General features: G+C 44.5%; 2 protein-coding genes and 1 long non-coding RNA gene across 3 annotated transcripts in view; all 3 read left to right on the forward strand.

The window, feature by feature from the left end:
• Positions 1 to 61,984: 61,984 nt before the first annotated feature.
• On the forward strand, positions 61,985 to 165,638 carry CMTM8 (CKLF like MARVEL transmembrane domain containing 8). Its single transcript, XM_032861039.1, has 4 exons — positions 61,985 to 62,417; positions 150,793 to 150,966; positions 163,249 to 163,365; positions 165,194 to 165,638. The coding sequence occupies exons 1-4, from the start codon at positions 62,271 to 62,273 to the stop codon at positions 165,275 to 165,277; spliced, it is 522 nt and encodes a 173-aa protein (XP_032716930.1). The 5' UTR covers positions 61,985 to 62,270; the 3' UTR covers positions 165,278 to 165,638.
• Positions 165,639 to 179,331: 13,693 nt separating this feature from the next.
• The window catches only part of CMTM7 (CKLF like MARVEL transmembrane domain containing 7), a 57,880-nt gene continuing 27,145 nt past the window's right edge, over positions 179,332 to 210,066 (forward strand). Inside the window, exon 1 of the mRNA XM_032861040.1 lies at positions 179,332 to 179,506. Within this exon, the coding sequence (XP_032716931.1) occupies positions 179,354 to 179,506 (153 nt within the window). The 5' untranslated portion in view covers positions 179,332 to 179,353. The remainder of the gene's footprint in view (positions 179,507 to 210,066) is intronic.
• LOC116869690 lies at positions 190,007 to 209,928 on the forward strand. Its single transcript, XR_004383089.1, has 3 exons — positions 190,007 to 190,017; positions 195,245 to 195,249; positions 209,621 to 209,928. It is a non-coding gene; the product is annotated as an uncharacterized LOC116869690 (long non-coding RNA).

Below are 210,066 nucleotides of genomic sequence, written 5' to 3' on the forward strand. Positions count from 1 at the left end.
CGTTATTCCTCTTTTGAGTTGCAGTCGTGGTACCTGGTCACCTGGCAAGTAGGGGGAGAGCTGAGAGTCAAGTCCAGTGTTCCTCCACCCCACCCACCATGGTGCCTAGACCTCAGGTATCACCAAGCCGATCCGACCTCCAGCTGATGGGTCGTGGGAGATGGCATGTGCAGCCTTTCCTGAGACTCGAACAGGACTTTGTGCCACTGAGATTGGCGTGGGCCATTGTCTAGACGGCTGCCGCTCAATGTGGTCCTCACTCCATCAGCTTCCCTTAGAGTCTCAGAAATGCAGGTTCCCAGGTCCCACCCCAGGCTTCTCAACGGGAGTGAGGTATCTGTCTATACTTTAATATGCCTTCCACGTGTTTCTGATGCTCACTACAACTTGAGAACCACTACTTCAGAAAGTCTGCTCAGATTGGCATTTCTCAAACCATGTCCCATAGGACATGAGTGTCCTGGGATCCCATGGTGGTTTGGGGTGTTCTCCGGCAAGATCAAGTGCATTTGGAAAAAGATGCCTCTGCACACCCCTCTTGAAGTCTTAGAATGTGTGTTAGTTTGTCAGTGGAACTATCCGGCAAGTTCCAAACACCTTAGACTACCAAGGTATCTTTGAGAATCTTGCCAAGTCTTTAAGGGAACACTGATCTAGGCTGCTGTGACCTGAGGACAGCCGAGGTATACCCTTCACTCCCTGCAGAAGTGAGGATGAATGACTTACCCACCTGTGGCATTGTTAGCTCTGAACTTTCACAGTTCAGGCCTGCAATGAATCTTTGATGAAGCTTTAAGGTGACAAGGTCAAGTACAACCAAGTGGAGGTCAGCCTCGCTGAAACGCACATTATGTCGAATAAGTGCTTTTAATTCTACAGTTAGAATGGGAATTACTGTATCTTCTTAAATGAGATTGATTTCAGGATAGCATTATAGTTATCTTACATAGCACTTGGAAAGTGTTAAGGGAACGTATGAATGTCACTTACATATTGATGGATTTTCAGTCACTTTGTGAGATTTTGACTTTTTTTTTTTTTTTTTTTTTTTAAGTTTTCCAGTTTGGGACTTTTTTTTTTCCTTCTATACCTGAAATGATTATAGAATAGATTTTTGTGGAAATTTTAAAAACTCAGTCCAGAACATTCGAGGGTATTTTAAATCCTCATACACTGAAGTCTATGAAAGCACACAAAATCTACAAGTTTCACTAATCTTCCGTGCCACTGTTAAGTTAATCAATTTTTGCTTGTCTCATGATTAATCTTCTTAAAAATTTGTACATAGATAATAAAGTGTTACTTTTTAAGATACTTAAAGGGCTGTAAGCTAATTGTGTCTATTAAGTAGGGTAACTAGATGTGAGGAATTAGGATTTTGTTTTACATTATGTTCTTATCTGCATTCAGCTTCCTGCTCTAGGTTTCCTACTTGTTTTTTCTTTATGAGTGTTCTCCTGCCGATCTGAAGCCTGCCGACTGTACCTCTTGAACGTGACTTTTGATATTCTGCACATTAATGGAAAAAGGCAAATTTTACGAGTTTGCTCTGCTGACTGTAGATATTTATTACTGAGTTATCTATTTTTGTAACCACCTGTGGTCCATCGTTTGATTTTAATTCTTATTTCTTACTAATTATGGTAAAAGGGAGGGAGACATCTAGAGGAAAAGCTTAATTTGTACTAGTTCAGCCAATCTGTGAATGTAAAAACCTCACTGTTGCCTTGCTATATTCCAGCCTACTATAATGTGGAACGAGTATCTGTCCTGAAATCCATCCTAGCAGGTGGAGTTGAGCTAAACTCCGCTCGTTTTTCATTTAACTCTTAAAACCTGGCCCCATGGCATTGGCCCACAGAGTGATGAGGTGCCCGTGTACGAAGGGATCTTTGGTTTTTCCACGACTTCCAATCTAAGAGCCTTTTACTCACATGTGTACTGTATCTGTTTACAGACTGTAGGTGGATATAATTTAAAATCTTGATTCAATAAACATCTAATGCCCCAAACCTGTGCTGCTGGCTCCTTTTTTCTGGCTTAGTTAAGAGCTTTATTTATCTAGGTCAGCTCTTTTTTGCCTGAATTGTGTTGCATTAACAGTAATGGAAAAGTAATTTTTAAAAGAAGGTTTCCTCTCTAATCCCACTCCTCAAGCACATCTATTTCCATTTGTCTGCATTCCTTCCCATGGCTTGGTGGTATTTTTATATAATCATAATCGTAGGATGGTGGCCTTCCAGTTCCAGCCACACAGTGGAGGAATTTTATCTTTATCTTTTGTTTATTTTTATCTTTCCTTCCTTCCTTCCTTCTTCCTCCCTCTCTCCCTTCCTTCCTTCCCTTCCTTTCCTTTTCTTCTTTTCTCTTTTTTTCCTTCCTTCCCTCCTTCCTCCATCCGTCCTTCCTTCCTTCCTTTCTTCCTCCCTTCTTCCTTTTTCTCTTTCCTTTCCCAGAGAGAGACTGAGGGAGAACACAAGCAGGGGGAGCAGCAGACTACCTGATGAGCAAGGATCCCTGCTCAGTACTGGATCCCAGGACCCTGGGATCATGACCTGAGCCGAAGGCAGAGGTCTAACCCACTGAGTCACCCAGGCATCCCTAGAGTAGTAAGTTTGAAATCCACACCACCACCACCTCAAATACCCAGAAAAGCTAGGAAGATACAACCAGCATCCCTTTTATATGCAGGGCTGATCTCACAAGAATGTGAAGGAAATCCCCTGGAGGCTGAAATAATTAGGGACTGACAACCAGATCTGTAAAGCCACGGGGTGGCTCTCTGGCTTCCAAGAGGGAGTGGCAGTACTCTCAATTGTCTGAGGGTTTGGGCTGTAAAGGTTAATGCTAGAACTAGAACCTGCAGGGGAAGAAATGGGCCAAGAAAACCCATGAAAAGGCACAACCAAGGAAGGGGTTCCAGGTGGAGAAAAAGGTCTCTGCTAAAAACTTGAAATTTTGAGTCCAACACCACAAACAGGTTTTGGGTTTGAATTTTGATATCCAGGAGATCACAAGCAAAAAGCAAAGAAAGAAAAAGACGATGGCTTGGTAATGCCAGTAAAGAACTGGCAGAAGCAAACACAAAACCGATGCACAGACGCACTCTGGATCCACGCGGCACAGGCCTCCCATGAATAAGGTCCCACTGTACATGCCCTTCAAAGTTCAGAAAATACAAACAAGGGCTGGCCAGGGTCCCTGCAGTGTTGGTGGGAATGTAAGTTGGTACAGTCACTGTGAATGGCTTTTGAGGAATACAGAGTTTCCTCAAAACACTAAAATTAGAGTTCCCATATGTCCCAGTAATTTCCTTACTGGGTATTTACCCCCCAAAATGAAAACACTAATTTGAAAAGATAAATGCACCCTTGGGGTGCCTGGGGGGCTCAGTCAGTTGAGTGGCTACCTCGATTTTGGCTCAGGTCATGATCTTGGGATCCTGGGGAGTCTGTCTCCCTCTCTCTACCCCTACCCCCACTCATGTTCTCTCTCTCTCAAATCTTTTTTTTTTTTAAACAGAGATCACAAGTAGAGCAGCAGGTGGAGAGAGAGGGGGAAGCAGGCTCCCCGCTGAGCAGAGAGCCCATGTGGGGCTTGATCCCTGAGCCAAAGGCAGAGACTAAACCCACAGAGCCACCCAGGTGCCCCTCAAATAAAGAAATCTTTTTAAAAAAAAAGTGACTCGAGTTACTGAAGCAAGCCATGTTACCTGTGGTTTGGAGGGGAGGTTAGTAATGGGGCAAGTAGGAATGGTACGCAGTCTAGCTCACAGGATTACTTGTAAAGGTCAGTGAAAAGCAGGAAATCTTATTAACATTCAAGGAGAAAACCCACATGATCCTATTAATAGCTGCTTGTGACAGATGCCATTCTGCATGTTAATCAAATTAATTTTTTTTGTGAGATACGCAGTTAAATTGTATTTCTCCACAACCCAGCAGTTAGGTGAGTGCGTTCTGGCAGATGGCACAGGCAAGAAAGAAATGGCACTTGTTAGAATCTTTGCTCTTGGGTGTGCTGATTGGATTATCAATTTCCAGAATGACTTGGAAGCTATCTATTGAAGATAGTGGATCCTCTTTCAGCCTGGATTCCTACAGGACTGTGTAGAGAATATCCCTACCCCCCACCACACACACACCTCGGTCCACATTGTACTGTAATAGGTACAAAAATAAAACTCAACTGTCATACTACACCCCCAAGAGTTGGGAGCTATTGTTAACAGCACTAGCAAAACTTAACCGAAGATGCTTAAAAAAGATGTTAGTAGTTAAGGGCTGGGGCTTGCAGAAGTACCAAGAGATGTGGGAGAATAGCCACCTGTCATTACAGCATCATGGTCAGATGCCCTCTTGGGCATCTTTGGTTTGGACCAAGAGGCTGTGGAATGTGGGTGGGTAAGCCTGTGGCTATGTTTGTTCCTCTCCTCCACAGAACTAACTAATGAAGTCCAGACTTTGTGTACATAATTGTCCCTCTTTATCCAGAATTAATGCCAGGAAGGTCCAGGATTTATACTCCTGCTTACTTATTTTTAAATATTTTTGAGTGGCTATCACAGTCACTCGTACAAAAATAAAGTCTATGGTCCGTTTCCCAGCTAGCCACTGTTACTAGTTTCTATTGTGCCCTGCTAGAATTTCATTTTATTTATTTGTTGATTTTTAGAAGACTGTATTTTTAAGTAATATCTACACCCAGTGTGGGTCTTGAACCCACAGCGTGGAGATCAAGAGTTGCACTCTCTCCTGAGGGAGCCAGCCAGGTGCCCTTCCAATTTCATTTTATATAAGCAAATCTATATTCTTACTCCCTTTCCCATTTTTCTACACAGAATAGAGCTTACTAGAGACATTGTTCTGGACCTTGCTTTTTTCACATAATATTCTGTCTCGACGGTTTTTTTGTTTGTTTGTTTGTTTGTTTGTTTGTTTGTTTGTTTTATTTGACACAGAGAGACACAGAGAGCTGAAACACAAGCAGGGGGAGTGGGAGAGGAAGAAGCAGGCTTCCCGCTGGAGCAGGGAGCCGGATATGGGGCTTGGTCCTAGGACACAGGGATCATGACCTGAGCTGAAGGCAGATGCTTTAAGGACTGAGCCGCGCAGGCACCCCTTGACTGTCTTTTTTCTTAAGATTTTACATATTTATTTGAGAGAGAGAGCGGGAGAGAGCAGGAATGGGGGAGGGGCAGAGGGAGAGGGAGACGCAGACAGCACGCGGAGCCTAGAGCCCTACATAGGGGCGGTGGGGGTGGGGCAGGCAGTGGGAAAAGGGGAAGGCAGGGGCAGGGGGCGTCTCAATCTCAGGACCCCGGGATCATGATATGAGCTGAAGGCAGAAGCTTAACCTACTGAGTCATCCAGGCGTCCCTTGACAGTCTATCTCAGTGGCTTGTTTTAAACTGCATTTTAAAAACTTTCTATTTTGAAATAATTACAGGCTCACAGGAGCTGCAAGGGTAGTACAGAGAGATTTCATGTCCCCTTCACCTAACTTTCCTGCAGATATCAGCACTTAGTTTTGGAAAGCATAAGATAAAAAAAATAGTAGTAAAGCACCTTTAGCACTTTTCTAGTGCTTTATATATATGAATTTATTTAATCCTCAAAATGTACCATCCCCCGATACAGAGGAGGAAACTGAGATACAAAAGCCAAGGAACTTGACAAAAATCAGAGATCATCATCGATAAAGGCAGGACTCAAACTCAAGCAGTTCGGCTTGAGAGTTTGCATTCCTAGCTTACAGGCTACACTAGCTCCTCGGAGGAATGGCTGTTCACAGTTTAGCAAAACCAAACAACTCTTTCTGCCAGTTTGCCCACATGTCCTATGTTCATTCACGTGTAAGATTTTAAAATACTGTTCTAAAACTTTCATTTTTTAAAAAGACTTTTTAAAATGTTCCTTTTTCATTTTTTTTTAAGACTTTATTTATTTATTTGACAGAGACCACAAGTAGGCAGAGAGAGATGAGGAAGCAGGTTCCCCGCTGAGCAGAGAGCCCGATGCAGGGCTCATTCCAGGACCCTGGGACCATGACCTTAGCCGAAGGCAGAGGCCTTAACCCACTGAGCCACCCTGGCTCCCCAAAAGACTTTATTTTTAAATACTCTCTTAATGTGAGTCTCAAACTTGCAACCCTGAGATCAGGAGACACCGAGCCAGCCAGGCCCCCGCTACAGCTTTCTTTGATAGTCTTAATATTGAAGAATATGAATCTCCCATATCCTTTAAATATCTGCATCATATTTTATTTATGACTATTCCATAATTTATGACAGATGAATATTTAAATTGTTTTCTCCATTTCTCTTATTACAATAATTGCTGCAGTAAATACCCTTGCACGTGGCTCTCTGCTCATTTACATGAGGAAATCAACCAGATAAAGCCCTAGAAGTGGGACTGCTGGCTCACAGGTATGTGTGTTTGATATTTTAACAGGCACTGCCAAATTAACCTTCAAAAGGATGGCTTCAGTTCATTCCTCTGACCTCACTTTCTTTCCTAATTACTACCATAACCTCCATCAGGGATTCCTTTATAATAGAGACCTGAAGTGAACCAATAAATCCAAAAACTGCAATTCTGCGTTCAGCAAGAACTTAGAAGTCTCTTGTTTCACAGGAAAACGTAAAATTTTGTTGTTCAAAACAACAATTGTGTTCAAGTAGCCAGCTTAACTAATAGTTGTAATAGTTGTGGTTCCAAAGGTTTATATAGGCACAGAATGGGTCAATAAGTTAGCCACTTACAAGGGATGTTGAGAGAAGAAACATTAATAAACACCACACATTCACTGTTCAAGCCAAACCCCAGAAGGTTCTTATTAAAAAAAAAAAAACACACAAAAAACAAAAACAAACGAAAAAGCTGAAAGGGTAGTTAGAAGATGCGCCCATGAGAAAATTCTGGGTTCCAGTGAGCTATGACACTCCTTTCCACTAGAGGTCACTCTTTGGGAAGGACTTTTCCCCAGGCTGTTGGCCGCCTGCAAAAAATGGCATCGCTCCTAGTTCCTGGGATTTTTGGTCAAGTGTTTAGAAGGTCATACATTTCTTATGAATGTGACAGCTGAGTCTGTGCTAGGCATTTGTCCATTATCTTTGTTTTGACTTTTTAACTCAACACCGACCACATATTTTGGTGCACGGTTGTTTTACTTATACCCTGGCTTGTATCCACTTAACGTCTGTTTGATGGGATTTTTTTTTTTTTTTTTTAAGCTTCTGGATCTCTTTTCCTTCCACAATGTTGGACACCCACTTATGTCTGTCTTTGCAAAATTCCTTTGCAAAATTTGCTTTTTCTTTTCAGCAAAGACCCCAGCAACATACTGGGGGAAACACTTCTGGAGAACGGCTCTTCCATGCTTTAAAGAAGTTTCAGCAAGGAGGGAGGTAGGTAATGAAAGAATAAACCTCTTTGCCTCCTGAGTTTCCCTCTCGTTTGCCTTTGATGGTATAATTTTCATTTAGAGACCATTTCTTTAGGAAACTAATGAAATTTAAGCTTCAAGCCCCTTCTTTGTGCGAGTCCCTTCTATGGCCCTGTACTTTTGTTTTCTTAAATTTGTGTTCTTTTCTTAAAGAGAGATTGCCACCTGCCCCCAAGTTGTGAGAGCTGCAGGCCCCGTAAAATGAGTCCATGTCAAGTTTTGAGACTTTGGAGTCAGGTGGGGATTCAATTTCTGGATCTGTGTGACTTTGGGCAAGTTACTTCACCTCCCTGGCCTTCGATTTTCTTATCTCTAAATAGTGTTGGGTTTTTTGAGAAGTCAGAAAATATATACTTTGCTTTTCATTGTTCCCTGAACACATTAAGGAACTTCAAGAGGAAAAGAATGTGGGGAGAAAAGACAAATCCATATTTTGTTTGAATCGCTTAGGGCCTTCTGGAGGGAGATGTCTGGGGGCGAGAGAACATTCTAGACTACAGATCAAAAGGGCATGAGTAGCCAAAGTGTTGTCTGGCTGAGGCACTTACAACGTCAGAGTAGAATGAAGGAGGTATCTGTGAGGTATGGAGGGAAGGGGAAATCCAGCACCCAGAGGCAGCTATTTTATTTGTTTTAATTTTTTTAAAAATACTTTATTTATTTATTTGACAGAAAGAATGAGCACAAGCAGGAGGAGCAGGAAAGGGAGAAGCAGTCTCCCCACTGAGCAGGGAGCCTGACATGGGGCTCAATCCCAGGACCTTGGGATCATGTCCCCAGCCAAAGGCAGGCACTTAACCTAACCGACTGAGCCACCCAGGCACCCCAGCAGCTATTTTAAATAAGATAAAACTGGGGGCGCCTGGGTCATTCAGTGGGTTAAAGCCTCTGCCTTCGGCTCGGGTCATGATCCCAGAGTCCTGGGATCGAGCCCCGCATGGGGCTCTCTGCTCAGCGGGGAGCCTGCTTCCTCCTCTCTCTCTCTGTCTGCCTCCCTGCCTACTTGTGGTGTCTGTCAAATAAATAAATAAAATCTTAAAAAAAAATTTAAAAAAATAAGATAAATCTGAAGTGTCCAGTGGAAGACCTGGACAGAAGTTCACATTTCATTTCTTCTGGGAATTTATAAATCTTGCACCCTGTTCTTCAGGATTTACTCATTCAGAGCCTCATTCTCATTTTCTTTTTTAGCTTTATTGTAGTGTAACTGACAAACAATGATTGTACATATTTAGGGTACAAACGTGATGATTCTGTTAACATATACATTGTGAAATAATTACCACAGTCAAGCTAGTTAGCATATTCATTACTTCATATAGTTACCTTTTTACTAAAGTAGTGGTGAGGAAAAAACGTAAGATCTACTATCTTAGGAAATTTCAGCTATACAATACATTATTATTATCCACAGTCCCCAGAACTTAATCGTCTTATTACCGAAAGTTTGTACCCTTTAACCAACATATCCCCATTTCCCCCTCCCCCCAGTCCCTGATAACCACCACGCTACTGTCGGCTTCTATGAATTCAAGTTTCTCAGATTCCATGTATAAGTGAGATCATACAGTAATCGCCTTTCTATTTGGCTGATTTCCCTTGGCATAACGCCCTCCAGGTTTATCCATGCTGTTGCAAATGGCAAGATTTCCTTCTTTTTGTGGACGAATAATATCCAGGCATGTGTGTGTGTGTACCACATCCTCTTATCCATTCATCTACTAACAGACCCTTAGTTTGTTTCCTTATCTTTGCTATTGTGGATAACGCTGCAGTGAACATGGGGGGACAGGTGTCTCTTTAGGATACGGATTACATTTCCTTCAGGTATATACCAAGAAGTGGGATTGCTGGATCCTATGGCAGTTCTATTTTTAATTTTTTGAGGATCCCCATGCTGTTTTCCATAGCAGCTGTACCTTCCCAGCAATAGGGCACAAGGGTTCCCTTTCCTTCACAACCTTGCCAACACTTCTTTACTCTTTCATAACAGATAGCCCCACTAGTACGTGAGAGGTGCTATCTCATTATGGTTTCGATTTGCATTCCCCTGATAATTAGGCACATTGAGCCCCTATTCGTGCATGCCTTGGGTCCTGTTTCCCATTTGATTCCGAAGTCAAAGTAAGAAAGCTGTTGGGAGTCTATTTAAAATGAATTGTTGCGAATGCCCAGAGGAATCACTTGAGGGCAGTACCGCACAAGGGTTCTTCAGCCCAAATCCCTGAATCAACACACATTTACTGAGGGCACGTAATGTGCTAAGGGAGCTTGTCGGTAGGGCATTCCTAACCCTGGGAGGTCAGGGAAGGCTTTCCTGAGGAGGTGACACTTAAACCACATGTCAGGATGCAGTAGAATTGAAGAGGGGAGGGAGAGGTGTTCTTAGTAAAGGGAACAGCAGATGCTAAGACCCTGTGATGGCAGAGAACCGAGTGAGTGAGGGACAAACAGAGAGTAAGGTAGGAGCTAAGAGAGTGAGTACGATGTGGAGGGAGATCAGGGCTAGAGCTAAATTTCTAGAGTCTGTCAACATTTATTCAGAATCTACTATGTGCCAGGCACTTTCCCATAACTTAACTTCATCTCAGGGCACGTGGCATGAAATCTCCTTTACAAAGGCAAGAGACATGGCTACCACCCACCTTTACTCCAGCCTCCTCTCCTTCCCAGTACACCCCCTACTCCACTGGCCCCCGAGTCCTGCTTTTCCCTCAGTGCATAGGTCAATTTTCTTAGGTTGAATGTTACTGATCTTTTTGTGTATGTTTTCTGTCTTCCTGATTAGACAGTATGTCCCTGAGCCAGAAGGTTCTGCGGTTACCTCAAGTGTGTCTGGTATCTAGCCCAGAGCTGATGTCTAGGGGGCACGCTGTTCCCCTTGGTTTCTGACGATAATGTTGACAGCATGGCACAAGGTCACAGTAATGTATAGATTGCCATCATGGCCCCAGTTCTGCACGCCCCCCCTAAATGCCCTTAGCCACGAGGTTTTACAGATGGTGTCTATTTCCCCTTTGCTTGAATCAGCGCTTGGCCTTGTGACTTGTTTACCAGTGCCACGTGGCAAAGCAGTGTGCCAGGGCCAAGCAATATACTTACTTGTAAAATTGACTTTCTCCCGAGCCTTGGCTCTCTTTAGTCTCATTTCTGGGAGGTAATATGAATCATATTTTAAATATTTTTATTACACAAAATAGCTCAAATTCATTTATTTTAACTGCAGTCTAATTTTCTGTTATATGAATAAACCCCAATAGAGTTATCCTTTTCCAATGGCATGTGGGTCATTTGGAGTTTTTTTACTAATACAGGAAGTCATAAGAAAATGTTCCTATGCATGTCTCCTGTATACATCGGTAAGACTTTCTCAAGTGTATATACTAGTAAGTCAGGCGGTATACACACTTCAAATTTGCTGAAATATTGTTAAATATTGCAAATATTTAACAAATATTTGAATTTTTACCAAATATTTTGAACCTATCTATTCTCCCGCCAGCAATCCATGAGAATGCCCATAGCTCCCCATTTAGCATCAGCGTTGTCATCCTAATGTTTGTAGTTTCTTTGCCAATCTGATGGGTCTGAAATGGTATCTGGTTAATATTTAAATGTTTGTTTCCCTGATTTCCAAAGAGGAGCCTCTTTTCCGTGTGTATATTGGCCCTCCTGGTTTCCTATTTTTTGAATCATCTGTACATATCCTCTATTTTCCTGTTGGGTTGTTTGCCTTTTTTTTTTTTTCCTTTTTAAATAGACTTGCTCCTGTGAGTTTTTATATAATTTTTATATGTTATATATTCTATACATAACATATACCTATATAACATAAAGATATAAAGAATATAATATATGGTGTATATAATATATAAATAATATTGCATATTCTTTATATGTTTCATTGCTTATATGAACTGCAAAGATCTTACCTCAGTAATTACTTAACAACTTGATTGACGTATAGGTCACATATCATACAATTCACACATCTACACTGTGTAATTCAATGTTTTTTTCAGTAGTCAGTTTGGGAACATTTTTGTGACCTCAGAAAGAACCCTGTGCCCTTATTTCCCCAACTCTCCAGCCCTAAGCCACCACTAATCTACTTTTTGTCTCTGTAAAAATGCCAATTTTGGACATTTCCTGGAAATAGCATATGTATAACATGTGGCCTTTTATAACTGACTTCATTCAGTTAGCCTATTTTTAAGATCCATGTAGGTCAGAACTTCATTCCTTTTATGGCCAAATAATATTCCAAAACACTTTTGTTTACTGATTCAACAGTTGAAGTAATGTCTACTGAAAACCGTTACTGAATACGAAAATTGTTGATTTCTGCATATCTGATCTGATTTTTACCCTCCCGTCCTCCTTCCACACATGACAAGAAAAGTGTTTTTTTATTTAAATTCAGTTAGCCAACATACAGTGCATCATTCGTTTTTGATATGATGTTCAGTGATTCATTATTTGCGTATAACCCAGTGCTCATCACATCACGTGCCCTCCTTAAAGGAAAAGTTCTTTTGACCAAGATGATGAAAAGGTTTATCACTGACTTGGAATTGTGCTTTACTGGTGAGAATCCTTGGTCTGATCCCCATAGAGAGAAGTTCTAGAAACCCTAGTTATCCGAAGTGTGGCCCATGGATGACAGCATTGTATCCCCTGAAGCTTAGTAGGAATCAGGCCCTTTTCAGACCTGCCTGAATGAAACTCTGAAGTTCAAGGAGACCCCCAGGTGACTCATTTGCCCATTCAAGTTTGAGAAGGGCTGCTCTATACCACTGTGTCTTCCATGTTGAAACCACCTGGGAGGCTTCTAGATCAGTGCCAGTGACCTGCCCACTTTTCAGAGGTTCAGATTTCACTGGTGTAGAGTGGGTCCTGAACCCTGGGCTGATTCCACTGAGCAGCCAGGCCTGCGAAGCTCTGACTACACATACCTTTTAGGAGCAATCCCAACTTTTTTCTGTAGATCACTTGAATTTAGGAATATTTATTCTACCTGCTTTAAGCCATCAAGATGGCAATTGTGCCTATTTTTTAAAAAGATTTTATTTACTTGACAGAGAGGATGAACGGTGGGGAGGGACAGAGGGAGAGGGAGAAGCAGACACCCCAGTGAGCAGGAAGCTTGAGGGACTCGATCCCGGGACCCTGAGATCATGACCTGAACCGAAGGCAGACTCTTAACCGACTGAGCCACCCAGGCACCCGGGCAATTCTGTTTAGCAAAACTGACCTGATGGCTCTCTGGAAAGGGTCCCCATGTCCCTTTTCTAAGGAATTGGGGTGTGATGGCCAGTCCGGCTTCTGCCCTCTGACCTCCCTCTCTGAGTGGGTGTTCAGAGCTCTGCTGACAAAGATGGTCTGTGTTTCGAAGCAAACACAGCTGAAGCCCCTGAGAAGGGCACGCTGCCAAGGACGCACTTGTTCTTGGTTCATTTTCAGTATCCAGTTTACAAACTTGCTCTGCAAGGAACGGCTACTCCTTTAAGCGGTGTTTACCCAAAAATGGCGTCTCCCTTGCTCCTGCCAACAGATTAAATACAGGAAGAACAAACATCTTGGGTAGACACCCGGATTTATCTCTTTTTAAATAAACCCAGTCCTGATTTTATCTTCGCTAAGGAAGCTGTGGCAGCTACAAGCAACAAGCAGACCGAGTCTCCCTCCCCCCACCCAGTTCCTCTCCCCGGAGATTTGCTTCCGCGCACTGGCTTCCTAATGTGTGTCTCTGTCCCTGTCGCGTCACGGGGATCTCATGGGGATAGGGATGATACCCCCTCACTGGCCAGAGCGGGCAGGACAGTCTTCACCTTGCATTTCCATAAAAAGGTTTCACCACATCGCTGGGGGTTTGTCTACGCTTCCTGGCCATTTATAATCCTGTCCTACCTCTGTGTCACCGAACGTCCCCGCAATGCCCCAGCCCCTTGGCCGAGGCCACTTTTCCCAGCTGAAGGAAACAGGAGGGAGAGGAAGGAGGGTATGTTTGTCCAGTACATCCTGCCATTAGCCGAGTCCCAGACACACATGAAAGGTCCTCTGAATTTTCCATCTACACCCGTTTCAGCCGCCTCAGCGCTACGCCACCTGAACTTACTGAAAAGAGTGACTGCACGAATCAGAGGCCCTGAGGTTCCTGAAATCCATACCACACTGGACGCTTACAGGTGTCGCATAGCTTCTCGGGTTCTCTACTGCCAAACTGTTCATTTCATCCATTCTCACATACCGGCCCAAGGAACCCTGCTTTATTTTCCACACACCAAGTGTTACACCTCCCTTGTTTGTGATACTTTTCCCAATTCCAGCTCCAGGATGTTGCCCTATTCCTTGCAGCAGACTCCTTGGAGGTTTTTAATCCCCTGGAGAGTTCTCGAACTGGGGCCATTCAAGGCATGAGTCTCTGTCTCTGAGAGGACAGAGCTTGTCTGACCCAGCGTTTCAAAGCTCCTTCCACGGGGCCAGCTTTCTGTTTCCACAGGAGCCAGCAACCCCTGCCCAGTGGTGTGGGACCTGGGGCCTGACGATGGCAATTACTCGTGTTTTGATCCTTGCCAAAGACTTCTACTTCATTTGCTGGTACACTGCCTCTCTGATTACATTACAGGTCTGCACCCGTGTGTGTGTGTGTGTGTGTGTGTGTGTGTGTCCTTTATAAACGGCAGCCTGTGCTTTTCTTTCTGCCACTCCCTACCTACTCCCCTATCCTGCCCTTCTCATTTTTTTTTAATTCATTCTTTTAATTAGAACGCCAGTAAATAACTCAGTAATGTAAGCCTCACGTTCCTGCTCCCTGGAGGTAGGAGCTCATGCATGGTATTTGCCAGTGATTTCCACTGAAAGGTGTTGAGCAATTTGCAGCACGATTTGTCTTCCCTTCAGAACAACGTACCACAACTTCTGAGAAGTCTCTTTGCACACTCCAGCCGCGTGTGCTCTGCTGACAAGGATTTTATGTGAACACCATTTTTTTTTTCACTTTGGTGCTTGTATCTACAGAAGAGTCGGTGTTCTTGTCAGTTCAGAGGGCTGACTTCTTTGGTAGTTTCTATTCTAGAACCTTCTCAAACAACAACCTGAACAATGTGTGTGTGTGAGAGAGACGGAGATATAGAGAAAATACAAAACATTGTCCCATGATTTCACTTGTTCATTCTCCCTAAACGTCAAGGTCTTTCTGTCTCTCCTGCTGCCTCCCCTACAGGATACTCTCTCTCCTTCTCCTTCCTGCTTCACTTCTTCATTTCTAACTACCACATCCAGTCCCACCCACCTTAACTGACCTTAATACAGAACATTACATATAATTCCAAATTAATTGAACTTTATACGCTTTAGTATTCTCTTATTAAATGGCAGCAAAATAGGATAATTTCTTCTTTTCCATTGAAGAGGGGGAAGGAGTGGTAACTAAAATGCTTTCTTTTTTCCTCAAAAATTTTAATGCCATATATAGGTTTTATTGTCAAAATTTCAGTCGCCCTATAGGATCCCACCTCTCTCATTCTACATTAAATCTAGAGCGTTTCCCAATGCCATTAAGCATTCTTAGAAAATGTATTTGACTATTTGTAAGCTGATGGCATTTTAGCGTTTGTTTTTTTTAATTTTAGGATATACAACTTAATTATATCCATTGGTTGAATTGCCAGTGCTAGAATTATAGAGTTTCAAGGGCATATTTTTAAAGCTCTCAGCAAAACATCTGCCATGCGGTCCTACAGGTGGTCCCGTCTAGCTGGCACTGAGCAATATCTTGGAAGAAGACAACTTTGTCCATCTAATAAGTGAAAACAGTATCTTGGTATTTTAATTTGCATTTCATGGATTACCAGTGAAGACTCAGAGATAACAGCATTTAGAAAAGGAAGGACATTTACTTGCAAAAAATACGAGACACTCTGAAGGACCTGCTCATCAAATAAAAAACACAACAGGTCATTAAAGCCAAATACCACAAAATTAGCAATGGGGCTGAATTTACAGTTGGCATGTTCATGACCAAAAACCAGCAATTTTCTTACAGGGCTATCATTTCTGCAAAAATTATGGCCAGTCTTCAGACTGCAGCATTGCAAAAGTCAGGGATAAAGTTGTTTGCATTAAGCAGTCAGCAACTTACAGGAAATGCTCGGGCCTGTTCATGTTTATGGGGGGGTTGAAATTAGGGTCAAAAGTATTTATTGTCCCTTAACCATGGGACTTATTGGAGACAATATGTGTATAAAGGATGTGCAGAAAAGATCGTGTCTTCTTTTGTAACTGCATATTTCTGTCTTTTGCCCAATTTATTGAAGAAAGAGAAAATGAAGGAAGGAAAGAAAGGAGGGAGGGAGAAAGAAAGGAGAGAAAGAAAGAAAGAGAAAAGAAAAGAAAAAAAGAAAGCAAGCGACAACACGTGTTCGTAATGATGTGCACAAATTGGAGGGTTTGTGCATGGCTACTGAGAATGTAAGATGATGCAACTGCTTTTGAAAACAAGACAGTGATACCTTGGTAAAAAAAAAAAAAGAAAATACAATTACCACAGGATCTAATAATTCCACTTCCTCAAAAGTTGAAAACAGGGGGAGCTTGGGTGGCTCCGTCGGATAAGTGTCAGATTCTTGGTTTCGGTTCAGGCCATGATCTCAGGGTTGTGAGATCAAGCCTCATGGAGAACTCTGCCCTCGGTGCGGAGTCTGCTTGGGATTCTCTCTTTCCTTCTCCCTTTGCCCCTCCTCTCCCTCTCTCAGATAAACAAATTGAAAGCAGGAACTCAAACATATTTGCACACCCATGTTCATAGTGGCATTATTTACAACATCCAAAAGATGAACCTTGAAGACGTTATGCTGTGTGAAATAAGCCTCACCTAAAAGGGCAAATGCCATCTGTTTTCACGTGAGGTATGGGAGTCACGGGAGTCACGGGAGTCAAAGTTAGAGATGAAGAGGAGAACGGTGGTTGCCAGGGGTCGAGGGGGGGAAAATGGAGAGTTGTTTAATGGATATAGGGTTTCAGGGTTACAGGATGAAAAAGTTCTGGAAACGGATGATGGTGGTGGTTGTACAGCAACATGAACACACATAATAGCACTGAAATGTACACATAAAAATAGTGAAAGTGGTAAGTTTCATGTTATGTATATTTTACCCCAATTTGAAAAATACATTGCAGGGCGCTTGGGTGACTCAGTTGGAGAAGTGTCCGATTCTTGGTTTCAGCTCAGGTCAGGATGTCAGGATTATGAGATCGAGCCCTGTGTCTGGCTCCACACTGGGTGTGGAGCCTGCCTGAGATTCTCTCTCTCCCTCTCCCTCTGCACCCCACCCCGACTTGCGTGTGCTTTCTCCCTCTTAAAAAAAAAATCACATTGCTTATATTTTCTCAAATTACTTTGTGGGTTTTTAATTGTGCCATGGGTTTTTAGGAATGATTGTGACTGAAAATCATCAACAGTTCCTATCCACAACTCAGGTTCACCTGTTGGTAGTGGGAGGTTGGTGGCTGGGGGCTGAAGGCCTGGTGAAAACTAAATTAAGGTGAGTTAGGAATAGGGACAGACCCTGAGAGAGAGAGAGAGAGTTTGGTGGGTTTGTTATGCTCTTTTGAGGACAAGGAATACAGATTTTCTTAGGGTACCTGTTCCAAGTACTGTTGCTGTGTGACAATTTTCACCAAACTTTGTTGATTAAGCAACAGCCATTTTATTCTCTCATGGATTCTGTGAGTTGGCAATGTGGGCAGGGCTCAGGCTAAGCGGTTCTCATGGTGTTGACTGAGATCACTCAGTGGTACTCAGCTAGGGGATAGGTTGGTCTGGGTCCAATATGGTGCCTTGGTGAGGGATAGCTGGGTGGCTGGTTTCAGCTGGGCCTGTGAACTGGACAGCCCACATGTGCCTTACTCACCTTGCAGTCTCGGGGTTGTCAGATTTCTTCCATGGTGCCTCAGACCCCCTTGAGTGAAGGTCCCAAGAGAACACGTTAGAAGCTGTATGCCTTTTCTGACCTAGCCCTGAAAGTCACACAGTGTTACTTACACTGAATTCTTTTATTTTTTTAAAGATTTATTTATTTATTTGAAAGAGTGGGGAGGGGCAGAGGGAGAGGGCAAGAGAGAATCCTCAGGCAGACTCCTCACTTAGCCCAGAACCCGTTGCGGGGCTCCCTCCCAGGACCCTGAGACCATGACCTGAGTCGAAATTAAGAGTCAGTGCTTAACCGACTGAGCCACTCAGGCATCCCACACTGCATTCTATCAGCTCCAGTATAAGGTCAAGGAGAGAGGGATTACAAACCATCTCCCAATGGGGGAGTGGCTAGGTCACACCGATGAGAGAATGTGGGATGGAGATATTGTTGTAGCTGTCTACAGACAACACAGTATACCCTACTGCTAGAGAAACACAGTGGACTAGAATTAGGAAAACCCTGGAATGGAAGAAGGGCAGGACAAACACAGCCGGTCTGCGACCTCTTACATATCTGCTTAGGTCCCTGTCTGGCTCCCTGTCTTTTCCTTGGTCTTCCTCAATTTCCTTTGGCCCCTGCTCTTCCCTCAACCCTCCCCAATTCTCCCCCTGTGACCTACCATGGCCTCTCCAGCCTTTCTGAAGCTTTCCTCCAAATGTCTTCATTCATATTCCTGAGGGCGACTGTGATTGGCTCAGCTCTATTCCTCAGCAAACTGTGATCCAATCATGGAGAGGCTGGGGCCAGTTGGAAGTAAAGGGAAAGGGGGCCAGGCAGCTGTCAGATCACAATGCCATTGGTCGAACACCAGGCTGTACACTTGAATCACCTGGGCAACTTTCAAACAACAACAGCAACAACAACAACAACAAAAACTCATGGGGGTGCCTGGGTGGCTCAGTCAGTTAAACATCTGCTTTCAACTCAGGTCATGATCTTGAGGTCCTAGGATAGAGCCCCACATCAGGCTCCCTGCTCAGCAGGAAGTCTGCTTCTCCTTCTTCCTCTCCCTCTGTGATCTCTCACTTTCACTTTCTCTCAAATAAATAAATAAAATCTTAAAAAAAAAAAAATATATATATATATAGGGCGCCTGGGTGGCTCTGGGTTAAGCCGCTGCCTTCGGCTCAGGTCATGATCTCAGGGTCCTGGAATCGAGTCCCGCATTGGGCTCTCTGCTCAGCAGGGAGCCTGCTTCCCTCTCTCTCTCTGCCTGCCTCTCTGTCTACTTATGATCTCTCTCTGTCAAATAAATAAATAAAATCTTTAAAAAAAATATATATATATATATATATACACACACACACACTCTTGACTTGGGTCCCATCCAGAGATGTTCTGATTTAATTAGTTTGGGGTCAGAGACTGACCACAGGTATTTTTAGATACATGGAACCCATGCTTCTCCCGCAACCTGGCTGTGATACTCTGGGAATGACTAAGGTGTGACCCCAGCTTGCCCAGGGGGTATCCTCTACCACACAGGGAAAGAAAAACAGACTTTTCTTGTTTTTCGTCTTTGAGTACCTGTGTGTTTCTTTGTTTTTCACAAATAAAATCTCAACAAATTTGTGACCTAGAAACAACCCAGAGACAACCAAATATGACACATTCATTTAGATATGGAATTGAGTGATCAGTTCACCGTGGTCGGCCTGGGACTCTCCCATCTTTAATACAGAAAGTCCTACTGCGTCCCCTGGGAAATCTTCCAGTTCCGGGCAAACTGAGAAGGTTGGTCACCCTATATGGAAACTCTATCCCCGTTGGCAGTCACTGCCCATTGTCCCCTGCCCTCAGCTGCCGGCGGCCACTTAATAGTTACTTTCTGTGAGTATGGAAATGCCTGTTTAGACATCTCATATACATGGCAGCCTACAATGTGTGGTCTGTTGTGTCTGGCTTATTTCACTCAGGATAACGTGTTTAAGGATCATTCACGTAGCTCGGATCAGTACCTCATTTCTTTCTATGACTGAATATTTCATGACATGGAATGGCATATTCATCAGTTCACGGACATGTGGGTCATTTCCACGATTAGCTATTATGAAAAATGCTGCTACGATCATACATGGAAAGGTTTTTTGTGTGGATGTGTGTTTTTAACTCTCTTGGGTATTCTCCGAGGACTGGAATTGCTGGGTCATAAGGTAACTTTACATTTAACATTTTGAGGAACAGCCATATTGTTTTCCACAGCGGCTATGCTATTTTGCAATCCCACCAACAGTGCACAGTTGTGCCAAGTTTCCCACATACTTACCAACACCTGTGATTATCTGTCTTTTTAATTATAGCCATCCTGGTGGATATGAGTGGTATCTCATTAAGGTTTTGATTTGCATTTTCCTGATGACTAATGATGCTAAACATCTTTTCATGGACTTATTGGCCATTTGTATATCGTCTTAGGGATACGTGTATTCAGAGCCTTTGTTTTTTAATTTTTTGGAGAGATGGGGGCTAGAGAGAGAGAGAGAGAATCTTAAGCAGGCTCCATGCTGGGCATGGAGCCCAATACAGGGCTTGATCCCCTGATCCCAAGATCATGACCTGAGCTGAAATCAAGAGTCAGATGCCTAGCCACCCAGCCCCCCTGCCCCAGTTCACTCATTTTTAAGTTGTGTTATTAAAACTGAGTTTAAGAATTCCTTACATATTCTAGTTACAAGTCACTTGTCAAACACATGATTTGCAAATATTTCCTGCTGTCCAGTGGATTTTCTTTTTTTTAGAGATTTTATTTATTTTATTTTTGAGAGAGAGTGAGGCACCATGAGTAGGGGGGAGGGGCAGAGGGAGAAGTAGGCTCCCTAGTGAGCAGGGAGCCCAATGTGGGACTCCATCCCAGGACCCCAGGATCATGACCTGAGTCAAAGGCAGACACTTAACTGAGCCACCCAGGCATCCCCTTTTCATTTTCTTGATTGCATCCTTGCAGCATGAAATATTTCATATTTTTACTAAGCCCTATTTACCTACTTTTTCTCTTCTTGCTTGTGCTTTCAGTGTCATACCTAATAAACCATTGCCTCTCCAGAGCTGGGAAGATTTAAGCCTGTGTGTTCTTCCAAGAGTTTTGTAGTTTTAGCTTTTGCATTTAGGTCTTTAATTCCCTTTGAGCTCACTTTTGTATATGGCATGAAGTAAGGACTTACTTCATTCTTTTGCATGTGGCTATCCAGTTGTATTAGCACGATTAATTAAAAAGACTTCTTGGGGCACCTGGGTGGCTCAGTGGTTTAAGCCTCTGCCTTCAGCTCAAGTCATGATCTCAGGGTCCTGGGATCGAGCCCCACATCGGGCTCTCTGCTTAGCAGGGAGCCTGCTTCCTCCTCTCTCTCTCTGCCTGCCTCTGTGCCTACTTGTAATCTCTGTCAAATAAATAAATAAAATATTAAAAAAAAAATAAAAAAAAATAAAATAAAAAGACTTCTTGCCCCATTGATTAGGTTAGCACCTTTGTCAAAAACAAACTGACCACAGATAAATGGGTTTCTTTCTAGACTCTCAATTCTTACTTTCCCTCTTTCCTTCCTTCTTTTTTTAATTAAAAACATTTTTTTAAAGTAGGCTCCATACCCACGGGGCTTCAACTTATGACCCTGTGGTCAAGAGTCGCATGCTCTATCCACTGAGCCAGCTAGGCACCCTCTAGACTCTCAGTTCTATGTCATTGACCCATGTCTATCCTTACGCCCATACCAACACTGTCTTTAGCTTTAGAGTAACTTTAGAAACAGAGAACTGTAAGTCCTCTAGCACGGTTCTTTCTTTTTTATTGTTTTGGCTATTCCAGGGCCCTTGAATATCCGTACGTGATTCTCACTCTCAGAATCCTGTGGAAATTCAGCCATGTCCACTGGCAGCCTGCAGACCTTCTGCCATCAATTCCCAGGGCCCTTCATTGGGGTAGTGCCAGCCTGTTCACATCCATACTTCGGAGGTACCTCTGATCCTCTGGCACCTTCCTTAGCTAATGCTTGAGGACTCAGCCAAGGAAACTGCCACTCTGCTTTCCCCAGCAGTCATAAGTAAGATTCTCAAATAAAACAAAACAAAACAGGAGAGACTGGCCATTCTGTGATCATTTTAGCTTCTCTTGTTGGGCCAAGGGTTCCTGAGACCCAGTTTTCTGGTCAGGTTCTATGTGATCTACCAGCTAAATGTCTCCTGGAGAACATGCATGGGTCTCTCACCTGCTTTACAGGTGTCTTAGAACAAGATAACCCGCCCAGGGCCAGAATAAAATATGTGGACATTTTGGGTACGCTCGTGATTTGGCATTCCCTCAAAGTGACGCTCTTTAAATATTTGCTTAGCAGGAGTGGAAAGAACTGATTTTCTATCCATATACAGGCCCAAACAGCTCAACTCACTGCATCTCCCTCTGCTGGTCACGGAAGTCAGTAGGCTCAAAACTTGGGGCAAAAGAGATTCCCTTTGTCTGATGACCTCCTTCTTTCTCCAGTTGTCTGTTGGGGTTTTCTGAACCAGATGAATATTTTTAGCCTCAATTACAAAATTATGTTACTTGTATTCGTCAGCTTATCACTTACTATCATCTCTCTGAGCCACGTCTCCCTCTTGTATTCATTTCATTGGATTCTCCCCACAAGCACACACTGCAATGTGTAGTATTTCCTTGGACATGACCTTACCTTAGAAAAGTCCAGAAACTTGTGCAATGTGTGTATGCATTTGAAATGCACGTAAATGGTAACCCGACTTTAGCCGCATCAGAATTACCCGGAGAAAGACCCAGATTCCTGGACGCCACCCCAGACACGGATTCTGCAGATCTGTGTGGGGCTGGAGAGCCTACATTCATAACAGCGGGATGCTGAGGCTGCAGGGCAGTGGGCCATACTTTGAATAGCACTAGTTTAGATCTCCCTCTGTTTTTAAAATTTAATCATTCAACCTTTTATTCTCAAGATCTGTCTGTATTATTGTATGTGCCTTCAGTTCATTCATTCTGACTGATCCGAGAACTCCATGGTCTGCCTCTCTTCAACAGCTTACTCTTCCACTCTCCTAGCAATTGACACCATCACCCTCTTTCACACGTAGGATGCTGCAATGAATGTTCCCCCGTGTCCTTGTGGATGTAGGAATGAGTTTCTCTGAGGCTGCTTTCCAGGGGTGGGGAACGCAGGACTAGCAGTATACATAATTTTTCTAAGTACTTCCAGACTGTTGCTTTCCAAGATGATCAAACCAGGCTCACTCCCATAGGTGAAGAGTCCATAAACTTCTTGGAAGGCATAAAGCATTTAAAATTTTTTTTTTATTTTTAATAAACATATAATGTATTATTAGCCCCAGGGCTAGAGGTCTGTGAATCGCCAGGTTTACACACTTCACAGCACTCACCATAGCACATACCCTCCCCAATGTCCATAACACCACCACCCTCTCCCTACCCCCCTCCCCCTGGCCACCCTCAGTTTGTTTTGTGACATTAAGAGTCTCTTATTGTTTGTCTCTCTCCCGATCCCATCTTGTTTCATTTATTCTTTTCCTACCCCCCAAACCCCCCACATTGCATCTCCACTTCCTCATATCAGGGAGATCATATGATAGTTGTCTTTCTCTGATTGATTTATTTCACTAAGCATAATACCCTCTAGTTCCATCCACATCGTCGCAAATGGCAAGATTTCATTTTTTGATGGCTGCATAGTATTCCATTATATATATATATATATATATATATATATATATATATATATATATACCACATCTTCTTTATCCATTCATCTGTTGATGGACACTAGGTTCTTTCCATAGTTTGGCTATTGTGGACATTGCTGTTATAAACATTTGGGTGCACGTGCCCCTTCGGATCACTACATTTGTATATGAAGCATTTTTAATTTCGATAATTGAGGGCGCCTGGGTGGCTCAGTGGGTTGAAAGCTCTGCCTTCGCTCAGGTCATGATCTCGGGGTCCTAGGATTGAGCCCCACATCGGGCTCTCTGCTTGGCAGGGAGTCTGCTTCCCCCTCTCTCTGCCTGCCTCTCTGCCTACTTGTTATCTCTGTCTGTCAAATAAATAGATAATCAAAGAAATCTGTCAGTCCCTGTAAACAGCAAGATGAGAAACAACACCTGGTTTCGGAATTTTACCTGACGGACACTGCATACTCCAAAAGCACTGGACAGAGATAGGTCTAGGCTGGCAAGGAGTCCACACGCAGGAATGCACACCCACGCACACACCCACCCGCCTGCCCCCAGCCCTGAGGCATGGAACTGCACCAGGGCAAGCAGAAACCATTTTGATGTCCTTGTCTTCCCTGAATGTGAGCTCCCCACACAGACCAGGGAATGATTCAGGATCTGCCTCTGATCACTGTTCTGTGAAGCCCATGGGACCAGAAGTTGCTCCAGGGTTGGGGGGAGACCCGGAACTCTCTCAAAAGCTCAGGCAGAAGCTTGAGACAACCCATTCTCTTGATTATCTGATCTCACTCAGCAGGATTTGCTTTCCTGTTGATACCTGATGTTCTCAACAACAACCATAAAAATAGAACCTTCAGAGTAGTCTGTGCCTTTAAAATTACCCACAAAATTCTTTAGCAGATGCCTTTGTGGACCTTAGCTATCCTTTTAAAGCATATCCCTTTTTGATACTTACAAATGAAGTTAAACTTGGCATGATATTCAAATGACACAATCTTCTTTTCTAAAGGAGTAAGGGGGCGGGTAGGGAGGGTTAGTGGAGGTGTGATAATTTGGGCAATCCTCCAGACAACAGATATTTGTGTTGATGTACGGTTATTATGGTTCTTTATAATTCAGCTCTGTCCTGAATTATGTTTGAGATGCCACGACCAGTCTAGCTACACTGAACTGCTCGGACTCTCTGGAAAAAATAGTCCATTGATTTGGAAAATAGCAAGTAAAGAGACTTTAGAAAAGGAAGTTTTATCAAATGTCAGAGAAAAGTACATAAATATTCATTCAAATATATGAGGGTCTTTGAATTGATGTGGTATTTCGTGGGGTACTGTTTATTGCTTTGTCCACATTTTGTAAAATGAACTATTGATTTAAAAACATGAATCTTAAAAGTCACACTTATCAGCTTAGCCGATGACCCCAAACTGGGAGAATGGGCAAAATAAAAAATTGCATGATGCATATTTAAATGATTTCAACATATCAGAAGGCTGAGCTGAAACCTGCAAGATAAAATGGAAACTGCCACTGTATTTAAGTATAGAATGAAGAAGCCCACACAGGTACGGGACACCAGGCGCCTCGCATTGTCCCCATCCATGTGAAAAAAGGTTGTGGCAGAAACCAAATGAGATGACACAGTTTTAGCAGAAAAGTTTTATGAGAAAAAGGAGTCACCATCCTGATAAATAGCAGCCCCTGGTACTCTCACAGTCCCCGTGAGGGTGAGGTAGGGATCCGGTCCTCCCTGCCCTTAATTGGATCCCGGAGCCTGGCCGGCAGTTGGTGCCCAGTGCACACTTGGTGAAGGAATGAAGACATACTGAACTGAACACAGGCACTCCACTGTCAGGGGGAACACTGAAAATTAAGGTCCAGCTTGAGGAAAACCAAGATGGTGAATCCTGGGTAGGATTAACTGGTGACAAAGAGGCAGGACAGATTGTGTGGGATGATTTGATGGGGATCTTAGAATATCCAGAGGGCAGTCAGGGGAAACAGCAGAATTGTGTGCCTTGGTCCAGAGCCCAGAAGTGCACTCCTGGGTAAGACAGAGGCAGGTTCAGGTTTAATGTAATAACCTTCTCAGGGTGATAACCGTCTGGAGACAGAAGATGAACAGCCTTACCTGGCAGTAAGTTCTTTCCCATTGGAGAGTTCCAACCTCCCTTGACAGGTTGGAGAGGATCCCTCTGTTGAGGGAAGAATTTTATTTCCCCCCAAATAGTGCTTATTAGGTTCCCTGAAATACACGAAAACATGAAGAAGCACACAAAAATGGCCCATAAGTCACCTCCTTTGGAAACTACCAAAGGTGAAAAGGAAAATGATGGAAAGGCATTTAAAATGCTGTTTTAAATTCTACTTGTTCCAGTTTAAACTGGTAGTGGAAACGGTGGTAGTTGTTTAACTGGAGCCAGGTTGTGGAAGGCCTTGAATATCCAGCCCTCAAATAGCTAGATTCTATTTAGACAGTCTCCAGTGGCTTCTTTTTTTTTTAGGGCCAACGCTGGCATTCAAAAGCTGAAGTGTTGAACCAAAGAAGTTGTTTTGAGAAACATATGTGGGTTTCTTGCAGTCATCAAGGATTATATAGCTTGAAACTCCATCCCTTCTCAGGGTGGAAACTTCCAGAAAGAAATGAATCCTATTTATCGCTAAGCTGGCTGGGTTTGTTTCTTTAAACATAAATCTCTACAACTTCCACCCAAAGCTGTAGTTTTAGTCTCAGAATTGGGTCTATAAAGTCTGACAAGTCTTCTCCTAGGGCTGTAACTAGGAGCCCATTTATTAGGCCCCTGGCTGCAAGCCTTTGTCACTCAGTGGAGCACGGGAAGGGCAGCCTTTACAGCAAGTCCTCCAAGAGAGCAAACCTTAAGGTCAGGACTTCTTGCCTGTGGTGCTCAGCTATTGCTCTGTCAGCTCATGATAGGGCTCCTTCGCTCTTCTGGCTCTGTGCCTTGTCCCTATCTTATCCCTAATCCCGTCCTCCCTTGGGCCACAGTGATGGGTGGAGTGGTAGGCCCCTGATTCAAAATAAGCCAAACCACATTATTCTATCTCTTACCACCATAACTGCCACAAAGATCCAGCTCAAACTGGGCCAAAGGCAAGAGGGGCTAAAGATTGGAGCCTGAAAATCATCAATGGCCATGTTGTCCAGAGCTGGCAGAAACCCACCAAAGGGAATAAAGACAATAGGGCAGATTGTTTCTACAGTTGTTTTTGTAAATTGTGCAAAAAAAAAAAAAAAAAAGTTTTTACAATGTAAATTTACAATTTACAAAAAATGGCCACAGAACTATTTCTCAGCCCACATGCTTTTCTAGAATCTGGCTACTCCCTATCAAGATGTGGAGTTTATGACTGTCCCCAGTCTATGAGACGAGTGGGCCTCTGTGACTGTCACCACTGCTAGACGAAGGCAGAGCGATACTGTCTGACTCTGGGGACAGCTCACAGAGGTAACACGGCTTCCTCCTGGCTCTCTCTCAGAGGCCTGTCCTTGACATCTAGCTCCTGCACTGTAAGTATCCACATGGATAGACCCACAGAGAAAGACATCTGGAGCCCTAGCCCCAGGTGACCTCCCAGGTGACAGCACTGACTTGCTAGCCTGATTGAACTCTTAGAAGCAGATCTCCTAGCCCTTAGTTGAGGCCATCAGTTGATACCACAGGAAGCAGAGATGAGCCTTCCCTTCCAAGTCAATACTTGTCCAAATCTCAGATTCATGATCATAATAAATGACTGTCATTGTTTTAACTCCTAAGGTTTGGAGCGGTTTGTTATGTAGCAATACATAACTGGTACACTAGGGAAGATGGAGAGTGACAGTGGTGACTTCGAGCACTCACATCATCTGTGAGGCCTACCAGCACCTTCTCGATATAATGAGAACCTTGCAAAATCACCTTTGTCTAAAATCATTGGGTTTCTGTCCCTTGCTGTCAGAACAATCCTGATTAATATGGTGGTCATGATTAAGGATAGGTTCTGCTCAGATAAGAGGGTTGTCTGACACCACAGGTTCTGTTTCTCCTAGGACACTCAATTCTAGACTACTGAATTCTAAGATGAACAAAATTGCCCCACAACCCCCAGCCCTGCCTTCAAAAAAATCTGTAATGTCGGGTTTGCCAACTTTCATTTTGTCCTATCGGACCATTATTTTAAAAAGTCAACTACTATCTACTTTTACTATTATTATCTTATATAAAAAAGAATATTTAAAAACGTAGAAAGGACAGAATCTCAGAATAAAGAAGAGTCCTTTAAATTGAATACATTTGGTGTCATGCAAAATTTACCATACTGACGTTTTTTCCCCCCTTCTCATTCACTATGGCATAGTGCAAAGTTTATCATAGCCGGTTATCAGTCCCCGATGCTTGGAGACTGGAGAGTTTGCTAGGTACCCCCAGGAAGGGGAAGCAAAACTCCATATAGCACAGTCTGCCCTCAGAAAACTCACTTGAAAGAACCCCAGCATTGGGGATCTAGAGGGGACTGGCTTGGTATGGCTGTCCCTGCCTGGCCGTGGTGTTTCCAGAGTGGTCCTTCTCCAGACAGACTTACATGTTAATAGATGACCTTGTTTCATGAAGCAGTATTGAATATTATGGCCAGGTATGCAGACCGGAGAATCAGAAGGAAGCCAGGTTTAAAGTGTCAACCACTTTATTTATATTTTATCTATTTTCTTTCTATCTATCTATCTATCCATCATCTATTTACTTATTTATTTAGAGCTTAGGTAATTTACGCCTCAATTTCCCCTGACTGCTAGATAGGAATGTCTTAGTTTGAATTTCCCAGAAACAGAACCCGAGACTAGGATTCTCCTGAAAGTGACATACCTGGTATTTAAGAAAGAAAAGAGATCAACATATGGGGAGGGGTAAAGAAAAAAAGGAAAGAGGCAAACAAGCCATAAGTGACTCTTTAGGACGGGGAACAAACTGAGGATTGATTGAGGGAGGAGGGTGAGGGATGGGCTAGGTGGGGGATGGGCTAGATGGGGGGATGGGCCTTAAGGAGGGCACTTGTGATGTGCACTGAGTGTTGTATGCAAGTGATGAATCACTGAATTCTGTGCCAGAAACCAATATTGCACTGTATGTTAACTAACAACATTTAACTTAGGAAAATAAATGAACTGATATTGATTTACTGGGGACAAAAAAAAAAAAAAAAAAAGAAAGTGACATAGCAGGAAGGATTCCCAGGATAGATCCGGAGGAGGGGACGGTGGGACAGGCAGGGGGACAGGGCCAAGCCAAAGTGCAAAGCAGGTCACATCCTACTGGGGCTCATTCTGGCTCACTTCCAAGGGAGTTAAGGACTTGTTAGCGGAAGGGTGCTTGGAAACCGCCAGGTATTTGCAACAAGGCTTCCTGCAGCCTGAGGGCCACTCTAGGGCAAAGACACCGGGTGCTGGCTGGGGGGCTTGTGTGCTCAGAGTGATGGAGAAACCCAGGATGACATGCAACACTGTTTCAACTAGGGGGTCTTGGCATACTGACGACCTCATTCCATGGTTGTGCCTAGCTCTGGGTCCCTACTAGTTCACAAGGAAGAGGTGAAAGAGAAGAGGAAGAAGAAGAAAAGGAGAAAAAGAAAAGAAGATTCTTATGGGCATTTTGAGAAAAATTGATCTGCTACAGGTGTCCTCCTAGGTAGTCAGCCCTGAAGGGGAAAGGATAAAAATTCCAGTAATTTGGGGGAAATTCATTATATGTGAGCACACTGAAGGTGCCTGATGGCAAATAAATTGTGTACCTTTGCTTAGCAAGGCACATTCCACGTTTTTTTTCTGATTCATACTCGTTCACAGAACACTCTTGTAGGGACCTCCCTCTGCTGAGTTCAAAGCTTCCAGAAAACCCTTAATCCATCACAGAGTTGGGGTGAGTGACATCCACCCACTTCTCCACGCACCTCCCTCCCCCACACCATAGTGCCTGATACTTGGATAGAGCCGTGTTCTTTGAAAGACACAGTGTTGGTTATCAATTCAGAATTCTTTGAAGCATCTTTCCTGTCAGCTGGGCACAGTAATAATCAAGCCTTCATCCTTCCAGAATGCTGCAGGAGGAAGAGACTCTGGCTGCCTATTCTGGAGTCAACCTGGTTGGTTGTATGGGCTTGAGGACGTCTGATGGAGCCTGCCCCAGCCATGGGTCTGGAAAACAGTCCCTCTGTGACATTGTAGCTGTGGCCTGGCAATAACCTTTCCATGGCCCACTTGACATGGAAACCAAAACTGCCCTGTAGCTGGCATATCCCAAAAGGCTCCTGCCCCTGGGCAGACTCCCACTGCCTGCCCATCCCCACCTCTCACTGGGCTGCATTCCAGAAGGTGGCTTATAGCTTCCCAGTAGCTGCAGACCAACTTTGGCCTGGCAGAACCAGAAATTCTCTGCTGTCCAGTGGGTTGAACCATACCTTCCCCAACAAGATCTAAACATCTTCCAAGTTTGGTCTTCCTTGGGTATGCTCCCTCGGCATTAGGATACCATATAATTTCCTTTTATCTTACAGTTACTCTTTTATCTTAGTGAAATACTCCTTTATGTAGAACTTCCTCTAGTCAATCTACTGTATTTTTCTCTCTCCTGGTTGGACCCATACGGCTATACGCATGAAATGAAGTTCATTTTTACAAAAGGAAAATACCAAGAAAGAGCCGTCAGGGTACTCAGTTCTGATTAAGGGTCAAAAAAAGTGTAACTTCAAATTTCAAATAATATGAAGCTCTTGCCAGCAGTTTGTGTTAATTGCTTTTAGGAGCAAACAGTTTTTTTAAAAAATGATTTATTGGAGCCCAGATTCATCCTTTCAACCATTGGTTTGAAAACGGATAAATCTAAATCACATTAGAAATAGATTATATCAGGTAAGGATCTGTGTGTTTCATATGACAAAAATCAAAACAAAACAAAACCAACCTCCCCCTCAAAACCTCCCAAACCTCAAATTGCCTTAACAGTAAATGGATTGTGTTGGCTCATATAACCAAAATACCCAAAGGAAAAGCTGGCTTCAGGAGCAGTGTGATTCAGGGCCCGAATGATGTCACCATGGAAAATTCTTTCCTTCTATGTTTTTAGATTTATTCTCATACCAATTGCCCTTCCTCCATCAGCTTTAGGCCCTCCTCTCTATGGCAGCAAAATGGCCCCATTTCTTCTCTCACTAGTTCTGATCAGGTTATATTCTTTTTCCTAAGCCAGTCAACATAGTGATTTAAGCCAATCAGGGCCCAGCCCTAGAACTGAGGGTAGGATCAATCCCATCTAAATCTTGTAGCTGAGAAAAAGAAACAGTTTCCGGGACGCCTGGGTGGCTCAGTTGGTTAAGCAGCTGCCTTCGGCTCAGGTCATGATCCCAGCGTCCTGGGATCGAGTCCCACATCGGGCTCCTTGCTCTGCAGGGAGCCTGCTTCTCCCTCTGCCTCTGCCTGTGCTTGCTCTCGCGCTCTCTCTCTCATAAATAAATAAAATCTTAAAAAAAAAAAAAAAAAAAAAGAAACGGTTTCCTATGGGAAATCCAGGATAATGTTTTAAAGGGGAAATAGATGCTGAGCATTTTTTAATTAAGTAATTAATTAATATTTAAGATTTTTTAAAAAAGTAATCTGTAAACCCAATGGGGGCCTTAAATTCACAAACCCAACATCAAGCATTGCTCTACATCCCTTATGCTGAGCAGTTTTTAAAGATGGCAAGTGTCATCTATAGACACATGGTGAAAATAAAACAGTAAAGCAAAGAATCTGTGGCTTCAGCTCAACTTCCAGAACTTTGAAAAAAACGGATATATCTTAGGGAAGAAAAACTAGAATAGTAATGTACAATATGAGAAAAACACTTCAGAATGCCAGCCCTAAAAATCCTAGGAATCTAATATATCAACATGTTTTATATACACTGTGAAAAAAAAAGTCATTCACAAGGTCACCCCAGTTAATTTGGTGCTTCTATACAAAAAGGGCACTCCTGGGTGGCTCAGTGGCTTAAGCCTCTGCCTTTGGCTCAGGTCATGATTTCAGGGTCCTGGGATCAAGCCCCACATCGGGCCCTCTGCTAGGCGGGGAGTCTGCTTCCCTCTCTCTCTGCCTGCTGCTCTGCCTACTTGTGATCTCTCTCTCTGTCAAATAAATAAATAAATACATAAATAAATAAAGGCACTCCTGATCCAAGGCACTTGAATGCCAACCAGCAGGAAATTTATCCAGATCTAAAATATCTACCATGTAAATGGTGCCTCTCCAGATAAGGATTCCTTTGTGCAGTGCACAACTGGTACAGCAGTACGCACAGTAACCTATACATCCCAATGGTTCAAAATTCCAAGGGCAGGAATAATATATCTTCTTCCAGCCCTAATAGCTCCCACTAGGGGCAGTGTTCTCAGAGAATGTGTGCTTCCCAACATGTTTTCTGGTTATCACTTCACCTCTTGTGTTTGGAGAATATGGGGAGAGGAAAGAAGTGTCAGAGACAGCTTCAGATCAGATAAGCTGGCTTTCCTTCCAGTTGCAGGCAAGCTACAACTTGTTCTTCTCCCTGCATGTCCAAGGGAACGTGGCTAATGTGCTTCCAGCAGGAAACCCAAGGCACAACTTCTTTTATCTATTTGAAATATCATTACCGTAGTGTTGTTAACACATATTAATATACAGGACATCCTTCTTTTTTTTTTTTAAGATTTTATTTATTTATTTGACAGACAGAGATCACAGGTAGGCAGAGAGGCAGGCAGAGAGAGAGGAAGGGAAACAGGCTCCCGGATGCAGGGCTCAATCCCAGGACCCTGGGATCACGACCTGAGCCAAAGGCAGAGGCCTCAACCCACTGAGCCACCCAGGCGCCCCACAGGACATCCTTCTAAACTGCAATGTGAATATCATTCCTCTTTGGTTCTATACACGATAAGATTTCCATCCAGACTTTACTACCTGCCTCCAGGATATCTGGAAATTCTTGACATTACTTTCACCAAATGTCCACTGGCTTCCAAACTTAAATTTCACATAAGTGACTTGTTCCTTGCCACACTGCTGTAATAACAAACTTTTCCACGGCACTGCTATAAATACATCATTCTCCTGCATAAAATCCTTTAATTTTTTCCTACTTGTTTCAGGTTAAAATCAGTGACTCTCAGCATAATTTTTAAAACTTAAAAATACAGAAAAATGCTACAATTTGTTGACTTCATTAGTGAGGAAACCAGTAAGAAAATAAATCTGGTTTAAGAAACATCTGAGGAGGGGCGCCTGGGTGGCTCAGTAGGTTAAGTACCTGCCTTTGGCTCAAGTCATGATCCCAGGGTCCTACAAGGCAATAAAATGCAACCTTTGAGATGATCTTTTCTACCAGACAGAATTTATTTGCATCTCTGCTAGACACAAATCTACTAATTTTCATGGCACTTCCTGAAGTCTGAGTCCTTAATTAATAGTTAATAATAGTACGTAGCCAGATCACACAACATTACAGTTGCCTGGATAACTGCGTGATCTTTGGGTGGACCTCTTTCTTGTGGCTTCAGTAGGACATTGAAAGCATGTGCAGTAATCTACTTGGCCTGATTTATAGGTTTTCTATATTTTTCCCTAACATTCTGCATAAATATGACCCTCATGTACTTTGCCAGGCTCATTTCCTGCCACTTCTGAGATTCTCCAGACAAACGAGCTGGAGCACAGTGCCCCAGAACATGTCATGCTGACTCATGCCCTTCATCCTTTGCACAGGCTATTCCTTCTTCCTAAACACCCTTCCACTCTCCACCCCATTCCAGTCCTTCTCCCCCTCGGTTGAGCTGGGTAACGTCTGGTTAACTCGAAGGACATCTGCAAAGCTGAGCAGGAGGATCGCCTACAGTGAAGCTTCCTGGATTATCCGTCTCCCCCAACCCCTTCTGCATCCGTCCTGGGTTAGGGACCCTCGTCAGTTCCCCTCTCATGCCTCGCATTCCTTTCTAATAATCATAGTGGTGACATTTACTGAGCTATGATTATATTCTCGGCACTGTGACAAGCTCTTTATCTACTTGATTTCACTTCATTATCCTAACAGCCCCATGAGGAGGGTACTAGTATAACACCAGTTATAATATGATCACTCTCCTACCTATGAGATACAATATTATAACCTTTCTCACTCATGAAAAAAGGGAGGCACCCATTGATTACTGGTTCATGAACTCTGTAGTATGTGGATAAAGCAGTCCTTGGAATATCTCTTTAACTGTATTTTACAGTAAACCTTGTCTAACACGGGAACAATCCTCGTAGCTAAATGCTACTGGCTTGCAATATCTCACAGGAAACTCATTAGCCAGGGAACTCAGTATCTCAATGGGCCGCACCTGACAAACTGTATTAGGCCATGATGCTGATAATATTGAGAACAGCGATGGTGTAGTGCAGGCCAATACTGCCCCACCCTTTACCTGGCTAGGGCACCCATGCCCTAAGCCACTGTTGAGTGTTGATGGCTAATAGGTCCCAGCTCTCCTTCCCCAGAGGACTGACCTCAGAGCCACTTTGCTCAGAGATGCCTACCCCCTGAAGGAGAAGGTGGGGGTACATAAAGCCATTGGCAGACTGATGTAGGAGTAGTAAGCCCAGTCCTCTTAGCCTAGGGTGGAGAACTCCCTCTGCAGGGTTTCTTTGAGATCAAGGTTGAGTCTGGACTCTGGCTGAACTCACGTCTTCCCATTGCTTTAATCCCTGGCTCTATCCTGCTTCCCTTCATCCTTACAGGATTTTTCTGAGATAACCACCTAAAAAAAATCACTTGCACAGTGATTATGGACAAAAAATCACTTGCACAGTGATTATGGACAAAAAATCACTTGCACAGTGAGAATCCTTGGCTCACGCTCTGCTTCTGGGGATCCCAACCAAAGATAAACGGTTTAGAAAGAAGCGTCGTCGGAAGACCCAAGTCTTAGACTGCGCCCTTACTAGCTGGCTAATCCTGGACAATTAATCTTTTTGGGCCCCAGTTTCTTTACGGACTCATTCATTCATTCATTAATTCATTAGAACAAATGGTTCCACTTTTATAAAAAATTTTGCATGGGACTCTTGGTCTTGGGGTTGTGAGTTTAGCCCTGTGTTGGGTGTAGAAAGCACTTAAAAAAAAAAATCTTTAAAAAGGAAGGAAGGAAGGAAGGAAGGAAGGAAGGAGAAGAAAGAAAGAAAGAAAGAAAGAAAGAAAGAAAGAAAGAAAGAAAGAAAGAAAGAAAGAAAACAACTCTGTCAGCTAAACTAGGAGATAATGACTCATCGTTTGGAATTTTTATTTTATATTTATTAGTAGACTCTTAAATTTACTTAATTTTTATTTTTTCATCATTTTATTTTGAAACTTTTCAATTATAAAAGTGAAACAATTTTATACCCATATATCTACATCTTAAGGTTCCAAATTAATTTTTATACATGGTGTGAAGTAGGGGCTGGGATTTTTTTCTTCTTTTTTTACAGACATCCATTATCCCAGCACCATTTGTTGAAAAAATTTCTTTCCCTGTTGGATTGCTTTGGCTTTTTATAAACTTATAGATACACAGATTTTTATAATTTATCTCTCTTACATACAGGCAGGAGGAAAACATATCTGTTCATACATATACATTTTTTATATACAATGTGTTATATCATACATAGTACACACATGTATAATGTGTGCATACTAACATAATTGTGATAAATTCACATATAGCCTTATTCTTCTGAATCAGTTTTCAACCTAGAGTCGTCATGTAAATGATATTTATATCTGATACTGTCCTCTAAGAGATCAAGTGTATATTCAGGCTCTCTTAAGAGAGTATTCCTCTACTGTCTCCAGGACTTTTTTCAATGCCCTGACCCCATTTTGCAAGCTTTGATGTTGGTGCTTTCTAATAAATCTTACTAGAAGGGTCAATGGAAGATTTTCAGACAACGGCTAGGACTCATAGTCCTTCTTCAAATGCCTCCTAAATGAGTTTTTGACTGAGCCACTGAAGGGTGGCCATTAACCAGTTTTACACCCAGGAATTATAGCTAAATTCACAAACGTGTAGGCAGTGACAAGTTCATCACAACTGTCATATGGCCAACAGTGATTTTTAAGCCGTCTATTTCTGAGACGTCAAATGTGAAAAAAAAAAGTCTCATCCATTAGGCACAATTAGCCGTTAGTTACCTTTCTATATCTGAGATGTCAAAATGTGAAGAAAAACAAGTCTAATGCAGCATTATGTACCCAGTGCTCGGGCCTGTACCTGCCTACCAGGTGATCTTTAGTATTTCTTGAATAAATATATATATATATTTTTTAATTTTAAAGATTCCTTTGACCCACTATTTTCCTCTGTTCGGTAGTTCTGGCCTATAAAAATACACTCTCATGTTTTCCAAGCCTCAAACCACCTGCTTCACAACTACAAAAGTGCATTGTGGTGATACCCACATAACCCTATCATCCGTTTCATTGGACTTTGCTAAATGCAATCTCAAGAGTGAAGGAGGGACACCTGGGTAGCTCAGTTGGTTAAGCCACTGCCTTTGGCTCAGGTCATGATCCCGGGATCCTGGGATCAAGTCCCGAGTCGGCTTCCTTGTTCAGCCGGGAGCCTGCTTCTCTCTCTGCTTCTGCCTGCTGTTCTGCCTGCTTGTGTTCTCCCTCTCTCTCTCTCTGACAAATAAATAAATAAAATTAAATTAAAAAAAAAAGAGTGAAGGAAATGAGGCATTCAGTGTAGGTGTTTCTCAAATAAATTAAAAACCCAGAGCTTTTGAGAAACTAATGTTCAGTGCAGCCTTAGAGACAAGGTTTTATGTTACAGCTCAGACACTGGTGTACTGTGAAGAAAAACTTACTTCCAAAATTACAGCTAGGTATACACGTGTTTGACCCACTAATGTCATTTATGACTTTCAACTCAGGTTCTTGAAACTAGGATGGCACAGAATTTAAACCAACACAAAGTCCACCAAAGCCCATTACCTATTCTGTATTGACATCTGTCCGGTCTGTGACTTGACATCAGACTACACATAATGATAAAATGTGTTAATAGGTCCTTCCACGATATAGATACTTTGTAGAATAATTTTATTGGGGCATAAAGAATCCTAGGGGCCTCTTGTCATATAAACAGCAGAACTTTCTCAAAATACTTGGATGTTTCAAAAAGAAATGTTCTTGTCAGTTAGTTTCCTGGCTTAGCTAGTATACTATAGTTATCAGATGTACCCATTAGGGGAAGCTGGGTGAAGGGCACCTGGGACCTCTCTACTGATTTTACAACTTCTGAAACTTTTCTTAGTCAGTGTGGGCTGCTATAACAAAGTACCATAGACTAGGTGGCTCATAAACAAGAGAAATGATTTCTCACAGTTCTGGAGGCTGGAAGTCCGAGATCAGAGTGCTGGTATGGTCAGGTCTGGTAAGAGCCCTCCTCCAGGCTGTAACCTTACATGCTGGAAAGAGAGCAAGCTGGCTTGCTGACCTCTTCTCATAAGGGCACTAATCCTGGTCATGCGGGTTCTATTCTTATGACCTTGATTGTCTCCAGATACCATTACCTTGGGGATTTGGGCTGCAACTTATGAATTTTGGGGGAGGAGCACAAATATTCAGTCCATAACAAGACTATCAGCATCTCAAAATAAAACTTTAAAAAAAACAAATAAATGATCTTTTGGATCAGTAGATTTTATGACTGGAAAGTGATTTATACACCATTTAAAAAGTAAAGAGATATTACCCTCTGGATAAAAGTACCCCTGCATTGATGTTAGCATATCTATTTATAATTGTGAAGACTTCTTTTTCTTTCTTTCTTTCTTTCTTTCTTTCTTTCTTTCTTTCTTTCTTTCTTTCTTTCTTTTTCTTTCTTTTTTTTTTCAGAGAGAACACAGGTGCAAATGGGGAAGGAAAAAGGGAGAGGGGAGAGGGAGAGAATCTTAAGCAGGCTCCATGCTCAGCACAGAGCCCAGTGCTGATCTCAATCCCAAAGCCCTAAGATCATGACATGAGCTGAAATCAAGAGACAGAGGCTTGACCGACTGAGCCACCCAGGTGCCCATCAAAGATCTCTTTTTAAAAATCCTGCTTGGGGCGCCTGGGTGGCTCAGTAGGTTAAAGCCTCTGCCTTCGGCTCAGATCATGGTCCCAGGGTCCTGGGATCGAGCCCCACATCGGGCTCTCTGCTCAGCAGGGAGCCTGCTTCCTCCTCTCTCTTTCTGCCTGCCTCTCTGCCTACTTGTGATCTCTATCTGTCAAATAAATAAATAAAATCTTTAAAAAAAAAAATTTACCAATCTTCTAAAAAAAAAAGTCCTGCTTACACTGAAAATGAAAGTGATGGTTACTTCTGGGGGGTGACCTGGGAAAGAAATAATTTTCATTTTTTGTACTTCTTTACTGATGGAATGTTATACATAAAGTTTTATTGCTTCTATAATTTGGGGGCATGGAGTGCTTACAGTAGACATTTCCTTAAATAGCAACAAGTTTCAAATAACCCAATGAAAATGTTCCTGAATATTCTTCATTATCAGAAGGAAATCTTACTCCATTTTCAGTGCTTTTGAGAGTTATGTTTTGGCAATAATTTCAGCAAGGGAATAGATTTTAAACATCTAAAGTACTACTTCTGCCACTGCTAAGTAAAAGTAAACTACTAAATTAAAACTGAATCTTAGCATGCATTTCCCTAAGTATTCTAGATCCCTCTTCATGAAGGATTAGACAGTCATTATAATTTCATAAAGTAACATTTTTATATTTTAAATATCAAAATATATCAAATACAGCCACAGGAAGCCATACACCATAAATAATTTTATCTTTCCAGCATATGATAGCACAGTAAATATTGAAAGATCTTAATAATTTTGACTGCATGGAATATTGCATTTTCCCAAACTGGTCCAAGAGTGGCTGATCTTGTTTTTTTTTTGTTGTTTGTTTGCTTGTTTTTTAAGATTTATTTATTTATTTATTTGACAGACAGAGATCACAAGTAGAGAGGCAGGCAGAGAGAGAGGAGGAAGCAGGTTCCCCGCCGAGCAGAGAGCCTAATGCGGGTCTCGATCCTAGGACCCTGGGATCAAGACCTGAGCCAAAGGCAGAGGCTTTAACCCACTGAGCCACAGGCACCCCAGTGGCTGATCTTGTTAAACAAAAAGATTCTGGAATCACTGCTGTATTTGGAACACTCCCTGGCTTTTGATCATTCTTCGTTTCCTTCTGCCTAGTAAGTTATTGTAACTCTATCATTCACTTTTTCTTTTTTTTTTTTCATTCACTTTTTCTTTCCCCACCATAATAATGGCCAGTTGCTGATTAGCTGATAGTCTCAAGCATAATTCAGTAAATAGAATGAAATCGCTAAGACTGGGCTTAATCAATGTATCTTGATAAGAAATAGTGATCCTTTAGTGACGGGTTCTCTATACTTCAGTAAACATTTCCTGAGTACCTACCACGTGTCAGAGCCCCTTGTAGGCATTGAGGACACAAGGATGGAAATAAAAGGATGGGGATCTCCACAGGGAGACACTAGAACCCAGTGTGGCCTGCACAGTAATTGGGGAGACTAGGGAATATATCCTCCAAGACAGCGTTGAGAGTCAGAGGGGACACAAATAATATGGCATCTAGGCAAGACACGTAGATTCAGACTGTCCCTGGTTCTAATGGAAGTTTGTACAACATGTTAGAAAAATATGAAAAGGAAGGAACCAGCTGAAAAATCAGACTGGAATAAAAATCACCACCTATGTCGGATCCCCCAGTACTTTAAAGCAGTGCTCTGAACAATCACATCAGCTAAGTTATTTAACTTGTAAAGACTTCATTCAAATGACTGTTGTATGAAAGGCATTTTTTTTTAAAGATTTTATTTATTTATTTGTCAGAGAGAAAGGAGCGAGAGCGAGCACAGGCAGACAGAGTGGCAGGCAGAGGCAGAAGGAGAAGCAGGCTCCCTGCCAAGCAGGGAGTCCAATGTGGGACTCGATCCCAGGACGCTGGGATCATGACCTGAGCTGAAGGCAGCTGCTTAACCAACTGAGCCACCCAGGCATCCCTGAAAGGCATTTTTAAAAGCAAGGCTGCCCAGCATCATTCTTGAAAGTTGTGTGGGCCTTTGGATATATCGAGAAGGTTAAAGATAATTTGTTCCTTGGAACAAGTATGCCATGGATCTATTCATTTCATACCAAAAGTTAATAAACCAACTCTAATGGAGTAATTATTTGAAAGCTCCCATCCAGATCCCTTTTTCACCTATCACTATTCCCAGCATTCTTTAAAAACCGCAACCCCAACCACAGCAGACAATTATCTATGCTTCTCTGGTTTAAGGAGTAAATTAATTTTGCACGTAATTCCCCCCAAAGATCGATATGAGAGGCAATTCTATTTTATTTTTCCAGAATGGCAATAAATAGTACAAGACACGGATACGAAACCACATCTTGCTATGGTTATTATATCAAACCCTGTAAAGCTTACGTACTGGGATATTTCCAGTCCAAAAAGCAAAAGGTTTTCCAGAGGGACTTAGCCAGAACCCTGTAAAGTAACCTTTTTGCGTTGGTCTTTAATGGCTGTGCCTATCAATAGATACGTTTGTTTCCCCAAATCAGCTCCATGGGGAAAGGTGGCTGCTGATACTCTGTATACAGAGGCATTCAGAGGGAGCAAAGTCTAGTTTGCCATCCAGCAGGGGGCCTGGAAGTGACATTTGCATGTGTGTTGTAGATACCCGAGCAGTAGGTCCATTGTGGAAAAACACCCCGATACACATTACCTGATATTTGGACAAAGGTGAGTTGTTCCTGACCTAGAGGCGGGACCCAGGCTGCTGGAGGGAAAAGTGCTGAGTTCCTGTCCTAGCTCTGAGCACTCACCCACTGGGCTGCTCTTGCAGCTGTGACGTGAAGGTTTGGGGCTCCATGGGTGCTAAGCTTCCCTCCCACCTTCCTAGGCCTGTCCATAGTCTTGAGAAAACATGTCCCTGGGAGCAGCTGATGGGAGCCATTTTCTTTTCAGGAGGGCTCTCGGGCTTAACTAGAAGGCGCAATGTGGACATTGGAAAAAGAGGACAGCGGATGGGATGAAAGAGGAGACGCCATTATCCCTATCTGGACACACAAAGCTCTGCCTCCTCCCTGTGAGTGTGGGATACTTATAGCACAGAGATTCAGGGTAATAATATAAAACCTCCAAAGTCACCTACAGCATTGCCTCATTTCCCAACAAATAATCATGATTATTATCACCCAAATAATAGTAATTATTCTCACTGATAATAAATTTTAAGAAGGCAAACTCAGGTCTTATGGGGTCAGAAGCTTTTGCAATCCTTTTTTTTTTTTTAAAGATTTTATTTATTTATTTGAAAAGAGTGAGAGAAAGCATGAGAGGGGAGAGGGTCAGAGGGAGAAGCAGACTCCCCGCTTAGTGGGGAGCCCAAAGCGGGACTTGATCCCAGGACTCCAGGATCACGACCTGAGCCAAAGGTAGTTGCTTAACCAACTGAGCCACCCAGGTGCCCCAGCTTTTGCAATCTGGCGGGCCATCTTGAAGAATGATCATACACACTGATAAATATAAAATTCGGCAAGAAATGTAAAGGCATTGGCAGGGGCCCTCATAGAGCTTTCGGAAGGATCTGTGCAGCTCAGGAGCTTAGAGCGTAAGCATCTTTATGGCGAGTCTACCTCTGCTGGGCGCTGTGAATAACCTTAGAACGTAAGCTCCAGAAGGGTAGGGATATTAGTCTTCCCCTCTGCTCTCCTGTGCTCCCCCCGCCACGCCCAGACCAGGGCTCGCACACAGTGGTTGCCAAGTACTTGTTGCACAAATGAGCCAAGGGAGAATGTGCTATCTAACAGCCTATGTCCAGGAAAAAGCCTGAGTATTTTACATGTATGAGCTTATTGGATCCTTGCCATGACGCCACGAGATCATAATGGCCCACAGTCATTGTTAGTTGGCGCCAGGTGGCTCTTCTCCGTGCTTGACGGTATTAATAGAATTCTGACATGAGCCCTAAAAGGTAAGTGCTTTTAAAAAAAAAGCATTATTATTATTTTTAAAGATTTTATTTATGTATTTGACAGAGAGACATCACAAGTAGGCAGAGAGGCAGGTGGCGGGTGTGCGGGGGGAAGCAGGCTCCCTGCTGAGCAGGGATCCCAATGCAGGGCTCAATCCCAGAACCCTGGGATCATGACCTGAGCCGAAGGCCAAGACTTAACCCACTGAGCCACCCAGGGCACCCCAAGGCAAATGCTTTTATTAAGATCCTTGGTTTCCCAATGAGGAATGCAAGGCACCAGAGCAGTAAAATCAATTGCCAATGGTCACATGGTTAGAAATGGCAGAGCTGAGATTCAAAGCCACGGATTCTGGCTTCAGAATCTATGCTTCTCCCAGATGAGGCCCAGAGAGCTCCAGAGACCAGCGGTATTGAAAATAGGCCAGCTTTTGTTCATGTCTCAATTCAGTCCAAGCCTCTTGCATTTGCCGATGGTACACACACCTTGGATACCACAAATATTGACTACTCCCAGCATAGAAGACAAATGTGTCTCAGCTCAGCCCTTTCAGTCGCAGCTGAAACATGAGAGAAAAGTGAGAACTAAGTGGAAGTCACACTGTAAACCTCCTTAGAAAAGGGGTGTGGGGGGAAATGTGGGGTGTCCTCCCATTCCCAGGATGGTGCCTTCCAGGGTTCTGTCACCACCTCCCCCCACCCTCCTACTTTTAGTCCGCCAGGGCCGAGCCTGGTGAGAGGAACACTTTCCCAGTGACGTTACTTGACATAAATAGATTTTAAAATCAGATTGTAATATATTTAGGTTATGTCCCACTCCCTCCACCACCACCACCACCAAAGAAAAACCTGGCTCTGATAATATCAAGGAACTTGGATTCAAGACGTATTTATAAAGAAGAATGCCTGGGCCATCACTCCAGGAGTTACCCATTTCCTTGCATTTTGGGGAAGTTATTTAATCTTTCGTGAGCCTTTATTGGTTTCCCACTGAAAAAGTCAGTCGGGACAATACCACTGGGGGGGATGATTCTCGTTGGTTGCCCTCTGGATCTCCCCGGACCCTTTCCCATCCTGCTCTGGCACCAGGCTGCCTTGCACAGGCAATAGGGAGCCTCCACAGGTGGCTGGAGGACGGAAGCGGGGGTGATGGAGACGAGGTCAGGGTGTTATTCTTCCAGCGTCTTCCCTGCCCTGACGGTGGCAGAGGCTGGCTGCCTCAGCTTGCTAGGACAGAAAACCCCCACCCCCATTACTCAGTCTCTCCTGGCCTCCCTCCCCCAGGCCCGGGAGCAGTCACAGCACCACCTGGTCCTCACCCTGGGAACTGCACCCTCCCATGCGGTTTCCCATTCTCGTCACAACTTCATAAATAGTTCCTTTGCCTAACTCTTCCCAAAGTACCCAATCTGAGTGTGCCATCAGTTTTCAGCAGGGTCCCTGCAGTGGGGAGAAAGGGAATTTGGAAGATTGTTCCTCCTGCTGGCAGCTGAAATGAGCCAGCTTGGCCCTGGGTGGGGAGGAGAGAGGGAGGGAGTGGGTGCATAGCGGCCACAACCTCCTGCCTCCTACAGCCTAAATTCCTACCACCTGAGGCAGATGAGGCACTGGGTCTTTGGGAGAAGGATTAGTCTTAGAACCTCAGCTGAAAGACAACACTATTGGTTATTAGATAATTCTGCAAGTAACACCACATACATAAGTTCATGATTAATGGAATAACCTATCTGCTTTATTAAGTTAGCATCATTAAGATAAAAAATGTTCACGTTTTGAAATAGAAGTTAGTAACAAGTCAGTTTTTAGAAAGGAGCTTTGTAGACCCTTCCCTGACTGACCCCTCACAAAAAGCCCATCCATAAATATTTGCAAACCATCTATCTGGTAAGGGGTTAATATTTAAAATATATAAAGAACTCATACAGCTCAAGATCAAAAAAAATAATACTCCAGTTAAAAAATGGGCCTGAACAGACATTTTTCCAAAGAAGACATGCAGATGGCCAACAGGTACATGGAAAGGTGCTCAAGATTGTTCACCCTCAGGGCAAGGCACCACCAAAACCTCACACCTGTTAGGATGGCTTTTCTCAAAAAAGACAGGAAACGGTAAGTATTGGCAAAGATGTAGAGAAAGGAAACCTTTATATACTGTTGGTGAGAATATAAACATTGGTACAGCCATTATGAAAAACAGTATGGAGATTCCTCCAAACAAACAAACAAACAAACAAACAAACAAAACAAAACAAAACTTGCAAGGTCACAGCCCTGAATGCTTGACCATGCCCAGAAGAGCTATAGTGAAAACATTTTTGGGTATTTGCTACATGCCAGATGCAAGTCTCTTACCTATACTCACCAAAAAACAATTAGAAAGGAAGTACCGTTATTATTCCCATTTTTCAGATGAGGCCCTGAAAGTTTAAGCAGCATGCACAAGGTAAAAAAGTTAATAGTGGCTGTTCTGGTTCTCTATTGCCATGTAGCGAACTATCCCAACAGCCAGTGGTGGAAAATAATCACCATTTTATCATATCCGGGATTCCAAGGATCAGAAATTCAGACAGGACAGTACAAAGCTGAATTGTTTTTGCTCTATAATGTCTGGGAAGACTTGGCAGTTGGAGCTAGAATAATCTGAGAGTTCTCACGCGTGTCTGGCATCTGGGCTGAGGTATCTTCAAGGTTGGGCTCACCTAGAACGGTAGTCCAGAGTGTCTAAACATGGCCTCTTCGTGGGGCTTAGGCTTCCTCACACCTGGAGGTCTCAAGATAGTCAAAATTCTTACATGGTAGCTCCGAGCTTCAAAAGTGAGTATTCTCAGGAAAAAGGTAGAAACTATGTAACCTTTCTTGACCTGACTGTCCAAGTCACATATTATCACTTCCATGAACATTCAAAGGTAGGACATACATGAGGGGACGTAAACTCTTCTTGATAGGAGTATCAATAAATTTGGAGCTGTGTTTAAACCATCACCATAGTGGAACCCAAATTCAACCGTAGCCAAGACATCAGATGTGAGGGATGCCATCTTGGATGCTCCAGACCAGTCCATCTATCAGCGGAGCGAACTCAACTGACACAACAAAGATCAAAGAAATCACCCAGCCAAGTCTTCCTCATGGTCCACAGAATCTGGGGTTAAAAAAAAAAAAAATAGTGGTTGCTTTCAGTCGCTTAGTGTTGGGGTACTTTGTTACATAGCAATAGTCACGGGAACACATGCCTTTATTTCACGTAAATCCATATGGCAACCACTACTGCTTCCAGATTAGGAAACCAGGGGAGGAAACATTAAATAACTCAGCTGGCACTGCCCAGCTAATAACTGGGGCTATAACCCAGATCTTTCTTAGCAAGCAATCCCTGTTCCTTTACTGTCACACACTGCCTCTAGAGGGTGAGAACAAATTTGGATTAAAAAAACTGCAGAATGCTAAAGGTGCTGTGGGATGCCACCCTCATGCTTTGGTCTGGACCAGGCTTGTTCAAAGATTATTAGTTACAAAAACAAATACTTCTTCCCCATGGTTCTAGGGCTAGACTCCAGTACTCGCTTCTCTGGCTTCAGCCTCGGAAAGGTCTTAGAGAAGAGTTTGTTCTTTATACTTCCCTGGGTTTCATGAAGAACAGAAAGCAGCTGAACAGAGCAACAGGTTTATTGCCACCAGATGGGGGCAGGGGTGGGACTCTCCTTCATTTCCCTCCCACAGACTGCCCACTCCGTTGATGGCAATTCCATCCTTCCTGATGCTCAGACTGAAATCTTGGAGTCATCATAAATCCTTCTTTTTTCACACCCCAGCCAACCGACGGCAAACCCTGTTGGCTCTATTTTGAAAGTACATCCAGAATCGAACCACCTCCCACCTCCTCCTCTGCAACCACCAGCATCAAAGCCCCCATTATCGCTCTGCTGGGTTACGAGGGTCACCTCCTCACTGGTCTCCTTGCTTTCTGCCCCCTATAGTCAATTGACATGAGTGGCCCTTGTACAATCCACATCTGAATGTGCTTCTCCTCTGCTTGAAACCCTGCAGTGGCTTCTTCATCTCACTCAGAACAAATTCCAAGGTCCTCACTATGATCTAGAAGACTGGGATTTGTCCCCAGCACCACTTGGACCTCATTCCTTCTGTTTCCCTTTTTCAGCCTCATCAGCATCCTTTCTGCCCTGGGAAGCTTCTCCTTGGGGCCTTTGCTCTTGCTGTCCTCTCTGCCTATGGGGCTCCCTCTCCCACACCCTCCTGTGGTCACAAGTCCCATGATCTTTGATCTCAGATCTTTGAGGTAGGTGCTGCCATTCCCAAGAGGCCCTCTCTGGCCACCTTAGCTGAACAGCATGCACTTCTTTTCCTCTTTCCTCCATTATTTTTCTACACCTCACTGATCCCCAGTCATAATTTATTTTCTGTCTCCCTCTCTGGTATGTAAGTTCTATGGGGGTAGAGATTTTGTCTGTTTTTTTTTTTTTTTAAGATTTTATTTATTTGATCACAAGTAGGCAGAGAGGCAAGCAGAGAGAGAGAGAGAGAGAGAGAGAGAGGAGGAAGCAGGCTCCCTGCCGAGCAGAGAGCCTGATGTGGGACTCGATTCCAGGACCCTGAGATCATGACCTAAGCTGAAGGCAGAGGCTTAACCCACTGAGCCACCCAGGTGCCCCGATTTTGTCTGTTTTGTTCACTGTTTTACCCACAGCATCTGGCACAGTTCTTGGTGTGTAATTTGCACACGATTATTACCAATGTTGTTGAATGAATGGAGCCAAAAACTCTCTTGAAAAATTTGATGACAGCAAAGATCTCTGCAGGTTAATGCTGAGACATGCATAATTCTGCAGACAATTTCTGGGGGGCTCCAGGTCCCTAGAATCTGTGTAGGTTAAGAACTTCTGTTTAGATTGACGGTTTAGGGCACCTGGGTGGCTCAGTCATTAAGCATCTGCCTTTGGCTCAGGTCATGATCCTGGGATCCTGGGATCAAGCCCCACATCGGGCTCTCTGCTCTGTGGGAAGCCTGCTTCCCCCTCTCCTACTCCCCATACTTGTGTTCCCTCTCTCGCTGTGTCTCTCTCTGTCAAATAAATAAATTTTAAAACTTTTAAATAAATAGAATGACAGTTTAAATAACCAGGAAATCTAACCTCTAACTTCTAGAGAGCTGAATGCCTATCTCTAGTTAGATGCTAGTTAGACATGAGTCACTAGTTAGATTATTCATATATTGATTCAACCAATATTTACTGAGTGCCAACTATACCAAGGTCTGTGTTAACCCCTAGGGGAACAGAGATACCTGTCCTCAAGGCACTCAGTACAGAAGAAAGACCGCCAGGTGAACACCTAATTCTGACAAGGTCATTCCAACAATAGAGTATTGTACACGGTCTAATGATGGCATAAGGGAGGCCATGACTAACTCTCAAGTGGGGCAGACCCTGGGGCAGGGTCTTGAAGCCTGAATAGGAGCTGCCTGGCAGAGACTAGGAAGCAAAGGCATCCAGTTAGAGGGTCAACAAGTATCACAGTACCCACAAAGAGAAAACCATGCATTTGGCCTAAAAATTCAACTTGAGCACAACTATCTTAGTTTAGATCTCCCCCAGAAGCAGACCTGAGAGAAGAAATTGAGCATGAGTAGTCTACTTTGGCATCTGAATGGAACATGAGAAGAGAATTGGGAAGTGATAAGGGGAAGGGATGGCAGCCAATAAAGAGGGCATTATTAAATTAGTTATAGACTCTGAACATCTGAAGCTTAGTACCTCAAGGAAGCTCCAAGAAATGGTATGCAACATATTACTCAGAATTCTCCCATCCCTGGGGCACAGGAGCTGAGGTATGTATACTCTGATTCCTGAGAGCCATCCCTGAGGGCTGCTTCTCTGTTTTTTAGCTCAGTCTTCCTCCCACAGTCCAACTTTCAGCTCAGTCTTCCTCCCACAGTCCAACTTCCCTTCAAATCAATTGGGACGCCAAGGGAGGTAGGATTCTCCCAATTGTCTTGAAACAATCAGGGTCCAGCCAATGGGCTATGAGCAGAGTCAAACTCTTTCTCCCACTATGGCCATCCATAATGATGGAGGATATGATAAATGTTGGAGCTGTAACCTCAATGTCCACCCAACCCATCCTGTTATACACGTACTTATCCTTCAAATTCAAGAGCTGGTTCAAGAAGATCTAAGGAACCGTGGCATATTTTCATAGTTCCAGATGCCTGCTCATTTGAACCAGATTTGGGGAGATGACCAAGCTCCTGGTTCATTCAGTCTTCTATCTCTGGCTGCACCATACTTCATTAGCCAGTGATGGCTGGAGTCACTGATTGCTGCCTACCTCCCACAGATTTAAGTTCTCTGGTTTTGAGTTTCAGTATCTGCCTCAACCCATTTTAGGAAACATGATTCTTTCTCAGGGTGGAAAAAGGGAGTTGAGAAGGCTGAAAGGTGACAATGAAAAGCCCAGGATTGGATGATGATGGCCATTCAGGGGAGAGCACAGACCCTATCCTGTGAGGCTACTTTTGAGGAAAACAAAGCAAAGGGGTACCCTCTCCCAGTAAAAGTCACCTTGTATAAAAGGACAGTTGTTCCACTGCAGTTTTCAATTATTTCCCTCTGATGCTATCTGGCCGAAGAGAAAAAAACAAAAAACAAAAAACAAAAACATGAGTCTGCATGATGGGCTCTGGAGTGCTTTTCAGCTTAGCAGCCCAGACCAGGGGCAAAGCATAAATTGAGCAGCCCAGAAGGCCAAGCTCTAGATAAAATGAAAACTCTCGCGCTGAGACGTCAAAACAAGAAAAAAAGGCATTTGGGGCTGTGGACAGGGAAGTGAGCTTCAAAATGTCTTCCCTTTTCCCTGCCTTCAGAAAGTCGCTTGGAGAGAGTCCCAGGCTGACTCCTAGGGGTGCAGCTCTAGGGAGGAAAGGGCTAGCGGATTAGGCATACGCTTTCCAAATCAATACTCATAAAGATTTAAGTTGAATCTTTGGGGCTATATTTTGCCTGGAGTTATTTACCATCCTTAAATCTAAGTCAAACATCGCAAATAGGAATAACTACTTTCTTGTAATTGATTCACCAGCCTGACGGAGGTGAGATTTGCAACGTTGGCTTCTCTAAATTATTTATTTATTTTTTGGTTGAGGAGAGGGGTGTATGGGAAGGAAAGACTATTATGGCCACGGTTCTGAAATTTTGCTGCCTACAACGGTCATCTGGGGAGCTCTTAAAAACCCCAACATCCAGACTCTACACCAATTAAATCAGATCCCCTGTGAGTGGGACCTAGCCTCAGTAGTTTTAAAAGTTCCCCAGATAACTCCAATGTGCAACTATGTTTGAAAACCAGGGTCTTTGGGCAGTGCTTCTCAAATTCCAATGTGTACACAGGGCACCCTTTGATCTCCTTAAAATGCAGATTCTAGTTTCCCAGATGTGAGTGGGAGGCGGGGCTGAGATTGTGCGGTTCTAGGAAGTTCCCAAGTGATGCTAATGGTGCCAGTATGGGAACAACTCTTCAAGCAGCGAGATTGTCAGATGTTTCTTTAATGCAAGAAGTGACAAGCCATAGAGCAAATGGGACAGCCTTTCAGAACACACGACTTTGTGCTTAAAATCCTTCTGAAAAAGTTCTTCTTTGCTGTTAAACGCATTGCAAACAACTTAGCATGGCCTACAAAGAATCATCTGGGGAACCTCCTGAGTCATCAAGGCCGGGGTTTCATCCCATCTAGACCAATTAAATCATAGTCGCTAGGGGCAGGGCTTGGACTTTGGTGATTTAAGTTTCCCCAGGTGACTCATGTGTAGCTAGAGTTGAGGACCACCGTCCTAAGTCATCTGGCCTACTGCTTCTATGGGAATGGTTTTCTCCCCAAACCCACATGGTTGCAGGACACCTATCATTGTTGATTGGATGAGGGGATAGGCAAGGGGCTTAAACTCTTATTAATTCCCTTCCCTGGGAATTTGGGGGGAGGCAATGCAGATTCCAGCTTTGTCTGGCTGCCTGTGTTAACCCAGGAGATATGAGGTGGGAAGTTTGAACATTTTCTCCCCAGTAGACCAGGAACCAAGAAAGTTGGTCTCCTGCAGGAAAAGAAAGAGTTCAACAGTGCTTTGGACTTGGGGGTTCCAGGTCTTCCATCTTGAGGCTACACATGAAGAGAGCAGATGAGGACCCCAGTGACCACTGCCTTTGTCTCTAGAAGAGGACCAGTTTCCAGGTTAGGGGAATTTATGCAACCATCCCCTGCAACCTGGAAGGTCTAATGTGACCAACAAACCTGGAACATAGTCAACCTTTCAGGAAAACCTTTTAAAACTCAGATTAAACAGAGTATATTTGTGCTGTCAGCAATCGGCTTTCTTCCTTCCATTGTTAAGATTCATGAAAATGAGAAGACACTCTGTAAGTTTGATGAATAAGGACTCTGGGTTCTCACATTGGTTGTATTTGGAGAGGAGTCATCAGCCCTGAATTTCTGCAGCTGTGTTGACTAACTCTACACCTTCTATTGACTTTGGTGGTATAAATGTTTATCTTCTCTGTTTTCTCATCTACAAAATGGAACTAAGAGTACTGATCTGATCAGATTGCTTTGAGAAGTAACTATTAGAAGGGTTATGAATCATGATATAGATGTTGTAGAAATGCCTCTTATGAATGAGTCACCTTTCCCCAGAGCATTGCTGTAGAAGAATGAAAGAGACCTTTGGAGAAGGTTTGTTGAAATCCCAGCCTCTGTGATCTTGGGCAAACTACTTAACCACTCTGAGCCTCAGCTTGCTCATTGCAGATACTGGCTCATAACACCTATTTGCAGAACCTTGTGGGGAATGTATGAGATAGTGTGTGAAGACTGGATATATAGTAGAAGCTTAGAGACCTGTTTCCTTCCCTCCATGACCTCACTCTTTACCAAGAGTAGACCTTTGGTTTATTAGGATATATTAACTACCCATCCTTCCCCAAGTAACTGTGGTTAAAATCAGATAAAGTCTTTCTCCTGTAACAACCTGAGCATGGGCAATCCAGGCTGATATGATAGTGGGCACACAGTCTCCTTCTATCTTGTCCTGACATCCTCAACATGCGACTTCCATCCTGTAGTTTAAGATGCTGATTTCCAGCTAGCAGCAAGGAGAGAGGGGGCAATAGGAGCAAGCCTTTTTCCTTTGAGGCCATGACCTGCAATTTTCACTCCCATTTCACTGGGCTGAATGTGGGGTGGAATGCAAACTCAGGAGCTCCACTTTTGGGGCTGCAGTCCCAGCTCTAGCACTTGCTTTCCCTGTGGTCTTGTTCAGTCACATAGTCTTTGAACCTCTGTTTCCTAACACTACCTGTGATTGTGAGTGCCCTGTCACATATAAGAGGGTAAGCTATTATTTTTATTGTTTAGCCACTTGGCTATATCTAACTGTGAGGGAGGCTGGGAAATGTCCTTTAGCAGGTGGCTGTGCACCCAGCTAACACTCTGAAGCTCTGTTAGTAGAGGAAAGAGGGGAGAGGGGACATTTGGAGACAACTTGAGTCTCTATTATGTAAGAGTTGCCAAAATAACAAAAAGGACTACAGGTGAAAAGTAACTGAGATTTCTAATGTGGATCTAAAAACAGCTATGTAAACTCCTCGTGCAATGGAATGGCTATGATCCATTACAGAGATGGAAACAATATTAAACATAACAACGCGTGAGGCTCTGTGCCATGCTGCGTCTCTGTCATCCATGGTGGCCTGTTGACAGGTCCCATATTACTCTGGTTTTATGAAAAGTACCACTCCTTTTTACTCCATTCTCTCCTCAGATTTTGTGGAGGGCTTCAGGCTAGGTGTCCATGGTGGACTCCATCTTCGCGGCACTGCCATCATTCTCTCACGTTTATGATATGTTTTGAGGATTCTGCAGGCAAGGCACCAGAATCCCCCACTCCGAAGAGCACAGATGCACTGCTCCTTCTCCAGCAGCCCCCACCTCTGAGCATGCCAGAAGTGGCTTGGTCACACATTCACCAGGCCAAGGGAGGGGAGGAGCCAGAGTGCAGTTTGTCATCCAGCAATACATTTGATGCTACTAGGACTTTAGCTTGTATGAAGGAGGCAGAGCTATCCAGGCTCAGAGCCCCTCTCTCATCCCCCAAAGCAAGCACATGCCTGGGCCAAAGGGACAGTTACTAACTTTTGAGCAAAGCAGATCCGACCACAGGCATTAAAAACCCAACAAGGTGATATTTGGCATTGTAGAAGTGATAGAATTTCTAGAGCAAACCTACCATACAGTTTACATTTTATTGGCCCGTGAGTCTTCAAGAATGTATCTCTTTGTACAAACCTGGTGTTTTTTGGTGCTTCTTGGACTCTAGGTAGCTAGGGTTTGTCTACCTTTACATTTCTCCGCTCCATCATCTCTCCTCAAATAGTTAATCATCAATAAGCAAACTCTCCAATTAATTCTTTCTAAAGCAGAACCACTTAGTAAGCAAATATCTACTCTCTAAATTCTGTGCTTTTTAAAAACATGTATTTATTTGAGAGAGCATGCCTGTGCTGGAGCAGGATGAGGGGCAGAGGGAGAGGGAGAGAATCTCAAGCCAACTCCCCACCTTTCACAGAGCCCCATGCGGGGCTCCATCTCATGACCCCGAGATCGTGACTTGAGCTGAAATCAAGAGTTGAATGCTCAAATGACTGAGCCACCCAGGCGTCCCAACCTAAATTCCTTGCTTAATGTGTTCCTCTCATAATCTTCTGGTGAGACACATTATGGGTATAATTGCTCTGCTTTTCATCTCTGCTGTCTAATTTTTTCAGTGCAATTCTGCCTTCACTTTGGAAGATTCCTGGCACTTCTTTGGGTGTAGTCGACTTTGAAAGGGCAGGTCTTTGCTCATCCAATATCTTGGGCAGAAGAATTTGCACATGGGTGCCTAATTAATGCTAATGTATAAAGGGCATTAGGACCTTTAAATTCACCTCTGTTTCAAATTGTTACAATCGCTTAGAATTTTTTCAGTCCTACAAATCAAGCCTGTAGGTTTTGGCCTGTGGAATCTTTTTTTTTTTTTAAGATTTTATTTATTTGACCGACAGAGATCACAATCAGGCAGAGAGAGAGGAAGGGAAGCAGGCTCCCCGCCGAGCAAAGAGCCCCATGCAGGGCTCGACCCCAGGACCCTGGGATCATGACCTGAGCCAAAGGCAGAGGCCTTAACCCACCGAGCCACCCTGCTCCCCCTGGCCCTTGTAATCCTGACAAGGTGTTATTAACAAGCACAAGATACTTGTAGCAGCTGCTGTCTTCCCATTTCCCACCATTCTCTGGAACTTCTGAGGCAGCTTCTCCGAACTCGGCGGATCTTCTCTCTGAAACCAACGTCCATGTCTCCTGGGCCTCATCCTCAGGCACAGTTCACTGGTGGGTTTCCGTCTGCTCGTGATCCATGCTGTCTGTTTCCTTGTTTGAATGTGATAAACAGGCTCCCGCGCGATGCGTTGCAGGAAAGCTGGCCCTTCCTCCAAAAAACCTGTTATTTTCCACTCTGCAGTCTGGCATGGGGGTCAGCCAGGCTGCCTTCAGGGAGGACTTAATGGATACCCACCCCTCCACCCCCCCCTTACTGAGTTTTGGTTTTGCGAATATAGTGTATGTATCATCGATTTAATTTTCTACTGGGTAATAAAAGAAATTGCTAAAAAAGTAAAGAATCTGCAGACCAAAGGAGCTTCAAGTATCTGATCTTGACTTTATTCGCCCCCTAAGAAGATTATATATACACACGCACGCACACACGCGCACGCACACACACGCACACAGCCCTGCACCTCTCCGTGTCTCACACAGGAGTGGGTATAGTCTGACCTCCAGATGCATAAATGCTCATTGAGGGCATTTCTCCATAGCTTCCCCTTTGCCACATGCAGTTTGATAGATGCTTTTTGACCAAATAGAGAAGGAGCAGGAAGAACCCATTGTTCTCTATCCTGGAAGGCCTGGAGGACTCCCAACTACCTCTAGCCACCTCTCTCAGCAAACACACAGGTCCAGTGCTTCCTGATGGGGGGTGGGGGGAGTTGCATCTCTGCTTCTGGAATTTCCTTCTGTATCCCCTTATTCTTTGCTTAGCTAAATTTCAAGGGTCCTAACAAATAGCTAAAATGTGTGCTCTTTGAGGAAAATGTCTCTGGGCCCCAGTCTGACTTTGCTGTCCTCCTCCTGTGCTGGTTGCCCCCCCGGGCCTATCCCTGGCCTGATGGGGATCCCACCCTGCTTACTCCCCGGCTCCTGATGACATAGTCACTAAGGGAAGGGACAGTGTCTTACTGAACTGTGTAATGCACTAGTACATGGCGACTCATAGACAGTGGATGAATATTTCTTGAGCCCAAAACACAGCCAGAATCTTTGGGGGAGCCCATCTTTCTCATTGAGATCAAAACCCCTAAGTGTTTTTTGTTTTTTTTTTAATCAATGACTTCACAGAATTATTTAAGGAGCTGAGTCAGTGAAGGACACAAAATAGGCCAATAATAAGTTAGTGACTATTTAGTTATTACTCTTATCTTCCAGGAACCCCTACTTCTAAATAAGCTGAGTCTTAGCATCCTTTTACCTTCTCCCAATCTTAACCTTCTTTGGCTTCAGAATACCCTCTTCTGCCCTGAGCACCATTCCATTTATTTCACATTTCACTCACCATTCTCCTTGGAGTTCCCTCTAGCGACTCTGTTCTTAGAGTCACCCTCTCTACTTAAACTCTGAATGCCCCAGGCCTCTATAGGGACTCCCAGAGGAAGCTGGGAGTCTGAAGGGCAGGAGAGGGAGAAGGGGCCCTTCTCTCATTGCCTGAATCAGATGGGACCAGCGGATTGTTCTCAGATATGTCTGTTTAGCCCACAAAGGTTGGCATATACAGTTTTAAAATAATGTACATTACCTGCCCATATTTAAAAATCAGGATTTCTAATTATACTAGGGCCCAAATTCTGACATGGTAACAATCAGATGGAGCAGAAACCCAGCTGGCCCCTTCAGAACATTAGAAGTCTTTTCCATCACAGACCCCCACTACTCATTATTGTATCCTCCACAACTGAGTATGAAAGTTGGGTGCTGATTTTAATGCATTCCCAGATTCCCAAATGTTGCTTTATGGTGAGAGGAAAATGAAATCTTTCTGGTTCCTGTGTGTTTTCTGCACCAAAGCAGAAAAATGAAAGTACAACCCAGGAGTTCATGTATTTCAAAAAACATGGGAGTGAATATGCTCCTTTGTAAGACTGAAGAACTCTCTACAAAGTTAATATTTAAGCTCAACAGTGTCTGGTTCAGAAGAATACAATTCAAGAAGCCATTTTGAAACAAATCTAGCCAGATTCACTTATCTTACCTTATCTCCTAGCCCCAGGGGATTTAAAATCTCTGCCCATACTGATAGAGCCTTTTGGAACCCAAACAAACCTCAGACCCAGAGATTGATTGGCAAACGGATTTGGGCCCTACTTCCACGGGTTTTCAAACTGAAGTCTGAAGACCAGACTGCTTGGTAGCTTCTGGACTGGAGTGGAAAGTACATTCTTACTTCTCAGCCAAGCTCCTGGTTTCCCTACAGGATGTGCTCATAAGAGGAGCGGAGGCAGGAAATTGTAGGGTGGATAAACCACAAAATCAAACGTGTTTGGAAAATGCGAACTACAATTGGAATTAGAAAACTCTGTTCTTGGGGCGCCTGGGTGGCTCACTGGGTTAAGCCTCTGCCTTCGGCTCAGGTCATGATCTCAGGGTCCTGGGACCGAGCCCGCATTGGGCTCTCTGCTCAGCGGGGAGCCTGCTTCCTCCTCTCTCTGCCTGCCTCTCTGCCTACTTGTGATCTCTATCTGTCAAATAAATAAATAAAATCTTTAGAAAAAAACTTCTATTCTTAATTAACCATAAATTAAAATTATTTTTAACTTAACTTTTCCTTTGAAATTATTTCAGACTAACAAAAAAAATTACAAAATAAATAAATGAATAAATGAATGAATAAAGATTTGCTGTACACTTTCACCCAGAGTCCTCAAATGTTAACATTTTACACAACAAGAGTACCAGGATTATAACCATAGAATTAACATCAGTACAAAGATGTTATATAATATACAAAGTTTATTCAGATTTTACCAAAAGTCCCGCTAATATCCTTTTTCTGACCCAGGATCCAGTCTAGGATTTCCCATTGCATTTAACTGTCAGGTCTCCTTAGTTTCTAGCAATGTGGAACAGTTCCTTTGTGTTCCTTTGTCTTTTATGACCTTGACATTTAATTTAATTTAATTAAACATTTTTTTGACATTTAATTTTAAAATGTCCCTCAATTTTCTTCTGTCTGTTCTTTCCTCATGATTAAATTTGGGTTATTCATTTTGGTAAGAGTATCACAAAACTGATGCATCCTTCTCAATGCATTGTATCAGGACGTTCATGCTGTCTGGGGTACCTTTGATGTCTGGTGGTATCCCACGGGTTTCTCCACTGCATGGTTACTTATGAATTACAATGGGAAAATAGTATCTTTTGGAGAACTTATGAAAACATAGCGTATACCCAAAGCAACCTAGATTCAATGCAATCCTTATCAAATACATAAGACACTTTTCACAGAACTAGAACAAACAATCTTAAAATATGCAGGGAATCACAAAAGACCCCAAAGAGCCAAAGCAATCTTTTTTAAAATATTTTATTTATTTATTTGAGAGAGACACAGTGAGAGAGAGCATGAGCGAGGAGAAGGTCAGAGAGAGAAGCAGACTCCCCGTGGAGCTGGGAGCCCGATGCGGGACTCGATCCCGGGACTCCGGGGTCATGACCTGAGCCGAAGGCAGTCGTCCAACCAACTGAGCCACCCAGGCGTCCCCAAAGCAATCTTGAGAAAGAAGAACAAAGCTGAGGTTATCATAATCCTGGATGTCAAGACATACCACATAAACTGTAGTCATCAGAACAGTATGGTCCTGGCACAAAAACAGACACATAGATCAAAAAAACAGAATGAAGACCCCAGAAATTAACTCACACTTATATGGTCAATTAATCTACAACAAAGGGAGACAAGAGTATACTCTGGGGAAAAGACAGATTTTTCTAATAAATGGTATTGGTTAAACTGGACAGCTACTTGCAAAAGAATGAAGCTGGACCACTTTCTAAAACCATCCACAAAAATAAAGTCAAATGGAATAAAGTTCTAAATGTGAGACCTGAAACCATAAACTCCTGAAAGAAAACATAGACAGGGGTGCCTGGGTGGCTCAGTGGGTTAAGCCGCTGCCTTCGGCTCAGGTCATGATCTCAGGTTCCTGGGATCGAGTCCCGCATCGGGCTCTCTGCTCAGCAGGGAGCCTGCTTCCCTCTCTCTCTCTCTCTCTGCCTGCCTCTCCGTCTACTTGTGATCTCTCTCTGTCAAATAAATAAATAAAATCTTTAAAAAAAAAAAAAAAAGAAAACATAGACAGTAATCTCCTGGGCATCAGCCTTAGCAACATAGTTATAGATATGTGTCCTCAGACAAGGGAAACAAAAGCAAAAGTAAACTATTGAGATTACAACAAAATAAAGGCTTCTGCACAGTGAAGGAAACCGTCAACAAAACAGAAGGGCAATTTACTGAATGCAAAAAGATATTTGCAAATAATATATCTGATAAGGGATTAATATCCAAAATATATATTTAAAAAAACTTCTACAACACACATACACCCTAAATAATTTGGTTCAAAAATGGACAGAAAATCTGAACAGACATTTTTCCAAAGAAGACATAGAGATGGCAAACAGACACACGATAAGATATTCAGTATCACTAAATCATCAGGGAAATGCAAATAAAGACCGCAAAGAAATATTATTTCACATGAGTCAGAGTGGCTATGATCAAAAAGACAATAAAGGGGCATCTGGGTGGCTTAGTTGGTTAAGCATCTGATCCTTGGTTTTAGCTCAGGTCATGATCTTGGGCCATGTGTCAGGCCCCTTGTCAGACTCTGCACTGGGCATAGAGTCTGCTTGAGATTCTTTTCCCCTCCGCCTCCCCCTGCCCCACTATGTACTCTCTCTAAAATAAAATTTTTTAAAATCTTAAAAAAAAAAAGACAAGAAACAACTAGTGTTGATGAGGATGTGGAGAACCCTCACACACTGTTGGTGGAAATGTAAATTGGTGCAGCTGCTGTGGAAACAGTATGGAGGTTCCTCAAAAAATTAAAAATAGAGTTATCATATGATCCAGTAATTCCACTACTGGGTATTTATACAAAGAAAACAAAAACACTAATTGAAGATATAGTATTTATTGCAGCATTATTTACGATAGCCAAGACATGGAAGCAGGCCGAATGTCCATAGATAGATGAATAGATATGGACAGAATATTACTTAGCCATAAAAAAGAACAAAAGTTTGCTATTTGCCACATGATGAACCTAGAAGGAATTATGCCAAGTAAAAGTCAGACAGAGAAAGACACGTACCATATGATTTCACTTATATGGGGACTCTAAAAAACAAAAGAACAAACAAAAAGAAACAGACTCTTAAATACAGAGAACACCCTGGTGGTTACCAGAGGGGAGATGGGTGGGATGATGGGCAAAATGGGTAAAGGGGATTAAGAGGCACAGACCTCTAGTTATAAAGAGGTCACGAAATGAAAAGTACAGCGTAGGGAACATAGTTAATAATACTGTGAGAATGTTGTGCGATGACAGATGGTGACTACACTTATCATGGTGAGCACGCAGTAATGGATAGAAGTGTCAAATCACTATATGGTATATTTGAAACTAATATAAAATGGTATATAAGCTGTACTTCAATAGTAAATGACTTTATAAATGAGAAGGCCCCTTGCTCCTCTCTGAGACAGCAGGTAAAAATCACAAGGTATCCACTTATTTCATTAAATCATTGATGAGCCTTGGGTCCTCACGGAATGGCCTGGGCTCCACAGACCCTTGGAAGTGCTAGGTCTGAAAACACACTTGTTGGGTGATAGAGTCCTGTGGAAACTGTATCTCAGACTCTGTATAAGCCCTCTACCGTGTTACACTTCACACATCTCCCTCATTCCACGCGAAGAGATCCCCTTAGATTCTTCTGTGTCTACGTGCAAATGCTGGCTCATCCTGGCACTGTGCTGTCACTTGGGCTGTTCCTGCAGGCTCCTTCTCCTCCATTTTTATCAGTTCTATGCTTCCCACAAGTCCCCACTCAAAGCTTTGCTCTGCATGAAGTCTTTTATGGGAGGGTAGGGCTTATCTTTTCTTTCCTTGTTATTTTTCTGCACTTAATGAATAAAGTTGGGTTTCAATATTCCTTCAGTACCTCCTATGGCAGGAGGGAGCCAAAATAAAGGTTCATTCATAGACCCTCAAGAAGTGGAAAAGAGAAATGTACACAATTAATGAATTCTGTGGCAAAGAAGAAAAGCAGCATTATGGGTCTCCAGAGGAAATCACAGAAAAGGAGGCATTTGAACTGGATTTTGAAGGATGCAGATTTGAGCTGTGGGTAAAGGTCGGAAGCTTTCTAGGCTGAGAGTCAAGCTGGTTATAAAGTGGTCTCACCTACAGAGACTAAGAAAATATATCTGGGGCTGGAAAGGAAAGCATTCTAGACTGGTTGGGAAGAGACAGGTTGAGGCACCCTACAGAGGCCCTACAATGTGCACAGTGGGATGTGAGCCCAGTTTTGAGCCTGGGATTTCAGGCAGGAAGAAGGAGGTGAGTTTGGATAATGGTATTACTTGAGGAAGGAATACCGATCAGGACAGTTCCAGGCAGAAGAGGAGCACTTGAACCTAAGAGGAGCACCTTACGCAGCAGTTGGAAAGGGGCAGCCATTTTGTCAGCATCTGGTGTACAATTGGTTCTTTGCAAATCTGGAAACTAAAAGGCTAAAAACTAATAGTTTCTTCTCAAGTTTGCAGAAAATTTATTTTATGGAAAAGCTGACCCAAACTGATATGATGCTATTTATGGTTTTCATTTATCTTACTTCATGGATTAAAAGATGGCCAACATTCTTTTCTGCTTCTCCCAGCCAGAGGTGGTATCTATATACCCCCCGACCCCGCCCCGTGCAGATCCAGCCTGCTCTTGTCATTGGCCTTAACTCGTAGAATTTACTGGAAATGATTCTGTATAGCTCTCAAGGCTGAGCCTTAAGACATCAACAACTTCAGGGGTGCCTGGGTGGCTCAGTGGGTTAAGCCTCTGCCTTCAGCTCAGGTCATGATCCTGGGGTCCTGGGATCAAGTCCTGCATCGGGTTCTCTGCTTGGTTGGGTGCCTGCTTCCTCCTCTCTCTCTCTGCCTCTCTGCCTACTTGTGATCTTTCTCTGTCAAATAAATCAATAAAATCTTAAAAAAAAAAAAGACATCAACAACTTCAGCTTTTGCCCCTCTTAGAATGTTCTGGAAGACAGTCGTCATGTAGAAGTCCAGCTACTCTAAGCCCACCATACTGTGAGGACAGCCAGGTTTCATGAAGAGAAAGACTACACAGAGGAGCACTGAAGTGCCATAATGGAAGCCAACAGAATGTCAGTGAAGCCTCTTCGGACTCTCAGGCCTGTCAAGCCACCAGCTGAAAGCTGCTGCATGAATGACTCCAAGCAACATCACATGGAGCAGAAGAAACTGTCAGCTGAACCCTGCCCAAATTCCTGACCCACAGATTCAGGAGCAAATAAGATGGTTGTTATTTTACACCACTCATGTTTGGGGAGTGTTTATTACATTGCCATAGATAACCCAAACACACACTTATGTCATATATACATATATATTTTATTGCAGAACATGACTGCGTTTGACAAAAGTGCCACTCTAGACCTCACTGAGGATGTTACGTAGTATATATGGTCTGTGTATATTTTACCTTTTTAAATTAAAAAAAAAAATCTGAATTTTGAAATCCACCTGGGCCCAAGGGTTTTGTTTTTGTTTTTTGAGAAGAATTGTCTTTTGTATTACAGAAATAGAGTTGTCTAGACTTCCTTCCTGTCTTCCTGCATTCCCTAAATGTCATGCATGATGCCATAGTCTTTTTCCCAGCCACTTTGTAAGTGCACCCCTGATCTCCCCAGCTGCACAGCCAGGTTCTCTAAAGCAGAAGTTCTCAAACCAAAGTGTGTATGGAGCCCCTTGGAGGTCCTGTTCACACACAGCTTCTTGGGCTGTCCTCAAGAGTTTCTGACTCAATGGATCTAGGATGGGGCTTGAGAACTTGTATTTCTGACAGATTCCTAGGGTGAGAGAACCATTGCTCTAGGGAAGACTGCCATTATTTCAATTTTTGTTGTATTTACCCACCAGCACAAGGGGCTTAGTAAATGCTCTTGGATGGAATTTCTCCAAATCCTCATCTTTATAATGCTGTTGAAGCCTTAACTTTTACTCCCTGAGGTGATCCTGACTAGACCCTAGACTTACAAAGAATCGAATTCCTTGTTTTATTAGATACAGTTTTTGCTTTCTTCTCAACTGACAGGACATGGTGAATAAAAGGTCCCTTCTGACCTCTTTTTTGATCTGTCTTGCAGCAGATCAGAGGGAAGGCCTTTACAGTGACCTGGAAGCAGCCCTTTGTGACTAAACTACTATTCCTTTCCTTTTGGTGGTTTCCCAATAAAACTCGTTTCTTGCCAGCCTTTTTTTTTTTTTTTTTTTTTTACAAAAGAGAGGAAGGGAACACCCAGAAGATCCCCTTTCTGGCAAGAGGACCAGTCTCTCAGAGCCTGCATTTTACAGGTGGCCCCACTGAGGCCGAAAGGGGTGGAGCCATTGGCTCGTGGTCACACAGGAGAAAAATGGAAGTGCCCTGTTGGAGCTCAGGTCTAACTTGACCCTGTAACAAGCTGTCTCACTCACCGGCACCCTCATCCCCTCCCCCGTCCCAGGAAAGCATAGCCCGTTGGTCATAAACTTCGCTTTGCATAATCCACACCTTTCAAGCTTTCCTTCCGAGTACCACGGGATGGTCGCACTGATTCATCTTGACCAGTGACGCCGAATCACTCCCCCGTCCCGTCTCCCGGCCAGGCGCCGTCACTCAGACTCCACGAATCCCAGACAGAGCCACTGCGAGCGCCTGTAAGAGTCTCGCCCTCGAAGCCCAGCGATTAAGCCGGTTCCTCAAATTGTTCCCAACCGGAGGGGCAGGAAACAACGCCCGCCCTCGGTGGCGGCCGCAGAGGGAGGGGGAGAAGCTCTGGCCGGCTCCCGGGCAGTCCTGGCTGCCTCCCATCGATCTCCGGTCTAAGGTCCGGCCGGGTCAGAGTTCCGGCCGTTCTTTCTCCATTCGAGTCACACCCCCACCCCCGACCCCGGGACCCCCGGGACCCTGGACTCTGTTATCGCGGAGCGGGCTGACTCCCGGGGCCGCGGAGCCCCCAGAGTCCGCGCTTTCCCGGGGGCCCCGCAGCCCTGGCCCAGCCGCCAGGTGGAAGGAGACAGGTCAGCGGAGCCGCCCGCGCGAGAAGGCGGGGCCTGGCGGAGGCTGCGCGGACGGGCTGCGGCAGGCGCCCGGGACCCTCGCGCCCCCTCCTCCGCGCCGCCCGCCGGGCCTCCAGCCCCGCGACCCCCGCCGCCAACCAGCGCCCTCTCTGCCGCCCGTCCCTCGGCAACAGGTGAAGAGGCCGCCGGCCCGCGGCGCCTCCCCGGGGCGGTCCTTCTCCCGCCCGCCTCGCGCCCGCCCTCTCCACGCCCCCTCCCCTCCTCCCGGCCTCAGCCGCCTAGCTCGGCCGCCCGGCGGTCTCCCCTCACGCGGTCTCCTCCTCCTCCTGGGCCCCAGCGCAGCCGAGAGCCCCGCGCGGAGGAGCGGGGGGCGCCGCGCACTCATACGACACGCGCCGCGGCGGGACCGGCCCCGGGGGGCGCCCCCGGCGCGCCTCCCTCCCCGAGCCCGCCGCGCTCCCCTCCCCCCCGCCGGTGTCCCCAGGGCTCCGGGCCGCGCGTCCAGCCCCAGACGCGCGGGGGGTCCCCGAGGAGAGGCCAGCCCGGCCGCGGCGCGGCGATGGAGGAGCCGCAGCGCGCCCGCTCGCATACCGTCACCACCACTGCCAGCTCCTTCGCCGAGAACTTCTCCACCAGCAGCAGCAGCTTCGCCTACGACCGGGAGTTCCTCCGCACCCTGCCCGGGCTCCTCATCGTGGCAGAGATCGTGAGTGCCGGGCGCGCGGGGGGGCGGGGAGGCGCTGGTGGACCCGGGCGTCGTGCCTCCGCAGATCCGCTTCCAGGGAACCCTTTTGGCTCCGTCTCGCCTCCTTCCCAGAGTGCAAAACTCAGAGACCGCCTCTCCGAGCGAGGTCCGATCACCTGGTGCTCTCTTCGGCAAGAGGGTCGTGACCCTCACTCAGGATGTCTCCTCGGGCAGAGATCCGACTCGTTGGGCCCTCTCGGTGGTCCTGGCGTCCCTTGGGAGCGGGATGCTTGGGGGGCGTTGAGTTTGTGTTAATGAGTGTCACGGACACCTGATGCCTCCCTTGCCTGACCTCCACGTGGATGGCCTCCTCCCTAAAAGCAAAGCTATCTAAAACTCGGGGGAGCGGAGGGGACTTTTTTCTTTGCTGATTGATCTCCGTGGTAGTAAAATTGAGGTGAATGAAGAAACTTTTACGGAGTAAAATCTGAGGAGCTCAGCCACGTTGAGGACTGGAAGGCTTCCTGCCTGGTGCAGTGCACATCCTGGTTGAGGCTCAGAACATTCCTGGACAGGAGGCCTGGCTTGTGCCTTCTCCTCTTCACAGCACATGGAGGCTGAGAGATCAAGCGATTTCTTCTGAAGTCCCAGCCAGTCCTTCTTGTCTGGAGCCCTGTTCACAGGGCTAGTGGTGGGTACTGTTTACCACATGGAGCATGAGGGTTCCATGAGGGTCCGTGGCCTGGGGCTGGGGTTCCCTCAAGACCTTTAGATGCCTTTGTGCCCTCATGTAACCCACAGAACAGCCCTACCCTGTGAAGGTGTCTTCAATTAATTCCACTTTTCATGGGAAGAAAGGGAGGTGTAGAGAGGGGAAGTCAGTCCCACCTGGGTGTAGTGGGTCAGCTGACTCCAGGGCCCTGCTAAGAGGGCCTCTTTGTCCCTCTTTCCCAGCTGTCTAACCAGTCCCCTCTCCATCATATGTCACACACATTCATTTACACATTGGTGGAGTTGAAATCTGGCTTTTATGGGGTGAGAGAATGTGGGCTGTGGTGGTATAGACATGGCAGAAGATGCAGATGCTTTCTCTGAGAAGTCTCCAACAAAACCTGTGTACATCAAGTAGCTTCCCTGCTCCTGGGAAGTCTCAGACCCCACTCCAGATCTAGGGAATGGATTCCCTAGCACCTAAAGTTTGAGAAAGGTTGGCTCAGCTCAGTCATTCATGCATCCCCCCCCCCCCCCCGCAGCTGGTACTGAGAGAACTTCAGGAGACCCAATAACAAAGATTACGGTATTGGACTCCCCTTGCAGGGCCTGGCTTATAGGAATTCAACAAATATTTGCTGTGTGAACGAAGTAGTTGGCAGGCTCCCCTGCTCCAGCAGAACAAACAAAGCTGAAGTCAGAGATGGGGGCTTCTTCTCCTGTTCCATGCTTTTTCAGAAAATAGAAAAGTGAAAGACAAAATGTAAATGGCCCACAATCCCATCCCTAGAAATAACCATGAGTCGTTGATATTTTGGCATATTATCTTTTTAGATTTCAGTAATTGTTTTAAGGTGGAAAACAGGTGAGAAAAATTACCCATACCTCTATAATAGTTCAGTTTTTATTTTTTAATTTTTATTTATTTATTTTTTAAAAAGATTTAAAAAATTTGTTTGACAGAGACACAGCGAGAGAGGGAACACAAGCAGAGGGAGTAAAAGAGGGGGAAGCAGGCTTCCTGTGGAGCAAGGAACCCGATGTGTGGCCCCATCCCAGGACCGTGGGATCATGACCTGAGCGGAAGGCAGACGCCTCATGACTGAGTGACTCAGGCGCCCACAGTTTTTATTTTTGACTATATACACACGTTTTAAAGAATCAGTCTTACAGGCAGAGTTTTAAGTTTTCACCAGTCTCCTCACTTTCAAATCTCTTAGAGCCATTAATGTTTATAATCAGTTCCTTGATTTTTTGTTTTTTTCCAGTTGTAGGTGTTATCCGCCGGCTTCCCCCTCTGAGAGATGAGGTTTTAGCCCTCTCAGACCACCTTTTACCCATCACACCCCACCCCGTGTTATACATATATCCCTTCTGTCTCCCATAGTATTTTAGGTTAGACTAAGGACCAGAATTGACCTTACACCATAAACGCTGTTCACAGTTGAGCCAGAGGGGTCTGTGAGGACTTTTCCTTTCCAGCCCAATTTATTTCCCTGGAATTAATAATTTTCTTTTTCCATTTCTTCATTCTTTAGCTCTTTAGTCACTAATTTTACCTTAATTGTCAAAATCTCCTTATCAGGCAAGTGAGAGACATCTGGGAGTCTGTCAAAGTCATCTCACGACCTACCCTTTCTGGGAGCCTCCGCCCTGCTCCCACCAGGCCTCTCACCTTGGCACAGGTGACAGCATGGGATCTCCTACAGCAGGACTCTGGAGATTCTTTCTCTCCCCTTCTCTTCTGGGTTGGGTCTCCGGCTTCTCCTGACCAGTATTCCTCTCTGTTTTGCCTTACAAAAAACTTTTTATTATTACTATTGTAGTTTTCTGTGGGGGAACCGGACAGACTTTAGTCGTTTCCTGAGAAGGGATATATGTGTGAATTGACATTTACATCTTTCAAAATATCTTGATTTAACTCTTACACATAATTAATAGTTTGTCTAGGTAAACAATATTAGATTGGAAATTGTTTTCCTTCAGCATTTTGAAAGTAGTCCTCCACTCTCTTTGAGCTGTTCTGTTTTTTGTTATCATAAATTTCAATTCTTCATCCTTTTTTTTCTTTACCTTCTGGATCTTTTCCCTAAGAGATCTTTCAGTTCACCCTAATGTGCCTTCTTCTGAGTCCATTTTTCTTCCATTATACAGGGGACCTCATGTTTTCCCTGTCAGGAAAGCTCCTGTATATGTAAGGAGATTTTTAAAAATTGATTGTTACCTTTCTGTTTTCTGTTTTTTTTTTTCTTCTAAAACTCCATTTACTTCTTATTTTTTTCTATTCATGTATTTTCTTAGAATTTTACTCATGGGTTTGTGACTTGCTGTGTTCACTTACCATGCTGTAAGCATTTCTCAGGATCTCGGATCTCTCAATTATTACAGTTTTCTGTTGTAAGGAAGTACCGTATTTGATTTCCTCTGTTTTCATGTTTCGGGGTGACTGAGTGGCTCATTTGGTTGGGTGTCTGCCCCTTGATTTTGGCTCTGGTCATGATCTCAGGGTTGTGGGATCAAGCCTGCACTGGGCTCTGTGCTGGGTGTGGAGCCAGCTTGGGATTCTTTCTCTCTCCCTCACTGCCCTACTCCCCACCTGCTTCACACGCCCACGTGCTCCCTCTCTCTCAAAAGAAAAAGAAATAAAAGTTAAAAAAAAAAAACTAACATGTTTCTAGGTTTTACTAGTATAGCCAGTGTTATAGCAATTTTCCTTCTTTGTCCCTCTTTCCACATTTATGCAGTGATTTTCTCAAGGGAAAGTTCTTTAAAGTACAGTTGTGTGTCAAAGAGTGCACAAAATTAAAGGTTTGTTACATATTCTGAAATTATCTTTCCACAAAATTCTGCTGGCTTAAATTATTATCAGTAATGTGAACCTATCAAACTAAAAATACTTTTTTTAAGTTAGGAGAATTTCTAAAATAAAAATCTGAAAAATCATCTTAAATGATAAATGCTTTATTGATCTAAAATATTTCTGGTTCATGTTTTAATGTCTAAATCAGGATGTGGCTTATTGTAGATGGTTTCTTAGCGGTAAAGCAATATGGTACCACTGAGTCTTTATTGGGGGGTGGTGACGGGGGAGCAGGTTTCCAACTATTGCTGTCCCCACCCTGGCATTCAGATAGACCTGTCCCGAGAAGGATGTTATTTTCTGCCTCGAAAAATAAACACCAAATACCGGGACAAAGAATTGCTAAGACTCCGACTTCCTGCTTGAATGTGGGAGAAATGAAGTAGTAGAGAACAAAACACAATGTTCCCCCAAATCTGTTGTCAAATTCACTAGCCCTGGCTTTCCCACAGGAGCAAGTGGTTGTAGCTAACCTACTCAAACACTTTGGGCTATGCCAATGTAACATTGTGTTGAAACCAAATTGTAGTCATTTCCTTCCGTTTAAAGTTTTATAACAAGCTAGAAGCAATCCAGTACCTGACCCGTGACTTGTAGGATGCTGTGATCTTATAATAATTACGAGTACTTGAAGAATTAAAGTGGTTTGTCAGAAGCTGAGTTAATTGCACCCTTCCTGTTATTGGTGACTTAAAAATGAATTACAGCATCCGGGTAATAATGTCAGGTCACCTTTCGTGTGCTTACTGTCATGAGCAGACTTAGGTGGGGAGGGATGAGTAGAATTTACCGAGAGCTGGAATCTAAATCATATTATCCTGTTGAATTCTTTAAAAAAGAAAAACTCAGTGAACATAGTTTCCATTTCACAAAACAATACCTAGTCTTTGTAGAAAAATATAGAAAAATGCAGTTAAGATGTAATTCTAGCTCCCATGGTGGTTCCTAATGGGCATGGTACTAGGAGGGGATAGGATTTAAAATTGAAAAAAAAAAATTGGTTATTGTAATATTGAAGCATCTACTGGTGTTTTATGCCCTGGGGGTCAGGGTCACTAAATGTCCTGAAGTGCATGAGACAGTCCCCAACAATGAATTGCTTTACCAATTGCCAACAGCACCACTGTTAAAGAACGCTGAGTGAATCACTATTTAGCACTTGGAATAAACCACTCCAGGATTGTTCAAGTGGTTATGTATCATTTATCTGTAATTTTTTTTTTTTTTGGATGCAGTCACTTACAAACTATTCTTTCGTTTACTGCTATGGCCATCTGCGCTGGATATCTCCCGTTTGTCCCCCAGATCCACTCCACACCCTTCCCCACTCTGTCCTCCACCCTGAAGGCTGACTTGCTTGGACTGTCTCAAGGAGCTCCCCTCTGATGTTTCATCCAGAAGTGGTAACCGCAGGAGGCTGGCGGTGAGAGGAGAGCAGGTTTTGGGTTTTCAGTCCCTGGGATTCCTCCCTGCTGACTCTGAGCAGGTTGACACTGTCCCTCGGTGGAAGGCGGGCTGTCTGGCACCGCTCTGCACCCAGCTGTTTTCCCTGGCTCTCAGAGCCAGCCGTTCCCTCCCAGCTGCTCTCCACTGCCAGGCCCTGCACTATGACTGTGGTTTCCCTGCCCCCTGCTTTATAAATAACACCTTTATTAAACTCATCTGGGATTACCCAATCTGAAAGTGCTGGGTGTCCTGCTGAGTCCTGATAAATTACCTTTCCTCATTAATAATTAATTTCTTATGACATTCTTAATGGCCACATAGTATTCCATAAATATCCAGGCTCCTACTCTTCAGGTTATGTTTCTTTCCTTTAAAAATGTAACAAGCTTCCTTTATGCTGATTCTTTCTGGTGGCTCTTTAATGTTTACTAAGAGTGAGCACTTAGAAGTGAATAAAAGGTCATTGAATTTTCTTTGAAGTCAATTTTGAGGTATCCAGTAAAATTCACCCTTTTTAGTGTAGAGTTCTGTGAGTTTTAGCATGTGCATTCTTAAAAAGCAGCTATATGGAGATACTCAGATCATAAAATTGACCTTTTTAACATGTACAATTTGAGGTTTTTAGGATGCTCACAGAGTTGTACCACTATTTTAGAACATATTTGTCACCTCAGAAAGAAACCCCATACCTTTTAATAGTTAGTCTACTTTCTGTCTCTAATTTGTCTATTCCGGACATCTCAAAAAATGTCCCTATAATATGTGGTCCTTTCTGTCTTGTTTCTTTTACTTAGCCTAATGCTTTCAGTGGTCATCCATGCTGTAGTACACATCAGTACTTAATTCCTTTTTTGCCAAATAATATTCCATTATATATTTCATTTTGTGTATTCATCAATTGATGGACATTTGGGTTGTTTCCACATTTTGGCTATTATGAATAATGCTGCTATGAACCTTCATGAACAAAGTATTTTTGTGGACATATGTTTTCACTTGGGCAGTTACATAGGAATGGAATGGCTGAGTCACAGGGTAACTCTTTGTTTAATAGTTTGAAGTACTGCTAGACTTTTCAAAGTGGCTGCACTGCCCTGCAATCCAGCCAGCAATCCGAGTTCTAATTTCTCTGCATTTTCACTAAGATTGTTTATTTTCTCTCTTTTTGATTGCGGGTGTCCTACAGGGTGTGCAGTGGTATCTCATTGTGGTTTGGGTTTGTGTTTCTCTAACAACTAGTGATGTTGAACAGCTCTTCATGTATTTATTGGTCATTTGCATATCTTCTTTGGGGAAATGTGTGTTCAAATCCCTTGTCGTTTAAAAAATTATTGTTGAGTTGGAAGATCTCTTTACATATTCTGGATACAAGTCTTTTATCAGATATATGACTTGCAAATATTTCTCTTCCATTCGGTGAGTTGTCTTTTCACTTTATGCGATGGCGTCCTTTGAAGTGCAAAGATTCTTAATTCAGTAAAATGCAATTTATGTATATATTTTCTTTCGTGGCATATGCTTTTGATATCATATATGAGAAGACTTTCTTAATCCGAAGTCATGAAGATTTACTTTTATGTATTCTCCTAAAAGTTGTATAGTTTTGTCTTATCTTTGAGTCTGTGATGCATTTTGAGTTACTTTTATACAGTATGAAATAGGGGTCTAAGTTGATTCTTTTCCATATGGATATCTAATTGTCCCAGCACCATTTGTTGAAGACTTTTTCTCCCATTGAATTGTCTTGACACCCTTTTCAAAAATCAGATGTAGTATTATAAGGGCCTATTTCTGGATTCTCAGTTCTAGTCCATTGATCTCTGTGTTCTTAATGCCAGTACCACACTGTACTGATTATTGTAGCTTTGTAGAAAGTTTTGAAATCTGAAGTTGTGAGTGTGCCAAATTTGTTTTTCTTTTTTCAAAATTGTTTTTTGGCTATCCTGGGTCCCTTGCATTTCCATATAGATTTTTAGTATCAGTTTGTCAGTTTTTGTAAAAAGGGGCAGCTGAAATTTCAATATGGATTATGTTGAATCTGTAGATCAATTTGGGGAATATTGCCATCTTTAACAAAATTAAATTTTCCAGTTTGTGAACATGGGATGGCTTTCCATTTAATTAGGTTTCCTCTAATTTCTTTCAACATGTTTTATAGTTTTCAGTACACAGGTCTTGTTTTTCTTTTGTTAAATTTATTCCTAAGTATTTTACTCTATCTGATGCTCTCGCAAATGGAATTATTTTCTTAATTTCATTTTCATACTCTTCATTGTTAGATCATGGAAATCCAATTGAGTTTTCTATCTTTGATCTTGTATCCTACAATTTTGATGACCTCATTTATTGGTTCTAATAGTTTTTTTTTTTTGTCGTTTGGCATATGTGTTTTTAATACGTTTGATTCTGCTGCCAGGTTGTACAGAGTTTATACCAACTTACATTTCCTCTAGTGGTATTTCAGTGTGTAACAGGGTTTGTTTCTGCAAATACTCAAACTTTGTTTTCATATTTGCCAGTTCTGTTAGAGTGGGAGATACTAAAAATAAAAAAAAAAACTAGTTTGGCATAGACGACACCAGTCAGAAAGAATATCAGCTAATATTTAGGGGAACCCTGGACATGTGAAAAAGAACAAATTGTTTTTATTTGCATTCTCTGATTATTAAAGTTGAATATTTTAAATAGGCTCATTAGCCATTTATTTCTTCTCTTGATAACTGCTAATTTTTTCCTCTTCATTTAAAACATGGGCTCTTTCTTTCTTTAAGAAAATGTTTTAAAGATATAAAAGAGAGAGAGAAAGCTTAAATGAAAATTACCTCCCAGGAGAGAAATAAGGTTGGTATGGGGAATGTGTTTGAATGGGTTGTTTGCTTTGTAGCTGCTTATCTTTTTATAGGTTTACTTTTTTTAATAACAAGGGTATATTAATGAGTTAATGGAATTAAAGAAGCCTACAGCAAAGTAATAAGTGCTCATTGTAAAGATAAATTTCATATCATTTATATAGAGAATGAAAACTGAAAGTCTCTGCTAACATACGTCCTTCATTCCATCCCTCATCTACCCATCTGCCTTGATGTACTTACCATTCACGTTTCTCCCAGACCTTTTTCTGTATACATGTGAACATACAGTATGCTGCACATACATGAATGAGTATATTACATATATTCTGCAACTGTTTCATCATTTAATAATATCTTAATATTTTTCTATGTTCTTCTTGGTTGGTTTATAAGTTTCCTATATACTAAGGGTTATTAATTTTCCTCTGTCACTTGTTAATAGCATCAATCATGCCATTTTCACTAAAATAATTTTCTAACTTGCACAGTCTAAACTGTTATCTTTGAAGCACCTGGCTGGCTCAGTTGGTTAAGTGTTGGACTCTTGATTTCTGCTCAGGTCAGAATCTCAGGGTCGTGAGAGCACGCCCCGCATTGGGCTCATTGCTCAGGGTGGAGTCTGCTTGAGATTCTCTCCCTCGCTCTCAGCCCCTCCCTCTGCTTGCATGCTCTCTAAATAAATAAATAAATAGAATCTTTAAGCCTGTTATCTTTATTTAGCCTTCTAGGGTTTGCTTTGCTTAAACATGGTTTCCCTACCCCCAGGATTATGCAGATATTTGAAGGAAATATAGGATAATTTTTTTTAGTGTTACAAGTATTTACTGTCTTAAGCCCTAAGTTCCTTTTGTAGGTATAAGATAAGAATGTGATTTCACTTTTTTCCTCAAATGGATATGTAGTTGTCTCACCATTAATCATATCATATTCCCATACATGTGTAACTATTTCTTGACCCTAATCTGTTCTATTCCTGAGTTAACTCTATAATCTTTTAATTACTGTAGATTCATCGTGAATTATAATATCCAGTAGAGTAAGTCTTACAGACTTTTGTATTTCTTTGCTGTTCTTGTATATTTACACTAAGTGATTTTCAGAATCAGTGTTCCTTAAACCCCCTTACAACTTTGATTGAGTTATATTAAATTTATAAATTAACTTGATAATTCAGTAATGTATAAATTAATAAAATTAATATTATAAATTAATATATTGAATCTTATAATCTAGGGATATTGTACCTCTCTATTTATTTAGGTCAGTTTATGCTCTTGAAGTCCTAAATTTTTTTCCAGATGAATCTAATATATTTTTTTAAGATTTTATTTATTTATTCAAGAGATAGAGTGATCAAAGGAAAACATGAGTTGGGGGAGGGGCAGAAGGAGAGGGACAAGCAGATTCCCCACTGAGCAGGGAGACCAACACTCAGGGCTCAACCCCAGGACCCTGGGATCGTGACCTGAGTGGAAGGCAGACGCCTAATCAACTGAGCGGCCCAGGCACCCTTTATGTATTTCTTACTAGAATTAGGAATTCTCAATTTTGATAAGGGATATTTGTAAAAATTAATAGGATTTATCAATTTCTATTATTTGTGGTTTATAAGGAAGCTATTATTTTTCTTATTTCAATCTTGTGTTTGGCTATCATATTTGCATTACTAGTTTTAACAGTTTTATTTCTTTTATAAGTAAATTATAGTACTATCTGTGAATGAGGATTGTTTTCTATTTTTGCTTTTTAAAGAGTTTATTTACTTATTAGATAGAGAACATGAGAGAGCACAAGAAGGGGAGGGGGAAAAGGGAGAAGCAGAATCCCTGCTGAGTGAGGAGCCCAATGTGAGGCTCAATCCCAGGACCCCAGGATCATGACCTGAGCCAAAGGCAGATGCTTAACCAACTGAGCCATCCAGGCACCTTGGATTCTTTTCTTTTCCTCTTTATATTTATACTTTTTTTTTTTTTTCATTATTGCATATGTTGGGACTACCAGTATAATGTTGAATGATTGGGATGGTATGAGTGTCCTTGGCTGGCTCGTAACTTTAGTTGGGCTCTTTCCAATGTATCAATGACAGTACAGGTTTAACGATAGGTTCTGGTAGATATTCTTTGTTGAGTTAAAGAAGGGAAGTTTAACTTGTACTTCTAATCAAAAACTATTGTTGAATTTAGAAGATAGGATTTGGGGAGAGGAGTGTTTGTCAGTGTGATCACCAGGATTTTATTTCCCTTAATTTGCTAATGGAATGAGTTATATTAGGAAATCCAACATTGAATCATTCTAGTGACCTTGGAATAAATCTCTACTTTGTTATAATATATTCTATTTTATTTTAAAACTTTTTTTACTCTTGAATTTAATTTGTTAATATTCTATCTGATTGTTTCTACACTCATGTAAGACCAGCCTTTTTGATGCATTTGCTGTGACCCATTTTGTTTGATTTTAATATTGCCATACAAGCTTTCTGGCTAACATTTATCTGTTATATTCTTGTCCCTTTATTTTGAATTGAAGTGAGAGTCACAAAAGATAAAATTAACTATTTAAGTTTTTATTTTAATTCCAGTTAACATACAGTGTTATATTAGTTTCAGGTGTACAGTATAGTGATTCAGCAATTTCACATATTGCCTAGTACTCATCAGAGTAAGTGCCTGCCCCAAGCCCCATCATCCACTTCACCCATCCTGTCACCCCCTTCCCTTCTGGTAACCATGAATTTGTTATCTCTAGTTAAGAGTTTTTTTCTTATTTTGTCTCATTCTCCCCCCACTTTGCTTGTTTGTTTTATTTATCAAATTCCACATATGGCTGAAATAAAATTGAGTATTTTAAAGTGAACAATTGAATGGCATTTAGCACATTCACAGTGTTGTACAATCACCACTTCTGTGTAGTTCCAAAATATTTAATCTTCCCAAAAGGAAATCCTCCCTTTTTTTTTTCACTTTTTTCTTCTTATTATAAGTACATCTTCTATACCCATCGTATAGCTAAATTTTATTTATATACCCAGTCTGAGAACTTGTTTTCCACATGGAAATGTTATCACATTTACATTTATTGTGATAACTTACTTAGTATTTTTAGTTTTCCTTATTTTTTCCTCTAATGAATGAAATTATAGATTCTATTTTGTTTAGAGTTTAGTTTTTAAGTTTTCCTCAAAGTACCTAAACATATCTTTCTAACCACCCAGAAAATTAAGATGTTTAACTTCAAAACCATTCAAAAAACAATACTGTCCTCCTTATTTATTCTTTTTTTTTTTTTAAGATTTTATTTATTTATTTGACAGAGATCACAAGTAGGCAGAGAGGCAGGCAGAGAGGCAGGCAGAGAGAGAGAGGGAAGCAGGCTCCCCGCTGAGCAGAGAGCCCAATGCAGGGCTCAATCCCAGGACGCTGGGATCATGACCTGAGCTGAAGGCAGAGGCTTTAACCCACTGAGCTACCCAGATGCCCCTTAGGAATTGTTTCTTGCTGGTTGTCTGAAGCTTCCCGCCCATATCTCTGAACAACTATTTAGACTTAACAAGTTTAGATTTTTCTCACACTCTTTCGTCAATTTTTTATGTCATTTACTTTCTTATTTTTCAATTTCCAGATAACTCCTTGAGTAATTGTTTTAGTAAGTGGGAAGATGGTAAACGTTTTAAATTATTGCACATCTAAAAACATTTTTCTTTTATCTTCATACTTGAATAATAATTCGGTATAAAATTATAGGTCTTAACACTTCTTTTCGTTAATTCTTTGAAGACCTTTCATTGTCTTCAAGCATCTAGTACTGTTAATAAGAGACCTGGTGGTCTCGTAGACCCTAGACAGGCCATGAAGTTTAGTCCCTTCCAGGCCTTGTCCATTCATGATTGTGCATTCCCACAGACTTCATTGCAGCACAGCCTTGCATGAAGTGACTTGGATGTTGCAGGAGAATGTAGAAAGATGGCATTGGTGGTATAGCAAGAACTTGTGGGTGGAATGTTTCATTGGGGTGAAATAAGTTTGTGAAAGGTCATTTTGCGGCCATATCTGGTAATTATAGTAGACCTTCAGGTTGTTATGGTTGGGAATTAAAGAAGATTGTTAAACCCTCACTTGGAGTTTCCTGAGTCCTGATGGCTTCTCTCCCTGGGCGGACAGAATGCTGTTGCCCCAACCTGGGATGGGATGGAGAGGACTTGAAGGCCCTCTCTCAGGGCGGTTCTAGACTGATGGCCCCTGGTGATCCCTGCTGAGACTATGTCCTTTGCATCTCTTGCAGAATATAACCTTTGTAATATTTAAGTCAGAGAGCTTGTTTGTCCTAGGTTATAAACCCACTTCTCCGTGGGAATAATGTTCGTATTTCCTTTTAAACAATCAAATGGTGTTTTTTTAAAATCTCCTTAGAAGCTTTTGGAATTTTCTCCCCATGTTTAGAAATCTGTAGAGACCAGTTACTTTACCACTGTGTGTCTAGAAAAGCATTCCTTATTTATCAGCCTTCATGGGACCCTGTATAAATAATAACCAAATCTCTCTTCAGCACAGAGAACTTTTTTCTACTTCCTACATCTGTTCCATTTCCTCCTTCCAAAAACTCTTTATTCAATCCAGAAGTTCCGGGAGAGATTAAACTGTCTTCAGTATCTCCTTGCTTCACCCCCCTCCCCGCCCCACCCAAACTTTCCTTCTCATTGTTCTTTTGCAGAGTTTTAGGGAAATAACAGTTCCAGCCCCAATTCAGATTTTCTGTGGAGTATGGTTTTTTGGGCTTTGATATTTTTAATTCACAACAGTTTATCATTCTTTCTCATTTGTAGCCCGATTATTATTATTATTTTTAATTGAATCATTTTAGGACCCTTTGGTATATTTTCACTTTGTTTGCAGAGAGACCTTGTCTGCTTGTTGAATCTGTTGGCGCTTTCTCCTGCTGATTTCCTCAATCATTTGGTGATTCATATTTGTCGGTTTGTAATTGTAGATGAGATGGCTGGAGAGTGTTTGCTTAATGTGAGTGAGAATCCTGTGCCTCTGGCAGTGAACGCGGATTTTCATCACATGACCTAGACCTAGTGGGTTTTGTTTTGTTTTGTTTCCAGAGGAAGAGAGATATTAATCCGGCGAAGGGGGGACATTAAGGAAGAGTGTACCTGCGTGGACTACTTTTCTATGAGGTGTGCACATAGCTTGCTGAAGGATCTGGCTGTCTTGAAGCTTTGTCTTGGGGGCTATTTCCAGAAGTAACTGCTGGAGGGAATCGGGGAGATCATGATTAACTTGGCAGCTTCTAAGCCTTCAAATTCATACTTAGCAGATTACTCTTGGCTTATTCCTTCTCCCACTTCTGTTGTTAACTCTAGTCTGGATTTTTCCGAGGGTCTGTTTGGAACCTCACCTTTTTTTGATAGGTCCTCAATTTTCCTTTCTAGAGCTATAGGTTAGAAACTGTGTGTTTGTCATTAGTTTGTTCCCACGTCCCTCCCAGGGATCCCTCACTACTCCAGTCACCGCTGCTGCTCTATTCAGCTTTTCAGCACTACCCTGTACTTTTTTTTTCAGATTTTATTTATTTATTTGACAGAAAGAGATAGAGCGCATGCACAAGCAAGGGAAGCAGCAGGCAGAGGTAGAGGGAAAAACCAGGGTCCTCACTGAGCAGGGAGCCCCCATGTGGGGCTCGATGCTGGGACGCTGGGATTGTGACCTGAGCTGAAGGCAGACGCTTAGCCACCAGGTGGCTGGCTGAGCCACCCAGGTGCCCCTGCGCTACTCCGTATTTTGAAATTACTTGGGGGTTTTGTTTGTTTGTTTGTTTTTCAGTTATTTCAATGGGATATAGGGAGGATGAAGAGGTAAGCATACAGGTCTGGTCAGCTACTTTGAAAGAGAAGTTCAGCTGTTTTGTTCCTTAAAGGTATTTTTGATGTACAGAAGGAATATTGACCTTCTTTCTGTTTTTTTTTCTGCCCTATGACACCATAATTTTATTTATGATGATTTTATTTACAAAATCCAAAGTTTATCTTTGATTCATCTCATTTTGCCCGCACATTTGCCATCATGCTTAGAAGTTTGTACCTCACTAACACAACCCAAATATTTTGTATTTAACTTTTTTCTTTTAAGATTTTTTTAATGTTTAATCTTCATATTGAAATTTACTGTAGCAGAAGGTATAAATTTGAGCTCTAACTTCATTTCCAAATGTCTGTTCAGTTGTCCCAGCATGATCTATTGACAACTCTATTTTTCCTTCACTAATCTGGGTTGCTTGTTTCATTTACTTAATTCTTGTATCTTCTTACCTTCAACTCTGTACTTTCCACTCTATTCCAGTCTCTGTTCCCATTTTTTACCATCTGTAGTTCTAGGATAACATTTTAACATCTGCTAGGTAAACCACCTCAGATATAACTTTCAGAATTTTTTTTTAAGCCCTGCACTGCTGTTCCCCCCTCTCTTGTCAAACTGTATTGGGCTTTGATTAAATTTTTATATAATGCATGGATTAATTGTGGGACAAAGATTTACATTAGTTCCTACAAAGACGACTTCTCAACTGTTCCCTTGTCTTCAGTGCTGTGTTAGGATTGATTCTCACGCTCTTCAAGGTATTTTCCAGTGTAAGTTAAAAATGCATTTCTTATGTATTCAATCATCAGGTATGTGAATATTTATTGTGTGCCAGAATCTGTATCTGGCATTTAGAATGTGGTGGTAAATAGCACCTTTCTATTTTTATTATAACAAATGATCAGTAATAGGATGTAAGACATAAAAAGAAAATACGCTTAGGGAGGTACTGAAGGATAGTTTAAAGCTTCAGATTTTCAAGTTTGAGCTGAAATTCAAAAGGCATTTATTCCTTGTAGGGCTTTGGTCCATTATTCATCTCAAAATCTAAAATATAAAAGATACAAATTTTAGGGTTTTTTTTTGCTAAGATTTTTGACTAGAACTATTCCCAGGAAGGTAGCAGTACTTTTCCTTAGATGAGTATTTTACTATTAATTCCTTTCTCTCTCTCTTACTTTCTTTTAGATTTATTTACTTGTTTGTGGGGAGAGAGGCAGGGGGAGGGGAGAGAGAATCTCAAGCAGACTCCCGACTGAGCACAGAACCAACCATGGGGCTTAGTCTCATGACCATGAGATCACAACCTGAGCTGAAGTCAAGAGTCAGATACTTAACCAACTGAGCCATCCAAGCACCCCACCATTAATTTTCATTTAAAATGATTTTTTTTTAAAGATTTTATTCATTTGAGAGAGAGAAAGAGAGTGAGAGAGCATGAACGAAGTGGAGGGGCAGAGGGAGTGGGAGAGGCAGATTCTGTGCTGAGCAGAGATCCCAATGAGGGCTGATGGGGCGTCTGGTAACTCAGTCAGTTAAGTGTCTGCCTTGAACTCAGGTCATGATCTCAGGGTCCTGGAATCGAGCCCCGCATGGATCGGGTTCTCTGATCAGCAGGGAGCCTGCTTCCTCCTCTCCCTCTTCCTGCCTCTCTGCCTACTTGAGATCTCTGTCTGTCAAATAAATAAATAAATAAAATCTTAAAAACAAAACCAGAAAAACCTATAGGCTGTCGGCGGTGACATTTAAATGTGCTCATTTCCATCTGAATTATTAAAAGCTTAGCTGGTTGATACGAACAAGCCTTCTAGGTATTCCTTGCTTTTTTCTATTTCTTAGAAGGCCTGGTGATGGGGGCGCCTGGGGGACTCAGTGGGTCAAGCCTCTGCGTTCAGCTCAGGTCATGATCCCAGGGTCCTGGGATTGAGCCCCGCATCCATCTGGCTCTCTGCTCAGCAGGGAGCCTGCTTCCCCCTCTCCCTCTCTGCCTGCCTCTCTCCCTACTTGTGATCTCTGTCAAATAAATAAAATCTTTAAAAAAAATAAAATAAAATGAATCTTCACTCTTATTATCTTAATTGATATTAAGCCAGCCCAAGTTTTGGGGAATCCCATCTTAACTTTACTTTCTAGTTGAGCATTGATTTGAGGAAACAGTTCCTAAATAATACACGAATGAGTCAGCCATACTTGTGGAGAGACAGGTGAAACAAATCTCACCTGATTGCTTCTCCCTCTTCCATACCCACCCATTAGTTCATGCTAGCCTGTCCAGTAAAATCTCCTTTCAGTGGGAAAGCAGGATATCCATTTGTCTTGGTCATGGTTCAGTCGCAGATGACAATATCCATTCTAGCCGACTGAAGCAGCAAGAGATTTATTATGCGTCATTAGATGGCTTCCAAAATTGTTTGTAGGGCTGGAAGAGCAGGCTTTAAGCGAAGCTTCTGGCAAAACCTTTCAGAATCACCCTCAGAACTCCACTGTCATGGGTAAAAACATAAAGAAGTAGGATTTACTCTCACAACTGCTGGATCCTGGGGCTCCATTGTGACAGACGGCCTCAAAAGGCTTCCCCCTGACTTGTCTCTCAACACTATAAAGCAAGGGACAGGACACTGGGATTTTAGTATAGTGGCCACAAGGAAATCACTCCTTGGTTTGCAGTGGGAGCACAGAAGCAGGGAAAGCGTATCTTCTAGCCCCATGATGTTGTCTTTTGCTTTCCAAGCCTTGCTCATATGAGTGTTTCTGCCCAAGCTACATCATGCGTGGAACCTGGACTATAATCTGGTTTCCAGCCTCTGGTGAGCAGTAAGGCATACTGCAAGGGGAACTGAGTGGAGTTGAGTGGGTCTATGTGCTGTACTTACCACAGCCACTTTCATTGGATTCTATAAGGCTCATTGTGTTGGAAGTGAAAGACCTGTGACTTGTCACACTTCTGGGACATTCAAAGGACTTGCCCTTTTTCAGTTCAGACATGCATTCAATTTCTAGCTCTATGTCCTTGTATGACTGACCTAATGTTTCCTGAACTTCCATCCATAATAATGAGAAGGGTGATGATGACTTAGCAGAGAGAGAGCAAAATGAGCTACATGTAAGCCCTGTCCCAGAAGTAAACATTGGTTTATTTCCTGGCTAAATATAGATTTCTTTCTGTCCTTCTTCCCTCAGTAGATCCAGACTATATAGATTAATCCCAGTTGGACAGGGCTGCATTGAGAATGGATGGTCCTATCTTAGCTTCTGGTGAGTTTTTATGTACCCAGCAATGAGCATGAACATAGAATTGAGCTTCTGTGGTGTACTGAGGTTAGGACTATGATGATACTTCTGACTAAAGAAAACTTAAAGGCTACAGTGAGAACTACAAAGACCCATGTATTTTACCTTTTAACATGATCAGTTCACTTAGACTATGAGTAGAAGAATGACCTAGCTACAATTATGAATGATGCCAGCTTTGTTGGTGCAGTGGAAACATTTCATCCATTTATGTTCCTGTGTAAACTCTATTCAATAAAGGTCTAAGAAGTTATAGGGTAGGTCAGTTTTCCGGAGGCCTGAGTTTAATGGCCTGTTTTGGAAAAACAGGCAAAGTTCCAACCTTCTTATCTTGCCTTTCATTTCTTTCCTTCTTCTATCTAAAACCTATTTATAAACCACTTTCTGGGGGGGAAATAATTCAGAGGAGAAAGACATCTTTATTGTTGATTATTATTATTGCCACTTTCTGGGGGGAAAATAATTCAGAGGAGAAAGACATCTTTATTGTTGATTTGTAACCTGCCTTGTTTCCAGAGAGGACTGGTAGTGGGACAGACGTCTTTAAATTGTGGTTTTAGGGGAGCCTGGGTGGCTCAGTTGGTTGAGCATCTGTGTTCAGCTCAGGTCATGATCTCAGGGTCCTGGGATCGAGCCTAGCATTGGGCTCCCTGCTAGGTGGGGAGCCTGCTTTTTCCTCTGCCTGTGCCCCTACTCGTGTTCTCTATCAAATAAATAAATAAAACCTTTAAAAAAAAGAATCTATACAATCTTTATCAACAAGGATTGGCAGGCTTCAAAGATCACTTCAGAAAGAGAAGAACTTTATCATAATCACTAAACCGTGAGCAGACTTGAAGGGGCATTCTTTTTTTTTTTTTTAATTTTTATTTATTTATTTGACAGACAGAGATCACAAGTAGGCAGAGAGGCAAGAAGAGAGAGAGGAGGAAGTAGGCTCCCCACTGAGCAGAGAGTCCGATGCGGGTCTCCCAGGGTCCTGGGATCATGACCTGAGCCAAAGGCAGAGGCTTTGACCCACTGAGCCACTCAGGTGCCCCTGAAGGGGCATTCTTGAATAGATTCTTTAGAGACAGAAAACAGTTGTGTTTCCTGACACTACTCTGTGTGGCGGTCAAGAGGAGAAGATATCCAGGATTTGTCAGCTCATCTGCCTTCAACTCTAGGTTTACTTTAGGGGGAAAAAAGATCTGTGTGCTTTGAGTCTCTGGCCTCCTTCTGGTTTCATGAACCCAGCAATTTCCTTAGAGATGGAGACATTAGAGGAGACCTATGTAGTCGCTGTATTTAATATTCTACTAGCTTATACTTTGGAAATCATGTCTCAGGTTCCTTTAACTGTGACATGAATCTTGAGTTGTTTTCCTTTTAATTCACATTTCGGATCACGAGCTTATGTTGTTGCTGCCCTGGGATGCTAATGTTGGATTTTTTTTTTTTTTTTTTTAACTTCCCTCTATGTGGCTAGGTTCATTTAGTGAAAGGTGGAAAACCAAAGCTCAGTGAACCAGGTCACTGGTTAATACCAGGCTGGCTTAGCTGCTAGCCTGTGGAAAGGGAGCTCAGATGGGAGGTGGCATTTGTGTTTCCTGTTCCTTGGGGGACTTGAAAAGGTTGGGCCACAGTAGTTCAGTGGCTTACTTGCATTAGCTGGGGAGTAGTGTCTTCTGCAGACTTGTTATGCCCCCAGAACTAAGATTCCTTAAAACATTTTTATATGTGAAATATCATATGGTATTAAACTTATATATGATTTAAAGAAAAAATTTAAAAGTAAAGAATGATTTAAAAAATTAAATAATAATAATAATAAAGTATTTTTTAGTGGGAAAAAAAGTATATGCCAATCACTCAGCTTAAGAATTAGAACTCTACTGTATCTTAGAGGCCCCTTGTGTGCCCTGTCTACTTCCCAGAGGTAATGCTGTCCTGGCTTTGTTATTTTATAAAGTTCAAAGTGTTCTAGCCATTGTTTAGCCTTGACTCATTTTGAACTTTACTGAATATAGAATCAGGTGCTACCTTCTGTTACTTGCTGCTTCTGTTAGAGAAACATGTATTCCCCATTGGCCCCTTCTATGTTGATGACCACCTGGATTGCCATGTTTTGGAATGATTCGGTGTTCCATTTTGTATTTCTTATTCACTTTCTTCTATTTGTTTGGAAGTTCTGCTCTAACTATCCTTTGTGGATTCCTTAGCTATCTTAACATTCATACTTAGTCTGGTATACGGGTTGAAATTAATGTGTATTTTTAACCTGCTTCTAAGCAGGAAAAAAAAAAACAAACCTCAGAACTCTAATGCAGATGACATCCCTCACAATTTATAATATTGTACTCTTTTCCACCTACATGTTAGGCATTATAATTATTGTATACAGTCAACAGTTTTGTTTTACCCACAACCCACATGGTTGCCCAATTTCTTTGCTCATTGTTTTTTTTATAACTCAGGCCCACCATCTGCTTTTGTTTTTACAAAAATCTTTCTCCTCCTCATTCTTGAAAGATAATTGCACAGATTATAGAATTCTAAGCTGTCAGTCCTTTTTGTCTCCATTCATTAGAGGTGTCATTCTTTTGTCTTACTGGTTTCCATGGCTGCTGTTGAAGTTGGCAGTCAAATTGCAATTTGCCTCCTTTTTAATTTGGCTTCTTTTTCTTTTAAAATTGTCTTTGTCTTTATATGCAGCAATCTCATTGTATGTCTGAGAATTTCTTTTTATTTATCCTTGGGTTTAACAGGATTCTTGGATCCAATTTTCCATCTTTCAACAATATTGGAAAATTCTCAGCCTTTATCTCTTGAAATGTTGGAAATATTTGTCTTATTTTATTTCATCTCCTTCTGAAACTCTAATTAAATATGTACTAGATCCCCAGGCTCTGTCTTCTGTTTTTAAAATTGATAATTTCCGACTCTGTGTTCCTGGCCTGTATGTATGTATGTATTATATCTTCTATTTTAATAATTCTTTTTTAGCTGTTTAATCCATACATTCAACTTTTAAATTTAATTCTTTACATTTCTAGAAATTCCTTAACTTTTTCAGATCGCCTGTGTTCTTTAGTGCCTGCATAGACTCAGACCCAACCCAAATGAGAGACGGAGTGTGGCTCTGAATTGAAAGGGGGTATTTTTTGCTCTCTACCCATTGCCAAGACTGAGATAGCTGTTATCTTGCTGGTCCCTTTGGGCAGTGAGTTAATTCTTATCTACCTTGACATTGAAGGGATGGTCCTCTAAGATTCCAGCTCTACATGGAGTGGGGATGGGAGGTTGTTTCCCTTTAGACTTTACACCTTGGGTGGCCCCTTGGCTTTAATTATCTTCTGCCATCTAACACCAAGATGGAAGCTTGGCAAAGGATCTGAATAGCAGTTTCTCAAAGAAAGTATACAAAAGGCCAATAAGCACATGAAAAGATACTCTTTCTCCTTGGTCTTTTGGGAAATGCAAATCAAAAGCACAGTGAGATACCTGTGCACAGCCAGTAAGATGGCTATAACTAAAAGGACAGGCAATAACAAGGCTTGGTGAGGATGTGGAGAAATTGGAACGCCTATGTGCTGCTGTTAGGATTGTGAAATGGTGCAGCTACTTTGGAAAACAATTTGGCAATTCTTCAAAAGGAAAAACAGAGTCATATCATCCAGCAATTCCATTTCTAGGCATATGGTCAAAATAATTTAATAAAACAAGCTTCTGTTAAAGAAAATTTGAACATGGGCCCCTGGGTGGCTCATTAGGTTAAGTGTTTGCCTTCAGCTCAGGTTATGAGCCCAGGGTCCTGGGATCAAGTCCTGCATTGGGGTTCTTGCCTAGCGGGGGCCTGCTTCTCCCTCTGCCTGCTGTTCCCCCTGCTTATGCTCTCTCAGTCTCTCTCTGGGAAAGGAAAGAAAGAGAAAGAGTGAGAGGGCAAGAGAGCAAGAAAGCAAGCAAGAAAGGGCACAATGTGGGGAGGTGCAGACGGGGAAGGAGAGGGAGAGAATCTAGAGCAGTGACCTGAGCCGAAACCAAGAGTCAGATGCTTAACTGACTAAGCCACCCAGTTGGCTCCATAGAATGGATTATTAATTTAGCAATAAAAAGGAATGAAGCACTACATCCAGACTACAGCATGGATGACCACTGAAACCATTATGCTCAATGACAAAAGCCAGACACAGAACGTGCCATATTGTAGAATTCCGTTTATATGAAGTATCCAGAATGGGTGACTCCATAGAACAGAAAGCAGATGAACTCAGTCGGGGCCTGGCCCTGGAGGGGCAGTGGGGGAATGAGAAGGGAGTGACTGCTAGTGGGTATGGGGTTTCTTCTGGGGATGATAAAATGTTTGACATTAGATACTGGTGATGGTTGCACAGCTTTGTGAATATACTTAAAAAAACAAAACAAAACCCAAAAAACAATACTGACTCCTACATTTGAAAAGCTAAATTTTATGGTGTACAAATTGGATCTCAAAAAAACTGTTCAAAAAAAAAAAAAAGGAAGCTCAAGGTCCCCACGAGTTTCAACAAACTGTCAGCATGAAAACTGGCTTTGGCATTCGATGATTCCCCAGGATTCCTGTTTTATTTACATTTTGGCCTCTTAGGGTTCTTTGTTTTCATGCCAGCTCAGCAACATGGTTTAGAATGTTTTATCTGTATTTGTCTCATTTGGGAAATCTGTCGTACCACTAGAAAGCGAAGGCAGAATCTTTTTAATTTTTTAATTTTAAAAAAGTTCAAGTTGCTGAGGAAAATTATTAAGAACAATATAATGAATTTCCTCCTCCATTCAGTGTGATTTCTCAAATGTAAATATCCTACTTCATCCTTCCTCCCTGTCTGTCTACTTAATATTTTTTGTGGAACTGTTTTAGACTGGGTTACAAAATTCACAACCCCAGATACCCCAGGTATTTTGGATGTGTCTCCCAAGGACAAGAATATTCTCCTGTGGAACCACCGTATAACTGTCAAGTTCAACAAATGTACCATTGATACAATGACAGTTCATATTTATTTATTTATTTGAAAGATTTTATTTATTTATTTGACAGACAAAGATCACAAGTAGGCAGAGAGGCAGGCAGAGAGAGAGGGGGAAGCAGGCTCCCTGCTGAGCAGAGAGCCCGATGTGATGTGGGACTCCGATGTGGGACTCGGTCCCAGGACCCTGGGATCATGACCTGAGCCAAAGGCAGAGCTTTAACCCACTGAGCCACCCAGGCGCCGCGACAGTTCATGTTTAAATTTTACCATTTGTCCCAATAATGCCCTTTATATTTACTCACTTTTTTCCCTATCAGGTTGTACTCCAGGATCATGTGTTACATTAGCTGTCCTGTCTCTTTAGTGTCTTTTAACCTAGAAGAGTTGCTCAGTCTTTCTACCTTTCACGACTTCGGCAATTATGAAGAATCAAGGGAGTTGCTTTGTGGAATGCTTCTCTAATTGGGCTTGTCTGGGGATCCCTCCATAGATTCCAGTTACGTTGTCAGAAATACCACCAATGTGATGTGTGTCCTGGGTGCAGCGTAGCGGGAGGCACAGGATTGCACTGCATCTAGTGATGAGTGAATTTAACCTGAGTCCTTTTCCGAACGCTAAACATGGCATATTTCAGAGCAGAAATGGCAGAATTTGGAATCAAACAGATCCAGCTTTCAGTCTTGACCAAGCAGCTGTTAGCTGTCCGATCATAAGCAAAATATATAACATTTTAAAGCCACCTGTAAAACAAGTCCTGTAACACCTACTTCTTGAGACTATTGGAAAATCCAGTGCAAATTCGTTTTAAGTTGTTGAGCACGGTGACTGGCACAGGAGGAACTCCTAACTCTTGTTTTGGGAGAGGTGATGTTACCTCAGTGTCTTAGGAGCCTCCCTGGCCCTCGAGGGTATTGGTGAAATTACTCAGAACCTCAGTAAAGGAGCTCACAAGCCTCCTACACTCTTTTTTAATTCTCTTAAAGAAGAGAATTGTGTTCTCTTGGTCTTCTCTGCTTTCTCACCCACCTCCTCACCCCCTTGCTATGACACATCTCCAGTGCCCCTAAGAAGCCCACTTGCCTGACTTTTGGGTTAGTTTTAGGCATTGACCGATGATGGGCAAGAGGTTCTTGGCACATGCACACAGACCTCCCACTCCATTCTCCTCCTGCTCTCATTTTGTCACCTTCCCTCCCAGATTACTCATCCTCCTCACCTCCAAATCCAAATCCTTCTCCCTCCATTTGGGGAAACTCTCCAGCTCCTACCTCCAAATTTGTGTCTCTTACCCGGCACGAGCACCACAAAGGCTCGGCACCCACCTAGACCCCAGCTCCCTAGAAGGCAGGTGGTGTGATGAGAAGGCACCTCTTTTCCTGGAACACGATCTTTGGCATCTGTTCATTGTGCTGCTTGTGCAACAGTGACACCACAGTATTTCTCTTATCTTTCAATCGGCTTGCGAGGACAGTGGGTGGTTTGACCTGTATGGGGAGAATCTTGATGGAGCCACTGCCCTGCTGGCAGTTGGGGCGATCAGTCGCCTGTGGCTAGCCATGGACGTTTGCATAGACATTTAAACCAGAATTCCAGGGGAAAGATGGGCTCAGCTGAAGTTGCCTCACACGGGATCTTACTTTTTAGAAGCGAGTTTAAGCTGGGACCCTGCAGAGTGATGAGGCCACCTAGGGTATTTTCTTGTTACCTGTCTCGTCGACAGGTTCCCCCCCAAATGAGCATTGGATGTCGCATCCTCTTTGTCTTCTGCCACTGCCCACTCCTTCTCCAGGGAGTGGTTTGTCTGGGTGAACTTGTTTGGTGAGGCTGCCAGACCTTCCATATGAAACAGAGGGATGCCTTTCTCACCTTCGATTTTTTTTGCACGGATGGGTGATACTTGCCTGGTACTGTTGTCTATCCCCATCTCGTGAGAAATTCCTTAATCTTGAAAAGGAGGGGGAGGGGACCGTGTTCAGCCTGATAAAGGGCACTGGTCTCAGGGAGGCTGTGCAGTGGGCTGTGGGCAGGTAAGACCTGATGGCTGTTGCTGCTGCTGCCTTACAGGCCTGGACAGTCAGTTCTCCAGAGAATGGAGCCACCAAAGAGACCATATTTGAAGGTGGTGAGTGTTTGTGGGAACACTCTTGTTTTGCCCAAGCTTTCAGGACTCTTGAATATCCTGTCGCTATTATCACCCTAAATTATGTTGTTCGTTCCCATAAAAAGTCTTCGTTTCAGAAAAGCCTGCGGAACAGAAATGACGATGGCCCCCCAGACTGGTTTTTTTTTGGCTTGTATAGTGTTGGAAATCAGAGTTACTTGCCAGTATGTAAAAGTCAGATATCTTTTTTTTTTTTAAGATTATTTATTTATTTATTTGACAGAGATCACAAGTAGGCAGAGAAGCAGGCAGAGAGAGAGGAGGAAGTAGGCTCCCTGCTGAGCAGAGAGCCTGATGCGGGGCTCCATCCCAGCATCCTGGGATCATGACCCGAGCCGAAGGCAGAGGCTTTAACCCACTGAGCCACCCAGGCACCCCAAAAGTCAGATATCTTAAGGAAATCTACATTTCCTATTCTCTTGGAAAATTGGACAAATGTACAGCATTGGACCCATAATCCCTCACGGCGATAATCCTTTGGAACCAAGCAGTGGCTGCCGTCTGCATATAAGTGTTGGTCAAGGGACTCCTGGGTGGCTCATGGGTTAAAGCCTCTGCCTTTGGCTCAGGTCATGATCCCAGGGTCATGGGATTAGGCCCCACATGGGGGGGGGGGTCTCTGCTCAGCAGGGAGCCTGCTTCCCCCTCTCTGTCTGTCCACCTCTCTGCCTACTTGTCATCTGTCTGTCAAATAAATAAATAAAATCTTAAAAAAAAAAAAAAAAAGAAAAGTGTTGGTCAAGATGTGTGTTTGATTATTGTGACCAAGACCGAAATAAGTGGCTTAAACGAGATAGGAACTTGTTTTTCTCTCATTTGACAGTTAAAGCGACAGTTGTCCAGGGCAGAGAGGATGACTCCGTGGTGCCGGATTTCCAGCTGCTTCTGTCTTGTTTTCTCTGTTTCATGCACACTGGGTTCCATTTTGTGGCCCCTGTGCTTTTTTTCCCACCATCACGTCCGCTCCATTCGGAATAGTAGGAAGGGGGAAGTGGAGGGTGCCTTCCTTCAAGCCCTAGCCTGGATGTTGCACAGATCACTTCTCCCACCTCTTGGGCAGAATGTCCTGGTGTGACCACATCCAGTGGCAGATAAGGCTGGGGAAGCATGGTCTCCATGTCTATGACCATGTGCATAGCTAAAATCCAGTTCTCACTAAAGAGAGAGGGTGAGAGCCGGTGTCATGGATTGCTAGTGTTCTGTGCTACCACAGGCCAAAAGTTATGGCCATTCATTGCTTTATACCTGATGTGTTTCATTCATTGATGTTACCTGTTTGGTCCCTGTAGTTAGTCGAGGTTCCATTCTCAGCTCTGCCCTGATAATCTCAGGCAGCACACTTCCTTGCTTTAAAAAAAAATTACTTAAATTCAGTTTAGGGGCACCTGGGTGGCTCAGTTGGTTGAATGTCTGCCTTTGGCTCAGGTCGTGATCCCAGGGTCCTGGGATCAAGCCCTGGGTTGGGCTCCCTGCTCAGTGGGGAGCCTGCTTCTGCTTGCCATTCTGCCTACTTGTGTTCTCAATCTCTCTGTCAAATAAATAAATAAAATCTTTTTAAAAAATTCAATTTAATTAACATATACTGTATTATTAGTTTCTGGGGTAGAATTTAGTGATTTCTCAATTGCATATAACACCCTAGTGCTCATTACATTACATGCCCTCCTTAATGCCCATCACCCACTTACCTGATCCCTTCTAGCAACACTCATTTTGTTTCCTAGAGTTAAGAGTCTCAGTGGTTTGCCTCCCTCTCTGTTTTAACCTTATTTTATTTTTCCTTCCATTCTCCTATGTTCATCTGTTTTGTTTCTTAAATTGCACATATGAGTGAGATCATGTGGTATTTGTCTTTCTCTGACTGACTTATTTCACTTAGCATAATTTCCTCTATTTCCAGCCAAGTCATTAAGCATGGCAAGATTTCATTCTTTTTGATGACTGAGTAATATTCCTGGGTGTGTGTGTGTGTGTGTGTGTGTGTGTGTGTGTGTGTTCCTCTTTACTTTCTGCTGCTTCTGCTTAGAATTTCCTTCCCTCCCTTTCAGGCAAACTCTTCCTCAGGATAACTTGGCCCCTTCTTTCCCTTCCCAAAATGACTTCTCTCTCTGTTGTCTGATCCTAATACACAAATGCTCGTTTTTATACAATACCTTTTAGTTTCTTTACCTTTATATATTCAGTATACCAAGAGCCTGGCAAAGCACCTGGCACATAACAGACTAATGATCAGTACCATTTACTGACCAGAGAAAGACCCTTTCTCAAACCTTTATAAACATTATTTTTCATACCCTACAGTGAAATTATGTGTTAATTGTGGCTTTTGCAGTTGTAGAGGATGAAAATGTGGCCCAGACGGTTTGAGCAGCAGCCAGAAAGGAGGGGCCCTTGTTAGTTCATGTCTCTGACAACTGGAGATGTGGGTCTAGCTTTAGGTACGGCTGGGACCAGGAGTGCCAATTATAGCACTAGATCTCTTTCCATCTCCTGGTCATGCTTTCTTCTTTATAGAATTTGTCCTCAGGAAAACTTTTTCTGCATGATAGAAAGATGCCACTCATAATTCTGTATTATCCTTCTAGTTTACTGATTCTGGAAAAAAAAAAAAGAACATGAATCCATTCCGTCGTTGTGGTGGCCAAGTGCTGGAGGAAGCTCCTCATTGACCTGGCTCGGGTCCCATGGCCATTCCTAGTCCATTTGGCAGGGCCAGGGAGATAGAGGACACTAGTCATACTTGGATCATCTGTCTGCTTCTGGTACCAGGGTGTGGAGTCAGCCCTGCTCAAATTACATTACAGAAACAGGAGCCTGCTACACTTGGAACTGTCACTATCCCATTTAAAGATGTGGTGCCTGAGGCTAAAAGAAGGGTGATGACCTAAAGTCAGACCAGGAAGTAGCAGAGGTAGGAATCAAACCAGGTCTTTCTGACACCAGGTGGTACTAGGCTCTTCATTCACCGCCCTCAGCCTTTTCTGGAATGAATGATGCTGGAACTCCTGTCTCTGTGTGGGGAAAACTCTGAGGTTTGATGCTCCTATGTGTAGCAGTCAAAATATGGAAAGATCTCGTAGCCCCACCAGGGCAGGGTTTTATGTAGAAATATAGATGTAGCTGTGAGCTCTGTTTTCCCCAGAACACCTGCAGTGGCTGTGCCTGAAAACATTTCATTAGCCAGCAGAACTCCGTTCACGTTGACGAGAGTGGGAGAGTTAGGTAGCTGGATTCTTCTCTTTCCTTCGAGCATTTTGGTTCCTTTAGCACATGGGATACTGCCCTCAAGGAAGCAAAACTGATTCTTGGGGAGAGGACAAGAAAATTCTTATCCTTTTTGTGTATAAAGTACATATATATGTATAGTATATAAACGTGTGGTTTGTAGTGTTAAACTTTCATGAGGAGGCTATGTCATGTTTGGTCCCCTCTTTTCTCTGCTCGCCTTTGAGGCAAATTTTCTTGACACACTTGTCATTATTTCCTGACTCTTTCTCTTCAGCCATTTGCTCTTGAACCCTCCCCAATCAGTCTGTCAGTGATCGATCCAGCCGGCTCTGCCAAGACCAGCAGTGGTGTCCACTTTGCCAAAACCAATGGTAAACTTTCCATCCTCATCTCACTTAACCTGTGGACTACACTGATACAGTTAACCACTCTCTCCTCAAGTACCTTCTTTTCTTGACATTAGGGTCACTGGCTTAAACTTCTTTTCTCTTATCTGACTGGATGCGCTCATCTCCCTAGCTATAAGCCTGGGAGTGCCAGGGCTCAGGCCTTCTGGCCTTTCGGTTCTCTGTCCAGCCTCATTCCCCCAGTGCTCCCCAGAATCATGACTTTACACACTCTCTGTCCAGGACTCCTAGTTCCTACCTCCAGCCTGGACCTCTCCCCTGAATCCCAGATTTGTAATTGTCCGCACACCGTGTCTCTTTGGGTGTCTCACAGGCAGCTCAACTGTAAGTACCAATTTTGAGGAAATTTAGAGGACAGAGAAACATGGGGAAGGACCCATGAGAATGCAATCAGCAAAATCCAAACTGTGTCACTAGGACAATTTCCCTAAAAACAACAACAACAACAACAACAACAACAACAAAAAACACAAAAAACCCAATGTTAAACTAAAAACCAGAAAGGTGTAATGGCGGAGAAACCTACTGATGAGGGAGACTTAAGAGATAAATGTCAGTCAGTTGCAATATACAATATATAGCCCTCATTTGGATGTTGATTAAAACAAACAAATGGTAAAGAAATTATGAGACAGGGATATTTGAATATTGATATGTATTGAAGTTAAATATTGTTGTTTTTTTTTTCCTTGCTGTGACAGTGATTTGGTTATGTGAGAAAAAATGTTCCAAAAAAATGTACCCAGAATGTTATCAGTACTCACCACCTCCAGTATTTCCACCCTCAGCCAAACTAACATCCTCTCTTGTTTTATTTTGGCAATTGCCTCTTTTTTTTTTTTTTTTAAAGATTTATTTATTTGAGAGACAGAGTGAGCAAGCAGCAGGAGGGGCAGAGGGAGAAGGAGACAAGCAGACTCCCACCGAGCAGAGCCTGTGGGGGGTAGTACTGGATCTCTGGATCCCGGGACCCTGAGACCATGACCAGAACTGAAATCAAGAGTCAGATGTTTCTATGTTAATTAATAGATTTTTAAATTAAAAAAAAAGGAAAAAGAGATGCTTAATCAACTGTGCCCTCTTAACTGACCTCCTCGCTTGTGCCCCCATCTCCGGCCCCCCAGTCTGTTCTCTAAGGTATGTCATATTATGCCACTTTCTGCTCATTTGGAGTCAGACCCCAACTCTATTCAATCTGCAAGACCCCATGTCCCACGCCCCTCCTGGGTCAGCCCCTCCAGCCACTCTGGCCTCCTCCAGTCCGCTTTACTTTTCTCCATACCATTTATCACCATCTGACAATCCCCCCCAGTTTTGGTTCTGCTACTTCCCCTAGAACGTGAGCTATGTGAGAATAGACTATTGTTCATTACTGTATCTCCAGGGCTCAAAATAGTTCATTGCACATAATAGGCACTAAGTAAATGTTTGTTTAAGGAAAAACATTTTCATGGGAAGAGGAGTGCCGGGCATTAGGAAAAAAATGGTTTTACAAAGGTTCCTTGGATGTGAGGGGAAATAAGGAAAAAAAGGTTGAAAATCAAGGCCTTAGCCCAAGCCACGAGGAAGGACATGATTATCCAAGGCCTGCTCTTGTTACTGAATCTTTCTTTCCTCTTCTCCCATCATTGGGACAATCTGTGTTGTTTTATCTATGATGTCTAATTGTCAGACAGCAAAGTTTTGCTAAGTGCCTCTCACTGGGGAAAGGCCATTTGAATTTCTTCTTTTTGGACAGAACCACAACCCCTTGAGCTCTTCTGGGATGGCTAATATTCTACTAGTCGCCATGGGGAACTGCAGGAGACATTGGCATGCCTTGCCCTCTGGAGAAGTCTCAAGATTTGCAGAGACAAGGCTCCCACCCATAGTAGGTATATGCGAGACAGGCAGTGCACAGTAGGGCCATTTGCTTTCTTTCCCATATGTGAACTAGAGCCTGTGGAGCAGTAACTGGGGGAGTTTACTGAGGTTCCAAAATCCATGGGGCACTTGGCATTTTAGGCTGAGCAGTTGGCTGTCATATGGGACTGTCTCCTCCAGGGTGGGATTTTTAGCATCTCTGGGCTCCCAGGATTTATCTTGACACCAAAAACATCTTCAGTGTGTCACACATGGGCACACATCCCCCCAACTTTGGGAGCTGAGGTAGCAAAGGAGGAATAAAGAAGAAATGAAGGCAATCCGTTTGGAGACTCAAATGCACTATGAGTTTGTGGCCAGAAAACGATGCTCTGGCTATGTTGAGGTGCCTCTGGTATCTTCTCTGAAACCATTCGTAATAATTTGTCAGTGCAGCCCACTTCTTTCTAAAAAGGGTTGAAAGTGTTTATGCGTACATATAAACCCCCATACGCATAGACACTGAGAGTTAACAAAACAGAAGTGGAAAAAAGAATCTGAGCGAACAGGAGGAAGCAGGAAAGTGAGCCCTCAGGCTGGGACAGGGCCTCTGGGGGAGGACCACATTCTGCCTACCACACGTGCCCAGGGACACGAGCTGGGGGGTCCAACCCTTCTGTGGCCACTATCCCTTTCCTCATGATGCCTGTAATTATTTTATTTATCACATTGTATTTTTTTTAAAATTAAGTAAGCTCTACACCCCAATGTAGGACTTGAACTCATGACCCTGAGATCAAAAGTTGCATGCTCCACCCACTGAGCCGGCCAGGTGCCCCTCCCCCGCCCATTGTATTTTTTAATTGAAAAATCTAAGTAACTGAACCTATAACCTTATTTTAAAAGTGGATCTAGGCATTTAAGTAGACGTTCTAGACAATTTGTGTCTGTCTTCAACACCGGCCAGTGATCACTGCTCACGGAGGCCACGAACTGTGTCTCTTCCTCTTTGTACTCCAGTACCTGGAAGACAGGAGGAACTCAATAAATATTTTATTAAATAAATGAATGGTGTTACAGTTCTCCTTACTGGAAAAGAAGAAACCAGTCAAGTGTTTGAGGGAGAGTTGTTCCCCACCCTCCCCCCACCCCTAGGTCTATTCTGAGAGTTTTCCATGTGGGCAGTTACTCCTTTTTTTTTTTTTTGAAGACTCTATTTTTTAAGTAATCTCTACACCCAGCAGGGGACTTGAACTCATAACCCCGAGATCAAGAGTCACACGCTCCACTGACTGCCTCAGCCGGGCGCCCCTCGTGTGAGCAGTTATATCAAGAACATTAAAGGGTGTCCTGAGTCTTGTTCTCAAGAAAACTTGGGAGAAGCTTCTCAGAATTCGTGTGGCCTTGACTCATAGAAGGGAAGTTTAATGGATTTAATGGAGGAGAGTCTCAGAGGCCCCAGCTAAGGCAGTCTGGGTTGGCGTGTATCTTCTGGTCATTCTGCCCTGATCCAGGAATGAAGCTTAGAACCCATGGGGGGGGGGTGGAGAGCCGTCCTTAAATATGCGGCTTCCAGCACGGTGGTGTACACACCGGAGGTGGTTCTCTTTGAGGTTATGCAACATAGCAGTGAAGAGCAGGCACCTTGCACAGACTTAGACAGATCTACACCCCCATCCTCCCAAAAAAGACTATATGCAAAAGTGGGTGAGATCCGTGAACTGCACAGACTAGTTAAGTACACTGTGCAGTTATCCGTGTCTGGGTTTTGGCAAAGTGCTGTTGTTATATAAGACGCCCCTGTTGGGAAAAGCCTGGCCATGGGTACAGAAGACTTCTGTCCTATTTTTTATACCTTCTTGTGTGTTTATGATCAATTCAAATTGAAACATTTTTTAAAAAGTGGGGTCACGGGGGCTCCTGGGTAGCTCAGTCGGTTAGGTAAATGACTCTTGATTTCGGCTCAGGTCGTGATCTCAGGGTCCTGGGATCAGGCCCCCTGTTGGGCTCCCGGTCACTGGCAACAGAGCTGGATTCAGTCCCATACTACCCCATGCTGAGTGGAGACTCTTGTCTTAGCACTTCCCACGTCTGGAAACTGCATATTTGTTCTTTGCCCTTCTTCCCTTGGAATATAAACTCCTGGAAAGGAGAAGTGGGTCTGTTTTGTTCACTGCTGAATTCTCCAGTACCTACCATGGGGACTGGCGCTCATTTTTTGGTATTCAGATGTTTCTGAGTGAAGTTAGCACTGCTGATGTAAACTCTGTGAGACTGTTCTGTCCTTGTTACAGTGAGAACAATGCCACTTCCTCAGGATCTCGGGAGAATTACATGTATGAGTTACGTGTATGTAACACTGGTAAAGCTCAGGGCCCGCTGGAGGGCAGATGCTCAACTCCAGGGGTCATCAGACTTTCTGTAGAGGACCAGACAGGCCGCCTGCTGAGTTTTGCAGGCAACACAACCTCATCACTGCTGTCCCTACTCTCCTCGCCCCTGCAGCATGAAAGCAATCATAAACAGTATGTGAATAGTGAATGTGCCTGTGGCCCAATGAAATATTACTTGTGAACACTGAGTTTTGAATTTCATATAGTTTTCACATCACGAGGTATCCCCCCCCCCCCCCCCGCCCCCGCCAGCCATTTAAAAAATATAAAAACCACCCTTTGCTCAAGGGCCACACAGAACTAGGCTGTGGGCTTCATCGGGCCTATGGGCCCCAGCTCACTCAGTAGGACAGACACCATGCTTTTGGGCAAGTCCGTTCCCTGTATTGCTGGCCACAGGCACGCACATGCTGGGGAAACCAGACACTGTGGTGGCAAAGTTAGTGTCCCCTCCCAAACGGGGGTCTGTGTCCTGGGTCATCTCTGGGCTGCTTCTGTGGCCTGAATCAACGCAGCCTGCATTGTACTCCGGAAGCTCCATTTCCCACGTGGATTCTTAAAAACCCTCTTGCTCTGGGCATGCTAGAGTATTCTCCACGTGACCTTGTCTAGTGGAAAGGTCGAAAAGATTTGGGGTCAGACCCTGCTGGAACAGCCTCTTCAGCTCCATGAGCTTGGGAAGATCACTCTGAAACTCATCAGTCTCTAGTTAAATATCAGAATGCCGATGTATAGTCGTGTCCTCTTTGTGGCCGCTTCCCATCTTATATTTTGGGCTGGGTCATATCCCTTGAATTCCTTTTCTGCCTAAAGTAGTTCTGTTCACCCAGCACATTATAAGGTTGTTTGAGATCTGGCACAAAACAATATACTAAGGTACCGAACACTTAACCCACCGTGTTCACTGGGCACCTTCTGTAATATTTAAACCCAGATAAGGTAAGGTACTGCCTACCTAGGATGGAATAAGGTAAGATTGTCTCCATTCTTTAGACACTCCCACACAGAGCTACTCAGGTCTCTCAGTTTGAAGTGTTTCTTCAGTATTTAGTCTTTATCAGAATTAGCTTGACAGGTAGTCATAATTTTTTTTTCAAAGTTTTACTTAAACCTCTCAGATATTTTGTTCCTGAATACCAACGTGATATTGCTTTTACTCTTAAAATCATGAAACACTGGAGTGCCTGGGTGGCTCAGTCAGTTAAGCATCTGCCTTGGCTCTGATCATGATCTCAGGGTCCTGGGATCAAGCCCCACATCAGGCTCCCTGCTCTGTGGGGAGCCTGCATCTATCTCCCTGTCTTTCTGCCCCTCCCCCTGCTTATACTTTCTGTCTCTGTCTCTCTCGCTCTCACATAAATAAGATCTTTTTTAAAAAATCATGAAACACTTTAGCTGTTAATACTATTATTACTGGCTGAATTATTTTATCTTTTTTTTTTTTTTTGAGAGAGAGAGAGAATGGGAGAGACTGGGGGAGGGGCAGAAGGAGAGGGAGAATCCCAGGCAGGCCCCATTCCCAGTATCAAGCCCAATGAGGAGTTCAGTCTCCCAACACTGAGATCATGACCTGAGCAGAAATCAGGGGTCAAATGCCTAACTGACTGAGCCACCCAGGCACCCCTAGCTGAATTATTTTCACTAGTAGAGGTATTATTCACCCCTAGCTGAATTATTTCCACTAGTAAAGGTATTATTTTGTTTTTGTGTATGTTAGGAATTATAGGGTTTTTTTTGCCAATTCAGAATAAAGTTAAATCAGAACATTAGGGAAATAATAGTTTAGTGGAATATATAAATGTCTCTTGGAAGGCTTTTAAAGGCTGATTAGATTGATAGAACAAATATTTTTGAAAATTATTGGTTAAATAAAAATCTACATTATGTCACATGTTCCCTCAACCTTACAGAGACAGCCAAATCAAAAAGGATGGCAGAAGTCTGTTGACTCAGACTTTGGTTATGAGTGAAAGAGATGTGAAAATCACCTGGAGGCTGTGGATAGGATTATAGAGAAAACCATGAGAGAAGCTGGAAATATACTTATGTGCCAGCTGATGTTCACAAAGCAACAGTGTTCTGGGCTTGAGGTTTGGCAATGAAAGAGACAGTCTGTCCAGGGCCTTTTAAAAAAAATATTTATGAAATCTTAACTCACATGATCTATACTATTCACTTGACATGACACATTTTATTGTGGATGATAAAACTGAGGTTCCAAAAGATGAAGTCACTTTCCAGATAATAGCTAGCCACACAGCCAGACTGAACAACTCGTGATCTTTTTGCAACATCTCTGTGTCCAGGAGTCTGTGACCACAAGACGATAGATAACAGAATCCCTGCCCTCAAGGGGCTAAGAATTTAGCTGAGGAACTGACTTTGCTGCATGATGGTAACAAGATGACAATTTGACTATAATTTCTAAAGCCCCTCCCCTTTTTAATTTTTTCAAACAGGCTATCGCATTTGAATTTCCTGCAGTTACAAATTAACTGAGACCTGTGCCCTTAGCTCATTTTTTCCTGGTGTGGAGACCAAAACTCAAAGAATTAGTGATTGACCTAAGGTCATACCAGCAAGTGACAGCTGGAGTCCTGATCCTCTGTCTCTCACAGTTGCCTTCCTACTAGCAGTCTCAAAAGCGGCTGCAAATGGGAGCCAGACAGACAGCATTAACGAACAAAGCAGGCTGGTCCTCAGGCAGCACGGAGCGGTGGGTTTGTGGTGAGCTTGGGGAATCGCACCTTGCATCTGTGGGCACTGCCTCTGGGCTGTAGCTGATTGTTGCTGCAGAGAAAGGAAAGGCTTAACAGTAGCCGACCTGCTGATTTTCCAGAGAAGCCGTACTCTGAATTTTCATATAAAATTTCTTATGAACCTTCTTTTAAAAAATTATCAAACCACTGTATTTGTTGGTGAGAATGTAAAACGGTATAGCCACTGCGAAAAACAGTATGGCGGGCAGTTCCTCAAAAAATTAAAAATAGGGGCACCTGGGTGGCTCAGTTGGGTAAGCGTCTACCTCTTGATTTTGGCTTAGGTCATGATCTCAGGGTTGTGAGATCAAGCCCTGCATTAGGCTCTGTGCTCAGTGGGGAGTCTGCTTTTCTCTCTCCCTCTGCCAGAGGCTCTCCCCCCTCCAGTTTGTGGTCTTTCTGCCTCTCTCTCAAATAAATAAATAAATAAGATCTTTTTTAAAAAATTAAAAAAAGAACTACCATATGATCCTGCAATTTCACTTCTGGGTTTAATCCTGAAAGAATTGAAAGCAGGGTCTCAAGGAGATACTTGGATAGCAACATTAGTCACAGTAGCTAAAACATGGAAGCAACCCATGTGTCCATTGATGGGTGAATGGATAAGCAAAATGTGGTATGTGCATACAGTGAAATATCATGTAGCTTTAAAAAGGAAAGAAATTCTGATGTGCTGCATACAACGTGGATGAACCTTGAGGACCTCATGCTGAGTGAAGTAAGCCACTTACAAAAAGACAAGTACTGTATGATTCCATTTAGATGAAGTAGTTAGAATAGTTAAAATAATACAGACAGAAAGTTAGGATGGTGGTTGCCAGGAACTGTGGGAAGGGGGAATGGGGATTAGTTAGTATTTAATGGGTATGGAGTTTAGTTTCACACAATGAGGAGAGTTCTGGAGATGGATGGTGGTGATGGATTCACAACAATGTGAATGTATTCAATACTGAGCTGTGCACTTAATGCTTAAGATGGTAAATTTCAAATGGTGTGTGTTTTACCACAATTTTTTTTAATGGGGGTAAAAAAAACAACACTCTGGAAAAACATTATGTGTGCTAAACAGATTTGGCCATTGGTCTTCAAGTTTGAGAATGAAGTCTGCTGTACACTCTGTGGCCTCTAAGATAAATTCTGATTTTATTACCCCAAATAACTAGGAAGTCAGGAAGCTTCAGACAGCCATGGCATTAGGGAAGCCTTCCTCAAAGAGGTGGAATCTGAAAGAGGGCTTTAAGGATGGATAGTAAGAAAGAGGGAAAGGTCTTTCCAGGTTAGGAGGGGTACTACAAAAGGAGAGAGTTTGTACAGTAAGTGCTGAGCACCATGACACCCAAAATATTAGCCAGAGGAATAATACCAACAGTGGTGCCAGTATGCTCTTAATGGCATAGTAGCAGGAAAGCTACTCTGATTGAAATGGGTGCATGGAGAATGTGGGGCCCACAACCAAAAACCTTGAGCAAACTGCATAGTCAATGATGAAACTTTAAAAACATTGTAATCTGAAATCAGGAACATAAGTGTGTTCATTATCACATTTGTATTCATAGCCCTAACCAGTATATTCATAGCCCCATATATATCATAACCATATATTCAAAGCCTTAACCAGTGTGGTAGAACAAGAAAAAGAAATAGCAAATGTAAGGATCAAAAAGAAAGAAATCAAGCTGCCATTATTCGTAGTCATTAATTGTCTACAAAGAAAATGTACAAGTGATTGGAATTACAGTGTTCAGCAAGGTTGCTTGATAGGAGAACATAATACAAAAGTCAATTGCATTTCTGAATACAAGCAGCAAATGGTTTGCATATATGATTTTTAAAACAGATATGGTCTTTATGGAGCAAAACTATGAAAGCTAAAGATCTAAATAAATGGAAGGCTATACCATGTTTATGAATGAGAACCATAAATATTATAAAGATGCCAATTCTTCCCCAAATAAATACATTCAAAGTAATTATAACTCAAGTCACAAAGATTTTCTGTGGGTAATTATAAGGGTTTGTAATGTAAGCTGTTTCTAAAATGTGTTGTATGTGAAGCAGTCTGAAGCCAAATTTAAAGGACTTTGTTGCCAGAAGATGGAATTTAGGTCTGGTCTGAATGTTAAATGTCAGTGTTTCTTAGGCTGGGGTCACTGTATTTTCAGGGATTTAAAAAATTGTGTTATTTTAACATGATAAGCAAATTCTGGACATTTCGAATTTTCCCAAGGGCCTCCAGGTGACTTCAGGGCAGACACTTATGTTTATACCTAGCTTGGTGCTGTTATAGGAATATGTCCTAGGCTAAGGAGAAAAGAACAAATGGACTGATTATGGAAGTGTCTGGTTAGACCAAGTGTAGGCCTTATAGGGTGACCGTCCAGTAAGGGGCTTGCAGCCACTAGAAAAAAGTGATTGAATAATCCTTTTTTTTTTTTTTTTTAAGATTTTATTTATTTATTTGGCAGAGAAAGCACAAGCAGGGGGGCGGGAGAGGGAGAAGCAGACTCCCTGCTGAGCAGGGAGCCCAACATGGGGCTCAATCCCAGACCCTGGGATCGCAGTATGAACTGAAGGCAGACACTTAACTGACTGAGCCACCCAGGTGCCCCGATTGAAGAATTCATATCACATAGGATATGTTAGATGATACTGGCATAGTAAACACAAAGGAACTAAGATGACTGCTGTTTGTACCATATTTGAGTTGCAAATAGTGGTCCAGTTTCATAAAAGCCTTACAACCTAATAATCCCTAATGTTGATTTGAATTTCATCAGATTTATGGTTTTGTTCTATTTAATCTGCAGATTTGATTTGGTTTTATCATTGTGAACGGTAAGTAAAATATGTACATTTAGGTCTTGTTCCTGCTGACCCTCCATGATTTGGCCATGACTGAAGGTTGTTTCAAGAATTATTTCCACTTTAGGGGCGCCTGGGTGGCTCAGTGAATTAAGCGTCTGCCTTTGGCTCAGGTCATGATCTCAGGGTCCTGGGATCAAGCCCTACATCAGGCTTTCTGCTCAGCAGGGAGCCTGCTCCCCCCTCCCCTCCTGCCCCCCCCACCTCTCTGCTTACTTGTGATTTCTCTCTCTGTCAAATAAATAAAATCTTTAAAAAAAAATTATTTTCACTTTAAAGAGGCCCATACACTATTCAAGTTTGAAAAATACTGGAATAGGCTGAGCAGGGCTGGGGTAGGATATAGATTTTATTTGTGTTACTCTGCTGGCATTTTGCAGGGTAGATGGGAGGTGAGAGGCAAAGAAAGTTTGGGTAGAGAAGAATATTCGCTCAAGGTCAACTATTGACAGGTTGAGGCATTTCATTTAATCCCCTTGAAACAATCCTGTGACTTAATTTCCTCTTTTTTTTTTTTTTTTTTGGCAAAAATTACAAATGGGGAAACGAAGACTCAGAAAAATTAAGTGACCAGAGCTACAGAGCTAGAAGTGAAGCAAGTAGGATGTCAGTTCAGACTATATCCTTTTTCTACTAAATGACCATACAGGGATGAATAGTGACCTCATGGGGACGGTCACAGCTGGATCCAGAGAAAGGAATGAATCTGGAAAACGTTCTATCTTAAATTTTCCTTTCCCCACGTAAAGATCTGAGGTACCCAGCACCTGCCTGGTGTAGGATGTGTCCAGCCAGTGACCTCGGCTCTGTGAGGCGTGCTCCTCAAACTCATCTCCTTAGCCCACATTCCTCTCCTCTGCATTTACTTTCTAGAGGAGCAGAGGCTGCCTCTGCTACCAGAACGGCCAGTAGGAGATGAGATTCCGAGCCCATACTTGGTGATTGAACACAGGATATAAACTGTTTCTTGGATGTTGGAAGAATAAATCGGGTGACACTATGTGTTCTCCAGCCTCTCCAGCGCTCTGTTATACCCAAATTGATCTTGTGGTTGATTTTTAGCAATCTCGTCTGGAAACAGAGAATGTTCCGTGTCTTTCAAGGCGATTATTGGGGGAAATATTCAGAAAACATTCCTGTGCTTGAGGTTGTGTGTGGCAGAAATGCCTGCCTCCCTCCTTCAACCCACATCACCTTGCATTGTGACCCCCGCCCCTTCCCGTGTGTGCGGGGCAGCCTGAAATCGGAGCGGGTTTTGAGGAGACTGTCAGCTCCTTGTATAAAGATGCTGCACTTCACAGTTGAGGAGGCTGGGGTCTGGAGGTGAGCACACTCCCTTTTCTGAGAGTTGGATCCCCAGCCCAGGCTCCTGACTCCCAGTCCCGGAGCTCTCCTGATGCTCATAGATCACCGCTTTGGGGTTCTTCTCTCTTCAACTTAATTTCCAAATAGGTATATACTAGGTACTATGTCTACATGGTTCAAAAGGTGAGATTTGGAAAAGCGACACAGATATCTTATTGTTCCTCCCCTCCTTGCCCCATTAACCTCCCCCCTTACACAGGTCAACTTTGAGTTTCTTGTTTATCCTTCTGTTGTTTCTGTAGGCCAGGGTTTCTCTGTCTGAGTACTCCTGACATTCGGGGATGGGTAACTCCTTGTTGTGGGCGGCTATCCTGGGCACTGTGGGGAGCTTACCGTCCTTGGCCTCTACACACCAAATATTAGTAGGCTCCTTGCCACCGTCCTTCCCCCAGCAGTAACAGTCACAAATGTCTCCAGACACTGCCAGATGCTCCTTGGAGAGCAAACCTGTCCTTGGTTGAGAACCACTGCTTTAGGCAAATAGAAGCAAATGTGGGAAAAAAAATTTTATTTATTTATTTATTTATTTATTTATTTATTTATTTCCCACCCCTTTTTCACTTAAAGGTGGCAGTCTGTGCAGTTCGCCCTTGAACAACACGGGTTTGATGTGGGTCCACTTAGACTCCTTTCGATAAATACAGTACAGTACGGTGAATGTATTTTTCTTATGATTTTCTCAATAACATTTTTTTCTACCTTTAACGTGAGAATAGAGTATAGAATCCGTAGAACATAGAAAATATATGTTAACAGGCTGTTTATGTTATCAGTAAGGCTTCTGGTCAACAGTAGGCTATTAGTAGTTAAGTTTTAGGGGGTCACAAGTTCCAGACAGATTTTTGACTGTGTCAGCGGTCGGGGTCCTGAACCCCGCATTGTTCAGGGGTCAGCTGTACACAGCTCTTCTTCCTGAAATGCCGACCTGTATTCTTTCCTTTTACATGTACAGATGTCCTAGGGCTCCCCGGTCAGTCCACGGAGGCTGTCCTCGCTTTGGCAGCTTCATGACATTTCCTGTTGCGGAGATGCCATTGATTCAGCCAGTGCCCTGTTGTTGGGCACTTCCGTCCAGTATGCTGTCATTCAGCTGTGCTCGGCTTGCGCAGGGGCATCTGTGGGATAGACTCCCCGAGGCAGAGATTCTGGATCAAGGGTAAATGCACTGTTGGCGGATTTCCCCTTCCCAAGGGCCATGTATGACCTTTGATACTCCCATCAGCAATGATGGAGAGGCCTACGTCCCCAGGGCCTCACCAGACACGTTATGAGGCCTTTGTATTCTCGCCAGTTCTGTAGGTGAGATATACCTCGTTGTTTCCTAATAGACCAGCACATTTAATTTGATAGTCTTATTCATTCTAAGCAGGAGCTCAGTGAAACTCAGCCTTCTCTGCTTTCCCCTGAGTGGCAAGTGCCCTAGACTGGTCTGTGTTAGGGCCTCTGCCCTTGCCATGCCCTCCACTAGGAATGCTCTTCCTCTTTACTTTCCAATTTTTCACTGTTCTTTGAGGCTTCCAAGTGCTGTCTCCCCTGAGAAACTTCCTGATTCTGCTCCCTACCCCACTTTGCAGTCATTTCTTCCTCCTCCTCCTCCTCCTCCTTTTCCTCCTCCCCCCCCCCTCCTCCGTTTCCCCTTTGGCTTCCCACAGTTGCCTTGTGCTTGCCCACCACAAGGCTGTCATGTTGCTCAGAGTCTGGGGGGAGTCCAACATCAGACAGGTCTGGTTTTGAATTCCAGCTTTGCCACTTACCATCTATATGTCTTTGTTCACAGTTCTTAACGCTGGGCCTCACTTGGGGCACCTGGGTGGCTCAATGGTTAAACATCTGCCTTCGGCTCAGCTCATGATCCCAGGGCTCTGGGATCGAGTCCCACAGTGGACTCCCAGCTCAGCAGGAAGTCAGCTTCTCCCTCTCCCTCTGCAGCTCCCCCTGCTGTGCTCTCTCTCTCTCTCTCTGTCAAATAAATAAAATAATCTTAAAAAAAAAAAAAAATCCTGAACCTCCCTTTCCAGGTCTGTAAAATGGGAACCATGCTTCCTTCTAAAACTATGGGAAAGAGTAACCAGAGAACCCACATGAAGTATGCAGCAGCACACAGACATTTAATAAATGCCAGCACTGTCCCCCCTCCCCTCCCCAGCCCACCGACCCACCCAGAGAGCAGATCCATCCATTTCTTTTCTATGGTGTCTTCCATGTACTCCTACTGTGTTCCAGGCATTGATCCCAGAACTGAGGATTGAGCAGTGAAAAGAGACAAGATCCCTTCCTGTGTGGCTTACATTCAGTTGTGGTGACAAACAATTAACAGAAGTGAATGGTACATAGTAAATACAGATACACCTACTTGATACCATTTCTGAAATCCTGTAGCACCGTCTTTGTGTTAACTGCGTCGAGAATTACTCATTTCTTCTTCATTGCATGGTAAGGTGCTTGGGGGCAGGAATGATGACTGCTTTTTGCAGAACCTCCTTGGGGCCTGGTCTGATGGAAGAAACCCAAACCCATATCTATTCATTTTGTCCTCTGCTTGAACCCCTCCAAAGCAATGCCATCCAGCCTCCTTCTGGGGCCTGCCTGCTTTTCAGCCTTGTCTATTACCTGCCAGTTTGCCGGTGCCTGAGCCCTGTACAGGCTTCAGCTCCACTGGACCTCTATGTTCTAGAATGCCCCATGGGGTCTCACATCTGCCGCTTTGTGTGTGCCATTCCATTTGCCTGGAGTAGTTTCCTTGCCTGCTGCCCCTGGCCAGTGTTGTCCTGGGTCTCCGTTAGATGTCACTTCCTTCGGGAAGCCATTCTTCATCTCCCGACCCCCCAGTCTGGGTCACATGCCAGGCTCTTGTTTTAGTAATAACCAGGATTTCCTTCTCTGCAGACTTCCACAGCCTTATTTTTGAAATTGCCTGTTTCCTTGTCTCAGTCCCTCTAATTGTGAAGCGCCCCCGGGAGTAGGGACAAGTTCATCTCTCATCTCTTAGTATGTCCACAGTGAGTGCCTGATGATGAGTTGGATGGACGGATGGATAGTTGAAGTCTAGAATGGGCCATGGGTACATGTTCTAACTTGTTTTTATTCAAGTCAGCCCAGTTGGAACCTGTTTTCCTTTGTGGGAAGCTGGTTTTTCTTTGCCACTCCCTTGAGATAGGCAACATGTTCTGCTTCTGGCCCTATTACTGGTCTGATGACCCTTGAGAGATCACTTATTCTTCTGGAGTCTTTATTAAATGACCTGCTGGGGCTGTAGTGTTGCTTAACTCTGAGAGCTCTGTTGACGTTATGTTCCAAGGGAATGGTGTCCTTAGTGTTGCATAATTTGCTGTGTTGCTTCACACGTTCCTGCCGGATTTGAGGTTCCATAGGTCAGGCCTCTGCCTTTCCCACCTAGGTTTTTGTTTGTTTGTTTTTTGTTTTTTGTTTTTAATTTCTTTTTCAGGAAGACCAGTGCCTAATTCAAACACAGGGTGACAGGAGGGATGTGTGTGTGCACCCCTGGGTGGGCCTTTGTGCGACTGTTGATCCTGAACCTAGCCAGTAGAGGGCAGCAGAGCAGCCCACCATAATGTCCACATTTTAACTTTTTCTTTTCTTTTCTTTTTTAAAATTTTTTAAGATTTTATTTATTTGAGAGTGAGAGCACGAGTAGGGTGAGGGGCAGGGGGAGAAGCAGGCTCTCTGCTGAGCAGGGAGCCCGATGTGGGTCTTGATCCTGGGATTCTGGGATCGTGACCTGAGCCAAAGGCAGATGCTTAACTGACTGGGCCACCCAGGTGCTCAGGTAATTGTTTTCTTTATAAGGATGATCCTTTTTTTTTCTAAGTAGGCTCCATACACAGCGTGGAGCCCAAGGTGGGGCTCAAACTCATGACCCTGCGATCAAGACCTGAACTCAGATCATGAGTCAGACACTTAACTGACTGAGCTGCCCAAGTTGCCCCTTACATTTTAATTATTTTGATAAGCTATCATGAGGTTATCTTTTCAACTCACCCTCTGTGTTAGTTTGCTTCCAAAACATGGTTGTTTTCCTGGAAGATCTGTGGTCTAGCCACCGAACAGAGAGAATAAATCCTCTTATGTGTTAATGTAAGAAGAGGATTTTAGGACAATCGCTCTCTGCTTCTGAAGAGGGATCACATCATTTCCTCCCCTTGAGTGGATGCAGTCTACCTAAATTTGAACTAAGCCATTCTCTTCTGTGAGCCAGCATCTGTGACCAAACCTCCCCTTGTAGAGTAAATGGTGGCCTCACACAGAGAATGCCCCCAGTCTGTGTCAGCCCAGTCTGCTGCTAGGACAGACACTGGAGGCTGCTCTGTCTTAAGCCCACCAGTATCATCACAGCATCTTGTGCAAAACGGTGAAAGATAACAATTTCTTCTATTGTTCACCAGCCTTATCTGGAGGAACATTTAATTACCAGCTGTGGGAGTTAAGGAAAAATAAAATTCTTAAACTTGTGGTGGGGGGGGATTTGGCAGTTGAAAATAAAGGCCTGTGTGTAGGAAAATAAGATCTGTATGTGGGAAGGATTTGGGGAAATCGTTCGGGTACTAATTTAAGGACTTGAAGTGTTTGTTTATGAAGGAGCTCTGGATAAGAATAACATTTTAAAAGTCAAGATGGTGAGAAACTCAAGGGCAAAGAAGTCTGGTTTGTGTTCTCCAGCAGGGTTCATGGTCATTAGCGGTGTTCATTGCTCATAGAATTCTAACAAAAATCTTTATAATCTCCTAACTGACTACAAGCTTTCTGTGGATATTAGAATATCTAAAGTAGGAGAAAGCTATAGACACGTGACTTTTTGCTTTTTGAAATCTTTCATTCTCTTAAAAAAATTTTTTCAGAATAAGAACTCTTGGTGTGTTTCCAGGGAGACCCTAGCTAGGAATTTTCCTTATATTCAGCTTCCGCTTCTTAAATTAAAACAACCCTGATTGCGTATTTTATTTGCTCTCCTACCATCCAGCCCCTCATCAGATGAGGTTCAGCATCTCAGAGAGTACTGCTCCTGTGCGGAACATTCTGTGGACCTGGACATACCATATGAAGGGAGAGAAATGTCAAGGCACCATTTCTAAATGTAAATGTTTTTCTCTCTACCCCTCCTTTTTGGAGAAGAATTCAAAAGAGAATATTGATTTGAATCGGTGAAAATACTGGCTTAGGTTACCCTGTATTTTGTAAACATGTTGGAATGCCAGACTTCTGTCTCCTCTGCTCTCCCTACTCTGCAGATGAGTTTCCCTTCCATAGGAGTCAATGACTCAAGGGGAAAAGCACACGTAAATTGGTAGAGAGGCTTTTTATTTATTTACTTTTTTAATATGTCAGTGTTGGAAATAAGGCAAGAAAAGATTCTGAGTGCCCTTTTAGTATTCTACTAGAACATTCTTTAACAAGTGCACCAAAGATCACCTGATATTCTAGGGCAGAAGTCAGAAATTTTTTTTCTGTAGAGTGCCAGATAGTAAATACTTTAGGCTTTGTAGGTCTCTGTGGTAACTACTCAACTCCTCCATTGTATTGTGAAAGCAGCCCTAGGTAAAGCATCAGCAAATGCATGTGACATGAACTTTATTCATGGGCATTGACGTTGGGATCTAATATGATTTTCATGCATCGTGAAATATCTTTTAAAAAATTTCAGCCATTTAAAAATACAAAAATCAGTCTTCACTCACAGGGGCCATGAAAACAGATGGCTGATATTAATAAGTTGCAAATGATTTTTTTCCCGTTGAGATACAGTTGATTTCTTCTAGGTAGAAAAGGACCACGACGGGTATTACTTTATGCCCTGCATTAATTTTGTGACTCAGTTTCCAGTCTTCTCAAGCATTTATTTTTCCACAGGTTCTTTCCTTCACATAGGTCTTTGTAACCCCCTTTGAGCCAGTTTTGACATCCTGTTGATGCCGTCACTAGTAAGTTAAATAAATCTGTCGTGTGCCTCTGTATATTTATATGAGAGAAAAATGTTTAACTTTTTAAATATGAGAGTTAGACAGCCACATATACAAAAACTTGTGGAACGTGTGGAACGTTTTGAAAAACATACAGATTTCAGTTCATTGATATTTAGAATTAAGAACAGGGCAATTCAATGAATCATTCAGTATAAGGGTAGAAGGTTTACACCTCATCTTCCCTCCTGTCAATTAAATGCAGGAAGTCATCGAGGGAGGGTGAAGGTGGCTGAAGGGGAGCAGAGATGGAAGGTGGGATCCCCTCTTGTGCCCACTTGGACTTGGTGGAGTCTTAGCATTGCTACTCCAGGCAGAGTGGGGGCAATGCACTGTGGACGCTTGACATCTCATACAATTTTCTGGAACAATTTTGGTTTCCAGTGAGAGGTTCTTATCTACTGATACATTTTTAGAAAGAAGAAGAAAGGGAATTTTTTCTTGCAGAATGCATTAATGTGAAGAAGCCAGGTGAGGTCCCCAAGAACATTGGACTAGGTGTTAAGAGGTTTGGAGTTTGGAGTCTGTGACCAACTAACTGTGTCACATTGGGTATCATAGGACTTTTATTTTTGCATATGTAAAATGAACAGCTTGCACTCTCTAGTCACTGACATTTTTTCTGGTGCTGAAATTTCACAACCAAAAGTAGATTCAAATTCCATTTGGTGGAATTGAGTGGTCACTGATTCCTATTTTTTTTTTTTTCCTAAATAAGAATAGTCTATGTTCAGAATCTAGATTTCCAGATTTGACTTTTTTTTTTTATAAAACCTATAAAAGACTTCTCATAAAAAATAAAATAATCATATATAGTAAAATGGTATATGAAAGATAACCACTTTCAAGTTAATTCTCTCCTTGGAACAAATTGTGGTAGAAAAGTACAGAGTGAATCGCCTGCCTTTGTTTGCTATTCAGTTTATGATGCCAAGTGCCTCCAACAGGACCCTTCTGTTACTTAGACTTTAGGGTCACTTCCCTGTGCAAAGTTGGTTTTATGTCTGAGAGCAAAGATTTCCTTGGCCAAGGGTGGAAACAACGAAACAGAGCTCCAAAATAGCAGGTTGGCATCCTGACAAGCCAGCACGTTGGTGAAAGAGATGGAAATAGAAGATAAGGGATCAGAGGCCCCTTTGAATGTAAAAGTACACTTGCAGGTGCTTGAAATTCCCTGATGTTCCAAGCCCTGGGAAGAGATTATTGCATATCTCAAAAGGCATTGACCCCTCACCTTTTTGGGAGGTCAGGGATCTGTTGAGAACTGCGGAAAGCAAAAGTCCCCTTTCTCATAAACATGTGCTCATATGCATGTGTCTCCCCACTCTCTCCACCCCCTAGTCCCACCCCACACATCCCCACCAAGTTTTCTCTTAACTTCAGGATCTTCTTTTGAGCTCCCAGACGCAAAGAGATGGCTCGCTAAATTTGAACAAAGGGACCAGAGCATTTGGTGTAGAAACTTGTCTTTGAGGAAGGACCTGGTCTCAAAGTTTTAACACCCAAGTGGCCCTATTAAAATATTAAGCTAATTTTTTCTCTCTAACCCCCTTGCAAACAAGCACGTGCTTGATTGTGCAGCTTTCTCCTTTTTGCAGCAAACTGTTCTTGTTGACTATTACGTGAACTCTAAACTGAATGCCCAAATTGCACAAGTCCAAAATCCAAAAATAAATGCATTTGGGTCATGAAGAAGTAAGGTGTACTAACGAAAATCTTTGTCATTTTATTCTAAGTTGCTGATTATTACTGTTTGCTGGAAGCGCAGGCCTTTCCTGGCAAGATTTCTCTATATTCTCTTGAGAGCATTTGCGTTAACAAATTACAAAGATTACTTTAATCTTTGCCTGGGATTCATTTGGTGTGTGCATAAATCTTCAAGCCCATTATCATATCGATGAGAAATTTCTAGGGTTTTTAAGAGCTCTGACTCATCAAAACTTCTGATTTCCCCTCACTGTTAATGTGACAACAAGAGTCAAAACATGTTGGGTTGGATTCAGAGATTTTTTTTTTAACCTTATGCTTCCAAACAAATTAACTCAGGTTACTTCAGATTTGAGGCAGAATATAATGTGTGATTCTTTTTGAAATAATTTTATTTTTAATTTTTTTAAAGATTGTATTTATTTGAGAGAGAGAGAGTGAATGAGAGAGAGAATGTGAGCAAGGGAGAGGGAGAAGCAGACTCCCCACTGAGCAGGGAGCCTGGTGCGGACTCCATCCCAGGACTCTGGGATCATAACCTGAGCCAAAGGCAGATGCTTAACCAACTGAGCCACCCAGACACCCCTAATAATTGGTTTTTGATACCTTTTCCCATGGGCAGTGCATCTCTGAAACATTCTGGCTTGATTATATATCATAGCAATAGATCTGTACCTAGCGTTCTCTGCCCAACCAGCTTTAATTTTGAAAAATTTCGAATCTGTGGGAAAACTGAAAGAACAATTAATTCTCCCTCACTTAAATTCTGTAGACTCCTTTGTTTGCCTTTGCCAGCTAATGTTTTGCCACATTTGCTCTATTTCCCTGTGTGTATGTGTGTATTCATTTATTTTTGTTGTTGCTACATCACTGTGAGGTAAATTGCAGACATGACATTTACTCCCTAAATACTTCAGTTTATATCTCCCGAGAACAAAGATGTTCTCTTATGTAATCACGGTACTTTCATCACACTGAAGGAATTTATCATTGATTTAATGGTGCGTAGTACAGCCCCTATTCAGATTTCCCAAAATGTCCTTTGCCCCCGCTTTTTGTTCAAGGATCCAGTCAGGATCTAGAAATTCCATTTAGTCACCATGTCTTTTTAGTCACTTTTAATCTGGGAAAGTCCCCAGCTTTTTCTTGCCTTATGACATTGACATCTTAGAAGAGTCCAGGCCAGTTTCTTCTAGAATGTTCCACAGCCTGGTTTGTCTCTTTCCTTAAGATGAGGTTCACATTAGACAGTTCGGACAACAAACAACCTAGGCAGTGCTGGACGTTTCTGATCCTATTACACCAGGAGGCAGATGTTAGCAGGTTGCTTCCATATTGGCGTCACCATTTGGTCACTTGGTCACAGTGATATGGGCCGGATTTTGTAAAAGGGACCCTTTCACTTATAATAAGTCAGTGGGGACCGGTTTTGAGACCATGTAAGTGTACTTTTTGCCAACACCATTTTACCCACTGATTTAGGCATCCACTGATGATCTTAGCATCATTGTAATTTAAAGTTGGAGGTGGCAGAGGAGGAATGTGAAAATATAAAGGAAGAGGACCCACTCAGATCTTTGTGGAACCATCCTGACTTGTAGCATTGCAAGGAGTGAATGAGGGGAGTGCTCTGTATTTTCCATTGTTACCCTCCATCTACATGAACAAAAGAAGCGTAGTTCAGCTCCGTCTGTCCATGGAGAGGCCTCCAAGGCAAATACTTGTCTGGAGTCAGTAGCCTACAGTGATTACCGATGGTCTGAATGAACTTATTAAAATGCCTAATGTTTGCCCTGGTGACACACACAAGACCAATAAGCCAGAATTCTTTTAGCTTGGTTACACGTTGGTTTTCAGGTTTTCGTTAATAACACGGAGCAGGAAGGTCTCTTCAGCGGCCTCAGCCGGTGAACAGCCTGTGCAGTGTCACAGAGAAAACTTAGCAGCGTCACTCGTGGACTTAAAGACACAGATTTAAACTTGTCAGAACAAGGGTTTGACTAAAACTCCTGAGGAGAAACATTTCTGTGTGGATGGGAAAACTCACGTGAATTCTGTATTTGGTCTTTCCCCGTAGGGTAGTGAGCTAAAACCGCTTTGGGCTGGTGGGTGAGAACTGTGGAAGAAGGAACCGCGCTGGTCATCCCAGTCCTCCCTGGAAGCTGCTATATGCAGAATGATGTAATTAGAATTATAAACTCTAACAGTGTCTGTCAAACTTGTTCAGTGTTTCTCAAGTGCCATCTCAGAATTGCAGCCGTGTGCAGCCCAATCCTTTAAGTCAGTGCTCCCCAATCAGGGAGTGATTTTGGCCATCAGGGAACAGAGGGCAATGTTGGGAGACATTTTTGATGGTCACAACGTGGGAGGGCACTAGTGGCATCTAGTGAGTGGAGACAGGGAGGCTTCACAGCCTGCAGGACACAGAACGGTGCCCCCTCCACACGCACACCACTGTCTGTGACAGAAATGCCAAGTCCAAAATGTCAGTTGTTCCGAGGCTGAAGACTCTCATTTACAGAATGTTAAAGTTCTTTCGTTCACCAGCGTGTACAGTGTCTTGCTGTGTGGGCACTGGGTATTCCAGGAAAACTAGGGCTCTACACTCAAAGTGCCCATCTCGTTAGGAAAACAGACCTGTAGACAATCACAAGACTGGTAAATGCACTTTCTCATTCTTCTACAAGCTTTCTTCAATGTTTGAGAGACAACGATGCAGCCGGCCCCAAAGAGAAGAAGCCTCACCTGGGCTGGAGCTTACCAGAGGAGCGAGCGTTACTAGCTGTGGACGGTGGAGAAGTTGAATTCCTCAGTTCACACCACGATCATGTGCCTTGTGTTGTTTCCCAACCTACCCCTCCTGTCCCACCAAACCATTGGCAACCATGTTTATGGGTTAAACGTGAATCTTTAATTTTGCATGGTTTCTTTCTTTCTTTTTTTTTTTTTTTAGATTTTATTTATTTATTTGACAGAGATCACAAGTAGGCAGAGAGGTAGGCAGAGAGAGAGAGGAGGAAGCAATCTCCTTGCTGAGCAGAGAGCCTGATGCGGGGCTCGATCCTAGGACCCTGGGATCATGACCCAAGCCCAAGGCAGTGGCTTTAATCCACTGAGCCACCCAGGCGCCCCTTGCATGGTTTTTTAAAAATAAAATAGGCATTACTGGTTTGTGTGGCTACCTTAACACAGTTACATTTGTATAAATTATCTCATTCCGTTTCTTTTCCAGTTAGCTCTATGCTGTGAAAAACCAATTCGTGTTGCCATGGACCCATCTATTCTGTTACGTCTAATTGCTGCATAGTACTCCTTGGGGTGCGTATCCATTAGTTATGCTTCACAATAAACCACCCCAAATGTAGTGGCTTAAAATAACAGTCATTCATTTTTCATGTGTCTTTGTCATTGGTGAAGTGGTTTGGCTGATCCGTGTCTGGTTCTGCTCATTTCAGCTGGTGTCGCTTATTTATCTGCTAGGGGCGGGATAATTGAAGAGGGCTTTGGCACATTGATGTCATGCATCAGGCCAGCCCAAAATTGGTCACACAGTGGCAAAGCAAGAGTCCAAGAGAGGGAAAATGCACGAGTCGGGACTTGGAACCTACACACAGTCATTTCTCTCGTACTCTATTGGCCGAAACAAGTCACAGGTCTGACCCAGATTTGCAGTGTTGGGGGAAAGATTCTACCTCTTGATGGTATAGACTGAAATGTCACATTGCAAAGGGCGTGGTTATGGGGAAGTTCACTGGGGCCATTGATACAAGCAGTCACCCAAAGCTTGCATCTGCTGCCTTTCACCTCTCCAGCCTCCCAATGACACCTGTCCATATTGCTTCCAGTTGCTGGATTCTGTGACAAACATCCTTGTATGTGTCAAGGATGGACCTTATGGACCTAAGTAAAAACTGTGGGGATTTATTTCCAAGAATAGGACTGCTAAGGCATTGTCCATGGCTATCCTTACTTTACACAGACTTCCTCCCAGACACCTGCTGTGGTCCTCCCTGCCACCAGTACTGCTCAGGGCTGCTCTACTTCCACACCGCAGCCGACTCTTAACACTGCCCAACTCTGAGATGTTGGCTGGCTTAATATGCGTAAAGTGGTATCTGGTTGCTGTGATCTGTTGTGCATTGCCCTGATTACTGAGTAGGGACATCTCTTCCCATGCCTGTTAGCCCGCTGACTTCCTGGGCAGAGACACGGAGGAGAGAAGCCACGTGGGGCCGGTGGTGACATGGTGACATTTGTTTGGTATGGCTGCAGGACCAGCAGAAAGCAAGGCTAGGGACTGAAATAAGACTCCCTTGTTGACAGGTGGAGACTCAGTGCTGAGGGCAGCGGACAGCCCGAGGTTGGAGGTGAGGCCTTTGCCTTTAGGCTCTTGTTCTAGAGGGGTTCTCTTGACAACAGTATGAAGGGATCCAAAGGGACAGATACTGCACTAGTAGGCACAGGATGTCTCATTGGAAGCTGGTTTAGTTCAGCTGAGAAACGATATGGTCCCAAGGGGAGGCCACAGAAAGGAAGAGGGCAGGTGCATCCACCTGACCTGGTAGCTGGTCAGAGTGGGGAGGTGAGGGGAAAGCAGGTGTCTACAATGTCTTGGTGGAATCTGTCTTGGATGGGAGGGGATGCGGTGTTGGCATGGGTTGTTGGGGAACATGGGAGAATGCACAGACTCTAGGGGAGAAGAGAAGTCCTTTTGGGACAGCATTAAGTTTAAAAGCCTACGGAGTGGCAAGGCCGGGATGTCTGGAGAGCGTGTGCACATGGGTGGATGTGCAGCTGGAGAAGAAGCTGGGGTTCAGGGTGAGGAACTGGGAATCACCAGACAGTGGGGTCAGGTGCCTGCCAGGCATGGGTTCGTCAGAGGCAGTGATTCTCAACCTTTTGCATGCATCAGAATCACCTAGAAGATGGCTAAATCACACACCACTGGATCCCACCCCCAGAGATTTTTAATTCAGTGGGTGGGGAGACATGCTTCCAAGTGATGCTGCTGCTGCTGGTCTGGGGACCACAGTCTGAGGACAGTGCAGAGCAAGAGCACGGATGGAGAAAGGCCATGGAGGCTCATGGTCAAAGAAGGGGCAAAAAACCCCCCACAAAAACCCCATAAAGCCCTCAAAGGAACCTGAGACAGTGTGAGCCCTTAGAAGACCAGAGAATAGTGTTTTAATAAGGAACTGAGCTGCACCTTAAGGCCGTTCATTTTAGAAGCTCAATTCAAAAGGAAAAGACAGGGGCATAGGAAAAGGGAAGGTAAGCATATTTTCCTTGCCTTTAAATTTTTATTCGTAGTAACATTATTTTAGGATGGAAGACACCTAAGCATCTTTTTAAGAAAAATTAAGAACCAGGTGAAGAGTCACTCCTGCCTCAGACACTACCCGACTGCTGTCTCCACCTGGGCATGGGCGCGAGGGGAACTTCGTGTTAAATGACTCTTCCCCCTGCAGCATCAGAAGACACAGAAGCAGCTTGGTGACTATAGATCGCCAGGGCCATTAGAGATAGATTGTAAAGAAAAAAAATCAAGTTGTAGGGTAGTACATTGAGTTTTCGATATAAGGGAAAATAAAGATATTAACTCCCCATCCCATCTATGTGTGTATTTGCTTAATGGAAAACAGAGGAATTTGCAGGAGAGCTCTTTAGCATACCCGGTGGGCATTTCCACCCCACAGCTTCTTCCCCAGAGTGGAGCCGGAGAGCACTGGGTGGAACAGTGGAAAGGATGCAGGAAGAGCTAGACTCTTTGTGCATGACCTTGGTATTAATCTGTGTGCCTCGGTTTCCTCATCTGTACAGTGAGGCTGATCATGGTAACTACCTGACAGTGCTGGTGACAATCAGATGAGAATATGTATACAGTCCTTAGAACACTGCTAGGCACATAGTAAGTGCTTAAAATCAACATGATCCTCGATTCTATTTTAACGTGGGTTGATAGACAGTGTGTCTTAGTGAATTATAGTTGTTATATGTTAGATCGCATGGTGTAAACTGTTAGGGAAATAAGGTGGTAGCAACTTTAGGAATCTAGGGTTCAGAACTTTCACAGTTTGGGATCCCAGCAGCCCCGTCAATTAGAGATGCTCTTTTGTCCACATGCTGTCCGCTGAGAAGTTGTCCTGATAGCTCTTTAACCAACAATGACTAGAGATGAGTGACCCCCACCCAGGGATAGCCAAAGCCTTCCGGGTGATGGCATTAGGAGGGTGGGAGGATTTAGGACGTTTGAATATTTCATAGACAGGACAGCTGTGTGTGCTGGGGAGTACCTGTGTCTTGGTCATATGTACTGAGTTGCTTATTTCTAGATAAACATCTTTAACCCTCTGCTGATCCACTGAAATGTTGAGTGGTTGCAAAGCATTACCTGGGCCTGTCTTATCTTCTCCTGGTACAGCAGCAAGACCAGCTAATTTGAGTTCAAACTTGGAAAGGCTCATGCGTGCCTAAGCTGAAGACAAGTTTCTTCTTTTGCCCTCATGGGGACTCATGTGCCCACAAAATGTCCCAAACTTAGGGCATCCGGTATCTCATTTTCCTTTAAAGGCCAGCCCCGTGAGAGTTTTTGAGTCATTCAGCTCTTTGAACTGAACCGTTGGTCCATTAGGAAGTGCAGAATGGATGTTCAGATCCCATGCTAGCCTTGTCTGTGTGCTCTGGGCTCTGTGAGTTCCCAGCTCGGGCAACAGGGCACGGGAGCTTTGCAGGTGACCCCATACCCACCGTAGTCTCTTGGTGTCCATGACAGAAGAATGTGTTCGCTTCCCTGGGCATCCCATGATGGCCTTTGGTCACCCGGGACTGTGCTTGGTTGGCTCTGCTTTCTGCAGGATTATCTGAGATTCTCAGAGCCGGTCTTTTGATTCCTAGCCCAGTGTTCAGAAGGGAAAAGAGGAAGCAAGCAAATGACATTCAAAACAGGACTATGCCAAGACAGAGCAGGAAACTCATCCCCCCTGATGTTTACCATGTAAGTTACACATGTGGAAAAGAGTGGGGGAGTTATGCATGGTTTTGTAAATTTTGTGGGTTTTTTTTCCCCCTGAATAACTCAAGCATGTTAAGTAGATGGGTAGCTTTGAAGAAGTCACATCCGCACTCATCTGTGGGGGGGAGGCTCTGGAGATGGTCTCTTTGCAAGGAAGGGCCCATCAGAAAGCTCTCATAGCAGCTGTGGAGCAGAGGAATTCTGCTAGCACTGTTAGGCTGCAGCTTGAATTTATAGCCCAGCTGTGTTTCTGTTCTAAGGAAAATTACACCTGAGCTGCAGATACGCTGTCTGGAGGCTCTTTAGAGATCTCTCATCCAATAAATAACATCTTTTTTTTTTTTTTCCCAAGATTTTATTTTTAAGTTATCTTTACACCCCACATGGGGCTCGAACTCACAACCCCAGATGAAGAGTCACACACTTCACCAACTGAGCCAGGCAGGAGCCCCTAATAAGTCACCTCTTACTAGGAGGCTTTGTCCTTGCCTGTGAAGGGTGCCAAAGGAAGAAATGAGTTTAACGAAAATAGGTCGAAGCTGAAGGTAGCCCTTTACCACTTTCTTCTGGGGTTATTTCTTCTAGGGTTATTTTCCTGCAACTAGAGGAAGAAATCATAGGGCTGGGGCAACACTGCCGTTGTGAGCCTGAGAATTTCGCTGCCTAGGATTATGTGTTGGTAATCCTTTATCATCGGCTCTGGGCACAGGCCTCAAGCAACTCCAGGTACCAGGTGTGCCTCTGAGCCTGCAAACTATTTAAGAAATACTCTGACTCAATTTATAAGATTGGTTTGCATTCTTCCTAATTTTTTTATTTGATCTTATTTTTATTTTACTTTAGTTAAGTAGGCTCTATACCCAATGTGGGTCTTGAACTCACGACCCTGAGATCAAGAGTCATGCCAGCTACCAACTGACCCAGCCCCTGATTTGCATTCTTATGTTATACAAGTTAGAAATTTGGAAAAAAGTTAGAGAAATTTAGAAATCGGAAAAAAAAAAATGGAAATACCTATGCTTGTACGCTTTTCATCCTGAACATTTTGTAGGGTATATTCTTAATGGTTTAACAATGAATAGAAATTATGTTAAACAAAATGTAAATAGTCAGGCCTCTTTATCCACTGGTAAATGAATAAACCACCGTGGCGTAACTATACACTGGGATACTGCGTAGTAATCTGCATTAGTGATCTATACAACAATACAAATGAATTTCAGACATTACACTGAATAAGAGAATCCAGACGCAATAGAGTCTACACTGTACTAGGGGTTAGCAGACCCCTGTCTAGAGGCCAAATTGGGCCCACTGCTTGTCTTTACAAAAACACCGAGAGTGACGTTTCCTTTTTTTTTTTTTAAGTGGTTGGGGGAAAAATTTAAGATAAGAATGCTATCTTGTGAAATGTAAAAGTGACATGAAATTCAAATTTGTGTCCACAAATCGAGCTTTATTGGAACACAGCCACGCGTCATTTTTGTACTGTCTACGGCTGCTTTTGTGCTCTTCAGACAGACTTGGCTGGTTGTGACAGACTGTACGGGCCACAGAGCCTAAAATAGTTACTGTCTGGCCCTTTACAGAAAAAGCTGTTCTGTCCCCTGTGCTGTATGATTCTACCCATATGAAATTCAAATACAGACTAATCAATAGGGTGGAAAACAGACCAGTAGGCTGCTGGAGGGTGGGACTGGAAGTGAGCCCAAGGGAACTTTGGGGGGGCAGCAGAAATGTGAGTTCTGAGTGTGGTGGTGGCTCGTGGTGATGTATATATCTGGCAAAACTTATAAAGCTGTGTACTTTAAGTGGGTGTCATTTATTGTATGTAAATTGTACTTCAGCGAAGTTGTGAAAAAAAAAAACATTGACTCCAAATCTCCCCACCCCCATGGTAATTCAGTTACTCTAAATTTTGAGTTCCTTCCTCTTTATACAGATGTATAAACATGTTCTGCAGTTGGGATGATAAAGCACATCATTTTTGAAGGTATTTGTAATATATTCATTCTTTTGCGCCCATTCTTGGGTCAGTGCTGGAGGAAGGAAGTTTGTCTCCTAATTTAGGATGATGCTTTCAAAAGGTGCTTTCCTGAATCCAAATCCATGATTGTCCCCCAAGGCACTCGGGCCCCACACCGCAGCTTTGCTTTCCAGCTGAAGAGGAGTCTGGCTGAGTCTGGGCATGTGGCCCTTAGGTCCTCAGAGCCATCCTAGAATTTTCCGCTTGGTGGCCAGTCAAGGTGGCCCTGCCCGCTTCCTACCTCTGGCTTCCATGTCTGGCCTGACTGTCCCCTCCACTCTCTAGGCAGCTAGGTTGAACTCCAGCCCCTGCTGTCTGCAGCTTCCCTGACCTAGACCTCTGACCTCCTCGCTCCCCACTGGCACCTCCATCCCAGCAACTCCCTCCCCTCCCTGGGTCCCTGCCGGCCCTCCTCCCTTTGCTAGCTCTGCCCACCCCTTGGGACTCTGAGGTCCCTGTCACTGCCTCCATCCATCACACCTCCCTTTTCCTCTTAGTGAGGTGGTCTACTGCCCTGCCCAGCGGTAACTGCCTGAGGGAATGGGGAAGAAGGAATGTCACAGATGTGAGAGCTGAGGACAGCTCCTGGCATGGAGCAAGAACCCACGGGTGCTTACTGCTATCAGTGTGCCCCTGCCACACTCCATAAGCTGTTCCTGCCTCAGTCTTCCTCCTCCGCTTTTGGGGCAGAAGAACTTGGATGCATTTGCCAGCTGGCATTTTTCACTTAAAATATCTGCCTCTTAGGAAGGAGATATATTTGATGTCTGGGCTACAGGCTTAGCGCAGTGCTGAGTTTTTTTTTTGGTTTCTCATTTGTGTGTGTGTGTGTGTGTGTGTGTGTGTGTGTGTTAGTTTCCTGTCGATTCTATAACAAACTCTGATGGACTTAGTGGCTTAGAGCAACACAGATTTATTCTCTTACAGTTCTGGAGGTCAGAAGTCCAAAATCAGTCTCACTGGGCTAACGTTAAGGGGCTGGCGGGGCTGGTTCCTTCTGGTTGCTCGGAGGGTCAATCTGAGTCCTTGGCTCATGGTTCCATCCTCCATCTTTAGAGCTATCTCCAGATCTTTCTCTCTGACTCCCCTGCCTCTGTTTTTCACCTTTAGGGCCCTTGTGGACCCTTGGGCCCATCCTATAATCCAGGATAACCTCCCTGTCTCAGGACCCTTAACTTAATCACACCTGCCCTGTAAGCGAACAGCCCCAGGTAGTGGGGACTAGGACGTGGATGCCTCTTGGAGGCCATTACTCTTCTAACCACAAAATCATCCCTTCTCCCACTTTTCCCTCTTCACTTAGTCTTTCAAAGCAGCAGTGTTCAAAGTCCCATGCGTCGATCACTCACACGTAAGTTGTCAAATGTAGATTGTTGAGCACTCTGCGCACCGCCCCCACCCCGGCCCCAACAACCCACCCAGAGATTCTGACACAGGAGTTCTGGGATGGAGCCCAGGCACCCGCATTTTTAACAAACGCACCAAGACATTTGGGTGCTGGTAGCGTAAGCATCGCCTTTTTTCTTCTTCTTCTTCTTTTTTTTTTCCTTTTTAAGCATCACCTTTTAAAAGGAGGGCAGTTCAGTCTCAGAGGTGCTCCCGAGGCTAGTTCCTGCAGAAGGTTCTACAGGATTTGTTTCTCATCTTGGAGCCTGGTACAGCTGCAGGAGCAGCCAGCCCCGCGGAAGCAGAGCCTTAATGCTTTGTTCTGCGTCAGCTAGTAGCCCCTCTGGAGAAGGGAGAGCAGTGGATTCAAGTGAAGAAAGTGGCAGCTTTGTTATTCTATGGTTGTGCAGGGGGTGAGAGGAAACACTGTATTTGGGATGCCTAGGGAGGAAGGGGATGAGCGGGGTGCTTTTTGGGGGGCACCTGACCCATAGTCACTCTGTTCAAAGTTGAGGGACAGTCAGAATGAGTCTTCAGGGCCTGGCAGAGTGAGGGCAGGTCTGGCTCGGGGGGAGCGTGGGTAAGAAGAGTCAGATGGGAGCTTTTTTTCTTAATATGTCCATTTTCTTCCTTTTCATTATGGGTAAGGAGGGAGAATGGTCTGGGGTGGGCTCTGTGGATCTGTTTGAGGCATTGCCGATAGGGATATTGACAGCCTTTTACAGAGATCTTGAATTGTGTGTTCTAGTGAGCATAGCTTAACACTTTAGTAAGTGCTAGAAATCCCATCCCAGCTCTCTGGATTCTCTGTTCATGCTTCCTGACTTTTGAGTGCTGCAGTGAACCTCTGGGGTCATTCAGTGGTAAACAGAGTGCTGTGGGAAAAACACGTGTGGCTCAACCATAGTCCTACTTTCAAAATTACAGTTTTCAAGGGGAAAGAGATGTGGACAGTGACCATGATGGACAGGCAGGGTGAAGAAAGTGGTAGAACAGAGGTGCGACTGGCCGGATGCTCTAAGAGGACTCCCCACACTGAGAATTCTTAGAGTGTTGAGTTTCAAGTGAAAGGGGTCCCGTGACCACATAAGTAAGGAAGAGGCCAGGTTAGACAAAGTTAATTTCATTACTGTGAGTTCCTTCAGACCCTTTAATATACTACATTTCCAAGAGACGGCTGGAGTCTTCTTTTCCCAAATGGATCTAACTATATACCTCTTTTCCTGGAGGACCTTTGAGAACATACTTTGAAACATGTGACTTATGGAGCAAGTGTCATATTTTTTGGTGGCTTTTGGCATTAGGTACTAATTCCTAAGTTATCTGGAATTGACAACCTGTGCTTCATTCCTTTGAAGAAAGCCAAATGCTTCTCGGTCTCTCTCTTTTTTAAAAAATGAATTAACTCTATTTTGAGAATCTGTTGACATTCCTTGAAATAACTAGGCATCCTCTGGGATGTTACAAAAGGAAATCGCTGAAATCTAAAACTTCTGTGATTCTGCCTCTTTACTTGCTGAGGTCCATCGGCTGGTAAAGCAGATTTGATAAAGTTTTGGCCATTGTCCTTGAAAAGAGGATTCGTCTGAGGTTAACTCAGACTTTTCCAGATGCCCAGTGTTTACATGTTGGGTCTCAAGACTTGACAGATGGGCACCTTCTTCAGCGCAACCTAGAAGACGGGTAACAGAAGGCATGACAAGAATGTGACCTTTATTGTTAGAAGGTTTGCGGCTAAATGTGTAAGGCCTTATGGAGACGCTGAATCATTTGTCGAAAGCTACGCTATCTGAATACGAAATGAAAGCTGAATAGAGGAGTGCCTGCTTGCTAATTCTGGGGTTCTTTTTTCCAAGACAAGCAGCATATTGAGACTCAAAATGTATTCAAAGGGAATAATGTTTGGGGTTGAGGTGGGAAGACAAGTTGAATGATTTGAGTTGAAAGCTGAATTTTTCCATAGTGTTTAGAAACCTGTTGGTTATATGGCAAGAGAACTCCTCAGGGCTAACTTTTTTCTTTTTCCAAGTCATAGAATATACGGATTTTTTGTTGTGATTTTTTTTTTTTATGTGAAACATTTTCCATTTATAAATATTTCAGGGCTTAACGCTGGGATCAAATCCCTGACTGACTGCAAGCCCAGATTTGAAGGTCCGTTTGCCAATATGGTAGATATTTTCTACGATAAGAAAATGCTTTTGTGTTTAATTTATTCCTAAAAATGTAGGACAAACCAGTGTTTGAAGATTGAACACACCAGACTTCCATATTACTGTAAGAGACCTAACTATTGGGAAGTCGCTTGGGATCTAAATTTGGAAGTTTTCTGAGTCTCTAGGGGGTTGTGCACAGACAGGCAATGGAGGGAGAGTGAGCGGTGCCCCTGACATCAGCTTGTCGCTCACGCCTGGGCTTCTTTCCTCATGTGAATTGAGGTTGGCAATAGAATTGACCTCAAGACCATGTAAGGATTCAGCTCAGAGCACTGCCTGGCCCTTAGGGGCTGCTCAGTAAATGTTAATTTATTTTTTATGTAAGTACTTAAAACAGATTAAACTGTATGGTCAGTTGGAATTACTTTTCTGAAGTGCATTCTTCATGTCTAACTTGGTCCATCTTACTTGAAATGACATTAGGAAAGTAAATGTTCATTTTGGAAGAAAGATTTGCTGCTGAAGAAGAGGAGACAGGAGATGGTCATAACTCTGTGCACGTTTTATTTTTAAACTTACGTATTGTTGGTGGCAAAGTACACAGAAGTAAATGAGAGTCTAACTACTATGAAGGGCCATTGTAACAATAGCTATCACAAGGAAAATGCAGTTCCACTTCAGTATAAACTTGCCTACAGCAAACCTGAACGCATAGAAAATGGTATTTGTACAAGGTGATCTTTGCAGCACTGTTTGCAATAGCATGAGACTGGAAGCAACCAAAGTGTAGACCAGCAGGGAACTAGCAGAGATGCTGTATATTATCAGGAATACTATGTAGCAGTTGAATGAGAAATAAGGATGCTTTCTAGGTTCTTACAACAGGTCTCCAAAATGCATTAAGCTGGGATAGCAAGGGGGAAGGAGTTAAGTATAATTTTGGAAAGATTCACTGGAAACTAGTAACAGGGTTTGCCTCAATGGGTTAAGGATGGAAAGCCGTGGCAAGAGAGAGACGAAGAAGGAGATTGGTGATAGACTTCTCACGGTCTAAGTTCTTCAACTTTTTAATTTCTGAGCCATACCAGTATATTACCTATTGGAAGAATTTGAATAATCATGAAGATTTCAAACCCCAGTCTTCCTCCTTTGATAACAGGGTGTCTGCAGTGAACTGTCTCCCTGTTGGCGGTGCCAAGACTCTGGGAGTTTCTCTCTGCATTTAGGTCTCAGGAATATGTGGTTCTATTTTTCTTATTTATGGGAAATTTCAAACTGCACATAATAAACTCCCATCTGCCACTGCCCAGTTTCAGTAATTACCAATTTATGGTCAATATTGTTTGATCTATATTCTACCCATTCTTCCTCCATGGGGATTTTGCAGGAAATCCTAGATGACATGTCATTTCATCTGTAAATATTTTAGTATGTTGTTCTAAAAGACAGGAATTTTCATTTAATATTTTGTAAATGTTCTATTTTAAATGCTGTGAATTTTTAAAATTAGATTTCTGTCCCCTCCCCCTCATCGTGCATAAAATCATTCTACTGTCACACCTGAAAATGGACCATGCCGGATTATTTTTTGAAATATGACTCCTCAACCTGGACTTTTAGAGCTTTCACCACTTTATCCATTACTCTGCTTTGCATTTCAAACGCTCTTCAGAGAGTGACTTTTCACATCTCCTACATGTTAAGCTTGTCCTTCTCAGCTGACCCGTCTGGTAGCTTTCATCCTATGAGCGAGTAGTTAACAATACTATCACTAGCACCAGCAATTCCGATTTTCCACTTCCCATCTGCTTAAAAAAATCTGGTAAGGGTAAAAGACTACGAAATGTTCAGATATCGGTGCAGACTGGTTCTGCTGTGAAAGTAGGCATGACAGAGCTGTCAAACCACCCTTGAAAAAACAACCCTCAGTGGAAATATTGGTTTGTCAGCTGATGTCAGGATGCTTACCCTTGAAAGCGTTTGAGGGTTGCAATCAGTAACGTGCAAAAATTGAACTTGAAAGTTGAGGCCCCTGTGTATTTCCTCCTATAGTTCTGCTCTACTCCGAGCAGCTGTGTGGGAGAGGGGGTGCCCCGAAAAACTTCTGCTCCTTCTGACTAGAGGTCCAGCAAGCCTGTTACCTAAAAATCTAAACTGACTCCAGCAGGGCCACTCCCTCGGATCCTCAGCAAGCTTCCCTCATAGATCTGAAATACAATTGGATTTAAGAGAAATGAACGTGTACGCTCCCGCAAAAACGTGAACGTGAAGGTTCAGAGCAGCATTATTCACAAAAGCCAAAACAGGGAAACAACCCAGATGTCCGTCAGCTGAAGAGAAGACAAACACAATGCGGTACATCCTACAATGGACTGTCACTCAGCCATCAAAGAATCCATACCACTGACACCTGCCACAATGCAGACGAACCTTGGCGGTATTATGCTACATGAAGGGGACCCGACACAAAGGGTTGTGTGTCATGTGATGCCACTAAGATGGAGTGCCCAGAATAGGAAAATCCACAGAGACACATGATTGGTTGCTTAGGGCCAAGGGTGGTGGCAGAGGGGGCGGCGGGGTAGGGCAGGGTAATGTAGAGTGGCTGCTGACGGGTCAGGGCTTTCTACAGGTGATAAAAATGTTCCACAGCTGTGGTGATGATGGTACAGTTCTGAGGAGACACTAAAATCCGTTCAGTTGTAGCCTTTACATGGGTGACTTTTATGAGGTGTCAGTCGTATCTCAGTAAAGCTGTTATAAAAGTAGGCTCTGACTAACATGCCGCCATGCCTCAGGATGTACCTGGATCTGCTCCTTGGCATTTGTCTTTGTCTTTTCCTGGAGTTGGGGTGTGGTGCATTCCCGGGGTGAGGGAGGAGGTGTGGTTTCCTTTCACCTTTGAAACTCCATGTAAACTTAGTTTCTCTCCCAGAAAGATCACCTGGAAAACAGTAGCAACTTTATTTGACCTCAGCATCTTATTTTACTTCCAGTCCTTCATCTGGGGTTATGAGAGTTCCTTTAGCAGATAATAGCTTCCTTCCTTCTCTACCCACCCCTGCCCCTGCCAAACTTATTTTAAAGCATCATTATCCTCCTTTGGGCGACAGCCAATGACTGTCCTTTTCTGGAGTTTTCCTGCATTGGAAATTACTTTGGTCTTCAAAAACCAGTACTGGTATCTGCTAAGGACGGGCCCTTTTATTTATAGGGCCCAACCAGATGGTAGGGTGTAAAAGCAACGTTCAAGTCAGAGGGGTAGTTTCCTGCTGGTGAAAGAGCCACACCAGCCTGGTTTCCCAGGAAAATGCGGCGGCACTGTTTAAACATTGGGGACCCACGTGAGGCTCGGGTCATACAGCAGCATGCCCACTGGAAAATTGGCCAAAAACAGAAGACCAGTGTAGGAAGAGAGGGACAAACAGAGAGCTGGCAAAAGTGTGCGTGTACCACATGAGTGTGTGTGAGTGTGGACAGAATATGGGGACAGGCCTCTCTCCAGAGCCTTGGGAGGAAGAAAGAGAGGCAAGTCCTGACTTCTTCCCTGAAATGCTGCTGTGAGGAGGAATGTGCCTTCCTGGGGAGGGAGCCCCACTGCATTATCCCCAACTTCTCGTGGGATATGAAGGGAGACGAATCTGCTAGATCAGGAGTCGGCAAACTACAGCCTGGGGGCCAAGTCTGGCCCCCTGCCTGTTTTCAGAAGTTCTTGTTCAAACCCAGCCATGCCCATTTGTTTACACATTGGCTGCTTTCAGGCCTACACCATGGAGATGAGTTATTGCAACTGTCTGTCTTGCAAAGCCTAAAATATTTACTATCCAGCCCCTTACAGAATAAGTTTGCTGACCTCAGTACTAAAAGCGGGAATTCCCTTCTCCTGGGGAACAGGCCTTTATTCATGGTACTTGGAACGTGAGCCTAATATGTGTTTGAGAGAAAAAAAAAAAAAAACAAACCCACAAGTCTCAGAGCTCTACAGCCAGGGGTTCAAGAACCCAAGTCAGCCTGCAATCCAGTCTTAGTCCAGCATGGCATACTAGCTCTATATTAATCAGAAGGTTTCTTAGGGTTCCCTTCATGGAGTTGTCTGCAAGGCAAGTATTTGGTCATCATCCAAAGATTCTTTAGTAGTGTGCTCATCATTTACTGGGAGCATTTGGAGTCCGTGCTGGCTGGCATGAGAATAATTTAAATTTTGTATGACCCAAGTTTACTATTTTTCCCATAAGGATTTTAACCTTCTCATAGGTAGGTAAGTAGCTTCTTGTCTGGGCCACTTTTGATGCTGTCCTGGTCATAGAAACCTGTTGAGTTCTTTGCTCATAGAGTCTCTAGGAATTGTCAGTCCTTCTCTTTTCACAGGGTGGTAGCAGGAATAGCCACATTCACTTACTGTGATATTCCTCCCACAGACCCTGCCCCAGCCCAGGCTACAGTTTTATGGTGGAGGAGCAGACCCCTGACCCAGGCTGGGCCAATCACAGTGTTCCCCAGGAATTTGAACTTGAGACTGAGTTGCTGTAGTTTCTCCCTAAGTGGCTAGAGGCCTGACCTTGACAAGTTGGGTGGCCTTTTTCTTCCATGTGACTGGGGTACAGAGAAATCCTAAGACAGAGACAGTAGAGGGAGCATCTTGTGTTCCCCACAGCATCTTGGTAGATCTTGGTTCCTGCTTCTCCAAACTAGACATTCTGGGTGCTGGGTGGGGTTAGACCTTGTGGAGAACTTCATGTGCTCTCACCAAAGATGTTGGTCCAGGTGCCAGCCCTGAGCTTTCCTACAAGTAGGGAGTCAGTGAGGTCCAGCGAAGTGGTTGTCAAGTGGCACGGAGATGCTCAAGCCAAGACAGAGGGTGTTCAGATGGTCTGGTCGGAAGACCGAGAGGGGAGTCCTTCTGTCTGCATGTCTGGCAGCTTCTGAGCTCCTGAAGCCAGCATGTGTGAGCAGGAGTGATAGGGACGGCTGGGTGGCTGTTGTGGGCCGGCCCTGAGAGCTTTCCACCGGCCACTTGTCAGTCAGGCCTCCTGGCCCATTTGCTTCCTGGAGATGCAGTCGTGGATTTCCAGGAGTAAACAGCAGTGATGAAACAACCATTTCCCCATGTACCCCTGATTCTCCATCTCTATCTTAGGTAATTCATAAAAACAAGCTTGTTTATGTTTATGTGTATAAAATGAATTTTTGAGTTAATGTCAGCATAGCCAGACTTTGACTCTCAAACTTGGTAGCTTTTGTCTGTAATGTAGGCCTGTGGCTTTTATTCCTTTTTTTTAAGATTGTATCTATTTATCTGACAGAACACAAGCAGGAGAAGCAGCAGACAGAGGGAGAGGGAGAAGCGGGCTCCCTGCTGAGCAAGGAGCCCAATGTAGGGCTCAGTCCCAGGACCCTGGGATCATGACCTGAGCCAAAGGCAAACGTTCAACCAACTGAGCCACCCAGGTGCCCCCTATGGCTTTTATTCCTAATCGTGCTTGCATGTAAGTAGTTCCCTGTTGTTCCTGAACCAGAGACCAAGTTATCCCAAGCTTTGCTGTATAACCCAGAGACTCTGAGAGCTTTGTGGCAAGAGCCCCCTTTCTGCTTGAGTTTGCCCTGGATGGTGTCTGTGTCGCAAGAAGTCTACACCACTATAGCCCTTTCTGGCTTTTGAGCATAACTCAGAAGAGGTGGCCAAAGATCTTCTACGTGAGTAGGGCCTTGAGAGGTCAGAAAAACCAGGTGCAGATCCTCCACCTGTTGCTGGCTTTGGGCAGATTGCCAATTTTGCCTCTGCGTCTCCGTTTTTAAAATGTGGACAAAATTGCCCACATTGTCAAGCTCTTGCAGTAAGTGGTGGTGATACTTGGGAATGCCTCAGTTTGTGATATGGACTCAGAGAATAGCTAACTGTTTCTTTTTTCCTCCTCTGTAGAATGAGGCAGGCCAAGGCCAAGGCTGACCAGTTTTGCTAGTTGCAAAAATTTAGGTGGATGCAGCCATGAATGACTTTGAAACCCGGGAAGTGGATTTTGAGGATTTCTGGCAAACTTTGGATATGCCAGCCCCTTGTTGCTTCCCTTCATGTCTATATTGTTTACAATTACCAAGACTTCTAATTTCACTCGTGGTTTTTAACATGGCGCATTGCACCATTAAAAACAATAAAGCATGGTGTCCGGAGTCAGGTTGTAAAGCTGTTTGCTTATAACATAAAACCATTGTTTCCAGTCTGGGAGCTGTACCTGTACCTCGTGTGTTCTGAAATAGAGCAGCATTAAATGTATTTGTTTTATGTATGTGTTAGAATCCTCTGCCTCCAGTGGGCAAGCCACCGTTTAATGTAGTCCGGTGGTTCGTTGTGGGGTGGCCCTTCTCTGACACGGAGCTGTGCCCCACGCTTCTCAGAGTCGGAGGAAGAAGATAGCAGTCTCATTTCGGGACTTATTCCCTCCTTTAGGGAATTCTTACTGTTAAACTCATCTAAGACTGGCGTCTCCCACACCGTGTTGCCCAGGAAGGAGTTTAGCAAACCGTTTAAAATCTCAGCCCAGCTGGCAGCAGCATCTTGTCCCAGCTTTAATGGAAGCACTGATTTATGATCATCCCCAGTGGGTCATTACATGCCTTTTTAAATTGTGAAGCAGAGCCAGGGGTGTTGAGGTGTAACTCAGTCACAGGAGGAGAAAGAAGTTCCAATAATAGAGATGCATTGTCATTGGCGAGCTTGAAAAAGCCCCCACGATCGCCTGTTCTTCTGAGAAAAGTCTGTGCTGAGCCACGAATAATAAGCTTGCTCCTACAGTCGGAGAAGGGGCTTGTCTTCTCTCCACATTCAGTGGGAGAAAAATGTCACAGCAGGTGTCTAAATTAACGAGTCTTGTTTCTGTAAGCCTGGGTTTAATCACGGTTTTCAACCAAAATATCCCAAACCTCTGAGAGTGAACTCATTCTCTCAGGGATCTGACGATGAGGCCCGAAGCTGCCCAGGTAAAATCGGGGGGGAGGGAGTTGGTATTTTATTTTTAAATTCCTGTGAGCTGTCTTTGCCTCAGCAATATTTCTGGTTTTGATTTTCAATGAAGAGGCCCTTAGTCTGGGCTGCTGTAACAGAATTCCATGGACTGGGTTGCTTATAAACCACAGAATTTTTTTTTTTTTTTTTTTAAGTAATTTCTGCACCCAACATGGGGCTCGAATTCACAACACTGAGATCAAGAGTAGCATGCTCTACCCACCCAGCCAGCCAGGCGCCCAGCAACAGAAATGTCCCTCTCCCAGTTCTGGAGCCTGGAAAGTCCAATAGGAAGGCAGATTCGGTGTCTAAAGAGGGCCTACTTCCTGGTTCATGTTTGCCATCTTCTCACTGTGTCCTTGTGGGCAGAAGGGGAGAGTCTCGAGCTTCCTAGGGCCTCTTTTACAAGGACGCTAATCCCATTCTCGAGGGTGGAGCCTAATCACCTTCCGAAGGCCCCAGCTCCAAACACCGTCCTGCTGGGGATTAGGCTTCCACTTGGGACATTAGAGGAGCACAGAGATCCCATCTGAGGAGATGCTGTGGAGGGATTTATCTGAGATGGTACTTCTTCCCCATCACACCCCCAGATCTTTGGATTAAACTGTCGCTGATGTGGCTTCCCATACTTCCAGCAAATTGTCAGGTCCTTCCCAAAGGTTAGCTGTGTGCTGTATGCTCTTCCTTCTCATCACCCAGTCTCAGGGGAAGTCCCTAGAGACCGGGAGCTCATGATAAAATGCTAGATTGAGCATCTGAACCCACCAGACAGAGGAGTGTTACTTCCCCAGGAGTGTGACCTCGACTAGGGTGGAGACCCTTACTGGGACCCGTGAAATGAGCCAGCCTGGGACATCTGGCTTAGAACCTTCTCTCAGGAATTCATGTCTGCAGAGGCAGCCAGAAGTCTAGAGGCCAGCCTGGCAGAGCTCCCCCTCCACACTCTGCCCATCCATTGGCCCTCTAGGCAACATGGCATGAAAACAAAGCCTCCTGAGGACTAGCCCACCCTCAGTCACATGACTGGTTCTTCCATTGCCAAAGAAGATTTTAAAGACATGCCAGGGTGACTGGGTGGCTCGATCGGTTAGGCATCTGCCTTTGCCTCAGATTGTGATCCCAGAGTCCTGGGATGGAGCCCCATGCTGGGTTCCCTGCTCAGTGGGGAGTCTGCTTCTCCCTCTGCCCCTCCCCAGGTGCTCATGGTTCTCTCTTTGCCTCTCAAATAAATAAAACCTTTAAAGATGTGCTAATTCTGAAAAGCTGATGCCAAAAATACCCATTTCAAAAATTGCCTCTGGTCCATCATGCCTTTCTGGTGAATGAATTCTGAACTCCTTAAGCTGCCGTTCGAAGCTCTCCATAGGGTGACCCCCACCACCCTCTCCGCCTACAACTCCTATTGCCCTCCCAAGTGTTGCCAACTCTCTGGCCTTTTCCTCATATCTTTAAAGCAGGTATGTACCTCCCAGCTTCACCCCTGCCTAGAGAGCAGCTACTCCTGTGAGGTCTGTCCTCTTTGATGCCCTTAGTCCCCTTGGAGCACCCAGAATTATTTATTGCTCTTTTGCTCCCCTTGAAGGAATCATCCCGCATTTCATGACATGATTGTACTTCTTTGATCCTTACCATTGGCTGTGCCACAGGTGAGGTATGTTTTCTGTTTATCTCCCTGACCACACCGAGCATTCTTCAAGGGAAAGAACCATGTCCTCTTTCTCAAGTGCCCAGCCCACGTGCAAGGCCTGTCTCTTTGGCTCTCCCGGTGTCCGGTAACATTTGTGACCTCCATTCAGCTGCTGGGAGAATGAAAAATAGAGTTTTATGCAGATGTGCTATAAATAGATGCCATCCAGGAAAATTTGAATTTACACAGAAGCTAAATTAGAAAGGCAATTATTCTCCCAAACAGGATTTTATGCAACCTCTTGTGAATAACGCTTCGCTGAGGCTTTTAAAAATAAATTTTGATTTACAGCAACCTGTAAACATCTTCGAGGAAAAAAGCTCTTAAAAGGTTGGGGCTCCCCTATATTTAAAACCTAGTTGTTGGCGCATCTTTAAAAGGTATTAGGAGGAAAATGTTAATGACTGTTCGATTTAAAAATAAACTCTTACAACTCAATAATAAAAAGACAATCCAACTACAAGATGGGAAGAGGACCCGAGTCCTTTCTCCAAAGAGAAATAAATGGCCAGTAAGCACATGAAAGGATGGGTGTTCGCATCTTTAGCCATCAGAGAACAGCAGATCAAAGCCATGGTGAGATCGCACTCACACCCACTACGATGGCCAGAATCAAAAAGACAACAGGTGTTGGCAAGGATGGAGAGAAATGAGAGCCCTCCGCTGACTGGGGGTAGGAATGTAGAACACTGCGGGCACTTTGGGAAACAGACTTTCGTTACCACTAAAGGTTAAATATAAAGTTACTAATGACCCAACAATTCCATTCCTGGGCACATGCTCAAGGGAATTGAAAACATTTGTCCACATTGAAACATGTACACACAAATATTCATAGCAGCATTACGCCTAATAGCCAAAATGAGGAAACCACCCAAGTGTCCATCAGCTGTCTGATAAATGGATGTGGCATGTCCATGGGGGTGGGGGGGAATATTCATGAATAAAAAGGAGGAAAGTAATGCTACATGCTACCGTGTGGAGGAGTTCAGAACAGGCCAATGGGTGGAGATAGTAGATTGAAAGTTGACTGGGGCTGGGATGGAGTGTGGTTGAGGGGACACGGAGAGGGACTGCTAGTGGCCACAGGATTTCTTTTTGGCATGACGAAAACGATCTAAAATCAGTTGTGGTGCTACTGACACAGCTCTGTGAATATACGAAACTGCATTGGGTTGTAGGCTCCTTTTAGTTGTGTGCTGTGTTATGTGAATTGTAGCTTAAAGCTGCTATTGGGGGGAAAATATATTCTCTACCCAGCCAGATTGTAACTGAAGTATAAAGGCAAAATAGGCATTTTTAGATAAAGGACTTCGTTAGGAAGCTGCCAACAGTAGCTTCCAGTAGCAGCCTGAATGCTGAACGCTTCAACTCAACTGATTGTTAGGATGATAAAGGGAAGAAACATCTCAAGATACAGATGGCCAGGCCTTCAGAAATGCTGCTTTGGTGGTCTGGGGTGTACTCAGACATCTGTATTTCTAATAATGCCCCCATTATCTCCCAGCAAGTGGCCATACCAGGCGTGGTTCCCAAGAGCCTTACAAATGCCAGCCCTTAACTCTCAGAGTGGCGAAGTATTGTGCTCCTAATGTTCTCTATTGGAAACATTCTCAAGCATTTGAAGCGCCTTTACCAGAGTGTTCTCCAACTCAAAAAAAGTTTATGGAAGATTAGTTTTTGTTTTTGTTTTAAGATTTTATTCATTTATTTGACAGATTACAAGTAGGCAGAGAGGCAGGCAGAGAGAGAGGAGGAAGCAGGCTCCCTGCTGAGCAGAGAACCTGATGTGGGGGGTCGATCCCAGGACCCTGAGATCATGACCTGAGCTGAAGGCAGAGGCTTTAACCCACTGAGCCACCCAGGAGCCCCCAACTGAGTTTTTCTTAGTTGCAAAGTAGAAGATTTGGCACATGAGGTGTTTTTGAAGGGCAACTGGGGGGTTTCATTCTGAACTACAAAATGGTGTAAACCATACCAAAGCCTCTACTAGCCCTTAATGTAGGTAGAAATCGCATTTTTTTACGGCAGGTCAAAAAGACTGAAGCGTGGAATGTATGACTATGGGAAGCTACCTGGGCGGTCTTCAGTAATATGGCAAATTGGCCACCTTCTCCACACAGATTCTTATCTCTCGTGGTAATTCTCTCCTCCCCGAACATTAGACCCTGTGGGTATATACAGATAACTGTGTTATAAAGGCATGTGATCTTTGCCATCAAGAAAGCAGCACCTAATTAGTGTTTTGAAAAGTTCAACAAAAGTGACAAACCCTTAGCTAGACTTAAGAAAAAAGAGGAAAGACTCGAATAAAACCATCAGAAATGAAAGAGGAGACATGAAAACTGAAGCCACAGAAATGAAAAGGATGACAGGAGACTACTAGGACCATGGTATGTCAACACATTTAGGATAACCTAGAAATGGATATGTTTCTAGGAACACAGAGCCTTCCAAGACTGGATCATGAAAAAATTAAAAATCTGAACAGACCTGTGACTAGTGAGGAGATTAAGTCTATAATCAAAAACCTCCCAACAAAGATGAAGTCTAAGGCCAAATGGCTTCACTGGAGAATTCTACCAAACATTCCAAGAAGAATCGCCCCGATCCCCTGGTAGCCCCTAGGTTATCTGGGGAGTGAGGGGAGGATAGGGAAAGGCTGCTGGCCCATTTGGGGGCTACATCTCTCCTTGAGTGCCCCATTTGGGGGCTCGTCTTTCCTTAAGTGCCTACATGATTCCCAGGCAAGAGCTCACCCCCGCCACACTCCATGCTCGTCAGGAGGGTGGAGGCCTAGCCAGGGGGCATGACCTCCATCTTTCCAGGGCTTCTCTGTCTGTGATGGAAGGGAAGGGCCTGCCTTGGTCTCCAGAGCCACCCACGGGTCTGTCTGACTGCGCTGTGCCCTCTGCACCATGCCTTTTCTGGGAGAGCTGGGGCGACGTGATACTTTCCTGTAGATGCCATTCTCCCCGCCTATGTGTTTTGTGCCTGCCTCCTGACAGGTGTAGACAAGGGAGGACTGTTCTGTTACTTTGGGGTCAGGAGCATAAGCTGGCAAGGAGTAGGGCCCTCCCATCAGAAGCAAACCAGCTGTATAAAAATATGGAGGTCAGACTCACCTTAATCCGCACCTTGACATTTCTAAACCTGTTTTGGAGGGCCAGATGGTTACCTTTCTCCATATCTGCTGTGACTTAACTGCACATGCCCTTGGCCCCACTGAGCTTGCTGCCCCTACTGCCATTGGGGCAGAGGCTAGCTGGATGGCACAGATGTGTTGAAGATTGCCTGTTTCCAGGTGTTTCCTGGGCAGACCATATGGTTTAGGGCTGCCTACATTTCCTGCTGTTTTAAACAGAAAGGCCTGCTAATCCAGGAAGCACAGAATTAAGAAGAACGGACACAACAAAGGAGTGTAGACTCCTGAGAGGCAAGCGTGTTGGCTGGGGCCCTTTCAGCTCCATGGAGGCAAGGAGGCTTGCAAGACAGGCAACCAGAACTCTCACTCGAAGAAGAAGCGTCTTCTATTCCACACTCAGAGACAGTTAAAGGGCTAGGGGGTGAGCGGAGCCCAGACAACAGCAGCCCAGACAGAGAGGGCCAGAGAGCCTCCTGCCTGGGGTACGGTAGTTCTCCAAATGAGGGCTTGGCCCTTCACACCCAGCATCTTTGGTGCAGGGAAGCATATTCTAGTCCTCCCTGTTTGATTTTTATTTCAGTCCTTTTGAGATCAACTTGAAAGTGTGGCTGTGTTGTGTGACTTCTGATATCATACTGTTTACCTCTGCCTCTGAAACTTTCGGTCTGATCTCCTCCTTCCCTGGTGCCTAAAGGTAAGGCCAGGGGTGGAGCTGTCCCCGGTGGAAGCAGGCTCACCCTGCCAGCCGTCCCTGCAGGGCACCTGTGATGGAGTGCATGCGGCACAGATCAAGGCTTGTGCCTGTAAACGTTCTCCTTGACCTCCGAGGGAGCTGTGGGCCTGTGGGCAGTGCCGGGAGGTTCTGTCTCAGAAAGGAGTCCTTGGACCTGGCTTTGACCCAGGGCACCACCCGCTGTGTGGAGTATGGCGTTGGACGTGGCCCATCACTGCCGAGCCCCAGAGCCCGAATGGAGACGGTGACTGTATACATCACGGGACGGCTGTGTGTCTAAATGGAATGAGAGCATGTGATGTGATACTTTAGGTAGATGCAGTGCTCGGAGGCAAGACGGTGAGAGTCCTGGGATCCAGCATCTTCCACGTGAGAATGAAAGATGTGATTTTACAATGGCTCTACTTGCACTGGTTTCTCGTTCATCCCCCTTCCTGTTGCTTCTTTCCTATCAACCTTTCATCTCCTGTTCCTTAAAAGACATCCTTTGTCCTTTCCCTCTTTGCCTTTAATATCCCCACACTTCACTGAAACAGAAGGAAACCAACCTTCCCCTAAATTTGCCTAAAGAAGCGAGTCGGGTGGGGAGCCAGGTTGACACCTGACCACAAAGGGCTGCCTCCAGGTCATGGGGTCAGAAGTGACCTTGACCCATCACCACTTCCCATCCCCTGGCCCCCAGAGTGTCTCCACCCCACAGCTTGTTCTGGCTCCTTGAAGACTCTAAGCTGTTCGGCTAGGATTGGCTTCTGCCTTGCTTTGGTGGCCCCGGGACCATGAATGTTTTTCAGTGATTCGTGGAGAATATTGAGATATTTTGTGTTCTTCGTGAGACTGAAAGAGATCTTTGGTCAGGTCACTGCCATCCGAGAGTCCTCTGAAGTCCCTAGTGCCTGGAGCTCCAGGCAGAAAGCAGGGATGGGAGCTGGGGCTTCTCAAACTTGACCTGCGGGGGGTGCTTGGGAAAACTCATTGGGTGGCCCCCTCCCCACAAAGGCTGATTCGGCAGAGCTGGGTGGGCCCAAGTGTCGGCATTTCTGGCAAGGTCCTGGCGATGCTGATCCTGCTGCTTCAGGGACCACACACTTCGTGAGGCAAAGGCTCAAGGGCAGAGGTTGGCAAATGATAGCCTGCCTGCCAAATCCAGCCCGTCCTCTGTTTTCGTAAATACAGTTTAGTGATACAGTTACTCCCATCCATTTGCATGTTGTCTATGGTGGCTTTCCGGCTACAGTGGTGGTGGTGAGTGGTGGGGACAGAGACCATATGGCCTACAAAGCCAAAAATATTTATTTGGTCCTTTACAGAAAAAGTCTGCCAACTCCTGCACTAGCAGTCCCCTCAGTACCCTGAGTACCCTCGTTCTGGTTACAGGCCTGGGCCTCCCCATCCCCCTTCACTGGTTTAGTGCTCTAGGTCCCTCACTGTCAGGTTGCCAGGGATCCTGACCATGAAGTCATGGTTTCTGGAAGAAAAACCATGAGACTAGTAGTCATTGCTGTTCACCTAGATCTTTGCATGTCACAAAACACCTTGAGACCCTGCAGCAACCTAGCTGGTGCTGTACCCATCCTCTGGAGGGGGCACACTGAGGCCCAGAGGAGAAATGGCTTACCTGTGTTCGCACAGCAAGTTAGTGACAAACTTAAGTCTTCTGTCCTTTCTGCCTACCGCACTGCCTCTTGTGTATGATCCCAAACTACACTTAACTTGGGGTATTAGTCATCTAATACATATAACAGTTACCCCCAAATTTAGCTTTAAAGAGCAGTAGACATTTATTACGGCTCACCTTTTATCATGGGTCAGGAATTCGAGATCAGTGTGGCTGGGCCATTCGGGCTCAGGTATTCTCCTGAGGCTCAGTCGGATGTCATCTAGGGCAGAAGTCTTTGAAGGCTTGACGGGGCTGGAGGATCGCCTTCCAAGGCGACTCACTCACCTGGCGGGCAGGTAGGTGCTGGCTGTTGGTGCAAGGCCTCAGTTCCTCTCCATGCCCACAAGGCTGCCTGAGTGTCCTCCTGGCGTGACCTCTAGCTTCTGTAGAGCACACTCTCTGAGACTGAGACTGCAGGGGGAGAGCTGATGACTTAGCACCCCCAAGTCACCTAGCATCATGTCTACCATGCTTTGTTAATCAGAAGCAAGTCACTATGTTCAAGAGGAGCCTACACTCTAGGGGTGTGTCAAAGAATTGGGTGTATTTGAAAGCCCAGTTTACAGATTTCCATTCCGTTGCCTGCTGGGAATACTGGGGTCCTGAGGTCTTATCTCTAGGCAGGTCTAGTTGATCATAGAATGGAGTTCTAAGTAAGAGCAAGGTCAAGTCACCAAATCTTAGCCACACCTAGGTCTCAAGCTTTGATTTGCTCTGGAGCACCCAGGGATTTCCTACTATGCTACTTGAGGAAGGGTCAAGGAGGGCCAGAGGGAGACACTCCGATGGTGTGTGTGAAAGTATGAAGGAGACCACGTGCTGTGAAGTCCCCCACGTGATTCAAATATGCTCCTCTTCCGTGCCGGCCTCCCCACTGCCATGGAAAAGCTGTTTTTCTTATCCCATTCTTCCCATTTCCCCAGTTGGAAAGAAGCAGCCCAGAGAGGCCAAGTTTCTTCCTGGAGAAAGCGGCAGAGTTCAAGCCCCGTTGGCGGCACTGGCGGGTACTTTCCCACTGTCCCTCCTGGAGAATAATAAACACACTGCGTATAGAATCTCCCGGGGGACACGAAGAAGGCCGTGAGCTGGTGGATTTGTCCTTCCGAGTCTTTGACTTATTAATCTGTATCTCATTTGGGTGGCTACATTTCTTGTCAAATCTGTTTCCAGGCAACGTCTGGTTCTAATGGGTGAGTACCAGACCACATTTATTCTTCCACGTCCTGCCACCTCTGTGGAATGTGCTGTCGGTGTAGGAACTCATGCAGACTGATGGCTTTCCATGAACAGGCAGCATAGCGCCTTCATCTTTCATAAGCAGTGTCTGGCCACCCTCTAGTGGATAAATGGAGAAGATCACATGCTTGCTGAACAGAATGGCTTGCTTTTCAGAGGCAGATTATAATCTGGAAGGGGCATGGAAATGCCTGGGTTAAAGATCCCTTTGACTCCTTAAAGAAAATACTGAGCAGGTGTAGGCAGCAGTCAGCTTGAGGGTAATGTCATTCTTTGATGGTGCAGGAAAGGGTACAGGCTTTTATCCTGTCGTCTCTTCTGGCTCAACATAGTAATAATCTTGTTTATTTGAAACCGTGCAGGAACCAAAACTGTTAAGTGCATGTGTCTTTCCTGGGCAGAGGGTGGTGTGGGTGCTGGTCAACAGGAGCGTCTAGGTTTTTTTTGTTTTTTGTTTTTTTCCTATAAAAGGCCGGATGGTGAATACTTTAGGCTTTGCAGCCAAGGGCCACATGTGGTACTCTGCCATCATAGCACGAAAACAGCCATAGGTAACATGTAGGTTAAAGAGCATGGCTGTGTTGAAGGCCTGCACACACCGGGGTCAGGGGCATGAGGCCACAGGCCATAGTTCTCAATGCCCTGGTGAAGAAGAGTGTACTGAGCTGTGTTTGTCTCACTCTAGATGGTACATTGCTCAGGGGCAGTGATTGCACGCCTTGCCCACCTTTGGACCCTCCACCCAGTGCTGGGTCTGGCACGTAACAGGGGCTCAGAGCACATTTGCTGACCCAAGCTGGCTCTTCTGTCGACCTCTGTTGTGTAGCAACTTTCTTCTAGGATTTCTTGGAATTCATTGAGTTAAAAGCATACTCTTTGAATTGGGGGTTTAAACCATCAGAGCAAATAGGATTTGCTGCCATCCCTATTTTCTTTCTACTTTTCCTTCTTTAAGATGAGCCAAGGTGTCACATGTGAGACTAAGTAGATAAAAAGGCCTGATCATGATCAGCTCCGTGCCAGCCTCAAGATGGCACTCCCGGGGGGGACGGGGACGGGCATAGAGTAACTGCTCTGTACATACTGGGTAAATTAATTAATTTGCACAGTCACACAGCTGGTAAGAATTCAAAGCCTGAATCTTTCTACCAGGCCAGACGGCCATGGCATCATACTAGTCAACTACACAGGACACGGTAATGGTGACAGTGAAGGTGTCCACACTGGACAGGGAGGACAGAACTAGAGTCCACTTAGCCTGCCATCTTGTTGGTATTTGTGCTTATGGGAGAGCGCTCAAGTTCAAGCCGTACATCCAGGGAGCTGGAAGATAGAGTTCCTTGGCTCCATCCAAGTGTAAAGATCCTGAACTACAGAGAAAAAGCTGCTTTTTACCTAAGAAAGGAAGAGAGGTGGCACTCCTGAGTCTTTGTAAACCTCCTAATAATACTAGCATAATAGCTTTAACAGATACAACATCTAGCTTGTACCAAGCACTGTTGTGTGGGTATTACTTAAATCTTTTGTCTTTCCATACTCTGTGAGGCATGTTTCTGTATCCCCATTTTGTAGATTAGAAAACTGAAGCTCTGGTTAGTAATGTGAAAATGTTGGGGTTTGGAGCATATGGTCAAGAGGGAATTCTTGAGGAGTCTTCAGTGCAAAAAGGGTGGTTTTATTAAAGCACGAGGGTAGGACCCATGGGTAGAAAGAGCTGCACTGGGGTTGTGAGGAGTGACTGATTATATATACTTTCAAGTTGGGAGGGGGTCCTGGAGTGCGTAAGTCTCTAAGGAATTTGGAAGCAAGATTTCTAGGACCAGGACCTCGCTGTTGTTAGGAAAAGGTCATTTACTACTGCCTAGTAAAACCTGAGTTATGAGACCTTTCAGATGTGTATCAGTGGGTCACATGCTTGGGGCGTGATTGCCAACAGGTATCTTGGAGGGGGAGGCGGAGATGAAGTTTCCCAAAGGAATTTTTATATGTTAAAGAAGACTTAGAGGATCCCGGAAGTCAGGCTGTTGTTAAGCTAAGATTGCCTTTTGCCCTTAGCAAAGATCAACATCGAGGCAGTTGAGCTCCTAAAGGAAGGTCACTACGCCTGTCACAGGACTTGTCAACGGATTGTAAAGTGTAAGGAGATTTAATTTTCTTTCTTTGGCCTTGGTTCCCCATGTCAGTTGGTAACCTGCCCAAGGGCAGGGTGTGGAAGTCAGGCAGGCTGACTCCAGAGCCCATGATTCCCTTACTGAGGTACTCTGCCTCTCAGTCTGAATTACCACTAGTGGTAGCGTCACTCCAACAATGGGGAAGGAGAAGGAAGAAGTGGGAGAATAAAGAAATCAAGACCTTACAGTACAATTAATTTAAAGCATCACTGGACTGGAAGTCCCAACTGAATGCTGGTTCTGCTTTGACTGCTGCCTAGCTCTGTGATCACAAGCTCGTTGCTTCTGAGCATGTCCTACGCTTCTCTTCCAGGGCAAGCGTTCTTTGGCCCTCAGACTGAGAATGAGCCTTGACTTTGAGAAAGGTTGCTGTCTGGAGGAGACGGCTATCCAAGTGCTGGGCCCCGGGTCAGCCGGCTCTGGAGCTGGACCTCCCGCTGATATTCTTGCGTTTGGACAGACGCTCTGGGAGACTCACAGAGCCAGGCCAGCTGGGGTAGCTGTCTCTGTGTTCACATGCCCTCTACCCCACACATTTTGCCTGGCTAACTCCCATTCACTGATCAGTGTCAGATCTCCTCTGACCATGCAGGCTTGGCTGGGTCCTTAGGCTTTGACATTGCCGTATCAGCCCCCTGCGTTATATAGGACTCACACAGTTTGTAGTTAAATACTCACTGAGGCGCCTACTCTGGGGGCAGCGAGTGGATGGACAATAGCAGATTTCCAGTGCCACTCCATTGCAAGGAATTAAAATGGTAAATGATTGAAAGCGCAGCAAGGTGTAGCACAGGTGTGCTAGGCTCACGCCTGGAGCAAGGAAGCCCCCCTGGGGCAGAGCCTGCCCGGAACAACCAGTACCTTGCTCCTAGGGTACCTTCGTTAATCATCAGAAGTCACCTATCTGCCTTCAAGGCTGAATACAGATGCAGTGATGGTGCTTGTACCAGTCAAGACTGAATGCAGAAATAAATCCCGCCACCTGTGCCCTATGTAGTCCTACCCTACTAGAGGTGCTAGAGAAACCCAGCTCATCATAGATGCTCGGTGGACATTTGAATAAATGGAAGCCTTTAGTGTCACCATCCGGTAATTCCTCTGAGCGGCAGAATGGCTGTCCCAAAGTTCACAGGCTTCGTAGACTTGACTTCACAGGAGAAGCCTCACAAACTTTATTTTGCCTTTCGGTGTGATTTTTAAAAAGATTTTGTTTATTTATTTGACAAAGATCACAAGTAGGTAGAGAGGCAGGCAGAGAGAGAGGGGAGGAAGCAGGCTCCCTGTCAAGCAGAGAGCCCGATGTGGGACTCGATCCCAGGACCCTGAGATCATGACCTGAGCCGAAGGCAGAGGCTTAACCCACTGAGCCACCCAGGCGCCCCTCAGTGTGATTTTTTAAAGTCTAAGGCATCTGTTTTCTTGGGTTCATAGGATATTCCAATAAAGATAACATGTGGGCATGTACAAACGAAGGGCAGGGGAGGGGCTGTTGGAATCAGCTCACTGAGAGCCTCAAGAGGTGATCATTGATGATTTCAATGAAAATAAATCACAGGTGTCTGGTACCATTTAGAGTTGAGATGGGTAAGCTCGTGCCAAAGCACAAGGCAGTAATCGAAATAGTGCTCTTAACGACCTGGGTCATTAAAAGGTTTAGCTGTGTTAGGAATACTACACTTAATTGTAAAAGGGAGATACAAAAAATCCATTCAACTGAGTGCATTGTCCTCTTGTTCATGGGGGAGGTTGGAGAAGAAACCTTAGTTTGCTAAAAAAATTAAACTCTTCAGCTTGACCAAGGGTATATACATCCACTGTCAAAAACAGACCTCGTACAAATGTAAACATCAAATGAACAATAAAGTAGAATAAAAAGGATGGTCACTATCATGTGGTAGAAGATGGCTCTGGAGATTCCAGTTAATGCAACACAAGAAAAACAAGTAATGGAAATATTGGAGAACATCAAAACTGGTTATTGTAGATGGCTTAGCCAGAAAATTCTAGGGAATCAATTGAGATCAGAAGGGCTTATAACAAACGTTCCCACCCTCATACCTCCTTACTTCAGGGTCTCCCTTCCCAGAGACTGCCACTTAGGACACCTCTGCCTTTACTCATATCCATAGCTGCAAATAATGTGGGCAGTGCCATCTTCTGACTCAATGTTACGTGTTAACTGGTAACTATCTGTTACCATCTGCCTTAGCTTGGGCCACCATAACAATAGACCATGGACTGGGTAGCTTCCAGTATCCAGAATTCCATGATCAAGGTGCTGGTGGAGTTGGTGTCTGGTGAGACCTTTCTCCTTAGGTTGCAAGACAGCTGCCTTCGTCCTGAATCCTTACATGACTTTTCTTCAGTGCATAGCAGGGGCAGGTGGGGTTGGGGGTGCTTTCTGGTACCTTTTCTTATAAGCACTGATCCCATCATGAGGACCCTGCCCTCATGACCTCAGCTAGACCTAAGTACCTCTTAATGGCCCCCATCTCCAAATACCATCACATTGGGGGTCAGGGCTTCAACATAGGAATTTTGGCAGGGGGACACAAGTCAGTCCAGTGCACCACCCCCATTGTTTCCCTTCTCCATATTATAATTCATTTAAGTCAACGTTTAGTGTTTACTATTATTTCTATGCAAATATTATTTAGGATGGAGTATTGTAGTGAACATCTAACTACAAACAACTTTTGTAGTTTCTTTTGTTCTTTACCGAAGTTAATAGTAGTACTGTTGTCTCTATTGCTGTTTCTATTTGCTTAGGGGGTTTTTTGGTAGCTAATTTGCCCAAATTTTTCCTATAATAGCCTCTCAGGAAGGTTTCCCCCAAGGGCAGTCACATCAGATCATCACAATTTAATTTTTATCCTGGATGAATTTCTCCTGGGGACCTTCCTTCACTTTGGAATTCCTTCTGCCTTTGGGTTGGGCTGAATTTTTTGTTTCCTGGCATCACTTCACTTCCTGTTTCTTGGCATCACTTCACTTCCTGTTTCTTATTTTCCTCCCTCATTTTCAGGGAGCTGGTTTCCTAGCTGCCTTGCCAGGTTAAAAAGAAAGTAAAGCGATATAAAGCAGGAGGTCATCACATCTGTAATGCCTGTCTTCTGAGTCACTGTCCCAGCTTGGCCCGGGGCACCTGTCCTGCTTGATTTCCGCTCTTCTCTCGGGGATTGCCCTTACCTCACTCCTGTGTTAACTGTAAGTCTACAGGTCGGTCTACACATGTTTCCTTTTTTAGAGTTTGTGCCCTCGTTTTGGTGAGTCATAGCCAACACTGCATGTCTGGGGAGAAAAAATGTATTCTCCTCTTGTTCTTCATTGATAATTTTTCTGGGTAGTTTCTGGGTTAGGAGTCATTTTCCGATTTGAAAGCATTTGCCTGTGTCTTCTAATACCCTAATATCCTATTGCTTTTAGTAAAGTTCAAAAGCTATTCTTAAAAAAAACAAAAAACTGTTCTTTTTTCTGACGCTATTCAGGTCTATAGGTGACCTGTTTGTTCTTTGGTCGTTTAAAAAATCCTTTCTTTGTACCTGATATCCTGAAATTTCATGATGTACCTTTTCCATTTGTGTCTATTTTCATCCTTTGTGCTGGCTTCTCAGGGGAGCTCTTTTATGTAGAAATTCATGTCCTTAAATTTTGAGGTTTCTTGAGTTATCTTGTGGTTGACTTCTTTCCCTCCTTTTTCTCCAGTCTCTATTTCTGGAATGTATCATTCGGATACTTGACCTCCTGAACCTGTCCTCTAATTGTCCTCTTTTCCTGTTTGTTTGTTTGTTTTTCTTCATCTTTTTGTCTTTTTTGCCATCTTTTCTAGAAGATTTTCTCAATTTTATGTCACACTTCCATGGCGTTTTTAATTTCTGCTAGCCTATTTGTAATTTCAAAAGTGAATTTTCTTCCCGCAGGAATGTTTGTGTCCTTCCTCTAACCTGTTTCTGGTTCACTACTGTAATATCTTTTCTCCCTGAAGATACCGATTTTTTTTTTCTCTCCCTCTTCTAAGTTACTTTCTTGCAGTTTGTGTTTTGGTCTCAGCTCTCTGCCCCATTATACGGCTTTTTTGTCATCATAGATCTGGTAACCTTGGTTGTCTGCCTGCGTTTTGAAAATGCAAAGCTGTTCGGATGCTCTAAGCACATAGATGGGGCTTATCAACTTTGAACTCCATTGTGGACTGGCCGGGCCAAGCTGTGTGTTGGTGAATCCCCAAGGTCTTTTCTCTTGTGTGAGTGAAGGCTTCACTGCCAATGCCCTAAGAACCCAATGGAGGGGAAATGTTAGGGATTGGAAGGATGGGGAAGTCTTCACACTGAAGAGTCATTTCAGTTCTTCCTTCCCCTCCCCTTCTTATCTCTGCCCAATTTTGGTCTTGACCTCATGACCCCAAGATCAAGAGTCACACACTCCACTGACCAAGCCAGCCAGGTGCCCCCCCCACCTTTTAAAAATATTTATTTATTTAACACAGAGAGACAGAGAGATCACAAGTAGGCAAGAGGCAGGTGGGGCGGGGGGGGGGAGCAGGGTCCCCTCTGAGCAGAGAACCCTATGCAGGGCTCGATCCCAGGACCCTGAGATCATGACCTGAGCTGGAGGCAGAGATTTAACCCACTTACCCACCCAGGTGCCCCCCCCTTAAAGCGATCTAGGACACAGCTACTTTCAAACAGCTTTCTGCAAATCCTTTTGACTTTAGCCATCCCCCCTTCTCTCTCAGTCCCTGTTCCAGTCCCAGAGGTGCCTGATTCTTTTCAGACCTTGCAGCGACCATGGTTTGGTTCTTGCCTTTCCCCATCAACCAGCTTAGTTAGACCCCAGCTTTCTCACAGTGGCCAAGTCCGTTATCCCTCATCCATGTGTTCCAAGCTGCTAAAACTGTGTCGCTTTTGTCTCCTTTCCTAATCATCCCATTCTCGTGATAATTTTAGAAGGGTTTGGGGAAGGAGCAAAATTAGACTCGTGTGTTCAATTTGACATCTTTATCCAGAAGCCTAAAATACATGCTGAAGCTACCGTGGCTGGCACTGGTACCGCCGTCTCACAGATGGGTGGAAGAGAATAAAGATTCCAGAAACTAACCCAATATATGAAGAGTCACCAATACGTGGTAACAGATCAGTCGACTAGCTGCTAGAAAAAATAAAATTGGCCTTTCCTTGCCCCATATAGAGAACACAATTCTAGTTGGATTAAATACCTAAACCTGTATACTAGCTATAAGAAAATATAGGAGAATATTTGCATAATCCTGGGTTGAGGAAGACCTTCCTAAGGTGGAAATAGAAGAAGGCTTAAAGGGGGACCCATTAACTACGTAAAATGTTAACACTTCCGTAAGACAAAAGACTGTTACAAAACCGTTAAAAAACAAACTTGGGTAGGGAAAATATTGCCACATGTGGCGTTACCATGCCTTTTCTCTAAAGACCTTTACAAATCAGGAAGAAAGTGATTTTTTAAAAACATATCAATAAATAAGGAACTCGAGATGGCTAATAAGCATTTGAAAAAGTGCTATCACATCTCACCACTAATCAGGAAAACGTAAGCTAAAACAAAAAGAGTGCTGTACACCAGCGATTTTTTTTTTAATTTTTATTAACATATATTATTAGCCCCAGGGGTACAGGTCTGTGAATCACCAGGTTTACACACTTCACAGCACTCACCATAGCACATGCCCTCCCCAATGTCTGTAACCCCACCACCCTCTTCCTAACCCCCACCCCCAGCAACCCTGTACACCAGCAATTCTTTTTTTTTATTAAAGATTTTATTTATTTATTTGGTAGACAGAGATCACAAGTAGGCAGAGAGGCAGGCAGAGAGAGAGGGGAAGGGAAGCAGGCTCCCTGCTGAGCAGAGAGCCCAATGAGGGGCTCGATCCCAAGACCCTGGGACCACGACCCGAGCCAAAGGCAGAGGCTTAACCCACTGAGCCACCCAGGTGCCCCATACACCAGCAATTCTTAATGTGTGGACTCTGGACCAGCAGCATTGGCACCACCTGGGACTTGCTGACCTACTGAAAAAACTCAGAGACTGGGACCCAGCCCTCTGTGGTTTCACAAGCCGGGCCAGTGATTCCACGTAACCAGGAGAATGAACCAGTGACATTCAGTGTCATGCTTGAATCGCACCATGCTCAGTGAAAGAAACCAAACCACAAGAATGCCTACTGTAGGATTCCATGTATAGGAAATTCAAAAACATGAACCACTCAAGTGTTAGGAATCAGGATGATTGTTACCCTTAGAGGAGGGCAGGAGTAACTAGAAATGAGAATGAAGCTTCCAGGCACTGGTCACGTTCCGTTTCTTGGGGTGGATGCTGGTTCTACAGGTTTGTGCAGTTTGTGAAAATTCGTTGAGTTGTTCATTGTGGATTTGTACATTTTTCTCTATGCTGCAATTCAGTGAAGCAGGGCAAGGTTAAACATGAGATCTTTCTCTTTTTATTTTCAAGATTTTATTTTTAAGTCCTCTCTATGCCTCATGCGGGGCTTGAACTCATGACCCCGAGATCAAGAGTCGCATGCTGTACCAACTGAGCCAGCCAGAAGCCTCAATGATCTCTTTTTTTTTTTTTTATTTGGGCTTTAAATTATTTAAAACATGGAAACCCGGGGTTGAAGGGAAAAGCATGCTTTAGTATAAGTATAGTTAACACAAGGCTTTGATGAGTAATTTGGCAGTATCTCTAATACTTAAAATAGCATAGAAATTCTGCCTCTCGGAATCCTTCCTGGAATTCAGGTAATATATTATAAGAATGTTCCCTGGGCATTTTTATACAAGCGTAAAGGAGACAACTTCAATTTCTCTCAATCGGGAACTGGTTACATGAATTATAGAAAACTGGGCAACTGTCAAAATTGGTGTAGATCGGTATGTAGTAGCGTGAAAGGAGGTCCCCCATGATATTATTCACGGAGAGAAGCCAGTCACAAGCCCCATGTACAGCCTGATCCATATTTTCAAGAGAGAAAGAAAAGGATGTTCAGGTGGTAGTTACAGATGCAAGGAAAAGAAGCTAAGAAAGGTAGATTTAAATTTTTTGTATTGGTTTCTCTTGAGAATTTGTAAGTGGTTGGGGGGGTCGTTGCTTGTTTGTATTTTTTTATATACTTTCTATTTTTTTTTTTATTTTTACCTGCATTGATCACTTTGGAAATTCTTTTTTTTTTTTAAGTCCTAGCTTACCATTCAAAAAAGTCTTAGCCTAAAAAGAAATACTCATCAGTGAAAAAAACAAACAGTATTTTTGTAGTCTAAGCAAATAAAGATTTAGCGTTTGTCTTAAGCAAATAAAGATCTAGAGATCTAGAGTTTGTCTTAAACACACACATGCACAGCCAGCAGGAGATGACTAACATTTTTGTAGAGTGATTTTCATCAGTATTGGTTATAGTGGTAGACTAAAGGCTTGCTTCTTGTTTCTGTTACCTAGGAAATTCACTTGGGTAGAATTCTTTTCTTGACGGGGGCATTCTTTTAACTGTGTTTGTGGGTGAGGTCATGGGTCAGTCATGCTCTTAGAGAGATGACTCAGTTAACAATATTGTCCCCGTGTGTAAAAGATGAGCACTGCTTGCCCGTTAAACAAAGCATCTCTGGACAGTGGGCCTGCTTGCTTTAATAATGAAAAACGTCGTTGCATTCAGAGCCAAGAGCTGTTAGCGGAGCCGGTCGACCTGGACACAGGCTCATGCTGGAGACTTTTAAAGCCTTGCACTCCCCTGGGGGGACAACCTGACCCTGTTTGCTGTGTTTCTTCACACAGTGATGTTTCTTCTGTGCATCATCAACAAAAGGCTGCTCTTTTGTTAGAGGAGGGCAGGAGTAACTAAAAATGAGAATGAAGCTTCCAGGCACTGGAAGTTTGAATCAGGAATCCCGTGATGTTATTTCAGACCCCATCGTGCTGGATTACATCTATTACCAGTCTCACTGATCCGATGAGGATCACATCTCTGTGTGTAGATTACCTGTCAGTTATGATGAATTCAGGCCCAAAACCCCATCATTGTGAGGCTTAGCACTTTCTGGAATTCTATCTCATTTTGCACATATTCACTTTTGATCAATTCTGCTGCCACGAATGGAAGTGTAAAAACACGTCTCCATTAAGCATTGCTTTGGAATCATATACAGTATCAAATGGATAAAAGGAACAGCAGCTTTCACCTCTAAAGGGAAAGCAGCAACACTGAGAGTCTGTCTTGAACTCCCCAGCACCGCATCCAAACTGTAGCAGAAAGGTGGTCTCCTCGCGGTGAGCAGTGGGCAGTGTCCCTCGGAAACCTGTCTGTGGGCTTCATGACCTCACAGTAAGCTTCCTTCTGAAAAGAGGGGCCTGCACTCTTGCCCCTGCAGTGTCCACTTGTCATCCTTATCTGGAAGTCCTGCCCACCTCAGGCTGGGTCGGTTGCAAATGGAGCTCTGGAGCTGTGGTGTAGATCAGCCCCTTCACAGTTCTTGTTTCATTGTTCAGGTGAGGAAGTGACGGCCCTCTTACACACCGTACATCTTGCCAGAGACTCTGCATATCTTTCCACTCTGTCCTAATCTACTAAATTTGTTCAGGTCCTGCCCTGGCCACTTCGGAAGTGTGTCTGGAATTCCCTCACTTCCCAATAGTCGCTGCCACCATCTTGGTCTTGAATACATCATCTTCTCCCATTGGGACTATTGTGACAGTCTGTGAGCTTGTCTCCTCACACATACCCCCTTCCCTTCCACGTGCCTATTCTCCCCAAGCAGCCAGAGTAGTACTGTAGCCAACTAATGTGCGTTCGCTCCCTGGTGAGACATGGATGGAAACCCCACCAGGCGGAGGTCTCGTGCAGCAAATAAGGAGATCACGGGGAATCACTTCCAACGCCATGACTCCCCAGGCAAGGGTGAAGGGGTTCCTTTTATTTAGGGTGAGGATGAATATTTAGATTTGTCACTGCATGTAGAGGGGAGCGTAAGGCTGCCTGTGTGCCCTAAGGAAACCTGCCTGTACATACATTGTGTGTTATGTAAATGAGGCTGGGGCTCCTCTGTGGAGCTTGTGGGGAGATTTTTTTTTTTTTAAGATTTTTTAATTCTGGGACGCCTGGGTGGCTCAGTTGGTTAAGCGGCTGCCTTCGGCTCAGGTCATGATCCCGGCGTCCTGGGATCGAGTCCCACATCGGGCTCCTTGCTCAGCAGGGAGCCTGCTTCTCCCTCTGCCTCTGCCTGCCTCTCTGTCTGCCTGTGCTCACTCTCTGTCTCTGACAAATAAATAAATAAAATCTTTAAAAAAAAAAAAAAAAGATTTTTTAATTCTTGTGAGAGAGAGCACACGAGTGAGCATGAGCAGGGGAGAGGGGCAGAGGGAGAAGCAGACTCCCCACTGAGCACAGAGCCCAATGCGGGGCTCGATCCCAGGACCCTGAGATCACAACCTGAGCCAAAGGCAGACGCTTAACTGACTCAGCCACCCAGGTGCCTGGAGATTTAATATTATTATGAGATAAAGGTATCTGTCAGTCATTCCCTGGATCACTCCGTGGGCTCTCTGCAGAGGCATGAGTGGGGTTTAAGTTCAAACTGATCTGGGGTTTCTGGGCCACCAGAACTCTGGGTCCAAGCATTCGCTGTTGCTTGAGGGGTAGTCTCAGTTTTCATCACAGGATGTTGTACCGGTTCGGTCTTTTTCCTCAGTTAAGAGATAAGCTAGAAAGCAGAGCTGAAGGAAAAATGTGGGACAGAGGTCAGTGGCTACAAGCAGGTGAGCAGTAAAGGTCAGGTGTTGGGGTCTAGCTGGTGACAGTATTAAAACTTTACCCTAGTCCTATCACTGTCTTGTTCCAACCTGTCACCACCCTTAGGAGAAGGTACAAAATCCCTAGGCCACCTGGGCCCATATAATCTCACCCTCTCTGACCTCTCAAACATTTTGCACCAGTGTCCTAACTTAGTATACTTTCTTATAGGTTCTAGAAGACAGCAAAGCCCTTTCCCCCAGACCTTTGCCCTTACTGTCTTCTTGCTTGTCCGTCTCGCTAGCGTTTCCTGGGTCTTCAGGATATTCTGCAGTATGGCCTTCCCTGACACTCCCCATGCCTGCAACAAGGGCGTATCTCTCTATTATACACCCATACCAAACCCTTCATGTTCCTTCATAGCATTTTTCACAATTACAATTATTCAAATATTTCTCCCCACTAGACTTTAAGTTAAGAACCACAGGGTTGGTTCAGTGTGTGTCCCACCCATCCTTGGGGCCTGACAGCAGGAAGCTTTGGCAGAGTTTAGTGCTCTCAAAGGTTAAATAAGTGAAAACAATCTTCCTAGATTTGTGATTAAAATTCCTGTAGTATTTTGTTCCGTATGCCACAAAGAAAGCTAAAAGAGAAATGAAATAATTTGTCCTGAGCCTTAACAGCTAGAGCCAGCCCTGGACTCCTGGGGATATGGTTGGGATACTAACTTTTTCATGACCTAGGAATAAAGTCCTGGTCCCTGGAAGGTGCTGGAATGTGAGATGCATCCTTTGTGCTGGCCCTCCTTTGTTCAGAACTAAAGATGCCCACAGTTCAGATCGGTTTCCTTTCCCTTGATGAAATCTTCCTTTAGTCAATTGGAGATTGATTTCGCTTTGGGCTTGATCTTACTCATCGGCCATGAAGATTTGGATGGCTCTTCCTGGAATAAATGCACAGCTTATGTTAAAATGCTCAATGCCAGCATCTGCACTGGGCCCTCGGGTGTTCTCCTTTCTGAAAATTCTCTCAGGTCACACATTATTTGCCATCTGCCGGGGGACAGGGCAGAGGGGGCAGTGGTGACAGGTGGGGAATCCTCAGAAGTTCGTCCCTTGAGAGAAGATCAGTTCCGTGGACCACCTCAAGTGGACCTGCAGTCTTGTTCCTTGACAAGCATCAGCCTGTGAGCAGGTGTGTGTATCTTCTCCCCTCCTAGCGCTTCAGAACTCCTTATTAGTGCCAACCTTTAAAAATCAAGATGATTCTGTACAGACTTGACTCTGTGTTTTCTTGAGGGGAAATAAAGATGATGATCTAGCAAAACTGACCCACAACAGGGGAGCCTGCCTGGTCCAGTCAGTGGAAAATGTAACTCTTGATCTTGGGGTCATGAATTCGAGCCCCACCTTGGGGACTAGAGTTTACTTAATAAAAGATTGGCCCAGCACAGTTGGCTGGAGCTGAGTAGAGACCACCCCTTACAACAGACACAGTTTTTCTTATTTTCTGGTCTCTGTTCAGCCAACCACGTTCATCTTTTGTACCTCCCTGGCATTTGTGGGCACGTGAGTCTGCAACCCTGTTTTGTATTCGTAAGTCATGTGTGTGTGTGTGAATATGAACAAAAGCTGTAAATGGCACCCTAACATTTTTTTTTCTCTCTCCCTGCTTCCTTCTTTACCTTCCTCTTGTGTCTTCCTTTTCTTTCGAACTGCCTCTGCCATTTTATAGGTTCTGGGACTGCTGGTGTGGACGCTGATTGCTGGAACCGAGTACTTCCGGGTCCCTGCGTTTGGCTGGGTCATGTTCGTAGCTGTATTTTACTGGGTCCTCACCGTCTTCTTCCTCATCATCTACATTACAATGACCTACACCAGGATTCCCCAGGTGCCCTGGACAACGGTGGTAAGGAAGCCAGGGGTCGTTGTCTTGTCCACTGCCCGATAGGTAGAGTGGAACTTAGTCCTTCCTAGTCCTTAGTGTTGGAATTCAGGGTTGTTGCTCGGCCAGCAAAGCAGGGGACAAAGCCAGGGAGAACCCAGTGCAGCAGGTGTTTTATACCTGGGTATGAAACTGGCCATGCTGGAACATCCAGGAATTTCTTTCAGTCAAAATAACAAGCCGGTTCTCAGAAGACTGAATGAAGAGAAGTTCACTTCTTCATTCATTCCCCATAAACACCATCACCTAGAAACAGGCATGTCAGGGCATCAGCCTCAGCAGACCTCACTTCCTTCAAACCCCTCCTGGGGCCATGACCTTAGCCTTTTGCACACAGAGCTCTTTGATGCTGGGAAGCGCAGTGTGTGCAGAATTAGAACGAAAAATGAAACTGCTGTTCAAATAAATAGGTGTCTTCATATTTGGAAGCAAGTGCAGTCAAGGGTGATTGGATGCTTGTGTTTGCTTCAGACACTGTACTGGGTGTGGGATAAACTAAGAGGAACACATGGTGTGGGATGAAATAGATAAGAAAATGCACCTGTCTTAGTTGGCTCCAGCACCATAACAAAGCACTAGACTGGGTAGCTTAAGTGACAAACTGATTTCTCACTCTTCTAGAGGATGGAATCAGGTGTCAGTAGAGCTGGTCTCTGGTGAGAGCTCCCTTCCTGAGTTGCAGGTGTCTGCTATCTTGCCGGGGCCTCACATGGAAGAGAAAGAGAGTGTGAGCTCTCCTTCATCTCTTCCCACCCTCCAGATCTCATCGAACCCGAATTACCTCTCAGATGCAGCATCTCCAAATAGCACCATGTTGTCAATTAGAGCTTCTATGCACCTGGGGGGACACAGACATTCAGTCCATAATATTCTGCCCCTGCCTCCCCAAAATCATGCCCTTCGAATGTGCAAAATACATTCATTCCATCTCAACCTCCCCAAAAGTCTTAACTCGTTCCAGCATCGACTGAAGTCTAAGATCCAGAGTTTCACCTAAATGTCATCTAGATCAAGTATGATGAGATTGGAGGTACAGTTCATCCTCAGGCAGAATTCCTCTCCAGCCGTGAGCCTGTGAAACCAGACAAATTATGTACTTCCAGGATACAGTGGTGGGACAGGCATAGGATAGATGTTCCCATTCCAAAAGGAGAAACAGAGAAGAAGGAAGGGGAGGCGAGTCCCAGGCAAGCCCGGAACTTACAAGACAAATTCTATTGGATCTTAAGTCTCCAGAATAAGCCTCTTTGGTTTAGTGCTCTGCCGTCAGGCCTCCTGGGGTGGCATTGTCACCCCTGTGCATCTGCTGGGTGACCCTGCCCCTGAGACACAGAACCCTGAGAGGCAGGCCAACCCTTTGAAACTGAGGAGTAACCAACTTTCCCCTGGGGCCTGATCATTTCTGCATCAGCCTTTAGGTGATTCATTCTTTATTCTGGAAGACTGGCACATATTCACAGCCAAATGGCTCTATGGTTCTATCGTTTAGATCTCAAGAAGTCGGCAGCACTCCTTTATTTTGTCCCATCTCCACCCTTTTCATTCAGATGGCAGTGTTTCACAAGTAAAATCCCTTACCCGTTTCCTGGCTTCTGCTGACACATGATTAGATCTGTGGTTTGCATCCATGATCTCTTTATCAAATGGTTGTTTGGCCACATCTGTACTGTTCTCTTTGGAGCAAGCTCTTTCTTTCTTTTAGTAGGTTTTTAAAAATTTATTTGAGAGAGAGAGAGAGTTGGGGGGAAGAATGGAGGGAGAGGAGGAGAGAGAGACCTAAGCAGACTCCATGCTGAGTGTGCACAGCCCAACACGGGGCTCGATCCCAAGACCCCGAGATCACAACCTGAGCTGAAACCAAGAGTTGGATGCTCAACCAATTGTGCCACCCAGCACCCCAAGCTTTCTTATTTTTTTTGCAATATGGATAGGCTGAGAACTTTCCAAACCTTCAAGTTCTACTTCTTTTTGCTTAACAGTTTCTTCTTTAACTCATCTCTCTCCTTGTGCATTTTACTATAAACAGGAGGAACACTTTGCTTAAAAAAATCTCCTCATTTAAATTTCCAGTTTTTGGGACTCCTCGGTGGCTCAATCATTTAAGCGTCTGCCTTCAGCTCTGGTCGTGATCCCAGGGTCCTGGGATCGAGTCCTGCTTCCACTCCTTGCTCAGCAGGGAGCCTGCTTCTCCCTCTGTCTGCTGCTTCCCCTTCTTGTGCTCTCTCTCTCTTTGACAAATAGATAAAGTCTTAATCAGCTTCAACATCCATAGTTCTAGTATGTTCTTCAAAATTCTGCAGCCTTTACTCATTATCCAGTTCCAAAGCCAATTTTATATTTTTAGATATTTGTTACAGCAACACCCCACTCCTGGTTCCAAAATCTCTCTACCCCACTCTCAATATAAATTCTGTATTAGTCAGAGTTCTCTAGAGAAGCACGGGCTTTAGGTTGTGTGTGTGTATAAAGAGATTTATTAGAAGGAGTTGGTTTACATGATTGTGGAAACTGAGAAGTCCCAAGATCTGCTGTCCACAAGCCAGAGACCCAGGAACGCTGATGGTGTAGTTCCCGGCTGAGTCCAAAGGCCTGAGAACTAGGGAAACTGATGCTCTAAGTTCTAGTCCGAAAGCCACCAGGCTTGAGACTGAAGAAGACCTGATGTTTCAAATCAAGCCCAAAGGCAGGAAAAAAGACTGATGTCCCAGCTCAAGGCAGTCTGGCAGGAGCACTTCCCTCCTACTCAGCCTTCTTGCTCTGTTCAGTTCTTCAACTGATTTGATGAGGCCCACCCACATTAGAGAGGGCAGTCTGCTTTACTCACTCTGTAGATTCATATGTTAGTCTCATCCAGAAACCCTCACAGATAGACCCAGAATAAGGTTTGACCAAATATCTGTGTACCTGTGGCCCAGTCAGGTTAACATACGAAATCAACCCATCATGGTACCCTGTAGAAAGTGTGATAGAAGTTACCATCTTAGCTGGAACAGCTGGGAACTCTTCCAGGAGGAGCCGGCATTTAGTGTCATCTTGAAGACTGACCATGCACATCCTGAGGGGAACTCACAGAGCTAAAAGGTGAGGTCTCCCTTGCCTTGGAGTATTTGCAATCTTGTTGGGGAATTTGAAGTAGCTGCATGATTTAAGAAACAAAAGAACCGCATTTAGTGCCACACGTGTCTGTATGAAACAGACCTCTAGAGTGATAATCTCTTTTTGTTTGTTTTCAACCAGTATATCAGAAAAATATCCAGTTCCCAATAACTGGTTGATAAACCAGATTTGAAGCATAGCGTATTTGTGGGTTGTAGACAGAAATGAACTTGGCAGGCCTTTCCCACGGCGCCATCACTGCTCAAAATGTGCCTGGCTTTGTTCTTCCTGGGAGCTGCCTTCAGAGCTAAGTTAACCCACAAGAAAGCAGGTCTCATTCGATTTCACAAAACACAGTGACTGCCTCTTGACGTTTTTCCCAAATACAAAAGGGAGGATTCTCCACTACGATTCTCAGGAACATGGTTCTGAAAGTAAAACCAGTCGATGTGCCCGGAGCCACCTGGGGCAGCGCACACAGCCTTACTGGATTTGGGGTCCTGCCTCCCTGGGTGGACACTGGGAGGAAAGACTCATTTGGAGGTGGGGAATCAAAAAAGGGGAGCCCCTCGAAGTAACAGTCACAGGTGAGAGCATACAGCCCAGGGGGGTGAGGGAATGTAAGGATTGCTGTCATGGAGAAAGAGGGGTCTTAAAAGGGTGTCTTGAGCAAAGTGCTTGTGAACTTGGAAGAAGAGAACTTGGAGACTCACAGGAGAGGAAGTGGGTAAATGTGGGAATGAGCGGTACCTTTCATTCCACTCCTGCTGAGTCTCAATTCCTAGGGATGTTATCTGGATCAGGGCTTGGCAAACTTCCGCTATACAGGACCAGACAATAAGTATTTTCTCTTGGGGGGGCTATACAATCTGTCATGACTACTCAGCTCTGCTTGCACCATGAGATCAGCTGTAGACAATTTGCAAATGAATGAACATGATAGTCTTTTTTTTTTTAAATTTTTTATTTTTTCAGTGTAACAGTATTCATTATTTTTGCACCACACCCAGTGCTCCATGCAATACGTGCCCTCCCTAATACCCACCACCTTGTTCCCCCAACCTCCCACCCCCCGCCCCTTCAAAACCCTCAGATTGTTTTTCAGAGTCCATAGTCTCTCATGGTTCGCCTCCCCTTCCAATTTCCCTCAACTCCCTTCTCCTCTCCATCTCCCCTTGTCCTCCATGCTATTTGTTATACTCCACAAATAAGTGAAACCATATGATAATTGACTCTCTCTGCTTGACTTATTTCACTCCGCATAATCTCTTCCAGTTCCGTCCATGTTGCTACAAAAGTTGGGTATTCATCCTTTCTGATGGAGGCATAATACTCCATAGTGTATACGGACCACATCTTCCTTATCCATTCGTCCGTTGAAGGGCATCTTGGTTCTTTCCACAGTTTGGCGACCGTGGCCATTGCTGCTATAAACATTGGGGTACAGATGGCCCTTCTTTTCACTACATCTGTATCTTCAGGGTAAATACCCAGTAGTGCAATTGCTGGGTCATAGGGAAGTTCTATTTTTAATTTCTTGAGGAATCTCCACACTATTCTCCAAAGAGGCTGCACCAACTTGCATTCCCACCAACAGTGTAAGAGGGTTCCCCTTTCTCCACATCCTCTTCCAACACATATTGTTTCCTGTCTTGCTAATTTTGGCCATTCTAACTGGTGTAAGGTGGTATCTCAATGTGGTTTTAATTTGAATCTCCCTGATGGCTAGTGATGGTCTTTCCAGTAAAACTTTATTCCCACAAACTGGCTGTGGGCCAGATATGGCCTATGCCCATAGTTTGCTGACTTCTGCTCCATATCATCTCTGGTCTCTCTCTTTTCTAAGCCAAAAGTACTTCCACTGACTTTTACATTAAAAATTTTAAATTTCAAAATATTTTAAAACAGTTTATTTTGTCTTAATTTATTTTTCATTAACTTATTTTATATTTTTAAGATATTTAAAATGTTTTTAATACATTAAAATTTTTAAAAACTAAATATTTATTTACTTATTTTAGAGAGAGAGAGAACAGGGGAAGGGGCAGAGGCAGAGGGAGAGAGAGAGAAAATCCCCATCAGATTCCCCACTAAGAATGGAGCCCTACATGGGGCTTCATCCCAAGACCTTGAGATCATGACCTGAGCCGAAACCAAGAGTCAGCTGCTTAACCGTCTGAGCTACCCAGTGGCTTAAAATCTAAAATGTAAATTTTAAATTCAAATAAAATTTTGAAATTTAAAAATAAAGTTTTAAATAAAAATTCAAATTTTAATTAAATTTAAAATAAAAATTGAAAAAATTAGAATTTTAATACTAAAAATATTTAAAAATTAGAAGAATGCTCTAGCTCAGTCGGTAGAGCATGAGACATTTTTTTTTCCCCCTAAGCAGTAACAAGATTGGATTTGCTCATAAATTTGTGATTTGGGAGGAGCTCAATAGGACAGTCTAGCTCTGCTTCTCTCTTCAGCTGGGATGGCTTGAAGGTGGCTGGAGGCTGGAGTCATCACATGTCTAGCAGCTGATACTGCTCTGGCCAGGGCCAGAGTACCTACACGTGGCCTCTCTGTGAGCCTGCTTGGATGGTCCACAGACCAGTGGCTTGGCATATATATATACATATATATATATGTATATATATACACACACATACATATATATGTGTATATATATATATAATTATATAATTACATACTTATATGTTATAAATCTATAATTTATATAAATTATATTTAACTATAAATTATATAAATTATATATTTTTAATTATATAAATATATAATTTTTAAAGTTTTTAATTCTTTATTTACATTCAGATTAGTTAACATGTACTGTATTATTAGTTTCAGGGAGAGAATTTAGTGATTCATCATTTGCCTCTAACACCCAGTGCTTATTCCATCAAGTGGAGCATGAGGCTCTTAATCTTGGATCTGTAAGTTTGAGCCCCATGTTAGGTGAAGAGATTATTTAAAATTAAAAAAAAAAAATTGAAGTATTGCTTTTATTTTTTTTTTAAGATTTTATTTATATATTTGAGAGCGAGAATGAGAGAGAGTGAGCATGAGAGGTGGCAGGTCAGAGGGAGAAGCAGACACCCCCCCACCTCTCCACCCCACCACTGAGCAGGGAGCCTGATTTGAGACTTAATCCCGGGACTCCAAGATCATGACCAGAGCTGAAGGCAGTTGCTCAACCAGCTGAGCCACCCAGGCACCCTGAAATATTGCTTGTTTTTTTTTTAATTAACAATGCTCCCTTCTGGCACTTCCTAGTTTTAGAATGCTTTGATTTGCTTGATCAGAATTCATCATCATGAAGTGTGTCCTCCTTTTATAAATAAGAAAATTGAGATTTAGAGCCTCATGGCTTCTCCCACATGCATACACAGCTGGGGTCCATCCCTCTCGATTTCCGTCCAGTATTTTTTTCTGATCTTGTTCCATTCCAGGCATGCCTTTGCCTGAGTAATGTATAAGAACCCAACCAGCAGTCAGGAGACCAGGACTTGCAGACCCGTTAGAGTTGTTGAATCCTTCATCTCATCAAGCAAGCCCGTCAGCCTCCACCTACAGGTTGCACACTCACATGTGTGCAAAGACCAGACAGGTCATGCAAGTGAGTGTAAATTCAGTGAGTGCTGAATTCTCACCACCCAGAAACAATTTGGGGGCATCTTAACCAACTGGGGAATATTCTTCGCTTCCCAAAGAAATAAATTGCAACCGGGCTCTCAGAATTGTTAGATCTGTTGTTTATTTCCCTCCCTAAGGCAATCCAGAAATCTGGGCTTTTGTGTGAACTCTTTCACTTTTAAAATATTTATAGCCAAATTGTAAAAACTTCTTTTGTTGCTGGCAGATGCTACAGGTCAAACATGTCTGACTTCGGCTTGGGGGGTGGGTTCTATTTCCTGCTCTGAGAAGCCCCTTTGCGACCTCTCTGAGCATTCGCGAGTGGGTTGAGGAGTGTTGACTGGACATCCTGAGTGGGGTCTGCGGAAAGTTTTCACGTATAACAAGGGAGGTCTCGGGTCTTTTATTACCTGCGCCCAGCAGGGGCTCATGTAGAAACAGACTGGTTTGGACGCTCGCTAGCCTCCACTGTATGTCCCACACTAACTGAGGCATGACAGGGGTCAGGCGGACCAGGACTCTGCAGAGACATCCAATATGCTTCTGGTGCCAGACTGAGCCTTCTAGAATCTCGCTGCTCAGAGTGCAGCCTCTGGACCAGTAGCATCACATGGGAGCTTATTGGAAATGTTTGGCCCTGCCCCAGACTGACTGGATCAGAAGCTCTATGGAGGGTCTGGCAATCTCTATTATAAGCTTTCCAGATAATTCTTAGGCACCTAATGTGTAGAAAACACAGGTTTACAGATAATATGGGTCCACACCCCTTCCCTGGAACCTTTAGGCCAGATATGTTTGCAATCACGGTTTTTCTTTTTCAAATTTTAGGAAGGCGTAATCTGGTGCATTTATTACATAAGTTGACCCCTCCCCCTGAGTCTGGGGCAGCACTGTAATCAGACATGTTAATGTTTCTGCAAAATACATGCATTTTCCCGCTAAAAGGAATGATAAAGACTGCATTGCTCCCATGTCCATGCTAGACAGTTTTCGCTGTCAGATGACTTTGGGATTTACTTTTGGCTTTTCGGAGCATTTGGGGAATATCTAAGATTTCAGAGAAGGGATCAGTAGACCAGGTTTTAGTCCCCTGGAAGCTTGACTGGGAGATCCCCCCCGCAACGGACACTACAAAAAACAGAGTCTGGTAGTTTCGCCATGTATCTCTTTGCTTGACAAGGCATGAGCTTTGCCCTGGACTTGGCTTGACAATAGGCATTTTCCTTAACACATCCGAAGAGAATACAGGTGCACATTTACTGTCTCCTTCCTTTACATGGAGCGGGAACCACAGCGGGTTCCCAAGAGCACCTCTGAGCTCCTGGGCAGTATCATCTACCCGGAGAGGCTGTGATGTGCTTTCTGACAAATCTGGTCTGAGCTCAAGCTTCAAGGCAGAACAAAACAGTTTGTCCTCAGAGCACTGAGCACCAGGACCTCCACTAAAGCTTTTTCTGAGGATTCGTCCTCTGCACCTCACCCCTGTTGGCTTCACTGCAAGCACTCTGAGTGGTGGCGGTCACAGGGCAGAGGGTGGTGTGCGTGGCCTCCTGCTGTGGGCAACAGCAGCCACCATTGGGAAATCCCTGCTGAGTGCCAGAGGTCATGCTGGGTCCTTCATATCTTAAAGTGTTTCACCTCCCGGTAACTGCAAAGAGGGAATGGATTATTTCTGTTTGGCAGGTAAAGAAACTGAGACACTAGAGGATTTTTGTAGGAATGGGATGCAGGTCCCGGGAGGCCAACCACAGTTGTCAGCCCTGGAGTCTGCTTGGCTCCCAGGGGACACAAGTGCCCTGGTTCTAGTTTTCAGGAATTCGCTGGAAGAACCTGCCTCCCCTCTACTGGGAAGGGATGAAGCATTCTTGGCAGTTAGGTTTGGTCAGTGGCAGATCCCAATAACACAGTGTGGAGGGTCAACAAGGGGGTTGTCTGTTTGAGGGTTTTTATCTATGGGTGCCTTTATGGGGGGGCACATTTTATACCAAAGAGGGATCAAATTTCAGAAAAGAATAGCCTCCCTCCACCTTCTCCCAAAAGGGAATAGTTGGAAACCTTTTTTTTTTTAATTTTTTATTCATATATAATTATTAGCCCCGGGGTAAGGTCTGTGAACCGTCAGGCTTACACACTTCACAGCACTCACCATCGCACATACCCTCGCCAGTGTTCATAACCAACCACCCTCTCCCTCCCCCCCCACCCCAGCAACCCTCAGTTTGTTTTGTGAGATTAAGAGTCTCTTATGGTTTGTATCCCTTCAGATCCCATCTTGTTTCATTTTTTCCTTCCCTCCCCCCCAAATCCCCCACATTGCCTCTTAAATTCCTCATATCAGGTAGATCATATGATAATTGTCTTTCTCTGATTGACTTATTTTGCTCAGCGTAATACCCTCTAGTTCCATCCACGTCTTTGCAAATGGCAAGATTTCATTTCTTTTGATGGCTGCATAGTATTCCATTGTGTATATATACCACATCTTCTTCATCCATTCATCTGTTGATGGACATCTAGGTTCTTTCCATAGTTTGGCTATTGTGGACATTGCTGCTATAAATATTGAGGGGCACATGCCCCTTCAGATCACTACATTTGTATCTTTAGGGTAAATACCCAGTCGTGCGATTGCTGGGTTGTAGAGTAGCTCTGTTTTCAACTTTTTGAGGAACCTCCATGCTGTTTCCCAGAGTGGCTGCACCAGCTTACATTCCCACCAACAGTGTAGGAGGGTTCCCCTTTCTCCGCATCCTCGCCAGCATCTGTCAGTTGGAAACCTTTTGAGAGGCGCTGTATTTGTTCAATGACCCCTGGGGCCCCGGGATGCGAGAACTGGCATTTGAGTTGGAGGAGCTCAATGGTCGTTCAGCTGGAACAGTCTCCAACGCGGGTCCTGTTGCTCTGGAGCAGCACACCCTCATGTTTCCGAAACACTCTGGGCTGTTCCGGAACCCGCTGAAGCTTCGCCTTGCCCTCCTTCCCTTCTGTAGTCCCACAGACCTCTTTTTCCAACCTCTATAACAATCTCAGATCCAGGTTCTTTGCCCTTCTTTTTTCTTTCCTCTCTCCACCTATTTTCACTAGTTTCCCACACCTGGTATTCCCCCAGACATACTTACTTTGGGAGTCCTAGAAAGATGGGGGGAGCCATTAGGTTTGGCTCTGAGGTAGCCGAACAGAGGCTGTGAGAACCCGTTGGGACCCTTTGGGGTGGTGTGTGGGGGAAGGAAACTCTTCCCCACTTCTCTCCAAGGGAAATAGAATTTCTTGTTCCCTTGCGAAAATCGATTGGGCTGCACTTAGTACAGAGTCGTGTTCCCACTCCCTGTGCAGCCCAGCAGCAGTGGGGACAAGGGCCTGAGCCTGTGTCAGGGCGGTCCTGGCCAGGCTGGCCTCTCAGGAGTTCTCTCACTCATGTCTCCCCTTGTATGGGGACTGGACATGCAGGAGTGCCCCCAAATCCATGTTTAAAGACATTCCTCACAGCAGTGTTTTACATAATCCTGGGAAAACTAGGAACATCAAATGCCCATCAACAGGTGAAAAGTTCAGTTCTGAGGTGTTCATGTCATGACAAGAATTGAGGTCCCTGTGTTTGTACTGACGTGTGAAATTGTCCCTGGTGTCTTTCTCAATGAAGAAAAAAAAATCCCAACGAAACAGAGAAACCCCACTGAATTTCCTGACTCTATGGCTCTGTTTGTGTAAGTCCGTGTTTGTGCAGACCTCAGAGGAAAGGGTTGAGGTGAAAGGAGTAGACTGACTTTCTACTCCAGATTATTCTGTCCAGACGGGATTTTGTTTGGTTACCATGAACGTGCATTACTTTTTAATTTTTTTTTCTTATGCATTTTAATGTTTCAAATGTACTACATGGCTAATTTATTAAATGAGTAAGCTTAACCGCTACCCATAAAAGGCTGCAAAACGGAAACTGAAGTCTCACACCCCTCAGAGGTAACAACATCGAACTGTTTCAGCATTTAAGGAAAAAAAAAAAAAAGAAAGTCCTTTACTTGGCAAATAATAAATGTGCAAAACTCCAGAGGTAATGTGCAATTTAAAAAAGAAAAAAAAACCACTAGTTTAAAAAGTATATAAATATAAAAAATATATAAATATAAATATTCAGGGGACCAAGAAAAACCCACAACCAGCAAACATAATGCAGTCAAATGCTCTACCCCTGAGCTATACCCCCTCAGCAAACATAATGAATCATCCAGGGAAACCAGGGCTTCCTGGGGACCTTTTTTTTTTTTTTTTTTTAAAGACTTCTTTATTAGGGAGAGAGAGTGATGGGGAGGGACTGAGGGAGAGGAGACAGAGAGAATCTCAAGCAGACTCCCTGCTTAGTGGGGAGCCCAGTGCAGGGCTTGATCCCAGATACCTAAGATCATGACCTGAGTGGAAATCAAAGAGTCTCACCCTTAACCAGCTGAGCCACCCAGGCACCCCAGGGGGCACGTCTCTCATGGCAGGCAAGCTTCATGGGCAGCCTGAATCCTGGGACTGAACTTTATCATAAAGGTTAATCTCCTTAACCCAGAACAATGTCAGTAAAGTGTGGAGGTGGTCGGAGGGATACACAGCCCACCTCAGAATGTGAGGACCTGCCTCTTGAAAATTCTATGTGCCTTTCTTTCTTTTAGAAGAAAAAGATACTGTTTCCCCCTCACCCCTACCCATTCCTGTCTCTCTGAATTACTGAGGGAGAGCTGTTAGACCCTTGGTGGCCTACCTCTGAGAGCCATCCTCTTCCTACCTGTAAAAAGCATTGGTTTTCTGCCTCGGTTTTGCCCCATCCCATCCCCACTTCTCCCCCTTGTTCTACAGACAGGATCAAGTTTTGCACATTTCACAGTGTGATTTCCTGAAGTTTAACTATAACCGAAAACCAAATATCTACTTGGATTTACATCTCTCTCTTCTCTAAGAATAGGAAAAAATTAGATGAAGCCAGGGGTGAGATTAGTTCCCAGAGGGCTCTATTAATATGTATAATGTTCTCTTCATTTTTAAGAAGTTGCTGCTAGGATTGCTGCTTAGCCTGAGGGGAATAGAAGATAGGCTGGGGCTGCTTTGGGAAGAGCTGTCTCCCAGCTCTGGGTCCGGGACAGGTGCTGAAGTGCCATGGCAGCTGGGGCCACCATCCTCATGGGGGGGCCCCCAGCTGCCAGCCTTCCTCAGCCAGTAGGTTGCCGAGGCTGAAATCTGGATGAAGCAAGGACCGAGAGCAAATTAAAAGAGAGAGAGGTGGCCGAAGGGACAAGCAAAGCAGCCTGGGGGTCTTGGGGGCAGGTGAGGGGTATCTGGGTGTGCCGTGTATAAGCTGGTGGGAAGCCCCCTCCGCCCGGAGGCACAGATAAGCTGCTTCTCAGATTCCTCATCCCTGCCCCCTCCAAGTGTCCAGATACACCTCTTACCACACCTGGTGTGCAGTTCTTGAGCAATCCAGAGGTGCCAGACCTTCCACGCTCCCTGACCTCGCCACCTCCCTGTCTCCCCCAGGGTCTGTGCTTTAACGGCAGTGCCTTCGTCTTATACCTCTCAGCAGCTGTGGTGGACGCATCTTCTGTCTCCCCCGAGAGGGACAGCCACAATTTCAACAGCTGGGCAGCCTCATCGGTGAGTGACCAAGCCCTTTCACCTGCCCTGCACCCCCTCCCCATGTGGTCAGGGTCACAGTCTCCTCCTCCCAGAGGGGCTGGGGATCCAGGAGGAGGACCAAGCCATCTGTGGGGGCAGGAAAGCCTCACCTGCGCTCCTAACACTCTGGCAATTAGCTTGTTGGTTGGAAAGCTGCAAAAATGACTGGGGCCTCCTGATGGCCTGAAGTGAGCAGGGGCTAAATGACCCAGCTTGAGTGAAAATCAAATAGCCAGAACAAGATAAGTGTTTGAGGAAGAAAAAATATTTGAGACAGTCTGAGAATAATTCTACTGACTACAGTTCAAGTGGGAAGACAATTGCAAAAAAAAAAAAAAAAAAAAAAAAAGCACACTATGATTTTATTTTTACTTAAGAAGTGGAGATGTTTGTTTATGCAATGAGAATGCTTAGGAAAGCACACACCAGCAGAGGTTCCTTCCAGAGACGGTTGGGTGGGTGGTGGGGGGAGCGGCCTGAGGGGCTTCTGCCTTTTTTCTATGTACTTCCATACTCTTTGCATATTTACACCATAAATGTATATTGTAGTTCGATTTTAAAAATGAGTTTTAGAAGTTTCTCTAAGATTGACCTTAAAATATTCCATTCCCAAAAGAAGTAATTGGTGGGATGGGGTTGGGGGGGATGGAGGTTAGACAGGAATACCAAAATGATCATGTTAAAACTGATCGAGGATAGGGGCGCCTGGGTGGCTCAGGGGGTTGAGCCTCTGCCTTCAGCTCGGGTCATGGTCTCAGGGTCCTGGGATCGAGCCCCACGTCGGGCTGTCTGCTTAGCTGGGAGTATGCTTCCTGCACCCTCTCTCTGCCTGCCTCTCTGCCTACTTGTGATCTCTCGCTCTGTGTCAAATAAATAAATAAAATCTTAAAAAAAACAAAACTGATCGAGGATATACAGCTGTTCATTATATTCTTCTTCTTTTCTTTTTTAAGTGGGCTCCATGCCCATTGTGGAGCCCAACATGGGTCTTGAACTCATGGTCCCGAGCTGAGATCAAGAGCTGGACGCTAGATCAGTCGACTGAGCCACCCAGGCAACCGCCTCCCCTGTTTCTTATATTCTTACATTTATATTTGAAAATCTCTATTTAAAGGTAGAGAGCATGGTGTACATGGTTCAGTCAGTTAAGTGTCTGACTCTTGATCTCAGCTCAGGTGTTGACCTCAGGGTCTGGTGAGTTCAGTCCTGCATTGAGCTCCATGCTGGGAATGGAGCCTACTTAAAAAAAAAAAAAAAAAAATTAAATCACAAGCTTTAACAGCACTGGGCTCCAGCTATCATGCAGCAGGAACCAGCCAGAACTGCCCGATGGCTGCCCCTTCCAAAGGGCCTGCATTTTCCCTGCTCACCATTCATACCCTGTGGATTCATCGCTTCCTCCCACACACTCGACTCCTTTATTTAACTGACCCTATAGCAATCTGAGGTTAAGCCCTGGTCTAAAACTGTCTGTACTAAATTAGGAATACATGTGTTCTTCTCAGATACACAACCACCATGTTTACCCCGAAGTGAACACCCTGTGGTTACTTGAGCAAAACTAAAAGCTTTCCCAAAAAAAAGAAAGAAAGAAAGAAAAGCCCCAAAACAGAAAAACCCTGAAACAACCAACATAGCCAGGGATCATTTCAGAAGGAAGGTAATTGAACCAATAAAGCAATTTTAGATGAGAAAGCCTGGAGTCAAGGGATGTTATAAGTGCCTGATTCAATGGAGGTGAAATGATAACTTCTGCTAATTAGAATGTGCCCTAAGCCCTCTTTCTGTTATGCTCTGTTTTCTCCAGTTCTTCGCCTTTTTGGTCACCATCTGCTATGCTGGAAACACATATTTCAGTTTTATAGCTTGGAGATCCAGGACCATACAGTGATTTGCCATTTTGAGAATTTTTAAAGAAAGGAGAAAACAAGAAGAATCTCACTGTAAAAAACAACAACAACAACAAACTGTAGGTATAATGTATATTTCCAGAGAATTGTATTTAACTAATGTTTTTATATACTTAGTTAAATTTGCTCACAGTGGTTTGTAACAATTAAACTGGTTACTTATTTGCAAATTGTTGTAGCTTATAATGAACTCTTAAATATCTTGTTGATGTCTTCATGGACCTTATTTTCTTAGACAATGTATAAATAGGTAAATTGCTGATGTTAAGACTGTGTCAAGTTTGTAAACTTAACTTTTAAAATGCCAGATTCTTTTCTGAATTAAATGTTTCAAAATCTGGGGTAAGGTGTCTGATTTGAGAAAGGAGACCTACTGCCAAAGCCCAGGGTTGGGGGCTGTGGGTAAATCTTTATCCTCACAAGGCTGCCCAGTGGTAGTATTGTCCAGACACCCTTGTCCACAGCCACCAGGCCGGGATAGTAGGAGAGACCCGTCTCCCCGAGGCTTGGGGGGGTCATCAGCGGCCACGATTCCCACATGCCAACCAGCTGGCCCAGAAGGCATCTAATGAGACATGGCCTTGGAGCTCGGTAACAAGCTCGCCCTGAGGGGCTTCTGTCTTTTTTCTATGTGCTTCCATAGAAATGATGGTGCTGAGTGCCCAGACTGATGGGCTGTGTGGTTATTGTCTCCTAATATATATTAAAATAAGTGTATAACCATTAAACCGATAAATACTTGCAGGTACCTTAAGATACCTGCTGACCCCACAGTGACACGTGTACCGTACTTTGTGGAAAATACCCAACCAAGACATCTCCAGTCTCCAGAACTTATATTTTGTGGCCCCGCTGTTAGAGACTGTCAGATGGTGGGAAGAACCCCAGGCAGCTAGGCAGGTGTGTGTTGAGGCAGGGTGTTTCTTGCTGGCACGGCAGTATATCTTGGGTGATTTTTTCAATGTGGGCTTCTGTTGAAAAACAAAAAACCACAGAAACATTAGTATAGTTGACGACAGTGAAAAGTCTTAGTTGCTCACACTCTGTGGGCATAACTCCCATGGCCTCTACTCTTCCAGCGCCGTTTCTCTCCCCTGTCAGTTGTTAGGTTGGTCTTCCTGTTTAACTGTAAGTTCTTCTCCCAGTTCTGTTTACCTCTATATAGGAGAGTTGAGATTGCTTCAGTGACTAACACCTACCACAGACCCACCCACAGTTCTGGACCCAAATACCTAGTGGGGAGGGGGGGCACCCGGCATAAGGTGAGTATGGGGTCCTGATGGGTGGGAGTGGGTGGGTGTTGGGGGGATACAGGGGGCCACTCTGAGTCCAACGTGCGGGTGACCTGGGCTGCAGTCCAAAGGAAGCTGCATCCCCAGCCATCACCAGGACACCCTCTCAACTTGCCTGATTTTGCAAGAAAAGCTGAAATCATTAGCCAGTATTGGTGTGCTTTGCCTCTCTGTTCATCTCTCTCTCTCTCTCTCTCTCACTCACAAAGGCATATCCGTCTTCCATATACTTTGGGTGTTTTTAAGTATGTTGCATTGCAACCAAAGCTCCACACAAGGCAGACAAACTGTAACCTCCAGATGTGTCTGTTTCTGGAAACTTCTGGAAACAGCCATCAAGAAAGAAGCCTGTGTTATGTCCTCCCCACCCCCTGTGGGGTGTGTGTGTGTGTGATTTCTATAATCATGGCCCCATTGATAGGCAGTACCTTCTGCAGTGAAAAGTTCCATAAACTGCTTTGAAATGTTCTCCAAAGACACCACAGCTATAGGTCTTTCTTGAACCAGTAGCACCAAGGAGATCGATTTCAAGAGAACAGTACTTGTTTGTGTCCATGTGGAGGCGTTTGGTGTTTGTATTCGTGGTTTTTCAGGAGTTTGACCATTTGTGTAGTCCTGAACGTTTGCTATAAAAACAGAACAAAACCCAGAAATACACGATTTTTTAACTGAAAGGAAATTCTTATTTCCTCTTTTGAATACTGGCTTTGTTCTTGAATTTTTAAGTGTGGGTTTTTAGACAACAAAATTATTCTCTGTTGTTCAGATAAAGCTATAAGTTTTGAACTGCTTCGGTTTTTCTCCTAAGAAAGAAAAACAGCCACATGCAATACAGCCAACATAACAAAAAGATTTGGTTTCTGGAGTTTGAAAAGTATTAGTACAGGCACAGTATAAAATGTGCTCAAACTGTTCTCGGTCATCCATGCTCACCAGCTGCCCTCCCCAAACCATCATGTTCTCTTTGGTGGAGTTGGCTGGGTTTTGAGTTTGATGTATTTACTCACTTATGGCCAATCAATGACACACTTTGGGCAATTAATCTCTCTCCATTGCAAGGTCCAACTCATAGCCCTCAAAAGATAAATATTTAGCCAATATTTGAAAACTATAAGAAAACCTAGAGACAAGACTGTTCAATATCAATTATTTTTGTACATTTGAAAGTTGCTGCTTTCACAGAAAAATCCCTTCAAGCTATCAGTACGCAAAAGCGTTTAAATGCATAAAGTGATCTCTGCATAGAGCACAGACACTCAAAAATACTAACAGAAGATACAGCCCTGGGTAGAAAATCAATTTAAAGTCTGTATTTCTATCCCCTAGACAATTATCATTTTAATTGTAAAGATGGATTTTTCCCAGAAAAAAAAATTCAGATGTATAAAGCTGGGACATGTGAGCAGGCACATACTCTGTAGGACTACAACCTAAGAAGCATTTGCTCACTTGGCCTTACGTGGAATTTCTGGCAGTGTGCTGCCAACTGTGGGTTCCTGTGAAGGAAGGTAGGAGGACTGTCCCCATGTGGCTGACTGAGAGTAATGGGCAAGATTAGAATAAATCTGCTTACAAGTTAGAGGGTAGGTGAACTTAGGTGTTTGCTATACAGAAGAGGACCCGGCTTGAGGGAAAATGCTTGGCAACCTGGAGGTGATGACTTCAGAAACTGAGGAAGGTGGCCAAAGATGAGTAGGTGGGGAAATTGTTGGTAAATATTTTGTGACCACAAGGGGGAGCCAGTCATAGGATGAAGGGGACTGGAAGGAAGGGCAATGGGATGGAAAGAAACTTCTTGGTTACATCATTGAGCCACTGAATCCATGCTGTCACACTCTGGGCTTTGCAATGACATGAGCAGTTATACTCACTTTGCTTAAACTAATTCTTGTTACTTCCAACAGCAGGCACCCTAACCAATGCACAGGACATCCTGGCATATGGCTTTCAAGCAAATGTGTAACGCCTTGGTTCTGATGTACTTTCCAGTAGTTGCCACAGGCTCTAAGGAGATGACAGTAATGATGGTGTAGGTCAATGTTAGTTCCAGTACTATTTAGCAGTAGAAAGGTAGGAAAAGGGAGCTCCTTGGGTGACACAGTGAGTTAAGCATCTGACTATTGGTTTCGGCTGAGGTCATGATCAAAAGGGTAGGGGGGAGAGAAAGGGAGAATTGAGAGTCTGCTTGAGAGACTGACGTAGGCCTTTCCAAAGCTGTTGTTTAAGGATGGTGATAACATGGAAAGATCCTAGGAAGAGAAACAGCAGGGGAATGGACACTCAAAAGAGTTTTCATGACCTGACTTTGGTCATTGCAATATTAAGACTGCCTATGAAGGAAACATGAACAGTATGACCTATCATTTTAACTTATAATGAAAACTCTCCTTTGTTGCATCTCAAAGACAATTAGTCATCTAATTAGCCATCAAGAGATGGCTTCCTTCTCTGGAAGTAAGTTGGCCCTTAGTGCCAAAGAAACTAACCCAGTAAGAGTAAGGGTTAGTGGGAGCCTGGGTGGCTCAGTTGGTTAAGCATCTGCCTTTGGCTCAGGTCATGATCCCAGGGTCCTGGGATAGAGCCCTGTGTTGGGCTTCCTGCTCAATGGGAAGTCTGCTTCTCCCTCTTCCACTCCCCCTGCTTGTGCTCTCTTTCTCTCTGTCTCTCTCTCTCATTATTTGTATTGACATTATATATTATCATTATATTTATTTTTAAAAAGGTAAAGTTAATTTTAAAAGAAAAATACTAGGGGGCATTTTGAAATGTCCTGAGGCCCCTGTTCTCCTCTGCCATACTGTTGAATGGTTTATCCCTTTCTCCCATCTGGTCAGCGATGTGTTGCATGGGCAAGGTAGTGCATTTTCATCTCCGTCTACCCTCTGGAGCTCAGCATGGTACGTGGACCATAGTATGTGTTCAGTAAATGCCGGCCACAGTGAAGATGCTGGGACATGACTGCAGAGTCCCAGAAGACCTCGAAGGATCCACAGGTTAGAAGACAAAGAGGCTGAGCGTGGCTGTGAAGCCGGGGCTGTCAGTGTTAAGTGGATGGGTACCACCTGTCTTTGGTAATAAAGTAACTTACAAATATAAGGAATAATTTGCTTTTCATGCTAATGTTTTCTACCAGAATCAGCATTCTTTCTATGAAGTTATCGGGGGCAAGGGATGGTGCAGGAGAAGAGGTGGGGGCAGGAGAGGGGAGAGGCTGGCTAAGTGAGTGCTCTGCGCATGCAGGGGGCCCAGCATTGAGTGGGCTGCCAAGGACCTCCCTGCAGGGGAAGAGAGCTGAGTCTGTGGCTCCACTCATGGTGCCTGAAAAGTAATGTCAGAAAGCACTTAGTCAGGAGAGCCACTGGCTGGTTAGGTTAGGGCAAGGTACCTGGGAAAACACACAACTAGCTGATTGGTTTCTGGAAGGCATAAATGACTAATTACCGAATAATCTCCAACCACTTAATGATACAGCCTTAGGTTGAACTCATGAACTTGCCAAATTAGACTCTTTGACCTACAGAAATTTCATATGAGTCAGCTTACAATTTTATACTTGATGAGTTGCTTTCATACAGGTGTCGGTTGTCCTCAGAACATCTGTGTCTTAGAGAAAGCAGGTGTCCACAGCCGCATATCTGATAAGGACAGTTGAGACTTCATTAGGTATCCGCGGTTTGTCCTAGGTTACACCGCGAGTAATTGGAAGAGCCAGGGCTGACATCTTGCAGGCCTTCTTACCCCAGTCTGCAGCTCCCCCAGCCCAGCCACCTGAAAAAATCAGTAGTGGGAGGAAAAGAAGAAGGTGGAAACTGCACAGGGTGGGGGAATAAGGTGGTACAACATTTCCAGAAATCTCTTTGGCAATATATATGTAGAGCTTTAAAAATACTCTCTCCCGTGGATTTGGGTATGCTTCTCTTAAGAGCCTGAGGTTCATGCACAAAGATGTTAATCCTGGCCTGGTGTATGGCAGGGAAAAAAAAAAAAAAAACCACTACAGGGGTGCCTGACTGGCTCAGTTGGTAGAGCGTGCAACTCTTGTTTGCAGGGTCGTGAGTTTGAGCTCTGCATGTGGCATAGAGTTGTCTTAAAATAAAAACAAAAATTAAAAAGGCATTAGCCTAAAACCCTAACAGAAGAATGGTTAAATAAATAAGTCCATTGAATGAGCCTTTAGAAATGAATGCACTACAACCCACTCCCTCCCAAATTTATTCCAAATCAGAATTGATTAGCGCCATCATTAATGATTTAACTTTGTATTTTTAACACCCTTCACAAGCTGTGCTGAACTGCGCTTGCTAAACTGGTTATTAAATTGAAGATCAGTTGTTAAAGGGCTGTCTTTCTAAAATTACAGAATGGAGAAAAATAAGTCCTTTATGAACACACAGATCAATGCTGCGACTGAAAACAGGAATTTTTATTAGAGCACATCGATAGTATCACTTGGAGTTGACAAAAGGCAGAGCAAACCAAATTATAAAGAGTGGTGGGATCATGGGGTGATTTTTATTTTCTTCGTTGTTTTGAATCTCTCCGAATTTTCTATAAGGAGCAGGAAATACATTCATAATCAGGAAATAGCAAATATTTTTCAGTCAAAGACAGCAGGCAGCGGTTTCAAGGGGGTTGGAAAAACCAGGACCCTCATGATTAGTGGGAGAATTAACATCTTTACCTCCCGGTTATGAAGGTAGACCCATGGACCCCAGAGCAATTGAAAACCATTCAGAGGACTATACCCATCGTCCGTCTCCATTTGAAGGGAAGCAGAATCCTCTTTGGCCACCATTTCTCTCATGTATGAAAGATTCCATGGAGAAAGTAGGAAAAAGCCTCTTCCCTCTCCTGCCCCCACCTCTTCTCCCGCCCCCCTCCACCTGATAACTTCATAGAAGGAATAGTGATTCTGGTAGAAAACATTAGCATGAAAAGCAAACTATTCCTTGTATTTGTATGTTACTTTATTACCAAAGACAGGCGGTACCCATGCCCTTAACAAAGAGAAACGCTGACCTTCAGACAACCTAACCTCTGGGCAGACCAGCAGCCAGACTCCCATGCCCTTACTCCAGAGGTCAAGCAAACAAAACCAGGAGCTTCGTGCAGACCCTCCACTACATAAGGAAATAAGGTGTCCTCCCTCTGCCCTACCACTCCTAAAATGCACAGCCACAAAGCATGGGGAACCTGCTCGTCTGTAAGTTACAGCCGCACGAAGGAGGCATGGCAAGCACATAGGAAATCAACAAAATGAGAGAAAACTCTCCCAGACCGGGCTTCACTGCCTGATGCGTGAAACGTCACCGTGTGCGCACTGGCCGACAGCAAATCTCACCTCGCCAATCATATTGGAGTAGACAAACATCAGTGGCTATCAGTCTGCTCAATGACAACCCACCACATGGTGGCTTTTCTAGAAACACACTGGGCAGGAGGGGGAGAGAATGAGGAGCCACCTGTGCAGTTTCAGGCCAAATTCTCAAATGCAGGCTGGAACGGAGGACAAACAGCTGGGCCAGCAAGCGCTGGCAGTCGTTCTTGTCCCTCAGTTATGCACTGACCTCTCTTGGTTTTCTGTAGGACATGGGACAAGGCACATAAACCGGATGAGGGTTATAAGCCAAGTGGGCAAGGATGAACCAAAGGCAGCCCTGAGGTTTTTGTTTTTTGTTTTTTGTGGATTTTTTGGGGGGGGGGGTGTTTGGGTTTTTGCTTTTGTTTTGTTTTGTTGTATTTTGCTAGGTCCTGGCTTACAATACTGTTTGCACCTGTTTGCCAGTGCCCTAACCTGCCAGCCCCAACCAGCTTTCATCCCAGCCTGTTTCACATTCCACTAACCTGTACCAAATGTCCAAACAAGCATAATCTCATTTAGTGTAGCCTCACAGCAGCCTTGGGAGGAAAGCTGCGTTGCCCTCCACTTTGCCGATACGGAGATTCATGCCCAGAGAGGTTCCAAGGCGCCTGAACACCAAGGACAGCTACCTCTGAGTCCAACGCTCTTTCCGTGCTGCTCTTTTCTTGACTCTCTAGACATAGTTTCTCTCACTTTTTCCCCATTGCCAAGTAGAGGATGATTCTGTATGCACAACGAAGAATGCAGACGGAAAATGCGTGTTCAGACTTGATTTTGCTTGAATACAACTGTGAAATTGATCTGACCCATTTAATGAGAATCACAATCGTTCTTGGGCTGCCTAGCAATTAAACATAAATAAGTGGTAAATAGTTTGTCTAGTATCAAATAGAAAAGTAATAAAGATGCACTATTTTGTGCCGGGCATTGTGATTAGTGCTGAGGGTGTCAGGATAAAGGCCAAGAAGAGCCTGCGTACTTCAGAGGACTTGCTATGTGCTCGGCATAGTGCCGAGAGTTTTCTGTGCTTTAATTTATCGAATCTTCATGGAAGGCATGGCAGCGTGTATTTTCAAGAGATGGCTTGGCAATGTCACCATACAACTTCCTAATCAAATGGTGGAGATTATTTTACAACCTTCTAGAATCTGGACAGGTCCTGTGAACTCATTAACCAGTAGAATATGGAGGAATCCATTATGTGCCAGTCCCAGGCGTAACCTTTAATGGGGCTGGCATCGTCCTTGCCCTGCCTCCTGGAATGTTCGCTGCAGTGCTCCCTCTCAGAACCCCGCTGTCATGATCTGAGAAGCCCAAGCCACGTGGAGAGGCTACATGCAGGCACTCCATGTGACAGCCGTAGCTGAGCTCCCTGTCCACAGCCAGCATCAACTGTCAGACATGGGAGAGAAACTTCTAGAACATCCAGCACAATTGAGCCTTCACATGACTCAAGCCCTGACCCATCTGATTCCCACTGCATGAGACTCCAAGGGAGAATGGCACGGCTGAGCCAGGTCAAATCAGGAGAACCATATGAGATAGTAAGGAACATTTGTAAGTCCTTAACCTTTTTTTTTTTTTTTTAAGATTTTATTTATTTATTTGACAGATATCACAAGTAGGCAGAGAGGCGGGCAGAGAGAGAGGAGGAAGCAGGCTCCCAACTGAGCAGAGAGCCCGATACGGGGCTCCATCCCAGGATGCTGGGATCATGACCTGAGCCGAAGGCAGAGGCTTTAACCCACTGAGCCACCCAGGCACCCCTGTAAGTCCCTAACCTTTTGGGTGGTTTGCTATGCTGCAGATGATAACTGGATTAGGAAGCATAGGTCCAAGTTTTCATCCTCATTTTACAGATAGGGAAACAGTGTCCCAGGGGGCCTCAGAAACTTCCCAAATTCACAGACTGGTAGGTGGCAGAGTTAGGATTCAAACCCAAGGCAGCATGACCTTGACTGCGGAGTTTCCACAAGTAATTTCTTCCCACTAGGCTCTTCCAGTCTGGGAAGAGAGCTAAGCCTGAAGTGTGGTGCACAAAGACATTTGCAATGTAGGTGCAGGACTGGGTGCACACACAGGAGGGGACCTGCCTGTCTTTGCCATGTTGTCTCGCCACCTCTTCAGCCTCATCTAACATGATGGGGCTTCCCCTCCTTTGGACCCCCGTGCTCAAGCCTCAATAAACTTCATGTCCTCTGATACATCATGCCTCTGAGTATTTATCTGAACTCTCTTCTCCAGCTACCAATGGCTGGTTAATGGCTCATTATCCTTTCGTGTTCGGTTAAGATGGCCCCTCCTCCAGGAAGCCTTCCCTGAGTTGACAATCACATCTCCCTCTGTTACCTGACTCCATTGCCCCATACTGTTACTGGCTACAAACTCCCTGGGTAAGGGAGTTCCTCTTCTATGAATTGTTCTGCCTGGCATGTGGAAGGGTCATGACACATGAGTCACAAATAACTAAGTAAATCCTCTTTCTCCCCCTCCACCCTGTCCCAGTGAAATTTTCCCCCAGAAACTCTCAGTTACTCAGATTGTCTGACATCTTTTTTTTTTTAAAGATTTTATTTATTTATTTGACAGAGAGAGATCACAAGCAGGCAGAGAGGCAGGCAGAGAGAGAAGAGGAAGCAGGCTCCCTGCTGAGCAGAGAGCCCGATGCGGGGCTCGATCCCAGGACTCTGAGATCATGACCTGAGCCGAAGGCAGCGGCTTAACCCACTGAGCCACCCAGGCGCCCCAGATTGTCTGACATCTTATTAGAGATCCAAGAAGTCTTTTATTTCACCCTTAGAAATCATCTCTGATGCTTATGGTTAATGGAAACAGCAACCTGCTGGGGGTCCCTCAGCCTCCAGGTGGTGGCGTCTTCTTGTTTAAATACATAAGGGCATAAGGAATAATTACTTTTGAATGTTTGGTGGGCCTCTCCAGTGCAACCTTCTGGATGGGGAATTTTCTTTATCTTTCTTTTTTCTTTTGCTTTTAAGTAATCTCTATACCCAACATGGGGCTCAAACTCACAGCCTGGAGATCAAAAGTTGCATGCTCTACCAACTGAGCCAGCCAGGCACCCCTTGAAATAATAACTTAAAAAAAGAGAGATTTATTTATTTATTCTAGAGAGCATGTGTGTGCATGTGTGTGTGAATGGGAGTAGAGGGGGAGAGAGAGACTCTTCACGCAGACTGCTGAGTTCAGAGCTTGACGGGCTCCTCCCCATGACCCATGAGATCACGACCTGAGCCCAAACCAAGAGTCAGACACTTAACCGATAGAGCCACCCAAGCACTCCTGGAATAATAACTTAAAAAAAAAAAAAGTAACGTTTATTACTATGAGCCAAACACTATTGGAGGCGCTATCCATCTATATTATCCCATTCATGTCTCACAGTTGCCCTGGGGGTCAGTTCTGCTGTTGTTCCTCTTTACAGATGAGGAAATGGAAGCTCAGAGAGGTTGGGTAACTTGCCCAAGGACACATATCTACAAGGGATGGAACCGGGAGCCAAACTCAGGAGCTTTGGTTCCCAAGTCCTGCCCCTCAGCCACACAGCCAGGTAGCAGGAACAAAAGTTCTGAGATCCCACCCAGAGCCAAGGACCAGGTTTCTTATTGGCCCACAATAATGGGCATACACTGCTCTCCATCTGCTGGGTTTCAGCCACTCTGTTCCACTGAACCCTCCTTCGTCCCTCCCATGGCCCTCAGCCTCACAACTTCTGCCTTCTCTCTTGTGGTCCTGTGACTTCTGCTGCCTCTCCTTGCCAACTATTAATCCCTCCCAGTGCCTCCAGGTCAGACTCTCAACACAGAGGCTCTGATGTGCTTCTGTTGGGCAAAACTCTCATGTCAGGCCCCTCCAAATGCTGCTGGCCGACCCCATAACAGGCTGCTCCTGGCTCATGGGCCATCCTGGTCCAACTGGATGTTGCCAAGAGGTTAGGGACGTCTGATGTTCCTCAGAAGGGTCTGAAAGTCCAGTTGGGTCTCAGAGCCTAAGAAACTTTTAAAACTTCAACTCAAAAAGGACTTAAAAGGCAGGTATTAGGGGCACCTGGGTGGCTCAGTGGGTTAAAGCCTCTGCCTTCGGCTCAGGTCATGATCCCAGGGTCCTGGGATTGAGCCCCACATCGGGCTCTCTGCTCCGCGGGGAGCCTGCTTCCCCCTCTCCCTTTGCCTCTCTGCCTACTTGTGATCTCTGTCAAATAAATAAATAAAATATTATATATTTTTTTAAAAAGGGCAGGTATTAGAAGAGTGTCATGGACATGGATGTTTTTGCCTTCCTGTCTCAGGTTGGGCTGCCCTAACGAGATACCATAGACTGGGGGCCTTAAACGACATACACTGATTGTTCTCACAGTCTTGGAGGCTGGGAAGTCCATAGTAAAGGTGTTAGCCAATTCTGTTTCTGTTGAGAGCTCTTTTCCTAGCTTGCAGATAGCAGCCTTCTTGCTGTGTTTTCCCATGGCAGAGAGGGAGGGAAAGAACTCTCTGGTGTCTCTAATAAGGTCACTAACGCCATGTGTACTAATCCCCTTATGACCTCATCCAACCCTAATTACATCTCTAAGGCCCCATCTCCAAATACCAAAACACTGGAGGTTAGCACTTCAGTGTATGAATTTGTGGGGGCTGCCTTCAGTGTATAACACTGCCTAATATTCATTCCCCTTTGTGGGACCTGCACCCTGATTTTCCTCTTGGGAACCCCCCCTCCCCTCCCCCACTCAGTTCCTGTGGTCCTAGAGAACCACCCACATGCAGCTCCTTGGGTAGGTAGAAATTGCCCTGTCCAATGAACGTATCTACCCCCTGGATATAATAATCATTATATTTAAAATCATTATATTTAAGAGAACCATGACCTATATTTGGACCAATCAGAGAGCCTGCTATAGGTTGAATTATGCCACTCCCCCAAATTCATATGTTGAAATCCTAGCCCTTGATGTGACTGTATTTGGAGATGGGGCCTTATGAGAGATAGTTGAGGTTAAATGAGATCACAAGGGTGGGGCCCTAATCCCAAAGGATTGGTGTCCTTATAAGAAGAGGTAGATACCCCAGACCTCCCCCCAACCCAACTCTTTGTCTCTCACCCCCAGTCCCTATGCACAGAGGGGTAAGGACATGTGAGGACCCAGTGAGAGGGGTTAGTGTCTATGATCCAGGAAGAGAGGCCTCGCCGGAAATCAGCTCTGATGGCCCCTCGACCTTAGACTTCCTGCCTCCAGAACCATAAGAACAGAAGTCCTGAGCATACCTGATTTGAAGTCCTGGTTCTGCCTGTGCCTGAACTAGGTCTCATGTCTGCATACCGCACTTACACAAGCCAATTAATTCTTTTTGCCTGAGTTTGGTTTCTGCCACTTGCAACCAAAAGCACTGTGACTGATACAGAGTCAGCTCTCATTTTATTATGTTCTTTCAGTATATCTGACCAGAGAGGTCATCATAATTACATTGGTGTAAATGAGCTGTTGTCAGACAGTGACACAATAATTGAAGCCTTGGAACCTACACTCCCTCGGGGCAGGTGAACAGAGAAGAACTTGGGAATTCTTGAATTCTCACCAGCTCCTTGGAGATCGTGCGTCTGTTTGGCTTTCTCCCAGAGTGTGAAATCTTTAAGTGGGGTTAGGGAGTCCTCTGCCTAAGCCCTTGCTCCTCCAAGGGACAGCCCTTCCCACCAAGAGGCATCACACCAGCGTAGAAATCTCCATATTCGTGGTAGCAGGTCCGATCTATGGAGTCTTTTCTTGCACACCAGGCTGGCACATTGGCCAAGCACCTTGCTCAAGTTTCTTTTTTTTTTTAAGATTTTATTTATTTATTCGACAGAGATCACAAGTAGGCAGAGAGAGAGGGGGAAGCAGGCTCCCCGCTGAGTAGAGAGCAGAGAGCCCAGTGCACGGCTCCATCCCAGGACCCTGAGATCATGACCTGAGCCAAAGGCAGAGGCTTAACCCACTGAGCCACCAAAGTGCCCCTGATGGCAGTCTTCTAATTGGACAGCACGGGCATCCTGTAATTTCTGAGAGGCAGATTTTTTTGGTGATTTACAAATGAAGTTAGAAGTTTGGCCACAAGGAACACTCTGCTCAAAGGGAACACTGATAACATATCTGCCGGTGGTAGCCCCCGTTGGGCCTGTCTTCATTCAGAAAATAACCCAGAGGGGCTCAGTTCATGATCTCAGAGTCCTGAGATGGAGAGCCTTGTGTCGGGCTCTACACTCAGTGTGGAGTCTGCTTGTCCCTCTCCCTGTTCCTCCCCCTGTTCTAGCTCTCTCAAATAAATAAATAAAATCTTAAAAATAATAACCCAGAAGGGAAACAACCCAGTATGCTTCACAGCATCTTCTTCTTTTTTCTTTAAATTTTATTTATTTATTTGACAGAGACCACAAGTAGGCAGAGAGAGGCAGGCAGAGGCTCGCTGCTGAGCAGAGAGCCTTTTGTGGGCCTAGATCCCAGGACCCTGAGATCATGACCTGAGCTGAAGGCAGAAGCTTTAACCCACTGAGCCACCCAGGCGCCCCTGTTTCACAGCTTCTAATGAAAGTAAACGTAGGCTCACCTTGTGACCCAGTAAGTCCGCTCACAGGTATTTACCTCAGAGAAATGAGAGCTTACCTCCACCAAAACGAACAAAACTTTCCAGAATGTTCACCACAGCTTTATTAGGTACAACAGGAAGATCTCAAATGCAGTGTTGAGTTAAAGCAGCCAGACACAAATGAGACTACTCGGTACTATTCCAAGTATAGCAAGTCCAGAAACAGGCAAAACAAATCTATAATGACAGAAAGCAGAATAGTGTGGTTGCCTCAGGCTTGGGGGCCAGGGGTGCCATGAGGGAAGGGAGATTGGGAAGAAGCACAAGGGATCTTTGGGGGGTATTGGCACGTTCTATTGATCTGGTGATGGTTACACAGGTGTGCATGTAAAGGGAAAGTAATGGAGCTGAACCCGGAGGGTTTGCGCACTTCCAGTGGGTGTAAGTTACACTTGAGTCAAGGCCTCTTCAACAAGTCCGCAGCCACGCCCACACAAACCCCCGGAGGCCCAGACCCAGCTGCGGCCGGGCCCTGCCCGCTCCCTCCAGGCTAGCTTCCGCGCCTCCGCGACGGCACGGAGGCCGCGCTCTCCCGGGAAAGCGCCGGCCCACCCCCTGTCCGATTGTGTCCCGCTCAGGCGGACCGCGGTCTCCCGCGCGGGTCCCGGACGCGTGCGCCCCGCCCCCACCGGCGCCCCGCGACCGCACGCCCGGGCCCGCTCCGCCCCGGCCCCGCCCCCAGCCCGCCCCGCCCCGGCCCGCCCCGCCCCGCTTATCTGGCCGGTCGGCGGTGGCCCGGGAGGCGGCGGGCCGGAGGGCAGGGGCCGCGCGATGTCGCACGGAGCCGGGCTCGTCCGCACCACGTGCAGCAGCGGCGGCGGCCCGGGGGCAGGCGCGGGACAGCTGAGCGCGAGGCCCTCGGAGGGGCTGCTGGACCCCGTCTACCCCCGCACGTACTCGGCCCTGCTGAAGGTGGCGCAGATGGTAAGAGAGGCCGGGGCGCGGGGCCGGGGTCTCGCGGAGAGGCGGGGCAGGAAGGGGAGCAGGGCGGTGGCGCGCGGGGCGGCTGGAGCCGGGCGGAGCCCGCCGGAGCATCGCGCGGCTGGCGGGGCGGGGCACGGCGCCGCCACAGTCAAGTTCGGGGAGGGCTTCCTTCGGAAAGTTGGGTGCGCTGCCCCGGCCCTGGAACTCAGCCGCGACGCCGCCCTCGCTCCCGCAGACGCAGGTCTACAGGGCCCCAGGCTTTTTTCCAGCCAGCCCTCTGCGGGCCCGGCCCGCTTTCCGACAGAAAGCGCAGGCAAAAGTTGCTTTTCCTCTTCCTTCCTCTTCTCTGGGCCGCGCCGCTTCGAACCCGAGCCGGGGGTGTTAGAGTCGCCAGGCGGGGCGCTGAGGCGGCGAAACCCGTCCTTCTCCCCCTCGAGGCCTCCTCTTTCCTCCCAACCGAAGAGAGCAGGGTTGCCCTGCTCTGGGCGCAGTTTCGCAGAGGAGAGGAAGTCCGAAGTTCTCAGTTCCCTGGTGGGGAAACGGAATGGGGATCCTCGGAGACAGCCGTCCTAGAACCCCCCGACCTCTCAAGTTCAAGGGAGGGTCTGGGTCTTAGGGGGCCGCTGGAAGGCGGAGGATCGATGGGGAAGCTCCGTTTTGAGGAGCCTGTGCACTAGTCCCCCTGCTAACTGTAGGGAGTATCCAACCCTGTATTTACTGTTTTTTCCTGTATATACATACTTATGATAAAGTTTAATTTATCAGTTAGGCATAATAGGAGATTAACAATGACTAATAATAAAATAGAACAATTATAACTATATGCTGGAATAAAAAGTTTGTAAATGTGGTCTCTCACTCTCAAAATGCCTTTTTGTACGAACTCACTCTTCTTGTGCTGATGTGAGATGAAAAAATGCCTGACGGATGAGATAAAGCATTAGGCTGCTATTGATCTTCTGACGAATCAGCAGAGCAGAGGGTCATCTGCTTCTGCTTTATGGTTGACTGTGGGTAATTTAGCAAAACTGCGGATGGGCAGTGCTGGGGAGTCCTCATTTGGGAGAGCCAGAGTCACCCGAATGGGCAGTAACCTATGAAGCCTGGCAGGCTGCAGGTCTGAGCCCTGAGTAGGAGGAGCGCAGTGCAGGTGGTGGCCTCCACCAAGGCTGATGTCATCTGGCCTGTTCTCTTGTTCCCCACTCTTCTTTTTCCCCATTTTTTTTCTTCTTTAAACACATTTTCATCTTAAACAACTTTCCCATTCGTCTGATGTGTATTGTGAAACTAGGTTGGGCTCTTGGTGAGTCCACTCATTGTAATGTTTGCAGCAAGAATAGTGGCGGGGGAAGTGGTAGCTTTGAAGAGGCATATGGAGAAAAGAAGGTGGACATAGGGACAAGGTTACGCAGCCAGAAGCCGGTGTTTCCTACAGCGGGCCAGTCCCAGGATGCTGGACACTGTGAGAGCTTGCCTGTGAATCCACCGCACTTTGTTCTGGTGTGTGTAAAGGGGGCTCTCATTTCCTGCTCAGGCCACATCTGAAGGGAGGGGTGCCGAGTTCTCTTTTCTCTAAGAAGGGTGTCTAGATGGACCAAAAATTAGGAAGTGTTAGCTATGAACAACAACACATTGTGCTGAGGAGTGTTGGTTTTGAGCCGGGCATTTTTGGACTCACATTAAGACTGCTGATCAGCCAAATAGAGGGGACCAGCCTACCTCTTCATCCTTAAAAGGTGAGCGGGAATGAGACAGACCCTGATGGAGACTGGAAGACATGTCATGAATCAAATAATGAGTTCTGTGGAAAATTAGTACCAGAAGGACCACTTCTTCTGGTCCATGAGTTTCATGGACAAAGGTCATGGGTTTAAGAAGGCTCCATATTGGTCCATGAGTTTGGTGGGTAAGGTTTGTGGAAAAGAGAAAGCTCCATTTTATTGAAAGTTCCTCAACTATCCTCTTTGCCTGTGCCCCTTATGCTGGGTTGCAGGTGACAGTCACAGGGCCTGTTGTTCCATAGAAGGGAAAAAAGACCTAGAGAACAGCTTCTCCATTGTACCCCTTAAAACCGTCTTCACAGGATTCTAATGCCTTCTTCCTTCCCTGAGGAGGCCCCTGTGATTGCAGACTGGTTTGAGCTGACCCCTTGGAAGTGAACTTGTCCTTGCAGGGTGGTCACAGAGAGAGACTCTTCAGAGTTGTCTACTGGGCCTCTTGTCTAACTCTTCCCATTCTCCTCCTCTTCCTCTTCTCTTGGGGCCTGCATGGACATTTGATATTCTTTCATCTTTTTGCCAGAAACATGTGCATAGCCAGGAGTGAACCACATTGGGGAAGGGCAGATGCAGCTAAAATGGTGCCACCAGTGGGCACTCTATCCATGGGTCTCTGATTTAGACCACTGACATCTCATTTGCATCCTGAAAAGGCTGACCTGAATGTCCTAGACTTCCCATCAAGTGTTTTCCTCCTGGTCTAATCAGCAGACCTGTCAGTATATTACCTTAAGAAATCATTGAAAAGGCTGTTCCCTTTGAGAACAACTTCCTTTCTTTGCTTTGCATCTCTCCTGGGTCCACCAGTACCAGAAAATGAGGAGAGATAACGGAAAGAAAGTGAGTTTCTTAGTGAATGTTAGTACTTGTCACTTTAATGAATCTTTATAATCTTGTGGCTTCAGTAGTTTAGTTTCTTGGGTCTCCCTCTTTAGCCAAGAGACTGTCACACTTGGTGACCCTAAAGGAGCGGGTTTCTTTGTTGTTGATAATAGCTCTGTTTTTTGAACCCTATCATTGTTCTTTGTAAGGCACTAGGGAGGCATGCCTGGGTCGCTCAGTCGGTTAGGCGTCTGCCTTTGGCTAACCCTAATCCTAACCTGAGCGGAAGGCAGACGCCTAAACCAACAGAGCCACCCAGGCACCCCAAAAGACTACATATTCTATGATTCCACTAATTAATATGGGATGTCCAGAACAGGTAAATTTCTAGAGACAGAAAGTCGGGTAGTGGTTGCTCAGGGCTGAGGAGTTTGGGAGCAATGGGGAGTGGCTGCTAAGAGGGAGGTGGTTTCTTTTCGAATGAGGAAAATATTTTAAAATGGATTTTGGTGATGGTTGCACAACCCTGTGAATATACTAAAAACCATTGGTTTGTACACTTTAAATGTGTGAATTGTATCTCCGTAAAGCTGCTAAAAGGAAATCTAGGGAAGAGTTCAGAGGGGGAACTCTGCGTGATGGGAGTGGGAGCGCCGCAACACAGGAAACTCCCCGGCCATCCTCCCCATCCACTACTAGACAGAGGAATGTCCCCTGCAGACCTCACAGAATCTGAGCCCGAGGGGGGTGTCCTGAGGTCCTGAGGGGTCCAGATGGCCCTGTGTGTGACCTCGCCAGCATTCCTCATCGGTGCAGTTGTTCAGCAGACACTTATGAGTGCCATGTTCATCTTCATTTCTGCGGGAGCAGGGGGCTGTGACAAAGCCCTTACCCTCAGGAAGTCTGTGGTTTCACCGAGAAGACAGACGAGTCCCAAAATTGACTGGTGGTGAGGTTAAAAAAAGAGTCTGGTTGCCTGCACTAGGGAAGGAAGGAGAGAGGCTTGAAACCTTCAAGAAGGTCACATCTGAGTTGAAACTTGAGAGCTGAGTACAGGTTGTGGTGAGGTTGGGAGTGCACCCTTACCTCTGGAATGTCTTTATTCAGTATGTTTAAGTTGGAGATGAGGGATGGTTTGGGGGTGTTGGAGGGGAAGAGAATACAGCAGGCAGGAGGAAGTACTTGGGCAGTCCTGACATCTAGAAGGAGGCATCATCTCATTTCCTGGGTACCTGCTGTGTTCTCATGTGAGGCACGTGGAAGACAGACCCTTTCTGTGTGTGCAGAGAAACAGAGGCTATGACATTTGCAGAACCATATGAAAGAAAAATCAGAGTGTGGTTTCACAAGCAGCAAAGATGGAAACTTATATGTCCTCCAGAAGTTTCATTTATTTACTCAGCAAATATTTGAGCACCTGTTGTATGCTAGAACACGCTGAAAAGATGAGTTTAGGCAGATCAGTCAAATAGGGGAGATAAACATTAATAAAATGATTATAGATCTGTAACTGTAAACTGGGACAGGAGCTCGGAAAAAGAGGTATTAAGTGTCATAGAGAATTAAATGGAGAGTCTGACCTGTCTGGGTGGTGAGGAAGGGCTTTTCTAAAGAAGGGATATTATATTAGAAGAATGAGGGAACAGCATTTCCTGAAGAAGGAGAAACACAGACAGTGACTCTGCAAGTCTGGAAGAAGGAGTATTGCTGTGGTTGGAGGGGAGGGGACAGAGGTGGAAGTGGTTTGGGTGAGACTGGAGAAAAATGCAAGGGCCAGACCCTTGGGGCCTGCAAGATCACCTCGAGGGTATGGTCCTTCATCTAAGAATACCCGGGAAGCATCCTGTCACCATCCACCCAAGTGGTGGTTTTCAAACCAGGGCTGTACCGCCCCCTAGAGTTTATTTTGGAACTTTATGGAAACTTTTGGTTGTGGAATGGTTTAGGATCATATTATATATATACATTTTATTAATTTTAGGATAATAATGAGAGCATTGCCAATATTTAGTATCCTAAAGAGATGTTTTATCTGGAAGAAGCTTAAAGGAGCCTACGCAGGCTGGGTGGAAGCTGAGTGGGGTTGTGAGTCAGGGGAGGGTACACTCAGTTTTCTGGCACAAGAGAGCATTCTAAATACCCTCCAGCAGGCCAGGGCGATTATGAGCTTCACTCTGAAAATTCACAGCCCATTTCCCAAACAGAATTGGACTGTGGGGGAGCCCAGCCTCTGGTGTAGCTGGGAATGGACTTATGCATGGAGAATGACCCAGCATAACCCAGAATGGTCCACCCCTCTTTGTTCTGCTTTATGTCTCTGTAGCAGGGCAGCACCAGCTGGGTTCCCAAATGCAGTCTGCACACCCCTGTCCTATTTCCTGGAAGGCAGAGGGTTAAAGGGGTTAAAGGCAGCGAAGAACCTCACTGCCAAGATTCTTTTACTTGCGGCCCAGTCCTGATCCAAGAACAATTTTCCATCAATAGCCAAACAAATAAAAATAATAAAACATAACAAGTTAGGAGCTTTATTCCCAATGACAGAAGTAATGCTTGTTCTTTGTAGAAATTTGGGGAAACATGGGGCACCTGGGTGGCTCAGTCGTTAAGTGTCTGCCTTCGGCTCAGGTCATGGTCCCAAGGTTCTGGGATCGAGCCACCCATTGGGCTCCCTGTTCAGTGGGAGGCCTGTTTCTCTCTCTTCCACTCCCCCTGCTTGTGTTTCCTCTCTCGCTCTCTCTCTGTCAAATAAATAAAATCTTACAAAAAAAAAAAAAGAAAGAAAGAAAGAAACTTGGGGAAACACACAAAAAAAGCAGACTATTTTCCAAGATTAGTCTTTTTTTTTTTTAAGATTTTATTTATTTATTTAACAGACAGAGATCACAAGTAGGCAGAGAGGCAGGCAGAGAGAGAGGGGGAAGCAGGCTCCCCGCTGAGCAGAGAGCCCAATGCGGGGCTCAATCCCAGGACCCCGGGATCATGACCTGAGCCGAAGGCAGAGGCATCAGCCCACTGAGCCACCCAGGCACCCCTAAGATTAGTCTTTAAAGTAAAATCTTATACCATTTCATAGTAGACATCTATAATTTGAGGTAGTTTCTTTCTTTTTTTTTTTAAGATCTTGCTTATTTGACAGAGAGAGAGCACAAACATGGGGGAGAGGGAGAAGCAGGGAGCCCCATGTGTGGCTTGATTCCAGAACCCTGGGATCATGACCTGAGCCGAAGGCAGACACTTAACCGACTGAGCCACCCAGGGGCCCCTGTTTTGTTTTATATAGAAAATTAGAATGACGTATATCCATTTTGTAAAATGCCTTTTTTTTTTTTTTGGCTTAATATGCGATAGATGTTTTCTTGTGTCACTTAATGTTTGTCTGCCATTTGGTTTTTAACAGCATCACTGTAGCCAGTCATGGCTGTACCATGGCCCCCTCCCCCTTGTTGTAGCTCAGAAAGCTTCCAGTTCTATTCATATACAAACAAAGCCGCGGTGAACTTCTTGTAGAGAAGTCCTGGTATACACATCCCTAAATCCTTCCTCAGGATAAATGGCAGTGACCTTTCACAGAGATAGAGATGAAGTGTTTTGTGCCCTTCGGAGCCTGGTGACATTAAACAGTGATGTAAATGTTTTAATATCTAGAAATTAATGGGTGTCCCTTTATCATCCAGAAATTTCAAGGAGCCAGAGGTGATGGTAATAGTATTTGAAGTTGTAATAGTGTTTTTGGTGTCTGATGGTTTGGGAAAGGAACAATGCCATTGATGGGCTAGAAGATTCTGTAGTGCTCTTCAATGCACTTGAATCTGAGTAAAGACAACAGCATCTGCATAAATTTGAAGAGTGATAGTACCACAGCTTATTTATTCAGGCTGCAAAGCATGTGCGTTTCTGCACTACTGGCAAGAATTCCCCTCCAGGGCACCCCAAAAACCTTTACCTGCCCCCAGATTGGAAACCAGTGGCCGGAGGAGAAGAAAACACCAGATGGAGGGTCCCCTGGGCTACAGGGGCTGGAGGAGCACAAGTGGGTGCGTGTGTGGTCCCGCATGAGGCAAAAGGGAGTCCCACGGGTGTTTAGGCATTACCGTGGGTATTAAAGACCCTCCAGGGCAATCCTGGGCCTCACTCGGGTACTCCCTGTGGGGGTCAGTATGTGTCCTCCAATTTCGGGGTCAGGGAAGGGCTCCTCTCTGCTCCCTTCCTCCCAGGTCCTCGCCCTCCCACCGTGCTCCCAGGGCTTCCTGCTCAGCGCCACTGGACCTCCATCTGTTTCCTCCCCCTGCCTTCTGCCCTCCCATGCTGGCCCAAGCGTGCTGCCCATGGAAGCCTCCCTCTGACCCGCCGCCTGCCACATGCTTGCTGCCTTTGTCACCAGTTTGGCTCTGCCGATCCCTCGACTGCTGCTCACTCTCCGGCATTCCTCACCGGGGCCTTAGCAACTCCTGGCATCCTGGCAACATCCTGGCGCAGAGCCGGCTACTGGCTGGCTGCTGCTGGCTGCTGGTGGCTGGGCAGCCCCAGGGGCTTTTCGGAAGGAAAGGAGAATGGGAGGGATTCTCTCCCCACCCTATCCCAGCTCTGAGGCAGAAATCACTATCAGAACCTAGAAGCTGCTCAGCCTCCTACAGAAAAAGAAGTTCACCTGGTTTGTGTTTTAATCAGCGCTGATCTGATTGGAACATGGCCCTTCCTTTCCCCAGGGCAGCCATACTTTTTTTTTTTTTTCCTTACTTCCGATAGGTGAAAGGATAGGTGGGTTGACAGAGAAGGAGAAATTGTCTGTAAAGCACTTTCCATGTATTCCCCACAGAAAGGATTGCTGTGAAAGATGGGAAGGGTATCATCCTGAGTTTTAAAGATGGAGAAAATACAGTTCCTTAAGAAGGGGATGGGAAGGAGGAAATAAAGGAGAAATGAATTACATCTTCCAGGTACAGAGTAAATTGGAACCTTCTGGAAAGCATCGAGAATTACTAACTATCCTGTGACCGCAGCATGGTTTTACTCACTTTGTTTCCTAGGTTTTCTTTATTCCCCTTAGATGTTGGCCACAGTGCTAGTGATTGTTTGTGAAGAAGTCTTTTTCGAACTTTTCCTCTCAAGTGATAAAAGTGATACTTCAATAATAATCATAGAGTTGATCACTCACTGAGTTCCCCTTGGGCCAGGTGTTCTACACGTGTTACCTCATTCAATCCCCATGATAAGTCAGTTCTGTCGTTACCTGCATTTTATAGATGAGGAAACAGGCAGGGAGGTTTGGTAACTTGCCCGAAGTCACAGCTGTAAAGAATGAGGCTGGGTTTTGAACCAGCCAGCTTGCGTCAGATCTTGAGCTCATGAAAGAACAGTTTGGGGTCATTTCATTCTCATTGCCAATACCCTATGAGTATTTTCCCGTGTCATTAAGCCTTATTTGAAAATGATGGGATACGTGAATATGAGGCCATTGTTTGGTTGTATCCTAACTGATCCCGTCAGCTCCGTGTGGGTGGATAGGCTGCGGCAGATCTGAAGGGAGGGGCTATGAGACTCGACAGCAGGTGCCAGTGGCAATTTCACCCTTTGCCAGAGATGAAATCAGCCAGAGTAGGGAAAACCCCTCACTGGGGTATTGAACAGTATGTGTATAGTATTTCAGAAAGCATATTTACATGTCACGCATAGGGCTGCTGGAAGGCTTGAGAGGAAACCATCACTAGTATCCTTGTTGGTAAGTCACAAGTGCCTCCCGGAAGGGTTGGGACCAGAGAGGGGAACTAAGGTTTGTGTATTTGCTGTACTGTGTCAGGCAATTTCCCATGCAGTTTCCCTTGGTTTCACCCTTTCAGCGACCCTAGATTATTTATCTTCCCCTTATTTTGGTTGAATAGAGGCTGAGAGGTATTGTAACTTGCCCAAGGTTGAAATATTCATTTAATTCTGGAGCCAGCATTTGAAGCCAGGTGTGGGCAAGGCCTAGTCTTTTGCCACTGTGGTATGCCGTCCACTCAGGTAGGGTGAGCAGGCTCCCAGTCGAGTCCAGGGTGGCAGATGCACCCTAGGGTGACCCCCAGTGAGTCACAACCCTGTGTAATCCATCCTCTTGAGTGTGGGGGTGGCCCTGGGACTTGCCTCCAGCTGACAGAATACAGCAGAGCTGACGGGATGCCATTCCTGTGGCTATGTCATGTCATATGCCAAGGTGAATGGATGTTGCCGATGCAGTTAAGGTCCCAGATCTGTTGATTCTGAGTTAATCAAAAGGAGATCGTCTCCAAGGGAGCCTGATTTACTCATGTGGAAGTCCTTAAAAGAGGTACTGGTAGAGGGGTTGCACCTGCGTGGCTCAGTCAGTTAAGCGTCTGCCTTCAGCTTAGGTTATGATCCTAGGGTCCTGGGATTGAGTCCACACCAGGCTTTCTGTTCAACTGAGAGCCTGCTTCTCCCTCTCCCTCTGCCCTGCCCACCACCCCCACCCCCTGCTCCTGCTTTCTCTCTATCTCAAATAAGTAAGCAAAAATCTTAAGAAAAAAAGAAGAAGTGGTGCCTGGGTGGCTCAGTGGGTTAAGCCTCTGCCTTCAGCTCAGGTGATGATCCCAGGGTCCTGGGATCAAGCCCCACATCGGGCTCTCTGCTCAGCAGGGAGCTGCTTCCCTTCCTCTCTCTGCCTGCCTCTCTGCCTACTTGTGATCTCTGTCTCTCTGTCAAATAAATAAATAAAACCTTAAAAAAAAAAAGAAGAAGGTACTGGGTCCTTCCCAAGAGGGAGGTTCTCCTGCTGGCCCTGAGAAGTCATCTGCTTTGGGAGTGGGGCAAGGGGCCAGGCAGAGGCCCATGTGGCAAGCATCCATGAGTTGTGTCTAGAAGCAGAGAGCAGCCCTCAGCTGATGGCCAGAAAAACAGACCAAGTCCTACAGCTCAAGGAACTAAAATCAGCCATCAACCACGTGACCTTGGGAGAGGGCCCCAAGCCTCAGATAAAGCCCCAGGCTGGCCAATATCTTGCTGCAGCCTTGTGAGACCTAGAGCAGAAGACTTCAACCTGGATGGAGCTCCTGGCCAGTGGAAGTGGTGACAGGATAAATAAATGTTCTAAGCTACTTAGTTTGTGGTTATTTGGTACACAGCCGTAGATAACTCCTGCACCCACAGAAGCCTCTCCTGTGTCTGCTCCTTGTCAGGGATGATGGGGCAACAGCAGTGCCATCCTTATAACAGTAAAGACCATATTATTTTTATATGAGCTATGATCATACATCACTGAATTCCTGGGCAGTGGATCTGTTGAGCCCTTGCTGTGGGCATGGTGCTGCCTGCTTGATCTGCAAGAACTCACTTGTCGTTACAGTATTTCTAGGAGGTGTCCGTATTCCCATTTTACAGATGAGGAAACATGCGGGGGGAGGGGGCCTTCTCTGCAGCCTTTAGGCTTGTTAAAACTGCCTCCCTCTCCCAGCAGTCCTCTATTCTTCCATGGTCCCTTCCAGAGCCATTCTAAAAAATAAAAGTCCTGATCCAAACAGAAGTTATGACTGTGTAATTGTTCAGATTATGTTTACTTTTTAAAAACAGATAACATGATCAGGGCACCCAGGTGGCTCAGTGGGTTAGGCGTCCTACTCATGATCTTGGCTCAGGTCATGATCTCAGGGTCATGGGACTGAGCCCTGCATCAAGCTGCACACTCAGCTGGGAGTCTGCTTGAGATTCTCTCTGCCTCTGTCCCTCGCCTCACCAACTCACTCTCTTTCTCTCTCTCTTAAATAAGTACATCAGTCTTAAAAAAAACAGATAACAAGATCAAGATTTTAAAAGTATAAAAACTCCAGTTTCCACTTTCCCTCCCTGGAGGCCACCAGTGATACCAGTTTCATGTATATCCTTCAGGAATTATTTTGTGCTTCTCTGTGTCTGTGTGTGTGTGTCTGTGCACGCATGTGTGTCTCCTCTCTCACCTCCCATGGGAGCATACTTAAACTCACTGTTGTGTACTTTTGTTACTTAGCTTTCCATCTTAGAGCTAATTCCATGTCCATTCAAAGAGAGTTCTCATTCTCTGTAACAGCTGCATTGCCTTGCAGAGAATGGATTTACCATCATTTATTGAATTAGTCCCCACTGACAGCACTTGGGTTATTTCCAATCTTTTGTTCGCGCAGTGCTGTGGCAGATAGCCTTGTATGTAACACAGTTTGGTACATGTACGGGAATATCAGAAGGAGAAGGCCCTAAAATAGAATTCCTGGACCAAATGTGGCCCGTTCTTGGAAATCTTTCATCTGTTCCAAAAGTGAGCGTGACAGACCTTACTTTGTGATCTTCTCCTTCAGGCCGTCAGGCGTCTTCCACATCCAAGACTGCTTAGTGTTTGGTGTTCAGAGTTCCACTTAGCATTAAGATATTAAGAACTGGGAAAGTTTAGGGAACAAGAAAATTGTGTGACCAGCATTTTTCTTAGAATTTCCCAACATTCATCACAGGGAGTGTTGAAGTCCGCTCCGGTAGAGTAGAGCTAGAGATGTTCTTGTGCATTTGGTCGGTTCTGAGTGAGGGAGGCAGGCAGGGGCAGGAGAAGGAGCCAAAGATGGGTTTTATAAGTCTAAGCATCAGCCTGATGTTTCAGGGATCTCTGGAAAGTGAGTACACTCTAGAGATTGTCCTGTTTTGAGGCTGGGGAGCTGGGCTTTTGTACCCTTTATTGACTGCGGACCTGGGGTGGTGGGGAGTAGATAAACTCCCAGGAACCTCCGAGCCAGACCGCTGCAGCTTTTTAAGGGGGAATCATTAGTGCACGTGGGCGGGGTTAGCAGCAGCGCCCCCTGCAGTGCCTGGGCATTGGTGCACCGACCTGGTTAAACCGAGCCATTGGAGTTGCTTCCCCTCATTCTGATTCCCGTCATTCTGATCTCTGCTGAGGCTCTGAGCTGATGCAGTCTGGGGCCAGCTGACTGCAGACTGCTTCCACCCGCAAAACTGGCTTATCAGTATTTTTGCCCCAGGCCCCTTCTGGATCTGCAGTGCCAGGCTGCTCAGCCTTCCAGACTTCTGACATTACTTTTTGAGGTCCACTTAAATAGTCCTCTTATTTTTTGTCATTTCCTATTTGAAACAAGAGGAGAGGAAAACAAATCAACGTGTACTGGATGAAAAATAAACTCAATAGGGAGCAGAAGTATTTATGTAACCTTTTAGAAGGGAATGATAAGCAATGTCACTGCCGTCATACTATAGATAACTTGATTATATCTGTTTTAACTCCTTGGAAAAACTTAAGAACAGAACCACAGGAATTTTTCCTGGAGAAAAGCAATTTGATTTCAGAGCTGGGGCCTCTTTGACATACTGTTGTGAGTTTCACGTGGAAAAGGTAAAAGAGGCCCCACTAACCTTCGTATTGATGTGACCTGGTTTTACGAGGGTTCCTTAAATATTACCGTTACTGAGCAGTACATCCTGTTTATTGACCGCCGCTTAAGTCAGAGGAAAAAAATCTCTGCCGCATAACGTGCATTCCCCTGGATCTAACGGGGTCTCCTTGCTGACCTACTCTCACAATTTGTGGTGACATCTGTCCCACATTTAGAGATGTGATTGCTACTTCAACATACAGTTGCTTGCTGTGATTTAGGGATGAAAAATTACTTTCCAGTTTAGTGGGTTGAAAGACGGCCCCCAAAATACAGGTCTGCGTCCTTACCCTTGGAACCTGTGAACGTGACCTTATTTGGAACAAGGGTATTTTCAGATGTAATGAAGTTCAGGGTCTTGAAATGATTTATCCGAATTACCTGTGAGGTCCCTAAGTCCAATGACAAGTGTTTTTAGAAGAGACACACAAAGGAGAAGGGGATGGGGACTGTTGGCTTTGAAACCCTCTCCTACCTTCCCCAGGTGTAATAATAGGAAACCAGCCTCCATACTGGGAGGGGAGGCGGAGCTGAGGAAGGAGGCTCATTTAATAAACAAAGGGAACTTAGATAAGAGGCTTTTCTTGGTCAGCAGCAAGATGAGTCAGTTCTGCACCTGCCCAACAAACCTTAAAAGTTTACATCAAGGCCTTAACTGGGTTCAGTCACATATATGGTCCAGATGTTCTCAACATTGCCTCACTGTCTCAAGGCTGTGTCCTTGGAGCAGCCTCTAGGAGCGGGAAGGGTCAGTGGAACCCACATTCCAAGGACAGGGAAGGGGCAAGGACCTCTGAGTGCCCAGGTCCAGCTTACAGGTCAACTGGTGGTCACATCGGTTTGATGACCTTCTCCAACAGTGACATGAAGATGTGGCAGAGATTGCAGTGATGTGGCCATGAGCCCAAGGACACCAAGGCAGCCACCGGAGGCTGGAAGAAGCAATGAATGGATTCTCCCTAGAGTCCCCAGAGAGAACTAGGTCCTGTCGCCACCTTGGTTTAAGCCGGATGATACTGATTTCTGGGTCTGATTTACAGACTTGTGAAAGAATAAATTTCTGTTATTCTAAGCCACCAAGTTGATAGTAATTTTTTACAGCAACCACAGGAAACTAGTACAGCCAGTTCAAGACTTTCCACTGTGGTTAAATTCTAAAAATCCTTAGCAGCATAGACTGTAGACTTTTACTATTTTCTCCGTGTAGAGGCATTGCTTGCTTCTAGGAACAGTGTTTCAGAGAAGAGATGGCCATCCCCTGACACTCTGGATGGCAATTACATCTCAATCTTCTTTATTTTAGTACAGCTTTTTCCTTAATAGCTTATTCAAAAAGAGAAGCAGTCCTTGAATTTCTGCTGAGAAAAGCAGGACCATAAAGATAGAGCAAACATGAAGAGAGCATCGGAGAGTCATTCTCAGATGCAGAGTAGAGACAAAAGATGAAAAGTACATTCCAAAGAACTGCTTCTGGCTTTCTTCGGGCATCGAATGAAATGTCCCCAATTCCCCCAAACCATTAGATTGCCAAGTAAATTTTATAGCATTCTATAGAACTTTTAAAGATAAGATATTGCAGCCCCAAAATATGTCGTTGTCTTTTTTTTTTTTAAGATTTTATTTATTTCACAGAGAGAGACTGTAAGAGAGGGAACACAAGCAGGGGGAGTGGGAGAGGGAGAGGCAGGCCTCCTGCCGAGCCCGATGTGGGACTCGATCCAGGACCCTGGGACCATGCTCTGAGCCAAAGGCAGATGCCTAATGACTGAGCCACCCAGGTACCCCCAAAATATGTCTTAAGGTGATCGAGTTAGCCCTGCTTGTGAAATAGTTGCAATTTTTAAAAAATGTTTGTAGGGGCTCAGTTGGTTAAGCATCTGCCTTCAGCTCAGGTCATGATTCCCGGGTCCTGGATGGAGTCCCACATTGGGCTCCCTGCTCCGTGGGGAACCGACTTCTCCCTCTGCCTCTTTTGCTCCTCCTGCTTGTGTTCCCTCTCTCATTCTCTCAAATAAAATAAAAATTTTAAAAATATATAAAAATTAAAAAAATATATTTGGAGATGTGCCCTGTGACTTAAGTCTCTAATTATAAATACGTTTATACTTTTAATTTATAAATAATTCCAGATTTACAGAAACTTTGCAAGAACAGTACAAAGAATTCTCCATATATCCTCCCCCGCAGATTCTCAACTGTTAACCTTTTAACACACTTGTCTAATAATCATTTTGCATATATATACATATATATTATTTTTTCCTTGAATCAGTTGAGAGTAAGCCGCAGACGTCATGTTCTTTTGTCCAAGAATACTCCAGTGTGCATTTCCTAAATCAGGATATTACTGACACCAGCCCTATTATCTCTCCCACCAGCCTTATTCAGATTTCGCCAGTTGACCCACTGATGTCCTTTTTCTCCTCTAGGATCCCATCCTGGATCATGAGTTATATTCAGTTGTCCTGTGTCCTTAATCTCCTTCAAGCCGGACGAGTCCTTTTTGTTTTTCATGACCTTGACATTTCCAAAGAATCCAGGACAGAGCCCCCCCATCACTGGACATTAAAGTTGGTTTGGAGGGCAGTGTTTTATAGCCACAGTTGATGCAAAGGAAGAAGAAGGGGAAGAAAACACATTTGGATCCTGACATACGCCTTATCTCAATTTTTATGCTTAGGAGACCCTTTTGTAAACTTCCTCTCCAAAGTTAATTGTTTATGTGGAACTTAACTGCCTGTCCTAGTCAAAAAAACAACGATGACAAAAAGACAAAAAAGAAAGACTTAGCTCACATGTGACATCCTTGGGACAATGGCTAAATTTTCCTGAGGGCTCGTCACCTACTATTTCCTGTTCTATGAACTTGACAGGAATGACCTCACTTAATCTTCCCGACCTTCCCCTATCATTTAGGTACTACTGTTTTTCATATTTCATTGCAAGCATCGGAATTCACCGTAATTGTGCAGTCAGTTACTGTGGTACAGGGTTCAGTGCGGTGACAGATACTTAGCTTTTCACCCCAAGCTCACGCTCCCTCTTTTGCGGTGTGGGTTGGTTCCTGATGGACAGATGTATAGGCAGATATTTCCTGCCGGCTGTGTCCGCGTGGCTCTGCCTCTAGTTCTCACCAGTGGAATCCAAGTAGAAGAGGTATTTGTCGCTTCCTGCTGGAGGCTTTTAAGGGGCAGGATTTTCTACTCTTTCCTTTTCTGTCAGCTATACGTGAAGGCTCCAAGGCCCTATTTCTAATATTTTACAGATCAGGAAACAGAAACCAATCTAAGGGTAGAGACGGCCTGCTTTCCCGCTAGACCACTCCCTGTCCTGCCCCTGAGAGGCCTTCTCCATTGCCCTCCTCTGAAGTCGTCCCCCTAACACTGCCCTAACCCCACCACCTTGTCATTTTGCCCAGTCTTGATTCCTTCACAGCAGTTCTTTTTTTTTTTTCTTTAAGATTTTATTTATTTATTTGAGAGAGAGAGAGATAGTGAGAGAGGGCAAGAGCAGGGGGAGAGGGAGAGAGCAGACTCTCCACTGAGCAGGGAGCCTGACGTGGGGCTCGATCTCAGGACCCGAGTGAAGGCAGATGCCTGACCGACTGAGCCACCCAGGTGCCCAGTTTAGTTTTGTTTTTAATGAGTGAAAGTATATTTTCTTGCCAAAGCCCCTGGTAATACCCCTCCTTTCAAAAAAGTCAGCCCACATGAAATGCTTGAGATCTGGATCTTCCTCAGAAGGTGTGGTAATGCCATGTGGGGAGATGCCTGTGAGGGGCTGGGGGTGGGCCCCGCTATGGGAAGGGCCCCTGTGCCAGGCCTGGAAGTACCGCGTGCCCACAGCACTAACTTCAGGCCAGGATGTTGGTGGGGGGGTCTCCCTGCGGAGGGAGGAGAGGATGAGGAATATGCAGGTGAGACCCCAGTAGGGAGAGACTAGGATGCCCGGCCTGGAGTTTCTGGTAAAGTGACATTCACTGCCCTGGCTGCTGGTGTGAGAGCACCTCTCTTTCCTATTTAGTTGATTTGACAGGTTTCCACTGACTCACACTGTGAAAACAGCGGGTTGCTGTGCCAGAGCAAACAGAAACAAGCCTAGGGATGAGGGAAGTGTCTGTCAGTGTGTCAAGCTGTCAGGACAGGATTCCGAATTTAACACGATGCTGGCAGACGCTGAATAGTGGCATTACAGAATTGGATTAAAGGCTAAACAAATCCAGTGCCAGATGTGGCGAACTCACTTTTGGATTTCTATTTCTGGCTCAGGTGCTAACTCTGTGGTGGGGTCCTAGTCGTGGCCCTTTGGCTGGCAGGGCGCTATTTCCTGGCACTTCATCATATATGCCTGTTCTGAGGCTCCAGTGATGAACAGGGCAGGTCCATGTCTCCCCTGTGGGCACAAAATCCAGACCCTGAACAGGTGTCAGGTTTTATTACCTCTGAGGCACGGCTAAGAAAAAAAGAAAATGGTAATTCGATGACATTTCTCTTATTGGAATTTTTATTTTATGCTCATTGGAAGAGTTCTCTTACTTTTATTATGTATGTATGTATTTATTTATTTATTTATTTGAGGGAAGAGAGGGGGAGGGGAGGAGAGGGGAGAGGAGGGGCAGAAGGAGAAGAAGACGGAAAATCTTAAGTAGGCTCCATGCCCAGTGTGGAGTGTGATGGGGGGCAGGGTGCTTGATCTCAGGACCCTGAGATCATGATGTGAGCTGAAATCAGGAGTTGGACACTTCACTAACTGAACCAAAAGGCACCCCTCAAAGAGTTCTTTTAGACTTAATTAAATCGGAATTCTATATACTCTTAGGAATACATAAAAAGAAAAACTGATGAAGGAAAAAAAATTGCTTAAGATATTCCTACAACCTTTTTTACCGTCAGAGCCCTCCTCTTCTAAATTCCTTTTTTTTTTTTTTTTTAAGTATTTTTACACACCCTGTTGTCCTTTGTGCCATCAAGAGTGAGAGCAGTGGAGCATTCCTTAGAAGAGTTCATAAAAGAACTGAAAGCCGTTGGTGGTGGACTCACAGGCTGTCTTTGACTTCCGCTCTGGCAGTGATACCGAACACATCTGATTCCCCATCCCTCCGCCTCAGCCCCACAAACCGTTGGTTCTTAGCGCTTTAAGGTTTGCACCACTCCTGTCTCTGGAATGTTCTTCCATGCTGCTGACACCCTTCTGAAGTTTTGATGCCGGCATATGGCACAGGGCAGGGAAAGATAACTACTCCACAACGACTGTCTGGTTGGCTGACGGCATTTGTAAGTTACAGCCCTGACTCCAGGGAAGTAAAAATGAGCAAGGTGGAGCATCTCTGGATGAGTCAAGTGTGGTTAGTGTCAGGGTGGTGAGTGTCACGAAGGAGGAAGTAGGGGCCGCTGTGAGCACAGGTAACAGGGGTCCTCCCTAGTCCATAAGTCAGACTTTTCTAGGGAAGGAACCTCCCCTGAGTATGGGAAGGGGCAAGGCGAGAGGAGAAGGCGGGAGTGTCTGGGAGGAGGGAACAGCCTTTGCAAAGGCCCAGCATTGGGAAGGAAGGTAGAGGGCTTGAAAGCTTCTTGGTCAGTTCACAAAATGGGCTTTTCGGTCGTGGTAGAATATGGAATTGCTGCTAGCCACAGAAATTAAAAACAAAATTCACCCATGGCCTCACCATTCCACAGATTCCACAGATCTATTTTGGTCCTTGTCTGAGTGTGTACATGAAGTTTGTGGAGCTGTAATCCTACTGATTATAATCATGGATTCTGCTTCCTCTTTTTTTTTTAATTACAAAATTCCTTATTTACTAACATGTCTGTTGCTATAAAGTCTTTGTAATTGTGCATAATATGTACAGTCATTGAAATGGATATTCTTTAATTTACTTAACCATTCACTTTTGAACATGTGGGTTGTTTTTGAGCATTTAGCTACTATAAATGATATTACATTGAACATTTGCCGAGGTTGGCAAACTACAGCCCCCTGCATCCAAATCCAGCCTGCCCCCTGTTTTTGTAAGTAAAGTTTTATTGGAACACAGCCAAACTCATTCACTTATGTGTATTGCATACGGCTGCTTTTGGGCTGTAGTGGCAGAGCTGAGTACTTATGACAGAGATTGTATGGCCTTGAAAGCCTAAAATATTGACTTACTGGTCCTTTAAAAGAAAAATCTGTCAACCTGTGGGGGTGCCTGGGTGGCTCAGTCTGTTGAGCATCCAACTCTTGATTTCAACTCAAGTCCTGATCTCAGGATCGTGAGATGGAGCCCTGCGACAGGCTCCATGTTAAGCCTGGAATCTGCTTAAGATTCTCTCTTTCTCCCTTTTCCCTTCCCTACTTGTCGCTAAAAAACAAAGAAATTGTCAACCTCTGTTGTTGTACAATACTAGAGCTTTCTTCTGGTTAGCATTCACTTTCTTAAGATAAATTCCAAGAGAGAGGATTTTTTGCTCAGAGGATATGTATGTTATTTTGTTTATTTCAAAGTGATTTCTAATTTACAGCATGTATATGATCCCATATAGATAGTGAAATGTCATGGAAACAAATGAATGAGCCAGTTTATTGACCATTATAAATTCTAATAATTAGAAGGTATTATTAAAACAACTTTGGTCAATTTTGTTTGTATTCAGAATTTGCTAATTTATACCTTCATTATAAGCTTCTTTTCATTCCCAGTATTTCTTCGAGTTCTTTGCTGTAATAGTGTAACACTAGCTTCTATAACAAATAGACCCTCAATTCCAGTGCTTTCACACAATAACCCTTCCTCTTGTTCCCTGGCTAGGCACCACTCCTTACCTACAGCTCTGTACTTTGGAAGGGGGAGTACAAATTTTGGTATCACTTAGCCATCTCTGCTACAGTTGCTATTTTTTTTACATTTTAAATCATTTTAAAAATATATAATATACATATGATATATAATATATACTCAATACATAATGTGTATTATGTATAATTATATATATTCACAGAGTTCAATTCTTGACTTTGGATCAGGTCTTGGTCCTAGGGTCATGAGATCCAGCCCTGCATCCGTCTCTGTGCTGGGTGAGGAGTCTGCTTGTGATTCTCTCTCTCTCTCTCTCTCTCCCCCCCTCCCATCAACCCCACCATTCCCCACTCCCATGCTCTCTCAACAAAGAATTCACAAAGTGTAAAAGGATAAATTGGGTATAGTTCACTTATACACATTGTTGGTATCTTGCTTTTTAAAGTTTTTATTATGGGAAATTTTCAGCATAAGCCTGCTAAGAATATTACAATGACCCCACTCCAACCCATCACCTGGCTAGAACAATTACCAATACATTGCCAACCTTGTTTCATCTCTGTCTCTGATCTACCCCACAGATTATTTTGGAGTAAGTCCTAGACGCCATATTTCAGTATGCATTCTTTTTTAGTAACAAACACTTACATTAGATTACTATTGTTACAGCTTAAAAAACTAACTATAATTCTTTAACATCATCAAATATCCAGTCTATTCAGCATTCTTCAATTGTGTGTTTAAACAAATGGTTTGTTGAAATGAAGATCCAAACAAAAACCACTTATCGTGTTTCATTTATATGTTTCTCAAGTTTCTTTTATGTACTCATTTTAATTTTTATTTATTTATTTATTTTTAAAAAGATTTTATTTATTTATTTGACAGGCAGAGATCACCAGTAGGCAGAGAGGCAGGCAGAGAGAGAGAGAGGAGGAAGCAGGCTCCCCATGGAGCAGAGAGCCCGACGCGGGGCTCGATCCCATGACCCTGAGATCATGACCTGAGCCGAAGGCAGAGGCTTTAACACACTGAGCCACCCTGGTGCCCCATCTTTTATGTACTCACTTTTAAATTAAAAATTTTTGAGAGACAGAGAGCACGTGCAGGAGTGGGGGTGGGGCGGAGGGAGAGAGAGAATCCTAAGCAGGCCCCACGCCCAGCATGTAGCCCAACATGGGACTTGATCTCAAGTCCTGAGCCCAAATCAAGAGACACTTAACTGACTGAGCCACCCAGGCTCCCTCTCAAGTTTCTTTTAATCTGTGCATTCTTTCCCTCCTTCTTTTTCCTTATTAATTTATTTCTTGAACACACCTACTCATTCATTCCTGTGGTTCATTCCCACTGAGTAGATGTGTCTGAGTGCATCCTTATGGTGTCATTAAGAAGTTCTACAGTCCTCCGTGTTTCCTGGAAATTGGCAGTTCATCAGACTCAGATTTGTCGCAAGACCACATCATGGGTGCTGATGTGTATTTCCATCAGGCAATACATGATCTCTCTTTATCTCTATTTTCGTGATCTTAAGATGGATCAGTGGCCTGTGTGTTGTCAGCCTGAGCCCTTCATTATAAGGTGGGCAAAAACTATAAAGTTTTTATTTGGAACTTGATTTCAACAAACCAGTTGTTTGTTTGTTGCTTTTTGATATTTTTCACCTTGCTTTTTGATTTTACGTATATATACACACATATTAGAAGTCATAGCATGGGATTCTGTAATACATAATTACTTATTTGCTTCTTTTCTCAGTCGGTATCTGCCCCACAATTGCCAATTGGGGCAGGAGACCTGTTCCAGAGTCTGTTTCCAGGAAACTCTCTCCACCCTCTCAGTCCTAATGACCAACCTAAGCTTTTCAGATTAAATTTTTATTCTTAACTTTGCACGGACTTTGAAAGTTTGTACGTGTTTGTTGTTCTTCGTAATGATACTTTAGCACTGTGTTCATAGTTCCTACTTGGTGCAAATCCCTGCTCTTCCCTTCCTCTTTGACATTTCTTACCAAGTCCCCTTCTGTCACCTTCTTCCTTTAAGAAGAAGTAAAGTACAAATTACTGAGATAATAAATATTCAAATCACACAGACCGTCTGCCCCTGAACAGATGTCCACTTTTTTTTAAAGATTTTAATTTTAATTTTTTATTTTTATTTTTATTTTTTTAAAAGATTTTATTTATTTATTTAAGATTTTATTTATTTATTTGACAGACAGAGATCACAAGTAGGCAGAGAGGCAGGCAGAGAGAGAGGAGGAAGCAGGCTCCCTGCCAAGCAGAGAACCCGATGTGGGGCTCGATTCCAGGACCCTGGGATCACGACCCGAGCCGAAGGCAGAGGCTTTAACCCACTGAGCCACCCAGGCTCCCCTTTTTATTTATTTGACAGACAGCAATCATAAGTAGGCAGAGAGGCAGGCAGAGAGAGAGGAAGGGAAGCAGGCTCCCTGCCGAGCAGAGAGCCTGATGCGGGGCTCGATCCCAGGACCCTGGGATCACGACCTGAGCTGAAGGCCGAGGCCTTAACCCACTGAGCCACCCAGGTACCCTGAACAGATGTCCACTTTAAGTCAATATCCATCTCTGTTCCTTGGGGCCAAGCAGAAAGTTGAAGAAAAATAAAGGCCAAGCATTTCAGGAAGAGCCCCCTCCCCGCTGGGGGGAAAAGGGAAGCTGATGAAGTGGTGGTTTTTGTAGCTTCTCATTCACACACCGAAAGAGACTTTCCGAGAAGATTCAGTGAAGGAAGAAGCGGTGATAACCCAAGAATGTTATGATACACGGCCTGCAGCTTGTTCACCATACTAGAATGTTGCGTGGACCCAGTGAGGCTTTTATTTTGCACATAATACATGTAGAGCATGTAATTTGTGCCTGGTGCTGTGCTCAGTGCTTTTCCAGTATTACCTCGGATCAGCTAACCTCTAAATGGGGTACTGTTTGTCATCCCCACATTCCAGATGGGAAAGCTGAGACTCTGGCAGGTCATATAGCTTTCCCGGGTCACATAGCTAGTGAAATCCCCACTGCTGGAGTGAGAGTCTGGTTTAGTCACCTAAATCTCTTTGTGCCTCAGTTTCTTCATCTGTGAGATGGGGATGATGATATCACCTGGTCCCTAGGCTACTGTCTAGATCCTGTATGAAGCATTTGAGCTCTGAGGAAATGTTAATTATTCTATTACCTCCTCTCAGTGCCTGGTGAGAACTTTACCCCTTTCTCCAGGAATCAATGGCGTCTGTTCTTCATATTGATAACAGTCCTGTTTCCTACAAGGTCTTCATCCTCTTTTCCCCTTTGCGTGTCCCCTTCTTATTTCTTGGGTTCCGTGCTGGTCCTTTTGATGGAAAAGTTAGATTGGCCTAGGTCAGTGTCGGAATGCGGAGAGAACTCACTCTCCCTCGTTCGGGGTACGTGGAACTTTTATTCTGCCCTTGGTGTTCTGGTGTTGAACGTGTCCTATGTGCCAGGCTCTATTCTTGACCCAACAGAGAGGTATCGAGACGATGAAGAAAGAACATAGGCTTCGCTTTTGTGTCTGCCACCTGTCAGCTGGGTAACTCCCAAGTCAGTCATGTCGCTTTTCTTGGTCTCAAATTTTTCTCCTGAGCAGTAGGAGGCAAATGTTCAAGATTCCCCGTTGTTCTCAGTGTTAGGTGTATGGACGTGCGTGCTGGATCAGAGTGAGAGTCATTGGGTACGTTCAAGAACACCTGGACCCTGGCGTGGGTGAGCTGTGAGTGTTGGGGGCTCTGCCATTTCCATAGCAGGGGAGTTTCTGGAAGGTTTTTCTGTCGTGATCAATAAAATTCCAGGGCAGAGAAAAGGTCAGAGTTTTGAAGAAAAAAAAAAAGGTGGAGGGTCTGTGGAAATGGCACAGTAAAGCTTTACAAAGTGTAGTGAGGGCTGGGGGCACTAAATTTTTTCTTGTCCCCAGACCTCCCACTCTGGGGTTTGGCAGCATCATTGCACCATCTCCCGGCAGACTTTTATTTATTTTTTTTTTGCGGTGGCGGGGCGGGGGTGGGTGGAGTTTGGTAACAGCTCTGTTGAGATATAATTTACATACCATACCATTTAAGGTGTTCAACTCAGTGGTTTTTAGTATATTCATAGAATCTGTGCTGCCATCACCACAATTCATATCAGAACTTTTAGAAGAGTTTTGTCTTTCAACAAATGCGTAGAGTCATGTCTCTGTTACCACAGAGTGATAGAGGACAGCCCCATCACCCTCCAAAATGCCTTTGTGCTGTCCCTTTGTAGTCAGTCCCTCTCCCCACATTGTAACCCCTTTGCCTTTCCATGTAAATTTTAGAATCAGCTCGTCAACATGTACCCGTAAAGCCTGCTGGGGTTTGGTTGGGATTTTGTTGAATCCGTATATCAATCTGGGGAGAATTGGCATGTTAGCAGTGTTGCATCTCCCAATCCATAAACAGGTTTTGCCTCTCCACTTATTAGGTCTTCTCTGATTTCTTTTAGCATTATTGTAGTTTGAGCAGTCTCTAAAGTTAGATTTATACCTAATAAATACTTTTTATACTAAAAATACTAATAAATACTTTTCTTTTTTTGGTGTTCCCATAAATAGTCCTATGCATTTCTAATATTCAGTTTTAGTTGTTCATTGCTAATGTAGGCAAACATGTTGACCTTGCAACCTGTGAATGACATCGCTAAGCTCATGTATTAGTTCTTGGATCTTTTTTTTTTTTTTTTTTTTAAGATTTTATTTATTTATTTAACATACAGAGATCACAAGTAGACAGAGAGGCAGGCAGAGAGAGAGAGAGAGGAGGAAGCAAGCTCCTTGCCGAGCAGAGAGCCCGATGCGGGGCTCGATCCCAGGACCCTGGGATCATGACCTGAGCAGAAGGCAGAAACTTTAACCCACTGAGCCACCCAGGCACCCCAGTTCTTGGATCTTTTTATGGAGATTCTTTGAGATTTTCTACATAGGCAATTGTATTGTTTACAAATAAAGAAGCTTTACTTCTTCCTTTTCAATCTATATGTCATTCATTTCTTTTTCTTGGCTTAGTGCAGCTTCCAGAAGTATGCAGAATAGGAGTGGTGAGAGATGACAGCCTTTCCTTGTTTCCTATCAGGGGGAAAGAGGGCAGCCTCTCACCACTAAATCAGATGTTAGCTGTAGATTTTTGCAAACGTGCCCTTTATTGGATCAGGGGACCTCCCTGCTATCCTCATTTGCTGGAGTTTTTTTTTTTTTTATCATGAATGGGTATTGAATTTTGTCATGTACTTTTTTGGCATTAATTGATATGCATGTTTGGTTTTCCATCTTTGGTCTGGTAATATGATATATATACATTGATTTTCAAATGTTGAACCTGCCAAGCCTTTCTGAAATGAAGTTGAGTCACTTGTTGTGACTCAACTTTATATATTTATATTTTTTATACATTGTTGGATTTGAAAGGCTAATATTTTGTTGAGGGATTCTGATAGCCTAGAAAGAGTTTATCCGTAAGCTGACGAATGATTCAGCCCACTTCCAGTCTGTCTCTTCGAGACATTCACGTACTAATAGTCTGATGTGGGTTACTCAGAATCCTTGTCTCTCTTTCCTCAGCTTTTGTTTTCGGCTTTACCTGTTTCTCACTTCTGCCCACATGTTAAAACAAAAAACAAAACATGAGATTGTGGACCCAGTTCAGAAACAGGATTTAGGAAGAAGCATTCGAGCCTGGTAGCCGGATTCAAGCTGAGGGGGCCTCCCCTTACCGAGGAGCTAAGTGCCTGCTGCGGTGACTGCCCTTGGAAGGCTGTGTGTCTGCGTTGGATTTATCCCAGCCGGCCCTTCCCCCTCGGCAGGTGCACAGGGGTGGGGCTTTGTTTAGGCCACACCCTCTGCTTCCTTCAAAGGCATCCGCACCAGGGCAGAAGCTGGGCTGCTTCCTGGGGACTGAAAGGCCCTCTTTGTCTTGTCACCAGGCGGCTTTTGTGTTGGTGGGAGAGGACTCTCAGTGACTCTGCAGTCCGGTAAGGGGAAATGCAGGGAGTGGCTGGGTGCCAGCCTTCCTAGGTTATTTTTAATAAGTGAAGGCCAAGCGAGTGGAGAACTTTCTGAAGGCAGGTCTTTGTTTTCCCTTGGCATGCAGATGCGAGAGAAGTGAGAGAGCAGAGGAGAAGGCTGACATCGGAGAAGGGCGTGCTTGACACCTGCCTTCTGAAATGACTTCGCTGAGCCTGGGGATGCAGGTCACAGTAGTCATGCCTTTGATCTGGGGACAGCATAGCTGCAGGAGGGAGGCGGAAAGGGCAAGGTGTCCCTCTTCTGGCCTGTTGGAAGGAGGTGGTTCCCCATGGGCAGCCTTTGTGCTCTCTAGAAGCATAGGCAGCCAGAGAGCAGGCAGAAGAGGTCCTCTCTGGGGGGCTGCTCTCCAGAACGGGGTCAGAGAGCGGGGGTAGTGGGGGGACAGCTAATGGCCTGCAGAATGGGTGAGGCCTGGCAGATTTTTCTTTAATCTGTGGCTCGTGTGTGAAAGTGTTTGGACAGATGGAATTGCCAGCTTTTTTTTTTTTTTTTGCCAGCTCCTTTTGAACATTTTGTCAGGACTCAGAGGAATCTGAGGCAGCTACCTCCCTACCAAGCTAGCAAAGGGAGTTTCCTGTTGGAACTCACCAGCTGCATGGACCAGGTAGTTGGAGGGTAGGTGTCATGCAGTCTGGGTCCTTGCGGGCCGCCTTCTCCCCCACCCATCCCCTCTGGCTGGTGCTCTCAGTCCTCATTGTCTTGCGGGAACTAACACAGCCGTATAAACTGACCTGAGTCTCTTCTCTCCCTTCTCTAGTCCACTTACTGGATTAGGTGTCCAGAGATACAGTTTTGCCTGTGGCTCTTCTCTGCTCAGTAACCTTCACTGGCTCACCATTGCCCATCAACAGTGTCTACTTTCTGAGCCTGGCATCTGGTGCCCACTCCTCCCTGCCAGCTTCGTTCCTATCATGCCCCTTTACACGTGTGTGGGGTTTGCCCCAAATGGACAACTCACCTAGTCCCAAATATGCCCTGTGCCTTTGCATCCCTGGGCTTCCCTTTGTCTTGTTTCCTCTGCTGGGAGTCCCCATGTTTCCTTCACTGTATGTTCAAATCCTACCTCCTGCAGAGTCCTTATAAGGGCCACGTCTGCCTCTCACAGAGGACGTGCCTGACCTTCTCCTTTTTCCAGACCCTTCCTCACAAACAGCACGTCTTGGACGGCATTTATCCCATTTTCTTTTAAGGTGGTTGTGTCTGGGTCTGAACATCTCACCCTTTTGGAGAATCATGTGTAAGAGCTACACTGTGCTAAGAGCTTCCTCAAACATCCCATTGACTCTTCCCAACAAACCCCTGAAAAGAATTCTAATACCTATTCTTTGTTGAATGTTTACTAGAGATGTTCTAGGCTGTTCTCAATATTTTGCCCAAATCGGCTCATTTAATCCTCCCATCTACTCTGTGTGGAAGGTTTTATTATCCCCCTTTTAAAGATTTTATATATTTATTTGACAGAGAGCACAAGCGGGCAGAGAGGCAGGCAGAGAGAGAGAGGAAAGAGAGAGCCTGATGCGGGGCTCGATCCCAGGACCCTGAGACCATGACCTGAGCCGAAGGCAGAAGCTTTAACCCACTGAGCCACCCAGGCGCTCCAATTATCCGCCTTTTAAAGATGAGGAAACTGAGTCCCAGAATGGTTGACTGGCCCACTAATAATTGTTTTTGCTGAGTGACTATTGGACCTCTAGAGGTTGCCGGCCATGCTTTAGTGCTCCCACTTGGCTGTACTTACAGATTGAGCACCAGCCTTTGGCCAACACGCAGGACTCCCTTCTCCTCACTGGTCCCTTCTGATGATCAGACAGCCTTAACTGTGGTTTTCCATCAGTGACACATGCTTACAATCCCTTAATGGTTCTTGCGTACTTGCCTTGTCGTTTTTTATCCCAGACTAATTTCTTCTTCCCCAGGCTGGCACTTTTTTGGCATGACACTGCCTGGGTTTTTAATCAAGGACTCCCACGCCCACATTCTCAGATCCAACAGCCACTCACTTCTGGCATTAGGCCCAGGGCTGGATGCCAGGCCTCCTGCTGGGACTGGCCCCACAGCTTCTCCAAATATTTACTTCCCCAGGACACCTGCCAAAGTATGGGCCGTGTAACTCATTCCCTGCATCATGGTTTCCTTAGGATCGTCTTGGGCAAAAGGGGAAACCAGCGTAGCCTTGTATCCCTTGTGTTGAGCACTGGGCTGACAGCGTGGTTGGTCCTTCCTAAATAATCACTGAATTAATAGCTTTATTCTTTCCCTTTTATTTTATTTTTAAAGATTGATTTATTTATTTGAGAGAGAGAGAGCACGCAAGCACAAGCAGGGAGGGGGGAACAGAAAGAGAGAGGGAGAGAAACCCAAGCGGACTCCCTGGTGAGCATGGAACCCAATGCAGTGCTTGATTCTGCGACCCCAAGATTATAACCTGAGCTGAGATCAAGAGTCAGACACTCAACCAACTGAGCCACCCAGGTGCCCCTCTTCTTTCCATTTAAAAAACCAGGGTTGGGGCACCTGGGTGGCTCAGTGGGTTAAAGCCTCTGCCTTCGGCTCAGGTCATGGTCCCGGCATCCTGGGATCAAGCCCCGCATCGGGCTCCCTGCCCGGCGGGGAGCCTGCTTCCCCCCCTCTCACTCTGCCTGCCTTTCTGCCTACTTGTGATCTCTGTCAAATAAATAAATTAAAAAAACAAAAACAAAAACAAAACCAGGGTTGCCTGACTGGGAGACCAGGGCTGTTTTGAAATCAGATGTGTGAATTAGCTTTTGCTGTCTGACAAATAGTCATAACCCGTTGGTGGCATATAACAACAGGTGTTTATTGCTCACATGACTGAGGTCAGCTGGGATTGGCTCTGCTCTTTGTGAACGAGGCTTGCTTCCACAGCTGGGGGTTAGCTTCTGTCATCTGATGTGGGCTGGCTTCCACTGGGGCCACTGGAGTGGCTTAGCACTGTCCCCATGTCTCCCATCCTTTAGGCCCCTCAGGCCAGTAGCTTGAGTAAAGAAAAGGGATGGGGGGGCCACCTGGGTGGCTCAGTCAGTTAAGTATCCGCCATCAGCTCAGGTCAGGAACTCAGGGTCTTGGGACCGAGCCCCACATTTTCGGGCTCCCTGCTCAGTGGGGACCCTGCTTCTCCCTCTCCCTCTGCTCCTCCCCCTGCTCATTCACTCTCTCTCAAATAAAGAAATAAAATCTTTTTTCCAAAGTGGGGGATGGGAAGATAGCATGGCCACAGAACCCACGTTAGCCCAAATGAACTCATTGAACCCAAATCCCACGTGGGCAGCAGCACGCAGAGTGCCCGTAGATGCAGTTGGTGGTTGGCCTTGTAGATGCAGTTGGTGGTTGGCCTTGTAGCCAAATGAAGTCGTGCCCGGAAGCACACGTAGATGACCCCTACCAGCCGAGCTGCTCCCCTCTTTGTCCTCCTCCTCCTCCCTCGTGGGTTCTGGGCGACAGGGTGGCCTAGACCAAGAGCTCTCCAGAGTTGCCTCTGAGTGTCACTGGCATGTTTCATTTACCTCAAGCAAGCCGGGGCCTCAAGAGGCAGCAGTGTTAGCTCGGGCAGAGCCTCTTGTCTGCAGATGACTGAGGATGAACATGGACTCAGTGACACGGGGCGGGGGTGGGCTCCATGGAGCCGTTCTCGCATCATCCCCCCATGGCAGATTCATTACACAGTACTTCAAGGTGAGACTCAGGGGTGACAGCTGCCTTCCAGCTGAGCCTGGCCTGAGAACGTCTGAGGGGACGTTCTGAAGCCGGAGTCCCAGGTGCGGGTCACAGATGTTGGCTGTCTCCCATCTGGGCCCACCGCTGCCTTCTGGATGGAGCTCCACTTCCTTGTGCAAAGAATCAGAACCCGAAACCCAGAACAATTCATATACAACTTTCAAAACAGACCAAGCGGGGGCCTCTTCTGTTTTCGTCCGCGGTCCAGCTGCCCTGTGGCGTATGAAGTTACCCCAGAACTCGGTGGTGTAAGATAGCCACTTCTTCTCTGGAATTCTGTGGGGGCAGGAATTGGGGCAGGGCCCAGTGAAGAGGCCTTGACTTTGCTCCATAATGCCAGGGCGTGGGCTGGGAAGACTTGAAAGCTGGGGCTGGGATGGGCTGCTGTCTCACTCTCTCACATGTCACAGCTGGTGCTGGCTGGCGACGGGGCCCTTAGCTGGGGCTGTGGGCCGGATACAGCCATGCGTGGCCTCTCCAAGAGTCTGAGCCTCCGTGTAACATGGTAGCAGGGTTCCAGGGGTGAGCATCTTAAGACAGAGGGCAGAAGGAAGTCAGTACTGAGATCTGTTTAACACCATATTTGAGGTGGCCAGCAAGGCTGCTGAGGTTGACGGAGGGGAAATAGATTCTGCTTCTTGGTGAGGCACAGCAAGGTTCTAGAAGAGTCTTTGGGACTGCAAATGCTGCTGTGGCCATTTGGGGAGACACAGTCAGTGACTGTGCATAGAGTGGTGGGTGCTCTGTTTACACCTCGTTACTGAGGCGGAGGCTGCAGAGAGCTGGGCTAAGCCTTCCTTGCCAGTCCTCCCCACTGCACCGTTCCGCATCCCCACCCCAGACCACCGAGCCCTTGGGAAAGCTTTACAAATCAGGGCTTTGCTGATGCATTCATCTGCTCAGTCTCACAGCTTGGGAAAAACATAAAAGAGGCAGGAAGCAATGATACTGTGATTAAGAAGCACATTCTGGAACGAAATGGAAAACCTGAATCCCATCTCTGTGCATACAGCTCTACGACCTGGGGCAGATGCCTCTTCCAGGCCTCAGTTTCCTCATCTGTGGAATGGGGGGTAATAATAGAATTTACCCCCGTGCCTAATGAAATTAGCCATTCATGGAAATAGTAAACCCGCACCCCCCTCAGGTCCCAGCAAGGGCAGTAAGCCCTGCCCCTGCCCCCTTCCGGTCCTGGAGAAGATTCTTTGGCAGTCACAGTCTTTTATTTTGTTAATCATCTCATCAGGGAACCTCTGAGAAACGCTAGCCCCTTCTACCAGTAAGACCGTGGCTACACAGAGGGGTCTTACCCAGCTGATTTTATCCAGTTTTCTAGGTCTTATAATCTTAAAAAACAACAACAAACAGCATTTAATAGATTTTCTGTGTTTTCCCATTTCTGAATTTATATGTTGTATTGTCTTGGTTCTAAGATCCTACTGACGGGAAGACTCTCCCTCCATTGATTTTAGAACCTAGGGGCAGGGGGGAGGTCAGGAGCACTAATCTGTTGTAAATTATGTTCCAGTCTCAACAGCATCAGTGTGTGTGTTGCACATTTACAAATCATAATTAAGGAAACATATTCTGTTCATTAGAATTTAGAAATATTGGAAAACACAAATGGGAAAATTAGAACCTCTTATGACACTTAAGAGCTAGGGGGACACCACTAGCCAGCTGGTCTGGGGCATAAACTAGGATTATCCTGAACAAACTAGAGTCTCCACACCCCTCACCTAAAACCGTGAGTTACGATGAGCTGTGAACCACATGCTGGGGACTTGGCTGCCATTTTTATCTCTTGGCATACAGGCAAGTGTATTTTTACATTGTGACCTTTTTTCACTTTGGGACCTTTATTACTATGGGACTATATTTTTACGTTGTGACCTTTTTTCACTTTGGGACTTTATTACTATGGGACTATATTTATTACTATTGTTATGCCCCAATAATGGGTCCGTGATTAAAGGAGCGAGACTGATA

The sequence above is a fragment of the Lontra canadensis genome, unplaced genomic scaffold (assembly GCF_010015895.1).
Source record: "Lontra canadensis isolate GAN:19392208 unplaced genomic scaffold, GSC_riverotter_1.0 scaffold20, whole genome shotgun sequence".
NCBI lineage: Eukaryota > Metazoa > Chordata > Mammalia > Carnivora > Mustelidae > Lontra > Lontra canadensis.

Excerpts from the sequence above, each read along its gene's own strand:
- CMTM8 (XM_032861039.1), top strand. The coding sequence starts at position 62,271 with ATGGAGGAGCCGCAGCGCGCCCGCTCGCATACCGTCACCACCACTGCC. Across the intron at positions 62,418-150,792 it reads TCCTCATCGTGGCAGAGATC|GTTCTGGGACTGCTGGTGTG; the intron begins GTGAGTGCCGGG and ends GCCATTTTATAG. Across the intron at positions 163,366-165,193 it reads ACAGCTGGGCAGCCTCATCG|TTCTTCGCCTTTTTGGTCAC; the intron begins GTGAGTGACCAA and ends TGTTTTCTCCAG.